We start from the raw sequence: 288,358 nt of genomic DNA, 5'->3' as shown, positions 1-288,358 counted from the left end.
GAAAAAAGAAGGCTCCATTGCAAGGCTCATCGTTGTCTCTACTTCCTGTCTGCAGGGCCCCTCTATAGCCCGGGGTAGAGAGGAGATGACCTAGTGTCACATCAGCTCCCCAGGAGAATGGGAGTGTAAATGTGGCAAAATGAAGGGAACTGAGGACATCAAGAAGAGAAAGTGGGGAATTTGAGCCATGGCATCTCATTTCCCTGCTCTGGTGTCTCTTTTGATTTATATTTACTGTAAGTTACATTAATAGCACATAAAAGGGGAGAGTAAATTTGTCTCTGTCAGGAGACAAATATCCCATGAGACTAATATTGCCTAATCTATAGTGCTGAGAATGGATGGTTAGTGTATTGGCTGCATATCTCCTTGGAAAGTTTGAAGGTCAAACATACCAGCCAATGAGAGCTTTTAGAGGAATACAGTTGCTCACTCGTAATGCGTTAGGGCACTCAGGGATCGGTTGCAGTAACTGATTGTGCTTGGAGGACAAACAGGGCTTAATTTTTCTTGCAAGCTTCCCCACTAGAGAAATGCCATGTCTGAGCAAAGTTGGGGTTAGGATCCTAGCACACTGTAAGGGCCCAATTCCAAAGGAATGGAACAGGCCATTTCAATAGAAAATGGTTCCAAGACTATTCATTTGACTGAAAATACAGTAATCTGCATCTTTTGTGCAAGGCTCAGAACGCACTGTTCACACATGCATTACTATAGAGAGCAGTAGTAATACTAGCCCTGTTATAGCGTCTACTGTCTGAGCATTTCTACATGCTTTACAAAGGGCAGCATCAGCCCCATTTTACAGAAAGGGCACAGGCAGTATAAGAGACTTGACCAAGTTCACATAGTGTGTCAGTGGCAGAGTCAGGAACACAGTACAACTCCCCTGACTTCCAGTCCTCTGCTCTAACTACTAGATCACACTTCATCCCTGCATGACTTATAAGTAACTTACAGGGTCATCTAATGATGCTTCCCCATACAGAGGTGAAAAATCCTGGAGTGCAAGTCTCAGGTGCGGAATGGTCCATCCAGCATATGCCCAGAAGCAAGTATAATTGCATTATTTAGGGAAACGGTTCTCAACCATGGGTCCATGGCCCCCTGGGGGCTGCAAGCCAGTTTCAGGGGTTTGTGGGGCCCTGCGGCTGACGCCTGGAGCCCCAAGTCACTGCCCCTGGCAGAGCTGAAGCTGGGAGCAGAGCCACAGGGCTGAAGCCCACAGGACTGAGCCCTGCACTCCCTGCAGGGCTGAAACCAGAGCCCCAATGCCCCTGCAGGGCTGAAAGCGTGGAGCCTGGAGCTGTGGCACCCCTCGCAGGGGTGAAGCCTGGAGCCTCAGCGCCCCCACAGGGCTGAAGGCCGGAGGGGCCAGGCTGAAACCCGTACCCACAAGCCCCCATGCCCCCGTGGGGCAAAAGTCCTGAGTCCCCCACCCCAGGGCCTAAAGCCAGGATCCCTGAGGCCCAAGCCCTGCAGGGCAGAAGCCCTGAGCCTGGTGGCTGAAGCCCACAGCCCCAAGTATCCCCGCCCTGCGACTGAAGCCGCCAGCCCCACAGAGCTAAAGCCCTGAGGCCTCCCCCACCCCATCTGGTGGCTGACATCGAAAGCCCTCAGCCCCCGCCCTCCATGGCTGTAGCCCTGAGCCCCAGTCCCACAGGGCTAAAGCCCCACCTCTGGCTGAAGCCTGAAAGCCCCCCCCACTGGGCCCTGGAGTTTTTATAGCACGTTGTGGGGGGCCTCAGAAAGAAAAAGGTTAAGAACCCCTGATTTAGGGTGTGTCTGCACTGCCAGTGATGGTGGGATTGCAGCTAGGTAGATATATGGCACTAGCTTTAATCTATTATGGGTAACAATAGCAGTGTAGATGTGGAGGCATGGCTAGAACTCACCAGTTCCTCACACCTGCCAGAAGAGGACTGAGGTTAGGACTACCGTTAAGATGCTTGCAGGGGGGAGTTCAATCTCATAGACATTGTTAATGTATTAACTGCTGGCTTTCCCAGGTTTTTTCTGTCTCCCCCTACCTCCATCCCCATAAAGTTCTCTTTGTTTTAAACCCCTAGACTCAGTGCTTGCAAATGGGGAAGAGCCCTCCCACTTCCCCACCTATCAGACTGGGGCGGGAGCTCAGGACTTCTGTCCTGCAGTGAGGTGAAAAGAAAAGGAGTACTTGTGGCACCTTAGAGACTAACCAATTTATTTGAGCATAAGCTTTCAGATGCATGAGCTGTAGCTCACGAAAGCTTATGCTCAAATAAATTGGTTAGTCTCTAAGGTGCCACAAGTACTCCTTTTCTTTTTGTGAATACAGACTAACACGGCTGTTACTCTGAAACCTGCAGTGAGGTGGTGGGTCTAGCCGGGCCTTCTGCCCAGTGGGGAGGGATTCTAGAGTCTTCAGCCCCACAGGAGGCACCTGCCAGGCTTCAGGGCTTCAGCCCGGCCCTTTCTGAAGTCCTAAGCACCAGCAGGTGCCTCCCACGGGGCTGAAGCCCCAAGCCCCACTACCCTGCTGCAGGGCAGAAGCCCCGACCAAGTGCCCCCGGCTCTCGAACATCTAAAGATTATTCTATGTGGCTCGGAGGATCAGTAAGTTTGGCCATCCCTGGTATATAGTTTCCCAGTGTCTGGCCTGGGGCTCGAGATGCTGTTAAGTCTTTAGAAGGAAGCCCTAGAATATTGAACCTGGCCCTTTTTGCTGCTGACAACAGCTGCCAGAAGGTTACGCAGCATCAATGTCCCAGAGACCTAGGTCATTAGGGGAGAAGTGGGCTGGTGGGACAAGTGCTGACTTCTGTTTTTGGTGGTGGGTGCTCCTCTCCGCCCTCTCCCTCTGTGTAAGCAGTGGGCGGGGCCTCAGGGGAAGAGGTGGAGCAGGGGTGGGCCTGCAGAACAGAGCAGTGGGCAGAGCCTCGGGGGAAGAGGCCAAGCAGGGGCAGGGCCTCAGGGCGGAGAGTGGGGTAATCTGGCTATGTGGGTGCTAAGCAAAAGCATCCCCTATTTTTTTTTCGGTGGGTGCTTGAGCCCTGGAGCATCCATGGAGTCGGCACCTATGGCTGGCAGGATTCAGGGGAACTGCATGAGGAGCGAAGACAGAAGGAACAGAGAGCACTCATGCAGTTGCTCTGCAGCCTCTACTCTCTAGCAGAAGCCATGTCCCAGACTGCAGCCCTTACACATGAGGCTGGGCCAAGTAGATCCATGTAACCCCTGACAATGTGCATGGTGCTGTATAAAATACAACTAGCAACATAATCCATTGGGCTGGCCTCCAAATCTCCTTCCACAGGCATGCTCCCCACCCCCTGTCCTTGGCCACACAGCTGAGTCCTGGTGTCTCACTGCATTCAGGGTCTCCTGCATACTGTACCAGGGACAGAACGGTTGGCTCAGTTTGACACTGCAGTATTCAAGGACAAATCAAGGTACCTATTGAACTAGTGGCCTCTATGACTGTGTCCCATAGAATCTCTCCCTCCTGGAGAGGAGGTCACCTGAGGAATAATTCCCCAAACAATGCGCTAAGACAGATGCTTTTCATTACTGACCAGCAGGACCCAGCACATTAGAACCTTTCCAGTGTAAATACAGCTAGGGGTTTTTCTCTGGTCAGACGGGGCTATATTTAAACTTTTACGATATATATAAAAAGTAACTATTCCCTTTATGGCTGGGAGATCTCAGACAGTAGGACCAGTAGCTACAACGACATTGCAGAAAATGTAACTGTATATCATCAAATATATTGCACCTATAAATATCTGTTTGCTAGGGCAAGATGGGATGCTGTACTTGTTTTGTGCATCATTTCACTGTAACCTGAATAGAAAAGGATTAGGACAGAAGCATGGCGTTATGATAATGATTCAATGCCCTGTAAGCTACCCTCCAAGGGGGAGTGCGTTGCGAAGTAGCACATTATAACCACAAGGCCCAGGAATCTACTGTTGCCCCTTTTTTCCCAGGCATGTCCCACGTTCCTGGTAAATGTGCTGCTGATGAGTTCCAAGCACAAGCCTTATTCTCTCTCTCTCAATTAAAGAGCTGCAAGGTAATAAAACACCCAACCAAATAGGTTTCTGCTGTATTAATCCTACTGCCTAGGAGATTTATCAGGGTCCCCAACCCCTCACTACTATGTAAATGCCAAATCCAGTGGAGGAGATAAACTGACCATAAAAGGTCCCATCAATTATTCACAAAGGTTCCGCGTTTGTTAAGGTCTCTGTGGCCGCATAGGGAAAAGGCCCCACAAGCACTGACGTTCTGCAAAGAATTCTGATTGCTCTCGGTGGTGGGCTGAGGCTCTTTGTGGTTTGAATCTCCTCCTACCCATCCTCCCAGTCGAGGAGAGCCAGCAGTGTTTGTAACACAATTGGGTTTAATCAGAGTCACATGATCTCCTTCCCACCCCAGCTGCTGCCTTTGCAACCACACTTTTTCCCCCATCACAGTGTGACATGAAGGTGGATCCAAGGTGCAGCTGTCTCCGGTGCCCTGCCCCGAGCCCCATGCTGTACCAGGCAGCTCTGCCTGTGAGCTCCGGATCTTGCTTCGCCCTTCCCGCGTTTGTAATTAGGGTTGAGTGAGCCAGCATGGATGGAACAACAGCCCCTCCACTTCCACAAAGCCTTGCTCCCAAACGTGAATGGGACCCCCACAAAGCCCAGGAACTCTATGTTCACTGAGTCCCACCTACTGATGCAGGCCTAGGGGCTTTCAAGGGCTCCCCAGTGGCACCTGGAATGGGGAGAAGAGGCATCCCAGCTGGAAGTCCCCCATCTGCCTCCTTGCCTCTGATGGGGGATTCCTCTGTGTCCTATTGGGAGAGGGGCGAAGGGAGACTGCCTACTATTGACCCCCCTTCATCTTTGGGGACAAGACAGGCCCAGCCAGACTGTGGGGCAATAGAACAGCCCTGCCTGCTTCCTCACCACTGCTGGCACAGTGCAAAGAGGGAGCAGATTCAGGAGCTGGGGAGACCCTGGGGGACCCAGGAGTGACTGGACGAGATGGGAAGGGCATGGAGCAGGAGAGGGAATGGGGAGAGGAGAAAGAGATCAAGATGTAGGCAGTGATGAGCTGCCAAAATCTTAACAACTGGCTCCCTATAAAGAGTTCTGATTTAAGGGATGTGCCCCAGTATGTATTTTTTGTACCAACAGGGTTACCATACGTCCGTATTTTCCCTGGGAGGAATTTTTAAATTTTTAAATTTAAAAATTCCTCCCGGACGGCAATTTAAGAACCAAAAAGCCTGACCTGTCCGGGAAAATACGGATGTATGTTAACCCTGCCTAAAGTTCTTTTTTAAAAAGATGGGCCTGAACTAGAAATGAGCTCCGTTTCACATGTGTGGGTCCCTGCCACTCTCTGGGAGTGTGCTAGGGTGACCAGATGTCCCGATTTTATAGGGACAGTCCCAATTTTGGGGTCTTTTTCTTATAAAGGCTCCTATTACTCCCCACCCCCTGTCCTGATTTTTCACACTTTCTGTCTGGTCACCCTAGGGTGTGCACATGTGTGGGTCCCAGCTGCTCCATGCCCCCCTCATTGAAGCAGGTGTGCAGGGTTACTGCCCTGGGAACTGCAGGGCACCAGTGGATGTGGAGCCAGCTGCAGACAGGGGTATGGGGCAGGGCTATCTGGAAGCAGGGGGTGCGGGGCTGGCTGCGGGCAGGGCAGGGCGTGCGGAGCTGGCTGGAGACAGGAGGGTGCAGGGTTGGCTGGAGGCAAGGGGGTATGGGGCTGGCTGGAGTCAGGGCAGGTGCTGACTGGAGGTAGGGGCTGGCTGCAGGCAGGGCAGGGGGGTGCAGGGCTGGCTGGAGACGGGCTGGCTACGGGCAGGGCAGGGAGTGCGGGGCTGGCTGGAGACAGGGGCTGGTGTGGGCAGGGCAGGGGGTGCGGCAGGGGCTGGTGCGGGCAGGGGGTGCAGGGGTGGCTGGAGACAGGGGCTAGTGTGGGCAGGGCAGGGTGTGTGGGGCTGGCTGCAGGCAGGCAGGGGCTGCGGGCAGGAGGTGCGGGGGTGGCTGGAGACAGGGGTTGGTGCAGGCAGTGCAGGGGGTGCGGCAGGGGTTGGCTGGATACAGGGCAGGGGGTGCGGCAGGGGCTGGCTGCGGGCAGGGGGTGCGGGGGGTGGCTGCGGGCAGGGCAGGGGAAGCGGCGGTGGCTGGAGACAGGGGCTGGTGCGGGCAGGGCAGGGGGTGCGGCAGGGGCTGGTGCGGGCAAGGGGTGCAGGGGTGGCTGGAAACAGGAGCTGGTGTGGGCAGGGCAGGGGGTGTGGGGCTGGCTGCGGGCAGGGCAGGGGATGTGGGGGTGACTGGACACAGGGGTTGGTGCGGGCAGTGCAGGGGGTGCGGCAGGGGTTGGCTGGATACAGGGCAGAGGATGCGGCAGGGGCTGGCTGCAGGCAGGGGGTGCGGGGCTGGCTGGAGACAGGGGCTGGCTGCGGGCAGGGGGTGCAGGAGGTGGCTGCAGGCAGGGCAGGGGATGTGGGGGTGGCTGGAGACAGGGGTTGATGCGGGCAGTGCAGGGGGTGCAGCAGGGGTTGGCTGGATACAGGGCAGGGGTGTGGCAGGGGCTGGCTGGAGACAGGGGCTGGCTGCGGGCAGGGGGTGCAGGGGGTGGCTGCAGGCAGGGCAGGGGATGCGGGGGTGGCTGGAGACAGGGACTGGTGCGGGCAGGGCAGGGGATGCGGAGGTGGCTGGAGACAGGGGCTGGTGTGGGCAGGGCAGGGGGTGTGGCAGGGGCTGGTGCAGGCAGGGCAGGGGGTGCAGGGGTGGCTGGAGACGGGGGCTGGCTGCAGGCAGGAGGTGCAGGGGTGGCTGGAGGCAGGGCAGGGGGTGCGGCAGGGGCTGGTTGCGGGGACGGGGTGCAAGGGTGGCTGGAGACGGGGGCTGGATGCAGGCAGGGGGTGCAGGGGGTGGCTGCAGGCAGGGCAGGGGATGCGGGGGTGGCTGGAGACAGGGGCTGGTGCGGGCAGGGCAGGGGATGCGGGGGTGGCTGGAGACAGGGGCTGGTGTGGGCAGGGGGTGTGGCAGGGGCTGGTGCGGGCAGGGCAGGGGGTGCAGGGGTGGCTGGAGATGGGGGCTGGCTGCAGGCAGGAGGTGCAGGGGTGGCTGGAGGAAGGGCAGGGGGTGCGGCAGGGGCTGGCTGCGGGCAGGCCAGGGGTGTGGCAGGGGCTGGTTGCAGGAACGGGGTGCAAGGGTGGCTGGAGACGGGGGCTGGATGCAGGCAGGGGCTGCAGGGGGTGGCTGCAGGCAGGGCAGGGGATGCGGGGGTGGCTGGAGACAGGGGCTGGTGTGGGCAGGGCAGGGGGTGCGGCAGGACCTGGTGCGGGCAGGGGGTGCAGGGGTGGCTGGAGACGGGGGCTGGCTGAAGGCGGGGCGTGTAGGGGGTGGCTGGAGATGGGGGCTGGCTGCAGGCAGAGGGTGTGGGGGCGGCTGGAGACGGGGGCTGGCTGCGGGCAGGGGGTGCAGGGGGTGGCTGCGGACGGGCTGGCTGCAGGCAGGAGGTGCAGTGGGTGGCTGGAGACAGGGGCAGGTGTGGGCAGGGCAGGGGGTGTGGGGCTGGCTGCGGGCAGGAGGTGCGGGGGCAGCTGGAGACGGGGGCTGGCTGCGGGCAGGGGGTGCAGGGGGTGGATGGAGACGGGGGCTGGCTGCGGGAAGGGGGTGCAGGGGGTGGCTGGGGGCAGGGGGTGGCTGCGGGCAGGGTGGTGGGCGTTCACGGGGAGAGCGGCTCGGAGCAGCAGGATGCAGCCCAGGCCCAGCAGAGCAGCCGGGGACCCACCAGGCAGCAGCGGGAGCCCCAGGGCCAGGGGTCGGGGGAGCAGCAGCAGCAACAGGGCTCGTGCCCCCGGCCAGGCGGCAGCCCACATGGCTCCCACAACGCAGCGCCCCCGGTGGCCGGAGGAGGAATTACATCACTTCCCGGCCGGAGCCCATCAAAGCCTCAGCGCCCCCTGCAGGGAAGCGGGTTAACAACCGGTTCTAAAACGGCTTCAAAATTTAACAACCGGTTTGCGCGAAGTGGTGCGAACCGGCTCCAGCTCACCACTGGATGTAGGGGTGAGCGGAATGGGCTGGAGAAGCAGAATGGAGGCAAACGGAGACAGCCTTTGCATCTGTCAAGCCGGCCATCCTGCTCCTACTGCCCAGCCCCACTGAGTGACAGTATCGTGGGACGGGGCTGAGTGACGGTGCCCGGAGGGGAGGAGGATGACGGAGGGGAGATTTAGATGGAAGAAGGGAAAAGAAACCTTAATCACTGGGAAACCTGAGTGAGGGAGGGAAAGAGGTGGAGTCAGAGGGAAATGGGGGTTGGGGGTAGGAGAGGAAGAGGAAGGACAGGAAGCTCAGGGACACACTAAGGAAGAACATGGTTTGTTGCCATTTACAAAGCCTGGGGCCTAACATCCCAGTGAGACACCCAAAGTCAGGCTCTCAGCTGGGCCAGTCAGCGAAGCCCCCATTGACTTCCACAGAGCTGCCCAGCCTGGCAGCTCTGGCAGCCTGATGCTGGAGGAGTTCACAGGTCCAGCTACTGTCACACACAGGGCGGGAGCCCGTCTGAACATGGGAGTCTGGGGGGAGTTTGTAGCCTGGTTGGGGCTCAGCTGCTCGTTTTGCTTTAGCAGAATGAACTCATCACTGGCAAATCACAGGGACTTTTTGGTATAAAATCTCTCTTCTGAAAGGTCTTAAACCTCCTAAAACGCACCATGGAAGAGGCCCCAGACACCCCCTTTGTAGATTCTCCATGCTGCTCAAGGTAATAAATGACATTGACCATAATGGGATGGAGAGCAGTGGGGAGGTGCCCTGGCCTGGCTACAGGTGCACACCTGCCCCCCTTGCTTGGATTGCTGTTACTTGGGGAAGTGAACTCCTTTCAGATATCACTCTTCTCTTATGCCCACCCAGGGCCATCCTTACCCATACACAAACTATGCAGCTGCGTAGGGCACCAGGAAATTTGGGCCACCAGTGGCCAGCCCGATCCCCCAGCCGGCTGAGCTGGCCAGGAAAGCTGCCCCTGCCCCTGCTCTGCTCCCGCCCTGCCTCTTCCCCAAAGTCCCCACCCCTGCTCTGCCCCATCCCGCCTCTTCCCACCTCTGCTCCGCCCCAGCCCCGCCTGCACTCTACCCCTTCCCCGATCTACATCACGGGGAACTGCAGCAGAGGTTGGGCACGCCCTGAACCCACCAGGCGGCGGGAAGTGGAGCGACCCAGCCCCAGCCCTCTCCACTCCGCCAGCTGCCAGCTGCGCTGCTGGTCAGTGCTGGGGCGTGGTTCCCCTTGGCCCCGCACGTCCCAAGGCTGGGAGCCAGGGGAGCAGAGTGGAGCAGGCTGGGGCCAGGTCACTCCACTTCCTGCTGCCCCATGAGTTCGGGGTCAGGCCCACCCTGCAATCACCGGGTGGCAGGAAATGGAGCAACCCGGCCCCGCTCCGCTGGCTCCTGCCCCCCACAGACCTTGGGCGTGCCCCCCGCCCCGCCCCCACAGAGGCCTGGGGCCAGACCCCCCCCCACAGGGGGGCTGCGTAGGGCACCACAATGTCTAGGAGCAGCCCTGTGCCCACCCTTCCCTGCCCTACATCCCAGCACCACCAGACAAAGCAATGCTGCAGCTTCACCGAATGTTGAGATCTGAACCACAGCCACCTGCCTTGGTGCACTCCCCTCCTCTGCTGATATACTTAGCCGTTGGTTCTCACTGCAGCCTGCCCGGAAGCAGGGAGTCCCAGAAATGTCACACAAAAGCCTGTTCTGAAGACACTTCCAGCCTCGTTTCACAACCCCAAAAAGGTTCGTCAGCCAGTTCAGAGAAGCATCTGACCCAGTCCCACCCCCGAGACGTTCTTCTGTTCTGCTCAGGTTCTTCTCCAGCGCTCCCCACCAGAGTATCTGAGCATCTTCCAGCAGTGCATTAAGTGTCCTGACTAACATCTGTCATGTGTGCTCTGTTCTCTCTCTGCAGGGGGTGAATGTTTGTGCAGTGGAGTGCTTTGTTTTGGTAGGGTTTGCGGGAGGTTCTGGAGTTCGGAATGCTCTCTGTTGGTTCGAGACGGCCGAGTCGGAGAAGTGCTCCTCACTCCTGGTGAGGAGGTTTGTGATGGTCCGAAGTTCCTGGGTCAGTTCATCCCAGTCTTGGTCTTTTTGGCTGCTCATCTTGTTCAAGCTATTGAGTTGTGAGGCCACTGATTTGTTGACAAGCTGAGATAAACTGTTGAGTTTGTGTGCAACGCCTTGTTCTGATTTTGTCCAGATACATGGCAAAGACAGCAGAACTGATAGACAAAGAATGGGTTTCCTCCTTCTTTTAAACTTAATTTGGTTTATTTCAACCTAATAAAAAGTAATGGGTTTCTTCCTAAACCAGAATGATCTTTGAACCAAGCAGCCACCGAGAATGCTCAGCCTCTTGCACAGATGAGCTTTCCCCTTGTGGAAGGAAGTTCCATTGTCCCTGAGAAGCAGAGTTGTTGATCCCGGTCCTCATCTCAGAGGCTCTCTTAGGCATGCTGGGTCCAGGCCATGCAGAGTTAGGACTGAGACCTTGCACTTGATTGGATATTCTATGGGAAGCCAGTGTAGCAAGTGGAGGATGGGTGTGATGTTCTTGCGGTAGCCTGTGTTGCTGAGGAGATGTGCTGCAGTGTTCTGAACTAGCTCTAAAGCAGAGATGGGCCAGAACCATGGGGTTCAGGTCAAGGTGAGGAGCAGAATCTTGGCCTCCCCAGAGCTTAGGCACAGGGCCTTGGCACCCCCAAAGAGAAAGACCTGTGGCATGAGGTTTCCATCCAGATTTCTCCATAGCCCAGGTATATTTGTGGGAGCCTGTTGCCCTCTAGTGGCTGGCCCCAGTGAGGATAACAGCCTGCCGCTTACAGCCAATGGAGTTGCTCCTATTGCACAAGTGATAGGGGCTTTATGTGTGGTGCTGGAGGTCTCAGCTTCTGTCCCCACTGACCCCATGGTGCCCATATTGCCTGTATGCAGCTGTGTTTTGTCTCATTTAGCCCATAGTTTGATTCTTGCCTAATTACATTCTTAGACCCAAGTTCCCATCCAGATGCGGATTCAACTCTAAAATTCCCCCTCCTGTGGCTGGGAGAAGGGTTCAGTCCCTGTGTTCTGATCCAAGTCCAGCTCTACTTTTGAGACTGGCCCATCACGAGCTGTTGTCTATTTGTGTCCCCTCCCTAGCAAATAATTAAGGCCCTGCTGAGAGCAGCGAGGAGGAGCCAAGGTAGGAGATGACTGGGCCCGTGTTGGACCTCATCCCTTTCTCTTAAATCCAAATGCAAAACATTCAGCCGTTTCACCCCCTGTACACCTTCCCTTACTGAACCCCAGGAACTTGTCTGCACTCTGGCACCCCCCTCCTCCATGCCCTGCATCCAGCACTTCACTCAGCACTGCCTGACACATTCCTTTCCACCAGGGGCCATAAGCAAAACTAATCCTATTCAGCTTGCCTCAGCTTGCCTTGGGCAGCATACACAGAGGGAGAAGCCCTTGTGTGCTGGGTTGTTATTATGCCTTGTAATACAGCAGCCCCTCACTGAGACCAGGGCACCTGCATGTTAGGTGCTGGGCAAATACATAGTAAGAGTCAGTCCCTGCCCGAAATAGCTTACGATGTGAAAAGACAAGACAGACACAGAGTGGGAGAGGAAGGGACTTGCCCAAGGTCAGTGGCAGAGCTGTGAGAGCTGGGAATGGAATTCAGATCACCTGATTCCCAGTCCAGTGCCCTACGCACTAGACCTCACTGCCCCTTCTCCCCCCCGCCCCCACCTCCTCTCAGGTGTAGGGATCCTAGGACATTTTTCTTTGCAAGGAAAATATAATGGTTCACTCCAGTTTTTTAGCATTCAGATACTTCCTGTATCAGGCTAAAAAATACTGTCATTTGGTTTGCAGAGTTTACAAGCTCTGTTGGCTTCACCCGCCAAATCCCCCACTTGTCTCGAGTTGTTCAATTCAGGACCAGATCTTCTGGTTTTGCCAAGAATTGTTCCATCTTAACCGCACCATAGCAACCCCTCCGAAGGATTGGAAGTGTCACCCTGCGACACATCACTGTCTCTCACACAAGTGAATGGGGACAATCTCAAACACAGTGGGTGGCTCTGGCTGCCCTGTGCCCCCTGAATCCCAGCTGGCAGGGTGCCAGCTAGAGAAGCATTGTGTGCTGGCTGTTTGCCATCCCTGGAATACCTCATCCAGTTAGTCAAAAATCAAGGCACTAATTTTGGTAGCTGCAAGGAAAGAACTGACAAATATTTTCCTATTCCATATTGCTGAGACCTAGCACCTGTTCCTGCTCCCCCCCCCCCAGAAGTTGGGGGAGGGGAGGGTGTTTGTTGTTGACTAAAGTTTGCTTGGCTGCTGCTGCACTTGTGTCTTTTCCCTGTCTTCCTCATTAATGATTCCCCTGCCTGAGTTACTGTCTAATCCTGTCTCAGACTCACACTCCCAGATGCTCCACTTCCAATCAAATTTTCTGCAGAGAACAAAGTGCGGTGGGCACAGCTAATTTATGTGTGCAACCAGCCAGAAGAGAGCCAAGAAACGCCTCTTTATTTACATATTTAGTATTGCAAGTTAGACTTAAATAATGACTAAGCACGTGCTAGCCCAGTAGAAAGTTTAGGCAAAGCAGGGGAAATGAAGCCAGGTCTGCAATCTGAAACTCCGAGAGGACATAGGTGGCCTAGGGCTTTCTTTTGGTAGCATCAGGAAGATTCCCTAAATAATGCCCCAAAGCGCCCCACCCTGAGCTTGTTCCTGGATATAGTAAGACCATTACCCTTGTCCATACTCCAGGGATGTATATAGGTTCTGCGGGAGTTAAGAAGCAGGTGGCTTTGCTGACACTCTCCCTTCCTGTTGCTTCACCCAGCAAACCATATAACTTGCTAGTCTGCACTTTTGGGGAAGTTACTGCAGTACAGCGAGTTCTGTTGATAGCTGGTTTGCTTCCCTGGTCTATGCTCTGAATAAAAGGCATGTGTTGTTTTGGTTGTTCTGGTGAGTACTGTGTGCATTTAGGCTGGGGCTTCCAAGGAGCCTATGGGAGTTAGGTGCTCAAATCTCTTTGAAAATACCAGTCCTGAGGTCCAGATACCCTTGTGTAACAGGTGTCTTGGTGAGGGCAGGAAGCCCCAGCCCCTCTACGCAGTCCTGCAAATCTTGCCATGAGTCTTAATTCCAGAAAGTCAAGACAGATCACAACTGCACATTTGTGTGTAGCCCCTTCCACCCAATGGCTCCCAAGGTGCTTTCCTAACTTTGCCCACCGCTGAAATGCAGCCTCCTCTGGAGAGCAGCATTCAGCAACACTACATAAGACAGGAAGGAAAGACTATGGTGCTGAACCCAGAGTGCCAGGGGGATTTAGGTATCCAGACTGCAGTTACTAACAGCACCATGGGTATGCCACTCTACAAACAAGTAGTCATGCTGGAATTCCTCTGGGACAGTAGGCTTAGCACTCTAACGACATGGTCTTTAACAACCCTGAGGAATCAGGAGGACTGGAGGTTTTGTCTCCCATGCTGACAGACAGCTGTTCCAGCAGCTTAGTGCTCCTTAGCATCATGCTAGGTCAGGATTTCAGCGCTGAATCAAAGGAAAGAGATACCTGCTGTACCGCTTTCTGCTGCACACCCATTGCAGATGGTCCCTAGACATCTCTCCATTCTGGCCTGTCCCAACTTAGCTTGTCACATCTGCCAGACTCACAGCACAAGAGGGCATGGCTACAAGGTTTCTTGCAGACCATTTCTTCTACTGCAACAGAGTATTCAGGTTTTTGTCACGCTGCTCCCCTTCTCTCCCAAGCACTGCCAACTGGCCCCACTGTCTCATCACATCTGAACTATCCTTAGCAACAACCTTGATGCAGATCTGAGTAAAGGAAGCCTGTCCACTCCTCTCTGTTATGATGTAACACAAACTCTCTCTCTCTCTCTCTCTCTCACACACACACACACACAGATGCAGAGGGCTGTAATCCCTGGTCAGCTCTGGCATCCCAAGGGGATGCTATCTCAGAGTGACACAATGAATCTCATAGGAAAGGCGGCAGGAAAAAATAGGGACCCTTCCCTCTGCACAGTAAGTTACATCCCTGATCTGCAGAGAGGTAGATGGTGCTGTTGTTCTCATTCAAGCAGCAGCCATCCTGCATTAGGGCAGTTGTAAAGAGTAGATGGCTCAGGCAGGATTCATTAAGAGAATTCATCTGATTTATTAAGAGATGATTTTATTCGGGGACAAAGAGAATAGGTTATCAATATAATTTTCCTTTAGAAACAATAATCACTAATGATCCACTGTTCAGTTCCATCACCGTTTAACATCGGGCGCTGACACCTAGAATTTACAATGTGACAGGAGAGAATTAACCCCTTCAAGCTGTGCTGTGCCCACAGAGGGGCCTCAATTTCTACAGGCCCTTCATTGGAAGCAGGGCTTACAGCCAGGGTTGTTTCATGCTATCCTGGAAGATGGGAGGCCTCTTATTTCTCTGCATGATCACAGACCACCCTAGATGACCAGGCTGAGCATGGTAGTACTGAGCACCCAGCTGTAGCTCTGAGCAGGATTTATAAGGGTGGGTGAGCAGCATTATCCCCAGGTACTGATGCGGAAACAGACACAGAGGGATCATGTCACTTACGTGAGGTCACAAGACTAGTCAGCCGCAGAGCTGGGAACAGGACTCCCATCTCCCTCCTCCACAGGAACACCCGGGCCTTCCCTAAAATGCTGCATTCTCTGCAGGGGCATTGGGGAAGGTGGGACTGGCTGTGGGGAGAGCCGGGCACTGGGGCGGGGGGCTTTGTGCATTCCCTGCAAGGCTTCTGCACTGATCTTACCCTGCTGCAGTGGGCAGGTTTTAAATTTCATCCTTATTCCCTCTCGTTTGAGATCTTTTCACACGCTGATTATCAGGGGGCTGGATCATCTGTCCCTCTGGCAGCTCTGGCAGTTGGCTGTTGCTGATGCTGTTTTTCTAGGAGAGTTGCAGAGGCCTCCATACTCAGGACTGGCATTCTTCTTGCCCTTGTGACCATGAAGAGGCAGGTGGTGTGAACCCAAAGGGATTCTTTATTGAGGAGGATGAGCCCTCACAGACCTGGTGCTCCCTGGTTCTCTAGCTCACAGACAGAGGAATGCAGCTTGTGCTGCACAGGGCCAGCAGCCAGGCTGCCTTAGTCCTGGGCCAGAGTCAGCAATCATGGAGTTGATTGCCAACTACATTGCAATGGCCAGACCGCCATACAATACAATATACGTGGGCTGTATGGGGTGCAAAAGGAGAGGCATCCGTTTTATAAAGCGTGTGACGGCATCCCTTTTATGTGGGTCTGAAACACAGACAGTCTATCACAGTCATTAAGCATCGCACCTGCTTGTGCCTTGAAACTAAGCTCTTGGGACGTTCACATTCCACCAACTGTCCAGTACTGTACAAGTAATGCTTCATGCTTCAAGGCATAAGATCATTACCAGCTGTGGTCAGGAAGAAATTCCTCCCTCCTCTTTTGAGTCTGGGATTGCACAGCTAGGCAAGTGAGGAGGGTCTTACACCTTCCTCTGAAGCATCAGATATCAGCCTCCATTTGAGGCAGGACATTGGGCTAGACGGACTGCTGTACTTTTCCTGTGTGGCAATTCCTATGTGCTTATTGCCGCTGTGCAATGGCTTTTGGAGAGTGGTGTTTTATGTTTGCCATGGGCTGCACTGAAAGCCCTTTAGTGTAACGTAGGGGGGCACAACAAGCTGTTGAGGCTGTATTTTGTTACACAGTACAGTGGAAACACTGCCTGATATTTGGTAACCATTTAGGCTTCACTTCAATATTTGAAGTGAAAAATTGTCCAGTGAGCAAAAGCAGAATTTAGGGAGCAGGTACTTGCAATAAATATCTCCAGGTAATAAGCAACAGGGTTACATGCTTGTTTCGTGATAGAAAGAGTAGTAAAGTCTCTGCTGGGTAACCTAAAAGCATCAGGTTGTGAGCAATCGTGCTGGTTGATGATTTAAAGCCCTTTTTTCTGGGAATAGCCATTCATAAGCATCCCTTCTCCTTTTGGCACATGGCAACATGGTGATTCACAGGGTTTGACTCCCCTTGGTACTTCTTTAGGGTGAGCGTTTCATTAATTTCCATTTGCATTTCATTCCAGAATGCGGGGGGTGGGGGGTGGGGTAGGGTTGGTATGTTTCGGAGACACCTCTTCAGTTTCTAGCGTCATTTCCATGCACAAAGAGCTCTGAGCCACAAAGGGGAGCCAGCGAGGGAAATGTGTCTTGCAAGCTGTTTATGAGGCACCATCCTTCCCTGCTTGCTGCGATGATGATTCCAACATGTGTGTGTGTGTGGGGGGGTGGACCTGGTTCTCCCTGCTTGGCGTGGTACTGAACGTGACAGCTATTTTGCCCTAGCAGCTTGAGCCGAAGTGCTGAGGACAATTTACTGCACGGGTTGCCGTTCTCTTGTGACAACGGGCAGGGAAGCAGGTGACAGGCATCTCCTTGATGGTGCTGTGGGAGCTCTGATGGGTAGGAGGCAGCTCACCTGGGATAAACATTAGCACGATATATGGTGTCACATGGGCGGTAGTGGGTACACTGCAAGCGCTGGGAACATATAGATGATAACTCACAGGTATGGTGTCCCCCTTCTCCCCTGGTCCATAAAGAGTAGAGGGGGCCAAAAGACCCATTCCAGGGAGCTGGAATAAATGAAAGCTCAGGAAATGGCCTGTAGTAGAAGAGAGGAAATGGTCCCCAGGAATCAGGAGTTGGATGGGGGGGAAAACCCAGGATACTGTTCCTTTAAGGGCTCGAGATCAAAAGCCCTGTAGTATCCAGTGTGGACAGAGCTCTCCTCTCTTCCAGCCAATCAGGAGCAGCTCTCTGGAGGAGGGCGGTATATAGACTGCCTCAGCTGTCAGAACATGGGAAATGCTGGCATGAGAAGGAAGCCAGAGGTAGTGGTGAGCAGTAACCCTGGGAAGGGCAGGTGGTGAGTGGAGAAGATCTCCATGTGGATGGCAGAAGAGCCAGAGATAAGTATGAACCTTTGGGTGGCAGTGAGGGCCTTTATTGGTGGGACTGTTTGGAACTGTTTGCGGGCATTAAACCCATCCCAAGTAGAGGGTGGTAGGACTGATGAGAGAGGCTGTGGGGAATCTGTAGGGGTATATGGGTATAGTGAGTGTCAGTTTGCAGCAGTGTTTCTCATAGGTGGGATCTACAGACTTGGGCTTGCAGGGATTGTGCTCCAGCCACCTCCTTTCTGAGGCTCCAGAGCCAAACCTCCAGCCTGAGCTGCAATGTCTACACAGCTATTCTTAGTAATGTAACATGAGGCTCAGTGGGACTGGCATGAGCTGTAACCTACACCTCCTCACAGGGCCCTAGAGCCTGGGCTCCAGCCTGAGCCCAAATGTCTACACCACAATTAAACAGCCCCTTAGCCTGAGTCAGCTGGCCTGGGCAAGATGCAGAGGTTTAACTGCAGTAGAGACATACCCTAAGGGGCCCTGAAAAGGGAGAACTGAGGAAGGCTGCTAAAGGAAATTCTGGCAATGAGGGACTGCTCAAGAAGCAGCACCCCTGTTGCTGGGGCCCTGAGGAAGTGGCTGGGATTGTCCCCAAGGCTGGAGTTTTCAGACGTTGAGAATCTCAGATAAATGAACAAAAACATCAGCTGCATGTCAGCGACAAATTCCCTCTGTACTCCCATGCTTGTTCTATGGGGGAGCACAGTGGGTGTTTTTCACCACCCTATCAGCTAGGTCATTCATCCCATTTAAAGCCCCCCAGAATGCCAATGCATAACAGAACCCTGCTAGTTAAAACTGCTCTGCTTATGCTGTATTCTTTTTCATTGAGTCTTCTTGCAATCACCGGGTGACATTCTGTGCCGTGCGTGAACCAGAGGTCAGATTGGATAGTCAGAAGGGTCCCTTCTGGCCTTAGAATTGAGGAACACTTTTGCAAGAGGGAGCTTGAGAAGACATAGGAACTTGTCACGCTTATTTCTTGTCAAATCTGCTTGAGCTGCTGCTTCTACCTGGGCATCTGTCTGACTGTAGCATTCTGAAACTCCCCTCTCCAAGAGGCAGTGTCTCTCCTGAATGCCAGAGAAGCCAAGAAGAGAGCATTTGAAAGGGATCAGATTTTGAGCTGGAAGCAGGCGGGTCCGATGGTCTGCTGTGCTAAACAGGATGTTCAGCTCAGATCTTCAACCCAAGAAACCACTTTCAGAGGAGCTGTGGCCAATGGCAGAAGTTACATTCTCTGAGCCTTGCTAACACACTTTGCTGATGTGCGGTGAGTGTAACATAAGGCTGGGGAGCTGGAAGAAGGCTTACGTTAAAGCATTAGATTCCCAGTATCTACAGCTCCTTCCCCACCTCTGGTTTTTATGATTCACTCCTACTTCTGGCCCCACAGTGGCTGGGTTCCAGCATGTAGGCTCCCGTCAGCTCAGTGAGCTAAATGCAGAAGCTTTGAGGGACAGGAGCCAGTTACATATTAGCAAAGGATCGGAGCCTAAATCAGCATGACCCCCACATCGAGGGGGCTGGCACGGGCTGTAACTGACACCACTGGAGCCTTCTGCTGGACCTACAGACTCAGATTCACCTCAGTTTGGCCCCTTGTCTTTTGCTTCCTGGGCCAGTTGGAGCTGGTGGTCCTGCAGGCCACTGGCTCAGCACCACTGGAGCTCTCTGCACTGTCAAGCCCCTGAAGGGAATTCCAGGTGAAAACCGGACTGGTTTTTCCCTGGTTCCGGCTAGCTGGGTGGGTTGTGTGACAGAGCAATAGGCCTGCTGGATCTGGAGTTGACTGGCGCTTCATAGGTGTAGGGAACACAAGTTTGATGTCTGGGTGAGCAAGGGCTAGGAGTATTGTGGAGGCAACACATGCTGTCTCTGGGGGAGGAAGGTGTCTCTCGTGTTTGTCAAGAGTGAAGGTGACAGCAACAGACAGAGAGAGCTGCCCAAGGACTCAGGGAGAGGGAGCCAGAGAGGACAGCTTGGTGACAGGCCCCTGAAGCAGGCAAGAGGTAGGAGCAGCCCAGGGAAGCAAGGAGCAGTCTTGGGCTGCCTAAACACAGTCCCTGGGCTTGAACCCAGAGAGAGTGGGCCTGCGTTCCCCTAGTACTCCCCACAGAAAGAAAGATGCAAGCCCCAGGGGCCACGGCTACTGAACTCTGGGTGGGAGATGAAGCCCAACCCAAAGCCATTGGACCTCTGATTCTGTTTGAACTTACTTGGGCACCCTGGCAGAGGTGAGACTCTAGGAGTATCCTGGTCACAGAGCCATGCCTCAAGAAGGGGAGATCGCCATGGAGCCTGGAGAGTGAGCGCTGGCAGGGACGCCTGACATGGAGGGTGCCATGCCATGCTTGGCCAGGAAGAGGTGCACCAGCCAACAAGGGTATATCTGCACTGCAATTAGACACCCATGGCTGGGCCATGCCAACTGACTACACTGCAATTAAACAACCCCTGAGCCCAAGCACTAGACATCCGGCTTCAGGCTGGAGCCTGCAAGGTGGGAGGGTTCCAGAGCTCAGGCTGCAGCCCCAGCCAGAGGGTCTACACTGCAATTAAACAGCAGGTCACTGCACCCTCCCTCACCCCACATACCCACCTGCACCCCTCGCACTGAATGGGAGCTGCCCCAGAAAGTGTTCCATACCCCAACCTCCTGCTCCAACCCTGAGCCCCCTCCCTCATTCTAGCTCCTGGACAGACCCTGCACCCCAACCTCCAGCCTGCTCCTGCACCCTAACTCCCTCCCAGACCCTGCATCCCCAGCCCTGTTCTCAGCGCACCCCCACCCTCAGCTTGGTGCAGAGAGAGAGACAAAGAGAATGCACTAGAACCAGGGAGAAGGTAGGTACCCACTCTATGTGGGCAGGGGTGTGTGGGGGGGATCCTGTTTACCCCCTCCCCAGCCCTGCTGCCCTTGCAGTTTACCCCCAGCCCCTCCCTTGCTCCAAGGACCAACCCTAGCTCCCGCCCCACTGTTTTTGCCCCCCAGCCCCTGCCTTGCTCCAGTCAGCAGGGACTAATTTCCCCCCCATGCCTCACTGTGCTCATCTTGCCCCGGCCCCTGCCTCACTCCAGCTGGGGACCAATCCTTCCCCCCCACACACACACACCATGCCCTGCTGTGCTCTTGCCCCGGCCTCTTCTTTCCCCAGGGGGGTCCTCAAATATGTTTGGTGCCAGGCCCACAAAAAGTTAATCTGGCTCTGGCCCTTTAAATTGTCTCCGGAGCCTTGTTGCCAGAGCCCTGGAGTAGTGGCAGTGGGGCTCTGGTGGCAAGTTAATGGGCTGGGGCAGTAGTGGTGGCCCCAGACCCTTTAAATAGCCCCCTTTAAATCGCTCCCAAACCCCAGGGCTCTGTTGCCTCTGCAGCTGGGAGCTCAGGGGGTGATTTAAAGGGCCTGGGGCTTCCAGCTGCTGCTCCCACAGCAGTAACCCCAGGCCCTTTAAATCCTGATTTAAAGTGCCTGTGGATTTAAAGTCCCCGCCTCCTCCAGTTGAGGCCCCGCCCCCTCACCAGGACTCTGGAGTACCTGTAAATCCTTTAAGTTACTTTCACCCCTGGTTACAGGGAACTTGTTAAGCCAAGGTACTGGGATTCAGCAGTGAAGCCCTACAGTGCCACTGAATGGCATCAAACTCCTTTAGGCTCCTTCAAAAAGCCCAGCCCAGGTCTCCACTCCCTGAGCATCTACCCAGTTAATCTCACCCCGACACTGGGCTCAATGTAAAACCTGGGGTGGATTCCCTGGGGACTATGTCCAATTTGTTCCCAAATACTGATCCAAGAATATAGAAGGGAAATTCCCAGTGCCAAGACATGGGGCTACATTGGAAACAGACACCCTGAAAGTGCTGACTTTGTTGCGACTGGAAGTCAGCCCTTATAGATATAAATATGAAACCCACACCCTAAACCTTTATTTCCAGCAAAACTTGCTGCAGTAAAAACTTTGTTCTCTTCACACTGAAATTGTCAGCTAGTTCCCCCCTCTTCTTTACTCTTATTTCTTTTGGTAAATCGTTTGTATACAGCTCCATAGGAAATCAGCTTTGAATTGATCACCTTTGCCTTCTTTGTCAATGGTTGATGAAATTAGTTATCTGATTTTATTTAAAGGAAGGGAAATCCTGCCATGCCTCCTGAAACATACATAGTCTGCTCACGAAATCATTTTGATGAATAACATCATCATAACCCCATAAGAAAACACTGAACTCATCCAGCACGATCAGGCTATAGAGACATGCCAGAAACTGCAGCTGTATCAACTTCATTTTCCCAGCTACAGAAAGGGAGCAAACAGCCTTGCTGTTGTGGGCATTAAATCACATTAGATTCCATAGCATTTGCACTGGCACTTTAGAGGGTTTGAGGGGGCTCTCTGGGTGTGAGTGGGGTGGCACCAGAAGAGTGGACATATTCACTGAGTCTCCCTGCTGCATCTAAACACATTCCCCAGGGGTGAATTGCCCCTGATGTGGTGATTGCTTTTCTATGCTGTCGCTCTGGCTGTCCTGCCCACATGTTGATGAGAACCAATGGTACCTATAATTCTCTGGGGTCTTGCAGGGCTGGTCTGGGTGCCATTAACCCAGCCTGTTGCATAGATCAAGGTTCAGCATGACCCAGATTGCTCTGCCGGGGATGAGGTGGGAAGTCAAGTGCCATGGATGGGAATGTGTCCAGAATGGGGAATGTCTTTGTGGATGGAGGTTACTCATAAAACAGGAGGATGGGGAAACTGGCCTCAAGCATAGAGAGGGGTGAGGCCCTGATTCCCCAAGGGCTCAGACTATTAACTCCCCAGAGCTCCCTGTCAGCATAAAGCGGCTTGTCCTCTGCACTGCATGGGGCTTGAGCAGTGCAGCTAGCATCCACTGTCCCTGGGGTGTGGGACATTACCTAGGGCCCGCAATGGCTACTGGATTGCAGCCAGCCTCAGTGTCTTCATATCCTCGTGCATGTGAATATTCAACACTCTGGGGAAGTGGGAGTGTCTGGATGAAAACAGGTCAGTTTCACAATGGTCCCCAAGAATGGACCAGAGAAGACAGCTGGACCTAAAGGCCCCAGACCTCTGAGGGTGGTGGGTGAGTGGATTGAAATGCCACCCTGGAGCTTAGTGGCACAGGCACCTCTTTCTCAGTGGTGGTTGATTGGACACCGCTTTGTGCTGTGCTCTGGCAGAGGGAGTGCAGGGATTCCACCGGTCAGAGGGGCCATGCTCTAAAACAGTGATTCTCTGGGACAGTGCAGCAGAGCCTGGTGGCTCTAGACACCTCTTGTTTGTGCGGTGACTACTTCCTGGTTACCACTGAGACCTCGGTTGGTATCAGCAGGGGGCTCTGCAGAGGTTGAGTGAGCTTGTCCAGTCCCAAGGCCTAAGTGAGGAAGTACAACAGGTATTTCCAAGACGTGGCTATCATCTTTAGCTTTGACTTCACTGTGTCGGTACCCAGTATGTGCTGCTTCCCAGCTGGCCCCTTCAACTGTGGGTTTTTCCATAGCCATATGCAACACCACAGGTACCTATATTACAGCAATGGACACAGCATAGCCCTGCTCCTATTCTGGGGAAGACATCACGTGGAAAGGGCATCCAACAGGCTAGAAGGACTGGACCATCCATGGAAATCAACAGTAGGACAGACAGGTGGTTGAGCAAGGGATGCTGGCTGCTCCATCCATCTATGTCCAAGTGCAATTAAGTCCCATAAGAACCCTGGGAAATCACAAAAGGCCCAGGCGTCAGGAACCCTGAGCTGCTCGCTGTGGGAGTCGAGATGCAGACTGGTGAGTTCCCCTTATCATGCAGAAAACAACCACATGAGACACCAAATACATTAAGAACACTGAGCCGTTAGCTAGTGCTCTTCATCTGTGGATTTCCAAGTGCTTTGCAAAGGTGGGTGAGTATCACTCTCCATGTTTCCTAGAAGTTGTGGGCCCTACAAGGCAAGTCAGTAGCAGAGCAGGGAAGAAGATCCCCCATCTCCAGCCACCCAGCGGGATGCCCTCTCCATTAGACCGCTCTCCCTTACAGCTCTGTGCTCCAGAGTGACATGTGCCTTTGCAATGCCTGAGCGAGCTGTGTGAAGAACCTGACACAACACCACCACATTCTCTAATCCTATTTCAGTGGATCCCATTTCCTGGTTTGTCGTTTCCAATGGACTCTGCAAAATTCCATTCGCCTGCTTTCCTTGGGCGAGTTACCTTCTGACAAGTGAAATCACATTAATTGTTCATCAGGATAAAGGTGGGCAAGTAGATGGCTGGTTAATTTTTTATGGCCATTTTCATGGCTAATTTTAAATGGCCTAACATAGCTCCTGCAAACCCCACCAAATACCAGGGAGGAAGGATCTTAAAGCAGCCAGCAGGTCAAAAATGGCCTGCCAGTGCTTTCCTTGCAATTCAGCTCCCAGAAGGGCCAGCGCTCTTGTCCCACAGAGTGCCCCAGCCAATGTCATTAGCCCGACTTTATAAATAGTGTTGCCATTCTTCTGCCTTTGGACTAGAAGTTGCTACAAGTTCCAGTGCAAACCTTCAGTGTCCGTGATTTGCATTCCGAGAGATACCCAAAGATTTCAAATATGTGTGCTTAACCTGGCAAATATAGTACAATTTTAGTTTCTAGAGCAGCCTTCATAAAACCCACTGTCCCCAAGTGCTTTGCAGAGTGAAACTGCAGAGAGGAATTTGGAGGGAGGAAAGATCTCTGCAGCTGAGCTTTTGCATGGATGGCTCAGGGAGGCTGTTCCAGTCAACAGCAGCTATAGCAAAGAAGGGCCTTGTAGCAGCAAAGGCAAGGTTGGGTGAGGGGATGTAGTAGGAGGTTTTAAGAACAAACAGGGCAGTTGTAGAACTAGATCCTGAAATGGCTGGGGAACTAGTGGGGCTCTTTGAGGGTGGTCAGGGCTCTGTTTTCTGTCTTTCCATGGCCATGGAATTGGCTGCAGAATCTACCTAACTGTTGGAGACTTGGCTGCCATCTTAGCAGACCCATTAAGGATCAAACCAGGGTCCTCTAGAGCTAGAAACATAAACAGCTACAACTTGAGCTAAAGAACCATGCTGCACCCTCTGGGGCTGAAACAGAGTCGTATCCTCTGCGGATCGGTCATGCGCTCCCCAGTGGTTGACACAAAGTCCAAGCTTTTATGTTCTTAAAAAGAATGAAGCTTCCCTCACTGTCTCCTTTTTCTCACTGAGTGTCCAGGCAGAGGCTGTTCTAACACATGAAGAACTGCCTCCAGCCCTCTGTATGGAGGCTGTTGGCTCTGTCCCCAAGCAATAACATTGACATTCATGCTCTCGGCTATTTTATTGTTTAGAGGGAGGTTGGGTGAAACCTCATTGAAGCTGTTGGGCATGCTGGCTGCCTTCCAGTCAGGCTAAATGAGGGAGCAATTACAAGCTGCTGTTTAGTGATAGCCAGAATAATGGAAAGTGCCATGCTGGGGACTGATAACTGCTGCCACCCAAAGACTAGACTGATAACAAACATGGGAGCTGGGGATTGACTAGATTGCAGCTGTGCATCTGAGAAAGCAGCAGCAGAAACACAAGAGAAGCAGACAGGCAGCAAGGAAACCCCAGACACAACCAGAGAAGAATTTTTAGTGTGATCCTGAGAAACTGAGAGGGCGCTCTAGGGTAGAGTACTAGCTGGAAGAAGGTTTAGAACTGTGAGCAAAGAAACAATCACCTGCTGTCTGATTCTTGCTGTATTCAGGGAAATGGGATTTTATATACACTGTAAATAAACCTGGTTGCATCAAAGAAATACCTAACTTCATCATCAATTTCTCCTCCCAGCAGAAACAACCCACAAGATCCTGATTATTGGCTAACTGCATGGTTCAGCAGGGATAAGCATAGCAATTGGAGCCGTCCAGCTGATGTGCTCCTCCCTGGCTGTTGGGTGAATTGGGAGCCGCTGCAGGGAGGAGGCTGCTTGCTGGGGTCTGCTCTAGGCATTCAAGGCCCCAAGGCAAAGAGGAGATTCTCCCTCTACCCAGAGCCAAAAATGTCAGCTTGAGTGTCAAGTACCCAAACTGCAGGTCCAAAGCCCCAGTCACCTCCTACCCAGCTGACAAAACCTTCAGCATCCCCTAGCAACTTCTGCAAGTCAGTTGTGTGTAGCTGTGTGACAGAGTGTATCTACCCTGCACCGGCCCAGCTGGGATTGACCACACACTGTGGACTGAAAAGGCCACACTCTCTTGCCCCAGCTGGGCATGCTCCAACTGGAGATGGGCAATGAAAGGGATCAGCTCAGTCTGAGTTGGCTGAGGAAGAGAGCTGGAATATGTGGATGTGGAAGGCGCCTGCCAGGGAGTTGTTGGAGCTCCAGACTGCGGAGGCTGAACCAGTGGAACCAAAGGCAGAATCTGTGCTGACCACGGAGGACGACAGAGATGGAAGGCCACCTCCCCCAGAAGAACTGACAGAACAGGAATCAAAGATAGGAAGTGGCCCAGGGAACGTGATGGTTGAAATGGGAAACTGAGCGTGAGTCAAGGACTATCAGTTTTACAGGGCCTTGGGTCAGGATCTGGTGGAGTAGGGTGAGTCTGGGTCCTCCTACCCTGCCCTGCACCTATTGCTGGGTACAGGCACTGCCCTAAGGGTCAGGCATGACTGCCCAAGCTGTTAGGCCCTGCTGCCCTGAGAGCAGGGACAGCTGTATGAACCCTGGCCACTGGGCCACTCTGGCTGCTTAAACTGTAATTGCCTGTTTAGGATTTCCTCGACCTAATACCCTGTGACAAGCTGTGATGGGGTCTATATACTCAGTGTGGGTTTAGCACATGTTTATTTTTGGGAATTTTAATGGTGGAGCTTGCATTATGGCTTGTTCTAAATTACAGAAAGCTTTTTTTGTTTAGGCTCCCTCTTTTATTTAACATTTTTTATAGTGAATGCCCCAAGGGTTTAGTTATAGTGGCAAAATTAGTTAATTTTTTTTTTAGTTGAATGTAGTAACTACCAAAACTTTAATATGGACCAAATTGAGCTACTGTATGTGGAATTATTTTAGTTTTTAAAGTTTTAAATACCTTTAAGCAATATTTTTGAATTACATTTACTTTTTTGGGGGTGGGTGGGGGTTATTTTGATTATTTTACCCTTTACCTTTTTGGGGTGAGGTTTTGTTTTTTACCATGATGTATAAGCACTTTTATTTGAATGTTATTGCTTTAACAAAAGGTACTTTGGGTTTTAATTGTTTTACCTGGCTTTTTTAGTAATCAATTGAATGCTGCCTACCAGCCTTATCAAATTATTTTTAAAAGGCCTATAAAACTGTAAAGCCCTTTATTGTACCTCAATAAAAGATATCACTTACCCAATAGGTAACAGTTTCCAGTAAAACTTAATATAAAATTTAAACAAACACTATTAAAAAAGCAAGGAACTATGTAAATTCTTGTGTGGCTCAAAACAATAAATTATACAAAATCAAAAATAATGTATTTAAAATTAACCTCAAAAAATCATGTCCTAAAGTCTAAATGGGTTAAACCATTTTCCATCATAAATAAAATTTCACCTACTGTAGTGCAAATTAACAAAAAACAAAAAAAGTTACATCACAATTAAAGTTATGGCCTAAAAATTAAATGTTCCTTTCTTTTTCTTTTAGTTTATCTTACCCCTCTTCCCCCCCCCCCCCACAAAAAGCCCAATGGTACCAAAAATTATCCTGTAGAAACCTTACATTTAAAGTGTAAATATGGTGCTACAATTTTTGTATTAGGTTTATTGCTTACGCTTGCTTTGCTTTGCATTTTGTGCTTGGTAAAAAAAAAATACGTGTTGTGCATTATATTTAACCCCCCCTCCCAAAAAAAAAACAAATCTCAAGCAAAAACAAAAAAGGTTAGTGTAAGTATTTAAAATAATAGGGCCAAAAGCATAGAATGTTGTTCCTATGGAATAAAGCCATGGCTTCAATATTAAAAATCCTCATAATTAAAATAAAAATAAGGGTTTTGGCTTTTATGGTTTTTTAAATATTTTAAAACATTGAAAAATACATAAATATGCATATAAAAGCACCTCTAAAATAAAAGTATAAATAAAAAAGTTATACGTTCAACTATTTGTAAAACAAGCTAAAAAAACCCAAAACCAAACAAAACCAAATTTAAAAAAAACTAACTTTGACAATAAAATTTAAAATATGGTTAAAAAATGGCAAAAATGTAACAAATATCTAAAGCCAAAAAATTTAAAAAAGCAATAATATTTATACATAGTAAAAAAAAAAAGTCACTTAAGGTTTAAATTTAGTTACAATAAAAACAATCTAAATATAAGTCCTCTAAACTGTACCTTTTTAAAGTTTAAAATTTAATGTAATCACCCTAAATGTAGCTAATAAACAAAAATTGGCTAATACTCGTGTAAAATAAGTCAATGGCTCTTAAATTATAAAAATATGGTATAATAGCAAATCCTTCCATAATAATAAAATTAAGTTGTTTAAAATATATTGGTTGTTTTTTTGTTTATTAATCAAATACCAGTAAACAAAATTGCACCTAAAATCATGGGAAACAAGCACCCATATTAAAAAAAAAAAGTAATCAAAGCCCCAACTATTGTAAATCAAACTGGTTTAAAAAAAGCACAAGTGAATATAAGTGCACAACATCCAAAATGTATGCCATATGCCTTGCCTCTATTACAAGTGTGGCAACAACAATAAAAAAACAAAATTATACAAAATAAAAGGTATAAAAATATATCCTAGGTAGTATTAAAGCTAAAGATAAAGTTTTGAACTCACTTAATTTGAAAACGTTACCAAAAAATAGTCAGCTTTGGGTAAAATTTTGGGGGTTATACAAACACATATAACACAAAATATTGGTGTATTGTCAAACCAAAAAATAAAATGTTTAAAACTCGAATTAAAACCAGCCCAAGCCTTAAAGTCTCTAAATATAAATCTATTTGGTGTGTCGAAAAATTAACAATAAAACTATACTAGCAATACAATGTGTACAAATGCAAACTTATAAAATACAATACATACAAAAATGGCTAATCTGCTAAGTAATGAGCAATGGCCTTTTAAAGAATTCAAAAATCCCCATTCATAAAATCAACAAATTACAAAATAAAAAAAAATTAAATTGAATTAAAATCAAGCCACTCTATTTTAAAAAAAAAAAAGGTTAAAAGGCAAAATGCTGTTATATAATACAAAAGCAGGGGGGGGGAAAGCAGTGATAACCTAGGTGTTGCAAAAATTATTAAGTTATGGCAAATAAAATAAGTAAAACACACTTAATTAAAAATATTATAAATTAGTAAAATTAACAAAACGTAAAAACAAAGCAAATGAGTGTGCCCACAACTAACTTGGTCCCTAAAAAAAGTCATTTAAACCATTAAAGCAAACAAAGTATCATGCAATATTTAGCCTCTGAGGGCATAAAAGTGTTTAATTTAGGCAATAAGTATTTGTGTAATAACCACTAAAAAACATTTATTTTTTAAAAAATAACAAAAAAGGCCCAATTAAGTCATGTAAATGTAATGTAACAAAGGTCATTATTAATAAAATTATTTACTAAGGTCCTCTATTTAAAAAAAAAAAAGGTTTAAAAACCAAAATGTAAACTGGTTCTTAATTTAAAAATACATTAAAGAATTTAAAAATTAATAAAAGCAAAAAAAAAAATCAGGCAATATGCAAAAAAGCAAACATTTTAATCCACAATGGTCAAATATTTAAAAAAATTATCATAATATAATTTTTAAAATAGTCTCCTGGTGTCACAGCCCTTCTAAATTTAATGCTACATCCTATTGTAATATTCTTTGCATTAATAATTTTGTTAACCTTTTTATGCTATGTATACTGCCAAATAAAACAACAAATTTTTAAAGCAAGTAATAAATAAAATTAAATTGCTTGCAAAATTTATAAAGTAATACATGATGATTGCCATTCATTATTGTATCAAAAGGGGGGAATGTTGGAATATATCAATATACATTGTAATTCCTATATCCATGTAATGTGTTAAGTCATTGAGGCCTGGTATAAATGATGCGTGCTTAAGATAAATGCATGCGTTGCAAGTTAACAACCGAAGCAAGGACTTAAGGTCAAGAACTATTAAAAATCTTTGTGCAAAAACAATCTATGTTCCAAAAAAGAAACCCCTACTGGCCCCAGCCAGGGATTCTTAAAGAAGACCCTAAATCCAGGAGATCTAGGACTGATTAGCTCCACTGGAAGCCAGGAACTTCTACTTCCCCATTATCCCAAAGGGGACAGACACTACTGAGGACCCAGCTAGGAGGGGTCAGTCCTTGGCACATGCAGAGTTGGGTGTGATGGCATAAGGGGAGATGGAGCCAGGTGGGTGTAGTTCCTTGTCCCACCACAAGGGGATGCTAAAATAAAGACGCCTATACTTATTCAGCCTGTGTCTTCACTTCAGAGTTGGCCTGAGCTCTTACCTGATATTTCTCCAACTCCATTCCTGTCCATACACAGTCAGCTCACCCAGACTTAGTGGAGCATTACACCTAGGCTGGCTAGCTCAGCGGGGGCTGTGGTTAAGAGTCCAGGTGTTGCTTTCACTTAGGCTGGTAACCCACCACTGCAGTGAGGATGCAGGCTAAACCACTAAAATGCTGCTAGTCCTCCAACACTGTCCCCTGATTCCCCATGCTTTACCCAGGACAGACACGTTCTCCCACACTTCCCCGGAAAAGACTCCTAGAGCAGCTCAGCTGATTGCAGCTCAAAGAACCATGGGATGTGCCCCCAGGAGTCCTGGCAAGACACAGAGGTAAGTGCAGCACACCCAAGGACACAGTAGCTTGGGTAGCGCTTTGCAGTGTGGCGGCTCACACTGGCCAATCACCTGAGTTAAGGCTGCAGTGAAGACTACCTCATCATGGCTCTCTGTCCCCCTCTACTGGCCAGATCACAGAAAGGTTTAGGACTCTATACTTGGCGCCTTGGAACCAACATAGCACAGGCATATCAAGAGACCCCTACAACCAATGATCCACCCATGGGTGTCATGTTCAATAAGCATCATCAATACATCTGGGCATATGGAAGATCTGAGCTTAGTTTCTCCATAGTTAGGGTTGCAACAAGCTTCCAGTTGAAGCCCCAGTCTGGCTTCTTCCCCTCCCTCTATAACTTGAGCTTGGAAAAATGGTTTGCCCTGAAAATCATCTGATGTACTCCGAAAGTGACAGAGAATGTTTGTGGATATTCTGAAGACTATTAATCAAAGTGTTCTTGAGTTGCAGATTCTTCCACAATTACACTTGTTTGAAATTGATTTTCATCTAGGGTGATCAGACAGCAAATGTGAAAAATCGGAACAGGTGGTGGGGGGTAATAGGAGGCTATATAAGAAAAAGACTCAAAAATTGGGACTGTCCCTATAAATCAGGACATCTGGTCACAACTACTTTCATCTTTAATTTTTCTTTGTTTCCCTCTAATCACCAAAGGCTTGGGGGGGAGTCAAGCGACCTACAGAAGCTAGCAGCTGCATTTCCCACGGAGCCAATAAAATCACCATCTAAAACAGCAGGATGCTGCATAAAACAGAACTTCACAATGACAGAAACCCCTTGGTTAGAAACTGAGAATTGGGGGCTCATTCTGGTCAGGAGAAACCCCATTAAATTCACCAGAGTGTCAAGTCTTAGAGAAATTGTCACCAATCTCCAATGTTGACATGCTGCACTGATATAAAGCAGAAGCCATTTTTACCAGCATGGTAGCCTGATTCTCTTTCTATAATCAGTGATGTGGGTTTTTTACAAGGTTAGGTGGCTGAAGCTGACCTTAAACTCAAATCTTCCCTGCTTCACCTGGGTTTGGGATGGACAGCCCCATTATGGTGCAGCACGGTATGAGGCATCCAAGAGAAACCTTTAGAAGAACCCTTAGCATGGAAAGGAGACCAGTTGATCTCAACACTGCAGAGCTGTTGGAAGACCAAGGAATGGAAGTGACTGGTGTCCGGCCCTGTAAACCAACACTGGCACAGGAAGGATGTAATGTAATTACAGCAGTGCAGTTTAGCTTCTGTAAACATACCGGGAAGACATGGGACTAGCTGAGGAGTGAGGTGGTACTTTACTGTGAGTAAAGCTGGTACAATCTCTCCCCAGTATGTTAACAAACACTTCTATGAACTGCTGCACCCTCCTGAAGAGAAGCACCGTCCTACCCCCATCAGAGTTCCTTGCTAAATTTAAAGCTCTCAGATTAACCGAAAATACATCCCAAACTTGAGCTGGTACGCTGCTCTGATTGAAATCCAGATAGTAAACAGCACCGAGCCAGTAGAGGTACAGGCCTTGATGGTTTTGCCATCAATTTTTATAAGGAATTTTCTAATCCCACCACCCTCGAGTAACACAAAATATAATTACTCCAAACTAACAAGGACCTTTTTACCTACTCTTAATGAGTCTGTAATTATTGCCTTCCCAATACTGATAATCACTTGGAACTGTGGATCTCTCCCCCACTCCCCATCTCCCCCTTTAATACACTTGGCACAGTTCTTCTCAAGGTGTTTGTTAACTGACCGGCCCTTTCCTCCTTACAGTTATGATACATACACACTGGTCTGGGTTTATACAACATGTGGCAGCTAGCAACAATGTAAGGCAAGTATAGACATTATTTGCTTCCTACAGTGGTGCAGAATTGATGCCTTCTTTTGAGGCCTTCACACAGAGAAGGCATCTGACTGTGTCTCCTGGGATTTTTATTTACAACCCTAGAAGAATTTAATTTTCATCCTAAATCTTGTGTGTGGATCAATGTGTTTGATCAAGCTCTACCTGCAACAGCCATGACTAATAACGTACAATCAGAGCCCTCCATGCTGGCAAGAGGGACCAGACAAAGCTGCCATTTATCTCCCTTTTTATATGCAATCAGTCTGGGAATCCTTTACCCCTGTCCATGGATCATCTTCACCTCTCACAGGAATTGAAATTGGCAACCGCCATGAAAAAAACATTCACTTTTTGTCGATGAGCTGCTAATATATTTAAGCCCTCTCCAAAACTCTGTAACACAGAACATAAGAACAGCCATACTGGCTCAGACTAAAGGTCTATCAAGCCCACTATCCTATCTTCTGACAGTGGCCAATGCCAGGTGCCCCAGAGGGAATGAGCAGAACAGATATCGTCAAGTGATTCATCCCCTGTCGCCCATTTCCAGCTTCTCCATGAATTTATCTAGTTCTTTTTTGAACCCTGTTATAGTCTTGGCCTTCACAACATCCTCTTGCAAAAAATTCCACAAGTTGACTGTGTGAAGAAATACTTCCTTTTGTTTGTTTTAAACCTGCTGTCTATTAATTTCATTTGGTGACACCTAGTTCTTGTGTTATGAAAAGGAGTAAATAACACTTCCTTATTTACAAAAAGAAAAGGAGGACTTGTGGCACCTTAGAGACTAACAAATTTATTTGAGCATAAGCTAAGCATGTAATCCTCCCCCAGCTGTGCATGTATAACACAGAACGTTGTATGTAGTGGGTTAACTGTTTTCTAGCTATTGCCCCTTCCTGTCTGATTCTTAAATATTCTGCATGCCCGTCTTTGTCTGGACATGGTATAAGCACTACTAATCACCAGTGGCAATTGTACTCCTGTAGAGTGGCCTTTATTGATGTATATTTTATTTCCAGATGTGTGTTGTAGGGGAAGGAAATAATAAAAAGATTACCCAGCTTAAAAAGAAAAGGAGTACTTGTGGCACCTTAGGGTATGTCTACACTACAAAATTAGGTCGAATTTATAGAAGTCGGTTTTTTAGAAATCGGTTTTATATATTCGAGTGTGTGTGTCCCCACAGAAAATGCTCTAAGTGCATTAAGTGCATTAACTCGGTGGAGCGCTTCCACAGTACCGAGGCTAGAGTCGACTTCCGGAGCGTTGCACTGTGGGTAGCTATCCCACAGTTCCTGCAGTCTCCGCTGCCCATTGGAATTCTGGGTTGAGATCCCAATGCCTGATGGGGCTAAAACATTGTCGCGGGTGGTTCTGGGTACATATCGTCAGCCCCCCGCTCCCTCCCTCCCCCCGTGAAAGCAAGGGCAGACAATCATTTCGCGCCTTTTTTCCTGAGTTACCTGTGCAGACGCCATACCACGGCAAGCATGGAGCCCGCTCAGGTAACCGTCACCCTATGTCTCCTGGGTGCTGGCAGACGTGGTACAGCATTGCTACACAGTAGCAGCAACCCCTTGCCTTGTGGCAGCAGACAGTACAGTACGACTGGTAGCCGTCATCGTCATGTCTGAGGTGCTCCTGGTTGCCTCTGTGAGGTCGATCAGGAGCGCCTGGGCAGACATGGGTGCAGGGACTAAATTTGGAGTGACTTGAGCAGGTCATTCTCTTTAGTCCTGCAGTCAGTCCTATTGAACCGTCTTATGGTGAGCGGGCAGGCGATACGGACTGCTAGCAGTCGTACTGTACCATCTTCTGCCGAGCAGCCATGAGATGTGGATGGCATGCAGTCCTTCTGCACTGTCTGCTGCCAGCCAAAGATGTAAAAGATAGATGGAGTGGATCAAAACAAGAAATAGACCAGATTTGTTTTGTACTCATTTGCTTCCCCCCATCCCCTGTCTAGGGGACTCATTCTTCTAGATCACACTGCAGTCACTCACAGAGAAGGTGCAGCGAGGTAAATCTAGCCATGTATCAATCAGAGGCCAGGCTAACCTTCTTGTTCCAATAAGGACAATAACTTAGGTGCACCATTTCTTATTGGAACCCTCCGTGAAGTCCTGCCTGAAATACTCCTTGATGTAAAGCCACCCCCTTTGTTGATTTTAGCTCCCTGAAGCCAACCCTGTAAGCGCCCCTCCCAGCGTCAGAGCAATGGCAAACAATCGGGCATCTGAGAGTGCTGTCCAGAGCAGTCACAATGGAGCACTCTGATGGGGCTAAAACATTGTCGCGGGTGCTTCTGGGTACGTGTCGTCAGGCCCCCGTTCCCTCCCTCCCTCCGTGAAAGCAAGGGCAGACAATCATTTCGCGCCTTTTTTCCTGAGTTACCTGTGCAGACGCCATACCACGGCAAGCATGGAGCCAGCTCAGGTAACCGTCACCCTATGTCTCCTGGGTGCTGGCAGACGCGGTACGGCTTTGCTGCACAGTAGCAGCAACCCATTGCCTTCTGGCAGCAGACGGTGCAATACGATTGGTAGTCGTCCTCGTCGTGTCCGAGGTGCTCCTGGCCACGTCGGCTGGGAGCGCTTGGGCAGACATGGGCGCAGGGACTACATTTGGAGTGACTTGAGCAGGTCATTCTCTTTAGTCCTGCAGTCAGTCCTATTGAACTGTCTTATGGTGAGCAGGCAGGCGATACGGACTGCTAACAGTCGTACTGTACCATCTTCTGCCAGGCAGGCAAGAGATGAGGATTGCTAGCAGTCGTATTGTACCATCTTATGCCAGGCAGGCAAGAGATGAAGATGGCTAGCAGTCGTACTGTACCATCTTCTGCCGAGCAGCCATGAGATGTGGATGGCATGCAGTCCTTCTGCACCGTCTGCTGCAAGCCAAAGATATAAAAGATAGATGGAGTGGGTCAGAACAAGAAATAGACCAGATTTGTTTTGTACTCATTTGCCTCCTCCCCTGTCTAGATCACACTGCAGTCACTCACAGAGAAGGTGCAGCGAGGTAAATCTAGCCATGTATCAATCAGAGGCCAGGCTAACCTCCTTGTTCCAATAACAACGATAACTTAGGTGCACCATTTCTTATTGGAACCCTCCGTGCAGTCCTGCCTGAAATACTCCTTGATGTACAGGCACACCCTTTGTTGATTTTAGCTCCCTGAAGCCAACCCTGTAAGCCGTGTCGTCAGTCGCCCCTCCCTCCGTCAGAGCAACGGCAGACAATCGTTCCGCGCCTTTTTTCTGTGCGGACGCCATACCACGGCAAGCATGGAGCCCGCTCAGCTCACTTTGGCAATTAGGAGCACATTAACCACCACACGCATTATTCAGCAGTATATGCAGCACCAGAACATGGCAACGCGATACCGGGCAAGGAGGCGACGTCAGCGCGGTCCCGTGAGTGATCAGGACACGGACACAGATTTCTCTGAAAGCATGGGCCCTGACAATGCATGCATCATGGTGCTAATGGGGCAGGTTCATGCTGTGGAACGCCGATTCTGGGCTCGGGAAACAAGCACAGACTGGTGGGACTGCATAGTGTTGCAGGTCTGGGACGATTCCCAGTGGCTGCGAAACTTTCGCGTGCGTAGGGGCACTTTCATGGAACTTTGTGACTTGCTTTCCCCTGCCCTGAAGCGCATGAATACCAAGATGAGAGCAGCCCTCACAGTTGAGAAGCGAGTGGCGATAGCCCTGTGGAAGCTTGCAACGCCAGACAGCTACCGGTCAGTTGGGAATCAATTTGGAGTGGGCAAATCTACTGTGGGGGCTGCTGTGATGCAAGTAGCCCACGCAATCAAAGATCTGCTGATATCAAGGGTAGTGACCCTGGGAAATGTGCAGGTCATAGTGGATGGCTTTGCTGCAATGGGATTCCCTAACTGTGGTGGGGCCATAGACGGAACCCATATCCCTATCTTGGCACCGGAGCACCAAGCCGCCGAGTACATAAACCGCAAGGGGTACTTTTCGATAGTGCTGCAAGCTCTGGTGGATCACAAGGGACGTTTCACCAACATCAACGTGGGATGGCCGGGAAAGGTACATGACGCTCGCATCTTCAGGAACTCTGGTCTGTTTCAAAAGCTGCAGGAAGGGACTTTATTCCCAGACCAGAAAATAACTGTTGGGGATGTTGAAATGCCTATATGTATCCTTGGGGACCCAGCCTACCCCTTAATGCCATGGCTCATGAAGCCGTACACAGGCAGCCTGGACAGTAGTCAGGAGCTGTTCAACTACAGGCTGAGCAAGTGCAGAATGGTGGTAGAAAGGGGGTAGAATGGGGTAGTGGTGGCTGAACCCCCTAAAATGGCATGCAGCTCATCATAGAAGCGGCATGTTTGGGGCTCTGACCCAGAGCGGCTGTTCGCCTCTCTGGTTTTCTGGTAGGCTTGCCTCAACTCCTTCAGTTTCACGCGGCACTGCTTCGGGTCCCTGTTATGGCCTCTGTCCTTCATGCCCTGGGAGATTTTCAGAAAGGTTTTGGCATTTTGAAAACTGGAACGGAGTTCTGATAGCACGGATTCCTCTCCCCAAACAGTGATCAGATCCCGTACCTCCCGTTCGGTCCATGCTGGAGCTCTTTTGCGATTCTGGGACTCCATCATGGTCACCTGTGCTGATGAGCTCTGCATGGTCACCTGCAGCTTGCCACGCTGGCCAAACAGGAAATGAGATTCAAAAGTTCGCGGTTCTTTTCCTGTCTACCTGGCCAGTGCATCTGAGTTGAGAGTGCTGTCCAGAGCGGTCAGAATGGAGCACTCTGGGATAGCTCCCGGAGGCCAATACCATCGAATTGTGTCCACAGTACCCCAAATTCGAGCCGGCAACATCGATTTAAGCGCTAATCCACTTGTCAGGGGTGGAGTAAGGAAATCGATTTTAAGAGCCCTTTAAGTCGAAATAAAGGGCTTCATTGTGTGGACGGGTGCAGGTTTAAATCGATTTAACGCTGCTAAATTCGACCTAAAGTCCTAGTGTAGACCAGGGCTTAGAGACTAACCAATTTATTTGAGCATAAGCTTTCGTGAACTACAGCTCACTTCATCGTGAGCTGTAGCGCACAAAAGCTTATGCTCAAACAAATTGGTTAGTCTCTAAGGTGCCACAAGTACTCCTTTTCTTTTTGCGAATACAGACTAACACGGCTGCTACTCTGAAACCAGTTTAAAAAGAACCCTTTCAACTTTCCACCTCGTTAAATCTCCTTGAAAACTTATGTATCAGCCACATATTAAAGAAAATAGGTTGCACTCACTATTTAGGAACTCTGCACCCAATCCTAAATAGATCCAACTCCTTTGGGACAATGCAGATCACTAAGCCCTGGAGAAAGCGAGGGAGTTCTGGGGACAAAGCATTCTCCGCTGAGGGTATCGGACTACAAAGGAGATCAGGCAAAACCAGTGTCTATCTTTGGGAAACGCTGCAAAACCTTCCTCTTTGGAAAAGCCTGTCCACCATCGTGCGAATATTCACAACACCGACAACCCCTTCTAGCCAGCTCCCCACCCAGCCCCAAAAACCTGTAACAAACAAACAAATCAACCAAACAAACAAAAATAACAAAATACTGCAGGCAGAGTTTTAGCTGCCTAAAGAGTGTAGCTGCCAGAAAAAGCCAGAGCCTGCCTGAAGTTCCCTTGGGACTTTGCTACTGCTATTAGTTTTATGGGACGGGTCCTCGGGTACGAAGGTGATGGACAGCAGTATAAAACCTTTAGATCAGTGGTGAGCAAACTTTTAGGCCTGAGGGCTGTATCTGGGTATGGAAAATGTATGGCAGGCCATGAATGCCTGGTGGGGGAGGGGGAATTTATGGGGTGTAGCATGCGGGAGCTCTATAAGGGATGTTACCGAGGTGGGAGGAGGAGGGACTCATGGGGTGTGGCGCAGAGGAGGCTCTACAGAGGCAGTACTGGTGACTCCTAGGGGTCCTGCTGGCAGTGACACCAAGGCATCTGTTCCAGGCACCGCCACGGGCAGAGGCACCCTAGCTGGGTGGGGTGTGGCCCCTGGGTAGTGTTGAGGCTCTTGAGGGTGGGGCCATAGGAGACCGGGAGGGGATTGGGCGTGCTGCCGCGTGGGGGGGGGGGGGGGCTGCCGTGTAGAGCCAGGGTTCTGATCCCGGAAACAGCACGGTGAAGTCCCTGTGCAGTGTGGCTCTGGGTGCCAGAAGATGGTGCTCATAAAGGGAATTGTGAGTCGGGGACTGGGGAGCGCTGGGCGGGTGCAGCAGGGAAGCTCCCGACCCTGCTCCCCAGCAGGAGCTCAAGGGCCAGATAAAAATGTGTGATGGGCCGGAAGTGGCCACGGGCCATAGTTTGCCCACCCTGGTCTAAAATATAATTTGGTCCCATCTCCACTGCAAGACACAGCCTACCCCATTGGAGACAATGTTGTTGTGATAGGAATTAGAGGGGATGGGCACTTAAATTCCTCTCTCCTTCTACCAGTCTGTAGCCCTGTGCTGTGCTCTGGGATAGAGTTTGTTAAAGCCATTCTGCAAGGTCAAGTTGTAGCTCATTGTGTCCTCTAAGAGGGGCTGGGTCTGTCAAGTGTCCCATCAGGAAGTTTCAGAGCTTGGACAGCCTGTTCAAACAGTCCTGGCCCCTCGCCAGCAGCTGACTCACCTCCATGTGACTCAGCCCACTTCACACCTTGTTACCAAAGTTATTTTTGTCACAATAGAAGGAGCGTTTGGGCCTAATCCTGCTTCCACTGAAGTCTCCAGCAAAACACCCATTAACTTCAAATGAGAGCAGGATCAGGCCCTTTATTCCTCAATGACACCAGAGTGTTGTATGACCTTACGGTCTTCTCCGTGGTTGGCACTAGCAGGCAGAGTTGCTGGAAGGACAATACTGGCACAGTCCAGAGATAACAGAACTTGTAGTTCTTACTGAGAGATGGGCCAGAAGCAGGAAGCCTCTTCATTCTGGCAAACTAGAGGCATGTGTTTTCTAATTATAGTGCATGCTTTACAACCCATAAGGTTAACTCCAGACCTCCTCAGAGAATCAGTCCCAACCAGTGCCCCTTGATCAGAGTCCTGTGCCGCAATAATATTCCATACCAATTTAAGCTTGTCAGTTTCTACAGTGATTTGCCAATTTCCCATTACATCCAGTTTTTGGCCATTTGGCCTTCTGACCACCCCAGAGTAAGGAGTTGATTTCTGTGGTCTCTCCCTGGCAGGTTCTTTTCATCATCTGTCAGATTACACAGACACTTGTGCTCCAGAATGAGAGAGGATCTGACATGGGGATCTCCCAACCTTCCCAGGCTGATAGATCCCACTCCCCACAGCAGCACGCAGATATGCTCAGGCCTAAAATTTGCCAACAGATAGCTTGAGGCGCTATTTCCTGCACTGGTCTGTCCAGGAGCAGTTTAAGTCCATGCACAATCCTCTTTGAAATGTCCATACTGTCCGCGTCTCCAGCAGGCCCGATCCCTCACAGCATTCAGGAATTCACTTTGATGCCCCCAGTGAATCCCAGTCAGGGGGTTGCCTCATTTCTCTTGACTGAAAATCTGCTTGTCTCAATCTCAGTACCCTTTGTGGCTGTGGGGCTACCAGCTGCCTTCCCATCTGGAGCTGTCTGACTTTCCGGTCAGTATTTCCACTGCTTCCTGCAGACTTGTAATTCTATTGTTGATTCCTTCCCATTCATTGCTGCATCCCTGAGCTCTGGCCCTGGATCCTCAGATGCTTGTCCAACTCGTGGTGTTGCTCCAGGTCACTTCTAGGTGATGGTTTCAGGGAGCATTTGAAGCTTTGCACTCTGTAGTTCTATCTCTGGACATCTCCTTGGCCTGCATTAGCAATGAAGTGGTCTCATTCCAGGCCATCCTGTACTGTTGTCTCCCTGCCTGGGTAGGTTTTGCTGCTATCAGCTGGAGCTGATTCCCATTATCTCTGAGGGTCTCTCTAGCCTGGTCTTTCTGGCCTGCAAATGCACCCAGAGCAGAGCCCAGTCTTCTTGTGAAGGCGTCTCAAACTGCTGCTCCAATGCCTTTTTCAGAGCAACATCAAAAAATCCACCTTCTCTCCCTCAGACTTCTAATTCATCCTTGCAGCCTGATCCAACTGTCTAGTCCAAGCACTCCAATCATCCTGTACATGGTCAGGCATAAAAACCAGGCCTTTTGGCCTGCATTTTCTAATTCCTGAGCCTCCATGCTGGATGTCACCCTCTTCATGGCGATCATCTGCCATTTTCCCTCCTTCCCCTGCTCCATGCTGATCCCACCTACTGCCACCAGCGTTGCCTGACGTGGTCACAGTAACTTGGTTACAAGAGCTTCCCAGAGTGTAATGAAGCTTCCCTTGAATAAAGCTCTTTCCCTACACAGAGTCCAATGGCTCGGTAATTCAAACGTACAAGAAATTACAGCATGCTTGTCACTGGCCTCTTTCATAAAGCCAAGCCCTCCTCAGAACTCCCTCAGGATAAGCCCTTGGTAAGAGAGTGTCTCTACCACCAACCCAGAGGGATATGCTCCTCTCAGCATCTGATGGCGGCGTGAGGGGAGCTATGAGCCAGGTTGTTATCTCCTGACACAGATGGACTGAGGAAGGCCTTCAAGATTAGGCATGATGTCCCTTTATTTTCACAATGGAGAAGTTTATGTCTATCTCTGATGCACACAGGCAGCTCCCATTGCAACACTTGGACAGGAATAATCAGGCCTAATCTCTTGGGATTTTATCACAAGTCTCTTGAGATCGGGTGTTTTTCTTAAGGCCCCAGGAATCCTGGCGTCAGGTGAGTGTGTGAGAATCTCAGCTTTCATTTTAAAAAAACCCGGTATGTTTCTGGCTTTTGTGGTTGCAGGGAGAAGCTTGAAAATGTGAATCCTCAAGACTCACAAAAGAGAAGATGAATAAAAAGAATCCCAAATTAATTATTTTTAAAACCTCCTGATTTTTAAGCTAATCTCCTGATTCTGGGGGACCAGAGTCATGGTTTTTGAATGCTTGGGGCCAGTGACACTGATTGAGACCTCTATTTTTGTGGGTGCAATTAATTGCTCCCCCAAACAAATGCAGGCCCAAATATTAGTAGTCAGACATCCAACTCCTTGCTTATGCTTGCAAATCACACAGTTCAATGCCTATTGCATGCACCCTGCAATTCACGGGGAGGGCAAAAAAAGTGGGCAAATTATTTGTGAATGCAAAACAGAGTGGACTATTGCTCCATTCAAAATCATGCTCACTGGCTCCAATGGGAGCCGTGGAGGGCAAGGTAAGGCCTTAAAGGAAAATATTTAAACAAATGTAACAAATTATATTAAATGGCAATTCATCTCATGCTTTTTGTGTCTCCAGGGCAAAGTGGCTGTTTGCTCCATACTGTGCTTCAGGCCTTACGGATCACTGACTCTACATCCATTAGGGCTTTGGGCAAGTAGCAATTCCCCAGAAGTAGTTAAAACCAAGGCGGCTGAACTCGGATGTATTAGTGCTGCCTCCCGCAAATCCAGACTGTAATCCATCAATTACCGAGCTGGTTAGTCCCTTTCTTCATCCTTTTACATCTAAATGGCACATTTTATAGTCGCCATTAAGTGATGTGATCAACATCACTTAGCTACTAAAAGAGAACTAAGTCTTGATTTAAAATTAAGTGCTGCATTTTGCCATATTCTTTATATGTAGCCAACAGAATAATTGTAGTGACATAAAAACTAATCACACAGCTCCACAATTAGGTCTTCCCTCCTAGCACTGTGATTGTCCTTAAGTACATTGAGGAAAAATTACTTCCATCTCCAAATTATCATCACATGCCCGTCTTCTTCAATACCTTGGGATAAAAAGCTATCGTTTCACATCAAGGTGGTTATTGTAAAAGAGCTTGATAATAACAGACAATAAAATGTACTCAGAGGAGTAGTTCTCTTTCCTCTTGATGTGTGGGTGATTTGCAGGCGCTGATATTTCTGAGACTCCTGTTCATACATCCTCAGAGAGGAGGTCTCTCTTTGTAACCGGGACGGGTATGTTTGTGCATGCTTCGGCCACGAGCAGTGTCTGTGCTGCCTGTCAGAGCAGGGTTAGAGGATGGGTTTTCCAAAAGGTTTCCATCGGTGTTGTAATTGGCCTAACTCTGCTCCCATTGAAGTCAACAGTAAAAACTCCCATTGACTTCAGTTAGGCTAACACAGTGCCTTTGAAACTCCCACTCCAGAACCTGAATCTCTCCTCTTATTTCCTCCTCCCTCCTGGCCCTCTCTCCAAAACACATCCTGTCCCCTCCAAACTCAGCCTGACACCTCTTCTGGGGTCCCCACACACCCACGCAGCATCCTCGCTCTCCTCATTTGTACCCATTCCAGGGCTCCCCTTGAGTGGGGTCCTCACTCCGCTCTGCTCCGGTACTATCCTTTCAGGCTGCATAGGTCTCCAAACCCACTGCTGCTGAAATGAGTGTGACTTTTGCCATTGACTTCGATGGGAGCAGGATCAGACCCTTACATGGTCAGCTCTTTGGGGCAAGTTCTAAGGACTAAATTCAACCCTGGCGTTAAGGGGCACATGTCCCACTGAAGAGAATTACATTCTGTTACCCCAGGGGTGTATGTGAGCCTGTTCAGCAAAGGGCTATGTGCATGCACGGTGCAACAGAGATAATGAATACTAACTATATCCTCAGTGAGAGAAATGCAGACAGAAAGAAACCATCCCTCTGGCCTGGGGAGGAGCCTCCTAGGGAGAGGGAGACATCTTCCAGGCAGCGGAGCCTGGCCATGCAGATCCTTTGAGGTCTGTCTTGCTTTTGGTGTTTTTCAGCTGGCTCTAGGAGAAGCACAGCTTTCTCTGGGCCCTGGGGGTGTCATTCCAGCTCCACCAGTTTTGTGCAGTCCCTGTACTTGTTTGTCAGCTGCAGGAGTCCAGGGGGAATCATTCAGTTTGTTACTCTGAAACAAATATCCCTTTCTTGCTTTGGTCAGAGACAGGGGCATGTTCTTATCTCAGGGGCAGGATATTAGATGGTCTCTTCTGTCCATCCACATGCCTCCATCGACTGGAGACATATGGGAGAGGAGCTCTGCATGTGTAACTCCCAGCACACTGTGATGTCAAGAAAGCCTTCACCCTTCAAATCTGAGCAGTGTTTATTGGATGTTAATATTTTTTAATAAAAACCTTTCCCTGCAACTGACAGCCTATTAAGGGCAAAATTCTGCTCTCAGATGCAGCCGACTCAGACAGTCTGTTCCCCTGTAACGTTCCACGCATGTGGGAGAACAGAATATCAAGTAGTAATCATTCTCTGGGCCTCAGAGAAGAAAATTCCAGCTTTTCTGTTGACAGAGGAGGGATTGGCTCCTCGCAGCTGTAGATGGAAAAGATCCATTAGATCTCCAAATCCATCTCCCACACGGGGAGATTATAATCCCTCACCAGAGAATGTATTCTATATTAAACTAGTTTTGTGCCTGAATTTAGTTTAAAGGAACTTTGATGAAGATGGACCAGGGCTCTGCTTTAAGGGACTGATTTTTGACAAATGAAGGTTTTTATTCTTTTTTTTTTTTTTTTTTTTTTTGTGGACAAGGTTAACTACCTAAAGCCAAATGACCAGGAGGTTCTTTTAATATGTGATAGTTTTAAGATTCTTGTCTCCCAGTTACACCCTTGCTCTTCATCCTAGACGTTAGCAGGATTTCACAAATGCCGAGGTGCCCAGGAACTCTAGAAAATCACAGTTGGTGCCTATCTGCCTCTTTAGGCACCAAACACCTTTAAAACTCTTTTGCACACCACCCATGCTACCTAGCTAATTTGGAGCACAGGTGTCTAACTCTGGTAAATGACCAGGTGAATGTGCACACACCTGTCGGAGGGGGGCTGGCCCGTGTAAATGAAGCAGGTCCAGCCCCCTTGGGCCACAACAGGAGCTCCCAATTTGGCTAATGAAGAGGATTGGGAGCTATAAATGATCAGGGAGAGAGACCCACTGAGGGGGAGTCTTAGTGGACCAGGGCAGACTGTTTCAGTTAGGGGTGAGAGCTTCCACAGACCAGGGGACTGGAGCAGGCCTTCCTGGAAGGAAGCAGAAGAGATGTTTCCTGTGGAAGGCCAGGGAGCAGCATAGGGGCTTTCCTGCTGACACCTGCAGGGCTGGAGAGCTGAACCCAGGGGAACAGTGAGAGGGCTGGGGGAGTAAGGGATGTTCCCCTGGGAAGGGTGGCCTCCTAGCAGAGATGCTGTAAGGGTTCCCACTGGGAGGAGGGGGTTGCACTCCAGCTGGAAGGGCTGGGGGTGGCTGACCTGGCAGAGGGGCAGATAAGGACTGAGTGTGGAGGAAGATACTGGAAAGTGACGTGTTATGTTAAGGGCCAGAGAGGGCTGAAAGCAGCAGAGGGAGATGCCTGCTGGCTCTCTGAGCTGGGGCATAGGGGAGGAGTGCCAGGGCTGAGCCGGGGCACGGAAAGGGTTGCCGGCCTGTGCCAGAGAGCTGGGCTGTGGGGAGGGATGCTGGGGCTATGCTGGGGTGTGGGGAGGGATGCTGGGGTGTGGGGTGGGATGCCTGGGCCATATTACCTGGATTCTTGCATTTGGACTTATGCACACAGGGCTTTCTTCTGTAAAAATTAACCCCACAAGGGTCATTTGCGCTATTTAGACTATTTCTGGTGACTCAGAAGGAGGGAAACTGAGGCAGGCACACTTGTGCTGCCGCCTGCTGCCGGAGAGCACTCCAGGTGGGCCGCCCTATGAAACGCACATACTCATTAATATTCCACCGCCCAGTCTCTCTAGATGGGGTTAAAGCAGGTTAGCCAAGGGGCACAGATTTTGATGGGATGTTCACGACAGCCGGTGAGGACATTCACTGTCCAATGACATTGTCTTGTAGGGTTTGCACCTTGGATGCTTTTACTCAATGCTGATATTGATTTGGAGGTTGTTCAAGCACCAAATCATCTCTACTCAGCAGTTTGTGGACACACGTGCCAGGGTCGCTGCAGCAGTATCCTGGAGGTTGAAGTGCTCTGCTTATCCATAGCACTGGCAGATACTGTGCATGCTTTCCCCACACGGCCCTGTCAGCTGGCCTTGGGGTGAAAGGGGAGTTCCTATCCAGGGCCCATTCAGTCCTGGGGCAGTGACAACATGGCTCTCCTTAGTGGCTACCGGTGTGGTGTTTTCTGTGATGGGAACATTTGCCCCGGGAAGTGGGCTGAGACTCAAACTCATTTCATGTAGGGCATCGTGACCGGCTTATCAGGCATGAACAGCGTCTAGACACTAGTGACCTGGATGGGCTTTGAACTGGAGCCATGAACTCAATTTGTGGGCCAGATTTATCCCTCAGGTACCTTTGTTGACCTCAGAGTGTTGGTGGGCGCTCTGTGCTTGGACAGAAAGGTCCGTTATTCAGGTGCCATATGGATTTAGCAGCTTAACTTTAGGTCCACACTCCTGAAAATCTCAGTTTGTATCTTTTGGGCTGATTCAGCAAGAAAAGAGCCAGACCGATAAAGAACTGCCTGCCCTTTCCCAGTGAGCATGTCATTGATCCTCATCATGAGAAATGGGGAGCAATATAATCTGTCAGCATGGACTGAGTACGGTCTTGCTTAAAAAGCACAGTCTTGTAACCCTAACTAATGCACATTTCCCATTGGAAGACTGTAGAGTAGGGATCAAAGAGGGGTTATAATCAGAAAAGTGACACTGCCAATGACATTGGGCAGTTCTAAGCAAAAACCGCTGCTGCTGTGAATTCCACCTGCATTCAGAATAACCAGCTGTGTTGTACCTCTTATGTGGTTGCCAGTAATAAAGACTCCCATTGGACAGTCTGTTGGGGAAGCGTGAAGCAGAAGAGAATGCAAAGCTGAGCTGTCTCTGTAGGACCAACAGGAACTCTAACTTGTTTGTGTCGGTGGAATAAGCAGATCCGGCTCCAAGACACAACAGAGAGCAGAAATGTGGGGTCAGAGTCGCATGTTTGGCTATAAAAGCACCTGACGTAGCTCTGTAACAACGTGTTGGTTGCACTGTGGGGTGTTGTTACGGCTGCCGAGTTGTTAATGCTGCTAGTTCTGCTGTTCCTGGAGCACTGGTGCTAGCCGCACTAGCAGAGCGTGCAGCATGTTGAGTCAGCAGACCTCGATGTTATTCATAAAGAAAGGCCACAGGCTTGGTTCGGTGGCAAAGACTCTTGGCCAAGTTTAATGTCCGCAAAGCATGGTACTAGTGCCCTGTCCGATGGGCCATGGGGACACTAACACACGTATGCCTAAGACAAGGTAAAGGCTCAGTCAATGTAACAGGATGCTGTCCCATAGGCCAATACAAAGATGCCCCTTCTGTGACTTCTCCTTTTATACATTGATACAAACAAGTTACATGTTACACTCCAGATGATGTTGATTATCACCTGTATACCTTGTTTGAACAAAGCATCCTCGTCCATTATCCAGTCATCCCATCCTTATCTTATGAGTGTTTGGTATGTTCCTGTACCGTCTCTTGGGAATTTGTGTATACAGTTACTTGAGAACTCTGGGTGTTCATACTGCAACTGTGGGGTGACAAATGGGGGTTTTGGCTCTGTGCATAAGCCAGGGGCTAATCTCAAGAATTGTATTTGGATACTCACAGGGCACCCATCTGTGTAGCATCTTCCCTTCCCTTAGGGTCAGGGGAAGATTTGTTTCAGACCCACCCCTATTTTGGTGAGCCCTTGTAATTCTAAATGCTATGAAAACATTTCCAATAAAATTCAGTAAATAGAAAAGCATGAGGCAGAGCTTTTGCAAACAAGCTCCTCGCCTCCTGCTTACGTTACCACAACACCTGCTCCCTGAATTTTGTTTTTAATCTCCCATCTGCAGCAGACCAATTAGTTTTCCTGGCCAAGAGTCCCTCCTACCCAGGGATAAAGCACAGCGTTCCCTGTACTGCACTAGAGGAGGGTCTGGCTTGCGATCCTATTGCCTCAATCTGAGCAGGACTGGGCCTGTTGTCAGGCAGATTGCTAATTATACTGCACAAGGGGAAAGGAGAGAGAAATAACCACATGTAAATATTCTGCTTGAATCAAAGCTCACGGAACCCGTGGCTCATCAATACTTTCTAAGAGAAAATCTGGTTTCCCATTGCCATGGGGGTCTGCTGGCATTTTTGAACATCCATCACCATCCTTTCCTGCCCATATATGCCCAGAGGCACTCCTGGGTTAAAATATGCTTGGTGAAGGAGGGGGTGGGGTGTCCCCCATTAGCCAGGTGCATTTGCACTAACCCTGACCCATTGGGCTAAGTTAGAGAAGGTTGGGGGCTGTGCTAATGTAAGATAACTGATAATAGCTATGGGACTGTTGAGATTTGGTGAAGTGCAGGTGTAACCCACACACCTTCTGGGTGTGGTGCTCTGTCCCATCTAGTGGCACTGAGACCACTTAGAGAGAAAGATAAAATGAGTCTGCTCTACAGCCTTAGCTGACAGCCAGTTGGCTTTTAGCTCATGCAGTAGAGGCTCATGCTTTAAGCTCCAGAGACCCCAGGTTTGATCCCACCCGCCGACGACCGGGGTCTGTTGGTGTTACACAGGCATGTTTTGTCCCACCTACAACATGAATCCAGTTGGTATAGGAGCCAGCTATGCCACTGGAGGCTACATTATGCTGGAAGAACTTAGAGCCAGTGTCTGCCCCATTGTGCCGCCTAAGTGACATGGACCAGAGCAGGAGAATCTGGGCCACTACGTTGAAAGGTGCTCTACCTCAAACCAGTTTTAAACCCAAAATCTAGTCTGAAGAGAAATGTTTTCAGAATCTTTTCAAAATAGCAATGGAAATAATTTCAAAGTAAAAAAAACTTCCTTTGTAGAGCTGTGAATACCAACAGCAGCTGTGTGTGCTGGTACATCAGAACCTGGCAGCTGAACTGACTAGAAACTGAAGAGAAGCTGTTGCCCCTTTTGCCTGAGCAGGGAGCCAATAGCTGGGGCCTGGCACGTTTGTTTCCATTAGGATGAGAAATTTTATGAATCAGGTGTATTCTTGGTGCATTCTTGGTGCAGTCATGTTTATCTACAAATAACATACACACACACTCCTGTTTTCCTGAACACAGTGGAAACAAATAGCAGACATCTTCCTTGCTCAGAAATCCCCATGTCTGCCACTCCACCAAGCTCTGTGCCCAAGAAGCTCTGTCCCTCTGCTTCCACTCAAAGTCTATGCTCGCAACTGCTTTTGGGCTTTCTCTGCCTCCAACGCGCACAGCCTGCCACCAGCATGGGTTTGCAGCCAAAGGAAACCCTGTTAATCTACATATGCTAGCTTTGACCTATCGTGCGGCCTAGTGTGCTGGAAGGTCACCACCATTGTCTGCAGCATTTTTTACTACATAAAGGAGACAGCTCTTTCTGTTGAGCCTGGAAGAGAGTGCTTGGCATACCCGTTTGTTTTACAGAGGTTTATGATTGTCTTTAGATCCCCAAAGTAAAATTGACTAGCCCATTTTGCCTGCCCAACCAAAGGGACCCAAGCAAGGAAAACAAGAGCCTGGCTGGAGAAAGGGGAATTGAGTATTACAACTGAATCTCACAATCTGAATCTAAGATGATGTTAATAATATAGTAAAAAAATAATGACCAGCTCCTCAGCTGTGTGTTGCTCCATTCAAGTTAGGCCTGAGAATACAGCAAGGCTGCAGGAATACATGGGTGAGGGGGAAATGTATGTATGTCACAGCACTGTCAATTCCAAGCATTCAAAAACCGCAAGTCAGGTCTCAAAAAATCCTGTGCTTGGCTTAAATATCCCAAGATTTAAAAAGTAATAAATGTGGAGCTCTTTATTTGCCTTGTGGTTTTTGAGCCATTAGGGTTCACGTTTTCAAGCTTTTATCTTCAACCACGAGGGATAGGAACTTGCTTTGTTTTTATTTGAATGAACGCTCAGATTCTCACATAATCACCTGACTCCGGAAGCTGGGCCTTGAAGAAAAACACCAAGTATTGTGAGACTTGTGATAAAATCATGAGAGTGGGTGTCATGCCTGAAGCATGGCACTTTGGCAGTCCTAGCCACCCCACCCTGCAAATATTCTGCTGTCTCTGAGATGTTTCATGTCTGCTAAGAGAAGGGCAGGGTTTTACCCTCTTTGGCAAGGATCAGGGTGCAATTCAGACCAGTGAGGAGTTATGTCACTGCTTGCCCTGCAATCTTGAGTGCCTTAGAATGCTTAACTACCCTACAAACATGCAGGTTACATCCTGAGCGTCTGTGCGCTAGACAGCCCAGGTTCAGCAGCTCTGACCCCAGCAGCCTGTCTTCAGCCCCACAGCTTTACTGTGGCTCCCACCAACCTATCTTACTACTTTCAGGGTGACCCCAACACACTCCCAGTCCTGAATTTCTCAGAACCATATACTCTGCAATGTCCAGCCCTCTTCTGGGCAGTTCAGAGAAATACTATGGTTCATTTGTTCCTCTAGCAACACAAAAGCTACCAGCTTGCCACATTAACTGGAGTTTACATTCACTTTAATTCAAACACAGCACTGGTGAGTTAGATTAATAGTAAAACAAATTGATTAACAAAAGAAGACAGGATTTGAAGTGGGTTCAGGTATGAGTAGGGTGACCAGACAGCAAGTATGAAAAATCGGGGCAGGGGGTAGGAGGTAATTGGTGCCTATATAACACAAAGCCCCACATATCGGGACTGTCCCTATAAAGTCGGGACATCTGGTCACCCTAAGTATGAGTAATAAAGTTTGAAAGGGTCACAAGCAAACAAAAGTGAAACTGCATTCAAAAGTCTAAAACTTAATCTAGCAAGGTACAGGCTTGTTTAAGATGGTTTCTTGCCTATATTCAGTTCCCAGATACTTCAACTCCCCATGGTTGAAGGACCCATCTTTCTCAGCTTGTTAGAACGTACATTTCTCAGTGATATTAATCACCAGCGTGCCATTAGCTCTCAGAAAAAAGCTTACACTACACACTTTTATAAGACAGTAATATTATATTCAATTGGTTGATTCAACTGTTTATGGGGGGAGGGATAGCTCAGTGGTTTGAACATTGCCCTGCTAAACCCAGGGTTGTGAGTTCAATCCTTGAGGGGGCCATTTAGGGATCTGGGCCAAAAATTGGGGATTGGTCCTGCTTCAAGCAGGGGGTTGGACTAGATGACCTCCTGAGGTCCCTTCCAACCCTGATATTCTCTGATTCTATGATTGATTACCTAAAGTTCAGCTCCCTCCAACCCCCCTGTCCTTATAGCCCAGTGAATCTTTGGAATGGATTCTTCTGAGGGTCACCCCTCAAAGTAAAGTTTATTCAAGCTGCAAGGAAGGTGACAAGGAGGCTGGTGATGAAGGAAGCTCTATGTTCTTTCTTCCCCCACATGGTAGCTTAATAGCTCTTTTTACCTAATATGTAAAAATGGCTCTTCATTGTCTTTGCATGAAGATCGGGTCAGTCAGAGAATCAAATACACATAAATGTCTTTGAGTTATTAGTTTTTGAATGAACTCTCACAAGGCATATTTTGTACAAAGATTATTACAATAGCGTGTTGAGTGTGAATACAGGGGTATTTAGTGTCACACCGTCCAGAGCATTTCAGCCTTGCTTCCAGGTGTTCTGGCTGTTAGTGACAACTATGGCATTCATTTTGTGGCAAACATGAATCATAGACCAGCTTTTTATCTCCAGGCTTAGAGCCTGTATCAGACCGGCCACCTACAAACCTCCCCCTCATGGCCTGGGGTGACTCTGCAGCACTCTGCCTCAGTTTACCCTTCGATTCAGGGCCCCTTAAAAATGCTACATCACAGTCCAGTGGTAATTAAAACACTGCTCTTTTGGGGTCCAATTTATTTAGTTGTTCCACACATTGGACCTCCCACTTCAGTGTTTCTCTCCTCGAATCAGGAGACCCCAGCCCTCCTTCCCAGAGCTGGGTTCAGTTCAATCTATTCCCTGCAGCTGCTTTCTGAGGCCAGCTGCAGCTTCCAGGACTTCTGTCCTGCTTGGCACTCTCTGCCCTCCTAGCTGGGCCAACACTGGCTGCCACGCATAAGCTCCTTTGAAAAATCCCACACCCAACACAAGTGTAGCAGTTGCATGCTTCAGAGATGCTTCAGAGTAGATGATTGCTTCAGGGATCAGGAGGGAATTCCCTGCCCCATGTACAGGCCAGGTATGTTACAATAACAGCTTCATAACGTGGGTCATTCCTCTGAAGCAGCAGATCAGTACCACAGAACTGGCTTCTGGCTTGCTGCAGAATGCACAGGGGACAGACTACAAGCTCTTGGGACACAGGACAGAGGCTCCATTTAATTTCCAGTGAGCAGGCGGGAGTTTAAAAAAAAATCAGAAAATGCAGAATTTAAGGCCCAGTTGAATGGAGCTGGCTGCCTCTTACATGCCACTGACCTTATGGTGATTGCCCATAGGTGATAGACTCCCAGTTCTGAGGGGCTTCACTCCTCCCTTATAGCACTTTCTGTCTGTGCCATGGCATTGAAGCTGGGAGGAAATGGGCCTATACGTTCAAGGTGCCAAAGAGATTTATTTTTGCACAAGTGCTATATCAATGGCCTAATTCATTTTTTAATGTTCCCTGATGTTTGGGGCACTAGCACGTCAAATCCAGCCTTGTTTGAAAAGGCCCCGTACAAGCAATTCCACAAATTAAAACAAATAATTATGATTAGTTGCAAGTGGCCAACCCAGCCCAGGAGTCAAGCTCTTGTATTGTTAGTGAACATACGGTTTAATAAAGGCTGCGGCAGAGAAAAATAACAGTCAACTTGTCTTTATTATAGGGTTCAGCATTTGCACTGTTACTTTGTTCACCGAGGAAATCCAGCAAATGCACTCTTGGAGCTGGCTGTTTTCACTCACTGCTATGCAGCCTGAGATTGTGATGATCAATTCTCATGCTTCAGGGTAGAAGATGATTGCCTCAGGGATCAGGAAGGAATTCCCTACCCGATATACAGGCCAGGTATGTGATGATAACATCTTCATAAGGTGTGTCATTCCTCTGAAGCAGCAGACAAACATTCACACAGAGTAATGTGGGATGCAGTGGTGGATATTGGAGGATGGAGGGGTGAGGAGGATGGTTTCTGTCAAGGGTTGCTGGTGTGGGGTGGGGAGGGATAAAGAGTTCCAGGTCCTGCATTGCCCAGGACACCTCTACAAAGAGGAGATTCATCCCTCTCCCTCTGCCAACAGCTTCACCTGCCTCCTGGGTCCCCCAAACCCAAACTGCCACCCAGCAGAGAAAAGCCTGAACTGTCCCAAGAGTACTGCCAAAGCCTCCTGCTTCCCCTTCACAGACTCTGCAGTGCAGCCAGGTGTGTCCGGTGTGGGTCCAGCATTATATTCTGCAGCAGACTGAAAATCTGCAGCATAACATTTAATGTAATATGACAATAAATAACCTGGGGATTATATACTGATTTTACTCATAGTTGTATCAAATTAACTGAAGTTACTCAGTTAACCAGAGTTCCCACACTGCCACACCAGAGTGCTGCAGAAACCAGGGGTCATTGCCACAGCACTGGCATCTAGCTTGCTGCAGAATACGCAGGGGCCTGACTACAAGCCCTTGGGACACTCTTAATTTCCAGTGTGCAGCATGTTCAAATCAAAATCAGGAAAAGCAGAAGTTAAAGAGCAAGATTTTCAGAAGTGACTAGTACTTTTGGGTGACCGACTTGAGACACCTTGTAGGGGCTAGATTTGCAGAAACTGCTGAGCACCTGCCCTCTGATCATCTGGGCTCTTTCAGGTGTCTCACAATGGGCACCCAAAGATTAAGGCATCCCAAATCACTAGTTGCTTTTGAGAATGTTGGCCAAAGTTCATAGCGCATCATCAATGTGCTGCCACACAGCCTGGATAGTTTAGGGCAGTGGTTCCCAAACTTGTTCTGCTGCTTGTGCAGGGAAAGCCCCTGGTGGGCCGGGCCGGTTGGTTTACCTGCCGCGTCCGCAGGTTCAGCCGATCGTGGCTCCCACTGGCTGCAGTTCGCTGCTCCAGGCCAATGGAAGCTGCTGGAAGTGGAAGCCAGTATGTCCCTCGGCCCGCGCCGCTTCCAGCAGCTCCCATTGGCCTGGAGCAGCAAACCGCGGCCACTGGGAGCCGCGATCGGCTGAACCTGCGAATGCGGCAGGTAAACAAACCGGGCCGCCAGGGGCTTTCCCTGCACAAGCGGCGGAACAAGTTTGGGAACCGCTGGTTTAGGGTAAATATCTAACAACATAAACTGAAGGCTGCACATTTCACAGGAAAAACAGGGACAGAAATTTACATGTGTGCAAAAGGCTGAGTTCACATTCCTAGAGGAAGCTTAACTTCTTAGGATTTTCTTCCCCTTTCTCTGCAACCTTAATGGCATCATTGCATTTAGCTCGAGCTGAGCTATTTTTATTGCTATTCCATCCAGTTCTTTGCTGTCTTAGGGCCAGACTGTGACTGTCTTACTAAAACTGGGGAGCTGAATGGCACTCACTGTGTAGGTAAAAACCCCCCAACGTGAGTAAGGGATCACAATTTGGCCCTTAGTTTTAGTTCCTTGCTTCTGCCTCCCATTTTCCCCTACTCTCCTCTGCTCCTTTTACTCCTTCTTTCTTACATTCTTTCTTGGTTGGATACACTAGTAAGGTGAGCTGCATGGGCTGATGGCCTTGCTTGGTCCTCTGTGGCTTTCCTTTCTGGTGTCTCTTCTGCCTCCGCTTCCACCTTTTCCTTCCAAGTGTCCTTCCCATAACCCTGTCACTGGCACTGCTTTACCTTAACCGACCCCACCTGCACTTGTGTTGGCACTTCCTCTTTAGTCGTTTGACACTGACCAGGGCCTGACCTGCTGCTCACGTGAGAGGCAGAGCTCAGTGTCCTGCCAGCCTCCAGCTGCTATGCAGACATCATTAGCTCCTTTCTCAGCTGTGACACAGGCTGCGGCAGGAGAGTAACTTATCCAGTGTCATAGGCCCGTGACTGATGTGGCCAGCCAAGGCCATTCTCACTACTTCATTAGGTGCCAGGAAGGTGTAGCAGCAAAACATATCCCTTGCCTTCATCTGTTTTCTTTCTCTCCCCATCTCCATTCTGGGCTGTGTCGACTCACATCTTGTCTGGTCCTTTCTGCTGTTCATGTTCTGTTTTCTCAGTCACCCCTCTCTATGGTTTTGTGCAAAGTGAAATTTAAAAGGATCCTGGATCCTGATTATCTTTTCACTTGCACCAGTTTTGCTCTGCTGTAAGTCCATTGATTCCAGTGGACTTATTCTGGATTTGTACTTGCACTAGTGAGGAGAGAACCAGGCCCTTGATCTCTAAAACGTGTTTTAGAGATTACGTTACCAGTGAGTTTCTCTGTTGCTGTGTTCAAGCACAGATTGGAACTAAGGTTCCAAACTGCAAGGAACTCTTGCTTTGTCTCCAGTGGGAACTGAGTGTCAGTACCTCACAGGAGTGGTCCTAAAGCCTTTGTGATGTTGGGAATGTGGAGAACATGGGGACAGGTCAAGAGTTTTATGCAGCCTGATACTGTGGTTCTTCCAGAGTCTGAGTTTTTAGGCTGAGGGTGACATTCTGGTCATTTACAAAGCTGGGCTGAGGCTCTCACTAAAATTAATTATTTTACCTCTTGTGGCAAATAATGGGAAGCCATCTTTGTCTGAACAGTTCTGGGTTGGTTGTTTTTAATAAGTTTGTAGTTTAAATGTCTATTTTCTCTTCATGCATTTGGATGCCGAGGTGAGCTGGCTCTGATTTTATAACTCTGTTTGGGGCACTTACTTCAGTGTCTCACAAATGTTAAGCGCATTTGGAAAAAACAGATTAACATTATCAGATTTATCATGGGATGCTGGTGCTAATCCTGAAGTTATTATGCTGAAATGAGACAGAGGTTTGCCAGAGCAAGGGCTGCAGGATTGGACCTTCTGTATCTATCCTGGACGAGAGCAGAAGTGCTCTGTAAATCTGTCACTGTGGAGCTGCATACCCATTAGGCTACATCGTACTGTGATTCTACAGCATACTCCCTATGGGTGTCTGTGAATGGCAATATCTTAGCATCAGAAAATTCTAAATATATGAAAGATCCAACACTGGCTCCTCATAGACCATTATTATTTACTATTAGGAGTTGAAGGTCAAGCCATACGTTATAGGGAAATACACTTCACTGAGATTTACCGTAGTCCCAGATTTGACTCATGACCTCAATTATACAATAATTTGGGTATTCTTAATAACACACTCCTTGACTGGGTGCAAACTATCTGAGTAGCAATATTTAGGCAGAACGGAATAAGTTACCAATAGGATTTTAGCTCTAACTTTGAATTGCTTTGTTGCTGTGGCCTGCATATATGGCAAAAAGAAGAGGTTTATCTCTCTCTCTCTTAGGTCTAACTTTCTCGCCTCTTTTTCAGCATGGCCAAGGGGATACTAAGTGCAAATATTGCAAGTTAACACTCTTGTATTCATCTGAAACATCTCAGTCTCCCTCAGGTGTGAGAAATAAAAGGAAACAGTCTGAGGAACAAGCAGCTGAAAGTAGGAAAGACCATTTGGACCACATTCACGGAAGCTGATGCATAGATGTGTAAATTACACCTCCTGTCCCAGTGGGTATGTGGTTTTTTGGATTAGAACTGGCCCACTGTAGGGGCTACATCAGCAGAGGCTGCTGCTGAGTGGATGCACAGGCCAGTTGCCTTGGCCACATGCCTCCTTTCTCGGCAGTATCAACTACTTGTTGGATAGCTCTGGTCCTCTATGCTCCCCCATTAGTAGGGAGGCCATAACTTCCCTCCGCCCCCCACACCCCAGATTTCTAGCTAAGCAGTGTTTCTGTCCTGGGGTTCTGCATGTGACTGCAAAGGGGCGCACCAGTGTATAAAGCAGCAGGACTCCAGAAAGGCTCTGCCAAAGCAACACAGTGAGATACACCTTTTGTTGTTGTGAAGACACAGCTTGATTCTTTTTACTCCCAATACAGATACAGCTCTCCACATTCTCACAGCATTTGGCTACAAGAATTCATCCAGGATCGTTCATACACACAAGCCAAGTAATGGCTGTATGTAAAGATATTAATTACAGCAAAATGTTACCTGCATTCAGCAAAGTAATATGCAGGTGGACATTCTGTGCTAAATTCACCCCCAGACATATGCTGTTTAAATCCATGAGGTTGGCTATATTCCTCTCTGGTGTAACTCCATTAATTTAAATGGGTCACACCAGGTTGAGCTTGGCCTTTTGCATTACGGGCTTGATCATCCAACCCTTACTCATGCAAGTAATCTTTCCTCAGCCATTTAAATTGTTCATGTGAGCAAGGACTGCAAGATCAAGTCTTGTAATTGGAGAGAATTGTAACTTTTGAGCAAGGAAGTGCAAGTGGAGTTGGATTTATTATGATTACATTTATAGCAAAGGATGAAAGTTCCCAATTGTTTCAATGCATCGCACGGTGCAAGCAGCAGTTCGAACATTGTACGGGACCTGACTGAACTGCAGAAAGCAGGGGACTCAGTTACAAAAAAGTTAGGGTACATCCACACAGCAAAAAACCCCAAACAAACAAAAACAAGCCCTGCTGTGAGTCTCAGAGTTTTGGTCTACGGACCTGGGCCAAATAGCCATGCAGACATTCTGGCTTGGGCTCTGAAATCCTTCAGAGCCTATGCTTCATTGAAAGTCCACAGGACGTGGGCTTAAAGTACTTAGATGCTTCTGAACATTTTATACATTGTAACCCAGGTGGAGGGCAGGTTCCCAAGACAGATATTTTTGTGGTGTAACGGAGCTCTTAGACTGCCCCTGTGCTGTGAGAAAGAAAGGCATCAAGGCCACATCCTGTTTGCTTTACTCATACAAATACTTCTCTTTTCTACCTCACACAGACGTTGTTTGGAAGTGAGCTGTAGCTCACGAAATCTTATGCTCAAATAAATTGGTTAGTCTCTAAGGTGCCACTAGTACTCCTTTTCTTTTCATCAAAGATGGTGAGGCAATCAGATACTACATTAATGGGGACTATGTAAGTACCCAAGATAGACATATATCCACAAAACTCCCACTGACTTCAATGGGAGCAGGAGCAAGATCATTGTTTTCATGCAGAGACACTCTGGGACTTCATTCTGTGGGCCATATGTTGTGTCATTGGTTTAAAATGTGGTGGCATCAATTTCAATATTGAAATCAATGTGGAACTCGACTTAAAAACCAATGGCACACCATGGCAGTGTGTATTGTGCAAGATGACACAGGAATCATCTGACGAAATAAGTTAATTATCATTTGGGAGTCTTCCTTGCAACTTTAAAAAAAATGTTTGTGTACTCTTTTCTTTCTTTCCAAGGCTTAGCAGCCATATAGATATAAAGGTTAACATGCAAAGCCTTCAGCTGTAAACTGTACAATTCTGAGTTCACTGATGCTTACCGTGTCAATGATATCTGAAAAGAGTAAATAGCAGGGCTTGCCTCCGTCCCTCTCCTTCTGCTGGTTAAGCAGATTTAGTGTGGGCTGTTGTACAGGTAGTGCCCAAAGATTATGAAAAGGGAATGATCTCTGTGGTCTAATATGGTCAGAGGGACCACACAAGATGACTGAAGTAGCAGAAGTCTTAGCTTTTACAATCAGCACAGAGATCATAAAAAGAGAAAACCAGGAGTGCTAAACATATAGGCAAAGACATCTTGCTAGGCAGCTAACTTCAGTGTGAGGCAAACCCCTCCCCACAAAAGGCCATAGCTGCCATCTGCAAAAGTAATTTATTTTAACCATTTCACTTCAATTAATACTGAAATATAATTAGTCAATCATTTCTAGTCTGATTGGTTTTTTTATGGTCTAATATTGCTTTAATGGGATTGATTTTTGTTGTCGGAAATAGGCTTCTTGCCCAAAGCAATGGTGACCATTGAATACTGAGCAGCAGTGAGACCATCTGCCATCTGTCACTGTAGCCTTTATTTATGATTTCTCTTCCTGTCACCCCAAAGTTGAATACAGCAGAGCAATCTTTGAGGGGGCCATTTAGGGATCTGGGGCAAAAATTGGGGATTGGCCCTGCTTTGAGCAGGGGGTTGGACTAGATGACCTCCTGAGGTCCCTTCCAACCCTGATATTCTATGATTCTATGAATAGAGAAGCTTCTATTAGGCAGAAATGCCAGGCGCTCTCCATCTGGAACCCTTCAGCAATTAAACTGTACTGTGGGGCTACTTTTAAGCTGGTTTTGCATGGATGTAACAAAGAAAACTTCCTCCGCGAGGACACAGCCATCACGATATTGTCAGGGATCTCATAGGCAGCCTGGCCAAGGGAAGCGCCAGATGCACTGTCAGATGCTGTACGCTCATGCTGCCTGTGGTCCATAGGTATCGAAGGAATGTCAGGATGGGCGTCTGGGCCCTAATGGGTGGTGCCAGTGTAACCCACACACAGAATCACAGAATATCAGGGTTGGAAGGGACCTCAGGAGATCATCTAGTCCAACCCCCTGCTCAAAGCAGGACCAAACCCCATTTTTTGCCCCAGATCAACTAAACGGCCCCCTCAAGGATTGAACTGACAACCCTGGGTTTAGCAGGCCAATGCTCAAACCACTGAGCTATCCCACCCCCCCTCCTGGGTGTGATGTTCTGTTCCATGTGGCACCGAGACCACTTAGAGAGAGAGAGAAAATGAGTCTGCTCTACAGCCTTAGCTAAAAGTCAGTTGGCTTCTAGCTCACTGGGTAGAGGCTCATGCGCTGAGGTCCACAGTTTGATCCTGCCCTCTAGTGACCACAGGTGCCAACTTTCGTTGGCGCTGGTGGGTGCTCCCACCCCCCCCTCCGCCGCCCCAACTCCGCCCCCTCCCTACCCCTATTGGACCCCGCCCCAAATCCCGGCCCCGCCTCTTCCCCGAGCGTGGTGCGCTCCGCCCCCCTCCCTCCCACCCAGCGCAAGCCATGCACAAGAGCTGTTTCGCGGCGCAAGCGCTGGGGGGGAGGGGGGAGAAGCAGGACGCAGCGGTGTGCTCAGGGGAGGCGGAGGAGGTGAGCTGGGGCGGGGCGAGGAGCTGCCGGTGGGTGTAGACTCAGCCTAGGCAGAGTCAGCCGTGCCCGAGCTACAGAAGGGGTGGGGCTAACAGTCTCTGAGGGGTAGGTTTATGAGAGCGGGGCGGAGCGAAAACCTCGGGTGGGCGGAGCACAGCCAGTCAATGCGCTGATCTCTGATTGGTGGCCGCAGTCACGTGCGCGGGGGCCGAAAGGAGGTGTTCGTGCGCGCCAGCGGGGAGGGTTGCGGAGTGTGCGCAGTGAGAGGCCTAGGCTGGGGGCTCAGGTAGGAGCCGAGTGGGGAGGCCGGGATCTCCGCCCCCATGAGGGGTTGTGGCGCCGCTCAAGGGGCGCGGCAGGACGGGGCGCCGGGCCTGTGTGACGTAGGGCAGATTACTTGCGCCCTACTATCCCCGTCAATGTGCCCGGCTCCCGGCGTGCCTTGCGCCCTCCCCCGTCAATGTACCCGGCTCCCGGCTTGCCTTGCGTCCTAGTTGCCCCGTTGCTGGGCTCTCGTGGCCTCTGCCTCTTTCCTGCCCTGGGGAGCAGGTGACGGGTGTGTGGTGTGACCCGTTCCCTGTCCCTTGCAGACGAGGGCTCGCAGCAGGCAGCGTGTTTCTGTGGACTGGTGTATGGTTGCCAGCCCTTCAAGTTTGCCCTGGAGTCTCCAGGAATTAAAGAGTGATCTTCAGTTAAAGATTATGTCATTTGAGAAAACCTCCAGGAATTTGCCCAAATAAAATTGGCAACTCTACTGTGGTGCAGGGCTAAGTTGGCCCGGCATACAGCATGGCCCCCGACTAGCCTGCTTGGCCCTTCGTGTTGGCGGTTCCCAGTATGCATTCACGGTGCTTTCCTCCCAGCAGAAGTGAGGGGCCCTCGTGGGTGATGCTCTTCCTTGAGCTGAGCCCCCTGGCTGTGTTGTGGGCCGAGACCTGCTGTATGGGCTATGGGAACCTTTAAATTTAAAAATGGGGAGATATATGCCACACGGTTGAACTCCTTGGGCTGCAATCTGAGCAGCCTGATGTAGTGGGGCAGCAGTGGAGTTGCCAGCCCTCTGGGGTTGTTGTGGAGTGTACAGGGATTAAAGATTAATCTTTAATTAAAGGTTGTCATGTGATGAAACCTCCGGGAGTACGTCCATCGAAAATTGGTGATGCTAGGCAGTAGTGGTAGTCTCATGCTTATGGGTACGGTGGTGGGTGATATGCTGCCCCTTCCCTGCTCTATGTCCTGGGCTGGGGTACAGTTTTAACACTAATTGTTTCAGTCCTATCTCTCTCTGCCTCATTGACTTGCATTCCTCTTTTTTCTTCTGCTTTTAGTTCTTACTACTTGTCTTCCTCTGTTGTCGATAACCCTGTGAAGCTTTGTGGGATATAGTGTGTGTGAGAGAGAATATAAAATAGAGTTGTTTTGCACTGTTGCTTTCCATGGAAATTCTGGATATGTTGGATTCGGCTGAGGCTGTTTTTTGTGGCTTTGAAAACATCCAGGGAGAGATGCCTTTCATTTTTCGTATCCATTAGCTTAATCTTTTTAAAATGGCTTTAGTGTAAAGTCAAGTCTAAATTTTGAGTCAAATTTGATTTTGCAAAACTTAAAACTGATGTTTCCATGAGCTTTTATTCCAGTAGAAACAGATTTTTATACTAAATTTTGTAATTTTTCTGTTTTGTTAGAGATGACATGAGGAAAGGAAGCAATATAATACATTATAACACAGTTCTTGATTTTATAATCTGTTGTAAGGAGCAGTGGTAAGGAAAGTAAGAAAATGTGTTTTTTTTTAAAGGTGACCGGACAATGAAAAAATATTGGCCTTGTGTCCTTTTTAGCTACTTTTGTATTGTATATTGTAGGTCTAGAAATAAAAGGCAGCTTCAAAAAGAGCTCCTCCACCAATCTGTTTTTTACATTAGAAATCCAGGTCCACTTCTGGAAGATTCTGTGGGCTTATTTACACACAAACTTGCACTGAAAAAACTGAATTACTTGTAGTCTGTACCTTTTGTTACCATGATACCATTTCTGAGTGTGGACACTCTTACTTTAGAATAAAAGTGTCCTGTTTTGATTTAGCTTAAGACACTAAACCTGACCTGATCAGGAGCACTCTTAAGAGTGTCCACACACAAAACATCCATTAAAATAACAAACGGTGTGGGTTAAAATTGATTCAGTTATTTTGGGACAGTTCAGTTACTTTGTGTGCAGACCAGCCTTTAGCTGACTGGAGAACTAGTGAAATGGTGGCATTATATGAGCCAAGAGAGTGAAAGCCAAGCAGTTGAGAGGGGAAGAGGTTTTTATTATAAGCCTACTAAAAGCTGTTTTCTTTTGTTTTTTAACTCTCCCATTTAACTGCAATGCTTGACTTCCATTTTGGATAATGGAAGCCTTTGTTAAACATTCAATACTCCCATCCTTTCTGTTAGGCCAAGTCTACTCTTAAAAGTTTTGCAGGTGTCAGTTAAGAGTGTAATCTGTTAATTGAATTTATTAGATATAATTATGGTTGCAAAAGCCCTAGTGTAGACAGTTACACCAGCAAAAGCATTTTTTGTATGTGTGCTGGTTTAACTTATTTTGCTCGCTGAACTGGAACAAGCTCTCTTTTGCTGATATAATTGCATTTACACTAGTTAGGCTGGTGCCAGTATAGCTATACTGATGAACCTTTTATGTGTACACAAGGTCTTAAAGTGTGAGGTGGGTGACAAGACCTGCCTTTTACAATGGATCCTACAAGTCTTTATTTCAGTTATGTAAGATCATGCAGCTCATATTTGCTGTGAGCATGTCATCTTTGAAACAGTGGCATTGTTAGAGGTGGAATTTTTAATGTACATCTTGTTTATCGTACCATAAAATAGCTGTATTGAACCCTGCCATTTGCTCTTCTTATCCAGTCCCAACATGATGGCTGCATAACTGCATCCAAGGCATGGGTATCCAGAAAGTGGCCCCAGGGAGTTCTACAATGCAAATGCCACTATCCTTAATATAGAAGTGAATCTAGTGGAGACTTGTGTAGCTTCTCCTATTAAAAGTAAGTGTTGCACATTGGGTCCTGTTGTCTATGCAGGCCCACATCTCACTTGTAGCTGAAGGGGATGTAAATCTACTCTATTTATGGAAATTAAGTGTGATGTGTGGGTTCCTGGCAAGTTGCCAGCATACCCCCCTTGAATGTACAAAGCATGGCTCCACCCTTGCTATAAGGAAGTGACAGGTAACCATGATTAATTTTTTATATACTACTACTATATTACCTTCTACTCTCTCTTATTGGTCCAGTTCTGAATTTATTTACATTTAACAGTAAAAGTGTCCTCAACAAGCCTCTTTTTTACTCATCCTGTGGAGGAGCATATCCTCATCCTTCTCCCCCAAATCCCCTCTTACTGTTTTTGTGTCACAATGAAGTTGAAGATGAGGCTTATTTAAAAGGTACTGGCTCAAGATAGACAAATATGATAGCATATTAAATATAGCTCAATTGGTCTGTGGAGGTTTTGTGAGGTAGTGGGGTCAGCAGGCTGAACTTGAGGATGAGAGCCTGGAGCACCTGAGTTCTAATCCTGGCTCCACCACTGACTTCCTCTTTGACCTTGTGCAAATCACTTAAACTCTCTCTAACTCAGTTTCCCCATCTGGGAAATAATACTTAACTCCCCTTTGTGAAGTACGTGAGTCAGCTTTAATTAATACTTGTCAAGCACTCGTAGATCAGGAGTGCTATATAAAGCTAGCTATTTATTATTAACACAAAGATATTCTTAGCACCTGAAATAAGTGATGACAGAAAACACAGTTTCTGGGATTTCGCCATGTAAAATAAGGCAGTACCGGTTTGTGAAGCTTTGAGTAAACTTCTTTTACGTCATTAGAATTTTCACTCTCAAAGCTTCTGTTTCAAAAAATCCCCCAAAGGCAAAGTCAGACTCAGCCCAAACTGAGGCCTTGGCTACACTTGCAAGTTAGAGTGCATTAAATCAGCCCCGGGACCCCTAACTCTTAAGGTGTCCACACTGGCAAGGCACTTAGAGCGCCTGGACTCCGCAGCTGGAGCGCTCCTGGTAATCCACCTCCACCAGAAGCATAAAGCTTGCTGCGCCCTGGCTGAAACGCCTGGGTGTCAGTGTGGATGACGTGTTGCATTACTGCGCTGTGATTGGCCTCTGGAAACGTCCCATAATCCCCTGAAGTCAAGTGGCCACGCTTGTCATTGTTTTGAACTCAGCTGCAGGCATGTGGATATCCCCTTTCAAAGATCTGTTTCTGACAGCTGGCATGCTTATCTGCACCGGGACAAAGCGAACCAATACTGTGGAATGCTGCTGTGAGTGTGTATGTGAGAGAGAGAGAGCGAGAGAGGCGGGGGGGAGGGAGGTCTGCTGCTGTCTGAACTCACAAGACAGCATGCTGACACACTCTGCCCCCGAAAACACACACTCTCCCCCCACAAACACACAACACGCTCCACCCCCCCCCCCCATTTGAAAAGCATGCCGCAGCCACTTGCACACTGGGATAGCTACCACAATGCACTGCTCTTTGTGGCATTGCAAGAGCTGCTAATGTGGCTACGCCAGTGCTCGTGCAGCTGACCACATAAACACACTGCAGCGTTTTCTCTGCTGCGGTCTCTGAAGGCTGGTTTAAGTCTCAGCGCTCTACATCTGCAAGTGTAGCCAAGCCCTAACTGTGTTTTGTTTGGAAACCCTAAATAGGTTTGCTGTCGCTTGAAATTCAGTCCAAGATTCACCAAAGGTTTGCAAACCTTGCCCCCTGTTTCAGCTTTGTAAATTCTCACCAGCAACTACATACCACACAACAAAAACACTAACCCAGGAATCAATCCCTGCAACAAACCCCGTTGCCAACTCTGTCCGCATATTTATTCAAGGGACACCATCATAAGACCTAACCACATCAGTCACACCATCAGGGGCTCGTTCACCTGCACATCTACCAATATGATATATGCCATCATGTGCCAGCAGTGCCTCTCTGCCATGTACATTGGCCAAACTGGACAGTCTCTATGCAAAAGAATAAATGGACACAAATCAGACATCAAGAATTGTAACATTCAAAAAACAGTAGGAGAGCATTTCAGTCTCCCTGGACACTCAATAACGGACTTAAAAGTGGCAATTCTTCAACAAAAAAACTTCAAAACCAGACTTCAGCGTGAAACTGCAGAACTGGAATTAATTTGCAAACTGGACACCATCAAATTAGGCCTGAATAAAGACTGGGAGTGGATGGGTCACTACAAAAAGCAATTTTCCTTCTGCTGATACTCACACCTTCTTGTCAACTGTTAGAATGAACGACGTCCACCTTGATTGCATTGGCCTCATTAGCACTACAAAGGTAATTTTCTCGCTGTTGATATTCATCCCTTCTTGACAACTGTTGTTCCACCTTAATTTAATTGGCCTCGTTAGCACTGACCTCCCCCACTTGGTGAGGCAACTCCTATCTTTTCATGTGCTGTAATATATATATATATATATATATATATATATATATATATATATATACACACACACTGCTTACTGAATTTTTCTCTCCATGCATCTGATGAAGTGGGTTTTAGCCTATGAAAGCTTATGCCCAAATAAATTTGTTAGTCTCTAAGGTGCCAAAAGGATGCCTCGTTGTTTTTTGCTGATACAGACGAACATGGCTACCACTCTGAAACCTGTAATTTGAGTTAGTTATCTTACTGGTTCTCAAACTGTGGTCGGGACCCCAAAGTGGATTGGGACCCCATTTTAATGGGGTCACCAGCACTGGCATTAGACTTTCAGGGGTCTGGGACTGAAGCTTGAGACTGAGCCCTCCCACCCGTGGCCAAAGCCTAAGGGCTTCACCTTGGGTGGCAAGGCTCAGGTTACAGGCCCCCTGCCTGATGCTGAAGCCCTTGGGCTTTGGCCCCCCCCAGCCCAGGGCGATGGAGCTTGGGCTTTGCTCTCTTTCTCCCTCCACTCCTGCCCCCAGCGGTGGGGCTCGGGCAGGCTCAGACTTAGGTTCCCCCTCCTTGGGTCATGTGGTAATTTTTGTTGTCAGAGGGGGTCGCGGTGCAATGAAGTTTGAGAACCCTGTGTAAATTTAAACTGATGTGGTTATAATGATATAACCTGCCTGCATAGACACTCTTAAACTGGAATATGAGTACTATTTTTTTTGTTTAGCTTGGGAAGGGGTTTAAGCTATGCCTCCCTCCCCCCCCCCCCCCCAAAAGCTGCTCTTACACTGGAATAAGAGTGTCCACTTGAGGCACGTGTGTTATATTGGTATAACTGATAAGACCTAATGTGCTCCTTCTCAAGACATAGTTATTTTTAAAGGACACTGGAATTTTGAAAAGTCAACACAAACTGGGATTTGTCTATTGCAGACAGGGTGCCTTCCTGGGCTCTGCTATGAAACCTTTCCTAGGCTGGTATCTGTCAGAGGCTATTCCCTATGGGCAGCATATCTCAGCTACATCTCTTCGTCAGGGCCACCCTCCATTGGACTCAGGTCATGACAGCTATGGCTGCTTCTACCCCCCCCCCCCCCCCCGGTGAAATCCTTGCTAAGCTGTTTTCCACTGGGAAAATTCTCTCTGAGTACCTTTATTTTTGTTCTGCGGTCAGTCCCAAGTTTGGTCCAGCTGTTTCCATTATCATGTGGCTTCTCGGTTGGCAAGGTATTATCTGACACCCCACAGCCAGTATGAGCCTGCTATGCCCTTACCCTAACTGTTCAGTCCTTCCTTCCACCTACAAGATCCGCTTGTAGTCTTCAGAGTAGGTCACGTGGAGAGCTGCATTACAATGGCAAACAAACAACTTCCAGGTGCTGTTTCCAACTGTCAAACAGTAAAAGAGAGGAAGGGGAATTGAAATGAGAGGTAAGCCCTGAGCATCTCCCTGGCTTTAAGCCAGGCTCCCCTGTGTAATTCATTTCAGCATCTGCACTCTTTAAGTGCAGGAATCTATCTTTAGTTTGATAACCTGCTCACTCTTGTTCGGTATGTGAGTTGGTTTCTAAATTCCAGTGCAATAACTTTTAACTCTGGTCAGTGGGAAAGTGAATGAGCTGCATTCTGTTAACATTTGGCCCATTTTTCTACTTGGTACAAATGTATAACATCTGCTACCGTATAGAAGAGAGAATGTGCACTCTAATATTCTGCTTGTCTTTATTGCTTCTATTATAACCCTCACAAAGTGAGACTTTGGTCTTGTGCACACAGGGAAATTGATCTAGCTGTGTTGGAATAAGCTGTTCTGGAATAGCTCCCTGTGTAGTGTGAGGCACCTCGCTCCCACTTGCCCTTGGCATGAGGAAGCCATGTCTGTATCTCCCAGAGATTGGCTCCCCAACTCCATAGGCAATACAAGCACTCCCTTTTAGGCCTGCGCAGGCCTCACTGCCTTTCTTCAGGTTAGGGAAAGGCACACTCTGCCCTCTGCTTAGCTCCCTGGAGTGTCCAGCCACTGTTTCACTTGGCAGTTACGGTATTTACAGATCTGTTGCTTCCAAATAAACAGTGCACCCCAGTTTACCAGCTCCATCTCAGATCACAGTTTTGCTTTCACACACAGCATTTAGATATGTTTATAGTGAAATCAAGAATGAATCTCTGCTTTGTTTTGTTTGTGATATCAGGTAGAAGTAGTGGAAACAATGGTTACAGATAAAATAAAATCTTAAAATGCATTCCAGAGCCTAGACTTAATTAACATGGTACTCTGATGTCTTGTGGAGTATTGCTCACCCAGCATCCTTCCAGGCTGGCTGTGATCCTGCTTTCATAAGACAAACATGCTGTTAGCTTGTCTCCTTGGTGAAGAATCCAAAATGTCTCTTGGTTCTCCCTAGATATAGCAGAACAATCCTTTGCCGTTACTTATAAACAGGACACCCTCTGCTCACTGTTCCTTCAAGTGGCTTTCCTCTCTTGTTGATTTTGCAATCTCTTGATTAGCACCAGGCTCAGTATGCAAACAGACATAGATTGTGAGGCGGGCAATACACTTATGACCAGACAGCGATAATCGTCTATTACCACGTGCCGAAAGAAACGTTTTTGAGGTATGTCACGTCCTGGTGACCTGCCTTAATCCCAAATCCTTAAGAATATAATTTTCAGTATAGATACATAACTTCTTAAATATTATCTGTGTATACATTTTGCAGTGTTTATGATGATCACATGCCACCCTTTGGTGAACTAATATGCATATATCTGACCCAGGGATCCCTGTGCATCCCTGTACCCTCTGCCAGTTGGCACGAAGTGGTCTGTGGGTTACATATGGACACTATTCCAGAACAAAAGTGACTTCATTCTGGAATAATATTCTGCTATAGCCTTGTGAGTCAATTTCCCTGTGTAGATTAGGACTCAGCCTCTGTGTATTTATTGATTTAATCCAGAGTGACTGCTTTAATCCATATACATTTAATGGGAGAAAATATCAATGGCTGGCTCTGACTAGTCCTAAATGCCCCCAACACCACTTCCCACTGTTGTGAATTTAAAGCGGTCAGTGCCTTTTTGAAACAGAGTCCCATCCTGTCACATTCTGGGATGCAGTCCAGATGAGTGAAGGATTGTGTCACCACCTGTAATCCTAGATGCCTGAAATGCCCTATTGCTGTGGCTTGCAACCTGGACACCAGCAACCAACCAGTGAGCATGCAGGTCACACCATGAGTGTCTGTGTGCTGTAAATCCATGGATCAATAACTCTGACCCCAGTGGCTCAACAGCTGCTTGTGGGCTTCTACCAGCTTTGGTTACCACTTGCAGGGTGACCTCCAACACACTCCCAGTCCCGAATTTTCCCCAAACTGTGTTCCCTGAAGCATCCCATGTGCTCCTGGACCACTTGGAGAAATAATTAGGTTTGCTACTTTTAAAGAGACAAAAGCACATTAGTTTATTTATTTAACTAGGGTAAATACAACCTTTCCTTCAAACATAGCCCTGAGTTCCTTAGAGTAAAAATAAATTCCATTTATTAACAATAGGACATAAGTAATGTCAACTAAAAGGAATAACCATAGAAAGGGTTACGGGCAAATCAAAGTGAAAATACATATCAGAAAGTCAAAAATTTAATCTAGCAAGGTACAGGCTTTGTTCAAGATGGTGTTTTTTTTTTTCTCACCAGTCTTCCTTCTACCCTGCCATGACTGACTTTCCCTCAGTCAGAGTCTTCCACAGAACTACAAGGTGCAGGCTTCCTGTGTCTTCCTAGGTGAAAGTTGTTTGCTTAAGCAAGTTTCTCACCTATATTCAGTTCCCAGAGACATCAGCACCTCCTTTCTCCTTGGTTGAAGAATCCATCTTTCTCAGCTTGCGAGAGCTCTAGCCCTTTGTGCCTCTCTAGTGATGGATGCCAAAATGGCTTTCTGTCTCTGCTTATAGATTTCAAAGTTTAATGACCTAGTTTAAAGAGGGCAAGATAACCTCATGGTGGTCTTCCCTTCCTGTGGTCTTCCTATTCCTCCTGCTGATTTTTGTATAGATGGGGCTTCTATATTTTAGGTCACACTTTGCTTAATTTCTTTGGAGACAGATGGCTGTCTTTCTTCCTGTCTGGTGAAAACCTGTTTTTCCGTTTATTTGGTCACAGATTGTAAAGCATACTATCAATGAGTATCTATAGTTCTTTATATAGTGTTAATACATACATTTCATGGTGATATTAATCATCAGTGTGCCATTAGCTTTCAGAAAGTATCTTACTTGATACACTGTTATAATACAGCAATATTGTATGCAGTCAGTGGATTCAATTACTTATTGTTTGAGGTGCCCCCCGTCTTTATAAATAAAATAAAATTTCTCTCTCTTGCAGAGGAGTAGATGCCATGCCGTGTTCTCCCCACCTGATAACTTTGTTTACCTTATGTGTAAATGACCCTTCATTGTCTCTTCCTGAGAAGCAGGCTGGTCAGAGAAGCAAACATATTCCTTTGTCTAGGGTATACCTGTTGACCAGCTCCCCAGACATATCTGGCTTAAACATTTTTTTAGTCAAATTCCATTATATGTCCAAAACTCTTAATACCTCTCCCCTCTTTCCCATCCCCCCCCCCCCCATACATCATACAAGTATATTAATGGTCAGTGAGTTACTAGTTTTCTAATGACACATTACATGACACCTTTTGGATACAGATTATAACCATAGTGAGTTGAGGTACACCAAATTGGTCAGGCCAGCTGAAACTCATTACCTGATTCCAGTGAGCCCTCTGGCACTGGGATGCTCTTAGGGTCACACATCCATTGCGTCTTCTTTCTTTGCTGGCAACTGCATGGCTGAGCTCTGTCATTTTATTGTAGTTGTGGGGTGAAATTCTTGCCTCATTGAAGTCCATGGCAAAACTGTTGACTATAGTGCAGCCAGGATTGATGCTGTTTTTCACCACATTCATCTACTGAAACTGGTTAGCTTAAGTATGTTAACCATAACTCTCTGCTTCCTCTCACAAAGTTGCACTTGAGGAATGTTGGGAAAATGGTGGGGGAACAGTGAATGGCACCCCCTCCTTGTAATTCAATACTTAACCAATGCCAGAGTCTGGTGTTATGTGGAGCATTGTGCTGCTGTAGGGGGCTGTATTTCCAATGAGATGTAAAAGCAAGTTCTTGTTCACTTGTCTTTAAGGTTCCCATAACCCTTACACAAATACGGGGTGCCTTGACCAAATATTAGTCTAGGCAATTAGCTTCTGCTTCCCTAAATTATCTCTATGGTTTCTCTGATTATTCGTCTTGTCTCAAAGGGCTGTGTAGTGTAATTAGTGCTACATAGAAGCTTAAGATACTCAAAGATATGGCTGTATCTGTTGGATGAATGTACTTATATGGGTGGTGGATGATTTGGGTCCCAAATATAGTTTGTAAAACACTTGGCTTCATGGGATGAAATAATCTATAATTTATTCTAGGTATGTGTTGATAATACTATAGGATTTTCAGTGAGCAGGTTAGAGCAGTCCTGAACCATGAGTTTATGTTGTTTGCCTGCACAATGAGAATCTTTGCCAGTAATTCACAAAGTCTGATGCTAGTGTCTGCAAAAGAAGGTGAGATGCTTTCAAAACCTCTGGGTTGCAAGGGAAGAGTCCCTGTACAGATGTGTGTGATGTTTCTGGGGAGAGGCTATGCCAGATATCTGCTTTTAAATTTTCAAAATACATTTATTTTTAACAACTGCCTATTTTAAACACTGTTTTTTTAAACAGGAGTTTTAAAAAGGTTTCACTATTAATTTTAGAACTTACATTTCAAGCATGTTTCTGTAAAAGTGACTTTTTCAGTGTCCTCTGCATTGTGTTCTTTTGCAAGAAATCTCTGCATAATTATTTCTTATGTACTTGTTCAATCTATCAGCCAACAGATGTCAAGTGTAGCAAAATGCTATAATAATATTATAAACTAATAATAGTTATAATGCTTCTAATTACCTGGCATGGCTTTTGATAAAGGCAGACTCAGAAATTAGAGTGAGTGAATGCTTAACCTTGAACCACAGAAGCATAAATGAGCACTTAATCTTGCTCTAGGTGTACTATACTTGCAGGTGTTTCAGCTGCACCCACCTGTCTCTAATCAAGTGGCCCGTTCCCTTAATTTCCTCAAATGGACCAGGAGTAAAAATCATTTAAATCAGTTATTATAGTAAAAACCTATTATCAGTATGTTCAGAGATGCAGATCAACTCTGGTAAACTCTGTTGATGAGCAAGTTTATTGAAATGGATTTTGCATACCAAAAACTGAAGCCTGGTCATCTTAAAACTAATTTGGCAGTTGACCACTTGGGTTTCAAAGAATTCTTGTATCTTGATTATTACAACAATGCACATAAATTGCTTCCACATTGGGAAGACTAGAGAAAATGCAGGAATCCTTTATCTTTTATGTAAGTCGATTGTGCTGCTTATAAGTGCCAGGAAGTCTTTCTGACACAGGCTGAAATGTGTTTTTATATGAAGTTAGCTATTCATTACAGATAAAATTCACCCATCCCTGCACAAAGACACAGTAAATCCACTTTAGGCCTGATCTTGAGTTCTTGCACCTCCCATTGAAATAAAGGGAAGTTGTGGGTGTTCATTGTTTCTCAGGATCAAGCCCTTGGTGTAGGGAAGCTAAGCAGGGATTTGGGGATGGGTGTTACGGAATTGCCTGCATCCTTCAAAGCCAGGGGTAGGCTGCTGGACTGCAGGACAGACCCTCATTGGCCAGTATTCTAGCATTTGGACTAGAATAGTGACTGCAGCATTTTTCATGGAGCGTGCGTCTATGCAGCAATGTAAGCCCAGGGTTAGAACTTGAGTTAGCAGACCATGGGTTTGTTTACCTAGGGCTTGAGCATCATTTGTAACCCCACCTTAGGAATTATTGAACCCTTGGTCTCAACCTGTCTTATCTTTGTTATGCGGGCCTGAATCCAACCACCCATATCCCAGACTTCCTGCTGCCCTCCCAAAATGTGGCTACTTTGGCCCTTTATGGTGCAGTGTGGGAAAACTTGACTGTCCAGAGGACAAAGCAAGTGAGCCCATGAGATTGTGGAATACTTTTGGTGGACTCCCAGAGCATGAGTCTGATGGGCCTGTGTCTACACTGAAAAGCCATTGGGCTTGAACTCTGGGTCCTGGCTTGACTAAGGCATGCACTGAACACGAAGGGGTTCTGGGACCAGGGTCAGCATGACTTGACTGTAGATGAAAGTAAGATCAGGCTTGCTCCTAAATTCGAACCCTGGGTTTACATTGCAGTGTAGACGTACACGTAGAGGCTCACTACCCATAAATCCACAAAATTGTGGATCCACTGGTATTGCCCTTTGTCCTACCTTCAGCAGCTTCACTCCACTCCAGGCTAAATGGAGACGGAGTGGTGCTGAACGGATGCTCACTTTCATGGTGCACAAGGGATGCTCTGTGTGTCTGCTCTTATATCCCTACCACAGGGTTTATCCTGTGTGAAGAACCTTCTGCCAGGCCCTCTCTGCTTGCGTGACTTTCACCCAAGCTCACTACAGACAGAATGGTAAGTTTGTTGTTGTAAGCCCTTTTTCCTTTCAAGGCAGTGCGTAATGGATCAGAGGGCACAGCTGTACTTGCTTTACTGCTCATTTCACTTTGTGTTTTATTCATTTAATGTGAATTTAATGCTGGTGAAGAGTCCTGAATTCACAGCCCTAGAGACAGAAGTCCTCTGTTTCACCACAGAGCAGGTATAGCATAGGCAATGGCAGTGCAAGCTTCCTCACACGTATGCCTCAAATTTCATGGGTAGGTACTACCCCAAGGGATGAGAAGGACATTTTCCATCACATAGCCTTGGGGTTGAAGGTGCTGCTTGTGATAGTTTGTATCATAATGCTTTAGATGGTAGAAAGGAGCCATATATATATTATTCCTTTGCATCCTTACTGAACTGGCTTAGATTTGAACTGGTGACCTAGAAGTGAAGGCTCTATTTACCATTATTAGTGCCTTGACTAGTCCCCTCCCTGCATTTTGCTTCCCTAACCATCTCTGAACCCAAAGGGTTCTGTTTTAACATAGCCATTGGCCAGTTTTGCCATATGCTTGCCTGGCACATAGAACCTAACATTTTTAACATTTGGCTTAATGCTTGTAATGAGCTAGGACTTCAGTGTTCTCTGCTCAACTTGCCACTTTCTTTAGACTTTTTTTACTTTGGAAGGTTTGAATGCTCATTCAAGGTGTTACCTTTCTAGACCCTTTCTGGCTGCAGGCCAGTGTATCACCATGGATACCATGCCTCAGGAACTGCAAGGCACACACCTTTTCCAAGACATTTGTAAAGAAAGATGCTGTAACATGCAACTTCTGTTTAGGGAGAATGATTTCTCTAAGCAAATAAACAGTTTGTCAAAGAACTCTTGTTGTCATACCAGATACTGTTAAGAAAAAGACAAATCTCTGATCTCTTCAGGCTCAAAGTTATGAGGCTCATTTAACCTGCTAATTTTCCTTTGCTCAGCAGTTCCTCAATGGCTAATAGCCAGGATGGGCAGGGATGGTGTCCCTAGCCTCTGTTTGCCAGAAGCTGGGAATGAGCAACAGAGGATGGATCACCTGCTGATTACCTGTTCTGTTCATTCCCTCTGGGGCATCTGGCATTGGTCACTGTCAGAAGACAGGATACTGGGCTAGATGGACCTTTGATCTGACCCAGTATGGCCGTTCTTGTGTTCTTATATTCTTAGGCATTCCAATTATGTCCTGAGTTAACTTGTTAAACTGCTTGTGTTTTATTCACTCCATAGAGTAAGCATCATCTTTATCTTTTGTTCTGTTCAGGTACTTGTACCACATTTCTCATTGTGGCATAACTTTTTGCTTTTCTCAGCAGATTGAGAGCTCTGGGGTTTTTTTTATCTGTCTGGGTTAGATCATAGGGATACACTTGCCATTTGGTTAATTTAGTATTTGCATAAATGACAACTTGTCTAAAACTAACCCATGTGAAACCACTTAGGACTTTTAGGTATTGAATACTTTTGAAGTATTCTAATTTTTCTTTTGCTGTCCTTGCATTTTATTATCCATTTCCCATAAATACTTGGCTTTTTATCCTGTATAGGCCTTATTCATGTACTTCACCAATAGCACTGGTGAGCTTGTAAGCAGCTGGGCAATAGATTATTCTCTCCAATTTGCAGAAGGTTATTGTGGTTTTCCTTATCAGGCCTGTCGTCATTGTCATCTCGTCTTGACTATTTTAGCTCCCTTCCCAAATCCCAGCTAGATTCCAGATTGCTAGATTCCAGCATGTCCAGAATGCTGCTGCTGGAATTTTCACACCTACAAAGAGGATCAAATGCATCACCCTAACATCAAGCAACTCCACTTTTTTAATACTCTGTGTGGACTCATGCCAGCTGACTTCATGGACCTTTATGTCTCTCCTCTCTTCCGCTGTTTGTTTGGCCCTGGCTTCCTCTCAGTCCCTTCACGTGGTTCTAACACCGGTGAGAGAGAGAGAGAACCTTCTCCTTTACAACCATTACTGTCTGGAATAGCCTTCCTGTCTCTCCGCCTCCCTGGTTCTTGATCTCATTTCAGATTTCATCTGTAACAAGGTGGATTTGATTTAAATCACTAGTCAAGAAGACTCGATTTAATCATGGATTTCTACATAAAAGTGCATTCTTGTTGGTTGTTATAACCTTAATACATAGTCTTCACAACTCAGAGATAGATGTAGGTTTCATTTTTAGAAGGTACACACTGTACTTTTTTAAAGTGATTTATTTTGAAAACTCTTCAGATTAGTTTTACAGCTATATCAGAAAATGAATGATTGGTTATTTCATTTACCAAAGGTAATTGAAGCAGATATTTATGAAGTCACTGGGAGGTGAACTATCTCCAATTCAACAGGTTAATCATTAATATTTGGAGGATTTACTTGCCATGCTGTATTAGGAGGAGAATATCACCAGACAGACATTTAAATTTGTTTTATTTAACTAAAACAACAACTTTACGCATTCTGGATTTTTTTTCCCTTCAACAGCAAACATATCATATTTTAACAAAACAAGCATATGAATTTTTGAATTTAGCTTAACATTCAAGTTTTTTAAAATCAGGTTTGTTTTTAGTTAAAAACAATTTTAAATGAAATATTTTTAAACATTTTTTTTAAATTGACTGTCAGCCAGGTCAACATGAGGAACTTAAAATATTGGCTTCTGTAGCTAACTCAGTCGTCTTCACGTTCATTTTCCTGTTTGTTCATAATCTGGAAAAGAAAAACAAGCTTTCCGGTTTTTCAGGTCCCAAACAATTACTCAGTTTGGAATGAATTAGTCCAAAGGAAGAAAATATTCTTTCTACACTGGCAGAAGAAGCTACTACTGTTCAAAGTGAGATTATCACTTCATCAGTCTCTGAATCCAAGTGCTTAAGTGACTTCTACCAGTGCAATAGCTCAGTGGTTTGAGCACCAGCCTGTTAAACCCCGCATTGTGAGTTAAATCCTTGAGGGGGCCATTTAGGGATCTGGGGCAAAATTGGGGATTGGTCCTGCTTTGAGCAGGGGGTTGGACTAGATGACCCCCTGGTCCCTTCCAAACCTGAGATTCTATGATACTTTCTTTAAAACATCATTAGCAAACTTATATTTCTTGACTGGTTTTTATTCCCAAACTGGGTCTCTTTTACGGCCAGCTGCCATTATAGGTTTTCCATTCTAGTGAGAGAAAGGTATGGTAGATCTCAGATCAATGAAGGCTACACTCAGAGTTCAAGACTTCTGGAATATGCTGCTCAAGCAGTTTCACTTTTGTTACTACTGCTTGTCATTCCCTTCTCACATTTATCTCCGGACTTCTTCTCCTTGTCCAGATCTATTTCACCCCCAACAATCTTGTATTCATCAAACTTTTTGAAACTTTGCACTTTTAGGGAGAGGTAAGGGATTGACTGTGTACACAAATTTGCGGAGGGACAATAGGGTTGAGGTCTGTTATTTCTCACTTCTGTATATTTATTAAAAAAAATGTTTGCTGTTAACAAGCATGTTGTTGTCTCTGGAGACACAAATCCACAGTTTGAGAACTGCAAAACTAAGCATCGCTGATGGTGTCTTCTAGACTGACTATTGAGTCCCATTGGGTAGATAGAAAGATTAACCTAAATAATCTATACAGAAACCCCTGGAACCCCATAAGATTGGGTCCCTAATCCATGAACTCAGTGATGAGCAGCCAAAATCTTAACAACCGGTTCCCTCCTCACCCCACGAGGGGGTCATGGCCCCCCCCCCCCGACCCCTGCCCCATCCACTCCCCTCCCCTGTCCTCTGACTGCCCCCAGAACTGGGCAGGAGGGTCTCGAGGGCCACCGTAGTGGGTGCCCACCCCCCCTAAGAGCCAGAGGGACCTGCCAGGGGGCAGCTCCCAGGAAGCATCCGGCAGGTCCCCCTGGCTCCTGGGGTGGGGGAGCATAGCTGGGGGGAGCAGGGGGAGCAGCTGCTCCCCCCACTGATCACATCAAAAGTGGCTCCTTAATTGCCGACTCTGTGGGTGCTCCAGGGCCGGAGCACCCATGGGGAAAATTTGGTGGGTGTAGAGCACTGACTGGCAGCTCCACACCCGGCCCCAGCTCACCTCACTTCCACGCCGCCCCGCCCCGCTCTGCTTCTCTTCCCTCCCCCCCGCTCTCCCCCCCCCCCCCCCCCCGGCTTCCCACGAATCAGCTGTTCACGTGGGAAGCTGTGGAGAGCCAAGAAGCAGGCGGTGGCTTTGCGCTAAGGCCAAGGGAGGCAGAGGTGAGCTGGGGCGGGGAGCGGTTCCCCTGCGCTCCCCCCCGGGGTACCTCCTTGCGCCCCCCCCCCCCCCCGTAACCTCCGCTCCATGTTCAGGGGAGGAGGCGGAGCGGAGGTGAGCTGGGGCCGGGGGTGGGGAGCTGCCGGTGGGTGCTCTGCACCCATCAAATTTTCCTCGGGGGTGCTCCAGCCCCGGAGCACCCACGGGGTTAGCTCCTAAGGTGCCACTTTTGGCAGGTTGTTAAATTTAGAAGCCCTTTTAGAACCGGTTCTCCCTCGCGGGACAACCAGTTCTAAAAGGGCTTCTAAATTTAACAACCAGCTCTAGTGAACTGGTGCAAACTGGTTCCGGCTCCAGCTCACCACTGCATGAACTATTGGAACTCATTTACAAAACTTTTCTTAAACATTACATGAATAAATTGTCTCATACTATAGAATTAGAATTCATAATCCCTATTCCATGATACATTATAGCTCAAAGATATCTTAATTAAAACTATCTTTAAATAGCTTTTTTCCTCAAAAAGCATTTTATCAAAAAAATCCGATTTAGAATAAAAAAATTGATTTTTTAAATTTAAAAATAATAATTGATTTTTATCCACCCTGATCTGTAAACCTCTTTTCTTCCTTGATTAACACTGTGCCTCTGAATTACTCTCTGCTGGAGTATTTAATTTGTAAACATTTTGGGACACTGTTTGAAAAATGTAATATAAAGCTGTATTGCATTTACTGTAATGATCTGTTATTACAAGCATATTTCACAGGCATGCTATACAGTACTGTGTGTTTTTAACTAAAATTTTTGTTTTTCAAGTAAGCTTGAATAGATGTATGGTAACCAATGATGGACAATATCCATATGAAACAAATTCACTCCATTTTCTTTTCCAAGACCATGAAAGAGTGAAAAACAAACAGCTCTGAAAATGTTTTTCTCATATCCTTGATTCCTGCTTTAGTATAGTTTCTCCTTATGGTAACTTACTAGTGCTGTTACTTTTCTTGGTCCTCCAAAATAAATTGCTCTACTGTTAAAAAGATCCAGCAGGAGCCTAGTATGAGTTAGATCCTGCTGTAAATTGTGGGTTTAAAAACTCCAAAAGTGTGGGTGTTGCCTGGGTCACTTAAATCAGTTTCAAGTGACAGCTGGCACAGGCTCAAGGGGAGGCAGGTCTCCTTGAAGGTTATGAAACTTTGAAGTGATTGTTAGATATTTGTTAAATTTTAATCCAGCAGTGAAAGTGTTGTATAGCTCTAAGGGTTTGTCTACACTGGGTGTTGGGTTTGTTGTATGTTGTGTTTTTTGCCCCGCTCTAGCTGCCCCTGTGCCAACCCCCTGTGCAGATAGTGGCTTACGTTGGTGCAGTTTACATCAGTTTGAATCTGGGAGAAGCTGCACTCATGCAGGTCACTTGTTTCGCCAGTGTGGTGCATCTACATTAGCGGTTTGAGCCAATGCTGTGCTAGTGGAATTACATCAGTGCGCCCTGCTCCCAGTTTGGATAAGCCCTCTTGTCCAACAACTCTTTCCACATTCGTGGTTTCTTGTTGATTTTTCTACAGCGAGTTGCCCCAAAGTGCAGCATCAGTGTGTGACAAGGGATGGAATTTAATTTTTTTTTCTAGCCAAACTGGCCCATGTTTTTCTGGTAGCCAATATTATAGGGGACATTTTACAATCAAATGGGCTCTGGCCGCTGCGGGGAGCCCTGGGCCCTTTAAAGCGCTGCCTGAGCCCCGTACCGGCTTACTTTCACCTCTGGGTATGGATAGCAATAGCTAAAGCTTCTAGGGGTTGGTCTGACAGCAGAGGTCGGGGGGGGGCAACTCTGTTTTGTACCCCTGTGAAGTGGGAATGGTTTTGAAATAATGCCATTTGTTACCACTCTGGAAGAGGGATTCATATAAAAAGTATAATCCATGAGATAATTGACTACCAAATGCGAATTTAGCGAGCAAGTAAAAGGTAATCCCAGGAAACAGTCAAATGCCTTCTCCACCTCTAAGGATATGGCAACAAGAGGCTCCTTTGACTCCCTTGAAGCTGCAGTTATGTTGATTGGTTGGCACAAAATCATTAGTTATATTTTCACATAATCTGGGGTAAAATCCTGAAAATTTTGCTGAGACAGAAGTCTTATGACAGTGGGAGTTTGATGGGTATGTGTCTACACTTAAAATGCTACAGCAACACAACTGTAGTGCTTCAGGGTAGACACTCGTTACAGTGATGGGAGGGGTTTTCTTGTTGCTCTAAGTAATCCATCTCTCAGAGAGGCAGAAACTGGGTTGATGGAAGAATTCTTCCGTCAACCTAGCACTGTCTACATCACGGGTTAGGTGGGCGTAACTAGGTCTCTCTCAGGAATCTTTCACACTGGCATAGCTACATCTTTTAGGGGTTAGTTTCCAGTGCAGACCAGCTATGAGTATGGTTGGAGTAAAGACCTTGGGATTTGGCTCATGATTTATGTACATGAAGTGTATTCAAAGACTGCCCCGAAATGACAGATTTGTATCTATTACTTTGTTCTTCATGATTTGTGATATTTACCAGAAGACAAGAACTTTGTTTGATATAAGGACACAATCAAACATTTCTCATATTTTTTTAAAATGCCTGTTTTACTCCCTGTTGGAAATGTGACACTGAAACCCTAAATACTTTAACTATACCACACTACACACACAAAATCAGTTAGGTGCATGTGACAGAGGAATTTTAATGTGTTCTTAGGAAGCCGTAATCCTATATGAGCAGGGACTACATCTGTGTCCTCCGCTTTGATGCGAGTAACCACAGTTGAAAAGAAACCTAGATACAAACAAAACTGTGCCTAAATATAGGTTTTTCATGAGGCATCGAATGCTCTTTAAATAAAATTTGAAAAATAGATGCAGAGCATGGCTTTGGTGCTAAGAACACTGAATGGAATGCAGGATGACACACTTGCCTCCCCCTTTCTCTTTGTGTTCCTCCCACTTTGTTGGCGTTAATTTTACTTTTTCCCTCCTCTGCTTTTTTAGGGGGAGTGATTTTCAGGCCTCCTCTGGTAGTTCCTGCTCAGTTGAGTTTTTTAGGAGGCACTGCTTCCTGCTTCTGTCATTCTTCCTTTACATTTCCCCCCCCCTTTTTTTCCCCCCTCTTCCTCGCTCTGTAATGTTAATATATTCCAGTCCTTTGCAATTCTGTTATGCTTTTCCTCCGAGGATCTCATAGCACTTACAAACTTTAAAATCTCATGGGGATATTTATTCCGATTTTAGAGAAGGAGAAACTGCCTGGCAGCTGAGATCAGCTGAATTATTCCTGCGAATAGTACCTAGATTTGGGCATCTGAGCCTAGGCTTTGGAATTAGCTTCCCCCATTGGTCCAATAGAGCTCAAGTCTGAATGTTAAGTCACCATGTAAGGCCTTGGCTACATTTGATTTTCACCTTGAGTTAATTTGAGGGCTCTGCCTAAGGTAAATTGCAAACATTTGTGTTTTGGGACAGATGTGTGAGTTCAGTGGTAATCAATTAACTCATAGTGCACATGAGCCCTTAGGCCTTATTTAAAGGTGTGATGTTAGAACCTGCTAACTGTGCGTCTTAAAAATGTAGTGTAGACAGGACACACTGCCTTTAGCATGTGCTAAACCAGTCAAGTTAAATCTTAATCTATTTAGGCCTAAAACTCATCTCATTTCGCTGGCTCGAGGCCTGGCAGTGGGGGAATATATCTGGCCTATCTTGGTAGGGAGGGAGTTTACTGAAGATTGACTTTGGGCAGCATGGTTTGTATTTTAATTATGTAGATATGCCCAGAGAATTTGATGGTCTCATTCTCTAAGTAAATTATGACACCAAAGAGTGATAAAGTGATTTGCTTAGAGGCAGAGCTAGGTCTCCTGACTCTCAGGCGATGTCTACACCACAGACCTTCCAGCGGCACAGCTGTACCGCTGCAGCCGCGCCTCTGGAAGGTCTCCCGTGTAGCCACTCTATGCTGATGGGAGAGAACTCTCCCGCTAGCATAATTAAACCACCCTTAAGGATCAGCAGTAGTTATGTTGGCGGGAGAACATCTCCCACCGATATAGCGCTATCCACACCTGCGCTTTTGTTAGTGAAACTTATGTTGGTCAGAGGTGTGGGTTTTTTTCACACCCCTGACCGACAAAAGTTTTACCGACAAAAGTGCTAGTGTAGAGAGAGCCTCACTCTTGCACTTTAACCAATGAGGTTCCTCCCTCCATTTTAAGACTAGAAACTGTTGGTACCTGTTTTGAAAGGATTTAGAACTGTTTTATGACTCTGCTGCTGGGGAAAGCAGTCCCTCTGTAATATACTTAGGATTCTGTATCACTCCAAAAGTTATACATTGCATTTCAGCAGGAAATTGCAGCAGATCTTGCAGAAATACCTGTGAAACAGGTGATTTCCAATCTGTTTATCAAATGAAAAGGAGCATTGTAATATATAAAATAAAACAGTAACTAGTTTTAACCCAGTGCCTCTTTCAAACCACTGTATTTTCTTCTGTTGTTTTTTCCCCAGTTACTTTTCTCATCTTCCTGGGAGGAGGTTGGTTGCATACATGCACCTTCCTATGTAAGATTCCTGGATTTGGCCAGACTCCTGCTGGGGAACAATGGGTGTACAGAAGTTCCGGTCTACTTAAAAGGTTTTTGCAGTGTAGCTTAGGAGTATGAAAAAACACCCTTTTAACTGATATAGCTATGCCAGCAAAAGCCCTAGTGTTGACACAGTTAAACTGGTGAAAAAATCCTTTTACTGGTGTGACCAGGGTTCCAGGGGAGCCAACTTAGGTCATTCAATTAGGGTGAACTGAAAAGAATGGGGGCAGGCAATCCCCAAAGCTGATGGATATTCCAATACTTAGATTTACCAAGCCAGCACAAAACAGCTTCTATACCACCTCACTGGTTACCCAGAAGCCAACAGCACATTTCCCTTGAAGTAACCCAGCCATAAGCCTCCACCCAGACAACCAAGTCAAATATGATGAGGATTACTGAAAATCTTATTCATCACATAAAAAAGTTCTGTCAATCCCAAAGGATCGGACACATTACCTCCCAGGTTAATGAATATTCCAGATCTTACCCAAATACATGCTTACAGCCAATTCTTATTAATTAAACTATAACTTATTAAAAAAGAAAAGTGAGTATTGGTTAAAAGATCAATATACATACAGACATGAGTACAGTTCTTGAGATTCAGATTCAGATAGCAGAGATGGTGAGCTTTGTAGTTGCAAAGAGTTCTTTCAGAATTAGTTCATAGGTAATAGTCCAATGTGTATATTCAGAGTGCTCCAGTCAGGACTGGGATCTCAATCTTGTGGTTTAAGCTTCCCCTGTATGAAGCATCAAGCAGATCTGAGATAAAAAGGATCGGGATCCAAGAGTTTTTTGTACAGTTTTCTAGCAGCCACTGGACCATACAGGCCTGGGTGAACAGTAGGCTTCTGATGTAACCTTCTGTTTCCTAACCCTCACTGGTAATTAACTACATGGATTAACATAAGATAATTTATCCATTAAGCAGTTTATCTCAAACTTTAAAGAGCCATATAGACAATGACATTAGTGCACCCAAGATTAATATAAATGTTAATATTCCCTTTTGATCTCTGAATCAGTAGCTATAGTGACAGACAGGAACTGTCTGTTTACGTGGCTAGCATCTAAGATATAAGTAAACACATACAATTAGTATCACCTCTAATTCTCTAACAATACAGGTTTGCACTTCAAAGTTCTAGCCTATCTAGCATGGAATGGCCCTAATTGCCATTTCCAACATGTCTCTATAGGTTGACTGGGGGTCAGTTAGCCTGCAGGATGCTTAACCCTTTCTGGCCATGTGTTACACTTTGTATAAGATTCGTTGCAATTATATAACAGCGGTAGCAATAATAATTTGCATGGTTATGTTTTAATCAGATAATGTCACAACTGGTGTAGCTTATTTTGTTCGAGGAACAGGTATAAGCTATGCTTTTGCTGGTATAAACTGCACCTCCTATAGGAAGGTTTGCTAGTATAGCTATACTGGTAAACCCTTTCTAGTGTAGACAAGACTTTTGTAAACCAAGCTAGAATGATGATTTTATTAGTGTCTGGGACAACCACCTCTGATGTGGGACGCAACATTTGTTTAACAGCTCACAGCAATAATACACAATGATAGAGGGAAGGCATCAAAGAATACAGTAAACTGTTGAAACTTCAGGGAGTAGCTAGGGAGGCAGAATGTAATTACTGGAGTTAAAATTTGTCCAGAAAACTGGGGATAACATCCCCTATTCTTGCAAAAAATACTAGAGAATCTTTAATTATCACAAGATCTTGGTTTTGAAACTCCTGTAGCATGGCACATCAAGCAGAGCAGTGTCCCCTAACCCTGTGCTGGGATTTAGGTTCATCACTGACTTAGTGGGGAATATTACCTAATGGTTTTTTAACACCACTTCGTGCAGTAGCTAGGTGTTCTGTAGCTTGTTAGATGTGACAGGATCCCAGCACAGTGTGATATAACTGCAGGCACAAGCGGGAAAAAGGACAGGAGGAACAAAAATACAGAGATACTGAAAACATGGAAGACAGGGCGGTGGCAAGAGATGGACAGAAGTAGGGCTGTGAAGGGGATGAGGAGATTGTACCCAGATGCAGTAGCAGTGTTTATTTGTATTGTGGCAATGCCTACAGGACCTAGCTGGGGATTGGGGCCCTGCTGTACAAATATAACATAAATATAACATATAACAAATATAACAGACCCTGCCTTGCAGAGTTTTCAATCTAAATATCTTGTAAATTAGCTCCTGTCCCATACATGCCCAAATGATAGACTCTGCTGTTCCTTCTATACCAGAGTTTAACTATTTAATTCCACAATGAATAGTTCTTGAAAGAAAAGATGCAGCGGAAAGATGGTGATAATCCTTAACAGTTATAAAGCAGTTTATATCTTCAAAACTCTTCTAAAATGTCTCCCAAGAATTAGCAAGATACTATTCTGTTAGTGCAGAAATGTCACATTCTTTATCTATGTCGTGCTTCAGCCCAAGAGTGATAATTTAAACCTCACCTTCTTTTAATATTAAATATTGCTGATGACTGTCTTTCACAGAAACTTCTACATGGGAATAGATTGTATTGTAATGATGTGTTTTTTAAAGTGAAAAGTGTTTGGTTGATGTAAGCACTTGGGTTTAATGTGGCCAGTTAGGCTTCTTGGATTTTTCCTTTGGAGTTTGGCTGCCTTCCGCTTAAGGGAGCGCAATGGTCTATTAAGAGTTTATTTGATCTGACACATGACAAATTGTTTCTAGTGGTGGGTACTTCATGCAGTGTGTTAGCTGGCAGCCCTGGTGTGGGCACTGTGGAAGTCAGGAGAAGCAAGTCCGTTCTTCGCCTCTCTTAACCAGTAGCTGAGATACTATCGCTTCATGCTTTATCCCACCACATCTCTCTTTTTTTCTGTTTGTTAAATTGTGTGCTTTGCATGGAATATTAATATTGCTGATATGCTGTCTGTGCTTGCAGATGCCATTTGTGTTGCTTGTTGTGCTTTGGTGTGCAAGGCATATCAGGGGGGTGAGTCTGGCTTTTTGGAACCAGACATAATTGCCTTTAAAGACACGTTGCTCTGTTACTCATTTTATATATACAATGTCCACCCCATAATGAAGAGTGGAAGAATATTATTTTCATAATACAATTGTAGTATCTAATAGCTATTAGCTAAAAGGTACACGTCCCCTATGAGATATTTTAAATACATTTTATCTGTTCTGTTACCTGCGGTTTCAAGAACATGTCCCTCAAGCATTTTAATCTTGTTTTTCAGGCTTGTCTCAGAATGAGAAATCGCTCTTATTTGCAACATTGGGGATATTTACCATGTTCATTCATTTCTGTTCTTCCTTTCCATCCATATATTATTGTTTCCAAGAGAAAATCTCTCAGTAAATCTCTGCTAAAACAAGACAGACTGCTTGATTGAAGGGAGAGCCTGGCTGGTCTGGAAATGGGTCTGCAATGAGCAAGAGAGCCCCTTCTGGCTCGTGTGCAGAGGTATGCTCTAATGCAGTTGCTCTCAACCTTTCCAGACAACTGTGTCTCTTTGAGTAGTCTGATTTGTCTTGCGTATTCCAAGTTTTACCTCACTTAAAAACGACTTGCTTACAAAATCAGACATCAAAATACAAAAGTGTCATAGCACGCTATTACTGAAAAATTGCTTATTTTCTCACTTTTACCATATAATTATAAAATCAATTTAAATTGAAATATAAGTACAATATTTATGTGTATAGAGGAGTATAAACAAATCATTGTATTAAATTTAGTTTGTACTGACTGCACTAGTGCTTTTTATGCTAGGCAAATATCTAGATGAGTTGGCATACCCCCAAAGGTATGCATACTCCTAGTTGAGAACCACCGCACTAGTGTACTGGCTCCTTCAGACCCATTATAAACCACTTTGGCATGTGGAGCCAATCAGATGCCTGGACCGGCAGAATGTTCCTAACCCTATAATTAATCAATAAGGCACCCCAGGCAGTACATCTCTGGGCAATTGTACCTTATCACAATGCCTGAGGTGAGGTATGTGGCTGAAGGTCAGGTCTACTTAACTACCTGAGAAATGCAGTAATCATCCTGAAGTGCTCTGCCTGCAGTGCCTCACTGCTGTTATGAAATGGAATTGATACGTAACAATAAGAAAACCAGCTCATCAGAAAGTCCTATTTTATCCAGAGAGTAAAAGCCAATTCAGAGTTTCTGTAGCAATGCCTTATGTTCTCTCTCTGGCTATTTCTTTTAAATATAACGTCTCTGATGCTTATGGCAGACTGAAAGTGTTGGAGACCAAGGGTCACTCTAATTATTATTTATTATACAGCAACATAAATGTGCATCATACTTAATACACAAATTACAGGGTCCTTGCCCTGTTAAACTTAGTCTGACCCCAATTCTACAATCACTTAAACATGTGAGTAACTGTACATGTGAATGGGGCCACTGAGTTCAATGGGATTTTGTACATCCCTAAGGGTATGGCTACATGGAAACATCAAAGCGTTCCCGGAGCGCTTTGAAGTGCTAGTGTGGTCGCGCACTGGGAGAGAGCTCTCCCAGCACTCTTGGTAATCCATCTCTATGAGGGGATTAGTTCCAAGCGCTGGGAGCACGGCTCCCAGTGCTCGGAGCCTGTTTACACTAGCGCTTTAAAGTGTTCTGACTTGTTGTGCTCAGGAGGGTGATTTTTCACCCCCTTGAGCCAGCAAGTTAGAGCGCTATAAAATGTAAGTATAACCAAGCCCTAAGTGTCTGCAGGGTCAGGGCCTAAGCTGCAACATAACTTGATGGGTGAGGTGTGCTATAATTTCCCAGAAGCGTACTGCCTGGGTTGGAGTGGAGGATGAGGGGAATAGCCTTGAGTTGTGTGAATCATAGAATCATAGAATATCAGGGTTGGAAGGGACCTCATTAGGTCATCTAGTCCAACCCCCTGCTCAAAGCAGGACCAATCCCCAATTAAATCATCCCAGCCAGGGCTTTGTCAAGCCTGACCTTAAAAACTTCTAAGGAAGGAGATTCTACCACCTCCCTAGGTAACGCATTCCAGTGTTTCACCACCCTCCTAGTGAAAAAGTTTTTCCTAATATCCAACCTAAACCTCCCCCACTGCAACTTGAGACCATTACTCCTTGTCCTGTCATCTTCTACCACTGAGAATAGTCTAGAACCATCCTCTTTGGAACCACCTCTCAGGTAGTTGAAAGCAGCTATCAAATCCCCCCTCATTCTTCTCTTCTGCAGACTAAACAATCCCAGTTCCCTCAGCCACTCCTCATAAGTCATGTGTTCGAGACCCCTAATCATTTTTGTTGTCCTTCGCTGGACTCTCTCCAATTCATCCACATCCTTCTTGTAGGGTGGGGCCCAAAACTGGACACAGTACTCCAGATGAGGCCTCACCAATGTCGAATAGAGGGGAACGATCACGTCCCTCGATCTGCTGGCTATGCCCCTACTTATACATCCCAAAATGCCATTGACCTTCTTGGCATCAAGGGCACACTGCTGACTCATATCCAGCTTCTCGTCCACTGTCACCCCTAGGTCCTTTTCCGCAGAACTGCTGCCTAGCCATTCGGTCCCTAGTCTGTAGCTGTGCATTGGATTCTTCCGTCCTAAGTGCAGGACCCTGCACTTATCCTTATTGAACCTCATCAGATTTCTTTTGGCCCAATCCTCCAATTTGTCTAGGTCCTTCTGTATCCTATCTCTCCCCTCCAGCGTATCTACCACTCCTCCCAGTTTAGTATCATCCGCAAATTTGCTGAGAGTGCAATCCACACCATCCTCCAGATCATTTATGAAGATATTGAACAAAACCGGCCCCAGGACCAACCCTTGGGGCACTCCACTTGATACGGGCTGCCATCTAGACATGGAGCCATTGATCACTACCTGTTGAGCCCAACAATCTAGCCAACTTTCTACCCACCTTATAGTGCATTCATCCAGCCCATACTTCTTTAACTTGCTGACAAGAATACTGTGGGAGACCATGTCAAAAGCTTTGCTAAAGTCAAGAAATAATACATCCACTGCTTTCCCTTCATCCACAGAACCAGTAATCTCATCATAAAGGCGATTAGATTAGTCAGGCATGACCTTCCCTTGGTGAATCCATGCTGACTGTTCCTGATCACTTTCCTCTCCTGTAAGTGCTTCAGAATTGATTCCTTGAGGACCTGCTCCATGATTTTTCCAGGGACTGAGGTGAGGCTGACTGGCCTGTAGTTCCCAGGATCCTCCTCCTTCCCTTTTTTTAAAGATGGGCACTACATTAGCCTTTTTCCAGGCATCCGGGACTTCCCCCGATCGCCATGAGTTTTCAAAGATAATGGCCAATGGCTCTGCAATCACAGCCGCCAACTCCTTTAGCACTCTCGTATGCAATGCATCCGGCCCCATGGACTTGTGCACGTCCAGCTTTTCTAAATAGTCCCTAACCACTTCTTTCTCCACAGAGGGCTGGCCACCTACTCCCTATGCTGTGTTGCCCAGCGCAGCAGTCTGGGAGCTGACCTTGTTCGTGAAGACAGAGGCAAAAAAAGCCTCTGTGGCTTTAGCTTGCAATTCTAAGGTAATGTTATAAAATGTTATCCTGTGTCAAGAGTGGTTGGCGGTGGGAGGACTAGGCCTGTGGCCTTCCTGAGAGGGGGACTTGCATGGATTTGTTCTTTTCTGTTTCAGTATTGGCTAGTCCTACGATCTCCCTAGTGTTAAGGGGCAGATTGAGACTTGGTTGCTACATGGCTGAGGATTGATCCTATTGCAGACCAGAAACAAAGCAGCTTTGGAGCCCATTTCTCTTCAGAACTTGGAGAGGGAGAAAGATAAAACTGGTTTCAGAGTAGCAGCCGTGTTAGTCTGTATTCGCAAAAAGAAAAGGAGGACTTGTGGCACCTTAGAGACTAATCAATTTATTTGAGCATAAGCTTTCGTGAGCTATAGCTCACTTCATCGGATGCATTCAGTGGAAAATGCAGTGGGGAGATTTATATACATAGAGAACATGAAACAATGGGTTTGTTACCATACACACTGTAACCAGAGTGATCACTTAAGGTGAGTTGTTACCATCAGGAGGGTGGGGTGGGGTGGGGTGGGGGGAAGAAACCTTTTGTAGTGATAATCAAGTTGGGCCATTTCCAGCGGTTGACAAGAACATCTGAGGAACAGTGGGGGGTAGGAGTGGGGAATAAACATGGGGAAATAGTTTTACTTTGTGTAATGACTCATCCACTCCCAGTCTCTATTCAAGCCTAAGTTAATTGTATCCAGTTTGCAAATTAATTCCAATTCAGCAGTCTCTCGTTGGAGTCTGTTTTTGAAGTTTTTTTTGTTGAAGAATTGCAACTTTTAGGTCTGTAATCGAGTGACTAAAGAGATTGAAGTGTTCTCCAACTGGTTTTTGAATGTTATAATTCTTGACGTCTGATTTGTGTCCATTTATTCTCTTACATAGAGACTGTCCAGTCTGACCAATGTACATGGCAGAGGGGCATTGCTGGCACATGATGGCATTATGTATCACATTGGTAGATGTGCAGGTGAACGAGCCTCTGATAATGTGGCTGATGTGATTAGGCCCAATGATGGTGTCCCCTGAATAGATATGTGGACACAGCTGGCAACGGGCTTTATTGAAAGGATAGGTTCCTGGGTTAGTGGTTCTGTTGTGTGGTGTGTGGTTGCTGGTGAGTATTTGCTTCAGGTTTGGGGCTGTCTGTAAGCAAGGGCTGGCCTGTCTCCCAACATGTGTGAGAGTGATGGGTCATCCTTCAGGATAGGTCGTAGATCCTTGATGATGCGTTGGAGAGGTTGGGGGCTGAAGGTGATGGCTAGTGGCGTTCTGTTATTTTCTTTGTTGGGCCTGTTCTGTAGTAGGTGACTTCTGTGTACTCTTCTGGCTCTGTCAGTCTGTTTCTTCACTTCAGCAGGTGGGTATTGTAGTTGTAAGAATGCTTGATAGAGATCTTATAGGTGGTTGTCTGTCTGAGGGGTTGGAGCAAATGCAGTTGTATCGTAGAGCTTGGCTGTAGACAATGGATTGTGTGGTGTGGTCTGGATGAAAGCTGGAGGCATGTAGGTAGGAATAGCAGTCAGTAGGTTTCCGGTATAGGGTGGTGTTTATGTGACCATCGCTTATTAGCACCATAGTGTCCAGGAAGTGGATCTCTTGTGTGGACTGGTCCAGGCTGAGGTTGATGGTGGGACAGAAATTGTTGAAATCATGGTGGAATTCCTGAAGGGCTTCTTTACCATGGGTCCAGATGATGAAAATGCCATCAATGTAGTGCAAGTAGAGTAGGGGCATTAGGGGACGAGAGCTGAGGAAGCGTTGTTCTAAGTCAGCCATAAAAATGTTGGCATGCTCTGGGACCATGTGGATACCCATAACAGTGCCGCTGATCTGAAGGTATACATTGTCCCCAAATGTGAAATAGTTATGGGTGAGGACAAAGTCACAAAGTTCAGCCACCAGGTTTGCCATGATGTTATCGGGGATACTGTTCCTGACTGCGTGTAGTCCATCTTTGTGTGGAATGTTAGTGTAGACTTCTACATTCATAGTGGCTGGGATGGTGTTTTCAGGAAGATCACCAATGGATTGTAGTTTCCTCAGGAAGTCAGTGGTGTCTCGAAGATAGCTGGGAGTGCCGGTGGTGTTGGGCCTGAGGAGGGAGTCTACATAGCCAGACAGTCCTGCTGTCAGGGTGCCAGTGCCTGAGATGATGGGTCATTACACAAAGTAAAACTATTTCCCCATGTTTATTCCCCCCCCCCCCCCCGCCATCTGCCCACTGTTCCTCAGATATTCTTGTCAACTGCTGGAAATGGCCTACCTTGATTATCACTACAAAAGGTCTGTGTGTCTCGTCCCGTGTCCCCCCCCCCCCCCCCCCCCACGGCTTTCCTGCTGGTAATAGCTCACCTTAAGTGATCACTCTGGTTACAGTGTGTATGGTAACACCCATTGTTTCATATTCGCTGTGTATATAAATCTCCCCACTGTATTTTCCACTGAATGCATCCGATGAAGTGAGCTGTAGCTCACAAAAGCTTATGCTCAAATAAATTTGTTAGTCTCTAAGGTGCCACAAGTACTCCTTTTTTAAAAGATAAAACTGATTCCCTAAAAGACTCCTGTTAGATAATGTGTCAAGCAAGGGGGATTCTGAGTGCTCCCAGCTCTGCAGGAAGCTACACACAGTGAAGGCTAAGAAGCAGAGAAGGAAGTGCAAGATCAGCTCCTGCATTCTGCTGCCTTGCACAGAGGGAAAACTAACACTGAGAAGAAGCAGTGACTGCAGGCCTTCCAGAGAAGTGACCTTCCCAATATACCTCTCAGAGTCTGAGATGGCCAGGTCTCTGCAGAATCCACAGAGCAGGTTGCCCCTAAAAGCTCCTAGCTAGCCCAGCAGCTTCAGCAAGGCAGCTTCATCCTTCGTTGCTAATGTTTGTCCTCCTTAATGCAGCAGCTGGCAGCTTCATTCCCCTGGGAAGGGAACAGCAAGTGACAGATTGCTGCACTGTGGGAGCCAGCAGAGACTGCTTTCAAGGGGTTAAGTGTCTCCAACTCCATGTCCTCCAGCAACATCGGGGCAGCTTATCAATTCAGTGACACTTATGTCTCTGTTTTCTCCTCATTTCCACTCTACTAAGGTACTAACCTGCCTACCTCTCGCATTAGAAAGGCAATTGGGTTTTGTACCCTGGAATTGGAGAAGTCTGATCCATTCCTCTACCACAATGGTTCTCAAACTAGGGCTGCCGCTTGTTCAGGGAAAGCCCCTGGTGGGCCGGGCCAGTTTGTTTACCTGCCGTGTCTGCAGGTTTGGCCGATTGTGGCTCCCACTGGCCGCGGTTTGCCTCTCCAGGCCAATGTGGGCTGCGGGAAGCGGCGCGGGCCGAGGGATGTGCTGGCCGCCCTTCCTGCAGCCCCCATTGGTCTGGAGCGGCGAATTGCGGCCACTGGGTTGCCCTAGTTTGAGAACCACTGCTCTACCAAGACCCTACAGAGCTTTGTATATTGTGAGGCAAAATGCTCAGACTTTCTTGCCCTCTTGAGGCCAGCTTCTTATTGTGTCTACTTCATGAGACTCTTCTCCTCTGGGTGTGGAGGAGCTATTCCTCCCTCCCCCTGCTCTCAACCTCCAACATGAAGGGAACTCAAAAACCCAAAAGGGGACACAATCCCAGGACCAAAGAAACCAAGTCTAAAATTTAAGTAGATCTCCTTGACTTTGATACTCCTGAGGTTCTTTCTGACAAAAGAATGTTCTATTAAGTGCCTCAGACTCCTCCCATAAATCCAAGTGGAGGATGAAAAACACTCATAATCAAGCTCAGGTTCATCCCTTAGTTTGTCCCTTTTGGAATCAGAGACTACCAAGCCTCTGAACAGAGCACTTATCATTAGGATGAGACAATCACAGAGACCAACTGCTGTGGGTAGTGTCTCTGTGTTCTTTACTTTCAGCCTGTTTTGGGTCCTCCTCTTTGCTCCAGTGCCTGGATTGGCTGGGATGCAGAGATTTTCCGAACCGTCGCAGCGTGAAATTAACGAGACTACTCATGTTCAGAACCCTGTAATGGCAGTCACTCTTCTGCTACTTTGGGTAGCTCTGAGCAGGAACAGAAATTCTGGCACTGTCTGTCTGCAGACTCAAAAATTATTCTGCATCTGGTGATGCTTGGAAAGTTTTCATTGTATGTAGGCTAGAAACTTACACTTTTTAAAATGAAAATTTAAAAATTTCTTCAGATTTTAGGCATTGCCCTCCCCTGTCATGCACCAGGGAAAGCTTCCCATTCACTGACAGGTGGAAAGCAGATATTGTCAAGCCTGTACTAGATATTTTTTTTTATGGGGCCCTGTGATAAATGAAGCGGGGGAGGGTGGCTCCCTTTTTATGGGCACCCAGCCAGCCAGCTAGCTATAAAATTCCTCTTAGCAGCTGTTCTCTACTTGCTTTACCTGTAAAGGGTTAACAAGTCCACAAGTAAAAGGAAAGAAGTGGGCACCTGACCATAAGAGGCAATGGGAGGGCTAGAACTTTTTAAAATGGAGGAAAAAACTTCAGATCATACCTAGAATTACTTATTTGGAACTCCCAAATGTGTAAGTAGATTAGGAATGTTTAGAAAGACCGTGATTAGGTTTATTTCTGTTTTATTTCTTGCCTTGTGGACTCCTCTGTGCTAACCCCAGATGCCTTTGTTTTGCTTGTAACCTTTAAGCTGAATCTCAAGAGATCTATCTTGATGTTTAATTTTTGTAATTTTTTTCTTTTAAGATTGAGCAAAAAGCCTAAGTTCCAAATGTATTTCCTTTCTTTTTGTTTTTAATAAATTTTACCTTTTTTTAAGAGCAGGATTGGAGTTTTGTGTGCCTAAGAGCTTTGTGCATATGGTGTTTAATTAGCTGGTGGCAACTCCTGATTTCCTTTCCTTCCCCCCCCCCCCCCCCCCAGCTCTTCCCTGGGGTGCGGTGGTGGGGGTGAAAGGCCTTGTGGGTACCCCACAGGAAGGAATTCCCAACTGTTCCTTCCTGGATTCTCAAAAGGTGTTTCTTTGTTGTTTGGGGTTGTTTTTACACTTGGGTGGTGGCAGCATCTGCCCATCCAAGGTCACTCCCAGCACTGGTAGCCATTCCCCTCACAGAGGTGGTGGTTTTTTGTCTGTTTTTTTCTCAGTGCTGGTGCCGTGACTACACAGCCACGTTAAAATTCTGCCACAGCAGCGCTTTAGTGTTGCTAGTGAAGACATGCCCTTAGACACTTAGGCATTATCTTGAGCACAGACAAACCTGGTTTCATATCCTCACACCCATGCATAAAGAAATTCCTACAGGCAGCAGAACTGTTGGATGGTTTTCTGTCATGGAATCTGTGCTCCATATTAACGTCTCTAGTAGCTTCACCATTTGAATCCCCATTTGTTTTCTCACCATGACAGTCACCTTTCACATAAGGATTTCATCTGCCATCAGGTTTTGAGAATGAGAAGCTCTTTCTATAGATTATCAATGCTGTATGTTCTGCGGTGACCAGATGGTGCAGAGAACTGATACAGCTTTTCCATTAATCACAAGTCACTGCTCTAGCTTCATTTTGTCTGAAGCATCTGAAAGGAGAAAAATAGCATAGACTAGATATCCATAGTACATTAAAAACATCTACCTATGTGGAACTGAAACACTCAGGAAATCAAACTTCCTATTCAACCTTTATTTCTAAGCAATAAAAGGAAAAGTCTTCAATAACTAGGTGGATCAAAGCTTTTCATAGTAGAGGCTGATAAGGCATAAGGTGAGACTCCGACCTAATAAGGTTACAGCCCACACAACAAGATCAGTGGCCACCTCATGGATGGAAGGAGTGCAAGCCTTCTAAGAGATTTACCCATCAGCCTTACCTACTTTTGTTGGCCTTGGTGCACACCTTTTCAGTTAATGCAAAGTAGACTTAGAACTTTTCTGAGAAGAATGCTGCGGTCTATGGTGCCTTAATGATTGTTTCAGTAACTTTCCAAAAGAAACATAATGAGCTGTGTTGTAATGACAGTTGTAACTCAAGGGACATTGCACAGATCACATTTCTAATTTTTGTTACCTACTGTTGTTACAAGTAACACCTATAATTGAGAGAGATTAGAAATATTTTTCTTTTGCATGTTGTTTACTTTGTGCATTTGTCAGTATGTTGTGTACAGTCAATTTCCCTGTTTCTTTTCTCATATTATTTTAATTATGGTAGTGCCTAGGGCCCAACCTAGAGCAGTATATAGTTAATAGTCAGTTAATCAGTTTCCTTTGTGTAGGCCTGTTACACAGCAACAAAACAGAAATGACATTTCTGTACTGTAGAACTGGTACATGAGGGAATAAAGGAGAGGGAAGAATGTTACCTCCCTTTTTTTGGTGCATGTGTCTGCCAGTACTACCCACTCATTTCATGATTCTGGAGTTGTGATTAGCGCTGTTTTATTTGGCAGTTCTAAAATTTAAAAAAGGGTTTAAAAATTGTATCTTCTACTGGCTAACAATTTTCACCTTGGTTTGTTTCAGCTTGAGAAGTACTCCTGCTTGGTGGGGAGGGCTCAGGGCTTATCTACGCTTGAAACGCCACAATGGCACAGCTGCAGCCCTTCGGTGTAGACGCTGTCTACACTGACAGAAGGGTTCTCCCATCGGCGTAAGTAATCCACCTCCCCAAGAGGCAGTAGCTAGGTTGATCTAGTGCTGTTTACCCCGGGGTTAGGTTGGGTTACCTGCATCACTCAGCTGTGGATTTTTTATAGCCTTGAGCAGTATAGTTGGGTCAGCCTAACTTTTTAGTGTAGACCAGGGCTTGGTCTTCAATCTCGAAATGAAAGGTATAGCTAAAAGAATAGATATGATCAAGAAAGATATCCAGTTCTTATAGATACACACCCCTTCTTGTTCTCCAAGCTCATAACTGCCCATATATTTTTTCCGTGATTTACATAAAGTATTGGTCTCACTTGAAAGTTTGCTCATTAGTGAGATAAGAGTAACACCACTTTACATGTGTAACACCTTTTATCCAAGGATCTCAAAGCATTTTTACAGACTCTGAGAGAAGCCTTACTGTGCTCTTATACATAAATATTTATCTCCATTCTACAGATGGAAAAACTGAGATTTGGGGTGGTGAAGTGAGTTGCCCCAGATCACACACTGAGTCAGTGGCAAAGCCTGTAATGGAACCTAGGAATCTTGGCTCCCAGTCCTCTGATCTCACCCCTGGATAACACACCTTAATACTAAACAAAACCAAGTCTTAAGAGAATGTTCATTGGGCTCCATTCTGGAAGTTTGTGGTCCATTACAGAAGTAACTTAGGGTATGTCTACACTACGGAATAAGGTCGAATTTATAGAAGTCGGTTTTTTAGAAATCGGTTTTATAAATTCGAGTGTGTGTGTCCCCACAGAAAATGCTCTAAGTGCATTAAGTGAATTAACTCGGCGGAGCGCTTCCACAGTACCGAGGCAAGCGTCGACTTCCGGAGCGTTGCACTGTGGGTAGCTATCCCACAGTTCCCGCAGTCTCCGCTGCCCATTGGAATTCTGGGTTGAGATCCCAATGCCTGATGGGGCTAAAACATTGTCGCGGGTGGTTCTGGGTACATATCGTCAGCCCCCCGTTCCCTCCCTCCCCCCGTGAAAGCAAGGGGAGACAATCATTTCGCGCCTTTTTTCCTGAGTTACCTGTGCAGACGCCATACCATGGCAAGCATGGAGCCCGCTCAGGCTATGTCTCACCCTATGTCTCCTGGGTGCTGGCAGACGCGGTACGGCATTGCTACACAGTAGCAGCAACCCCTTGCCTTGTGGCAGCAGACGGTACAGTACGACTGGTAACCGTCATCGTCATGTCTGAGGTGCTCCTGGTCGCCTCTGTGAGGTCGATCAGGAGCGCCTGGGCAGACATGGGCACAGGGACTAAATTTGGAGTGACTTGACCAGGTCATTCTCTTTAGTCCTGCAGTCAGTCCTATTGAACCGTCTTATGGTGAGCGGGCAGGCGATACGGACTGCTAGCAGTCGTACTGTACCATCTTCTGCCGAGCAGCCATGAGATGTGGATGGCATGCAGTCCTTCTGCACCGTCTGCTGCCAGCCAAAGATGTAAAAGATAGATGGAGTGGGTCAAAACAAGAAATAGACCAGATTTGTTTTGTACTCATTTGCTTCCCCCCCTCCCCTGTCTAGGGGACTCATTCTTCTAGATCACACTGCAGTCACTTACAGAGAAGGTGCAGCGAGGTAAATCTAGCCATGTATCAATCAGAGGCCAGGCTAACCTTCTTGCTCCAATAAGGACAATAACTTAGGTGCACCATTTCTTATTGGAACCCTCCGTGAAGTCCTGCCTGAAATACTCCTTGATGTAAAGCCACCCCCTTTGTTGATTTTAGCTCCCTGAAGCCAACCCTGTAAGCGCCCCTCCCAGCGTCAGAGCAATGGCAAACAATCGGGCATCTGAGAGTGCTGTCCAGAGCAGTCACAATGGAGCACTCTGATGGGGCTAAAACATTGTCGCGGGTGGTTCTGGGTACGTGTCGTCAGGCCCCCGTTCCCTCCCTCCCTCCGTGAAAGCAAGGGCAGACAATCATTTCGCGCCTTTTTTCCTGAGTTACCTGTGCAGACGCCATACCACAGCAAGCATGGAGCCCGCTCAGGTAACCGTCACCCTATGTCTCCTGGGTGCTGGCAGACGCGGTACGGCTTTGCTGCACAGTAGCAGCAACCCCTTGCCTTCTGGCAGCAGACGGTGCAATACGACTGGTAGTCGTCCTCATCGTGTCCGAGGTGCTCCTGGCCGCGTCGGCTGGGAGCGCCTGGGCAGACATGGGCGCAGGGACTAAATTTGGAGTGACTTGACCAGGTCATTCTCTTTAGTCCTGCAGTCAGTCCTATTGAACCGTCTTATGGTGAGCGGGCAGGCGATACGGACTGCTAGCAGTCGTACTGTACCATCTTCTGCCAGGCAGGCAAGAGATGGGGATGGCTAGCAGTCGTACTGTACCATCTTCTGCCGAGCAGCCATGAGATGTGGATGGCATGCAGTCCTTCTGCACCGTCTGCTGCCAGCCAAAGATGTAAAAGATAGATGGAGTGGGTCAAAACAAGAAATAGACCAGATTTGTTTTGTACTCATTTGCCTCCTCCCCTGTCTAGGGGACTCATTCCTCTAGGTCACACTGCAGTCACTCACAGAGAAGGTGCAGCGAGGTAAATCTAGCCATGTATCAATCAGAGGCCAGGCTAACCTCCTTGTTCCAATAACAACGATAACTTAGGTGCACCATTTCTTATTGGAACCCTCCGTGCAGTCCTGCCTGAAATACTCCTTGATGTACAGGCACCCCCTTTGTTGATTTTAGCTCCCTGAAGCCAACCCTGTAAGCCGTGTCGTCAGTCGCCCCTCCCTCCGTCAGAGCAACGGCAGACAATCGTTCCGCGCCTTTTTTCTGTGCGGACGCCATACCACGGCAAGCATGGAGCCCGCTCAGCTCACTTTGGCAATTAGGAGCACATTAACCACCACACGCATTATTCAGCAGTATATGCAGCACCAGAACATGGCAACGCGATACCGGGCGAGGAGGCGACGTCAGCGCGGTCCCGTGAGTGATCAGGACATGGACACAGATTTCTCTGAAAGCATGGGCCCTGACAATGCATGCATCATGGTGCTAATGGGGCAGGTTCATGCTGTGGAACGCCGATTCTGGGCTCGGGAAACAAGCACAGACTGGTGGGACCGCATAGTGTTGCAGGTCTGGGACGATTCCCAGTGGCTACGAAACTTTCGCATGCGTAAGGGCACTTTCATGGAACTTTGTGACTTGCTTTCCCCTGCCCTGAAGCGCATGAATACCAAGATGAGAGCAGCCCTCACAGTTGAGAAGCGAGTGGCGATAGCCCTGTGGAAGCTTGCAACGCCAGACAGCTACCGGTCAGTTGGGAATCAATTTGGAGTGGGCAAATCTACTGTGGGGGCTGCTGTGATGCAAGTAGCCCACGCAATCAAAGATCTGCTGATATCAAGGGTAGTGACCCTGGGAAATGTGCAGGTCATAGTGGATGGCTTTGCTGCAATGGGATTCCCTAACTGTGGTGGGGCTATAGACGGAACCCATATCCCTATCTTGGCACCGGAGCACCAAGCCGCCGAGTACATAAACCGCAAGGGGTACTTTTCGATAGTGCTGCAAGCTCTGGTGGATCACAAGGGACGTTTCACCAACATCAACGTGGGATGGCCGGGAAAGGTGCATGATGCTCGCATCTTCAGGAACTCTGGTCTGTTTCAAAAGCTGCAGGAAGGGACTTTATTCCCAGACCAGAAAATAACTGTTGGGGATGTTGAAATGCCTATATGTATCCTTGGGGACCCAGCCTACCCCTTAATGCCATGGCTCATGAAGCCATACACAGGCAGCCTGGACAGTGGTCAGGAGCTGTTCAACTACAGGCTGAGCAAGTGCAGAATGGTGGTAGAATGTGCATTTGGACGTTTAAAGGCGCGCTGGCGCAGTTTACTGACTCGCTTAGACCTCAGCGAAACCAATATTCCCACTGTTATTACTGCTTGCTGTGTGCTCCACAATATCTGTGAGAGTAAGGGGGAGACGTTTATGGCGGGGTGGGAGGTTGAGGCAAATCGCCTGGCTGCTGGTTACGCGCAGCCAGACACCAGGGCGGTTAGAAGAGCACAGGAGGGCGCGGTACGCATCAGAGAAGCTTTGAAAAACAGTTTCATGACTGGCCAGGCTACGGTGTGAAAGTTCTGTTTGTTTCTCCTTGATGAACCCCCCCACCCCTTGGTTCACTCTACTTCCCTGTAAGCTAACCACCCTCCCCTCCTCCCTTTAATCATTGCTTGCAGAGCCAATAAAGTCATTGCTGCTTCACAGTCATGCATTCGTTATTCATTCATCACACAAATAGGGGGATGACTACCAAGGTAGCCCAGGAGGGGTGGTGGAGGAGGGAAGGAAAATGCCACACAGCACTTTAAGCACAGCACTTTAAAAGTTTACAACTTTAAAATTTATTGAATGACAGCCTTCTTTTTTTTGGGCAATCCTCTGTGGTGGAGTGGCTGGTTGGCCGGAGGCCCCCCCACCGCGTTCTTGGGCGTCTGGGTGTGGAGGCTATGGAACTTGGGGAGGAGGGCGGTTGGTTACAGAGGGGCTGCAGTGGCAGTCTGTGCTCCAGCTGCCTTTGCTGCAGCTCAACCATACACTGGAGCATACTGGTTTGGTCCTGCAGCAGCCTCAGCATTGAATCCTGCCTCCTCTCATCACGCTGCCGCCACCTTTGAGCTTCAGCCCTGTCTTCAGCCCACCACTTACTCTCTTCAGCCCGCCACTTACTCTCTTCAGCCCTCCACCTCTCCTCCCGGTCATTTTGTGCTTTCCTGCACTCTGACATTATTTGCCTCCACGCATTCGTCTGTGCTCTGTCAGTGTGGGAGGACAGCATGAGCTCGGAGAACATTTCATCGCGAGTGCGTTTTTTTTTTCTTTCTAAGCTTCACTAGCCTCTGGGAAGGAGAAGATCCTGTGATCATTGAAACACATGCAGCTGGTGGAGAAAAAAAAAGGGACAGCAGTATTTAAAAAGACACATTTTATAAAACAGTCGCTACACTCTTTCAGGGTAAACCTTGCTGTTAACATTACATACATAGCACATGTGCTTTCGTTACAAGGTCGCATTTTGCCTCCTCCCACCGCGTGAACGGATTTTGGTTGAATGCCAGCAAACATACACTGCAGTGCTTTGTTCTACAGTGATTCCCCAGTACGTGTTGCTGGCCTGGAGTGGTAAAGTGTCCTACCATGAAGGACGAAATAAGGCTGCCCTCCCCAGAAACCTTTTGCAAAGGCAGAACCGCAAATGCCAGGGCAAAGTAATCCTTTCACATGCTTGCTTTTAAACCATGTATAGCATTTTAAAAGGTACACTCACCAGAGGTCCCTTCTCCGCCTGCTGAGTCCAGGAGGCAGCCTTGGGTGGGTTCGGGGGGTACTGGCTCCAGGTCTAGGGTGAGAAACAGTTCCTGGCTGTCGGGAAAACCGGTTTCTCCGCTTGCTTGCTGTGAGCTATCTACAACCTCCTCATCATCATCTTCTTCGTCCCCAAAACCTACTTCTGTATTGCCTCCATCTCCATTGAAGGAGTCAAACAACACGGCTGGGGTAGTGGTGGCTGAACCCCCTAAAATGGCATGCAGCTCATCATAGAAGCGGCATGTTTGGGGCTCTGACCCAGAGCGGCTGTTCGCCTCTCTGGTTTTCTGGTAGGCTTGCCTCAGCTCCTTCAGTTTCACGCGGCACTGCTTCGGGTCCCTGTTATGGCCTCTGTCCTTCATGCCCTGGGAGATTTTCACAAAGGTTTTGGCATTTCGAAAACTGGAACGGAGTTCTGATAGCACGGATTCCTCTCCCCAAACAGCGATCAGATCCCGTACCTCCCGTTCAGTCCATGCTGGAGCTCTTTTGCGATTCTGGGACTCCATCATGGTCACCTGTGCTGATGAGCTCTGCATGGTCACCTGCAGCTTGCCACGCTGGCCAAACAGGAAATGAGATTCAAAAGTTCGCGGTTCTTTTCCTGTCTACCTGGCCAGTGCATCTGAGTTGAGAGCGCTGTCCAGAGCGGTCAGAATGGAGCACTCTGGGATAGCTCCCGGAGGCCAATACCATCGAATTGTGTCCACAGTACCCCAAATTCGAGCCGGCAACGTCGATTTAAGCGCTAATCCACTTGTCAGGGGTGGAGTAAGGAAATCGATTTTAAGAGCCCTTTAAGTCGAAATAAAGGGCTTCATTGTGTGGACGGGTGCAGGTTTAAATCGATTTAACGCTGCTAAATTCGACCTAAAGTCCTAGTGTAGACCAGGGCTTATAGTGGAGAATTTGAATTATGTCTCTTATTGTTCTTATCGCCTGCAATTCAGTATCAATAGCTATAAACAATGGCCTGCTTTTTGGTGGCATTGTATAGCTCCAACATGTGGTTAGCATAGTTCCTTTGTTGGATTCTAGCTTCTACTGAGAGTTATGCCCAGGGGTTGACTTTAAATAAGAACTGTCATCTTGGCCTCATGTACTGTAGTAGAGTGAGGGAATGCATTTTTCATAAACTTCACAGCTAACTGTTTCTCACAGATCAATAGAGCTGTTTGTAGAGGTCCTTTCTTTCCCCACTTTTGCAGGCGCTTTGAGTTGGTTCTCATGGTGACTCATGCAATTCTGTTAAAACAGTAGGAATCTTTGACTCGAGAGAGATAGCAGTTTATAAAAAAAACCTCGGTACTGATATGGTCCTGACAGTGAGGTGTTAGCTGGGAAAGACTGAAATGTAGGTGTTTAAGCATGGGTAGCAGGTAGGTTGTATTGATATTGTATATGTGAGAGCTGTGATCTTCTCTGCTTTTTATCCTGTTTGCAGCAAGGAACATTAGCCTAATAGAAGTGCTACAACACTTAGTTGAATACACATGCTAGTGGCATTTCAGGACTAAGGTAGATGCTAATGATTAATAAACTTTATGTAGCATTTTTCATACTAGGGCTTGTGAACTGAGCTACAGATCTACCATAGCTAGTTTGGCTGGGACCATCCTTAATTTCAGAAACTGGGAAATGTCAGTGTGCTGGCTCCATACCTTCCTAATCCCAGTCAATGTCCTGTTTCCTGGCACCAAACTTGCCTAACCACATTGAGCATCATATGTCCTGTCTTCATACCTGCTTAATGCAGACCCTCTAATTCTGTCCCCACTGTGACACTGTACCCCATATTCTTCACAGTGATGATATGACGTGATTATGGCATAATTATGATGGATTTTATATAAGACAGGTCATGTAAGGTGTCATTGGAAAAGTTATGATTTGCTGAATATGATTATCCTATTTGTATGCGTGTATCATTTTTGTATTTAAAGTTAGGAATATTGACTATGAATCTGTATTTTAAATGTACTTGAACCTGGGCAACACCCACTAGGCAAAATGCTTCTAGTCCAGATAGCTGGCTGTGAAAGGCCTGTTCAAGGTAATGGGCCATTAGGATAAACAATAGGCCTTAGGAGAACCTTATCCCCCACCTGGTAAGCCTTCCTGAGAATGTTCCAGCCTGTAAGTAATGCCTGCTATGACTCAGCAAGGTATGTAAGGGCCTGTGACCAGGCTTTTTCTGCTTCCGTCTTCACAGACAAGGTCAGCTCCCACACTGCTGTCCTGGGCAACACGGTATGGGGAGGAGGTGAGCAGTCTTCAGTGGTGAAAGAACAGGTTAAGAACTATTTAGAAAAGCTGGATATGCACAAGTCCATGGATCCAGATCTAATGCATCTGAGGGTGCTGAGGGAATTGGCTGATGTGGTTGCAGAGCCATTGGCCATTATCTTTGAAAACTCGTAGTGATTGGGGGAGGTCCCAGATGATTGGAAAAAAGCAAATATAGTGCCCATCTTTAAAAAAGGGAAGGAGGAGAACCCGGGGAACTACAGACTGGTCAGCCTCACCTCAGCCCCTGGAAAAATCATGGAGCAGGTCCTCAAGGAAACCATTTTGAAGCACTCAGCGGAGAGGAAGGTGATCAGCAACAGTCAACATGGATTCACCAAGGGCAAGTGATGCCTGACCAAGCTGATTGCCTTCTATGATGAGATAACTGGCTCTGTGGATACGGGGAAAGTGGTGGATGTGATATATCTTGACTTTAGCAAAGTTTTAGATACGGGCTTCAATTGGTATTCTTACCAGCAAGTTAAAAAAGTATGGATTGGATGAATGGATTATAAAGTGAATAGAAAGCTGGCTAGATTGTCGGGCTCAACGGGTAGTGATTAACGGCTCGATGTCTAGTTGGCAGCCAGTATCAAGTGGAGTACTTGGGGTCAGTCCTGGGGCTGGTTTTTTTCAACATCTTTATTAATGATATGGATGATGGGATGGATTGCACCCTCAGCAAGTTTGCAGATGACACTAAGCTGGTGGATGAGTAGGGATAGGGTCCAGAGTGACCAAGACAAATTGGGGGATTGGGCCAAAAGATGAGGTTCTGATGAGATTCAACAAGGACAAGTGCAGAGTCCTGCACTTAGGACAGAAGAATCCCATGGACCGCAACAGGTTGGGGACCGGCTGGCTAAGCAGCAGTTCTGCAGAAAAGGACCTGGGGAGTGGACGAGAAGCTGGATATGAGTCAACGCTGTGCCCTTGTTGCCAAGCAGGTTAACGGCATCTTGGGCTGCATTAGTGGGAGCATTGCCAGCAGATCAAGGGAAGTGATTATTTCCCTCTATTTGGTACTAGTGAGGCCATATCTGGAGTACTGCGTCCAGTTTTGGGCCCCCCGCTACAGAAAGGATGTGGACAAACTGGAGAGAGTCCAGCAGAGGGCAACGAAAATGGTTAGCGGGCTGGGGCACATGACTTGTGAGGAGAGGCTGAGGGAACTGGGCTTGTTTAGTCTGCAGAAGAGAAGAGTGAGGGGGGATTTGATAGCAGCCTTCAACTATCTGAAGGGGGCGTTCCAGAGAGGATGGAGCTCGGCTGTTCTCAGTGGTGGCAGATGACAAAATGAGGAGCAATGGTTTCAAGTTGCAGTGGGGAGGTCTAGGTTGGATATTAGGAAAAACTTTTTCACTAGGAGGGTGGTAAACACTGGAATGCGTTACCTAGGGAGGTGGTGGAATCTCCATCCTTAGAGGTTGACAAAGCTCTGGCTGGGATGATTTAGTTGGGTTGGTCCTGCTTTGAGCAGGGGGTTGGACTAGGTGACCTCCTGAGGTCTCTTCCAACCCTAATCTTCTATGATTCTGTGACTCTGGACTCCATTTTGGGATGTCTGTATTTTTCCACAAACTGATCTGGGAACTGGTTTTGGAACAAAGGGTTCCCGCCATATGCTAAAGCGATATAAGGCAGGGAGTGACATCTGTTGTTTTTCACTCCCCACACATGAGTACTCTTGGAAACACCAAAGGAACAAAAGTCTGAACTGGGGGAACTGTTGGACCCAGGCTAAAGGGATTTCTAGCCTGTGTAGGAAAACCTGGGGATCCCAAGGTGCAAGACAAGTGCAGCTTGTTCCTTAAGAATCTGCAAGCCTGCTTGCATCATCAGTGAGGGTGAGAGATTAGATCAAATCCTATCCTCCTAGTATGTTAAGCTTAGTTTCTGTTTTTGTTTATTTACTAGGTAATCTGCTTTGATCTGTTTGCTATCCATTGTAATCACTTAAAATCTATCTTTTGCAGCTAATAAACTTGTTTTTGCTTTATCTAAACAAGTGAGTTTGAATGAAGCACTTGGAAATCTTAGCTCAAGGGGAAAAGGCTGTTGCATTTCCTCCCCACATTGAGGGGGAGGCAAACTGGGTAATAAATTCATACTGCTTAGGGTTTTGACCAGGGCAGGACAGTATAGCTCTGGGGTCCTTGGCTGGGAAGCTGGTGGTTATTTTGGCTGTAGCCTATTGTTGATTCATGCAGTGGCTAGCCAGCCTGCATGTAACTGCAGCTAGGTGTGTTCTTACCTGTGTGAATGCTGGTGGAAGACAAGTGTAGGACCGAGAGCAGGTCTGCAGCTTGTCACAGCAGTACAGTGCGAGAGGGAGCCCAGGCTGGTGAGTTCAGAGGGTTCAGTGGTACCTCAGGACCAGGGGGAACCCTGGGGCTGGGAGAGGGAACCCATCACACCCACATCTCCAGCTTTTGAGCCAGTGGCCAAGAAGTTAAAAAAAACAGATAAATCTTTGGTCTTCCATCCAACACTGGGGTTTGGTGTCCTGGGTCTCAGGACAGCAAATGGCCAGTAACTGATTGCTTTTCCTTCTGCATTACCTTGCTGGCTGATAGCATCTCCCCCTGCTCCCCTTTTTCTGGAAGGAATTTATAGTTAAGGTTATAGGATTAGCTACACCCAGAAATAGTGCTGACTAGCCATGTCACTTGTGGTTTACCACAAAGCAGCTTGCTTTGTTGTAATCACATGGGTCTCCATGTTCCCTGCTCCAACACTGCACCCCTGTCGTTTCTGATTGAAGAGCAGGAGTGGAGAGAGGACCCAAGGCAGTGAGTGCACTGAAGCCTTGTCTACACTGCTCTGAAACACCAGTGCTAGTCTAGCACCAGTGCAAATCCACCACTGCTAGCATCTGTGGGAGTACCAGTGTAGTGTCCCCCCCGCTATTTAGATCTTCGCGTGGGGTTAGACTTCATGTTGGTAAAAACACTTGTGCTCTGTCTATGCTAGCACTCCAACTGCTGCTCGATCCGGTGGAGCTGGACTGGTGCTACACCAGTGTTGGGGATTTCAAGAAAAGTGCCGGCATAGGGGCAGCCAGGGAGAGGAGTTAGCTGGTGTAAAAGCCAGTAATGGAAACAACATCAGCCCTTTCAGGCTGTAAGCTCTTTGGGGCAAGGAATCCATTACCATATGATTGTACAGCACCTAGCACAATGGGTGCCTGGCCTGGTTGGCCTCTAGGTGCTACTGCAATATAAATGTATAATGATGATAATCTACCCTTGCTGTTGAGGCATGGTGAGAGGAATAGCCCAAGTGAGAATTTTTAGTTGTCATAAACTTTTAATAGCTTTTTATTAAATGGAGTTTATATTGCTAAGATGTAAAAGCAACTCTTTGTTTCAGGTCAAGTTACTGGAGCAAGTCATAAACTTGTATCTAGTTGAGGTCTCATAACTATTACTCTAATTTTCTTGCTTGTTGTAAGAGATGACAGCCTGTCATAAATTCCTTAAATTTATTTCAAATATGTTGAGAGAATGTAAGCGGATGTATGAGAGCCAGCATGGATGTGACTAGATCACTACCTATTTTTAAGAAACTGCTTAGGCCTATAATGGACATTTAATGCCAAGAGCGGGTCCCATGTCAGTTTACTTGAGATGGAGGCTTGCAGGGTGGATTTGATTTAAATCAAATTGATTTAAATCATGATTTAGATCACTAGTCAGGAAGACTCGATTTAATCATGGATTTCTACATAAAAGTGCATTCTTGTTGGTTGTTATAACCTTAATACATATTCTTCACAACTCAGAGATAGATGTAGGTTTCATTTTTAGAAGGTACAGACTATATATTTAAGTGATTTATTTTGAAAACTTTTCAGATTAGTTTTACAGCTTAACCAAACAATCATTCATTTTCTGAAAATTTCATTTACCAAAGGTAATTGAAGCAGATAGTTCACCTCCCAATCACTTCATAAATATCTCCAATTCAACAGGTTAATCATTAATATTTGGAGGATTTTCTTGCCATGCTGTATTAGGAGGAGAACATCATGAAACAGACATTTAAATTGTTTTATTTAACTAAAACAACAACATTATGTATTCTAGATTTTTTTTCTTCAACAGAAAACATAATATTTTAACAAAACAAGGATATGAATTTTTGAATGTAGTTAAATATTCAAAGTAGCAGCCGTGTTAGTCTGTATCCGCAAAAAGAACAGGAGTACTTGTGGCACCATAGAGACTAACAAATTTATTAGAGCTTATGCTAAGAACTCCTGTTCTTTTAAACATTCAAGTGTTTTAAAATCAGGTTTGTTTTTGTTAAAAGTGTTTTAAACTAAAATAGTTATATGAAATATTTTTTTAAAAAAATGTCAGCCAGGTCAACATGAGAAACTTAAAATAAAATATTGGCTTTTGCAGCTAACTCAGTCGTGTTCACCTTCATTTTCCTGTTTGTTCAGAATCTGGAAAAGAAAAACAAGCTTTTCTGCTTTTTCAGGTCCCAAACAATTTCTCAGTTTGGAATGAATTAGTCCAAAGGAGGAAAATATTCTTTCTACACTGGCAGAAGAAGCTACTGCTGTTCAAAGTGAGATTATCACTTCATCAGTCTCTGAACCCAAGTGCTTAAGTGACTTCCACCAGTTCACTGGTGTGACTTTTTCTTTAAAATCTCATCAGCAAACATATATTTCTTGAATGGTTCGCCCTTAGCTCTGAAGTTTATTATAGTTGGTATTATGCAGGGATGATTTCTGGATGCATTTTATCAAAAAAATCCGATTGTAAACAAAAAAATTAAATTTTTTTTTTTAAATCATTGATTTTTATCCACCCTGGATGCTTGTAGTAATGTCTTCAGAATTGGCCTCACACAGCTCCTATTTTTATATCTGAGGCAACATATGCCAAGGGTTGCAACAGTGGATCTTTCCAGACAATGTTCATCCTGAGTGAGATTTTCCATTAGTGACCTGCTTGCTGCTCATTACAACAGGATTGGACCATGTAGACCGCACCCAGGGCGGATGGTCCACCTGATCGGCCCCTAGACTATTGAGATAGTGCCCAAGGTGGTGGAGTAAGGTGGAATTGCCCCTATAATGGTCAATACTATGCAGAATGGTGGTGTGCTTTCTCAGTTTACCATCATCATCTGCAAGAAGTACCCCTCTTAGTTCCCCTGTGCAATCAGGCTAGGGGAAGAGAAGATGAAGACTTTGGTCACTGGCTGCCAGCCTGGCCAGTCTGAAACTGCGTGAGAGACCCTTGGCAACATCAGGTGGTATCACCAAGGTCCTCCACCACCAGGTTCCAGCAACTGCAGTCATACAAGTCAGAGATCACAAGACCATGAAGGCACTGGAACTCATTGTCCTGTTAAGTATCTCTCCCTCCTCCCACCTCCCCCGTCTTAATTATGGAGGGAGAGATGTCTCCTTGTTCTGTTAGAGGGAGGGGATGGGGAGGTTGCAGCCTTTTTTGGGAACAGCATGTGTAATGATTGCCTAAATCCTAATTCTGCTGTGGAATCCTTCCAGGTGCCTCCTTGGTTAAGGAAGAGTGCTATTTGAAGCTGCTAGAGTATCAGGTGTGAGCATATTCAGTGAAACTCTTCATTCTGAAATAACTTGGTAAACTTACAAGCTCTGGGCTGTGGGGAAATAAGAATAGAATATTAGTTACCATAACAATGGTGAGATTTAAGGAGGAAGTGTGGAGTAGCAATGAGGAAACCACTTTGATCTCTACACTTCCTTAAGAATAGCTAAGGTGATTTTACTGCTCCTGGTGATATCTTTTGCTAATGGTTAGAAACCACAAGAGGCTGCTATGTCCTTAACCAGCTGAATCAGTCTCACTGCCATGAGCAAGATCCTTTTGGGTGGGAGGGTGGGTTTAGACTGAGGCAAAACAGCTGTTTCCTTCAGTTTCCTGATGCAGGATTAATAAAAGTGGTCTTTATTGTCAGCCTCATGATCTATCTGATTACCTGCTGCAGTCATTTGATGATAATTTGAGCTATATCATTGTTAACCCATTGCTCTTTTGATTTGTTTCTTTTGTGACCTCAGTTTTACTTCTGAGGGTATTCTGCGCCAAAAAACTTAAAATTTTGCACACAATATTTTAAAATTCTGCAAAATTCTGCCAATTTTATTTGTCAATAAATACATGTGGGGGCTCCAGCATGGCAGTGGGGAGCACAGGCCACTGACTGCACAGAGGTAGGAGATCACCCTGCACCCCCTCACCTCTGGACATGGACTTGGTGGTAGAGTTGCACCGTACCCTGACACAGCGCAGGGGCCAAGACTGTCCCAGAAACACCCTGGGGCCCTGCCCCTCTGTGCCAAGCAGACTAGATGTAGGCAGGCAGGCTCAGCCCAGCAGGATGCAAGTAGGGAGGGGCTTAGTGTAGGGAGATCCAGGTGTGGAGTGATTTGGGTGTGGGTGGCTTAGTGGGGGGACTGGGTGCAAGGGAGATCTGGATGAACAGGGGCTCATTGCAGTTTGTGGGGTTCTGGGTGCAGACACAATGGGACACAGAGGTCGAGGTGAAGGTGGTTGGGGCTCAGTGGGGGGTGTGTGTGTGGGTATGGAGGACTCAGCACGTGGGGTCCAGGTGCTGGCGGTGGGGTGCAAGTCCGGGTGTTGGTTTAGTAGGGTTCATTGGGGTGCGAGTCTGGGTCTGGGGGTATAGTCAGGGTGGTCCAGGTGCATGTGGGGTGGGACTCTTTAGGGTGGGGGTTTGAGTGCAGGGGGCGGTCTGGATGCAGGGGTGGGCCTTGGCAGAGGGTGGGGTCTGGGTGCAAGGGGGCTCCGGATGCAGAGGCTGATGCTTGGCAGGGTGTGGGTTTGGGTTCAGGGGGGTGAGTGAGAGAGTTCTGGGTGCAAGAGGTGAGGCTTGGTCGGGCAATCTGGGTATGAGGTGGGTCCGGATGCATGGGGGTTGCGTGGTTGGGGGAGCAGCTCCCTGTACGGTGACCCCTTCTCCCCACAGCTAAGGAGCTATGGGGGTGAGGGGTGCAGTGTTTCCTGCAGCTGGAGAGGTTTCTGGGGGTGGGTCTGATTCAGCCCTGGACGCTCCTTACAGGGGAAGAGGAAGTCCCATCCTCCCCAGCCCAGCTGGGACTTGTAGCTGAGCCTAGTAGCTGAGCCTGGCACAGGGTAGGAGCCCCTGGTTTGGGCATCCGCAGCCCTGCCCCTCCAATTGTTTACCACTCCGCTGGGTGCTCCGGGGACCCAAAACAACGCACCCGTGCTGCTGGGGAGCAGTGCTTGACCACTTTTGCAGCTTCTCTTTGCTTCCCGGTCAGAAAGTCATTTTTCTGCAGGGAAGCAAAGAAATCTGCAGGGCACATAAATTCTTCACATGCATAGTGACGCAGTATTCCCCCAAGAATACAATTTGATCATTGTATTGCACAGTCAACCTGTGGAACTCCTTGCCAGAGGATGTTGTCAAGGCCAAGACTAACAGGATTCAAAAAAGAACAAGATAAATTTATGGAGAAAAGGTCCATCATTGGCTATTGGCAGGGATGGTGTCCCTAGTCTCCGTTTGCCAGAAGCTGGGAATGGGCGATAAGGGATTGATCGCTTGATGATTACCTGTTCTGTTCATTTCCTCTGGGGCGCTTGGCATTGGCCGCTGTCAGAAGACAAGATAATAGGCTAGATGAACTTTTGGTCTGACCCCATATGGCCATTCTTATGAGTACAGATCAATAGGAGGGTCCTCAGAGTTTTGAGGATGCATCTTAAAATACTCCATCTTGAGCTGAATGGGAGGTTTCTTTAAGGTGGAACACTGAATGTGAGACGTGTAGTTTTAATGGGCTGCCCCTCGGTATTAAAGATGCGGACATAGGATACCTGCACCATTTTAGGCAGATCAGCTGCAGCCCTCTTCCTCCTTTCAAGTTTCCAAAGCAACCTGCATTAGGGCAGGATTTGGGCACCCCTGAGATGGATCCAGTGAGCCACTAGACAAGGCACAGACAGCTGCAATATAACAAGACGATAGATAGCAGTGGTTCTGCATCTCCTATTCTGTGCCTGGCTCTTCCTTGCTCAAACAACAGATCACAAATGAATAAAGCCATGTGGGTGCCCTCTGGAGAGTACTGTTTTCTGTGATTGTCTAAGGTTCTGAAGGAATTCATTAAGTAAATTAATTGACTAAATGATGTTTAAAATTAAATTGTGAGGTTGTTTGCATAAACATTGTAATCTAAATAACTAATTAGATTTTTCATGTTTCTTTAAAGGCCTGGTGGTGACTCTAAGTGCTGCTGACATGTGTTTGCCAGGAGTCTCTGAAAGAGAAAACATTTACAGCAGCTTGAAGGGCCAGTATTACACTTGCAGGGGCCCAGGGCAGAAAGCTGAACCCCCACCGCATGGGACTGAAGTCCAGGTCCCTGAGCCCCGCCACCTGGGGCTGAGGCTGAAGCCTGAGCAATGTAGCTTCCTGGGGGCCCCTGTGGCATGGGGCCCCAGGGAATTCCCCTGCTTGCTACCCCCTAACGCCGGCCCTGGCTTTTATATGCAGGAAATCAGCTATTATGACACAGGTGGGCTGTGGAGTTTTTATAGCATGTTGTGGGGGGGCCTCAGAAAGAAAAAGGTTGAGGACCCTTGTAAAAGATTTAGCACATGCATAATTTTACTCATGTGAGTTGTCAATGGGAAATGCTTATGAGAATAATATTATGCACATGCTTAAATGTTTGCAGGGTTGGTCAAGCTAAGTTTCACAGCTTCGTTGCAGTGAGTACTTCATCTGGCTTGCAGCTTGGGGGCAGAAGCAGACCTGTCAGTCACTGGCTGCAGGGGAATGCCCACCATCACCCCCCAGCAGCAGGGCTTTTCTGAAGGAAATTCCAGCCTTGTATTTCCAATTTCTGACTAACAGTTTGTCTCAATAATGTGTCTTTCACATACCCAGCCATTATCGTAGGGCAGAGGTGGGCAAACTACGGCCCGTGGGCCACATCCGGCCTGAGGGACTGTCCTGCTCGGCCTCTGAGCTCCTGGCCGGGGAGGCTAGCCGCCAGCCTGTCCCCCGCTCTCCCCTCTTCCCGGCAGCCTCAGCGCAATGTGCTGCCAATGCTCTGGCCCACCGCTCCTGCCGGGCAGCGCAGCGGCGGCATGGCTGGCTCTAGCCAGGCGGTGGGGCTTTGCTGCTCTGAGCAGCATGGTAAGGGGGGGAGAGGTTGGATAAGGGGCAACGGGTTCCAGGGGACAGTTGGATGGGGCAGAGGTTTGGGGGGAGCAGTCAGGACAGGGAGCAGGGGGGTTTGGATAGGTGTGGGAATCCCGGGGCGGGGGAGGCCTGTCTGGGGCCTGGGGTATGAATAGGGGTCGGAGCAGTCAGGGAGCAGGGGGGATTGGGTAAGGGGGTGTGGACCTGGGGGGTGGTTAGGGGTTGGGGTCCCGGGAGGGGGTGGTCAGGGGACAAGGAGCGTTGGATGGGTCGGGAGTTCTGAGGGGGGCAGGAAGTGGGAGGGGGTGGGGGACAGACTCTTTGGGGAGGCACAGCCTTCCCTACCCGGCTCTCCATACAGTTTTGCAATGCCGATGTGGCGCTCGGGCCAAAAAGTTCACCCACCCCGTCCTAGGGCTTCACTTCTCTTTTGGGAAGATTGTTCACTCAGCTCTGTGGTGTTTTTGTGGAGGTTGGTACCCCTACAGGCTTCAGGGAGTGAGGTAGGCCACGAAAAGCCAGAGGCAAAAGGAAAGGACTATGTCTCCTGCTCCCTCTTAATAAGTGTCTTGTTTGGGAGCTGAAGTTACCTAGTGAAATGCTAGAATATGAATGAAACCATCCATTATTTACTTCAAATCAGAGTGATATAACCCATTCCCATCAAGGGCTGTTCCCCATCCTATTTCTAGCCATAGCGAATCAGCTAGATCCATCTGAAACATTTGAACAAGTTCCTAAAGGGGACTCATCTTTCCATTCCCATTTTATCATTCTACAGAACTTTCATGTGATGGCAGCTTTCCCCCCTTCCCCTTCCAGTTCTCATCATTACCATTTGATCTGACAAGTGCGTCCAGGATAATGGTAATATTAATACTGGTGTTAAGAAAGAAGGAATTTTACTCTTGCTTCTTCCTGGTAAATTTTGCTAATGAGAGCTCTTTACAGAACGTGATAGAGCTGAAACAACTATACAGAACGACATGGCTTGTAGAATATCTTGGATTCATGATAAACAGACCTATGGGTGCCAGGGTAGTCAGTCAGAAGCCTGTGTTGAGGATGAATTCCATTAGGTACAAGATCTCCTCTTAGAAGAATGTTAACAAAAGATGAAGTTGGTCATAAAGGAAAGCAAGTGGTGTCAGAGAAACAAAAATCCAGTTTTTAGTGAATCCTATTGGGAACAATGTTGCAGTTTGCCTTTCTGTCTGAAGAGGTTATGGTTCTCGGGCTTGATTAAGGTAACTTTGAGCCTTAGCTGTCTCTACCTTGCAGAGGAAGTCTGCGATTGTCAAAACCCAGTGCTCCATCCAGCACCAGATTGATTCAGAATAGATACTTGGATGAAGTGATTATCAGTCTCATGGAGCCTACAGAGAAGTGAACAAATAGAACTTATTCTACTGGCTGAAGCAGAGTCCATGTTTTAACTGCATTAAAGGATGAAACATTGTCTCAAATTCCTCTAGAGTCTAGGAGGATTCTAATGTCTGTGCATGAGAGTGTCAAAGCAAAAGGTCAAGTCTCTGTACTACAATGTTCTCAGCAAGGAAATGAAAGTTTTGTGCAAAAATCCCAACGTTAAAGGCTTTCTTAGGACAACTGTCCTGATTCCAGCCCTGCAGAGTTACAGCGCTCAGCCTCAGAAATGTATTCTGGTTCTTATAGCACTACCCCAATTGCACTCCTGTAGGCCCTCCTACTTCCTATCCCTTAAAGTAGATGTCCTAATAACAACCCTTTCCGATTAAAGGAGTTGGTGAAGATGGGAACTCTCTCTAATGAGACCAACTATTGTACTTTTTAATTCAGCCAAGTAGTCCTCACAACTGTCACAGCATTCATTCTGAAAGTAAATTCAAGAAACATTCTTCCTTCTTTCAGATATCAAAGACCAATCTGTAGGAATGCTGACCATCTCAGGTAGAGAAGTCATGTCTCTTGCATTGAGATTTGCTAGGTGGCCACGTGGCCATCAATACATAATATCACCACATTCTGTATATTGGTCATCCAAACTCTGACCAATGCCAGTTTTTGCAGAAGTATTTTGTTCATGCCTCAATGCCCAGGGGAAGACACATAATTTCCATATTTAGGATGTCTAGAAAACATGACCTATGAGGGAAGATTGAAAAAACTGGGTTTGTTTAGTCTGAAAAAGCGAAGAATGAGAGAGGACATAACAATTTTCAACTACATAAAAGTTTGTTACAAGGAGGAGGGAGGAAAAACTGTTCTTAACCTCTGAGGATAGGACAAGAAGTAATGGGTTTAATTTGCAGCAAGGGAGGTCTAAGTTGGACATTAGGAAAAACTTCCTAACTGTCAGGGCGGTTAAGTACTGGAATAAATTGGCTAAGGAGGTTGTAGACTCTCCATTAGAGATTTTTAAGAACAGTTTAGACAAACACCTGTCAGGGATAGTCTAGATACTTAGTCCTGCCATGAGTGCAGGGGACTGGACTAGATGACCTCTCGAAGTCCCTTCCAGTCCTATGATTCTATGTCCGTGTTTAAAGGGAGATCCTGCTTTTTATCCTGGAGGCCCATTGCTGTGAAAACACCATTGTAACAGATCTGTGGACCTTATCATGATGATGAACAGGAAAATGTATCTGTGCTTATCCTGAAATGTCTTTCAAGTAGTAATGTTCACAGATTTGGCCTACCCTGAGTACAAATGCATCATCCAGAACAGAGATGGAAATTAACAAATTAAACCTGACTTTGGGGATGTGAGGGGAGATTAGTCCCAGGTTCTGCATTAGGAGAAATTGCTATGCCTTTTCTTCAAAGCATAGTTAACACATTCTGTAATTTAGGAAAGTAGAATGGAATGATCTTGGCTGTGGAAATTCTCAGCTGGAGGGAACTGCGGGTAGCTAAGGTGTTCCCTTGCTGTCAGTGACCGACAGCTATGGTTCTGCCCCCAAATTGCAAGCAGGGTAAAGTACCTACTGTTTGTAATAGATCTGTGGACTTTATTGCACTAAGCAGAAATTTTCAGGACAGCACAGATACGTTTTCCTAGAATCTTCCTGTGTGATTATATACCACCGAATACATTAGGAGCCTGATCCTGATTGTTTGCCTTTTGGGTGCTATGGTATAAAAATAACATGAATAATTTTCAAGTAGTTTATTTAAAACATTTATTGAAAACGTTTTAAATTTTGCATTGCAATATTGTTATTGATCTGGGATCTTAAGCAGTTGATTATTTCAACAAAACGCATGTGCTTTACCTATATGGTAATCTTTTTTACAGTATTCCTTTGGATGGCTTCCTTCCCCCCACCCCAAGTAAACATGTATTTTTCAGATGCAAAGAATGCTTTGGTGAGGAGGCATCACTTCCATGTTTTCCTGAATTAGTTTAGCTTTGTTATGTTTGTCGGTCATTTCATAGGTTCATAATAGTTAAAGATAGTAAAAACTTTCTAGAATGTCAAATTAGTTTGTCTGGAATGACCGGAAAGAGACTCCCCATTAAGATGATACCATATTTGATTTTGATCATCATAGCTACATTGAAACTAGTATCTCAAGTTGACACATAGGTGACCTGTAACATTCTGAGTAGTATCCATATTAGGCATTCATCTTTTAAAACCTTTACTGTTTAAAAAAAAACAACTAAAAACAAAAAACCAAAACCCAACCATATTAGGGCCCTCATCCTGTCAGAGTCTGAGTGCTCTCAAATTCCACTGAAGCCAGTGCAAGTTGAGGTGCTTCAGCAGCTTGCATGAGGCAATCAAGATCCATGTTCAAATTTCACTAAAAGTTTTATCATTCTATAATGCAGCCTTGCAAAGTTCTACCTGACAAGAGTGAGTCTTGCTGATGAGTGAGTAAAATATCATTAGTATTTTAATTATGACTAGCCATTTTGGTGAAGGGCAGTGGGATAGATTTTGTGCTTGGGCTGGTAAGCTTTCCTAACAATTTTGCAAGGCTGCTATAATCTCAGTATTACTTCCTTGATCTTTAGCTGAGAACAGGGATAGGACTATTATACTTTGTTATTTCTGTTGGCTGCAACATAGAGTAGAGGTGTCTGGCTGGTGGGTCTTGCTCACATGCTCAGGGTCTAGCTGATTGCCATAATTGGGGTCAGGAAGAAATTTCCCCCTGGGTCAGATTGGCAGAGATCCTGGGAGTTTTTCACCTTCCTCTGCAGCATGGGGCATGAGTCACTTGCACTAAACTAGTGTAAATGGTGGATTCTCTGTAATCTGAAGTATTTAAATCATGTTTTGAGGACTTCGGTAACTCAGCCAGAGGTTATGGGTCTATTATAGGAGTGGGTGGGTGAGGTTCTGTGGGCTGCAATGTGCAGGAGGTCAGATTATATAATCACAATGGTCCCTTCTGGCCTTTTAAGTCTATGGCAAGGGCACAAGAGAAGTCAAGCACAAGACAAGGGCACAGTGGTATGTGCTCCTATAGCATGGCTGATCAAAATTCAGATAATGTTTCTTATAGAGGTATTGGAAGCACATAATACACACTGCACGTTGAGAGTTAAAACACAAAAGAATGGTGCGTACCCAGCCGCAGTAAGAATTCATGAAATATGTTCCTGTTGTTGAATTCTTTTGAATTGTGTCACTAGGCCTCTACTGGCTGCACTCACGGAGCTGTGCGGCAGTTACTGATGCACAACTAGTAACAGCCGGTAATGAGCCACACCACTGAAAACATTGCATGCTATGACATGAGCACTTGCTTCTTGGGAACAAAAGTATTTCTGAGTCTGGGTGTCTGTAGCCTCTTTAGCACCTAATTTTTTATGAGAAAAGGTAGAGGATAATTTAAAACAAAGGCCCTTTCTATGTTAGGGGAATTTACATTGGTAATTACACCTGTGCAAATTCCTTCATTTTTTATATTGGAAAACAGCAAGTTTATTATTACAAATCCTATCATCTGTTTGGAACCATATATAGATCCCCATCGTTCCATTTTCAGCTGCTACAAGATGTAAGAAACAAAGCAAATTTAACAGCTAAAACGTTTTAAAAATGCAGCAAGCTTATGAAGTCTCCAAAGTCATTTTTGTGGACAGGGGAAAAGTTTGTGTTGTTTTGCAAATACACACGCACACACGCTTTTAAAATTTAGTCTGAAAATGTCTTACTACATCTGAATGTTTCTGTCCTGTAACAAGGTGGCAAGATATGGATGCTTCTCTCTATGAACATATCACCTTACATTTAACATCTAACTCTTCCTGCTTAACTGTAAACTACACAAGATGTTAAATGTTTTGGGGCATGCAGCATTCTAGGCAGGCACAATCTTGTAGCCTTTAGAGAGCTGTATTGTGATTTGTCACCGGTCTTATCAGTACATTTGAGTTTTATTTTTAGTGAGCTGTAAGTTCTCTGTCACTGCTTTGGAGAACTTCTTACTTCTTATCAGATTTTCAGTTTTTCTTTTGGGGATAAATTAATTTTTCTATGTTCACTTGTGTCTTCACTTTTATAACAGAACAAAAATCTGTTTCCTGTATGGTGAACAGCAATTGCTGTTAAGAATTGTGGGAGGGGAAAAATTATATGTGGTTTTTGGTCAGCATTTGTATCTTTCAGCCCATTCCTCTGAGCCCTAGTCTACACTAGGGGGGGATCGATCTAAGTTATGCAACTTCAGCTGCATGAATAATGTAGATGAAGTTGACGTACTTAGATCAATTTACCGTGGTGTCTTCACCGCGGTGAGTTGACTGCTGCCGCTCTCCCGTCAACTCCGCCTGCGCCTCTTGCTGAGCTGGAGTACAGGAGTCAACAGGAGAGCTCTCAGGGGTCAACTTATCGTGTCTAGACTGGATGCGATAAATCGATCCCCGCTGAATCGATCGCTGCCCGCCGATCTGGCGGGTAGTGTAGACATGCCCTTAGAAGCAGATGGCATTGGCTGAAATCACACAACAATGTCTCCTGAGAAATTTAGGGATTAGGCCACAATAGTGCTGTACTCTGTGGCCCAGATGAGAAACCAGTGCAATTGGTCATAGTGAATCTTTATGGCTAAGATTTTGTCACAGATACTTTTAGTAAAAGTCACGGACAGGTCATGGGCTAAAAAGAAAAATTAACGGAAGCTGTGACCTGTCCGTGATGTTTATTAACGATATCCATGACAACATGGGGATCTGTGGGTCTCCACACCGCCTGAAGCAGGTAGCTGCACAGGAGCTAGGAGCTGCCTGCGGCAGCTGGAGGCTGCAGGGTACCCCTACCACCCGCAGTTCCGGGAACCTGCAGCAGCCGGGAGCTTGGTGGTTCCTCCCCAGTGGCCAGGAGCTCGGGGGTTCCCTTGACAGCTGGGAGTTCTGGGGGCCGCCAGAGGCAGCAGGGGTATCCCGCAGCTCCCCGCCCCCATGGGTGGCGGGGGACCCTGCAGCTCCCAACCACTGCAGGCTGAAGTCACAGAGGTCGCTGGAAGTAATAGATTCCATGACCTCCATGACTAAATCATAGCCTTATGTATCGCATATTACAGTGGCCTCGTTCAGAAACTGAAGCACTGGCTAAGGAACAGCATCTTCTTTGCCCTCCTTCTGAAAAACTGACTTACTGCTGTTTTATTTATTATTATTCATGTTAGGGCTGGGTTATGGGTTTCAGCAGGAATCTGTACCTTCCCCATTGACACAGCTGAACTGGCACCAAAGGTTTTCAGTCTCTTGTTTTGAGACAGTGGTGATGACCAAGGAAAGCCTTGTTCCCATACCCTACCTTGTGGTTGAAATGCCTCAGTCTTGAACTCCACGTGAGCTCCTCAGTCATTTCTTTGGAGTTGCCACAGGAAATAGAAAGACCCAAATCTGCAGTGCTAATTCAGGCAAAACTCTTGTTGACCTCTGTGGACGTTTTGCCAGAGTAAGGCTGTGGGATTTTGCTTGCAGATTATATCATGATACTTCACAGAAAGGTGCACCTTCATGGGGAGGGGTAGAATATTGGATACCTCATGTTAACAAAAACATAGCTGGGATGTGAAAAGGCCCAAAGACAGGCCCTAAATTTGCTACCAGAGCTCTTCTTCAGATCCAAGTCTATGTAGCTTGAAAGCGTGTCTCTCTTGCCAATAGAAGTTGGTCCAGTAAAAGATATTGCCTCCGCCACCTTGTGTGTCTAATAAATATAATACTCAACTACAGAATGTGGAATAGTAATGTTGAAAACTGTGAAGAATGTGTATTAACATATTATATAATTGTTTTTTTGTTTGAATTCTAGACTGACTACAATGTCTCATTGCATTGGACTCCTGTCCATTGTCTCTAAACTGAGTTTGCTGGTTTTGCTGCTTTCTGCATTGTGCTTCTGTTCATGCTTAAGTGACAGAATTCCAGTAAGTATCTTCTAATCTGAGTGAAAGAAGGCTATAAGAGGTCGTTGAAATCATTTGAATTACTTGGTACTGGTGGGGTGAGCATAGCCTTATTTATTTCTCCTGAAATTATGTATAGCAGTGCATCACCTCTCATCTGTGCAGCATTTTGTCTTTTTAAAATGTTCTATGGTATAAAATTTCAGAAAAGTTTTAAGAAGTAAGCCTATCTGAGTCACTTGATGCTGAGCAATAAAGAGGACCTGGCAAAAGGAAACATGCGATTCAGGCAACGTTCACATTTTGTCACAGGCACCTTGTTTTATTTAAGCAGCTGCAACTAAAACTTTAATTTCATTAGGATAAAAACTAAAGCTAAACGTGTGGTCTAGCGGTGAGAGCAGGAGGTAGAAATCAAGAGTATTCTGTTCCCAGCTGTGCTTCTGATAACTGTGTAACTGTGGGTAAGTCACTTATACCCACATTTTCAAAAGGGGCGTATGATTTTTGGGCCCTTTGTTTTTTTGGATGCCCAACTTGAGACACCCTGAGCCTGATTTTTCAGACTTCAGTTGAATGAAATGGGAGCTGTGTGTACTCAGCATCCATGTAAGGGTGCGAAGCTGAACAACCAGAAAATCAGCTTTCATTTAAAAAAAAAATGTATCTAGTTCTCTTGGTTGCAAAGGAAAGCTTGAATACGTGACCCTGAGTGTAATCAATGCAGTGTCACCTGCCAGCATTTGCAGACAGCATGACACACTAGCTCAGAGAGGTGTGAGCTGCCCCAGTCATCTTCATGGGCTCTGAAATCCACTTCTCTGGGACCCTTGACAACACCAATCTAGCAGAGGACACTGAAGGTATATCTACACTGCACACTAAGCCTGTGTCTGTGTCAGCCAGTGTATTGGACTTTTTGTTTCCAAGCCCATGCTTGAATGTCTGCACTGCATTGTAAATCTGTGTTTACAATTGCTGGATCTAGGTGTCTCAGCTGTGTTAATGCGTTCATACTTCACTATGCAGTCCTTGTGACTCAGGTATGTGGCTTGACTTGTATCCACACTACAAAATGACCGGGCTAGGACGCGGGACTCAGACTGTGACCACTTCCCTTCTCCCCCCCCACAGCAGGGTCCGAGGACCAGGGCCCTGACTGCTTGCTGACCTGAGTCATACTGTTTTGTGTGTGGATGAAAGGGGGGCGTGGGCTCAAACCTGAGTCAGAGCTCAGGCTTAGTGTGTAGTGTAGACATACCTTGAGATGGGAATGACCCTTATTATCACCACGTTATCATGGCTTTTGCAAGGCTCCCACCACACAGAGTCCTTTGCTCAATCCCTCCCCTTTCTGAGACAGATCCCAGTTTGTCTGCAGACAGGTAGTGGTGGCTTGAGGAGAGGCAAGGCCTCAGCCTGGCCGCGGGAGTGGTGGTGGAGGCCGCCTTGCCAGCCCAGAATAGCTCATGTAGGTGGTCTCGGCTACTACTAGCCTAAGGAAGGGTGAGGCACAGGGAACCCCATTTTGGGTGTGTCTAGTTGCCTGGACTGGGAATAATCCCAATTTTAACTCCATTTTAACATTCTATCTGTCTTTAAGGAAATGTCTATCTTTCCTTGTAGAACCTGTTTTGGTTTCTACTCTCTTGATTCTCTAAGCAAAACAAAAGTAGTTACCAATTAATTATGTACTTTATGTAAGTAGAAAATATGATAAACTTGCTTGTGTGCAATTGCCAATTTTCATTACCACAGCAAATGTTAATGGTATTTAGACTGTTAGTGAAAATGGGATAGTTATAAAGTGATCACAGGCCAAACAGCTGAAGCAACTGTTTAAATGAAGAAAGACACGTACTGTTACCCCTTACAGTACATTTAGATTGCAGAACTCTTATTGAACAGAGACCATTCGTAAACATCAGCTGTCTCCATTATGTGTTTTCAACAGATATAAAATTAAGAGGCATCTTGGTGAATTTATTATGGGACTGTGTGTCATTAAATCCCTCTTGGATAATAATCTAACAACATAAATAAGCAAAGTAATAACTAGTGGCTCATTTATATTAGCTTTGTTGAATCTTGGCTCAGAAAATGTTAACACTCACTTTCATCAATAGAAGCTGACTTCATATATTTATGATTGTAACTAAGCTTTAACCATTTGTCATAATCTTAACAATTCTAATCCTCTCATCATGCACTAAGCAAAAGTAGGAATTAAGCTCTAGTTTCCTTGTACTTCTCAAATTTCTGTCCTTTTGACATTTAAAATAAAAATATTCTCTAACTTTTCAAGCATTATATCGCCATAGTTTTTAACTGCACACGTGTTGCTCAGAACCACAGACTGATATTTCCCACACTCAGAAACATTTTTTAGAAACTGTGTAACATACATTTAAATGCAAACAATTCAAATTCTTCCATTAAACATACATACACAACTTCCACTGAAGTTGGTGGGAGAGGCCTAATGCAGAATTTGGTCCAGAATTTTCAGTTCTTCTTCGAGTGATTGCTCACGTGTATTCCACAATATGTGTGCATGCTCGCCACGTGCACTGGTGCTGGAAGTTTTTCCCCTAGCAGTACCCATGGGGGGAGCGCCCCAGCGACCCCTGGAATGGTGCCTCCATGGCACGGTATAAGGGGAGCTGCACACTCCCCCCAACCTCAGTTCCTTCTTGCTGCCAGAGAAGGTGCGTTGGAACTACTCTCCTCCAGCTTTGCTGTAGCTCATCCCCAGAACTGCTTGTTGGTTCAGTGTTAGTACCTGTAGTTAGTTAGCTGTTTAGTTAGAGTGCCCAGGCTGGGGCATGCCCTGCGCCCTGGGTTTTAAGTCGTGTGACACTCATAGGCAATCTGTGCCAAGGAGTGACCCGCATGTGGACAGTCTCTGCTGTTTGGGAGAAGCCAATATCAGCAATCGTTGCAAAATTTGCAAGTCTTTTAAGCCTCGGACCAAGAAAGAAAGGGACATTAGGTTCCGGGCTATTCTGATGGAGTCGGTGCTGACTCCAGCGCCCCGCTCCGAGTCAACACCAGTTACCGCAGTGTCGGTGTGTGGCGACCCTCCAGCACCATCGAACAGTCAGCACTGCTCCCCATCCACAGGGCATGTCAAGAAGGCTAAAAAGACACCTTCTTTGCAGCAGCACCAAAGTAAACCCAGGACAGAGGCTAGAACCATGTCGGGCAGTCCTCAATCCCCACCAGCCTCTAGGCCTCCGTCTCAAGTCAAGCGGAGTAGCCCGGCGTGTTCAGAGCAGGCCTCCCAGGATGTCCGGATGCTCTCCACGCTGGAGGCCCTGCGGGTGGCCCAGGACGTTATGTCCATGGCGGTACCAGGAGCACCGCCGATGTTGGCTCCACGCTCCAGAGGCAAGCCACCGCTGGGATCTCCGCAGTCGCCCCCGGCTCGGTACCGGTCTCAGTCGAGGAAATGTTCCCGACACTGTTCACCACCCAGCGACCGTTCAGGGCAAAGTCCACGTGGATTGCCCTCGACTCACACTAGGCTGTCTGGTTGGGTTCCGTCCGACCGAGACTCTCGGCACTGCTCCACCTCAAGGAGCGAATACTGACGGGACTGAGGCAGATGTCGCCATAGGCCCTCGTCTCGGAGGGGTTATCACAGCCGGTCACGGCATGGTCATCGACACTGTTCCTGCTTGGAATCCCGCTCCAAGACCCTGCCAAGGCATCACCTCCACAGCCGGGCGTCGATTGCCGTCGTCTCGCAGTCGCGGATCCACCTGTCTGAGTTGATAGCAGAGCAGGCATTACTGACGGTACCAGTCCTCCACATTGGGATCGCAGTCCCGTGGTCGGTGTCACTTCTGGCACTGCTGCTCTTCCAGGTCCGAGGACAGCGGCTGGTCGTACGTCAGCCCAGCCTCCATTCGTAGTCGTCCATCAATGGGTGGGCCAGGCCAGCCAGGCTGAACAACCGGCTCCGCTGGTGCCGCAGCAGGTGCAGTGGCACTGGGACCCGTGGCCAGCCCAATGGTATCAGTGGGCACTGTGGCCTCAGATGCAGCCCCCACTGGGCTTGCTCAGTGGCCGGAGCCTCAGAAGCACCACTGGTCTCCCTCTCCAGACTTCCGAGGAAGGAGTCAATCCTCTGCACCGTACCTGGAGGCCGACCAGGTGGTGGCGCTTCCGGTGCCGGCGGACACCCAGAGTACTGCACCAGCCTCCTTGCCCTTCCTGGATAAGGCAATTACGGCCCCGCCCCCTTCCGTCCCACAGGAGGACTTTAGGGCTAGATTGTCGGGCTCAGCGGGTAGCGATCAATGGCTCCATGTCTAATTGGCAGCCGGTATCAAGTGGAGTGCCCCAAGGGTCAGTCCTGGGGCGGTTTTGTTCAATATCTTCATAAATGATCTGGAGGATAGTGTGGATTGCACCCTCAGCAAGTTTGCAGATAACACTAAACTGGGAGGAGAGGTAGATATGCTGGAGGGTAGGGATAGGATACAGAGGGACCTAGACAAATTGGAGGATTGGGCCAAAAGAAATCTGATGAGGTTCAACAAGGACAAGTGCAGAGGCCTGCATTTAGGGTGGAAGAATCCCATGCACCGCTACAGACTAGGGACCGAATGGCTCGGCAGCAGTTCTGCGGAAAAGGACTAGGGGTTACAGTGGACGAGAAGCTGGATATGAGTCAACAGCGTGCCCTTGTTGCCAAGAAGGCCAGTGGCATTTTGGGATGTATAAGTAGGGACATTGCCAGCAGATCGAAGGACGTGATCGTTCCCCTCTATTCGACATTGGTGAGGCCTCATCTGGAGTACTGTGTCCAGTTTTGGGCTCCACACTACAAGAAGGATGTGGAAAAATTGGAAAGAGTCCAGCGCAGGGCAACCAAAATGATTAGGGGACTGGAACACATGACTTATGAGGAGAGGCTGAAGGAACTGGGATTGTTTAGTCTGCGGAAGAGAAGAATGAGGGGGGATTTGATAGCTGCTTTCAACTACCTGAAAGGGGATTCCAAAGAGGATGGTTCTAGACTGTTCTCAGTGGTAGCAGATGACAGAACAAGGAGTAATGGTCTCAAGTTGCAGAGGAGGAGGTTTAGGTTGGATATTAGGAAAAACTTTTTCACTAGGAGGGTGGTGAAACACTGGAATGCGTTACCTAGGGAGGTGGTGGAATCTCCTTCCTTAGATATTTTTAAGGTCAAGCTTGACAAAGCCCTGGCTGGGATGATTTAGTTGGGGATTGGTCCTGCTTTGAGCAGGGGGTTGGACTAGATGACCTCCTGAGGTCCCTTCCAACCCTGATATTCTATGATTCTGTCATTCAAGAACTCTTAAAGTGTAGCATCAAGCCTCCACCTCCAGGCAGAGGAGGTGGAGGAGCCCTTGGACTCTGTTTAATGTGCTGTCCTCTTCGGCATCGGGCAGGTAGCCTTGCCTCTCCATGAAGGGGTGGCAAAAATTTCAAATGCCCTTTGGCAAACACCAGCCTCATTGGCCCCCATCTCCAAGAGGGCAGAATGCAAGTACTTTATACCCGCCAAGGGACACGATTACTTATACACCCACCTGGCGCCCAACTCCCTGGTGGTTGAGTCTGTCAACCACAGGGAATGGCAGAGCCAGACAGCCCCTACCCTGAAAAATAAAGGTTCACGGAGGCTGGACTCTTTTGGAAGAAAAAATTATTTGTCCTCAAGCTTTCAGTTACTAGTGGCAAACCACCAGGCTCTCCTGGGCAGGTATGAGTTCAATCTGTAGGGCTTCCTGCCCAAGTTCGAGGACTCCCTACAGGAGCGCAATAGGAAGGAGTTCAAAGCGCTGGTGGAGACCTCCATGCAGGATCTCCCGTTTGACGGCAAAGCTCTGTTTGCGGAACAAACGGATACAAGGCTGCATGGGATGAAAGACTCCCACATGACCCTCCAGACTCTGGGTCTCTATGTTCTGGCTCTGGCTAAATCTAAATTCAAGCCGCAGCAGACTCCCGCTCAGGCCACTCACCCGAAATACGAGGCCACATATAAGAAGTCGCGGAACTACAAGAGGCGCCCTCAGAAGCAGTCTCAGCCTGCCACCCAACTTGAGCCCTCCAAGGGCAAGCAGGCAGGGAAGAGGTGATTTTGAGGGGACACTCGAGGGTGCCCTGCCAGGTCTCATCAGGGATCCACCCTCAATAAAGCTTCCCTTCTCCAGTCGATTGTATGCTTTCCTCTCAGAGTGGTCACAGCTGACCTCTGATAGATGGGTCCTCAATACCAATTTCCAGGGCTACACCCTACAGTTTACTTCCTCCCTGCCCAACCATCCCCCACTCCTATCCCTTCTGGGGAACCCCTCGCACGAAGCTCTGGTCGAGCAGGAGATGAGGCGGCTCCTGGGCCTAGGAGCGGTGGAAATGGTGCCCAGGGAGTTCAAAGGCAAGGGGTACTACTCCTGCTATTTCCTTATCCCGAAGGCCAAATGGGGAACTCAGGCCCATCCTGGACCTGCGAGATCTGAACCAGTACATAGTGAAGCTCAAGTTCCGCAGGTCTCCCTCCTCCATCATCCCCTCCCTGGATCCCGGGGACTGGTACACTGCCCTCGATCTGCAGGACGCGTACTTCCACATTCATACATTCGAGGGGCACAGACGCTTCCTCAGTTTTGTGGTGGGGCAGAATCACTACCAATTTACGGTCCTCCCATTTGGCCTGTCCACTGCCCCCAGGGTATTTACAAAATGTATGTCGGTGGTGGCAGCCTACCAATAGCCTTTCCCTATCTGGACGATTGGCTGGTCAAGGGCAGCTCCCGGTTGCAGGTGAGGGATCACGTGACGCTCCTCCTGTCCATGTGCACTGCTTTGGGCCTGTTGGTAAACAACACCGAGTCCACGTTAGTCCCAGTTCAATGCGTAGAGTTTATTGGGGCGCTTCTGGACGCCTCATCAGCCAGAGTCTTCCTCCCACTGGACGGGTTCGAGACCCTGAAGGGGCTCATCGACACGGTCACAAGGTTCCCGGTGACAACAGCCAGAGCCTGCCTCTAGCTCTTGGGTCATGTGTTGGTGTGCACATATGTGGTCTGTCACGCCAGACTCGGGATGAGGCCCCTCCAGCTCTGTTTGGCCTTGGAGTTCTTCCAGGCCAGGGACAGGATGGACAAAGTCCTCACTGTACCCGACTTGGTGATCATCTCCCTACGGTGGTCTGCCCCAAGCAACATGCTCCAAGGGGGGGTCCCGTTCAGGGGCAGGGCCCTGTTGCTGGAACTGGTGTCTGATGCGTCAGACCTTGGTTGGGGAGCTCAAGTGGGGAACGTTCAGACCCAAGGTCTGTGGTCGGCTCAGGATCTGACCCTACACGTAAATGTGAAGGAGCTCAGGGCGGTACGGCTGGCATGCGTGGCCTTCCACTCGCACCTGGAGGGCAGAATGGTCAGGGTCCTCACGGTCAACACGGCCTTGATGTTCTATATCAGCAGGTAAGGCGGGGCCCAGTCCTCTGCCTCAAAGCCATCAGGTTGTGGGATTTCTGTACAGCCCACAACATCTGCCTGCAGGCCTACCATCTACCGGGTGCCTGGAACACACGGGCGGATCACTTGAGCAGGGACTTCTCCTCTCAGCATGAGTGGTCTGTCCACCCGGAAGTGACTCACAGGCTTTTCCAAGTGTGGGGAACTCCCCAGGTGGACCTGTTTGCGCCTCGACAGAACCAGCGCTGTCCCCGGGTCTGTTCCAGTGGGGGACTGGGATGGGGCGCTATCTCTGATGCCTTCCTCCTGTCCTGGTCAATATGCCTTCTCTATGCCTTTCCCACTGATCAGCAAGGTCCTGAAAAAAATAAAGATGGACAAGGCCTGGGTCCTTCTGAGTACCCTGGCATGGCCCAGGCAACATTGGTACGGGACCCTCACGGACTTGGCGGTTGCTTGGCCGTTGCTGTTCCACCCGGACCTGCTCTCCCAGGACCGGGGCCGCCGCCTCCACCCCAACCTAGTGGCTCTCCCCCTCACAGCGTGGCTTCTCAATGGTTAGGTAGGGAGGAAAGGACGTGCTCAGAAGGGGTTCTATGCATCCTCCTAGAAAGCAGCTGGCCCTCCATGTGCCACGCCTGCTTGGCAAAGTGGTCCCAGTTCTCCAGATGGGCAAATGAGGGGGTGTTTCCCCAGTGGCTGTCCCGATCCAGCTTATCCTGGACTACCTTCTCCACCTTAGAGCCCAGGGCCTGGCGCTCTCCTCAGTCAAGGTGCACCTGGCGGCCATATCCGCCTTTCGTCCTCCGGTGTAGGGTCACACGGTATTCTCCCATGCTATGACTGGCCGGTTCCTCAAGGGGTTGGACCGTCTCTTCCCATATGCTCGGCCTCCCGGTCCCGCAGTGGGATCTAAACCTGGTGTTGTCCTGTCTCACGTGGCCCCTGGTTGAGCCACTGGTCCCACCTCTCTTGGAAGGTGGCCTGGTTGCAATCACATCAGCCAGGTGGGTCTCGGAGCTCAGGTCCCTGACCTCCGAGCCCCCATACATGGTTTTCCATAAGGGCAAGATCCAGCTCCACCTGCACCCTGTGTTTCTCCCGAAGGGGTCTCCACCTATCACATGGGTCAGGACATTTTTCTACCGGTCCTCTGCCCCAAGCTCCACGCATCCAGTGAGGAGCACCATCTCCACACGCTTGATGTGCGATGGGCTCTGGTTTTCTACCTTGAGCGGACCAGGCCATTCAGAAAGTCTTCGCAACTGTTCGTCGCCTTGGCTGAGCACATGAGGGGTCGGTCGGTCTTCACTCAGCAGTTCTCCAACTGGGTCACTTCGTTCATCTGTATCTGGTATGATCTGGTGGCTGTCCCCCTGCCACCGATTGTGACAGCGCACTCGACTCCAGCACAAGCCTCTTTGGCTGCCTTCTTGGCCCACGTCCCCATCCAGAACATTTGTAGGGTTGCCATGTGGTCTTTGGTTCACATATTCACCTTGCACTATGCGATCATCTTCCAAACTGGGGTGACACCGGATTCGGCAGGGCTGTACTCCGTCCCGAGAATTTGTGAACTCCTATCCACCTCCAACAGATATAGCTTGGACTCACCTACTGTGGAATACACATGAGTAATCACTCGAAGAAGAAAAGACAGTTACCTTTTTCGTGACTGGTGTTCTTCAAGATGTGTTGCTCATGTCCATTCCACATCCCGCCCTCCTTCCCCTCTGTCGGAGTTGTCTGGCAAGAAGGAACTGAGGGTGGTGGGAGTGCACAGCTCCCCTTATACCGTGCCATGAAGGTGCCACTCCAGTGGTTGCTGGGGCACCCCTCCCCCCCCACGGGTACTGCTAGGGGAAAAACTTCCGGCACCGGTGCACATGGCGAGCATGCACACCTATTGTGAAATAGACATGAGCAACACATCTCGAAGAACAGCAGTTACGGAAAAGGTAACTGTCTTTTAGCTACTTAATTTTTGGGGGGGGGGGTTGGTTAAAATATTGATTAAAAGAGTAACAACTATAAAGCCTATTGTTTTGGGGAATGAGCCAAACTGTTTGAGAGAGATTAGGAAGAAACTTCCTTTACAGGCAGGTTATTCCAAATTGTCCACTGATAGATTTTTGTACCTTCCTCTGAAGTGTCTGGAAGTGGCCACTGACAGACGCAGGTTACTAGATTAGCTGTAGCACTCGTCTGGTCCATTATGACAATTCCTATGAAATCTGAGATGAAAAGACCTGTTTGGTCACATCTGATTCACTGTCTCATCTCCTCCTAGTTCAAGATTGTTACTTACAGCATACTCTTAATTGTTTTTTGTCCAGTGCAGTTTTAAATGACTGAAGTAATGGGGCTTCCACTACTTTCCTTGGGAGACTGTTCCGCACACTAATAGATCTCATTGATTGGAAACTTTTCCTGCTCGTCATCCATTAGTCTGGGTATTCACACACTTCAGATATCTGTAGACAGTGATCAGATCACCACCTTATTGTTTAATCAAGGTGTAACTATTTAGCTCTTAATATAATGTAAATGCTACAAATAAAAGCCATCTGAAAAAGAGGTGCAAAAGGGATGAGAGGTTCTACAACTGAAACTGTCTCTGCATTGTTACAAAATAGCCATTCCTTTCTATGTAATCCATTTTATAACAAAAATGATCCTTCCCTATGAATATCCCAAAGAATATAAAAACACATGCACAGCTGTGCGCACACCCTCCAGCCCCATGTTAAAAGAACAATAAGGTTGCAAAGTCAAGCACTCAACCTTAAGTCTGGCATTTCCTAACTTTTATCTCTGTGCCTTAACTCTGGCATTTCCCATTTTGTAAGGTGTAGACAACCATAATTCTGACGTGGCCTAACTTCTGAGTGCTTGATTTTGCAACCTTATTAAAAGGTTCTTTTAAGTTTGTGTGTGTGATTTCCTAGGTTTTTTGAAAACGCAAAATGAAGAAACAAATTCCATCATGTAGCATTATATTGACACCTACATGGTTGGAACCTTGGATTGGAACCTTTAGATCCACTGCACAGAACTGTGCTGCTTGTGATTACAGTGATGAATAGCTGTAGTGGACTGTCATTTTATATGTGGATGAGGACTAGAGGAGGATGAGATACTTTGCCAGTTGATTTCACAGATATTTGGTGACAGCAGAGGAAAGTTTGGAGTCAGGAATCTTGAGTTCCATTACATGCTCTGCAGAGGAGTGTGTTCTAGTGGGCATAGACTCTTCTGCCAATTCCCTCCAAACTTGATTCTCTCTGCCCTGCCCCTTCTAACTTGTCCCTGTCTCATTCCTGTCTCTTTCCCCACCCCAGGTCCTCATCCAAGTCTCATTCTCTTCACCTAACCAGTCTGAGCCTAATCTGAACTTCCAGTCCTCAGGCTTCTCATTCTAGTCCCAACCTCTTTGTCCAGCAAGTCCTGATCTCACCTCTCTGGAATCCCTGTCCCAGCTCCAGTCACCCCATTCCCAGTTTCAGTCTTCTTCCCCATCCAGTCCCAATCTCTGCTCCCTGCCTCACCAATCCCATTCTCCTTCTCCTCCCTGGCTGCCTGACCCAATCTACTCCCTCCCCTCCCAGGTCTGGCTCTTTTCTGATCGGCATTCAAATCAGGCAGCTCCCTTCACCGCCTTGTTTGGGCCCAGTGGCGGGTGGGGTGGAGGCATTGGGAGCATAGGAAAGACAGACTCCTGGTCCAGGTCCTTGCATGTAGCAGGCCAGAGTTGCAATTGCAGGGCAAGTCCTGCTCAGCACCAGGGTGGAGAATGCTCAGTGTGGATGGAATAGTCAGGGAATTAAACTGTAGACCTCTAACAAGTCTCTACTGAGCATATGTAAATTCTGATTTTTTTTTCTCTCCAGAGGATTATAACTTGGCCAATTATGGGTGGATTTTCAAAGGGACAGTCAAAGGCACATTCTTGACTCAAATGGCACCCCTTTGCCAAATGTCAAGTCCCTGCTCCAAAGCGTCGGGGCCCTAGAAACTTCTCAAAGAAAAGGTTGCCAGAATTTTTTTAACATGGGCAAAACAACATACTTTTCGCTAGCCTTGGTCTTGGAAATGACCGTACGATTTTGGCTGAAATTTTCAAAAAAACAGTCAGTTTGAGGCAGAAACACAGCATGGAAACTTTCAGTTGAACAGTTAGTTTGGCAAAGTTATAAGCTACTGAAAACAGCGTCTTTACGATGGGAAGTGTCACACAACCTTCCTAATAGGCAGTGCTACCAGCCTGGGCTATAATATAGATCTGGCTTTGTTAACTCTTGCTTGAAGCTTTCATCCTGCACTAGAATAGGAAATAAGATGCACTGCTTTGTTCAACATAAATGTCGTAACAGTTATGCTGGTTTAATCTTTAATAATATATTTTTAAATCCATGTAGAAAGAATCTCAAGTGTCAAAAAAACAAACAAACTTGCTAGAGAGGGGAAAATTTTGTAACCTAAGGAATGTATTCTCTGCTGACACTACATAACCCAGGTGCAATTACTAATGAGCTGTATCTCATGTATCCAACAGGAGTTTGCCCTCACAAAAACAGAAGAAAACGACTTAAAAGAAGAGAATAACAAAGAGTCAGTAGCAGAGGATGATCTTGATCCTGAAGACTTAGAAGTGTTTTACCCAACATATCAGTGGCAAACAGTCCGTCCAGGTAACACATTGATGGTGAATTATTGTGTCCTTCTGAAACTACATCTGACACCACTGACAGAAACATCATAGAAACTAAAAATAACCATCAAATCCAACTGCATTTTTTGGTGGTTAAACAAAGAGGTGTCTGGTGTGGGAAGAATAGCTTTCTGCTTCAGTGAAAAGAAACAAGACTACCACAATCTGGTGGTGTGTGGTCATTGTCAGTCTCAAGAATTTCTGCTCGTGTACTTCCAGGACTTTAGAACTAACTGAGCTTTCTGTCAGTCAAATGGCAGATGATATGCCTCCATTACTAGCTCAGAAGCACTTACTTTTTCTCTATACCTATCAAAAGACAGATTTTATATGTTTATTGGCACATGCTGTTCTGGTCTGCTGTGGTCTCATGTGGGTTGATTAAATATCGTTCGATGGCAGACTTGCTGTTAAGAGTAGTAAGTGTAATATTGTGCAGTTTTTAAAAGAGGAAAAGCTTTCTAATCCTTAGCTGTTTCAAGTCTAGTTTGTTCCTTTAAATCTAAAAGTTACATATTTCTCGAAAGTGTGCTTATTAATTCTGGCTTAATGTACCTAACTTTAATATCCAACTTTTAAAAGATTACCCCGATATTTAGTTTGGCTCTTCTAAGTTGCTGGCATTGTCCCAGAATGTAAGATTCTTGGCCATTGCACAGAGGCAACAGTAGAATCAGCGGCTGCCCAAAGACTTATGGGACATAGCTAGCAAACCTGTAATAGCCAGTGAACTCCTACAGAGAATAAAATTTTTTTTAAAAATATAAATGATTCTCTTTTTGTGCTGGATGCCCTTCACAGCCTGGCTATAATGTCTGTGACTGTGGCTAGAATCTGTGTTTCTGCCCCACAGTTCACCTTTTGAAAGTATATCATATTTCAGAGTTTTTAAATGCTTTATGATCAAGAAAATGAAAGGTGGACTTCCTCATGTAAAGATTCTCATGCTTATTATTTCAGGAATCTAATCTCCCCTTGTTTCATATGCTGTTAATGATGGCTATGCATATCCACCAAGTGGAGACTAGGCTCCTTAGAGTAGGGATGGCCAAAATATGCAACACTGAGGGCTTCATTGTCAGCTTCCCAAAAGCCTGAGAGTCCCACCAGTTTGTATATATGTGTATTTGCAAGTATGCAGCATAAATGCCTGCAGGCATAATATTTGATTTGTGCTCCTGTATTCCATGATAGAACAGGTGGCTGCTTGAGTTTACAAGCATTAACACAAGAAATAGGGGTCACCAAATAAGAGTAATAGGCAGCAGGTTTAAAACAAACAAAAGGAAGTATTTTTTCCACACAATGCGCAGTCAACCTGTGGAACTCCTTGCCAGAGGATGTTGTGAAGGCCAAATCTATAACGGGGTTCAAAAAAGAACTAGATAAGTTTGTGGAGGATAGATCAATCAATGGCTATTAGCCAGGATGGGCATGAATAGTGTCCTTAGCCTCTGTTTGCCAGAAGCTGGGAATGGGTGACAGGAGATGGATCACTTGATGATACCTGTTCTGTTCATTCCCTCTGGGGCACCTGGCATTAGCCACTGTTGGAAGACAGGACAATCGGCTAGACGGACCTTTGGTCTGACCGAGTATGGCCGTTCTTATGTTCTTAATAGAAAATTGCTGTTGATCAGCTTCATCCTCATCATGCTGTTACAAGGGAAAGAAGGTGTCTGTTAGGTCATGTTTGCCAGCTGGACAGTACTTAGAGATCCCCACTATAGTATGATGGGTACCGCTGCATAAAATTTTCACGTTTTAGTATGCGGTGAGGAATCCAGTTCTGAAATCTATTCTTCATTCCTCTCACAAGTGCAGAACAGTCCAAAGTAAGAGCAACTACTTTCCATGATCTCCCTAAGATAGATCTCACTGCATTGGGTCATGAAAAGGACCAACGCAACACAGTATAAGTGTTTTTGTACTCGTTGTTATAGGCACATCATGTTTTCAAATGACTGCAAGAAAAAGGTGAGCACTGGAGCAGACTTCAGAGAGAAACCATCCAAAAGGAAACTTACTCCAAATTCCTTTTGCAGTTCTTGGAGATATTTTTATGTGAACTTTTCTCCCTCCCAGGTCAGTGACTCCTCTGCTTGATTCGGCAGTGGAGTTATAACCTGATGTTTGCCACTTGGTATGGATTGACTGAGATGACATACCCCCAGAATTTTGACTTCATGACAAGATCTCATACTATAGGCCCAGAAGGTGTGTTTTTGAAGGGGACTGGCCCTCATTTAACACACACACACATTTTGGATGTTCGTGGAAATAGGAAGCCTCCCACTGTGGTCTTCGATTTATTTAGCCTCTCCCTGCCTCGGTTTCCCCACATGTACATTGGGAAAATGCTTTCCCACCTCACAAGGGTTTAGTAAGTATTAATTCATTTTATAGGGTTTTTTAATTTTAAGAGCTGCATCGGTACTCAATATTATTGTCAAAAGAATAGTTATGGGATCCATGTGTCTTTCAGATGCTCTTGAGGTTTCAGCCTGCTATAGCTGAACAATTTTCCCATATGTAAATCTTTCTATAACATAAATGTCTTCAAAAAGCCCTTAAACTTCACAAAGCTGCGGTATATATTTATATTCCGTTTTTGCACCATTATGTATGGAAGTCTTGTTGTGTCCCTATTCAGTATTCAAACTGGCAGATCACCACCTTTTGTTGAAGTAAAATATGTATATATTTGCAGTTGTTATAAATGTCATTGCTGTTTTTGTTTAGAAGTGACTTCTCCATTGCTTGGGCATTTTGTTGTGCTTTATTTTTTAGCAGCTTCAAATTATGCAAACACAGTAAAGAGTTTAATAAAGTGGGGAGCTCATCAGCATTCACTGCATGTCTTAAGGAAGGAGTTTCCGGATACAGTTGTAAATGGCTTAAGCAGTGATTGCTCTTTGAGTTTTGTCCGTGTAGAGCCTCACTTTGCAGATGAATGTGTGCCTTTGGTGTTGAACCTTGTAAAAAGCATTAGGGTTATTGTGACTTCCCCAGCCTGAAAAGATCCATTAATATCCACCCCCAAACACCTCCTCTATCCCTAACATTTTTCTGAAATGAAACACTTAATATGCACTGTATGACCACTTTTAGCATATTTATTCCTCAAACTTAAAAAATACGTACTTTGTCTAAAATGAAAAGTTTGCACTTCTGCAAGTAAAACGGAACACATAGTCAAGTTGTCAGTCTGACTAGCCACACTGCTCTTTTGTGTCAGCCCTTAGATTCTGATTCCATTTTACCAATTTATTTGCTTTTCCAGCACCTTCCCTACTATTGAGTTTTAATGTTGTTAAAAGAAAAGGAGTACTTGTGGCACCTTAGAGACTAACCAATTTATTTGAGCATGAGCTTTCGTGAGCTACAGCTCACTTCATCGGATGCATCCGATGAAGTGAGCTGTAGCTCACGAAAGCTCATGCTCAAATAAATTGGTTAGTCTCTAAGGTGCCACAAGTACTCCTTTTCTTTTTGCGAATACAGACTAACACGGCTGTTACTCTGAATGTTGTTAAAGACCTGCTCAATTGATGCTAAGATGGCTATACAGGAATGCAGTCTTTTAAGAATGGTCAGAGTTCTGCATTGTGCTGTCCTGTTTTCTGTGAATTTACTTCCAGTCTTCCATCATTTTGATTAAATAAACTGTGACACAACGTCCTTGACAAACAAACACTTTGATTAGAAATCTGGATCTTCAGTTTTAAATACTAGGGGAGAAAGGGATTTGGGATTGTTTCATCAGCCATATTAGCATTTCATTGTCTTCTGTGCTGATCTCAGCCTGTGACTCTAGTACTCGGGGTCAGTCATGTTGACTAAATAATTGAAAGATACCAATGTTTCTCTGAATTGTTTTTCAATTTTGTCCTTGTGTAATTCCAGTTCATTGTTGCTAATTAGATCAAAGTGGATTTCTGCTGAGACTGTGTGGCAGTGTCATCAGGCTATAATCTGTTAAATCCCTCAAAATCTTTCTGCAGTTGCTTTTGTAAATTTAGTACCTCTCTGTAGAGTCAGTCCCTTGTTTGATCAAAATACAGCACACATTTTATACAAGTCCTTCTTGTGCTGAGTGCAAACTTCAGTGTGCTTCGGGTAGCTGAATGTAAATGTAGAGACGGTTATCCTGAGAGTTCTGTTCCATCAAGTGTCATTGGGAAGCTGGAACATCAATCTTCCATTTCTGTCAACAAATTATGAAGCTGGTAATGGCTGCAGAAAAGTTTTTGAAATCCCAGTAAAATAGGTTAGCACTCTGCTAGTCATTGCTTCTTCCTCAATTAAGTTTAGTGTGCTGGACACTCTTAAATTAGAAGTTTAAGAGATGTGCATGTGAGACCTCTGATCTTTTCACTTCTATTTTTGTTTTCTGAGCAAATGGTGACAATATCCTTGCCATGCTTCTGTCTGCGTTCTTGGATGCTGTCTTCAGTAACCTGGCCACCAAATTCTGTGACTTAATAAGTAGGTACACATATTTCCCTGTATGGATGCTTATTGTCTTTATTTATTCATTTCTCAGATTCAACTAACATTATTCTATTAACATCAATGTTAATTCTTTCAGGTCTTCCTTTCATTTTTCCTTTCTGTATTCACTTTCAACATCTACTAATGGATCTGTGAGTTTAAAGCTGTCATGAGGAGTATATCTGAGGTGAAGAGCTTCAATCATTTCTTTAAATGGATCACTTTATGCTACTTTGAAGATGATGAGGTTAGCATAAAAGAAGGCTGTAACTTTCATCGTGTGCAAGTCTTTACCTTTCATTGTGTTAATGGCATAATCACAGATCGATTTTTTTTTTTACGTTTTTGGAGTATCAGAGACAGAGGCTACTGCTGAATGAAGCTGATACTGAAGAGCTGGTTAGAAGGCCTGAAACAATGATTATGTTATTGTGGTTGTGTTTTTATGACATTGATGGCATAGAAATGGTCTCACTTGCAAGATCACCAAACTCCTCAGTCTTCTTCTCTTTTACTTCAGAGGGCAAAGTTTCATACTTTAGAGATCTTGGGAAATCTGAAGAAACTGATTTTCTGTACCTTTAGAAGTGACCACAGATCCTTTCTCTCTTGCTACTTAACAACTCTGGACTACATTTAGATTCCATGTCAGAAGAATTATCAGTTTTTATTATTTCAGTCCTTTTAACCACGTTTCCTTCAGCCTGATATGTTGAGTGTGATGAATTCATATTGATGTTTGGAAATCAAGGCTCATAAGCCACTCACAGTATTGATCAGCAGCTTTCACATTTGCTACGGTTAGAATGAGAAAGAGCTTCCTAGTGAATACAGTGCTGTGGAGATAAAATAAGATGGGATTGTGACGTGACGCTCCATATTATTTATAGAAATATGCTTAGGATATGAGTTTGGCATAATTAAGATATTTTATGCAAGATGGCTCATGTAAGATGTCATTGGAAAGGTTATAATTTACTGATTGTGATTATCCAATTTGTATGCATGTATCATGCATGTATCTGGAGTTAGGAATATTGACTATGTAATAATTACAACTGTGGTTATACTTGGAGACGCCCACCAGACAATAAGCAATCAGCCTTAATGGGCCATTAGGAAAAAGACGATGAGTCTTCGAAGATGTGGATCCCTTAGAATCATAGAATATCAGGGTTGGAAGGGACCCCTGAAGGTCATCTAGTCCAACCCCCTGCTCAAAGCAGGACCAATTCCCAGTTAAATCATCCCAGGGCTTTGTCAAGCCTGACCTTAAAAACCTCTAAGGAAGGAGATTCTACCACCTCCCTAGGCAACGCATTCCAGTGTTTCACCACCCTCTTAGTGAAAAAGTTTTTCCTAATATCCAATCTAAACCTCCCCCACTGCAGCTTGAGACCATTACTCCTTGTTCTGTCATCTGCTACCACTGAGAACAGTCTAGAGCCATCCTCTTTGGAACCCCCTTTCAGGTAGTTGAAAGCAGCTATCAAATCCCCCCTCATTCTTCTCTTCTGCAGGCTAAACAATCCCAGCTCCCTTAGCCTCTCCTCATAAGTCATGTGTTCTAGACCCCTAATCATTTTTGTTGCCCTTTGCTGGACTCTCTCCAATTTATCCACATCCTTCTTGAAGTGTGGGGCCCAAAACTGGACACAGTACTCCAGATGAGGCCTCACCAATGTCGAATAGAGGGGAACGATCACGTCCCTCGATCTGCTCGCTATGCCCCTACTTATACATCCCAAAATGCCATTGGCCTTCTTGGCAACAAGGGCACACTGCTGACTCATATCCAGCTTCTCGTCCACTGTCACCCCTAGGTCCTTTTCCGCAGAACTGCTGCCTAGCCATTTGGTCCCTAGTCTGTAGCGGTGCATTGGATTCTTCCATCCTAAGTGCAGGACCCTGCACTTATCCTTATTGAACCTCATCAGATTTCTTTTGGCCCAATCCTCCAATTTGTCTAGGTCCTTCTGTATCCTATCCCTCCGCTCCAGCGTATCTACCACTCCTCCCTGTTTAGTATCATCCACAAATTTGCTGAGAGTGCAATCCACACCATCCTCCAGATCATTTATGAAGATAGAAGAATTTATGAAGATTTATGAAGAATGTCCTTCCTGTGGACATTGCAAATAAATCTGGTTTCATGGCTGCTTTAACACTGCAAGGTAAGGTGATAATGTCACCTGGTAAAAAGTGCCACCTTGGACACTGCTGGTGCTTTTCCACTGGAAACAAAGGCTTCCTGCCTTATGTAAATTCTGTGTAAGGCTGGGGAGTAAGGAAAACAGGACTCTTCTCAATTGCCATTCTGTCCAAGAAGAGAGACTGCTGAAAGTATCTGAAGAGACAAAGGAACTGAGCTGTAGGAAAGGCAAGGGCTGAGTCCAGATTGAGACTGAGGAGTCTAGTCTGTAAATAGAAATACCTGGAACTCTAAGCTACAGAAACTCTGTAACTTGCCTAATACAACATTTAGGGTGAGAAATTACTTCTTGAAACCAGTCTCTAAGATCTTAAGCCTTGATATGTGTGTTTTGTTTCATTTGCTTAGTAATCAGCCTTGTTCCGTTTGCTATCCCTTATAATCACTTAAAATTTTCCTTTTGTAGTTGTTAAACTTATTTTTGTTTATTATTAAACCCAGTTTGTGCAATTTCTAACAGGGGAGTGAGTGGGAAGAAGTTGTACATATCTCCCTCCACATTGAGGGAGGGGGAAAATTTGAGTTTGCGTTGTATAGATTTCTCTACAGCGCAAGACGATATTATTTTGGGTGTACTTTCCAGAGAGGAGCTGTACTTGAGTGATGGGTGATTTTCTTAGCGGAGTCTTCTCATAGAGAACTGTTTGCAGACTCTGTGTGATTCTACAGCTGGTGCGTTCCGTGTGTGTGTGTGTTCTCCTTTTAGGCTTCTAGTCTGTTCAGTAGGTTTCCTAATAGGTAGAACAAGACCCTTAATGTTTGCATCACTTCCTTTTTTTGGACATTTAAAAATTTTCATTCGAAGACTGAAACTAGAGTCTAATGTTTCTAGTATCAAAATTCTTCAAATGTATATATTTTAGGGCTGTGAAGCAATTAAAAGGATTAATCATGATTAAACAATAATAGAACACCATTTATTTAAATATTTTTGGATGTTTTCTACATTTTCAAATATATTGATTTCGGTTACAACACAGAATATGAAGTGTATAGTGCTCACTTTCTATTTATTTTTGAAAACAAATATTTGCACTTTAAAAAACAAAAGAAATAGTATATTTCACTTCACCTAATACAAGTACTGTAGTGCAATCTCTTTATCATGAAAGTTGAACTTACAAATGTTGAATTATTATGGACAAAAAAACCCCAAACTGTTTTATTTTTGAATGTAATCTAAAACTTTAGAGCCTACAAGTCCACTCAGTCCTACTTCAGCCAATTGCTCATACAAACAAATTTGGCTACGTTGGCAGGAGATAATGCTCCCCACTTCTTGTTTACAGTATCACCTGAAAGTGAGAACAGGCGTTTGCATGGCACTGTTGTAACCAGCGTCGCAAAATATTTATGTGCCAGGTGTGCTAAAGATTCATATGTCCATTCATGCTTCAACCACCCATTCCAGAGGATATGAATCCATGCGGATAATGTTCATTAAAAAAATAGTGCATTAATTAAATTTGTGATGAACTCCTTGGGGGGAGAATTGTATGTCCCCTGCTCTGTTTTACCCATATTCTGCCATATATTTCATGTTATAGCAGTCTCTGATGATGACCTAGCAAATGTTATTTGATTTACGGACACTGTCACTGCAGTTTTGACAAAACACAAAGGGGGTACCAATGTGAGATTTCTAAAAATAGCTCCAGGACTCAACCCAAGGTTTAAGAATCTGAAGTGCCGTCCAAAATCTGTGACATTGTAAATAAGAAGCAGGCACCAGTATCTCCCGTAAATATAAACAAACTTGTTTGTCTTGGTGACTGGCTGAACAAGTAGGACTGGGTGGACTTGTAGGCTCTGAAATTTTACATAGTTTTTGAGTGCAGTTATGTAACAAAAAAAAAATCTACATTTGTAAGTTACACTTCACAATAGAGATTGCACTACAGTACTTGTATGAGGTGAATTGAAAAAACTGTATCTTTTGCTTATCATTTTTACAGTGTAAATATTTGTAATAAAAATAATATAAAGTGAGCACAGTACACTTTGTATTCTGTGTTGTAATAGAAATCAATATACTTGAAAATGTAAAAAAATCCAAAAATATTTAATACATTTCAGTTGATATTCTGTTGTTTAACAGTGCAATTAATGGTGATTAAATGTTTTAATCATAGTTGATTAATCGCAGTTAACTCACACGATTAACTCAAAAAAATTAACAGCCCTAGTATATTTGGTTCATGTAAATACTTCAGAGTGACATAGCAGTTAAAATGTGCATTTACTGAAAAAAATGTGTGGTAGCTCAGTGTATATTTTCCTTTCTTTAACTGTTCATTTCCATGCTTTCAAATGGCTAGTCATTTTTATTGTCCTTCCTTAGTATGTATGTATATATGTATACATATATACATCCATACTACAACTTAAAGTAAAAAAAGATTTTGTTCATTTGTTATGGTCCAGAGGTTGAGTTTTTATTTCTTTACTTCGATGAAAGCAAGCCCGTCCATGCATCTCAAAAACTACCTGTGGCTTATGTGGATAAATTCAGGGGTGAGAGAGAGAGCTGTCTTTCTGCACAGAGACTAAGCAGAGAAAATTGTATGCAGAGCTTGTTATGACCTTGGGAGTGCCACAGTAGCTGAAGTCCTTAGATCACATTGAGCCATATCCAAAGCAGCTTCCACAGTTTGCTAGAGAAATGTCTCTCTTGCAGAGATTTTCAGGGCTGCTGTCTGGGACTCTGTTCATATGCTTGTGCATTCATACAATGTATGTCTGGGTCTTTTTGTGAAACTTCTTCCTTACAAATGCGCTGTCTCAAGCTGAAGCCATTTCTTGAAAGGAGAAAATGCTGCTAGTTTAAGTAGGGGAGAAGGTGTAAGTTTGTATTCACAACCCAAAAAGATGAATGTGATATGTAAATAGGCCGAACAGTATCTTGATCCTACAGACTTGTATCCAAATTCTAGCACCATTTGAGAGGAACTTTGCATAGCTCCTAGTGGCTGGCCAAAGGAAGACTTTGTTTTGCTTATGTGGTAAAGTGGCTGCCTACAGACTAGTAGGTTCCCTTTTGTCTTTCCACTATGGTAACAGACCACAGCAACCAGACAGGGATCTCCACTGATAGGTTAAGTTTACTTTAGGGTCCAGCAATTTGCTGGCAGACTCAGCAGCAGTCTTCCCCTATTCATGTTTAAAGTCCCACATCACAGAATCCTGTCCGGCATCAACATAAATCAGCACTCTGACTATACTACATGGATCATGGAATGTGTGATAGGAACTAGTTAATTTCATACTTGTGGCTGAAGTTAGACTTTCTACTTGTGGAAGCCCGTACCGTACCTAGAGTTACTCCAGAATGCTTTTCTCAATCTCTTTAATGTCTACTGTAGGTTTTAAAAAAATCGGTGGTGGTGGTGGTTGTTTAAACTGCAGGGGAAAGGTGGAGGAGGCTTACGTGAGCCTGCTGCTTTGTTTGTAAGGAATGAAACCATTGTCCGTTCAGTGAGGGAGTTGACGATGCCTTGTTTATAGTTACATTTTCAAAGGGGCAGCCTGCCCTCTGGGTAGATAGCTATCTGATTCTTGTGTACTTGTCTGATTTTTTTTGTGCATTCAGAAAAGGGGTCAGTAGCTATCTGATTTGTGCATACCAGAGGTTTTACACAGGTGAAAGCTTGCATCTGAAAAAATGTATTCATGTAGTGAACAGTTTTCAAAGACATTTTCTGAAAGTTTTTGATTCCCTGTGACTTGATTGGAAAGAATGATTCATTGGGGATATAAAATACCCCGTATGTGCCAATATTTAGACATCAGTCTTTATGGCGTTGAATATGTTTAGCTGGCCAAATGGGCCAATCCTATTCTCCCGAGATATCAAAGATTTTTAAACAAAATGAGATGGTAGTAGACAAGAGTGCATTTAGGCCTTAGGGTCCCACTTCAACTTTCTTGTGACCTCCTCCTGATCGCCAGGGTATGGTTACAAAAGGATTAAATGCTTCTGCTTTGGCATAAGAATTCTGTGCTAGGGCATATCATTCAGGATCATTTGATTGAAGTCAGACAACACTAGGTGCTGTTCATGGATTTTGTATTGTACTAGTCAAATGTGGATCTTGCCTGTGCCACTAAGTAGGGCATGTTAAGGTCTCTAAGACTTTGTAATTACTTTAGCTGAAATAATGATCCATCTGAATCTGTGGCTTCTTATTGACCCAAACCTAATGGTAAAACATTATTATGCAAGTGTCTGAAATATGTATGTTAGCACTGGCAATCGGAATGGATGAAATACATAGTTAAACCACAAGTATATGTTAAAAGAAAAGGAGTACTTGTGGCACCTTAGAGACTAACACATTTGTTTGAGCATAAGCTTTCATGAGCTACCGCTCACTTCATCGGATAGTTTTCACAAAACCTGATGTGAGCAATCGAGAAAATAGAAAGCTGTATCCATCTGGTCAGATCATCGCAGATTTGCATGAACAATGGAAGCAAACTGAATTTTTTAAAAAAACCGCATTTATACTAGATTTTTAAGGTCAGGCTTGACAAAGCCCTGGTTGGGATGATTTAGTTGGGGATTGGTCCTGCTTTGAGCAGGGGGTTGGACTAGATGACCTCCTGAGGTCCCTTCCAACCCTGATATTCTATGATTCTATGACATGCTTTGTTTGCAGGTACAGTATTTTAAAAAAAGAACCTGCTTACACATCTGCAGAGGAAAATCTGTCCTGTAGAATTACTATAATCTGTTGTGGTAGGCCAACAGGAGAGTGCTTCAGGCTAATTACAGAGGGTATGAAAATTCAAATGGTCTCCAGGGTGACTGCAAATGTTTAATGTTTGGAAGGGTGACAGGGTTATGGCCACTGTTTGTTATCTGTGGTTTCATTTCTCCATATGACCCCTAATGCCTGGGGCTCTATCCAGTCATCTTTCCATAAGTTATATACTCTGTCTCTTGTTTAATTGTGACTGCTTCTGTTCATGCCACCTTCTATGTTTGGAACAGGCTCTCTTGTTTCGTGCACCAAGCAACTTCAGTCATTCCTTTCCCAAGCTCCCCTTTTTCTCTTAACCTTGAGTTGGTGGTGATCTCTCTAATGCAGACTGTTCCTGGTCTCGTGCCTAATCCTTTAGCACGTGTGCAAAGATAAGAGGGGAAGAATGGCCTTGTGGCTGAGGTACTAGATGGGGTCTTGTGAAATATGGGTTCTGTTTCTGGTTCTGCTACAGACTTGTGTGGTGAGCTGCAGTATAAAATCCTAAAATACATAAACTCTGTGCCTCAGGTCTCCATCTGTAAAATGAGGATGATGACACTTTCCTATCTGCTGTGAGTCACTCATGACATGGTGATGGTGGGTATAAGGTGGGTGATGGTGGGTATATATCAAATAGCTAAACAGTGTTGGAACCGTCTAACTTAAGTTGTAAGCTTTTTGACGCAGGGGTATTGTTTGTAAAAGTGGTGGTCACTCTGTTGTGCTAAGTAAATGATATAAAGCTATGCAGTTTTCTGTGCACCCAATCAGACATCGGTGACATGCTTGCTTACTTTGATTTTTCTATAGCAGAAGCTGCTTTGTGAATGCAAGCAGCTCAGACAGGACTGTCCAAGTGCAGTCTGTGGAGTTCTGCACATCCACATCTGCCCTTCTCTTTTGTATGGAGGTGGGGAGAGTGTGGATGAAGGCATGTGCTACTACATCTCGATTAAAACAACCCATATAGTTCGGCAGCCACTCTTGCTTTATGGGCCAAACAAGGGGTTTTTTTGTGTGGATTCTGTATCTCAAGACCATACATTTTAGGAATCTGTCTGATGACCCTCACTACTGAGCGTTTTTGAAATATCACCCTTTCATATCTCTTTCCTCTCCCTCCTCCTCCCCTGCCCTAGTCAGTAAGAGTTTGTATAATTTGAGGCATACAAAATCAAGGCATAAGAGTTCCAATATGTGAAATGTATGTCTTTAACATTTGCCATATCAATCAATGAATAATAGGGGTACAGGAGGAGGGGGCTGTGGTATAGCAGTTTTAATTTGATACAGTGACCACCACTCTTCTTTTCATTTGAAAAATATTCAACAAAATTATAACACTTTTTAACCGAATACTTAATTTTGGCATCATTATAATGGGTTACTAAGTGATCTTTCTTATTCACGCTACAATTGAGTGACCTGTATATTCATATCAGGACAGTCATTTGTCATCATAGTTTTCCTTTGCAAATGCTAAAGCTGATTTGATCAGTCTGTTGCAACATACACAACTCCTTTGCAGCACAAAATAAGGCACATAGCAGTTTGACACTACTACATCCACATATCATAAATGTATAGGGTACATTATTCTCACAAGACCACTTGACTACTTCAGAATGTTTGGAGGAGCAAGTTCCAAGTCTCTGTTTACAAAAACTATCGTGTATCCATCCATATTGCAGTGGATTAAGTTGTGATGTATCTGGATCCAGAGCACCTTTCCACACACACAACTGACGATGTGCTCATTTTACATTCTATAAATGCTTCAATTGTTAGTGATAAGGTGCTGAGCTTTGGTGTTGATGTGGTACTTTTGCCAATTTTTGCTGCCTGTGATTTTTTCTATGTTTTACTCATGGTAGCATAGTTCTGATTATTCATAGCATGCAGCCATGAATTTGGTTGCCTGTTCAGTGACATCAGGCTTTGGTGTACTGATGTTGCCCAGCAGACACAGGGAGTATCCAGCTCACAGAAACTTCAACATAGTGCCTTTGCCCAGGCCAAAATAGGAAGTTACTTTGTTGTTGGCTTCCTCAGGTGCATTTGGCAAATTACATTTGTAAGTGGGTCATCTACATTGTCATAGACAGAGTGAAACGCCACCCCCGGTGGATGTTTACTATTGTCTCTGGGTGCTTAGTGATTGATGCACAGCTCTAGCTTCTTACGAGTGGCTTCTCTGTCCGTTGCATCTTCAGCAATTCTATGTCTATAATTGTCCAATATTTGAAAATTAATTCTCATGAGTGGATAGAAAAGAATTTGCTAAGTGAAAATGCTTTGAGAGGACAAAAAGAATGTCTTATATCTTGGTTTGGCAGGACAGGGTGCGGGAGGGGAGAAGAGGCATACTAACAAGGTATACTGCTAATACAGATATAACATATGTACCTCTTAGCGAATTGTGTTTCATAACAAAATTATTAGTGTGAAGTTTTCATTAAAAAATAATTGAAATTCAGTGAAAATGGAGCCATTCTTTTTACGTGACAAATCTGAAGAACTGTCGCAGATTGAGCTGTCATTACAGGTGGTTTTGGAGCACACTGATAAATTAAGCAGTAATAAGTCACCGGGAGCAGATGGTATTCACCCAAGAGTTCTGAGGGAACTCAAATGTGAAATTGAAGAACTACTAACTGGTTTGTAACCTATCATTTAAATCAGCTTCTGTACCAGATGACTGGAGGATAGCTAATGTGACGCCAGTTTTTAAAAAAGGCTCCAGAGGTGATTCCGACAATTACAGGCTGGTGAGCCTGACTTCAGTACAGGGCAAACTGGTTGAAACCATAGTAAAGAACAAAATTGTCAGACACATAGATGAACATAATTTTTTGGGGAAGTGTCAGCATGTTTTTTTAAAGGGAAATCATGTCTCACCAATCTACTAGAATTCTTTAAAGCCTTTGACAAGGTCCCTCACCAAAGGCTCTTAAGCAAAGTAATCTGTCATGGGATAAGAGGGAAGGTCCTCTCATGGATCGGTAACTGATTAAAAGATGGGAAACAAAGGATGGAAATAAATGGTCAGTTTTCAGAATGGAGTAAGGTAAATATTGTTTACGCCCAGGGATCTGAACTGGGTCCAGTCCTATTCAACATATTCATAAATGATCTGGAAAAAGGAGTAGACAGTGAGGTGACAAAATATGAAGATGATACAAAACTACTCAAGCTAGTTAAGTCCCAAGCAGACTGTGAAGAGCTACAAAAGCATCTCACAAAACTGGGTGACTGGTCAACAAAATGGCAGATGAAATTCAGTGTTGATAAATGCAGCATAATGCACATGGGAAAACAATCCCACCTATACCTATAAAATCATGGGGTCTAAATTAGCTGTTACCACTCAAGAACGAGATCTTGGAGTCATTGTGGATAGTTCTCTGAAAACATCGATCCAATGTGCAGCGGCAGTCAAAAAGTGACCAGAATGTTGGGAATCATTAGGAAAGGGATAGATAATAATCATATTGCCTCTATATAAATTCATGGTGCGCCCACATCTTGAACTGTGCAGATGTGTTTGTTCCATTTCAAAAATATATATTGGAATTGGGAAAGGTTCAGAAAAGGGCAACAAAAATGATTAGGGGTATGGAATGGCTTCCATATGAAGAGAGACTTGGACTTTTCAGCTGGAAAAAAGATGACAGAGAGGGGATATGACAGAGGTCTATAAAATCATGACTGGTGTGGAGAAAATAAATAAGGAAGTATTTGTTTACTCTTTCTCATAGCATGAGAACTAGAGGTCATCAAATTAAATTAATAGGCAGCTGGTTTAAAACAAACAAAAGGAAGTATTTTTTCACACAATGCACAGTCAACCTGTGGAACTTCTTGCCAGAGGATGTTGTAAAGGCCAAGACTATAACAGGGTTCAAAAAAGAACTAGATAAATTTGAGGAGGATAGGTTCATCAATGGCCGTTAGGCAGGATGGGCAGGGATGGTGTTCTTAGCCTCTGTTTGCCAGAAACTGGGAATGGGTGATGGGATGGATCACTTGATGATTACCTGTTCTGTTCATTCCCTCTGGGGCACCTGGCACTGGCCACTGTTGTAAGACAGGATACTGGGCTAGATGGACCTTTGGTCTGACCCTGTATGCATGTTCTTATGGTTTAAGGGTCACCTGGCTTGTGAATCATGAGGGGAATGGTAATAAGTACTCATATTACAAAATGCTCAACAGTGATGAGCAGTTTCTTTGAATTTAGTCTAGAAAGTCAGAATCCACAAAAAAAACACTAAAACAAGGTATTGGCAAAAACTTGCATTTGGCTACTGAATTAATAGTCTCTGTTGGCCGCACCAATATATAAAAGTGGTGGCTTCTGTCGTCTTCATTTTTTGCAAATTGGGCACAGCCTTTGGATTTCTGATAAGTTACAAGTACCGTTGGTTGGCATCTGCCTAGACTGAAGCCATTCTATCTGAAACATCTACCACAAATAGGCAATTAAGCCCCAAACAGACCTTTTCCAGAACAGAAAATAACTATAGTTGCACATTACTGATTCCCACTGTGAATTACCTTTGCAAGTGGCTGAATTTTTTGTTAGTAACTGAACACACACAATAAAAAAGCAAGGTTCCTGCATCATAAAAAGTACTTTATTCATTTAATATGACAAGCGTAGCTTTGTGTTAATTATTTATGATTTTTCATAATGTGCACCATTTATTTATTTATTTTTAGAATCAGTAAAGTGAGACCTCTGCACTGTGCTGTTTCTGCTATTAAACCTTTGCTGAGAAGTAGTTGAAACAACTTTAAATCTGTGCCCCCCACCCAAAGTGTGGATTAGCAAAGTAGGGATTGGCAAAATCCTCCTTATGTTAATTTTGCCAAGTCTAAGCATCAGCCTACGAAGCACAGTACTACCACCGTGGTATTGGTTTACCAGTCTGTAGGAACACACTCAGCACAATTATGTACCCATAGTGACTTCATCTGACTGATTCTCTCTTCACCCTGTTTGTATTACTGTACATTATTGCACTTGTCTATTATACTTCACTAATATTTTCCTGTTTGAATGGAGCAACAAGATTGATCAATAGCAAGGTGAACTTGTGATCAAATCCTGAAACCTTTACTAAGGTAAAGCCCCCATTATATTCTTTCCCCTAATAGATTTTCTTCAGCACCAAAAGATTGTGTTTTTTTAATTCTTAATCATTCAGTTTATCTTTTGCTTTTTTCAGTTGTATAAACTGGGAGGACAGTGTTGGAGTGGAAGCCAGGTGTGGGGTAGTGGTTGGGGAGGTTTGACACTGCTTCTGATTTATAACCTCTTAAAATATTGCTGTGTCGCCTTTGTTTGGGATGACCGTTATCCCTTGCCCCTAAGATGCATTGAAAAAGGAATGCACTAGATTGCACCAAAGGGGAAGGTATTGTGGGACACACCCCAGCATGAGCTTCATCCTTCCAAATCAAAACAATCATTTAGTGCACTGCTTCCAGGGTTGTTATATTTTTCTATAATTATGTATTTTAGCAGAGATTATGGGTAAAAAATTTCAAAAGACTCTAAATTACTTGGAGTAAAATTTTCAAAAGCACCTAACACTTCTTTCCTGGATTAAATGAATTTGTCTCATCTGAAAGCCTTCAAAGCATCTCACTGCATAGTTTCTGGTAGAACCTTTAGTACAGCTTCAATCCTGAAGGTCCTTGCAGGGGGCAAAAGGTCTTTATATTCTAAAGTGTGATCAGATTGAGCACATGAGGTTTGATCCAAAGCCCACTGGGAGTCTTTCCATTAACTTCATTTTCTTCAGTGAGTTTTGGATTAGGCCCCAGGCACAGTCCTTTGCCATGAGCTGTAAGAAGTCTCCAGCCGCTGCATCTCCCTTGTTTCCAAGTACATAATGGTTTTAAAAAAAAGGCGGGATGGGGAAGAATGGGGGTGTTTCAGAAGACAAGAATTAAGTACAATTCTTAGCATGTAATAAAGCATTTAGTTTCATGCTGCCCACTTAGACCTCGCTCATGCTGCTAGGCAGGAATAACTTGGTGACTACACAGAATTACTACTCATGTTAATGCAGGCTCAAATGCACCTGTTCTCAGTATTCTGATCATCACTTATTAAACCTATGTTTATATGCACAACACTTCACGTTTGTGTTCTGCAGGATCAAGCTGTATATAGAATTTTTTTCCACCACTGCAATTGTATGACATAATTTCATACATCGATATAATTAATAAGTGAATTCTATGCCATCTTCAAATATATGTCCTCTATTTTGTCCAATTTTCTCACCAAAGTTTCAGTCTGGTTAAGGCTAGTCATCCGTTCACTTCTGTTGGGGAAGCACTGTCTTACCAATGCTTCTAAAATTATCCTCTCTGGCACCATTGATTCAGTCTGCATCCCGATTGCCTTCCTTGATTAAGTGTCCTGCAGAACAGAAGTATCATTTAGCCTGACATATAACCCATGTCCAGAATGATAATTTCCCTGTTGTCTTTTCTCAAGATGTATGTGTGACCACACACAGTCTCACAGCATGTGGATTAAATCTCCTATGTGGTTTTGACACTTGTAACAGAAATGTGTTGATCTCAGACCTAATTTTTCATTTTCTGTAGTGACCAGTACAGATTATAAAAATTTCTAAAACATATTTTAACATTGTTTTGTTCCCACTATTCCATGATTAAGAACTGGATCTTTTCCCACTGAGTCACTGTTTCTTACTCTCATCTCTGAGTCTTAATTTATGTTAAATTTATGTTGTATTGAGTTGTCACTATTAGTGTATAAGAAATTGATGTAGATTAGATGCTTGGAGAGCACAAAATCTGATTTTTCTCAGTGGCATGGTCCAGCTCACAATCCAATGTTGTCTTCTGCAAGGAATATCTTAGCTTTGATTCACAAATCATGGCTGTGATTAATACCATAGTTCATATATGGCTACAGCTGTGGTTTTTCAATTATTCCAAATACATGGTTGTTGATTAAAACTTGCAACAGATCCCTTCCTGCACGCACCCCATTCTGTGTATTCTGCTCCATGTCCTCCATTTCTGCATGATAAAAAGTTTGTTGCTCTTGTGAGGGAAACTCTAAAATATCCATCACTCTCTCCTGAATTGTTAAACTTTCTCCTAATTTTAGCACTTGGCAATGAATTCACCTCTGGAATCCACAGTGAATTTGTGATGTAAATTACGGTTTTTTAATGTTATTGAGGTCTAGAAGAGGGATCGGCAACCTTTGGCACGCAACCCGTTAGGGAAATCTGCTGGCGGGCTGGGATGGTTTGTTACCTGCAGCATCCACAGTGTTCAGCCGATCGCAGCTCCCACTGGCCACGGTTCACCATTCCAGGCCAATGGGGGCTGTGGGAAGTGGCATGAGCTGAGGGATGTGCTGGCCTCTGCTTCCCGCAGCTTCCATTGGCCTAGAACGGTGAACTGCGGCCAGTGGGAGCCGCAATCAGCCGAACATTGCGGACCCTGCAGGTAAACAAACCGTCCCGGCCCAACAGCGGATTTCCATGACGGGTCACGTGCCAAAGGTTGCCGATCCCTGGTCTAGAAGTTTTTGTCTTTCCCAAATAGACATGAGAAATAAAGGTTCCTAACCTCTACAAGAAGCTTTTGAAGGAGAAAAACATCTCTAGTTTACCAGCTGTACACCACAAGTGTAGGCTGGGGAATGGAGTTCAATCCCCATGAGTCTGTCTTGACATTTTGTAGAGCTAAGATCCCAATTATCTCTCAAACTATTATCAGTCCTATATTCAAAGTTAATTCTTTGTTCCTCTTTGAATGCTGTGAGGTGTAGACATGGAGGAGTTTGTAGACTCTAATTCAGAATAAGATTTCTGATTTAAAATAACTAACTTATACCCAGATATTTTTCGAAATTTCTCCATGACATTTAACACTGCAAGAAGTTTTGCATGGATCACTAACTTACAGGTTTCAGAGTGGCAGCCGTGTTAGTCTGTATTCGCAAAAAGAAAAGGAGGACTTGTGGCACATTAGAGGCTAACAAATTTATTTGAGCATAGGCTTTCGTGAGCTACAGCTCACTTCATTGAATGCGTTCAGTGGAAAATACAGTGGGGAGATTTATATACACAGAGAACATGAAACAATGGGTGTTACCATAGTGATCACTTAAGATGAGCTAATACCAGAAGGAGAGCCGGGGGAGGGGGGGAACCCCACCTTGATTATCACTACAAAATGTTCCCCCCCCCCCCCACGCCCCGCTCTCCTGCTGGTAGTAGCTCACCTTACCTGATCGCTTTCATTACAGTGTGTATGGTAACACCCATTGTTTCATGTTCTCTGTGTATATAAATCTCCCCACTGTATTTTCCACTGAATGCATTCAATGAAGTGAGCTGTAGCTCACGAAAGCTTATGCTCAAATAAATTTGTTAACCTCTAAGGTGCCACAAGTCCTCCTTTTTCTTTTCACTTACTTACAGTATGTCATGTGCATACAGAAGTAATTTATGCAGTCTGGCAAGTGATATTTCCCCTCTAATGCTAGAGATCTCCAAAGATTTTAAAGCCCTTGCTATGCTCCTGTGAAGCAAGAGAGAGGATCTCAAATCCCTCTGATGAACCTAAGTGTGATGGGATCCCCAGGATGCAGCCTGGGACTGTGGGACCGCTGTGCCCCCTTAACTCATTAATCTAGGTTGTCTCACAATGCTTTGCTAGTGACAAGGAGCAAACCCTTCTAGGTGCTGTTATCACTGAGCACAACAACATGTGTACCCCCACACCCACAATTGCTCAGGACAGGCAGTGCAAATTTATTAATTGGTTCACCACTTTGTCAATGGAAAGTGAATATATACCAGCCTTTGCAAGACGTGAGCAGATTTACCACACAATTCAGGCAAAATCACTGGAAAAAATAAAAAGTAAAACAAATTTATTGACTACAAAAGAGATTGTAAGTGATAGGCAAAAAGTCCAAGTCAGTTACCAAAAGAAAATAAAACATAAGCACGCAGTCTAAACCCTCAACCCTATTAGATTGGGCAACATCTAGATTAAGCAATTTTTCTCACCCCACTGGATACTGCAGTTCATAGTGTACAGGTTTCACCCTTGAAACCTGGGCGAGTCCCCTCAGTTGGAGTCTTCAGTCTTTTCATTATCCTAGTTGCTTGCAGCTTAGGTGGGGGCAGGAGAAAGGCCAAGCATGGGCCCCATGTGTTCTGTTTTATACCCTCAGTCCCATGTGCTTGGAGAACACAAGTCCAGGCATGTCTGGTGGGCATTGCTGAGTCTCCAGGCAAGGTTGAGCAATTCCCCAGGTGTCATAGGCGCCGACTCTGTGGGTGCTGCGGGGCTGGAGCACCCATGGGGAGAAATGAGTGGGTGCTCTCCACCCACCGGCAGCCAAGCTCTTCCTGCCGCCACCTTGTCTCCTCCCACCCTGCCCCTTCCTGAGTATGGCGCATCTCCGCTACTCTCCTTCCCTCCAAGTGCTTCCTGCCCACTGCCTAACAGCTGTTTGGCAGTGCTTAGGACTTTCCGGAAGGGAGGAGGAGGTGGAGAAGAGGCGGAGTAGGGGCAGGAACTTTGGGGAAGGGGCTGGAATTGGGGTGGGGTGAGGATGGTGCAGCAGCGGGGCCAAGGGGGGTTGGGGGGTCAAGCACCCACGCGGCAGAGGGGAAGTTGGTGCCTGTGCCTGTTGAGTCATTGAATTGTAGCTCCCTTGATGGACAATGGCTGTTGATGGTTGTTTGACACCTTACCCGGGCGTTGGTTTCTCTCTTTGCTGTTGTCTCTGGGAAGCTAATATCAGGCTGATTCCCCAATTTACAGCATGTTTTAGTGACAACCATACAACAGAATCTCATAACTTCATATGCACTGAAGATATACGTATTCAGATAGAACAGTGACTTTCAGCTGATCATAACCTTTTCCCTGATACCCCACGTAGCATGCTTTGTATGCAATGTCACTATTAGATACAGATGAGGATTATGGGGGTTACAAGATGCTCCCCCAAGGTATAGTATGCCTCACTAAGTGAGGGAGAAATTGGGAAACTGTTGCTGTATATTCTATTAGGTAATTGTAACAATGATGATTTTATAAAGCAGAGGCACCCAGAACATTGTACAAACAGTTAATGGTCACACAATAAACCACAAAATCATTGCAAGATGGATCATGTCAAAGCCAGATAAAGGACTGAAAGCTGATTACATGGGCACCAAACTTAGCAGACAATGGTAAGTGAAACAGACAAAAGTTCTGAAAGAGGAGAATTTCAGTTGCTTGAAAAATGGTAAGGCTGGGCTGTGGCAGAGGTCCCGCAGGAGTGAATGCCACACCGCATGGGCTAGAGTCTGCTCAGCAGTGGTGTAAATCTGGGATAACTCCAGAGAAAGAAATGAAGTTCTTCCAGATTTACATCATCTGTAAGCGATATTAGAATTTGGCTCTTGTTATCTAAAAATAATTAAGTCTAGTCTCAGGCTATTTCTCTCCTCTCCCAAGTCCAGATAATGCATGTACAGAAGTTTACCAAAAAGTGGAAATTAACCTAATGATGTGTTCTGCTGTATTTAGGTAAAGGCTTAGAGCAGCAGCCCTCAAATGTTGATGTGCGAACCACTGATTCTCCAAGCCCTTCTAGATGTTCCATGGAACTGCTTCTCTCACAACAGTGAAGCTTCTGGCAATTTCAAAATGCAGTTCTACTCTGAAAAATGACTATATATAAATGCATCTTCTTACTCACTAGCTCTGCTTCTTGACTGTATTGGAATCAGATCTGCAATTAGTGATAAAAATATATTCTGTACTCCTGTTAGCCCTACAGAGCCAACCTAGCTCAGCGAGAGTGAGCTGTTTCTATTCCTCCTTGTGCACCATTGTCAACAGAATTTTCAGTCAGTCACACCTGTGCAATCCCCACTAAATTCAGCGAAGACAAAAGGCAAAATTCAGCTGGCAGAACCTTTACAACTGGTGAAGATAGAGGAAGAAACTCCAGTTTCAGATCACAAGCTGAGTTTGCCATGCTGGCAACTGGAAAAAGCATGTTTATTAATTGTAAGCAGAGTGCCGTGATGTGGAAATCATTGAGAAATGAAAAACACAGAACCCTACGATGTCCTCTTACAGTGTCACTTTTCAATGTAGGTAATCGCTTTAAGCGGTGATGATTACAGCTAATACTAGCTGAGTCTAGCACTTTAAGTGTCTCTAGAATTTATTTTGACCACAAACTTAAAAAAAGAAAAATCTGAAGCACTTCTACATTCTTCCTTACTTTCTTTGTTGGGTGTTTCTTTGGTATAAACTCAACTGTTTGCTGACAGCATGAGAATCAGAGGGGAGAGCACACATATAGGAGAAGGGAACTGAACTGAAAAGGGTCTACAGAGATCAGAGCCGTGAGAGAGTGATTGCAGACAACAAGGGGAGAATTGATCTTAATAAATGTAAAGCCCTTCAGGGAGAGGAAAAAACTAAAACAAAAAAGGTACAAGTTTATATTCACCTTATCTTGCTTAATGTTACCCTAATATTACTTTTAATGTAAGCAGGGACTTAGATTGGTTCAGAGAAGGTGGAGGGCGGGAAGGTGTTAATGTGAACACCTTTAACTTTAATAATGAGAACTGATTCTTAAAAGTTGAGATCCTCTCGTTTTAAAGGACCACTAAAATCAAAACCTACCACCATCTACTCATATGCTTGTCCAATGTTAGGTAGATCCTGAGAGTGACCGAGGAATTTTTTTCCTCGGTTTTTAAACGAAATGTGCCTGTACGTCCCTCTCCCCTGCAATCTATTGAGCACAAATTACAGTACTATGGCAATATGTTTGTGGATTGGGATGGCTACCCCCACACTCGCACAGTTTGATCATCCAGAGGGGAAGACGATTAGTTCAGACTTAGACTTGCAATAATTTATCACATTCTTTGCTTTAAGTGCATCGCTTGCAAAAAGCAGATGTTTGCCTGCTCCGTTTTTAGCTTTGAAAATACTTGCTTTGAGTTTGATTGATGGATGTCCCTGTTATATTAATAGTTGGGCTTTTTCAGAAAGCTGTTATTACCAGGAGAATTTGGTGTGGGTTTCAGTTTTTCTTCTTGCATTGAAAATCTATTAATATCTTTTCCCTTTTTTAAAAAAAGTAGGGAGGATGTCTTCAATGCAAGCAGCTTGCTTTACTCTCTCAGCATCCCTTGGAAGCTTCCTTGGGTTAGGCACTTTTAAAATCAATGGCACAAATGTTTTTTTGTATTCAGTGCCTGGTCGAGGTTTTCTGCTATTTGCTATTGATTTCTAATTTTATTGCAGGGGTTTTTGGGATGCACACAAATTGCTGTGTGACAAATGTCTGTCTTCTTTGACAGGTTTCAGAGTAACAGCCGTGTTAGTCTGTATTTGCAAAAAGAAAAGGAGTACTTGTGGCACCTTAGAGACTAACCAATTTATTTGAGCATAAGCTTTCGTGAGCTACAGCTCACTTCATCAGATCCGATGAAGTGAGCTGTAGCTCACGAAAGCTTATGCTCAAATAAATTGGTTAGTCTCTAAGGTGCCACAAGTACTCCTTTTCTTTTTGTCTTCTTTGAGTTGGCGTTTGCATGTTTCCACTTGCAGGATGCAACTTCTGATGCTGTTGAGCCTTGAGAGCCTTCTGGAGAGCACTGCTCAATGGGGCCCCATGAATACAGTCTTGTGGCACCAAACGTTCTGAAATGGGGTTGAGTAAGGGCTTTGTGGCTCTAACTTCCTCAGTACATTTCTTGTCATGACTGGTTGCAGGTGCAGGGACTCTCTCTGTGCTGCACTATTGGTGTTGAAGGGGTATCCCAAACTCCCTTATCTTTTACTGTTAAAGTATTTTATAGTTCAGTAGCTAGTTATGACCATAACTGTTTAGCTTGTGGTAACCTGCTAACGCCAACTTTTTTATTCTGGACCCTAAGGGTATGTTTACACAGCAAAGAAAAATCTATGGCTGACCTGTGGCTCAGGCTGTGAGGTTGTTTCATTGCTGTGGAGAGTTCCAGGCTCGGGCTGGAGCGCAGGCTTTAGGACCCTGTGAGGTGGGATGGTCCTAGGGCTTGGGCTGGAGCCCGAGCCTCTAAGTCTACATAGCAATGAAACAGCCTCACAGCCCGAGCCCCCGTGAGCTCGAGTCAGCTGGCATGAGCCAGCAGTAGGTGTCTGTCTGCTGCATAGATATACCCAAAATCATACTGGATGAGCAGCATTGTCACTCTGGCGCTCTTCTAGGTCTCTAGTGGCATTTCCAGCTGAATTGCTAGCTGGCTGTTTGTGCATATAAAGAGATTTTGGCTGTCTCAAGAACTATCCTTCTGGTCAGGGTCTATTTTTGCCTGTGTGGTTTCTGAAGGTATGTCTGCTTCATTGTGGGCCATGGTTAAACTGACCAATGTATACCAGTTTCTTTGCTTCTTCTCAGGAAGCTCCTCATAGTCTGCACATGTAGTGCGAGCATTACCGGAGTGTTGGTTTTGTTTTTTGATCATTTTGTTTTTAAATTCTGCCACTGCTCTTCAGTGCAGCATTGACATATCTTCTGGAAGTACCCCTTCTGCATCTGCTCTGCTAGATCTTGACATTCCAGTGACTACTGGAAAGATGAGACTAAATGTTCTCTTCTGCCCAGGAGGCAGGGACATCCAGTATCTCCTGACAAGACCATAGGGAAGTACAGACCATAGGGTGTAATGGACTTAGAGACTGTGAACTATGTGAGCAGGCATCACAAATTAGTACACTTGGGGTGTGTCAGCATTTAAACAGAGGAGAGACATCTAGCTAGATAATCCCACAACAGTGAAGAGCACATGGGTAACCAGACTGGTCAATTCAGATATGAAGCAGTGCAGTGTTGAAAAACACTGGGAGGACTACCTGAAGCATTATAGTTAATTTGATATGGGAATGCATCCACAAGAACCCTGTAGCAGTTTAACTCATTCTGAAGTACAGCTATACTAAGTGGATCAGCTATACTAAGTGGATTAATTATAGCAGGATAAGACTCAAGATAAAGAGGGGGAAAAAAGCATTTTGTGTGTTAATGTGAGGCCATTTGTGCTGACAAACCTAAAAAATACACAGAAGAAACTTTTCTGTGTATTCAAAGCCAGACCTGGACAGGCCTCCAAAAATCCAGCTAAGAGGGCAGCATGAGTTATATGTCCTCAGAGGTATATGTATGTTCCTGCTGTGGAGGAAGCCTATTCCCTGTTCACTGCTCAGTAGGCAGCAGAGGCTCTATGCTTTCCTCAGTGAGGAGATCTCATGAGTTCAGTCACAGGTCTGACCTCAGATCAACGCCTCCCACTGTGGTGGGACGGAGTAGGATATTTTCAGGTTGAGAGGCAAGATATGGATGAATCAGGGACCAAAGAAGTCTGTGCTAAAGAGGCATAAAAGCCATGCTCCACAATCTGCACTAGGCTTTAAGGAGTCATAGACATAAGGTGCTGAACTTTATTGATGCTGAGGCCAATTTGGCTTCTAAGGAATTTACTGTGCAGGTTCTTTATCAGTGCTGTGAACTTTCTAGAATCAAGGTCCTAAGCAGGCACCTATTGTGTGCAGGTGCTGGGAATTTCTTCAGTAGCATAATACTGTTCTTATGTAACAAGCTGATGCAAGACTCCCTCAGTCTGGGCTCTTGGAAAATTATACCATCACTTACACCTGTGTAAACCTTTGGTGCGGAGTGGAGTAGTGCAGTTGAAACTAAGATCAGAATTTGGCCTTGCAGTTGGAACTTAGTTAATAATTCTGTTGATGATCTGTAAGCCAAAATAGAACCCAGCCCATTTCCCCAGACCCGACTCCAAGTACGTGCAGGGAAAAAATCTGCTGAATAATAAGGTGCCATTTTCCCACAGTTAATTTTGAGAGTTGAACCAGGCTGTAAGGAGAAAATAGTTTCCTTGAACTTATTGGTTCAAGTGTACTTTGCATTAATAAAATTTACATACATTTCACTCTCATCAATAAAAATGTGTTCTGCAGTGTAACATTGTTGCCTTTGTACTGGGGTCACTTATATTTTACTTGCACTGTTTGATTTGTTGAGAGAGAGTTAAAATCTATATGCCAGATCCTCAGCTAGTATGAACTGCTGTAACTCCATCAATTTCAGTAGAGCTATACTGATTGACATCACCTGGCCCTATAACTTTTCCAGCATTGCATTATTCAGCACTTGTCCTAAATGATACCTTGCACTTGTACAGCACTTTTCCATCCGAAGGTTTCTAAAGCACTTGCTGTTTCTGTCCATATGACACCACCGATATTTATCTAGCTCTGGAGTAGAGAAAGCAGCTAGAACACACACTGAGGGAAGATATATTTTGACAGAACCTGAAGTATAAGGATGCCTTTTCATATACAATGCTTTGCTTGACCTTTGATTCGTGATGGGGGACATTTGATGATATAGTAGCATCAGTGGCAGAGCTCTTGGCATTATTGGCACTATAAATTGTCCTGGATACATTCTAAAATTACACAAGATACTGATGTATCTTCTGAAAGGATTTCCTTCCTGGGGGAAGTTACTGGCCATTATGATGATTTAGTTCTGCTTTGAGTACAGAATTCTTAGTAGCACATGGATGCAACCCTTTCTTTAACCCTCGATTCCATTCCAAAGCAGGGGGTGGGTGTATTTCTGACTTCAGAGCAACCGTTCCAAATACAGGGGGATTATTAATGTTACAGTTTTAGAGGCTTAAAGTCAAAGATTGGCATCTGTAATATGCATGCAAAATTTGTGTGTACACACCTGTTGCACATGTAAACCTCATGTTGGCACATGAAAAATGTGAAATTGTGCTCATAAGTATTCAGTTAGTTGTGCAAATCCAGTCAGGTGTGTGCGTGCTGCGTGCAGAGTCGTCGGAAAGTTTTCCTTTAGTTGTTCCTGTCGGGTCAGCTGTGGAGCCCCTTGGAGTGGCGCCTTCACGGCACTGGATATAGGACTCTGCTGACCCCATGCCTCCTCAGTTCCTTCTTACCACCAGTGACAGCCGTTGGAATGGCGATCGCTTGCCTAGCAAGTGGTTCCCTTAGCGTTCTTTTCATAGCGTAGTTTAGTTTAGTTGTAGTTATTGTTAGTAGATAGTTTATATATAGTAAGGTTGGGAGCGGGGTTTCCCCAATCCTTAACACACACGCACCCCTTGGGCTCTAGGGCATACCACAAGCCCAAGGCTTTAAACCCTGTAGAACCTGCAGTAAGCCTATGCAGTAAGCCCATGTAGAACCTGCTGTAAGCCCATGACTTGTGTCTGAAGTGTTCAGGGGAGGCGCACCAGTCAGAAAGGTGCAAGATCTGCAGAGCTTTCCGCCCAAGGACTAAAAAGGAGTGAAATTTCCAACTTAAGCAATTGCTCATGGAATCTGCTCTTTGTCCCCAGTCTGCTGTGGAACACCAGGACCCGGCACCAAGCGCGTCCATACAGAGTGCCCCAGCATTGGTACGTGACGCAGTGCTGAGAAGGACTCTAATATAAGAGACCCTCAGCACCAGCGCTCTCCGGCACCACATGCTGAGGAGACAACCTGGCACTGCTCGCTTCACTGGTGCCGTACAAGCGGCACAGAAAAGTTGACAGGGGGCGCTCCCTGGTGCCGAAAGCAGCGGAACTGGAGTTGCTGCACCGGTGCATCCCTTGAAGGAGCATCCGGCGCCCAAGCAGCAAGAGTCGGTGCTGTCAACTTCCCTTCCCCCGAAGGGACTATCCAGCGCCCAGTGACTTCCTGGATGGGCAATGCAAGGTGGAGGAGTTAGAGCTACCCTCCACCTCGGACACTTTTGAAGCCGCCAGAGATTCAATTGTCATGATGGCTCCTCAGCCCCTGGCGGTCACAGATAAGCTTCCGGCGGCGCCGTGACCAGTGCCATCTAGAGGCAAGCCAGCCATGATGCAGCGATCATCCTCTCCTGCCCGGCACCATTCACCTCAGTACTGCTCCAGATCGCCATAGCCTAGGCACTGCTCACTGGCACCAGATTCCATGTGGGATTCCTCGACACCAATAGGATGTCACTCCCTTTCCCTGGTACCAAGGACGGAGCGCACCGATCCCTGGCTATGAGAGAGGACTGGCACTGATCCACGGCACAGAATTCCCTGCACCAGTCCCTGGCATGGGTGCCTTGGCACCAGTCCTCCACATCATCAGCTTGGCACCGGTCCCTGGTGCAGTCCCCTTTGGCTCCAGCATGGTCATCACGATTGAGATCCATCTCATCGGACTCGGACGGTGATTCCTTCTATTCCCATTGCAGCCGCCATGGATCTGACAGGTGACAGAGGTAGGCTCCAATGCCATGGCACCCCCTCTGGCAGCCTTCAGCACAATGGCCCTTTTGGACCCCCTGGGCTTACCATCAGGCCCAGGGCTCTTTTTCCAAGGGCTCCCGCTTGGTGGCCTCTGAGCACCAACCACCCCAGCCAGCCAAGGACTGGCCTATGCCCTGGGGATCTGAGGCGACCTTGGCACAATCCCCACCACTGGCTCAGGTCGCCACCGAGGCAAGACCCATTGCAAGGCCAGGCTACCGCTACCATGGCTATGATTGCCACAGAGGTACCAGACACTGATCCGGGAGAGGTCAGGGAGCCAGAGGGCCAGGAGGACCCCGTTCTGTCATTGGCCTCCTCATCTTCATCCTTGGTCGAGGCGGTGGCAGGAGCTTCAACCTCGGGCCTACCTCCAATTGACCCAGGGCCCACCAGGACCTTCTCCAGAGGATTACCTGCAACATGGGGTTACAGGAAGAGGTCGAATCTGAGGACCCCATGGTCAACATCCTTGCACCAGAGTGAGCATCCCTTGTAGCTCTGTCACTAATAAAAACGATCCAGAGCAATATTAAGACTCTGTGGCAGAGTGGCAGACCCCTACTTCAATGCCGCTTACTGCCAGGGGTGTTGAGCGCAAGTACTTGGTCCCCTCTAAGGGATACGAGTAGCTGTTCTCTCGACCTGCAACCATGCTCTCTGGTGGTGTCAGAAAGAGAGACAGGGGCAGCAGGGGCTGGCCCCTAAATCTAAAGAGTTGAAAAGGATGGACCCTTTCAGCAGGAAGGTTTACACAACTGGTGGCCTGCAGCTCAGGATAGCTAACCACCAAGCTATCCACAGTAGATATAACTTCCACTCATGGGGCTCTGTGTTGAAGGTTAAGGAGCTAATTCCACCAGGCTCCAGAGCCAAGTTCTCAGCTATGAAGGGAAGGCAGTGGCGCAGATCTCTTTGCAGGCTTTGTTGGACTTGGCCGCCCGCACCCTTTCCTTAGGAATAGCGATGAGGAGGGGATCATGGCTACAGGTGTCCGGGTTGCCCCCGGAGCTGCAGCAAACCCTGTGTGACCTATCATTTGAAGGTGCAGGGTTATTTTTGGAGCAAACAGACTCCAAGCTGCACAGGTTAAAGGACTGCTGGGTGACTGATATTGTTGGGCACGCACACTCCAGCAACCCAATGAAAATATTTCAAGCCCCAACTGCAGCAGCATCCATATCCTACTTGGCTGAGGCAGGATTTTTATAAGTGCAGGGGCATGAATGGCTAGCATAAACCATCCAGTCCCCCTTCTGGGCAGGGTCAAGGACTGACCAAACCTTCGTTGGGCTCTAAGTAGGCCTTTTCAAGGTGCGCCTGAAGATGGCACACCCGCCATGGCACCTGATCCTTCCTCTTGTTTTATGAATCGTTTGTCCCACTTCTACTGTGTTTGGTTCCAAATAACATCAGGCCTCTGGGTTCTTCACACAGTAGAAGTGGAATATTCTCTCCAATTCTGCTCCTCCCCTCCCTCCCACCCCCCTTCCTGGTCTCTTTTCAGGGACCCTTCTCACAATCAACTCCTTATCCAGGAGGTATGGGTGCTCTTCACCATAGCAGCGGTGGAGGAGCTCCTTTAGGAGCTGTGGGGCAAGGGATTCTATTCCCGCTATTTCCAAATCCCCAAGGCAAAGGTGGGTCTCAGACCCATTCTAAACCTCCGAGGGCTCAACAAATTCATGGTGAAGTTGAAGTTCTGCATTGTCTCCCTGAGCACAGTCATCCCTTCCCTTGATCCGGGAAACTGGTACACCGCTCTTGACATGAAAGACACATATTTTCACATAGCTATTTGTCCTGCGCACAGACGATTCCTACCGTTTGTGGTTGATCACAAACATTATCATTTCACGATCCTCCCATTCGGTCTATTGATGGCCCCCCGAGTGTTCACCAAGGGCACGTCAGTTGGAGCAGTCTTTCTCCAGAGGAGGCAGGTGCAGGTATACCTCTACTTAGATGACTGGCTGCTTGGAGCGCACCAGGGAGCAGGTGGAACCTCAGGTCCGTTTAGTCAGATCCACTTTTGAAAGACGAGCTCCTCCTCAACGTGAACAAGTCAAACTTGTCACCGACCCAAAGAACAGAGTTCATTGGAATCGTGCTGGACTTGGTACAGGCAATGGTGTTTTTACCAGAAACCCGATTCCAAGTCACGTCAAATATTATTCAAGGCCTCAGGCAGTACACGATCACTACAGCAAGGAGATGCCTGAGTCTTCTCAGCCACATGGCAGCCTGCACTTATGTGGTCCGGCATGCCAGACTGAGGCTCAGACCCTTGCAAGCGTGGCTTGCGTCTGTCTACTGCCTGAGGTGCGACAGTGTGGACTCGGTGGTTAAGGTGCCAGAACACATTCTCCAGTCCCTCCAATGGTGGCTCGACCCTTGGACGGTGTGCAAAGAAGTCCCCTTCAATAGTCACTAGCCCTCCTTGTCCCTGGCAGCGGACGTGTCAGCTCTGGGTTGGGGTGCGAATTTGGGAGATCTCCAAACACAGGGCCTATGGTCACAGATTGAGCTCCCCCTTCATATCAATATCCAGAAACTCAGGGCAGTACGACTAGCATGCCAAACTTTTCAGGCTCGGCTGCAAGGACAGTGTGTGGCAGTGATGACGGACAACACAAGTGCCATGTTTTACATCAACAAGCAGGGTGTAGCCCATTCCTCCCCCTTATGTTGAGAAGCCCTCTGGAATCACAAGTGGTCCATCTGTCTGGATGGCATACACTCCATCTTCCAAAGGTGGGGGTTTCCCCAGATGGATCTGTTCGCCACCTGAAGCAACAGAAAGTGCCCAGTGTTCTGCTCCTTCCAGAATCACAGCCCTGGCTTGATTGTGGACACATTTCTGCTACCTTGGGGAGGCCACAAGTTGTATGCCTTTCCTCCGATCCCTCTTGTGCACAAGGTACATCTCAAGATCCATAGGGACAGAGGGAAGGTAATTCTGGTGGCCCCAGCATGGCCTCAACAACAGTGATACACCATGCTCTTGGAGCTGTCAGTGGATACCCCGATCACATTACTACTCCACCCCGACCTGGTCACTCAGGACCACAGTTGCCTTCACCACCTGGACCTCCAGTCCCTCCATCTCATGGCGTGGAAGCTTCATGGTTAAACCCCATGGACTTTCTGTGCTCGGAACCAGTAAGAGAGCTCCTACTTGGCAGCAGGAAACCATCTACCAGGGCCACTTCTCTAAGTGGAAAAGGTTCACTCGCTGGTGTGCCCAGCGGCCCACACCTCCAATCCAGGTGCCTATACTACTCATTCTAGAATATCATCTGCACCTGAAACAACCAGGCCTGGCAGCATCATCCATCGAGGTACATCTCGCTGCTATCTCAGCCTTCCATCCTGGGGTATCTGGACAATCTATATTCGCTAGCCCATGGTTCAACATGGTTGAATGTTTCCTCAAGGGTCTGGAATGGCTACATCCTCGGATTAGACAGTCTGTTCCTGTGTGGGACCTTAACCTGGCCCTCTCCCATTTGAACCGCTGGGGACTTGCTTACTCCTCTGCCTGTCATGGAAGGTGGCCTTCCTGGTCATAGTCAAATCAGCTAGGAGGGTGTCGGAGTTAAAGGCCCTTACCTCCGACCCACCCTACCCGGTCTTCCACAAGGATAAGGTGCAACTCAGGCCTCACCTAGCCTTTCTTCCCAAGGTAGTGTCACACTTCCATACTAGCCAAGACATTTTTCTACCTGTTTTTTATCCTAAGCCTCGTGCCAGTAGTCGAGAGCAGAGGCTACACTCATTGGATGTTTTGCAGGCGCTAGCATTGTACATCGAGCACACTAAGCCGTTCAGGCAGTCAAACTAGCTGTTTGTGGCGGTAGCAGACCGGATGAAAGGGCTCCCGGTCTCATCTCAAAGAATATCTTCCTGGATCACAGCATGCATCCGCATATGTTAAAAACTGGCCAAAGTCCCAGCCCCAGTACAGGCCTCATCAGCAGTGTTCCTGGCCCAGGTCTTGATACAGGAAATTTACAGAGCAGCAACTTGGTCCTCGGTTCACATGTTCACCTCTCACTATGCTACCTACCACCCAGCATGCCAGAGATGATGCAGCACTTGGCAGAGCGGTGCTCCAATCAGCGATTCCTTAACTCTGACCCCACCTTTGGAGTGGAGCTTGGGAGTCACCTGATTGGAATTGACATGAAAAAGCACTCGAAGAAAAAAGTTACTCACCTTCTCGTAACTGTTGTTCTTCAAGTTGTGTTGTTCATGTCCATCCCACATCCCGCATTCCCCTCTGTTGGAGTAGCTGGCAAGAAGGAACTGAGGAGGCACAGGGTCGGCAGGATCCTATATCCAGCGCCATGAAGTCTCCGCTCCAGGGGGCTCCGCAGCCGACCCGACGGAAGCTGCTAAGGAAAAACTTTCTGATGACTGTGCACGCGGCACACACACACCTGACTGGAATGCACAGGAACAACACATCTTGAAGAACAACAGTTACGAGAAGGTGAGTAACCATTTTTTCCCAGCTGCTCTGTGATGGGGCTGGGCACTGAAACTGAGGGTAGGGAACCTCTTTCTTGTGTTCTCAGTGATCCCTCTGCTGGGGCCAAGGCAGTATGGAGAAGGAAGTTGCCTGTCCCGAATGCAGAGAGGATAAGAACTGGGTCTAATGGGGTTGGGAGAGTAGACTGGGACAAAGAGCCTGGAGTGGGAGACAAGAAGTGGAGACTGAGACTGACTGGGGTGATGAGCATGGCAGCTGGGGAAAGAAATGTGGGGTGGGTGTTGGGAGACTGTAATTGGATGAGGAGCCAGGAGTGAGACTAGCATTGGCTGGGCAAGGAGACTGGGACTGGGATGAGAAGCCTGAGGGGTGAAAACTGGAACTACTTGGGTGAGGTGAATGGGACTGGGACAAGGGGCCAGTGGTGGGGAAGGGACAGGCTGGAGGAGACAGGATAGAGTCTGTACCCACTGGAGCATGCTCTTCTCCAGAACCTGGAATGGAACCCAAAATCCCTGAGTCTCACCATTCCACTGCTCTTAGGAAATATCTGTGAAGTCCACTGTCAAAGTGTCTCATCCATCTCTAATGCTGATGGACATAGAGGATGGAACCTACTGCTGCTATCAGTTACTCCATGAGCTAAAATGGCAGAGGCCTGTGCAGTAAGTGGATCTAAAAGTTCCTACCTTGCTGAGGAGACATGTCAGTATGATGCTACATGATGGAATTTGCTTTTTCAGTTTACTTTTTTAAAACTCTAGGAAATTGCATACAAAAATATGTTAAAAGAATGTTGTTAAGGATTCAAAGTCAAGGACTCAAAAGTTAGGAAATGTCAGAACTATAGGATCCCTGCTCTATTCAGTACACAGGATGGACCTGCTGTTGGTATGAATCAGGGTTCTATAGTAAAGGATGAGGTTGGCCATAGGACTCCCTGCCTCATTTGTTGGAGTAGTTGGAAGTGTAGTCAATGAGAAAGGGTATTGCAAGAAGAGAAAAGATGGGCAAATGAATATTTCCCTGGAGAATCAGATTCTAACCCTGCCTCTGCTGCCGAGTTCCTGTGTGATGCGGGGCAAGTCACTTAAACCAAACTTTTCAGAGGTGGTCGCTAATTGTGTGTTCCTCATTTTCTGGGTGCCCAATTTGACACCTGTAAAATGGGGATAATACCACCCCCCCACCTCACAGGGGTGTCTGGAAAATAAATTCATATTTGTGAAGCAGTCAGTAGAGTGCAGTAGAAAAGTCCCTCTTTTCAGAGCAGGTTTTGAAAAGTATATAGTAAATAAGACCTGGGGCTGCACGTTGAACAGCGAGGAGGAATCAAATTTTGAACAACTGCTCGTTAAGTGAGTACTGTCCAGCCTGAACGCTGAATGAAGCAGGGGTCCTGTGAAAAGAATAGTATGTGATCATATAAATTAAAGACAGTATCATAATGCATAAGCACAAGGGTGCTGAATTAAGGTTCCACAGGCAACTATGACATGTCCTAACTTCTGAGTGCTTGCCTTTGCAACCTTAATAATAATAATTTACCATAGGGTTTTTGTGTGTAATAATTTAAATAGGTTCCCATTCTAAAGTGCTCTACAGACTGAGGACCAAGTTGAGGGTTGCTGTCAGTAGAAGAATTTTGCCTGTAGACGTCACTTCCTCTGTTGATTTGGTAAAGCTCGGAAGCTCACCTGTTGAGTTAGGGGTTTAGTTGTTTAATAATAAGGTGGTGATGGGACTTTGCATCATACAAACCAAACTAATGAGTTCCAGAGTGGGTGGTTTGTCGGGCTACCCAGTTAGTTTAGTTCATGTGTTTCTGATTTTTAACACTGTAAAGTATCCAGACATGATGGAAGCTAAAGAAGTTTATATTTAAACAGCTAGAAGCAGGGAGGAATGGGCTTATCTCCTGGAGGGGAAGAGCACCTTTCATCAAGATACAAGGCTGTAGTCTCCCATCTCTTCCCTTTTGCCTATTCATTCATGGAAAGTCCCAAAAGAACAAGTCAGGCAATTTTGGTATGTCTTTTACATTAGCCATCAAGAAAGCAGAATAATCAAACCCCCTTCCCTCCAACTCTTCTACCAATCATGTCACACACACATAGATTGTCCCCCATTCTTCTCGCATTCATAAAATTCTACAAATGACCAGTTCTATATGGTTGAATGGAAGTGTGTGCAGTATATATGCCTGGAACCTTCAGAATGAGAGGTAAGTGGCTAATTCAGCAAAAATTCCCAACCTTCAAGTAGTGAAATTGAGCATTTTGCTTAGAAGTAATGCATCTGGTATAAGAAGGATAAATGATAACAGGTTCTGTGTTCCCTGATAGCTGTTTGCAAGAGGCAATATTTGAAAATTACCTCCAAGTAGTCTGTAATATGTAGTGCATGAGCTTGAGTCAGACCTCAGCTATGAAACTAGGGTATATAATACTGTGTGATCAGTAAAATCGCTGCTGTGCTTACTCTCACATTATTTAAAAAAAAAACAAAAACGCAAAAACCCACTCCATGATTAGTCCATGAATGAGTAGGGCTTTATTTTTCTGTGACCCAAGAATGCAACATAACTAATTTCATTCTTTGTGATCCATCTTAGAGATGAAATAACCCCTTAGAGCCCATCTTAAGTACTGCAGTGTTGACAGGTTGTCCTGACAAAAATTAGGCTAATGTCCCTTATGACTGCATTAGCTATAGAAACGAGGCTTTAAATTGAAATTTAGACTCTCTCTCTTCAAGGTATCTTCTTATTCCAGCTTTTATTCAGATTCATTTTCACTATTGCTTGGCAGCCTGGCTGGCAGTGCTTTTATTCAACGCAATCTGTTAGTCTCCAACCTGAATTTTCAAATCACTCACCTGTTATGAAAAGGGAAATAGCTGTCCAGTGGTTTTGTCCATGTGACTAGATGCCTTTTAGTTATGATACCTACTGTAGATGACACAGCTCAAGGTGATCTTGATGCTGGAATGCTAACATGACCTGTTATGTAACCATTTGAAATGAGCCAACAGACCACAACCTACCTACCAAAGCTAGAATTTGAGGCAGTGAGCTGTATGATTTCATTGCTCTCAGTAAAGACTCCAACAGGTACAGTGTGTCCTGAAATGCTCTCTGCAATATTTGGAACCTCAAAGGGGGTCTGTTTTTCTCTCATCGTATATTATTTACCTGTGTTGAAAGTCCTTTCATCCCACGGTGCTTTACAAATATAACAAACCAGTGTACAAACTATACATAAGCACTACTGAAAAACATTCATCTCGGGGGTGGCAATCCATTTGGCAAGTCACAGCAACATTATCCAGCCGTTTAGAACACGAGGTAAGACCACTTATTGAACTGAAGAGGAATTATATCTGGCTTTGGTAATACTGGCAATTTAGTTTATTGTTGACTTGGCTACACAGTGATACAAAGGGCCACACAGACTGGCATATGTTTTGATAGGCAGTTGAAATATGCAGAGATGTGCTGCATTAAGTCTGATTTTTGAGGTGCCGAGTACTCCAATTCCCACTTTGTTCAGGAGTGACTCACACTTTGCAGGATTGGGCTCACTTGAGTACTGGAGGTACACAACAATTTGCAGGATTGGATCTAATATGAGACTAAAACATAAGTTGTGGAAGTTCTGATATTTTGTGAATTTCACAAAAGGGTGGTCCTTTTTCTTTCTCCATGCTCCTTTTTGCTGGTATAGTTTCTGTTTTCACTCTAAGGTCTAGTCTACGCACTACAAAGTTAGGTCGACATAAGCCACTTGCCAAATGGATTGCCACCCCCGAGATGAATGGTTTTCAGTAGTGCTTATGTATAGTTTGTACACTGGTTTGTTATATTTGTAAAGCACCGTGGGATGAAAGGACTTTCAACACAGGTAAATAATATACAATTAGGTCGATTTTAATAATGTATGTGTCTACGCTACTGAGTCCCTTCCGCCGACCTAATTGATCTGTAAAGTTGACTTCTGTACTCCACCTCTGTGAGAGACATCCATGGGTTGATATGGGGATAGTGAAGAGACTGCATTGTGTAATTCGAATTAACTGGCCTCCAGGAGTGCTCCTCTGTCACTGCTCTGGAGAGCACTTTCAACTCTACTGTACGTCAGCCAGGTGCACAGGAAACGGCCGCTTCCCTGTTAATTTCCTGTTTAAGCAGCATGGAGAGTTTGCTAGCACAGCTGATCATGGAGACTCAAGGCCACAAACACGCTCCAGCATGAAGCACAAAGGAGGTGGTGGATCTTATTGCTGTGTGGGGAGAAGAGTCTGTCAAGGTAGAGCTCTGATCCAATAGAAGAAATGCTGATATCTATACCAAGATTGCGTGGGGCATGGGGGAGAAGGACTACACCAGGGACACGCAATAGTGCCGCATGAAAATAAAGGAGATTTGGCAAGCGTACCAGAAGACAAGAGAGGTGAACAGTCATTCTGTTTCTGCTCCACAGACATGCCACTTTTATGAGGAGCTGCATGCGATTCTTGGCGCCACCCCACCACTATCCCAAAATGCTCCGTGGATAACTCCCAGGAGCCCCGGGCGACCTCGAGCAACAACAAGGAGGACATTGATGACGAGGAAGAGGAGGAGAATGTGAGGCAGGCCAGTGGAGGATCCATCCTTTCCAACAGCCAAGAACTGTTTTTTAACCCTGAAACCCATCCTTTCACAGAACCAGTTGGCGGCGGAGCGTGATGCTGGGGAAGGTACCTCTGGTGAGTACACATTTCCAATCAAACTGTAGGGATTACATGCTATTATTTTTAATGTTTAATCTGAACAAAAAAGTAGGTGTAGTGGGTATTGGTGGCCACTCCAGCTACGCAGAGGGTGCTCTCCAAAAAAGACTGTTTATTGTGCACGGGGATGGCCCAGGAATCCTCCATGAAGATCTCTAGGAAGCGTTCATGGAGGTACTCTGCAATCCTTTGGAGAAGGTTTCTGGAAAGGGCTGCCTTATTTCATCCACCATGTTAGGACACTTTCCCATGCCACTCCAGTATTAACTCTGCTGGCGTCATTGCAGCACACAGCATTGCAGCATAAGGACCAGGTCTGTACCCACATGCTTGCAGAATCTGCTTCCTTGCTGCCTCTGTTATCCTCGGGATAGTGATATCGCTTATGGTCACCTAGGGAAAATGGGAAGTTTTCAATGGTAGGCCTTAAATTGCAAACAATTCAACAAGTAATCTGCCCCTATTTGGTAAAATCTGGGTCACATAACCATGCTTTCCCAAACATGCTGGGTTTTGGTTGGAAGGGATCACTGTGTATTGCAACCAGCATCTTAAAAAAGGGGGGTGGCTTCCTATTTGTCTCCCTACCCGCAACTCGGTGCCACTTTTGTGTGTTTAAAAAAAAAAAACAAAAAAACACCAACCAAACAAAAAAAAACTGTTTGGGGGCCTTACACTGGTGCCTGTCCTCAAGCACCATCCTGGTTGCTAGAGGAAAGAGGGCTTTTCTGACGTTCCAACCAGTGATCCCAAGGATGTCTTCATAAAAGGTAAGGAATACTTGTGGCACCTTAGACACTAACAAATTTATCTGAGCATAAGCTTTCTTGAGCTACAGCTCACTTCATCGGATGCATTCAGTGGAAAATATGCTCAGATAAATTTGTTAGTCTCTAAGGTGTCACAAGTACTCCTTACCTTTTTGCGAATACAGACTAACACGGCTGCTACTCTGAAACTGTTCATAAAAGGTGTAGCACAATACCTCTTGCCCATGCCTCATGGCCTTACTCACCATGGCTGGAGCAACAAACCGACTCTTGCAGTAGCCAGCAATTGTGATTATGTTGTGGCTTGTAGTGAAGTGTACTGAGGGGTGTTTTTTTATAAAAAGAATTAACGTTGCACCAGAAATAATGTTTTCACTGTCAATGCTACCCTGGTGTTTTGTATTCCTTGCAACTGAAACCTTGTCGGTTGGGGCATCCTCCACACTGGGCCAGAGACTTTCCCAGATTAGAAGGCAGAAAAAGAAGACTTGGGAGGACATGTTCAGTGAGTTAATGTGTGCCTTGGAGAGTGACAAGAACATGGAGGATTACACTGTCTGAGAACCTGGACATGGACAGGGAGGACAGGAGAGCATGCAGGAAGAGATGCTGCGGATTATGAAGAAGCAAGACATGTTGAGGCGTCTGGCTGAGGTTCAAGAAAGGCAGCTGGATGCCAGAGTCCCTCTGAAGCCTATGCTGAACCTACTGCCATCATCGCCAAGTTCCATATTCTCCTCCCCGAAACATCCTGTGAGGCAGGAGGGGAGGTGAGAGACAGGGGAAAGTTCAGTATCCCTTGCACTCAACACCAGGGGAGGGTACAAGGACCAGAAGGTGCACATTCCCACACCTTTGATTGTTATTGCAGTGCATCAGTAAGCAAGCTATCCATGCTTCTTTTCCTCCCCATCCCCATTGTTATCAGCCCTTTTGCCCCAGGTTATCTTACTTTTCTTTGCTGTCTCTATGTGTTTGTGTGCATAATAAAAAATGGATTGAGGAGAAAAGGCTCTTTATTAATTCAACCATGGTGGTTCATGGGGGTGGAGTTTACAGGGGAGAAAATGCAATGAAGGGGACAGTTTAGTAAGGAACAACACAGATAAGTGTCACATTACTCTGGCTCACTGCTGAAACTGGTTTTCAAAGCCTCATGGAGACGCAGAGTTCCTCGATGTGCTCTTATTGTCTTGGTGTCTGGCTGCTCAAAATTGGCTGCCAGGTGATCTGCCTCAACCCCCCACCCCACTGGAAACTTTTCTCCCTTTGTTTCACAGATATTATGGAGCGCACAGCAGGCAGCAATAACAAAGGGGCTACTTGCTCAGCCTATGGTTGAACTGCTCCTTACTGCTGTCCAGGCTGCCTGTGTACAGCTTCATGAGCCATGGGAGCATGGGGTAGGCTGGGTTTCCCAGAATCATAATTGGCATTTCAGCATCACCAATGGAGAGTCCCTGCTTGCAGCTTTCTGAACAGACTGGAGTTCCTAAAGATGCACGTGTCATGCACCTTTCCCAACCATTCCCCGTTGATGTCAGTGAAATGGCCCCTGTGATCCACCAGCGCTCGCAACACCATTGAGAAGTACCCGTTTTGGTTTATGTACTCTTTGGCAAGGTGGTCTGGTGCCAAGAGAGGGATATGCGTTCCATCTATAGCCCCATTACAGTTAGGAAACCCCATCGCAGCAAAACCATCCACTACGTCCTGCACGTTGCCCAGAGTCACTACCCTTCTGAGCAGAAGTCTATTGATGGCCCTGCACACTTGGATCACAGCAGATCCCACAGTAGATTTACCCACTCTGAATTGATTCCCCACTAAGCGGCAGTAATCTGGCGTTGCAAGCTTCCATAAAGCTTCTCCACTGTCAGAGCAGCTCTTATTTTAGTATTTCTGCACTTCAGGGCTGGGGAAAGCTCTTCACACAGTTCCTGGAAAGTGGCCTTATGCATTCGAAAGTTCTGCAGCTACTGCTCATCATCCCGTAGCTGCATAATGATGTGGTCCCACCAGTCACTGTTTGTTTCCCAGGCCCAGAAGTGGTGCTCAGTCATGTCAAGGTGATGCGTGACTGTCACCAGCAACTACGAATTGCTGCACTCTGTCTTCCAGCAGGGCTGCTTGCGTAGCATCACGTTGTTCCGTGCGGTGGCTCCTGTATCGGCTCCGTAAATACTGTAGGATAAGGCTTGAGGTGTTTGTAATGCTCACAACAACAGTATTCAGCTGGGCGGGGTCCATGCTTATTGTGCTATGGATTTAAATGAGGAGAGCATGGTGGGTGTTACTGACCAGGAAAAGTGAGGAAGGAGATGCTTGTGGAGAAATGGGCAAATGAAGTGTCAGTGCTGGCCTCACAAGCAGAGAGAAGGTGGTGGAGGCATAAGTAGAACCCAAGGCACATGCTAGAGCAGTTTTTGTTCATAGTTTCTTCTCACTTGAAGGGTCCATCATGTATCATTGTAGGCTTCACTGACTGCCTGAGGAAGAGAAGAGACCAAGCCAAGAAGAGCAGCCAGAGATGCTTTGGCAAGGAAGGATGATAAATGTTGGTCTTACTGAGCCATAAGCAGGTACAGAGGCCAATACCTGTATAGTGCATATTTAAACAAACAACTGCCCCCGGCAATTGCAGGCCAGTCTAGAAAGCAGAAACAGCTTGGGGAATTGGGAGAACAGTGTGGTCTATTAAGCTGGCAGTTGTGTTTTCAACATAATTAGTTGTCCAACAGAGTGCCCAAATTTAGCTGATGCATTTGCATGTGTAATTAAGTATGCCGTATTGAAAAGCACTTTTCTTGCAATCCTTTGTTCTGTGTTTGCTGCAGATCAAATTACTGACGGGTAGATTTGATTTTTAAATCGTTTAAAAAACATTTTCATTATATCTATTGGGGAAAACAAATTACAGAGGAGAAGGCCTCTTAGATGCCACTAGAACAAAAGGGTGACTTTAAAAACCTTTCCAGGTAAACAAGTATTTGAGGCATAGTCTGATGGACTGTATTTAAATAAATCTCCATTAATGCAACAATTGAAGTGACAGTTACAATCAGAAAAGTCAGGTAATGCAAAAATATGAAATCCCAGTGATAACATATGTCATTTGTTGCATGTCCTGTAGGTTTTATGGTATGTGTTTCCCAGCAGAGCATATGATCAAAGGCCTCTGCATTTCTGCTTGTGGGGCATAGTGCCCCTTTGGCACGGAGTTCACAGAATCCTCTTTAAAGCTGTCTTCACTGCAGGATTCCACCAGTGTGAATGTGCAGACATGGCTCTGGTTACTGGTAAACAATATATCTCTGTCTCTGTGTCTGTGTGTCTGTCTCTTAATCTTCTCATTTAACAAGAAAGACAATAGTGCATTATAGTAGACCCTCGTGAAGGGTGTGATGAATAGGCGCCGACTCCGTCGGTGCTCCGGGGCTGGAGCACCCCCAGGGAAAAAATGGTGGGTGCTCAGCATCCACCAGTAGCCCCCCAATCAGCTCCTCCCTCAGTGCCTCCTACCCACCAGCAGACCCCACCAATCAACACCTCCCCCTCCATTTCCACGCCTCCTGCCCGCCACAGTCAGATGTTTCGTGGCATGCAGGAGGCTGGGAAGGAGCAGGGAGGAGCAAGGATGCAGCGTGTTTGGGGGAGGGGGTGGAGCAGGGAGGGGAAGAGGTGTGGCATGGGTGAGGCCTTGGGAGAAGGGGTGGAATGGGGTGTGGGGCTTGGGGTAGAGCTGGGGATCATGCGCCGACTTTCCAAAGTGCCAGAGGGTGCCTGTGGTGTGATCTATCTACCATTGCAGTCTGTAAAGGGACTCCCATTGACTTCAGTGGCAGTTGGATCAAGAATGTAATCACCCTTTGCTATGCTGAATGCCTCCCAACTTGCACACTTTAAATTGTTTCTCTGCTTTGCCGCAAATGCTGTGTAGCAAAAATAGCTGTGTAGTATGGTCTCATTTTACTTAAATGTTGTTATTTTTATGGACTAAATTACAGAACATTGTAAAATGAACAAAGTAAAGCAACTTTTGTGATACAGTATGCTTGGCTTTTTGAACTGTTCTCTTAGTAATTCACCAGGTTCAATAATTCACTGAAATCACAGGTGTGAATGAGTGAGATTCTGTGCTGTTCAATGTATTCATAAATGATCTGGAAAAGGGGATAAACCGGGAGATAGCAAAGTTTGCAGATGATACAAAATTACTCAAGATAGTTAAAAGCTCACAGCAAGGAGTTACAAAGGGATCTCACAATACTGGGCAACAAAAAGGCAGATGAAATTCAGTGTTGATAAGTGCAAAGTAATGCACAGTGGAAAACATAATCCCAGCCATACATATAAAATCATGGTTTCTAAATTAGCTGTTACCATGCAAGAAAGAGATCTTGGAGTCATTGTGGATTGTTCTCTGAAAACATCTGCTCAATGTGCAGCAGCAGCCCAAAAAGGGAACAGAATGTGAGGAACCATTAGGAAATGGATAGACAGAAGACAGAAAATAGCATAATGCCACTATATACATTCGTGGTACGTCCATGCCTTGAATACTGTATGCAGGTTTCATCACCCCATTTCAAAAAAGATACATTACAATTGGAAGAGATACAGAAAAGGGCAACAAAACGGTTGGGGTATGGAACAGTTTCTGTATAGGAGAGATTATGAAGACTAGGATTGTTCATCTTGGAAAAGAGATGACAAAGGGGAGAGGATATGATTGAGGTATATAAAATCATGACTGGTGTGGATAAAGTGACGAAGGAAGTTTTATTTACCCCTTCATATAGCACAAGAGCCAGGGGTCTCACAATGAAATTATTCAGCAGCAGGTTTAAAACAAACATAAGGAAATACTTCTTCACACAACACGCAGTCAATCTGTGGAATTTATTGGTAGAGACTGTTGTGAAGGCCAAAAGTATAACTGGATTTAAAAAAAAAAAGGTAAGGTAAGGTTATGGAGGATAGGTCCATTAATGGCTATTAGTCAGAGATGGTCAGGGATGCAACCCCAGGCTCCGAGTGTCTCTAAAGCTATGTCTACCGATAAATCGACCAAAGTTATGCAACTCCAGCTATGTGAATAACATAGCTGGAGTTGACGTAGCTTAGTTCAACTTACTACAGTGTCTACACTGCACTGGGTTGACAGGAGAGACTCTCCCATTGACTTACCTTCCTCCTTTCATTCCTGGTGGAGTACTGGGGTTGACCGGAGAGTGCTCTGTTGTCGATTTAGCAGGTTTTACTAGACCCGCTAAATCGACCCCGGTGCATTGATTGCTGGAGTGTCGATTCTGCAGTAGTGTAGACTTAGCCTAAGCCTCTGACTGCCTGAAGCTTGGAATGGACAACAGGGCATGTTTCACTCAATTGCCCTGTTCTGTTCATTCCCTCTGAAGCACCTGGCCCTGTCAACTGTCAGAAGACAGGATAAAGGGCTAGATGGACCGTTGGTCTGATCCAATGTGGCCTTTCTTATTCTGGTGTATGTGAAGTATGGTCTAGTTGCTGTTGCCAGGATATGGTCTGCTATTCAAAGGTGCCACTCTCATTGACATCCATGGATTTGTCAGTGCTGAGCACTTCTGAAAATGAGGCTAATGACGTTTGCATTACTTGACTTTTTTAGTTTGTATGTGATATCCCTTGTGGAGGGTGGGTTGGCTGCTGACACTGGTGGGAGGTTGCAGAGTAAGACTGCCCTTCACGTATCCTACAACAGCGGCTCCTGTCCCGGAGGGGCTTGCTGGACTTGACTACCTCTCAGGGTGTTGTGACCTGGCCCATGGTTCACTTGTTCACAGTGCTGCTCCTGTTTGGCCTGTCTACATCTCCACAGATGGAGATGAAGGGGCAAACAGGCCAAATTTGATTGGCATTGTGACTTAATGTACGGGATTGCAGTGCCTGAAGTGGGGAGCCGAGCCCAGCTAGCCCTGCAGTAGAGGAACCACTTCAACTGGGACAGCAGGGTTTGGGGGTCAAAGAGGACAGTCCCAAGAAACCCAGGACTGTTGGGAGGTCTGCAGTTTTCAGACTTTACTAAATCAAATAGATTTTTTTTTTAAATCACATGCTTTGCTGAGAGCTAGCTAACTGCCAAGTTCAATCTTTATTTTTTTTAAAGGGCGGTTACAATTTTTTTGTAATGACAAAAGTATTTTGTGTTTTCCACTCTTCCATAATTCAAAAGAAGCCCTTAAACTTTCAAAATAAAATCATTCTCAGATAGGAACTATGCACGGAAGATTTCAGCTCCCAAAGTGAATTTTCAGATAGTTTATCAGCAACTGAAATAACTAGGTTATAAAGAAAAGGTATTTTCAGCGTTAGTTATAATAGGCTATCAGTGACTTCTGTAATTAATTATAATAATCTAGAGAATAACAGAACTATGAGCAGTGAGTGGCATGTATTTTATGAAGGACAAATCTTGCTAGACAAGCATGGTCACTTTGTGGATACAATTACAAAATTAGTGGTTGCACTAGAAGTTACATCTGAAGTTTAGTAAAATATTTGATACAGTGTCCAGTTGCTTTGGATATGAGCCCAGCCATTGGCCGATGCACTGCAAACCAGGTGTAATGAGTTCCTATGAATTTAGCAGCAGGTGTCTGGTGGGATTCTGCAGTGAAGTTATAGGTCTGATTTTTATTAAATGTTTTCATAAATGATCTGGAAGAGATGGTAAATAGTATGCTAATTAAATTTTCAGAGGGTACTAAATTAGGAGGAGTTGTGAATGCTAGTGAAGATAATGAAATAATATAAAAGGCCTTAAGAGAGTAGAAAAGGATCAGGGAATAACAAAATGAGATTCAGTCTCTCTGCTTCCTCTTTCTATCAGTAATCCTTCTCTTCTCGACCTGTGCCTGTTACATTTCTCTCGCTTTTGTATGTAAAAATGTTCCAGTTTAAACTAATGAACAATCTGAGGAGTATATGACTCCCCTTTGTAGAACTTGCTGGTGCTTTGACAACCTCTTGGCCACTGTATGTACTATGCAGAAAGTTCAGTCTCACAGTATATGTCAACCCTCTTCAGAATAAAGCCTATCCATTTGCTTTCCTACTAACACAGCGTTAAGCACAGGAAATAAGCTTCCTCTTTGTGCGTCTGTAGCATGGGGCACAACAATCCACTCACATAAAATCATATCCTTTCAACAGCTTCGGCCTATTGGAGATAAAACAGGCAGTCTGACAGTGGGGCAAGGGTAATTTTACGGGATTATGCCACTAGGCATGCCAATTTTACGGGATTATGCCACTAGGCATGCCACTAGGTGCATGCACCTCATTATCTGGATAGTCAATATATAGGTCTAGAACAGTGGTCCCCAAATTGTGGGGTGCATCCTGCTAGGGGGGCATAGAGGAACATTTGTGGGGGCAAGTTGAGGCCCGGGCCAGGCCCCAGGGAGTGCAGGGAGGGAATGCCACCCACTCTGCTCTACCCCCAGCTCCGTTCCTGGCCCTGACTGCAACCTGGCCCTGGCCCTGGCTCCGGCTCCACTCCTGGCCCTGGTGATGGGGGAGGGGGTGCGGACAGATTACATTACGGGTGGGGGGACGCAACATAAAAAGTTTTGGGGCCACTGGTCTAGAGCCTTGGATAGAGCCAGGGAGTGTGTAACAGAGCTCAGGGGAGGAGGTTGTATCCTTTTTTCTTATGAAACTAATAAATACTCCGGCATCAGATAACTTTTGCAGGATTCTCAAATTATCTGTCACATAGTCTTAGGTTGGTTTTTTTTAATATCACAGTGCTGCTGTTTTGTTTTGCAGGTAACATACACACATTGACTTGTGTATTCTTTTGTTGCCTGTATGAAATAAAATGCCTCTATCCCCATTCGCCCACTCAAAAGAAAACAGAAAGAGGAGATAGGTAGATTTTATCAGACACTTGCTCGTATATCAAGAAGATTATTTCCTAGAACTGTAGAGCCATTTACTGAATCATAGCTGTGCTTTTCACACTATTGATAGATTTTTCAAGTGTTAAGCCAGGATACTTAGTCTGGGGGGAAAACAGAAGGGTGAAGGAGGAGGTAAAGGCGGATAAGGGGACGGTTTTGGTGGTTATCAGGGAGGTTGTGTGTGTGGGTTGCGGAGAGTGCCACCGCCTACCATCAGCCAAACAAGTGCCTTTTCCTTTACCCTGGGGATTTGGCTTTACCATCAGTAGAAAGCTGGTTTAAAGATAGGTGTGGGAAGCTCACTGGAGATGTTGGGGTTGGGAGGGCACAATTTCATCGCTCTCAGTGGAGGAAGTGATCCATCTTGCACCTGTTTTAATATGACCAAGTTTGGGCCTCATTTCTGGAGGGAATGAATTCCATAAGCTGCTGAGGATGTTCAGCCTCCACAGACTTATGGGCTTGTGAATTTACATTTTATCATTAGCAAGAGAACATTGTTAAATGAAGAAAAAGTTCTTAACAAAAGACTAGTTGAAGAGGTATTTGTAGAAAGAAAATGTTATGGAGCAGGAAAGGTCTCTCAAAGCCAATGAGCTTACTGGACACTGGCTCGCCCCCATCTATAGTACATCATGTGTTCCTTGTATGGGACTAGTGGAGCTCTCTCTCCAAGGAACTGATGTATTTACTATACATTATACATATGAAATAAGGTCTACCGAATCGGACTAGAATGGTTTTTAGGCTAAACCATCTACAAAAAAATCATGCTTAACATAAATGGAGACCATTAATACCACGTGACACAGATGATATCCTGTATCTTATCGCAAACCTAGGGCAACAGACCTGTTTGATCATCTTTAACTCCTAAGTCTAGAAGGAATTCATACATGTGTGTATATTAGGGCTGTCAATTAATCACAGTTAACTCACGCAATTAACTCAAAAATTAATCGCAGTTTTAATCGCACTGTTAAACAATAGAATACCAATTGGAATTTATTAAATATTTTGGATGTTTTTCTACATTTTCATATATATTGTATTCTTCATTGTAATTGCAATCAAAGTTTTTATCATTTTTACAGTGCAAATATTTGTAAAAAAATAATATAAAGTCGTATTTTTCAGTTCACCTCATACAAGTAATGTAGTGCAATCTCTTTGTTGTGAAAGTGCAACTTACAAGTGGAGGTTTTTTTTGTTATATAACTAGACTCAAAAACAAAACAATATAAAACTTCAGTGCCTGCAAGTCCACTCAGTCCTACTTCTTGTTCAGCCAATCGCTTAGACAAAGAAGTTTGTTTACATTTACAGGAGATAATGCTGCCCACTTCTTATTTACAATGTCACCAGAAAGTCAGAATAGGCATTCACATGGCAGAATAGGCATTTTGTAGCTGGCATTGCAAGGCATTTACATGCCAGTTATGCTAAACATTCGTATGCCCCTTCATGCTTCGGCCACAATTCCAGAGGACATGCTTCCACGCTGATGATGCTCATTAAAAAAAATAATGTGTTAATTAAATCTGTGACTGAACTCCTTGGGGGAGAATTGTATGTCCTCTGCTCTGTTTTACTCACATTCTGCCATAAATTTCATTTTATAGCAGTCTCGGCTGATGACCCAGCACATGGTGTTCATTTTAAGAACACTTTCAGTGCAGATTTGACAAAACACAAAGAAGGTATGAATGTGAGATTTCTAAAGATACCTATCCTAGAATCATAGAATATCAGGGTTGGAATGGACCTCAGGAGGTCATCTAGTCCAACCCCCTGCTCAAAGCAGGACCAATCCCCAACTAAATCATCCCAGCCAGGGCTTAGTCAAGCTGACCTTAAAAATATCTAAGGAAGGAGATTCCACCACCTCCCTAGGTAACACATTCCAGTGTTTCACCACCCTCCTAGTGAAAAAGTTTTTCCTCATATCCAACCTAAACCTCCTGTACTGCAACTTGAGACGATTACTCCTTGTTCTGTCATCAGCTACCACTGAGAACAGTCTAGATCCATCCTCTTTGGAACCCCCTTTCAGGTAGTTGAAAGCAGCTATCAAATCCCCCCTCATTCTTCTCTTCCGCAGACTAAACAATCCCAGTTCCTTCAGCCTCTCCTCATAACTCATGTGTTCCAGTCCCCTAATCATTTTGGTTGCCCTGCGCTGGACTCTTTCCAATTTTTCCACATCCTTATTGTAGTGTGGGGCCCAAAACTGGACACAGTACTCCAGACGAGGCCTCACCAATATCGAATAGAGGGGAATGATCACGTCCCTTGATCTGCTGGCAATGCCCCTACTTATACATCCCAAAATGCCATTGGCCTTCTTCACAACAAGGGCACGCTGTTGACTCATATCCAGCTTCTCATCCACTATAACCCCTAGGTCCTTTTCTGCAGAACTGCTGCCGAGCCATTCGGTCCCTAGTCTGTAGCGGTGCATGGGATTCTTCCGTCCTAAGTGCAGGACTCTGCACTTGTCCTTGTTGAACCTCATCAGATTTCTTTTGGCCCAATCCTCCGATTTGTCTAGGTCCCTCTGTATCCTATCCCTACCCTCCAGCATATGTACCTCTCCTCCCAGTTTAGTGTCATCTGCAGACTTGCTGAGGGTGCAATCCACACCATCCGCCAGATCATTTATTACAGCACTTGACCCAACTTTTAAGAATCTGAAGTGCCTTCCAAAATCTGAGAGGGATGAGGTGTGGAGCATGCTTTCAGAAGTCTTAAAAGAGCAACACTCCAATGAGGAAACTACAGAACCCAAACCACGAAAAAAGAAAATCAACCTTCTGCTGGTGACATCTGAGTCAGATAATGAAAATGAACCTGCGTCAGTCCGCACTGCTTTGGATTGTTATCGAGCAGAACCCATCATCAGCGTGGACCCATGTCCCCTGGAATGATGGTTGAAGCATGAAGGGACACATGAATCTTTAGCATATCTGGCATGTAATAATCTTGCGACACCTGGTACAACAGTGCCATGAGAACACCTGTACTCACTTTCACGTGATGCTGCAAACAAGAAGCAGGCATCATTATCTCCTGCAAATGTAAACAAATGTGTTTGTCTGAGCAATTGGCTGAACAAGAAGTAGGACTGAGTGGACTTGCCGGCTCTAAAATTTTACATTTTATTTTTGAATGCATTTTTTGTAAATAATTCTACATTTGTAAGTTCAACTTTCATGATAAAGAGATTGTACTACAGTACTTGTATTCGGTGAATTGAAAAATATTATTTCTTTTGGTTTTCTTAAAGTACAAATACTTGTAATCAAAAATAAATATAAAGCGAGCACCGTACACTTTGTATTCTGTATTGTAATTGATATTAATATATTTGAAAATGTAGAAAACAGCCAAAAATATTTAAAGAAATGGTATTCTATTATTGTTTAACAGTGCAATTTCGTGATTAATTTTTTTAATCCGTTGACAGCCCTTATTTTTATATATATAATATATATATATATAATGTCAATCCACACACTTATCTACTCTGTATGTGTACACAGAGATAAAGATCCCTGGAGAGCAGGGATAGGATACAGAGGGACCTAGACAAATTGGAGGATTGGGCCAAAAGAAATCTGATGAGGTTCAATAAGGATAAGTGCAGGGTCCTGCACTTAGGACGGAAGAACCCAATGCACAGCTACAGACTAGGGACCGAATGGCTCGGCAGCAGTTCTGCGGAAAAGGACCTAGGGGTGACAGTGGACGAGAAGCTGGATATGAGCCAGCAGTGTGCCCTTGTTGCCAAGAAGGCCAATGGCATTTTGGGATGTATAAGTAGGGGCATAGCGAGCAGATCGAGGGACGTGATCGTCCCCCTCTATTCGACATTGGTGAGGCCTCATCTGGAGTACTGTGTCCAGTTTTGGGCCCCACACTACAAGAAGGATGTGGATAAATTGGAGAGAGTCCAGCGAAGGGCAACCAAAATGATTAGGGGTCTGGAACACATGAGTTATGAGGAGAGGCTGAGGGAACTGGGATTGTTTAGTTCTAGACTATTCTCAGTGGTGGAAGAGGACAGGACAAGGAGTATGGTCTCAAGTTGCAGTGGGGGAGGTTCAGGTTGGATATGAGGAAAAACTTTTTCACTAGGAGGGTGGTGAAACACTGGAATGCGTTGCCTAGGGAGGTGGTGGAATCTCCTTCCTTAGAAGTTTTTAAGGTCAGGCTTGACAAAGCCTGGCTGGGATGATTTAATTGGGTATGGGTCCTGCTTTTGAGCAGGGGGTTGGACTAGATGACCTCCTGAGGTCCCTTCCAACCCTGATATTCTATGATTCTATGATTCTATGCATGTAGGAAGGAATGATGAGATATGAAGGCTTTAGCAACAGGAGCTTGGGGAAAAAAATTTATTGGAGCTAATTTTTGTATCCACTGTAAATCCAGGTTCCTTAGTTACCATGACTCATTTTCAGGGCTTAAGAGGGAGATAAGAAAAACCTCTACAAATGACTGAAAATAGATTTTTTTTCTTCATTAATGTACTACCTCAGGCTCTTCCATGGCTAGGAATCAGTGGTGGGTCCCTCTGGGAATCTCCCCTTTCCAGTGGTATAAAGCTCCCATTTTTTATCCCTGTAGGGGCACAAGATAGCAAACTTGAAAGTCATTTACATTTTGTATGTAGAGAGTTGATGCTGGTGCAGGACTGAATTTTAGCTGCCTTGGACCTCAGGCAGGTGTGATTGTTGTGAGGAGAGTCCATAGTTAAGGGTCAGAATGGCAATGTTTCTCTGGTGGGTTGGGTTATTGTTATTTTGTAAGCTGCTCAGGAATTTAGAAAGTTAGATGCTGTCGCCAAGAGACTGGTTAATGGCCAGAGGGTGGAAGAGATGGTCCAAGGTGCATAATTCATTTATCATTTGGCTGTCTGTTGCATCACATGGATATTACCCACCATACCACATATGTGATATACATGAGTGTACATATGATTTGCCTGACTGTCTTCTACTTTATTGCCTTAAAATTGCTGTAGAATTTGTGGTTCAATCCTGCCCCTCTTATGCACGTATGCAAGGAGAAAGAAGGGCACAGGAGAATCTGGTATATGTTCTGTTTGGCGTAAAGGCAAGCAGCATTCTGCATTGCTGCACAAGGGCGTGCTTACACACATGGCTCTGCAATGAGCCAGGGTGCAAGCCGCAGCCTGGAGAGGTGTAGATTGGTGGAGAAGTGGCACAACTGGGTCAGTAGCCAGTTGATGCACATGTTGCAAAATCAGCAGCCAGCCCTGGCCAGTAGCACATCAAGTACCTTCTTTCACTGTACTGGCTTTTTTGGGTCAGGGCAGAACGTAGCTCTTATTGTTTAAGATGGCAACATAACCAGTGATAGAATCATGGGAGGTTAGGGTTGGAAGAGACCTCACGAGGTCAGCTAGTCAAACCCCCTGCTCAAAACAGGACCAACCCCAACTAAATCACCCCAGCCAGGGCTTTGTCAAGCCGGGCCTTAAAAACCTCTAAGGATGGTGTCAAGGTTCCTCCGCCACTCTGAACGCTAGGGTACAGATGTGGGGACCTGCATGAAAACCTCCTAAGCTTATCTTTACCAGCTTAGGTCAAAACTTCCCCAAGGTACAAAATATTCCACCCTTTGCCCTTGGATTGACTGCTACCACCACCAAACAAATACTGGTTACTGGGGAAGAGCTGTTTGGAAACGTCTTTCCCCCCAAATACTTCCCAAAACCTTGCACCCCACTTCCTGGACAAGGTTTGGTAAAGAGCCTCACCAATTTGCCTAGGTGACTACAGACCCAGACCCTTGGATCTTAAGAACAATGAACAATCCTCCCAACACTTGCACCCCCCCTTTCCTGGGAAATGTTGGATAAAAAGCCTCACCAATTTGCATAGGTGACCACAGACCCAAACCCTTGGATCTGAGAACAATGAAAAAGCATTCAGTTTTCTTACAAGAAGACTTTTAATAGAAATAGGAGTAAATAGAAGTAAAGAAATCCCCTCTGTAAAATCAGGATGGTAGATACCTTACAGGGTAATTAGATTCAAAACAGAGAATCCCTCTAGGCAAAACCTTAAGTTACAAAAAAGATACACAGACAGAAATAGTTATTCTATTCAGCACAATTCTTTTCTCAGCCATTTAAAGAAATCATAATCTAACACATACCTAGCTAGATTACTTACTAAAAGTTCTAAGACTCCATTCCTGGTCTATCCCCGGCAAAAACAGCATAAAGACAGACAGAGACCTTTTGTTTCGCTCCCTCCTCCCAGCTTCTGAAAGTATCTTGTCTCCTCATTGGTCATTTTGGTCAGGTGCCAGCGAGGTTACCTTTAGCTTCTTAACCCTTTACAGGTGAGAGGAGCTTTCCTCTGGCCAGGAGGGATTTTAAAGGGGTTTACCCTTCCCTTTATATTTATGACACGCCCCCCAAATCTAAGCTAGGGTGAAACACTGGCTGGGATTTCTTCCTGGAGCTCTAGGAAAAACAGAGTTAATAAGACACATGCATCTCTAAATATACTACCAAGTACATAAAGACTAACAATATTTTCCATATCTCAAGGACGATTTTAACCAGTCGATTCTGGGAAACTTTCACGGGAGAGTGCATCAGCCACTTTGTTAGAAGCTCCTAAGATGTGTTGGATGTCGAAATCAAAATCTTGGAGAGCTAAACCCACCGAAGAAGTTTTTTGTTAGTTTCTTTGACGGTGTGAAGCCACTTCAGTGCAGCATGGTCGGTTTGCAGGTGGAAACGCCATCCCCAAACATAGGGGTGTAGCTTTTCCAGAGCGTAGACAATGGCGTAACATTCTTTTTCACCAACTGACCAGTTGCTTTCCCTCTCAGACAGTTTTTTGCTGAGAAACACTACAGGGTGGAATTCTTGATCAGGTCCTTTCTGCATTAAAACTGCTCCCACACCACGCTCGGATGCATCTGTGGTTACTAGGAAGGGTTTGTCAAAGTCTGGGGCCCTTAGTACAGGGTCAGACATGAGTGTCACTTTAAGCTTGTTAAAGGCCTTCTGATGCTTTTCGGTCCACTGAACAGCATTTGGCTGTTTCTTTTTGGTTAGGTCTGTCAGTGGGTTGGCGATGTGGCTGTACTGCGGTACAAATCGTCTGTAATAACCGGCCAAGCCTAAGAAGGATTGAACCTGTTTCTTTGACTTTGGGACAGGCCACTTTTGGATAGCATCCACTTTGGCCTTTAGGGGGCTGATAGTTCCTTGACCCATCTGGTGTCCAAGGTAAGTCCCTCTGTTTAGGCCTATTTGACACTTCTTAGCCTTAACAGTTAGTCCTGCCTCCCTTATGCGCTCAAGGACTTTTTGTAGATGTTCCAGGTGGTCTGCCCAGGAATCCGAAAATATGGCCACATCGTCAAGGTAGGCGACTGCATATTCTCCTAATCCCGCTAGGCGTCCATCTACAAGTCTTTGGAAGGTGGCGGGTGCATTTCGCAGCCCGAAAGGGAGTACATCAAATTCATACAGCCTGAGATGTGTGGTGAAGGCTGACCTTTCCTTGACAGATTCATCTAGCGGTACCTGCCAGTACCCCTTGGTTAAGTCCAAGGTAGAGATGAACTGGGCCCGTCTCAGTTTCTCTAATAGTTCATCTGTGCGTGGCATTGGATAGTTGTCTGGGCGAGTTACAGCATTTAGCTTACGGTAGTCCACGCAAAAATGTATTTCCCATCTGGTTTGGGAACTAAAACCACTGGAGATGCCCATGCACTTCCAGAGGGGCGGATTACACCCATCTGTAACATATCCTGGATCTCCCGTTCTATAGCAGTTTTAGCTTGAGGAGACACCCGGTAAGGTTGGACTCTAATTGGGTGAGCATTACCTGTGTCAATGGAGTGGTATGCCCGTTCAGTCAGTCCTGGGGTGGCTGAGAACGTTGGCGCGTAGCTAGTGCACAGCTCCTTGATCTGCTGTCGCTGTATACGCCCAAGGGTCATGGAGAGGTTCAGCTCCTCCACACCACCAGCACTTTTCCCTTCGTAGTAGACACCTTCAGGCCACTCAGCGTCGTCTCCTCCCTGGGCTGTAAACTGACAAACCTTTAATTCTCTGGAATAAAAGGGCTTTAGAGAATTAATATGGTACACCTTAGGCTTTCGGTTGGAGGTGGGGAATGCTATGAGATAATTAACAGCTCCCAGGCGCTCCTGCACTGTGAATGGCCCTTCCCACGATGCTTCCATTTTATGGGCCTGGAGCGCCTTTAAGACCATGACCTGGTCTCCTACTTTGAAGGAACGCTCTCTGGCATGTTTATCATACCAGGCTTTTTGCTCTTTTTGAGCATCCTGTAAGTTTTCTCTAGCAAGGGCTAAAGAGGTTCGGAGGGTGTTTTGTAGGTTGGTTACAAAGTCCAGAATGTTAGTTCCTGGAGAAGGTGTAAATCCTTCCCATTGCTGCTTCACCAACTGCAATGGCCCCTTAACCGCACGGCCATATACAAGTTCAAATGGGGAAAACCCTAAACTGGGGTGTGGTACAGCTCTGTAGGCAAAGAGCAACTGCTGCAACACTAGGTCCCAATCATTGCAGTGCTCATTTACGAATTTACGTATCATGGCCCCCAAAGTCCCATTAAACTTCTCCACCATGCCATTTGTTTGATGGTGGTAAGGAGTGGCAACCAAGTGATTTACCCCATGAGCTTCCCAAAGGTTTTCCATAGTTCCTGCCAGGAAATTAGTCCCTGCATCTGTGAGGATGCCAACCTACCCTGGCAAAAATGTCTGCTAGTGCCTGGCACACACTTTTAGCCCTGGTGTTGCTTAGAGCTACTGCTTCCAGCCATCGGGTGGCAAAATCCATGAAAGTCAGTATGTACTGCTTTCCTCTGGGTGTCTTTTTCGGAAAAGGACCCAGAATATCCACAGCTACTCGCTGAAATGGAACTTCAATGATGGGGAGTGGCTGGAGAGGGGCTTTGACCTGTTCTTGGGGTTTTCCCACTCTTTGGCATACTTCACAAGACCGGACATAGGTAGAAACATCCTTGCCCATTCCCTCCCAGTGGAATGACCCCCCCAAACGGTCTTTGGTCCTGTTCACCTCAGCATGGCCACTAGGGTGATCATGGGCTAAGCTCAAGAGCTTGGCCCGGTATTTAGTTGGAACTACCAACTGTCTCTGAGGATGCCAGTCTTCCTGGTGTCCACCAGAAAGAGTTTCCTTGTATAAAAGTCCTCTTTCTACAACAAACCTGGATTGATTAGAAGAGCTGAGAGACGGTGGGTTGCTCCGTGCCGCCGTCCAAGCTCTCTGGAGGCTTTCATCTGCTTCCTGTTCGGTCTGGAACTGTTCCCTTGATGCTGGAGACATCAGTTCCTCATTGGATTGTGGACCTATGCTTGGTCCCTCTGGAAGTGATATAGGGGATGGAGCTGTTTCTATTGACTGTGAACCGCTCTCCACTGGTGCACTATGTTGGGATTCAGGCTCCAGCTGAGCCTCTTGTGTAGGGTTATCAGCTGCTGCCAGTTCAGGTTCGGTGGGGCCCTCTGGTGCTGAGGTTGCAAGTACTGGATTCAGTGCTGGCAATGGGTCTGGTTGCTCGGCTGGTTCCGGTTCTGGGATTGGTTCCATGTGAGTCTCTGGGGCTGGATCCACTACTGCTGTTGCAGACATTGGCCTGGGGTCCGGGTCCATCACCTCTGACTGGGTCCTGATAGAAGTTTCCAGAGTTGAGCTAGGCCTCACGGCTTGTTTAGCCTGGCTGCGGGTGACCGTTCCCACCCTCTTGGCCTGCTTCACATGATTGGCCAAGTCTTCCCCCAACAGCATGGGGATGGGATAATCATCATAGACTGCAAAAGTCCACGTTCCTGACCAGCCCTTGTACTGGACAGGCAACTTGGCTGTAGGCAAATGGAAAGAGTTGGACTTGAAGGGTTGAATCGTCACTTGGATCTCTGTGTTGATTAAATTGGGGTCCACTAAGGAAGCAAGGATAGCTGACACTTGTGCTCCTGTGTCCCTCCACGCAGTGACCTTCTTCCCGCCCACACTCACAGTTTCCCTCCGCTCCAAGGGTATCTGGGAGGTATCTGGGCCTGCGGACCTCTGGTGTGATTCCGGTGCAATGCACTGTAATCTGTTGGGGTTCTTGGGGCAGTTGGCCTTTACATGCCCGAGCTCGTTACATTTAAAACATTGTCCAGCTGACGGGTCACTGGGGCGAGGAGGGTTGCTGGAGAACGGGGTGGTGGGACGATAAGGGATCTGGAGGGTTCTTTGGGAGGTAGGTGGGGCTTTGGGCGGCCCCCGGTAATAGGGTGTGGTCTGGGGTTGTCCCTTCTGGTCTCCTCTCCAACTGCGACCAGTTTTCTTCTTCTCTGCCTTCTCCACCCATCTGGCTCCAATCTCTCCTGCCTCAATTACAGTTTTGGGCTTCCCATCTAGGATGTATCTTTCTATTTCTTCAGGAACACCCTCTAAGAATTGTTCCATTTGCATTAGGAAGGGCAAATTCACTGGAGATTCAACACTTGCTCCTGATATTCAGGCATCCCAATGTTTCACAATGTGGTAGGCATGTCGGGTAAATGACACGTCTGGTTTCCACCTTAGGGCTCTGAACCTCCGACGAGAATGCTCGGGTGTTATCCCCATTCTGACTCTCGCCTTGGATTTAAACAGTTCGTACTTGTTCATGTGTTCTTTAGGCATTTCAGCTGCCACCTCAGCTAAGGGTCCACTGAGCTGCGGCCTCAGCTCTACCATGTATTGGTCAGTAGAGATGTTGTACCCAAGGCAGGCCCTTTCGAAGTTTTCTAGGAAAGCCTCAGTATCATCGCCTGCCTTGTAGGTGAGGAACTTTCTGGGATGGGGAGTGGTACCTGGAGAAGGATTGCTAGGGTTTGTTGGTATATTCTGCTGAGCCTTTATCTTCTCCATCTCCAGTGCATGCTTCCTCTCTTTTTCCCTCTCCTCCTCCACTTGCTTCCTCTCTTCCTCCTTCAGCCGCATGAGTTCTATCTGTCTTTCATGTTCCCTTTGTTTTTCCTCAGCCTGAAATCTGGCTAATTCCAGCTTTTGTCGAGCCGTGGATTTTGTCATTCTAACCTCTCTGTTTTTAACTAACTTTACACCCGAGGTTTAGAAATAAACAAAATTTGGCTGTAAAATTTTGCTGTGCTGGAATAGCATACCTATTCTCTGATAGTGATTGTCAGCCTACAGAAAAAGACAATTCCCTTGTCTCTGTTCTGGCCCCAAATCAAAGCAAAAAACCTCCAACTACTTGGAAACCTGCTTACCAGAAGCCTAAAGGAAAAACAAATTCCTTTTCAAACCGGTGTTCCTTGTAAAAAAATCAAAATCCTAAAAAAAACAAAAACCCTGCCACTTTTGTCTCCAGGCAAATGGGTAGAACACCCCCCCCCCCCACCCCCGTTTACTTTTAGGGAAAAAAAAACTCTGGGTTGGAAGACTGTGAATTTCCCTGCAGGAGTTAAGTACTCTGCCTCCAGGCAAAGAAAACCTGAAATTCACAAAGATAATCCCCTTTTTTGTCTCTGCTTGGCCACAAACCAGAGAAAAACAAGCTGCTTTCAGTTTCAGCTGCTTTCTGGACTTCCTTTCCAAAGGAAAAAAAAATTTCTTTTTTAAAATCTGTATTTCTAGTTCAAAAAATCTCAACTGGATCTCAAAATGATTTCAGGTTAATCCCACCGCTCTGCCACCATGTCAAGGTTCCTCCCCCACTCTGAACGCTAGGTTTCAGAGTAACAGCCGTGTTAGTCTGTATTCGCAAAAAGAAAAGGAGGACTTGTGGCACCTTAGAGACTAACCAATTTATTTGAGCATGAGCTTTCGTGAGCTACAGCTCACTTCATCGGATGCATACCGTGGAAACTGCAGCAGACTTTATATATACACAGAGAATATGAAACAATACCTCCTCCCACCCCACTGTCCTGCTGGTAATAGCTTATCTAAAGTGATCATCAGGTGGGCCATTTCCAGCACAAATCCAGGTTTTAAATCAGATGTCAAGAATTATAACATTCATAAACCAGTCGGAGAACACTTCAATCTCTCTGGTCACGCAATCACAGACATGAAGGTCGCTATCTTAAAACAAAAAAACTTCAAATCCAGACTCCAGCGAGAAACTGCTGAATTGGAATTCATTTGCAAATTGGATACTATTAATTTAGGCTTAAATAGAGACTGGGAGTGGCTAAGTCATTATGCAAGGTAGCCTGTTTCCTCTTGTTTTTTCCTAACTCCCCCCCCCCAGATGTTCTGGTTTAACTTGGATTTAAACTTGGAGAGTGGTCAGTTTAGATGAGCTATTACCAGCAGGAGAGTGAGTTTGTGTGTGTATGGGGGTGGGGGGGATGTGAGAAAACCTGGATTTATGCAGGAAATAGCCCGACTTGATTATGTAAAGAGTTGTCACTTTGGATGGTCTAGCACCAGCAGGAGAGTGAATTTGTGTGGGGGGGTGGAGGGTGAGAAAACCTGGATTTGTGCTGGAAATGGCCCACCTGATGATCACTTTAGATAAGCTATTACCAGCAGGACAGTGGGGTGGGAGGAGGTATTGTTTCATATTCTGTGTGTATATATAAAGTCTGCTGCAGTTTCCACGGTATGCATCCGATGAAGTGAGCTGTAGCTCACGAAAGCTCATGCTCAAATAAATTGGTTAGTCTCTAAGGTGCCACAAGTCCTCCTTTTCTTTTTTCTGAACGCTAGGGTACAGATGTGGGGACCTGCATGAAAACCTCCTAAGCTTATCTTTACCAGCTTTACCTTCCATTTATATTTATGACAGATGGAGATTCCACCACTCCCTAGGTAACCCATTCCAGTGTTTCACCACCCTCCTAGTGAAATAGTTTTTCCTTATATCCAACCTGGACCCCCCCACCCTCCCCCACTGCAACTTGAGACCATTGCTCCTTGTTCTGGCATCTGCCAACACTGAGAACAGCCTAGCTCCATCCTCTTTGGAACCTCCCTTCAGGTAATTGAAGGCTACTATCAAATCCCCCCTCACTCTTCTCTTCTGTAGACTAAATAAGCCCAGTTCGCTCAGTCTCTCCTCAGAAGTCATGGTGCCCCAGCCCCCTAATCGTTTTTGTTGCCCTCCGCTGGACTCTCTCTCCAATTTGTCCACATCCTTTCTGTAGTGGGGAGCCCAAAACTGGACGTAGTACTCCAGATGTGACCTCACCAGTGCTGAATAGAGGGGAATAATCACTTCCATCGACCTGCTGGCAGTGCTCCTATTAATTCAGCCCAATATGCCGTTAGCCTTCTTAGTAAGAAGGACATGCTGTTGACTCATATCCAGCTTCTCGTCCACTGTAATCCCCAGGTCCTTTTCTGCAGAATGGCTGCTTAGCCAGTCGGTCCCCAGTCTGTAGCACTGCCTGGGATTCTTCTGTCCTAAGTGCAGGACTCTGCACTTGTCCTTGCTGAATCTCATCAGATTTTTTTTTTGGCCCAGTCCTCCAATTTGTCTTGGTCACTCTGGACCCTATCCCTACCCTCCAGCATATCTACCTCTCCCCCTAGCTTAGTGTCATCCGTGAACTTTGAGGGTGCAGTCCATCCTATTGTCCAGATCATTAATGAAGATGTTGAACAAAACCGGCCCCAGGATTGACCCCTGGGGCACTCTTCTTGATACCGGCTGCCAACTAGACATCGAACCATTGATCACTACCCATTGAGCCCGACGATCTAGCCAGTTTTCTTTCCATCTTATAGTCCATTCATCCAATCCATACTTTTTTAACTTGCTGGCAAGAATACTGTGGGAGACCGTATCAAAAGCTTTGCTAAAGTCAAGGTCTATCATGTTCACCCCTTTCCCCATATCCACAGAGCCAGTTATCTCATCATAGAAGGTAATCAGGTTGGTTAGGCATGACTTGCCCTTGGTGAATCTATGTTGACTGTTCCTGAACACCTTCGTCTCCTCCAGGTGCTTCAAAATGGATTCCTTGAGGACCTGCTCCATGATTTTTCCAAGGACTGAGGTGAGGCTGACGGGTCTGTAGTTACCTGGATTCTCCTCCTTCCGTTTTTTAAAGATGGACACTATATTTGCCCTTTTCCAATAGTCTGGGACCTCCCCCGATCACCACGAGTTTTCAAAGATAATGGCCAATGGCTCTGCAATCACATCAGCCAACTCTCTCAGCACTCTCGGATGCAGTGCATCCAGTCCCATGGACTTGTGCTCATCCAGCTTTTCTAAATAGTCCTTAACCTGTTCTTTCACCACTGAGGGATGCTCACCTCCATAGCATACTGTGCCGCCCAATGCAGCAGTCTGGGAGCTGACATTGGCTGTGAAAACCAAGGCAAAAAAAAGCATTGAGTACTTCAGCTTTTTCCACATCATCTGTCACTAAGTTGCCTCCCCCATTCAGTAAGGGGCCCACACTTTCCCGACCACCTTCTTGTTGTTAACATACCTGTAGAAACCCTTCTTATTACCCTTCACATCCCTGGCTAGCTGCAACTCCAATTGTGCTTTGGCCTTCCTGATTACAGCCCCGCATGCTTGAGCAATATTTTTATACTCCTCCCTAGTCATCTGTCCAAGTTCCACTTTTTGTAAGCTTCCTTTTGCGTTTAAGCTCATTGAAGATTTCTCTATTAAGCCAAGCTGGTCGCCTGCCGTATTTGCTGTTCTTTCTGCACATCGGTATGGTTTGTTCCTGTGCCCTCAATAAGGCTTCTTTGAAATACAGCCAGCTCTCCTGGACTCCTTTCCCCTTCAGATTAGCCTCCCAGGGGATCCTGCCCATCAGTTCCCTGAGGGAGTCAAAGTCTGCTTTTCTGAAGTCCAGGATCTGTATTCTCCTTCTCTCCTTTCTTCCTTTTGTCAGGATCCTGAATGCAACCATTTCATGGTCACTGCTGCCCAAGTTGCCACCCACTTCTACTTGCCCTACCAATTCTTCTCTGTGAGGAGCACGGCCTGTAGTTGGTTCCTCCAGCACTTGCACAAGGAGGTTGTCCCCAAGACTCTCCAAAAACTTCCTGGCTTGTCTGTGCACTGCTGTATTGCTCTCCCAGCAGATGTCAGGGTGATTGAAGTCCCCCATGAGAACCAGTGCCTGTGTTATACCAATAAAATAAAAACCAGCAGGATCTTATTAAAGGGGAAAAGGCAAAATACCACATTTACTGTGAATACAGAAAGAATCATAGTAAGCAGTTAGTTATAGTTATAACATTCCATTCAATCTCATATTTATTCACACATTCATTCATACAAACATACACACACACACACAGGTTCTGCAAGGTTGTTATCATAGTTACCAGCCTTAGAGTTGCTCATGCCAAGCCACTGGCCAGGTGGCCTGGACATGAGGAGGGAGCAGGGCCTTGTCAGATGCTCATCTGATGCTCCTGGAAGTTGGTTTGCAGAATCAGACCCCAAAGTTCTCACTTTTTAGAGTCTATTTTTATAGGAATTTCTTCCTATGGCAGTCTATGGGAATTGCTTCATCATGCTGTTGCTGAATCAATCAGCAGATAGCACATTCCTGACGGCTCCAAGATGTTATCTTGTTCTTTGGTTCTTCCATTCTTGAGGCTGTTGGGTGGATTCCAGTCTGCCCTCCGGGGGGTCCTCTGGTTATTTCCACTTGACTCCTTCTTCAGCCGATGGACACTGGATTCTTAGGCTGGTACCTCCCTGATCATTCAGTTATTATCCACACCGAGCATCCATCCACATACATCCTCTATCTCTATTTTAATCACAATTCTTAATACAACAAAAGGGAGGGGAGTCTCTGGGTGCTGTTTCTGTTGTTAGAGTATTGCTTTGAGTCTCTCTCTCTGTAAATTGCTTTGAGAATAGACTCTGTCTTAGAATGTACTAACACAATTAGCAGCTTGCAAGTTTCACACATAGAGGGAGAGAAACAGTACCAAAAACCAAGAGACCTCTTAATTAGTAATACCCTGGAATTTAAACTCTGGGGAATCAAACTCATTTGTGATTTTAATACAGAACTTCTTTAATATGATCCAACACCTGTGATCTGGAAACTTCTGTTTTCTGAAGAAAGCCTTGTCTACCTCATCCTCCTGGTCTGGTGGCCTATAGCAGATGCCCACCACAACAACTGTTATTGCTCTCGCCTCTAAATTTAACCCAAAGACTCTCAACAGACTTTTCTCCAGTTTCATACTGGAGCTCTGAGCAGTCATACTGCTCTCTTACGTACAGTGCAACTCCTCAACCTTTTCTCCCCCACCTGTCCTTCCTGAACAGTTTATACCATCCATGACAGTGCTCTAGTCATGTGAGTTACCCCACCAAGTCTCTGTTATTCCAGTCACATCATAGTTCCTTGACTGTGCCAGGACTTCCAATTCTTCCTGCTTGTTTCTTCATGCTTCTTGAGTTCGTGTACAGGCATAGAATCATAGAATATAAGGGTTGGAAGGGACCCCAGAAGGTCATCTAGTCCAACCCCCTGCTCGAAGCAGGACCAATTCCCAGTTAAATCATCCCAGCCAGGGCTTTGTCAAGCCTGACCTTAAAAACCTCTAAGGAAGGAGATTCTACCACCTCCCTAGGTAACGCATTCCAGTGTTTCACCACCCTCTTAGTGAAAAAGTTTTTCCTAATATCCAATCTAAACCTCCCCCACTGCAGCTTGAGACCATTACTCCTCGTTCTGTCATCTGCTAAGATACTAACCGATTGCCCTGCTTTCTCAGCATGGATCAAGAGGCCTCTCCTGTTGCACCCTCCTCCTTGTGTTTCCTCCCAGTATCCCACTTACTTCAGGACTTAGGTCTCCATCCCCCGGCGAACCTAGTTTAAAGCCCTCCTCACTAGGTTAGCAAGCCTGCCTGCGAAGATGCTCTTCTCTCTTCATTAGGTGGATCCCATCTCTTCCTAGCAATCCTGCTTCCTGGAACAACATCCCATGGTCTAAGAATCCAAAGTCCTCTCTCCAACACCACCTGCATAACCATGCATTTACTTCCATAATTCGATGGTCCATAGCTGGGCCTTTTCCTTCAACGGGGATGTGACGGGTTGGATCACAGAAACCCCTTTGGGACTGCCACCTGATGTACCTAGACTACCTGAGTCCGTCTTCCCAGTCAGCTTGGGACTTCAGTATCTTGCCTTGTTTGAGCCAGACACGCTTGCCTGCTGCAAACACAGACCCAAGTCTGAACCACGTCCCTCACAAGCTGCAGGCTTAACTGAAAACAGTTTAAGAAGTGCTTGTTTCCAGCACTCAGATATCCAGCTCCCAATGGGGTCCAAACCCCAAATAAATTGTTCGCCCTCTGTAACACTGATTGATAGAGATATGCACAGCTGTTCTCCCCCCCCCCCATATTAATACTTACTCTGGGTTAAGTAATAAGTGATTTTATTAAATACAAAAAGTAGGATTTAAGTGGTTCCAAGTAATAACAGACAGAACAAAGTGAATTACCAAGCAAAATAAAATAAAACATGCAAGTCTAAGCCTCATACAGTAAGAAACTAAATGCAGGTAAATTTCATCCTCAGAGATGTTCCAATAAGCCTCTTTTACAGACTAGACTTCCTTCTAGTCTGGGTCCAGCAATCACTCACACCCCTCTAGTTACTGTCCTTTGTTCCAGTTTCTTTCAGGCATCTCTTTGGGGTGGAGAGGCTATCTTTTGTGCCAGCTGAAGACAAAATGGAGAGACTTATATAGCCTCCCTCTTCTGGTGGAAACCCCTTCCTCCCCCATGTAGAATTATAGCTACAAGATGGAGTTTTGGAATCACATGGGCAAGTCACATGTCCATGCATGACTCAGTTCTTTACAGACCGACGTGATTGTCCACATGCTAGTTTGAATGTTCCCAGGAAAGCTCAGATGTGGATTGGCGTCCATCAAAGTCCATTGTTAGCCATGTACTCCCAATTATTTGAATTAACCCTTCACACTATGTTGACCAGATTTGCCTTAGGTGCTTTCTACAGCAAACGCTTTAAATACAAGCATAGAGCCAACGCTCATAACTTCAGATATAAAAATGATACATGCATACAAATAGGATGAATACATTCAGTAGAATGTAACCTTTGGAAAGATATGTTACATGGCATATGTAGCATAAAACATATTCCATTTATGTCATATTTACATTCATAAGCATATTTCTATAAAGCATTATGGGGTTCAATATCACAAGGGAGTCACTTGATTCCTGTCAAGAAAAAATGTTACAAGTGTTAATTAAACTTCTGCATGAGGCATATGCAGTGCAAGGGTCCCATTGCTTTAGTAGCTCTGTGTATGATGCTTATGACTTTTACTTTGGCTGTCAATGTAATGGTAACCTATTCTGTTTTCCAGTTGTTTATTTATAGTTTTGTTTTCAACCCCTGAAAAACTTGATATAGGTACAAAGCTTCAGAAATGTACACATAACAGAATAATAGATAACTATGATTTGGTTACAAGGCAATAATTTAAGTTGACAGGTTTAGCTGATAACATAAAACACAAGAGAGAAATAGGATCAGTTTATAAATGTCAGCGGAACCCCTGAGAGTGAATTGCTGCCTTGAAGCTGACTCTGGGGCTATTATTTTTTCTAATATATAAGAAGAAATAAACGGATGTCTGAAAAAATCTGGCTGACCAAAATTAAAAGAATGGGGCTATAAATTAAATTCTTCCTTTATGTCACTTTAAGCGACTTTCAAGAGAGGCAAAATGTGACTAAACAAAATGATGTTAATTCTCAAGAAAGACTTTAGAAGCACAACATATTGTAGTTTTAGTATGCCAATACTTTTACATTCAGATAAATTTAACATATCCATGTCCGAAAAGATTTTGGAAGCCAGTCAGGTTAGCTCTTGTTTGAGAAAGCAGTTTGTCATAAAGCAGACATGTTATTTTTTCATATATAAGCTGGTCTCCAACTGGTGGAAGCATAGAAGAGAGTTGTTCTCTAAGCCCAGCTTGAATGCTGAAATGCACCGGGTCAGGAATAGTGCAGCAAGCTACAGTCTCCATTGTAGCAGCAGCCATTAAATAAAGCGATTAAATATACAATGGGTATAAAATCGTATTAACAGAACATTATCATTGGTTCAGTGTCTCTTGCTTTGAAAATGTGTCTTCGCTTTGCCTTGACATTTCTTTCCCATAAATGCCTCAGCGTTTAAATAGCATCAGGAGTCCTTTATTGTGTGATAATATTTCTGTACAATGGATTCTATCTATTTACAACTAAGAGGCTGGGCACTGGTTGGTTCAGGGGATTGGTAGTGGGATGGAGAGCCTTGCGGTCACTGGTTCAAATCTGGTCCCAGAAATACATTACCATCAGGCAGATCTTCGTTGGCCTACGTAAAATGAATTGAGTTCTTAATCTGGTTTGTATTGGACAGATGACCACAACACAGCAAATAACACCACTGTGTGACCTCCTTGTTGACAGTCTCAGCAGGGAGGCCAAGGGCTAAATAGGCATGGTGGCTGAAGTACCTTTTCATGCTAGAAGTAGTCCCTCCATATCAGGGTCAAGGTGACCCTCCATATCAGGGTCAGGTAGAGCTTGATTTGCTGCTCCCAGTGCTGTCTCTATTCTTTGGCTAAAGCGGTATCTGATGCTTTTCACCAGCTCTAAACTCATTATAAAATAATAACACTAAATATGCCCCAAAGCAAAAAGACAGTCCTTGCCCTGTGCCAAAGATCTGGGACATTTTAGAGTGAATGAATAAAGATTGTTGTTCAAACTCTTTGGCAGTTTACTAAAGTGATTCTTGTTGTATTACTGCAACCATGAGACTTTGCTGCTGTCTCATAAGATAGGAAAAGCTTCTTGATGGAATGAGTACTATTTATCTTTTACATACATGCAACCAGAGGTTTTCCTGGTGTGCTTAGTCAAACTTAGTTCAAGAAAGTGTGAAAACCCAGAAGTAGAAATATTTGTGTCACTTTTCTGATGGCAAAATCCTTAATTGAGTTGTGCTGCATTTGCAAGCTTACATACCCTGGGATTCACATTCAGTTTCTATTTTCAGCAACCAGTAAATAAAAGTAAGAGAAATAGTAACACGTAAGTCATTCAGTTCTACTGTAGGCTGCCCTTCTTCCTCCTTTTTTTTATGTTTCTTTTAAGAAAAGCACATCATCCTTGTTCGTGTCCCCTGGCAACATGGTGAACTAATGTGGCCAGGAGCATGTGGAATGTGAAAGCTAGAGTATGCTGTACTGTTCTAACGGGGACATTTATTTCTGGCTACACTTGACAATTCATGAATTACTTGAGAAAATACTGCATTGTAACCTCGTTATCTCCAGGTGCTTTTGACCTAGTGAGGTAATCCTGTTCACTTTGAGACTGGAAGAACCTTGCTTTCTCCTTATGCTTATCTCAGTCTAAATGGTATTCATACCTGTCAGGGTTTCTTCCCCACTCTGAACTCTAGGGTACAGATGTGGGGACCCACATGAAAGACCCCCCTAAGCTTATTCTTACCAGCTTAGGTTAAAAACTTCCCCAAGGTACAAACTTTGCCTTGTCCTTGAACAGTATGCTGCCACCACCAAGCATTTTAAACAAAGAACAAGGAAAGAGACCACTTGGAGACGTCTTCCCCCAAAATATTCCCCCCCAAGCCCTACACACCCCCTTTCCTGGGGAGGCTTGAGAATCGTATGCTAACCAATTGCTTACAAAATCATCAAAGATCCAAACCCCTGGATCTTGTAACAATAGAAAAATCAGTCAGGTTCTTAAAAGAAGGATTTTATTTAAAAAAGAAAGGTAAAAATCATCTCTGTAAAATCAGGATGGAAAATACTTTACAGGGTATTCAGATTCAAAACAGAGGATCCCCCTCTGGGCAAAACCTTAAAGTTACAGAAAGCAGGAATAAACCTCCCTCTTAACACAGGGAAAATTCATATAAAACAAAAGATAAACTAATCCGCCTTGCCTGGCTTACCTATACTGGTTGCAATATTGGAGACTTGGATTAGGATGGGTTGGAAAAGATGGATTTCTGTCTGGCCTCTCTCAGTCCCAAGAGAGAACAACATGTAAACAAAGAGCACAAAACAAAAGCCTTCCTTCCTCCAAGGTTTGAAAGTATCTTGTCCCCTTATTGGTCATTTGGGTCAGGTGCCAGCCAGGTTAGCTGAGCTTCTTAACCCTTCACAGGTAACAGGATGTTGCCTCTGGCCAGGAGGGATTTTATAGCACTGTATACAAAAAGGTGGTTACCCTTCCCTTTATACTTATGACCATACCTAATGAAGGCTAAGAGGCAAATATATTGTCTGAAAATCCCTCTCTATAATTTCATTTTACAATCAGTATGTTGTTTAAGAATTCTCAGTCTGATGTCTCTTGAATGACAGAGTGGAGATGTGGCTTGTCTTTTTTTCCTCAAGACTTTACTAAATCCTTCCTTTTAAAAGCATCTTCTAGCTGCCCTCTGACTAGATTGCTGTCACAGGGGAACACAGAGTCCTTGCTATCACTGCATCTTTCTTCAAAGTTCATCTTCTGGAAATGAGAGACAGAATGTACACTTTGCAACTTCTCTCTTTTGCAAATGGAAAAGAAGTCCCTCTTCCCCATCTGAGTCATAAGACTCATGATGGAAGATATATGGTATCTGAGAGCGCACCTCTCTCTCTCGTGTGTGTGTGTGTGTGTGTGTGTGTGTGAACTGTGACTGGATCCCCAGGGTGCAGCCTGGGACTGTGGGACTGCTGTGCCCCCTTAACTCTTTCCGGCCTGGGCTGTCTTTCACAATGCCTTGCTAGTGACCAGCAGCAACCCCGTCCAGGTGCTGTTTTGACTCAGCACAACGTGGAGCCCCACAGCCAGCAAGATTGCATGAATGCTTCCAGAGCCACTCATGAATCACACAGGGAAAGGCACCAGTGAAATCCCCCCAGCTCCCAGCACTGTACCTCAGCGATATTCCAAGATGGGCAGTGCAAATTTATTATTTGGTTCAGCACTTCATCACTGGAAAGTGGATATACACCAACCTTTGCAAACCTGAACAGCTTTGCCACACGCTTCATACAAACTCACTGGTAAAGATAAAAGTAAAACAAATTTATTGACTACAAAAGATAGATATTAAGTGATAAGCAAAAAGTCAGTTAGTTACCAAAATAAAATAAATTATAAGCACACAGTCTAAGCTCTCAACCCTATTAGACTGGGTAACATCTAGATTAGATTTTTCTTACCCCACTGGATATTGCAGTTCATAGTACACAGGTTTCACCCTTGAAATCTGGGCCAGTCCCCTCTGTTGGAGTCTTCAGAGTATCCTTGTTGCTTGCAGCATAGGTGGGTGCAGGCAAAAGGCCAAGCATGGGCCCCATGTGTTCTGTTTTATACCCTCAGTCCCATGTGCTTGGGGAACACAAGTCCAGACATGTCTGGGGGGCATTGCTGGGTCTCCAGGCAAGGTTGAGCAATTCCCTGATGTGGCCTCATGCAGGTGACTCATTGAATTATAGCTCCATTGCTGGACAATGGCTATTGATGGGTTGTTTGATACCCCGCTTAGGAATTGGTTACTTTCCTTGCTGTTGCCTCTGGGGAGCTAATATCTGTCTGATTCCCCAGCTTACAGTATGTTTCAGTGACAGCCATACAGCACAGTTTTCATAACTTTATATATTTGAATAGAAAAATGACTTTCAGCCGATCATAACCTTTCCACTTATACCTCACACGGCCTGCTTTATATGCAATATTACAATTATATACAGATGAAGAATGTGGGGTTTACAAGATGCTCCTCCAAGGTATAGGATGCCACACGAACATTTTATAGTTAATCTGTTTTGTCTGTTTTCCTTGCTCTAGAGTGAAAGGACATGTTTGTCTTTGTTTTGAGACATGCAGCATTTCCTACTAAAGGGAGATGTAGGAAAAGACAACTTATTTGTATCATAAATATACCTTATTAGAACAGGAAAGCCTTTAGTTTGGACTTTCCCCTACCTTTGTACATTTAAAAAAAATAAAAAACTACTATAAACTTTGGAGGTTTCTTGTTTGTGGATGTGAGACACACTCCAGGTTGATGATGGAGGAGCGGTTCAGGCACCAGTAGCTTTGACCAGCTAGGTACCTCTGTGTTCTTATGTGGGTGGAGTCCACACACGAGTTCTCCAGACTAGAGGCTTTCATATTATGAGAAAACATATTTATAATAAAATGAATTTATCTATGCCTCCAGTGCCCTTCAATAGAAAATGTTGTGTGTCTCAAATTCAAAAAGACAAACATACCCTTTCACTCTATAGGACTTTTAAATTAAGGAAAACAGACAAAGGAAGACTAAATACAAAATCTTCATATTGTGGAGGAGAAAAAGCAGAGTGTGTGTGTGAGAGAGAGAGCGAGATTCAGTAAGATGCCCACCCCCATCTATCAGGCAAACGTCTTGTATTAAAAGGGGAAATACACAAAAAATGGAATCATACCTCACAGGAAATATTGCCATTTTCACTTCATCCATAGAATACAGGTCCATGCTGAAATGTTCTCAGTTAGCTGTAACCTCAATCTTGTGACTAGGCAAAAGCATTTTTAGAGGGATGTGGATGATTGACTATGAATTTCCTGTTTTTTGTTGGCATTTAATGTTGATCAAATATTCCTTAAATCTGGCATCTCAGTACCTTACAGAACAGCAGAGTAACATAATATCCAGAATATACCTATTGAAGTTGAAAGGATCCTCTGCTGCATGCTCTGAGCTTGTCTAGGCACCTATGGCTGTTACATGTCTCAATCTAAATATCAGTAAGTACAGAGCGGTCTGATTTCTAAGGCTCTGACCCACTATGATAAAATTATGACTGTGCCAGTAACAGGACCAGTATCCCTAGCTCACTGGGAACTCTGCATAACCAAGTGTCACTATTTCATTGAGGAGTCAGCAGTTTGCATCTAAGTTTGTGAGGTGGTCAGGGAATGAATGGAGTGTCAGCCATGTTAACAGTTGTGTGTCCTGGGACTTCCTGGAGGTTAAATGGCACTTGTGTCAAGGTGCCATAAGAGCGGCCATACTGGGTCAGAGCAATGGTCCATCTCGCCCAATATCCTGTCTTCCGACAGTGGCTTCAGAGGGAATGAACAGAATAGGGCAATGTGATCCATCCTTGTTATCCAGTCCTAGATTCTGGCAGTCAGAGGCTTAGGGACACCCAAGGCATGGGATTGCATCCCTGAGCATCCTGGCTAATAGTCATTGACAGACTTCTTCTCCATGAAATTGTCAAATTCTTTTTTGAACCAAGTTATGCTTTTGGCCTTCACAACATCCCCTGGCAAGGCGTTTCATGGGTTGACTGTGTGTTATGTGAAGAAGTACTTCCTTTTGTTTGTTTTAAACTTGCCGCGTCTTAATTTTGGGGGGCTGGGGAAGTGCTCAGGCTACAGCAAATGCCCTGTTCTTTGTCACACTGCAGATCTTGGCTTTTCTGCTTGACTCACTATCTTTGTTGTACGGTGTTGGAATAGAAGTGTCTGACACCCAGCGTGGTAAATCTTGAGAAGAATAAATGTAGCCTGAAATACTCTAACCTTTGTTTGTAGGTCAGGCTGTTCCTGCAGGGTTACACGTGCGATTAAATCTTCAAACAGGGGAAAGAGAAGCCAGGCTTCCAGATAACAAAAATGAAAAAAGTGACATGAAAGACCAGAAGAAAAGGAAAAGGTACAGTAATATAAAGTACTTGCTGTTCTGCTATACAGAGGTATATGGGCTTTTGATTTCATTTCTTTTATTAGGAGACAGATTTTCAGAAGTGCTGAATATCCACAGGTCCCAGAGTCTTTAATTGGCATTTGGGGTGCTCAGTACTTCTGTACTACTCCTAGCTGCCCTACTTCCTTTTAGCCTGGGTGCTAAAACTGCCTTTACTGTGCTTTTGGAGAGACTTTCATACTTTGTAAAGCCATGATTCTGAAACTAAACTTGCAGTATGATTTCTTGGGAATGTCACTTGTTCTTTTGAAACTTTCTGTAGCAATGGGGTGCAAATTATTTTCTAGAAATTAATGCTTAGGGAGCTTAGATAGCTTAGGGAGGCTTTTTTCACAGAGGTTTGAGTCAGATACAACAAGGTCTTTACTTGCTGTTGTGCATTGGCTCTAAGCATTCATTTAAGTGTCAGTATTTGCTGACATACGCTCAAGATGTTACCAGCCTTCACTACATCTATTTTTTTAAAAATTGCCTAAAAAATACAACTCTCAACCATTTCCCTCCTTGTGCTCTCTTTACAAAGACAAGTTTTGTAACCATGGGGACTTCTATTTCTCAAAATACGTGAGTACTACCATTCTGTGCCCCCTCCCACCTCTATTTATGATCCAAGGCATGCAGAAGCTCATTGAGATGTCCCAGCCCTGGGTTTTCCTTTTGCCAGTGCAACAATGCTCACGTAGGATCAGGTTAGGATAACACAAAAAGAACAGCAGAGTTAGTTTCTTAGATTGTAGAGACTACGTGCTGCCTAATCCTTGTTTTGATATCATCATCATCATCAACATGTCAGCTTTGGAACTGAATGGACCCATCCCAAGACATACAAGTAAAAGATCCTTGTCAATATTCTGGGCACACCTGTGCTTTTTTTTTTTTGTTTATGAAATCTTTCCTGTTTTATACATCCCCAGATGATATATTGGGGAGATAAACTGAGCAGTTTTTATAGCATTAGGAATTGAGATCTTGTGTTGCCATGAGGATTTTCAAACCACAGCTTTATACTGTCAGGGTGGTGTCTTAAAGCCACACTCTTAAACTGAGCACGAGATCTGACCTTACTTTGGAGCATTGATTTTTCTGCATGTCCTGTGCCAGATAAATGGGAATTTAGTACTCAACTTTTTCTCCAGACAAAAGTTGATTGTTTTTTTTTTTAAGGATAAATTGTTTACCCATATAAAGTGGTTCCCCCCCCCCCCCCTTTTTTGTTTTTTTTTGTTTTTCTGCAAGGCTGGACGAGATGCATATCAACTCAAACTCATTTACATCACAGGAACTCAAAGAGGCTTTGGCTAAAATGAAGGAAAAAGAAAAGACAGAAAGCACAATGGAACAAAAGGTATTTCCTGTTTCTAAAGCACCCCATGAAAGGCTGGTGTAACACTGTATGAAGTATGCATTAGAAATAACATGGCTACAAGTGCTGGAAAATGTACTGTGGGGAACAATCTTATAGGGCAGTGGTTTTCAACCTGTGGTCCATGGACCCCTTGGGGTCCGCAGAGTATGCCTCAGATTTCCAAAGGGGTCTGCTGCTCCATTCAAAATTTTTTAGGGACTTGCAAATGGAAAAATGTTGAAAACCACCATTGTAGGGGGAACCAAACAGACCATTTCCTGCTTTGCCTATGATTATGAGGCAAATATAAATTTTCTGGGTAAAATCCTGATCCCATTGAAATCAATGGCATGTCAGGATTTCCTCAGCTATGTTGCTAAAGCTGGGATTTCTATATAAATTGAAAGCTTTTGTAAAGGTAATTCTAAGCCTTCTTGTTCTAAAAAGCCGTTTATTGCACAGCTGTAGTTAATATATTTATACATATAGTCAAGTATCGGGGGTAGCCGTGTTAGTCTCTATCCACAAAAACAACAAGGGGAGTCTGGTGGCACCTTAAAGACTAACTGATTTATTTGAGCATAAGCTTTCATGGTTAAAAACCCCACTTCTTGCATCTGAAGAAGTGGAGTTTTTAACCATGAAAGCTTATGCTCAAATAAATCAGTTAGTCTTTAAGGTGCCACCGGACTCCTTGTTGTTTTTATACATATAGTGTAACATATTTTGTTGATAATTGGTACATCATAAACTATAGCTGGAAAAGGTGCCACTAGTGGTAATCACAGTGTGGACACTAGTGCATTTCGGAAGTGGACTCAGGTTACTGGTTCAGTGACAGAACAGCCATCAGGTGGCCTTGTGGTCACTAACAACCGCAGTGGGATTTGAACCACAAGTGTGGAAGTTTGAATCTCCATGTAATCATCCCCTGGAACCCCCCAGGCCCCAGATCTAAATTTCTTACTGAGGCTCATGTCATACAAGTGATGCTAGAAGTGAAATGGCAGATCTCTTCGATGAACATGAAGTAGGTAACGTCAGTAAGACCTCTGGTGGGATGTTGATTTCCTGGCTTTTTTGATTGGGCATCATTATTAGATCTGAATGAGTAATATGAAGAGTAATATGTGAACATTTTTGTGAATACATCTTACCACTGTTTCTTGTGTGGTCACGTTGTTCATTGTTTTTGTAAATTTGGTTGATTGCTGGTTTGGTTAACAGCCTTCACTCAGAATCAGGAAGTAGAAAAAATTATGCTCTGACTCTAGGTAACCAATCACATGCCATGGGAAAGAAAAGCAAACAAGAATCTGTGAACTCCCCATAGCTGACTACATTTCAGCCTATTTGGTGAGCACTTCCAAATAAGCGCATTGGTAGCAATCAGATTTGGTTCTTGAATGATTTGCAAACAAAAAGTGGGCCAACTTCATTAGGTGGTTTATTAACCAGCTGTAATTATTATGTTTGGATCATTTAGCTCAGGAAGGTCAATTCCTGCTCATATTGAAGCCAACTGCAAAATCCCTATAATGGGAACAGAATAAGGCCCTGTGACAGAAGTCAGTTTCAAAAATGTCTTCACACAAAATAAATACAGTACACTTAAAAAGGCTAAAAAAAACCCCCCTCTTTTTGAAAAGAGACCTGCTCATTCATTTCTCTGCCTGCCAGCATAACATAAAGTTTCAACCAAGGTTGTCAGCTGTTGGCTACTCAGTCACATAGAGGCCACAATTTAAAGTAAAACAAACTACATTTCTCCTCTGCCTTGGTGGGTTCTGTGCTTACTGGCAGATTTGCTCACCTCAGAGCTTCATGGCAGTCCTCAGTTTGGCTCCTTTTGTTAGTGGCACAAACCTGCTGTTCACTCGGCTAACCTCATCACTGGACAGCATGGGGAAAAGGAGAACAATCCCTGCAGCCTCTGCTGGCCCACCTCATGGGTCGGGGGACAGGCCAGAGACCTTCCCCTCTGGTGCGACCCACAGTCCAGATCAACTCCTCTTATATCAAATAGGGAGTTGGGGGGAACCCGGGCCTGCCCTCTATTCCGGGTTCCAGCCCAGGGACCTGTGGATTACAGCTGTCTGTAGTGTCTTCTGTAACAGCTGCGTGACAGCTACAACTCCTGGGGCTACTTCCCCATGGCCTCCTCCCAACATCTTCTTTGTTCTCACCACAGGACCTTCCTCCTGATGTCAGATAATGCTTGTACTTCTCAGTCCTCCAGCAGTACTCCTACTTACTCTAAACTTCTCGTGCACCTCTTGCTCCCACCTCCTCGCAAGCACCTCACTAACTGAAGTGAGGTCCTTTTTAAAACCTGGTGCCATGATTAGCCTGCCTGTCGTAATTGATTCTGGTAGCTTCTTGATTGGCTCCAGGTGTCCTAATTAGCCTGCCTTAATTGGTTCCAGCAACTTCCTTATTGTTCTGGAACAGCCCATTATCTTACTCAGGGAAAAGGGACCTGCTTAATCTGGGTCTAATATATCTACCTTCTGTCACTTCCTGGATCCTAATAGGATCTCTGGCCTGACCCTGTCACAGTATATAAGGCTCAGCAAATGGGATGTAGCTTTTTTCCCTTGAGCACCAGAGAGGATTCCTCTGGGTCCAAGCTTCACTCTTGTATGTGTCCAGTGCCTGAGTCGGATAGGAAAACTGAGGCAGGAGAAGTGAGCGAAGACTGTGATGCCCCTTCTTTGGGTCCCCCAAAACTCTATACTGCCATCACAGTCCCCATATATCACCAAGATGTTTAGCCTATCAGTTGATTAGAAATGTTATTCCTTCAGTCCAGTCAATGTGTTACAGTTGCTCTAGCAATATTCTTATCATCCTTTGGGCAAGACATCTCCGTTTTCAGAGAATTATTTATCTGTTAGCCAATATTACTGATAGAAGAATTCTTTTATGAATGCCATTTAAATGCAAAAATCAGTAATAACCCATTTTGTGAGAATGAGCCATGTGTGACACTCCCCAGAGGTACTCAGAGTTGTGAGGTACCTCACCACTGCCTGCCCTTAGCGTGAAGCAGTCTTGCGTGATGCCTGTTGTAGCTCAGCTTCCTGAAACCAACAGCCTCTGGACACAGACAAGCACTGACTTCTGGTCTCCAGAGACCTAACCCTCTCCTGTGCAGGGTAGTGACAGATGCACACTAATCCCCGAGCCCCTCTGCCAGCCTCCCTGTCATAAATATAAAGGGAAGGGGTAACCACCTTTCTGTATACAGTGCTATAAAATTCCTCCTGGCCAGAGGAAAAACCCTTTAACCTGTAAAGGGTTAAGAAGCTAAGATAACCTCGCTGGCACCTGACCAAAATGACCAATGAGGAGACAAGATACTTTCAAATCTGGAGGGGGGGGGAGACAAAGGGTTCGTCTGTCTGTGTGATGCTTTTGCCAGGAACAGATCAGGAATGCAGCCTTACTGTTAGTTAGTAAGTAATCTAGCTAGAAATGCGTTAAATTTCCTTTTGTTTAATGGCTGGTAAAATAAGCTGTGCTGGAGGGAATGTATATTCCTGTTTTTGTGTCTTTGTAATTTAAGGTTTTGCCTAGAGGGATTCTCTGTGTTTTGAATCTGATTACGCTGTAAGGTATTTACCATCCTGATTTTACAGAGGTGATTCTTTTACCTTTTCTTTAATTAAAATTCTTCTTTTAAAAACGTGATTGATTTTTCATTGTTCTTAAGATCCAAGGGTTTGGGTCTGTGTTCACGTGTACAAATTGGTGAGAATTCTTATCAAGCCTTCCCCAGGAAAGGGGGTCTAGGGCTTGGGGGGGATATTTTGGGGGAAGACATCTCCAAGTGGGCTCTTTCCCTGGTCTTTGTGTAAGACGCTTGGTGGTGGCAGCATTAGTTCAAGGACAAGGCAAAGTTTGTACCTTGGGGAAGTTTTTAACCTAAGCTGGTGAGAATAAGCTTAGGGGGTCTTTCATGCAGGTCCCCACATCTGTACCCTAGAGTTCAGAGTGCGGAAGGAACCTTGACAATCCCCATCTGTAATATCCAGCCCCTATTACTGAACGCTCACAGAAATAGCCTGGTAAGCTGTCTCCAAAGAGACAGCATACACACAGCTTGACTGGCACAACTCCAGATCAGGCCCTTTGTAACAACACAGCACTGGAATCTGCTTATAGTGAAATCAAATACATTTACAAAAATATTAAGATTTAAGAGAGAGAGCTAGGATAATAAGAACAGGTTCTTGTTCCAGTGACGTCCCTATAAGTGCATCACTGTAGGTGCGGCAGAGCCCCTTGTGCCTCGGATCGGAAATCTTCAGCAGCAGTGCCTGTCGGACCACACATGTGCACCTCCCCTTTGAGCTGTGAGTGACGTGTATATATAGCACTGTGTAGTCCAACCGCTCCCCACTTCCATCTCTACAACCTTTGGTCTGGGACGAAATCTGCAGCAAAGCCCGCTTCTCCTTTTCCCTCAGTAGATAGTGCCTTACCTGTCAGTTTTTAGTGTACTTGGAGGAAAGGAGAAGTACTATCCAAAAAAATGTTTGTTAGTTTTAATTTTACTGTTACTTCATAGTTTAGGTTTTCATTTTCCTGCTTCCAGATTGGGAAGCTTTTTCCCTCACCCTTATGCTGGATCTCCCATCTTTAAGTGGTGTGCCTCTTGCTGGAATGCTTTCCATGTAACGGATGGTCACCTGTAGTGTATTATTGTTTAGGAGAGGGACGTTCCCACTGCCATGAATTGACTTCTAGAGCCAGAAAAGACTGGGACATTGAGTTATGAGTTCTCATGGAGAAATCACTGAGTCCATTATTAGACCTGGGCCTGGACTCTCCCCAGCAAATGGGATGCAGCCAGGTCATCTGCTGATCCAAATTTGCCGCATCCCTTTTAGAGAAAGTAGTCTCTTTCTTGCTCTGATGAGAAGGAACAGGCTTCCTCCTTACACTCTGAGCCACAGCCCATCAGAACACCATCCCCTGTGAGGTTAGTCGCCTCAACATCCTCTGATGGGACATAGTTCCAGGGCCTGTTTGAGTACTACTGGTATGAAACAGTAGTCTAAGGACCCTAACCCTATAGCCCTCGGCATCATCTCTTGGCACTGGAGACTGAGACAGGCCAACTTCAGGAGCTATGGTACCGATAAAACTGCCAGCTTCTTTTTCTGCACTGCCAAAGCTGCTGGCTCTGCGCCCTCTGTTCCCTTCTGACTGCCCATGACGGTTGCATGAAGCACCATTTCTTGCCATTGACTGGTTTCGTTGTTGCTGTACAGAGTTTCATATATAGTTAGTTGACAGTGTGTGTTAGTCAATAGAGTCCCAGTTGGAACTTTGCTCCAAGCAGGGCATGCCTTGCTGTCCTGGCTTCAAGCCGTGTGCGTCATGCAGCAGTCCGATACCTATCAGTGATCTGCACGATAGCTGTCTTAAGTGTCTGGGAGAAGGCCATTGCAAAGACAGGTGCCACATCTGTAAGAACTTTCGCCCGCGTGTAGGAGCAGGATTTTATAATTGTACTTTTAAGAATAGAGGTACTAATGTATGTCTTGATTTCATTTTACCAGCCACCCTTTTTGAATAGCAGAAAGGAATGACCCTCTGGGACACTGGTAGGAATGCATCTGACAGACTGCCAGTGTCTGTACTGATGTTAAGGCAGGGACAGACCAGAACAATCCTTATGGCTGATTATGGTCACCCTTTTGTTTTAGGATAAGTTATAATGTCTACTGTCTTTTCCTCTATGTATTACAAATTAGGCACTCTAGTTAAATATACAATAAGGTTTAGTAAGTAAAAGACAGGATTTTGTATTGTGTCTATGATAAATAGATTAGAGAAATGTTGAGGGCCTGAAGCCCCAATGTGAATTGTTTTAGTTATAAGATTTAGCAAGACTTAATTCACAATAAGAAAAGGAGTACTTGCTACTCTGAAACCTCTCTTAATTCACAGTGTATTCTGTATACCTTTGAAGGTTTCTGTGAGAGACTGTTTGTGTGAATGAGGAATGCATGCATCAGTAAAAGATAAGGTGTGAAAGCCATCACAAATGTCCAGATGGTCAAGAAAAAGTGAGAGACTTGGAAACACCAGGAGACAATCAGAAAATATCCATTGTATCCAAGGCTAAACATATTAGCAGCATTGACGACCTCAGAGGTGAGGCAGGCACCCCCGAAGGCGAGACAACAAATAGGAGATAACAATGGGAAGCCCGACAATAATCAGCAAATAACAGCAGAAAACCCCAAGATTAACACCACTTAAGGACTAATGATTGCAGGATGACATTGCAAAATGCATGGACTCAAATGGGAATTTACAGCTATAAAGGTGGGGTGTTTTGTCATGGAACTCTGGGTTCAGTCCTGCAAAGCCTCGGAGCATCGGATCGCGACCGACAGAGCCTAGCTCCTCACTCATGCTCCATCTAACTGGCATTAGATTGACTTGAGCTACAACAGACTGGTAACTATAAAGACCATCTGCAGGACTTGTGTGTTTGTGTGTATGCTGTGTGACTGAAAAGCATATGCTAACTGTCGTATTTTCAATAAATATGGCGTATGTGCCTTCTCTCTTATAAAAGATCCCATGTGCTTTGTATAGCATAACACGCGATCCAAGAAGGAGCAGTATATCTGCTTGAGGGCGTTATTGATAGAGGCTACTCTTTGGCCGGCGTTGGAACCCTCAACTGTGGCATCCACACTTGCACTTCGGCCTCAGCGGTCAGCATAGTTCCTGCACTGGAGTCAGCCCAGCACCGCTCCATTTCACCTGCGCCAAAGAAGAGGCTGAAAAAAAAGAAGCCCCTTGGCATTGAAGGAGAGAGGGGCCTCAGGCAAAGGACCTGTGTCAGGCCATGTACCCGTTATGGGGCTTCATGGGGGTACTGTGGTGGTCGAACTCACCAGCCCTGCCAGGGTTCTGCCCCCCACCCCAGGCAGTGGCAAGGGCGTTGTCGGTCTGTGTCCCCAACTGGCACAGCATGGACCGAGTGGTCAGGATCCCAGACAGCGTCCTGTCATCCCTCCTTTGGTGGCAGGATCCCAAGCTGGTGTTGGAAGGAGTTCCCTTCGCGGCCCCAGCCTCGTCAGTGACCCTTGTCTCCGACACCTCAGACCTGGGCTAGGGAGTGCATCTGGGTGCCCTCGATACTCAAGGTCGCTGTTCCAGTCACAATCATTCCCTGCGTATCAATGTCAAGGAGCTCAAGGCTGTTTGACTAACCTGCCTCGCCTTTCTACCTCAGATGCAAGGCAGAGTAGTCCAGGGCCTGACGGACAACACGGCTGTGGTCTTCTATATAAACAGGCAGGGCGGAGCCAGGTCATCTGTTCTCTGTCAGGAAGCCCTCTGGCTCTGGGACTTCTGTCTGCAGCACAACATCCATCTTGTAGCCTTCCAGGAACCAAGAAGGCTTTGGCAGATTGCTTCAGCAGGACATTCTCATATCACCACAAGTGGTCCCTTCATCCAAAGGTGGCCAGTTCCATCTTCCACAGATGGGAAACTCCCCGGGTAGACCTGTTTGCGTACCGGCAGAACAGGAAATGCCACATCTTCTGCTCGATTGGAGGCATGGTCAGAGGATCCCTGTCGGACGCCTTTCTGCTCCCGGGGTCAGGGGCTCTGATGTACACCTTCCCTCTGGTGCCGTTACTACCCAGGGTCCTCACAAAAATCAAACGGGACAGGGTGAGCATCATCCTCACAGCACCGGCGTGGCCACACCAACACTGGTTCAGCACTCTGATGGACCTCTCGGTGCCAACCCCGTTCCAGCTACCGCTCTGGTCAGATCTGTTGTCCCAGAACCACGACAGTCTTCTGCACCCCAACCTGGCAGTGTTATATCTGACCGCTTGGCTGCTGTGTGGCTAAACGTGCAAGAGCAGCAGTGCTTGGCTGAGGTTCAGCACGTTCTGCTGGGAAGTAGGAAGCTCTCCACCAGGCGACCTACATGGCCAAGTGGAAACGGTTCACCTGCTGGATTGCGGACAAAGGTGTTCATCCTGAGTCTCAAGCTTCGTGATTTGTCCCTCTCATTGATCAAGGTCTATGTAGCAGCCATCTCAGCCTTCCACCCACTGTTTGAGGGAGGTCAGTTTTTGCTTAGAATATCACAGCCAGATTCCTTAAGGGCCTGGAACACCTCAATCCACACATCAGGGACCCTGTCCCTCTGTGGGACTTGAATCTGGTGCTGTCGCAGCTTGTGGGTCCTCCCTTCAAGCCACTGACTTCCTGCTCCCTCCTTCTGCTGGTCATGGTGATGTCGGCCTGCCAGGTATCCAAGATTCGGGTGCTCATCTTGGAGCCTCCTTACACGGTCTTCTATGCAGACAAGGTCCAACTAAGGCTGCACCCGGGATTTCTTCCCACGGTAATCTCTCAGATTCACTCGAGCCAGGACATTTACTTACTGGTCTTCTTTCCAATGCCGCATAGATTGGAGGAGGAGTGCTGGCTACATGCCCTGGACATCAGAAGGGCTCTGGCCTTCTACACTGACAGGATCAAGCCGTTCCATAAGTTGACGCAATTATTCGTCCCTTTGGCCATCAGAATTAAAGGTCCTGTATACGCTCAAGGAATTTCTTTTGGATCACTGCCTGCATTCGCTTCTGCTACGACTAAGCAAAGGTGCCACTCCCTAGCGATTGTCACTGCCCACTCTACCAGGGCGCAGGCCTCTTCGGCAGCCTTTGTGCTTATCTAGGACATCTGTAGAGTGGCCACTTGGTCATGTGTCCACACTTTTACATCCCACTATGCCCTGACCCACCAGGCCTGGGAGGATGCTGGTTTTGGTAGGGCAGTACTGCAAGCCACTAAGTTATGAACTCTGAGCCCACCTCCGTGGATGCTGCTTGTGAGTCCCCTAAAATAGCATTGACATGAGCAAGCACTTGAAGAAAAAACAGTTACCTACCATTTTGTAAACGTTGTTCTTCCAGATGTGTTCATATCCATTCCATTTCCTGCCCTTCTACACCTCTGTCAGAGTTGTCAGCCATGAGGAACTGAGAGGGTGCAGGGCCGGCGGCATGGGAATGCCACTCCACCGCATGGGAATGCCACTCCAGGGGGTGCCACAGCCAGCCCTACACATACCGCTAAGGCAGAAATCTCAGACAGCTGTGCATGTGGGCGCTCACACACCTAGAACAGAAAGGACATGAGCAACACACCTCAAAGAACAATAGTTATGAAAAGGTAGGTAACCATTTTTTGTAGAAAAGTTACTCCAGAGGTAAGAAGCAGGATTGAAAACAAAATGAAGATGATGCAGCTGCCTTTTATATTTTTTTGCCATGTGGCTTGTACTTCCTTTGTCCCAAACACAAGCTTCACAGTACATGGCACGGAAGCCTTAGACACTCTGAGTTCTCTGTCCACAGGCATACCACATGCTTTGCTGACTCATAAGGTGTCTTCCCTGGTCCTTTCAATGGGTTCATTGTACAGTTGATGACCCTTGATGGGTCATTGAACAGGTTAGGCAGTGCTGATGCCAATCTGCCTGGGAGCGTCACCCAGAAACATCACAAGTTTGGAAATACAGATATACCATACATATCTATAACTTTACTTCTTATAGTCCAGTAAACCTTGAAATGCCCCTTTTAAGGTGCCTCACCACCAGCAGACTCTTCTTCCCTGTTACTTGTACTCCCCTGTGCTCCCCCTTTTGGGTTCACATCCCTCTTTTCAACCTGTTTTTCCTGTTAACTTCACATGCAAATAGAGGTTCCATTGTGTTGGTTTTACAATGCTTCATTTACTTCAGCAGCAGGGATAGGTGAATAGACATGCTTTTGTCTGGCAGAAGCCCTGTTTGTCTGCCATGTAACAGAATTTTAAACATAATTTCAGGGTATATAGGTACACATTTCCTTATAGAGTGTCAGTACATGCATTTCTTACTTATATTGATGACCAGTGTATCATTGGCTTTCATTTGATAACTTACTGAGCACTTGTTTGATAAGTACTATGAAAGCAGTGTGTTGGGTGTAATGAGTTTGTCAGGCCTGATAGGAGTTGCTCACACAGAGTACTGAACCCTCTGCCATTGAGGGGATCCTAGGGTCACACCATGTCCTTCAAAAACTATTTTAATAGATATGGCAACAACTGGGATAAAAACAACTACATCTAATGGATGTAAAATACTCCATTTTGCATCATTTACTACTGTAAGGACCAAATTCATCCCTGGGGTAATGCCACTGAAGTACAGTTGACTTAACACAAAGGATGAACTTTGCTTTATAACCCTATTGCTCATTCTCCTTTGTTGGGAGGAATGGGGGTAGTGTTCTGAATTTCCGTACAGTGTATATAGCAATTTAACCAATGCAAACAGTAGCACAAATTGTACAGCTACCATTAGATTGACAGCGATTTAACTTTCATCCCTAAATTGTTCTCTCTGACAGCTTGAGCCCACAGATTTCTTTTGCATGAACCATAAAGTAAGTGTGTGTGTGTGTGTGTGTGTTTAATGCTAGAGTATATTAGGTTGGAATGAGCATTGAAATCGAAAACCTTTTGGGCTCAGGTCCTCTCACACCATTCTCTTCCGTACAAAGACGAGTACATTTCCATTCTTTGATGTGTCTGTTCATTCTTAAGTGGACCCTGGAATGGTCTTCCTTGTTTTCATAATCTTCCTGACCATGCTTCAACATATCTCACATTTAGTCTTTTTTCTCTGCTTCCTTTCTGGCTTTCTCTATCTATAGATCAGTAGTTTCAACTCTGTCCCTCCACACAGTTTAATCACTGTTAATGGAAGAACTTTCTTCTATGCAGTTCTTGCTACCTGGAACAACTTACCTGAGTCTCTTCACCTCATTAACTTCTCATCTCCTTTCATATCTCAGCTGAAAGTATCTCTCTTCTTTCTTACCTTCCACATGTGACTTATAGTCTCACCCTCTGCTGTTACCGAACTCTCCAAAACTTCATAGGGTATTGTTTGTATGAGAGATATTATATAAAATAGAGTTCTACTGCACTGTCACATCACCAGACTGAGTATTTGACACATTCTTGCCCATTTTAAAAGTGAGTTTAAGGAGTCAGGGCCTTCATCACAGCAGCCTGCCCAAATTCAGTTTAGGGAGCTACCTTGATGTTTGTTAGATACAATAATCTCTATTTCCTATCCTAAACTGTTGTGCAAGATTGCTGGATGCTCTTAAATAGCTGCTGCCTTCCTGAGCGTATGCTAGGTGCCTGCATTTTAGTGGTTGGTAAAGTGATTCTGGAATTTGTCATCTCGGAGCCTTTGGGATGCAAGACACTGTATAAAAATGTGAGAAGATGACGATGATAGTATTGAATGGACTAAATATTGTGACACTTTTAGCCTTATGGCATATCAAGAGTAATGCTTTTTTATTTTGGTTGATCTTGAACGGTGTGTAGGAAGGGGATAGAGAGATGATATAGAATGGTAGGTGCAGACAAAGCTGAGGTAATTTCTTCTCTCTTCATATTAGTATCTAAGGGCCAGATTTTAAAGGTATTTAGGCACCTAAAAATGCAGATAGAAACTTAGTGGAATTTTCAAAAGCTCAAATTCCCCCTGGTTTCAGTTGGTGTTAGTGTGATTTTTAAAAGTGTGTAGATACCTGAGTGCCTATTTGCATCTTTAGGTGCCTAAATACTTAGAAGATCTGTCTCTAAATCAAAGGCCTCAAACACACTGAAGGTTAAATTCCACTTCTAAGTTATCTGTAGGCTGGGGTGTACCTTTAGGATGATGTACTCCACTAATCCACTGTTTTAACATCTGTATTTCTTTTGGTTTTACTTCTCTCATTTCTAAGACTAATCTGGAAGATGTGAGACAAAGGTTTCGTCCCATAGAAGAGCTGAAGAAGGAGTTTGAAGAACTCAACATGAAGATAGAAACTGATTTTGAAATTATGGTGAAATTAATCAACAAATTCAATAGCTCTACTTCTACTCTGGATGAAAAAGTAGCAGCACTGTACGACCTTGAATATTATGTTCATCAGGTGAGGTAACAAAAAAAATTAACAGTTGTTGTGTAAAATCCAGGGAATATGGTATCATAAATGTGGTTTTATTCTTCTTTTCAGTAACCGATAATACATATTACTTAATTATGGCAATCCAAGGACAATAAGCGATTTCACAGGACAACTGCAGCCTTATTTTGTATCTGCATTTCTAATACATTATTATTCTAAATTGATAAAATATAATCACTGTCGAGGCCAAGTTTTCACAATTTGCGGTGTGTTCTCAGCCCTCTGTATGTATCTATCTTTTTGCATGTGGTTGATGAAGATGGGTTTTATTTGCCATTTGTGTGTATATTTGTACTGTTGAAGTTATTAGTCAGTGCCCTGAATGCCTTGCAGGGTACAGGGATGGGTACTTTATAAATATAAATAAAATTATTATTCTTTTATTATTACATGAAAGGCATCTGTTGTCCTGCGTGACTAGGGTGACCAGATGTTCTGGTATTACCCTGATATGAGGGGCTTTGTCTTTTATACAGACAACTATGCCCCTCCACTATGGAAAAAAGAAGTGTCCTAATTTTTTTCATACTTGCTATCTGGTCACCCTATGTGTAACCCTTCATGATTATCTCTCCTCATACGTCTCCATACATTATATCAAGAAAGGGAACCCACGCATGCTCTCACACATACAGAAAGTCCATCTTTTAGCTCAGAACGACTTAGAAATGGGATGTAGAACCTCTCAAATATGGGCCCACAGGTGACCAGAATTTGTTAGACCACCAAATAGCTGTCTGATGGTATGTGAAATGAGTTTCAGTTCTCAGTGAACAGTTACCCATGTCCCAAAAATCATTTTCAGCACCTATTTGCTTTCTTGTGTACAATCTCAGTGCAGAGACCAAGGACAGAATGGACCTTGTAGAGAAAAGTACCCTCTTATATCACATGCAGATGTGGTTCTGACACATTTGGTTTGAAGCAGATTGACAGAGGCAATATGGGGAAGCTTGCAATACTGTTCTCAGTGCTGAACCTTCTCTGGGGAGTTCAGTCTCTAAAGATGTTAATCTGGCACCTTTCACTAGCATGAAATGTATTTTAAAAACAGTTTTTGGGAGAAGCAAGGTCTGATGAGAAGCAAAGTCCATCTGCCAAGCTGCAAAAGAAAAATCTTTTCAAAGTATTATTTCCAGAGCTTTTCATCTCCTATTCCCATACTGAATCTTTCTCACAGACATTCACAGAGTGGCAAACCTTGTCACTCTCTTTCCTTGCAATACTTTTGCTGCTATGTGCACCTGACTTACTCAAAGAATAAACTTTGACTGCCAATGCCCTAACGGCTGGTTATATACACTCCAGGATCAGGGGGAATCAAGTTCAAACCCTGCAATTCAGAAATGCTCGTGTAGATGGTAAGTTCCCGTTCTGTAGGACCAGAGTGGTGAAGGGAATCTTACCCAAACACAAACAGGTGGGACTCTGAACTACTAGAAGAGAGAAAATGGAGGGGAAGCTGGAATATGAATAGAGGATAGCTGCAGTTTTATGGGCAGTCCCTCCATGTCCCACAGGCAGCTATTAAGAAATACGCCCGCTGAGGGGCAGGTAATAACTTTTCCTCCTCTTTCTTCCTCCAGCTAGTTGAGTGCACCCAGGATGTTCTCTCTATTTAATATTAACTTTAGCAACACTTGCTTAGTGTAATTACTGAAGGGCAGCCAAATACGGTCTTGGAGCGTGACGCAGAAAAGAATTAGTCAGGAGTTCTCTGTCCTGTGACTCAGTTACACCAATGCAGGCTGATGGATCTGAGTAGCAATCCTTAACAGGACATTACAGAAGAGCGTGGAAAGCAAGAAGGCAGGGCTACACAGATCTATTGAGGAGAGAGATTGGCTCCATTCCTTCTTCTTTAACAAGGTGATGTCCCAGCAAGTCTGTCAACCTCCAGAGTCTTTCAACCTTAGTCCCTACTGCACCACCAATGCGAATACTCCAGCTCCTGTGTGCTACCCTGTACTGGCTCCTCCGTCCTTAGAATGCCAAGGGTACTGTTGATGGGAAGCCCTGGAGTGGAAAATCTTTTGTACTGTGAGGTTTCCTAGCAGAGTATTACTGTCTACTCTGAGGAGCAAGTCATGGGGAAGTCCCAGATTGCTGGCACATAAGCAGTGATCAGTCCTTAGGATGTAGCAGAGAATCTACTGAATGTGCTGAGCTCAACCTTAAGAATGTAATCAGGGGAGAAAGCAGTGGTAAGGGGTCAGGGATTGGATTAGATTGGGGTTGGGTGGTAGAAGGACTGGATTGGGAGATTTACCCAACTTGATCTTTCACAGAGAATCAGCCCAGGGTCACGGGTCTTCTCCAGCTCTTATTTTGCCAGAATCAGTTGGTCCTGTGCTAATCAGGATTCAGCTTAGTGTGTTTGGGTAGCTCTTGAGAGACAGAGAATGTTGTGATGTTTTCTGTAACATGCAAAAAACAAAGCAAGTATAAAGAAAACAGAGCATAACTCATTTATGAACAGAGCCCAGAGTGTTCACACCCCAGCGCACACAGAGCCTAGGCCCCTTTTTATAGTTTGCAATCTCATTTTTCTCTCTCAGATTATTTTCTCTTCTTTCCTTGTCTTTCTTCCTTCCCACTTCAGAACTGCAACACCATTTTACGGTGTTAATTTCCTCTCCTCTCTGTCTTATTGACAGTCTTCTTTTCTCTTGTTTCTAATATCTCCTCTATTTTCTCTCTCTCTCAATCTCTCTCAATTTAAAGTTTGCTCCCACTGTGAGTACTGTCATATTTACTTGTCTCCCATACCCCCATCTCCACTGCATGCTTGCTTTATTGGAGTGCTTTTATGAACTTGGGCTTTCTTCTCTGCTGTTTTCAGTGGGCTGGAGCTAAGCATTAGCTATAACAACACTGCATACATTGCTCAGCAATGCATTCCCAGCTCTGCAGGTAGGTTAATGCTTATGTGCTTTAAAAAAAAAAAGAAAAGAAAAAACAAACAATGTGAGGAGTAGCAGTTTTCACAGCAGATGCCAAGGAACAAAATAAGGTTAAAACATTTTTTAAAAAAGTTTGTATATTGTTTTTACAATTTATACTCCAGTCTTGTGACTTGGACACCTTTCACTGGAACTGGAGGTAGAATATGGGACTCGCTCCCAGGTGAGAGTAGAATGATGACTGACCTCACTGTGATCAGTACTAAATGCAAAACTCATGTTTTTTGATTTGGCTTTCCCTCATTAAGCTCTTTATATAGACATATCTGCAAAGTGTAAACTAACCAATTTATTGTTCCTACAAACTGAGAGAGACTTGATATTTCTAGTTTTAAGTATTCTTAAATATTATGGTGATTGAGCATGATCAAGGAGATTAGATTAGATTTATATTGCAGTTAAGATCACTCTAGAGGAAGGTTGACTCAGAGAAAGGAAAGGAGATACATGAGGTCAGGTTTATAGAAAAATTAGAAGAATGTGATCCAAAGGACTGAGGAAAAAATGGTTGATGCAAACGATAAATAATCTCACAACTGGACTCCAAGGTACCATTGATTCTTGCTGAGGAGCAATAAATTGCCAAATGAAATGTTGGGTACCACCTCATAATGAATTATAGATAATGCATGTAAACCTAAGCCCTGATTCAGTAGGATTTAGACAGTGAAGTCAATGAGGTTATATTAAGCACATGGATCAGTGTTTGTATGATTTGGAATCTTGCTTTAGGTATTTGACCCATAATCAATTTTGTTAAAGGAACACTGTCAAGATAAAAATATTTTACTAATAAAAATTTAGATTATTAAATTTGAAACTAATCTGCTAACTCTGTTGTACTCTAGAGTCCAGCGAAGGGCAACAAAAATGATTGGGGTCTGGAACACATGACTTATGAGGAGAGGCTGAGGGAGCTGGGATTGTTTAGCCTGCAGAAGAGAAGAATGAGGGGGGATTTGATAGCTGCTTTCAACTACCTGAAAGGGGGTTCCAAAGAGGATGGCTCTAGACTGTTCTCAATGGTAGCAGATGACAGAACGAGGAGTAATGGTCTCAAGTTGCAGTGGGGGAGGTTTAGATTGGACATTAGGAAAAACTTTTTCACTAGGAGGGTGGTGAAACACTGGAATGCGTTACCTAGGGAGGTGGTGGAATCTCCTTCCTTAGAGGTTTTTAAGGTCAGGCTTGACAAAGCCCTGGCTGGGATGATTTAACTGGGAATTGGTCCTGTTTCGAGCAGGGGGTTGGACTAGATGACCTTCTGGGGTCCCTTCCAACCCTGATATTCTATGATTCTATGATTCTATTTGGAGTATTTTGTTACTATTAGCACTTCAGTCAGTTTAGTCAGGGAACCTGGACCGATCAGTTTTACCTTGTCGACCCAACAGTCATTTTTGGTTGTTTTTCAGCGTTTCTGTCTCCATCACCAAACAGGAATGGTGGGAAATCTAAAAACAAAAAGTTCCATGAATATACAAAACAATTTTGAAAATTCCTTGAAGACTGCTCTCTAGTAGATTTTTGAAAAAATCCTTCTTTTAAATTTAGCAGCAGTAAACTTTGCACTAAATAAGCCTGAACTGCTTGAGACTCTCCCTTTAGGTAACAATTGCAAACTACTTGCAGGCACTTTTCTAGTGTTGATTCAGATTTATTTTTCCCTCCTTTTCCCCTGTGGTAGCCCAAAATCTGTTTCAACTCGAAGTGCAGCAGATGAATGTAAGAATATTAGAACATAGGAATTGCCATAGATGATCAGACCACTGGTTCATCTACTCTGGAATCCTGTCTCAGAGTGGTCAGCCCAGTACTGGCTGCTTCAGAGGAAGACACAAGAAACCCTGTAGCAGGCACTTATGGGATAACTTGCATCCAAGGAAAGTTTCTTGCTAGCCTCTATTAATTCGAGGTTGGCTTCTACCATTCAAGTTAACACAGTACCTTGGACTATATTAATGTAGAATGTCAGGAATAGTTTGTCCGTCTCTTGCTTTAACCAGAAGCTTAGAATGTGAAGTTAGTGCATTATTGCTGCTGCTGACAGGCTGCTTGACAATTATTTCTAACACTTCAAGCCTGCCAATTACAGCTCACTTTGTGTATATGTATAGCACACAATTCCCTATGTTCCCAATAATGGCCTTCTAGTGTGAGAATAAGTGAGAATTTACTTTGTTTTGACAGTGTCAGGTTCCCTGAGTTAACAACACGTGTCAGGGGAAAGTTTTGATAGCTAATCAAATTATTTGAATTTTCAGTGATGCGTTATATATTTGATAATAGCCACCTGTCTGCGTATATTATTTCTGGAAGTGTGGAATGTGATGCTCACAGGGAGCAGTGTATGATTTATGAGCCATGATTTTTTTCTTCAATTTTAAGAAGCTTTCAAAACAAAATTCCAGATAGATTTGGAAAAGATAAAATTGATTTAGATGTTATGTTATGTTCTAAAGTACTCTGCTTGAAAACTTGATGGGAACCCAAGTGATGCATGTTAAGTTTTACATTAGTGTGGAATCTATTCATTCATAGGTGGACAATGCAAAAGACTTTCTTTCCTTGGGTGGACTTCAGCTTGTGATTAATGGAGTAAACAGCACCGAGCCTGTGCTAAAGGAACATGCTGCCTTTGTCCTGGGAGCTGCACTATCTAGGTGAGCAGTGTGTGTGTGCTCACTGGGAACGGGGCTGGGGGAGGATGAATGGGAAAGAATAGCTTTTTAAGAGATCAGATAATCGAGATACTTTTCTTCACCTTTCTGAACAGATGGGTATTTTATCCTATCTGGTACACACGAAAAATTCCCAGGCTAGTGGAAATGTGACACCAGAGAAATTTCCCTTCTCTTCTCCTTCCCTTTGTCTTTTCTTCACTTCTCCAGGGAATAGTTCATTTTTGAATAGTGAGACTGTGACATCAGATATACTTTAGTGTTCTGGGAGAACACAAGTCAAGGTTATGAATCCAGGGGCCTAATTTTGCCATTGAAATGCACATGTGTAATTCCCATATTAAAGCTAAACTTGCATTAGAATTGGTGTCAAGAAACTGAACAGATGACAGGCTGATCTGAAAGGTGTTTATAACACACTGAAAGATGGCTACCACAGAAAGGAATCCATTTTTCCTCATGCTACACTGTGTTCTAATGTTCTTCAAATTGTAGGAATGTTGGCAGCTTGGGTTTGAATGTTGGGTTTTTTTAAAAGCTTTTATAGTGAGTGTGGTGGGGAAGGGATGAATATGAATAATACAGAGAAGTCAAGAAGGCTGAAAGCCAAAAACCTTTTTAAATCCCCCCCCCCCCCCAAAAAAAACCCAAAAAACAAAAAACCCTGTTTGTTCTTATGCCTTGAAATATGGTCACACTTTTTACATCATCGTGAATTATTTGTCATTTTTTATTATATAAAAGCTAGCATTTCTTTTAGAGGCTTATGTACAGTGAGACAGATCCTAAACTGGTGTGAATTGGCATACTCCATTGACTTCAGTGAAGTTACACTGATTTACACCAGCTCACAATCTGGCTCACAGTTTTCAGACTGAGCTTGAATTTTTGGTCTCAGTGAGCTCTACCAAGTAAGCTAAAAAAAATTTCAAAACTCAAAATGAATTCATGTGATAGACTGGTTTCTTTGTCAGACATTCTCTCAGAACAGAAATGCAATCCCTTTTCTATATTCTGATAATTTAGAGTACCATTTAAAACTACAACTTTAGTGGCTTTATTGGACTTTCTGCTAAAGCGTAGAACTTTAATTGTAAGTTTTACATCTGTCATAGATGCAATGCAGGGAATTTGGAAACATTTAAGGGCAATCTGAAATACAAAGGGGAAAATTTTAAATCACATCTTCCCTGAGAGAGCTAAAGCAACACAGTCATGACACAATAAATTAATGATATTGTGATCTGAATGTATATAATTGGCTACTAATGCATGTATATTTTTTCTCACTAAATTAGAAATGCCTGTTGTGGGGAAGAAGTATATCTTTTTCAGATATGGTACTAAAGTACTGTTCTTGCAAACATTTAATTTTTTTTAAAAGAGCTTTCTGACAGATGTCAGAGTAACAGCCGTGTTAGTCTGTATTCGCAAAAAGAAAAGGAGTACTTGTGGCACCTTAGAGACTAACCAATTTATTTGAGCATAAGCTTTCGTGAGCTACATCCGATGAAGTGAGCTTATGCTCAAATAAATTGGTTAGTCTCTAAGGTGCCACAAGTACTCCTTTTCTTTTTCTGACAGATGGTAACCTTCAGTGGTTCAGATGATGTACTGTCTCATTCCTTCGTTCCCATATTTGAGGAGCTTTTTATTCTTTTTACCTGGCTGTGCTTAAACTTTCTTATTAAATAGACATTTACATGCCGACATGTTTAGTTTGTGATATCTGGTTAATTTATTTGCTGAGTGCTTATTTTGTGTTTAAAAAGAAACTTTTTTTTTCCTTTTTAAACTTTCCTCAACACATTTTTTTGCATTGTTTTTTTCTAAATCAAGATTATTATTACTATTATTGTTTATTAAGCCTGTGTTGTTGCATGGGTGTGGCAGTTAGGTGAAGATAATCCACGTTCTGTGCAGTCTCCTTCATACAACCGATGAATGTGTTGCGTGCACATTAGCAGTAGAATAAGGGTGGTGATTGGGTGAGTTACCTCTGATATCACAGTGGTCTAGGACTCTTATAATTCATGAAGTCAGAATGGCTGAGAACTTAAAAATTAGGTGGTAACAGACCCTGAATCCCAGTGATGATTGAACCTGGTGATATTCTAAATGAAAAGAGCTCTCAACCATGCTTGTAGCTGTCCATCACTTCACACTGACTCAACGGACATTCTAGGCTTCTGAGTGACACACAGAGAGAGTGGCAATCCTAGAATCTTCTTCTTTGTTTATTTGTATTGCAGTAGTGCCTAGGAGCCTCATATATGGATCAGGATCTCCTAGACGAACGCAGAACAGAAAGACAGTTTCTGCCCCAAAGAATTTACAGTCTATTTCCTGGTCTACACACAGATTTTATACTAGTATAACTATTTCAGTTATGGAAGTGATATTTTTTTAACCAATTTAGTTTCACCAGTGCAACCCCTGGTGTGGACACAGCTATACGGATATAAAAATCCGTCTGCAGGTGTATCTTAGTCTTCTTCCCATACAGGAATAAGCTATATTGGTATACATACTTTTATACTGGAGTAACTGTGAACACACTTAAGTGTATTGTACTGCTTGTAGTGTGTGTGTGTGGTGTAAATGATAAAACTTTTGTGTGTAGACAAGGCCTCAGTATAATACAAGAAACAATAAGTAGGTACAGACAGACTGGTAGAGGGGAACAAAAGGAAGCCTGAGATAATAGGAAACAGAAGTTCTAGGTTCTACTTCTGGCTGTGCCGCAGACTTCCTGTATGACTTTCATCAACTCATTTACTTTTGTTTGAAGGTAGCCAGTTGAAATAGTTTTATTCCATTTTAGATTAATTGAAACCAATTGTGGTTTAGAACACTAAATTGTCTCAAACTCTGCACAAATCTCAAACTGAAGACCTTTCAGCTTTAAAATGAATCAACTTATTTTCTTCAAACTTGGTTTGTCTTTAACTCTGGCCACAGAAAAGTATGTTTTTTCCAAACGTATTCAGATTTATTCAGAATGATGTTGCCACTACCCCCTGAGGTGCAGCAAAACCACAAACTTCCATACCTTTGACCCAGTGATATTTTGCTGTCAGTGAGTTCTCGAAGATCTCTCGCTCAGCTTACTATTATCTTTTACTGGAGACTGTTACTTTTGTATTGTCAAAAGTGTGTGTGTGTGTGTGTGTGAGTGAGAGAGAGAGAGTGCCCTCTAGTGGCTGGGTTACAGTAGCTTTGTGCTACAGGCTTGTGTTTTTGAAGTAGAGGGTCCTGGGTTCTATTCCTCTTGCCACTCATGTTGTTTTTATGTATATGGACAAGGTTTTGTTTTTTTTTACAAGTCTAATCCTACTGATGTACTAATCAAGTTGTGTGGTTGAGAGGAGAGAGTGTTGTTGTGGAGGAATGCAAGAGTTCATCTATTGTTTTTTCAATTAAGGCGTTAGTTTTGAGGCTCTGGAAAACTGGGCTTAGCCACCTAGTCCGTGATCACATCAAGTGTTGTTCAGTATGGTCAGATCCCTTTAAATAGTACCATTATTTTAACTACTGCAACTTGCTGTTTTAAAACCTCAACAAAATGTTTTCCGTTCAGGAGTTTGCAGAACTAAAGTTAATTTAAACAATTCTCAAGTGTTGTGATTGCAAATAAAAGTTAAATACACTAACAAAAATAATTGTTAGGCTTGTGCTATCGTACATTTAGGTATCCATAATTCACTAACAGTATATGCCAATATACAACATTATCTGGATTGTCAGTGATTGCATTAGCATAAAAGCGTGTTAACATTTATCCAGTGCTGCTAAAATTTAAATATATATAAGTATAAAATATTAAGATTTAGCATTCTGGAAGCAAGTAAAACTACTGTATGGAAAAAGCTTCTGCATACTTTTGATTGTACACTGGAGTACCATCTGAGTGACAGAGTGTTAGAACCCGAAGGTAATCAAGATTCACACCACTGGGTCCTAAACATCACAAAAATGTTAATGTTTTATGCAAAGAGGAGCTATAATAAGCTGAGAATATTTCCAATGAGAGAAGAGTCTTCTGATGTCCTGAGACTATTTACAGCCTGTAAAATTCCTCGTTGTGTAAATCAGATACAGGGAAGCCCATGGGCAAATTGCATCTATATGTTTCACAATATCAGATATAAGTACAACAATAATATTTTTGTGTACTATCTCAGTCTTTAAAAGATTTACATCAGAGAACATTTTTTTCACTTTTGGTAATTTTTAAAATTAAATATTTGTAATAAAGGCATTTTCATAAACAGTGTACAAGGGGAAAATAAACTATTTTCAGTTTACAGTGCATATTTCATCCCAAGGGATCCCAAAGTGCTTTACAAACTTAACAAGCTGATCCACTGCTGAAATGCAGCCACATATGGGATAAAGTACAGCAGATGTTTAACAATGCATAATGACAGATTTCAGAGGAACAGCCGTGTTAGTCTGTATTTGCAAAAAGAAAAAAGAAAAGGAGTACTTGTGGCACCTTAGAGACTAACTTAGAGACTAACTAACTAACATCTGATGAAGTGAGCTGTAGCTCACGAAAGCTCATGCTCAAATAAATTGGTTAGTCTCTAAGGTGCCACAAGTACTCCTTTTCTTTTAACAATGCATAGCGGTTTGACACAGTAGTTTAGGAGAGGAGTGATAATACCAAGCATATTTATATAATGCTTTTCCGCCATAAGTCTCAAAGTAAGTGTCATTGTCTCCATTTAACAGACAAGCAAACTGACACAAAGAAGTGACTGGCCCAAGGCCGCACAGCAAGGCATTGAGAGAGCCAGGATTAGAACCCACATTTCCTGACTCCCAGTTCTGTTCTCTGGGACACACTGATTCCATATCCAAAATACCTAGAAACAAATGCACCCATTTATGTTTGGGAAAGCACAAAGTGTTCTCGCATCAGAGGGGTAGCCATGTGAGTCTGGATCTGTAAAAGCGGCAGAGAGTCCTGTGGCACCTTATAGACTAATAGACGTATTGGCGCATAAGCTTTTGTGGGTGAATGTCGGGTGCATGTAGTGGAAATTTCCAGAGGCAGGTATAAATATGCAAGCAAGAATCAGGCTAGGGATAACGAGGTTAGTTCAATCCGGGAGGATGAGGCCCTCTTCCAGCAGTTGAGGTGTGAACACCAAGGGAGGAGAACTGCTTTTGTAGTTGGCTAGCCATTCACAGTTTTTGTTTAATCCTGAGCTGATGGTGTCAAATTTGCAAATGAACTGAAACTCAGCAGTTTCTCTTTGAAGTCTGGTTCTGAAGTTTTTTTGCTGCAGGATGGCTACCTTTAAATCTGCTATTGTGTGTCCAGCGAGGTTGAAGTGTTCTCCTACAGGTTTTTGTATATTGCCATTCCTATTATCTGATTTGTGTCCATTTATCCTTTTACATAGGGACTGTCCAGTTTGGCCGATGTACATAACAGACGGGCATTGCTGGCACATGATGGCGTATATTACCTTGGTGGACGTGCAGGTGAATGAACCAGTGATGGTGTGGCTGATCTGGTTAGGTCCTGTGATGGTGTCACTGGTGTAGATATGTGGGCAGAGTTGGCATCGAGGTTTGTTGCATGGATTGGTTCCTGAGTTAGAGTTACTATGGTGTGGTGTGTAGTTGCTGGTGAGAATATGCTTCAGGTTGGCAGGTTGTCTGTGGGCGAGGACTGGCCTGCCTCCCAAGACCTGTGAAAGTGAGGGATTATTGTCCAGGGTGGGTTGTAGATCACTGATGATGCATTGGAGAGGTTTTAGCTGAGGACTGTATGCGATGGCCAGTGGAGTTCTGTTGGTTTCTTTCTTGGGCTTGTCTTGCAGCAGGAGGCTTCTGGGTACACGTCTGGCTCTGTTGATCTGTTTCCTTATTTCCTCCTGGGGGTATCGTAGTTTTGAGAATGCTTGGTGAAGATCTTGTTGGTCTCTGTCTGAGGGGTTGGAGAAAATGCGGTTGTACCTCAGCGCTTGGCTGTAGACAGTGGATCGTGTGGTGTGTCCAGGATGGAAGCTGGAGGCATGAAGTGTTCTCGGTGTGTTTTGCCCAGTAGGCCTTCTCCCCACATCCAACATTTTTTTTTGCCTATTTCCTCTCTGCCAGCTTTGTGAGAATCTCTCCCTCTCCTGAGGTATTCCTCATTCCAGTATTTTTCTGGGATGTTTTCCTCCTTCCTCTTCTCCGTGTGCCTTCGTTCCTTCCTTGCACCTTCTCCTGAAGGTAGCTGAAGCAATGAGAACTAGGAGGTGTATGGGGTATCAGTTAATTAGGCTGCTTTCTCCTGTTTCTTCCTGCATTGAGAAATAGCTGAGGAATCATCAGGAGGAGCAATGAAGGCAGCCAGGGGAATAGCAGGGGTTTAACAAAGATGGTTTGTCTCAAGCAATTGTTTCGCTTCCTGTTTGTTTTTCTTACAACGCCCCTATTAAACTAAATGAACATTCATACAGTAAATGTCCCACTAACCAAATCAACATCCAGTATTCATAAATTACAGAGCAGCCTGACATCACTTTCATCACAGAAGGTTTTAGACCCTTCAGTGCTACTGTGGCGGGGAGTGACATGCATATTTACTTTCCTAAAAAATACAACGCAGAAGAATAAAATCCTTTTTCTCAAGGTCTAATGAATCTGTCTGCTGTGTGTAGATATTTATTCTGTGCTCAGTGCCCATCACCATGATATCTGAGCACCTTATCTCTAGACCCTAGATCTTTATGCCTTCCTTTCTCGCAAAGGGTGGGTCTGTTACCAATGTCCATCAGTCATTCAGTGATGTCAGTTCTCCATTGTATGATTTTCCTGTTATATCCAATCGCAGTCTTTCTTGTGGTAAAGAAGTAAATAGTCAGCGCTTGCATCTGAAAAGTTCACTTGTCAAGGGGGAAAAGTTTCTACTAGATTTCAATCATTTGAAATAAAGTCAAATTTTGCACTGAAACCAGTTGACAGTTGCTTCTGTTAAATAACATTAAGGGTCTGGCATAAAGCAGTAAAACCCAGTAAAATTAAAACCAGTGCATTCTTAACTCATAAGGACATAAGAATTTCTGGACAGGAAAATAAATCTACTCAACCTAGCAAGCCGTGTCACTATACATTTATTTCAAATCCATATTCATGTTTGTCCCTGCTTCCTCCAGCTTCACTCTATGTATTGCAACTGCTCGCTATCTCTTTATTAATTTTCAGTATTTGCTTCAGTGGTCTTGTTTGACAATTTATTTCTATGTGTACCACCTTTCAGATGAATTAATTCTAGCTGGATTCCCCGTTTGCTCGTACTTTCTTGGTTTTTAGATTGTGTTTCCTGTTTTTGTTTAAACTCCTTACTAGTGTGGAATTATCAGGCTCACTGCACTTTAATTTCAAATTAATTTTATTGGGTCACCTTAAAGTTTTCTGTAATGAAAATGAACTCAGTCTGCTTAGCCTTTCCCCATAACAAATAACCTTAAAGGAAAAACTGCAGTGCACTATAAAACCTGGTTTAATCAGTAGGACAGAGAGAATTCAGAATATTAGAAATGTCTAGAAATCAAAGTTTTGACTTTTTGGCTGTGTTTTAAAGGTAATTTCTGTATTTCATAAATGCCTTTTATTAATTTTTATTAATTTAAAACTAGGTGAGCCAATTACTTTTTAATGAAGATGATACTTGGCACTCCTGTACTATCTTTTAATTAAGGATCTCAAAGTACTTTGCCACTACCAATGAATGTAACTTGTAGGGAGTGGGGACGGAAGATGCTATTTTGTAGCTGGAAAAATGAGCCCAGATTAAGTGACTTGCCCAAGGCCATTAACTGATGGGATGGAACCCAGACCTCCTGTCCCTCCACCGGATGCTTTCACCCTTGGATCATGTTTCCACAACCAAATTTAGAATAGATCTAATTTACCTTATAGGATATTCAGCTTTGTTGATTTCCTGTGGCTTTTAATAGGACCTGAATTCTCTCAATCTTAATGAGTCTGAATATCCCACTGGGGAAAATAGTGAATTGGCTGGATATTCCCCTCGACATTCTCTAGCAGAGTGAGCAGAAGCCATCTGAAATTTTTATAGAAGACAGAAGGTTGGGGGGGACAGAGTCTTTGCATCCAGCTCACCCATTCCTTCCAAGCATGCTCCCTCCCCTACAACCAGCAGAATTACCACCAGCAAATCCTGAGAAAGAATATGTTCTGTGCCATTCCCTCTGTGTGGGTGAGGTGTGGCTAATGGGATCATAGCTCCTTAGGAGGCTTTGCTTTCATAGAGGGGGAGGTAACACGGAACACAAAGTCAGAGGAAGAAGACCGCCTCTCTCTAGGCTCAAAACCTCCTTTTTGTCCAGATCTTCAGGGCTTGTAGGTTGTACCCACTGCATTCATAACCCACCAATCCTTGAGGAAGGCACTCCTCTGGGAACTGTGCAGTAGTGTTTCCTATACCTTTCTCCCCTTCCTGTGATAAAACTTGTATGATACAGTCCTACCATGGATCACCAAAAAATGCAGGATTTAGTGGGAGAGCCATGAGACCCAGCCGCTGAAGTACTGCTGTGGTGAATGGAAAACTCATTATTTATTCCCTCTTTTCTTCAGTATATGTGTAGTGTGTGCAGTGCTCTAGGGTATTCTAATTACTGCTGTTTCCCTTTAAAATATGTATTCAGTCTGGTTACTTTAAGTTATAATTATCTTCATGAAGAGTAAGAGCCTGAATCATAGTCTAGCAAAGGTGTAAACAGTGTTTATATAACAACAACGTGGATTCCATTGTCTCCTCTCCCTGTGTTTATTCCTCGCTCATATATATTTTTTTCTCTTTTTACTACAGCCTCTACACTCAGCTGAGGGCTTCAAAGACTTTTCTCCATAACACCTACATTATTTTCCTAACCTGCCGTGACTCTTTAGTTTCACTTGTTCTCTGTATTTTTCAAACTAGTAGGTACAAAATGTTCCACAAATAAGAGGCAAGCAGGCTACCCTTTAAACACGTTGCATGGAATGCTGGAGGGGCTATCATTATTATACTTTAGTGATTAGGTTTAAAAAGTTAACTAAATAGACAAAGAAGATCATAGTGGGGGAAAGAGGCGGAACAATGAAAACACAGAATGCATGACATCTCCTAAATTATGCACCAGTTCTGATTAGAGTTCGTCATAGACAAAGCTGGTCTAGAGAAGATTGCAGTCAGTTACCTCAACGTGTACGGGATCCAGATGACAGTTCCCTCTGCGTATGTTCCCCTTCCAACCTCCAATTTCTGCTTTTATGAATTTAATGGTTGGACAAACTATGTGCAGTGAGTTTTGGAAGTTATATTGATCCAGCTTTTTCAGTATAAACTTGAATGCCACAATCAGATTTTGTCAGTGAGGTATTTAGCTCTGACCTTGCTATATGTGGGGTTCCAAGTTTTTAGAGCTGAGGATTTGGTCATGAGTTGCCTGTCCATCCAGCTGCCAGGAGTTAAGGGGTGGGGTTCTGACAGAGAATTGTCTCCTCCCCTCTTGGTGCTCTGCTGCAGTGGGAGATAGGGCTGGCCTATTAGATTCAGAGCTAGCCTGGGATGAGGGTTCCCCAAAAAATCATGATCCTAAACAGCTGCTTGTTTTGGTTGTGTCTAAGGCTGGTTCCTGCCTATATTGATGAGAAGAAAGGAAGAGATAAGAAATGTCAAGCGCAGTGATCAGAGTCCACTTCCAGAGGCTAGCAGTGTCCCAATTCACTTGCCCTCTATCGATATGATTTTGAATTGGGGATTATGATGATTTGGGGACTCTATCTGTATACAACTTATGAATTTTGTCTCTTTACCTCCATCTTGGGCTGAAATTCCAAGGGGTAGCAGTACAGCAGGGTTGTTAAAATGTGATGGTCCTCTATTCAGATGGAAGCAGCCGTGGACAAAGGGTTGGCTACCATCCAAAAGAGCCAGTCTGCCCAGGTGGGTGGGTAACTAAGCAGTGGGTCAGCTGGTGGGGGACTGTGATCATCTGACAAGGCTGATGGTGTGTATGTGGGGGATGTTACCTCACAAAAGGGACTAGTGGTTATAAAAAAAGGGTATTTTACTGACCATTGTGGGGGGAGAGAGCTCAAAAGGAAGGTAGCTGCAGGACAGAGGGAGACTCTGATTCAGAGGAGAAGTCTGCTTCACGTGGGGACCCTGGACAGCCTAGTGGACTCTGACCAAATCCCAAAGAATGCCCAAGAGCAGTGGGGGCACTGAGGGAGGGGTGGGTGTTTTATTGTTTTGTCTAGATCTGTATATTTCTTGGGCTGTCTAAAGTAATGAGTGATTGGTTTGGGAACCATTTACAAAGTGTGTGTGTGTTATGTACCTGTGGAGGTAAACAGTAAAACTGAGTGCCCACAAGAGTGGAGCTATGGGAAAGAGTGTGCTTAAGCAGCCAGGGGGTCATTGAGACCTCCTGAGCGTTTTGTATTCTGTGAGTGGGATCTGTTGTGATAGGTCTTGCCAGAGAAGAGAGAATTGTTGTTCTCACAGCCATTCCCCATTAGCCCATCCCTAAGGAGTTCAGAGCCTATGCCATTCTTGGGATACAAATTGTGATCACTTTTTATGCTATATACTGCTTTCGCTAAAAAGAAAGTGATTATCAGAGACACTAGGAACTGCCTTGCATTTTTTGAAGGGGGCAACTTGCTTTACTGACAGCAAGACGAGTGACTCAGAATTTTGAGCTACCGGAGTCCGTGCTGGCCATACACTAGGAGTACAGGCCCAGGGAAGTGACGTGCTAAGGCACACATCTCTAGAGAACATCTATAAGTAACTAATTCTCTCTCACACACATTAGATCACAGTAATCTCCTCATTTCTGGGAAATCTTATCATATCCACTTCCCATAAGTGTCTCAGCCCCTTGACACCTGACTACATGAGATCTGAATACGTTTTAAAACTAATTTGGTTCACTAGGTTCTCCATGCCATATGTCATTCTTATTAAATACAGCAGAAAAGAAGTTTCCTGGGTACTGCAGTCCGTTTCATAAGCAGCCATCAAAGGATTCTGTCTTCACATCTAAGCCCTCAGCCTTCGATCAGAAGTGTCTAGCTGTCCCTCCAGTGCATTCAATTTTTCACAGATTCTCTCTGTTTTAGTATCTAATGAATTTAACATTGAGTACATTTGTATAATCTTTTGCAGCAGTCCTTTCCAGAGTCTCCTTTACTGAGTGTCCTGAAAATAAAGGGGCAGGGATGGATAAGGGACTCCAACAGCAGTCAGATAGTGTTGGCTGGGCCATAGGAATATGTGGCTTGAAAAAAATCCTATTCACCAATGCTTATATATTTTTTCACTATTCTTTACAGTTGTTTCTGCCTCTACATATAGTCCTTCTGGTACATTTCAGTTAGAGGTGAAATTTAACCCGAATTCTGAATGTCCTGACTTCAATCAATCTGAAATGGTCCTTCAGTATTATTTAAAGTGTGGGTGTATGTGGGTCGGCCCTGGAGACTACTTGCAGAACAGCTACAACGCCGGCTTGCCCCCCTCCATGCTTGTCAACATGTCTGTGGCCCTGAGCCCTGTTCTGGAGTGACTTCCTCAAGGAGTGACTCTCCATGGCCCATCCAGGTCTTGGCCTCCCCTGCTGAGACCAAAAAATTTGCATTTGAGAGGCAGTTATAGTGGTGGTTTTGTTTTGGTATGCTCACTGGGATCATGAACTCATTTTACCTAGGCCACAAAAGAGCCATCACATCAACATAAAAATTGCCTTATCAAATAATGCAAGCGGTCCCAGGTAGTCCAGTATCTTGTCTGACTAGATGCGGCAGAAGAAGGTATAAGAACCCCTGTAATGGTAAATTATACAGTAAAATGCCAATGGGGTAAATTTCTTCCCCAAACAGATCGTGACTAGTGTAACAGAGCATATTTTAAACACCATTTCCAAATTCTAGTCCAGGCCCAGTGTAAACAGGGTGTCTGAACAAGCAGGAACTTGTATTGTCAGCTTATGTACAAGTCTAAGATTTCTAACCTCCCTTTGTTGTGTTTCTCACCTTGCTTCAGAAAAAGATTGCATTGTCATCAATATGGTTTTAGAGTGTTTGTGAGTGTGAGCTGTAGCAAGCTGAAATTCATTTGTGTGCCTGTTTCATAGTCTTGAGAATTTTGAATTAATATGGTGCTGCTTTGTTTATTTAATACTATCTTTATCCAGATTGGAAACTATAATGGCTCTGAAATTTTTCCTTCAAGAAATGCATTTTCTTCTTGAGTGATTCATGCTGAAATCGGTCTTAATTTCAGTTCAACTAGTGTGTAAAAACACAGTGAGCAATTATTAATCCCCGAAGGAATAAAGACAGATGGAGCCCAAAATAGAATTGGCTTTATGATTAATTGAATCCTTCAAGAGTCAAACTGAGTCAAAGCTTGATCCCATTCAGTCAGTGTCGTGAAAGAGATTATTGTAACCTGAATCTCCGCAAGGTAGAAGTTGAAAACATAAATGTAAAAAATACAGATGTCGTTTAATAGAATTGGTCCAATTTACTGTGTCATCATCTTCCAGCTTTTAAAATGGAATTGGAAGAAACAAAGTAACATGAAGTGTTGTTTCATATTATTTAGCACAGAACCTTGAGGGCATACATGTGAAAGGTGTTACACAAAGCAGTAAATAAGGATAGTAGTACAGTGTGCAGATGCAGGTTGATGTGAAGAAAATCAGGAGGCATATCTGTGTCCATTGCACATAAAGGTAGGCTTTGTTAATGAGCTGCTTGATTTTAATTTGGAGCTCATCAGGTGTATAGATTTGCAGACCTAAAATTAATACAAAGGTCTAGAGCAGAGCGTGGAGAATAAGTGGCTTTTGAGGGGACATTTATGAGAACCCAGAACCCAAAATAGAGGAGGGAGAGATGAATGTGTGGCTAAGGCATGGGACTGGGAGTCAGCAAATCTGGGTTTTGTTCCTGACTCAGCCACACATTACATGTGATCTTGGAAAAGTCTCTTCATTTCTCTGCGCTTTAATTTACCATCTGTAGAATGAGGATTATTATCCTTCTGTACTGCATAGAAGGTGACTACATTCAGAAATGCTTGCCAAGTGCTTTGAGATCCTCTGGTGGAAGGCAATAGTGATATGCAAAGTAGTAGTATTTATTGATTGTGTTAATCTTGTCTTGGGCATTTCCTGATTATTATTTTTTTGAGTCCATAATGACACACCTTTAATAATCTCCCATCATAGGTTTTTCCTTGGTTTATTAAAATGAAGTATATGCAATGCAAGATGTTAAATGTGATACTGCGGCATGGACTGGGGTCAGGTCTGTATCCCCAGGCACTGAGAACAGAGCTGTAAAGGTGGTTCCCTCCACCCAGAGGAGGGATATGGCTGATAGACCAGCCAACCCACCCTGCACAGAGATGGTGGGGTGAAGCTGCCATAGGGAATCCCTGATACATCTGCTGAGGATCCACTGCTGCTCTCTGAGTAGGGGCAGAGGAAGCTGGAATGAGATTTTCCCATACAGCAATAGGCTCTGAAATGTGGTCACAGTGGCAATGCAGTAGCAGCTTTCTGAATTTAAGAGCTTGGTTAGAACCTTGCTCACTTGCACAAGTGACAAGGAGAGCCACTGTGAATGGTCAGTTTTTGCAGATTAGCAAGTAGTCAAACAAACATGCTGAACATCAAGGCTAGTGCCTTGCAAAATGCACATTGTTCATTTCTTCTGACAAATGCAATTTGGTTTCCATTATTCATAATACCCCTTAGCGTAGCGGCAAATGTGCCGTAGTGAATATTGTAAAAGTAAGGAAGTCTTCATAATATGAGAGCACTCTGCAGGATTCTGCCATGAAATTTTTGCTGAGAAATGATATGAGGTTACTGTGGGTTTTCTTTTTTCCCCTCTGGGAATTATCAGGTTTGTGGATTAGTAGACTGCGGATTAGCGAAGCAGGAGTTTGTGAGGTTCTATTCATTTTTAAGTTACAGACTAATGAACTAACACATTTAAAAATAAAAAAAAAAAACTAGGTCAGCAGTTTTCAAACTCCATTGCACCGCAACCCCCTTCTGACAACAAAAATTACTACTCGGGACCAGGAGGGGGGACTGAATCCTGAGCTCACCTGAGCCCTGCTGCCCCAGGTCGGGGGGACAAAGCCTGAGCCCTGCCAGCGCAGGAGCAAAGCCTGAGCCCCACCACGCAGGGCTGAAGCCGTCCTGGGCCCGGGTGGTGGGGCTTGGGCTTTGGCCCCAGCAAATCCCTGACAACCCCATTAAAATGTGGTCATTACCCACTTTGGGGTCCCAACCCACAGTTTGGAGAACTGCTGATCTAAGTAGTTTAACTAGAACCAGTTAAATCTTTTTTTGTCTATATTCTGGTAACTCTGAAAGGGCTGAATCAAGATTTCTTTCGGTTTATTTATTATAAAATTGTTCAGAATTTAATGTATTGCTGTCATGAAAATATGGTGTAATTATCTTGGCCATGTACATTCTCTTAGGGTTGGTTGGTATGCACCACACTCATTCTGGTCACAGAAGTAGCATTGGGCTGTGCTGTGAAGATAGCACAATGCATTTGCTTATGAAACACAGCATGCTACTGGGGGTGAACTGGTATAATTGGCAGGGAAGTGAGAGACAGCAATGGGTGAACAGGGAGAGTGAAGGACCGAGAAATTGGCATTTTACCAAGCCTGGAGTCTGGGTAATTACTGTCATACTCTATAGATGGAGGTGGGATTTTTATCCATTTAAATTTTTAAATATTTTTAATGCTTTTAGGGCAACTTAAAGTGCAGTCCTGCTCTGCAGAGTGACTCTAAAAGTGCTACTGTTGCACTGCAAGTTTGTCTGCCTCCAGATCAAATGAGTTTAGCTTAAAAATAAAACACCTTTTTTTTTTTTTTAATTGTTGGCAGCCCTGAAAAAATTCTAGTAGGGCTCTGAGAGTCAAACTGGGATTATTCCATTTTATGCATCAGCACCAACAATGAAGACACTATACTGTAGGCCAGCTAGTGCCTCAGTGGCTCCTGTGCAGCCTGGTGACCATTAGTGAGTTTGCTGAGCTGTAACAGATTGGAATTTAGTGAACAATTTTGGGATGATTCACATCTGTACTTTGGGGCTATGCAGGTATAGTTATGGTGGTATAGTCTATGCTATAAGCTGTAGTGTAGACGCTTGCTACAGAGACAGAAAGGGTTTTTCAGTCACTGCAGTAAATCCATGCTTTCAAGAGTTGGTGATTAGGTCAACAAAAGAATTCTGCCATTGACTTAGTGGTATCTACACCAGGTTTTAGGTCATCTTAACCATGTCTCTTGGGATGTGAATTTTTCATACTCTTGAGCAGAATAGTTAGATCAGTCTAAGTTTTAGGTCTCCATAATGTAAACATATCCACAGACTCCAGTTCCCTCTCTCTGAGCTGGGTTGGCTCAGCAGGGTTAATAATAATAAAAAGCAGAAAAGCTTATTTATGATACTAAATATCTGACTAAATACACTTTGGGAGCAGATCTGCTGTGAAAGTGGCCAAAAATGAAAGACACCATAATAGAGGCTCAACTTAAACATAAAACCCAAATTAAAAAACATAAGCGAACCAAAAAAGTGCCACCTTGGTTAAACAAGAAAGTAAAAGAAGCAGTGAGAGGCAAAAAGGCATTCTTTAAAAAGTGGAAGTTAAATCCTAGTGAGGAAAATAGAAAGGAGCATAAACTGTGGCAGGTGAAATGTAAAAATATAATTAGGAAGGCCAAAAAAGAATTTGAAAAACAGCTAGCCAAAACCTCAAAAAGTAATAGCAAAAAAATCTGTAAGTACATCAGAAGCCAGAAGGCTGCTAAACAACCAGTGGGGCCACTGGATGATCGAGATGCTAAAGGAGCACTCAAGGACAATAAGGCCATTGTGGAGAAACTAAATGAATTCTTTGCATCGATCTTCATGGCTGAGGATGTGAGGGAGATTCCCAGACCTGAGCCATTCTTTTTAGGTGACAAATTTGAGGAACTGTCCCAGATTGAAGTATCATTAGAGGAGGTTGTGGAACACATTGATAAATTAAACAGTAATAAGTCACCAGGACCAGATGGTATTTACCCAAGAGTTCTGAGGGAACTCAAATGTTAAATTGCAGAACTAAGAACTGTGGTTTGTAACCTATCATTTAAATCAGCTTCTGTACCAGACGACTGGAGGATAGCCAATGTGATGCAAATTTTTAAAAAGGGCTCCAGAGGTGATATGGGCAATTACAGGCTCATGGGCCTGACTTTAGTACCAGGCAAACTGGTTAAAGCTATAGTAAAGAGCAGAATTTATCAGACACATAGACGAACATAATTTGTTGGGGAGCAGTCACTATCTAAGTTCCCTCTAAACTGCACGGCCACGTGGCCACACAGGCGCGTAGCCACAGGAGCCTGGAGAGGAGAGAGGTAGGGGGTGGGTGGGGAGACGAGCAAGTTGGAGTGTGCAGGGCTGCTGTGAGCTTCCTCCCCGGCCCTGGAGCTGCTGCCAGCAGGGAGTGGTGCCTCTCCCCCGGAGCTGCTGCTGGCGGGGAGAGGGCTGGGGGGAGTCGTCTGGCCCCAGCCCCAGGGCAGCCCCACCCCAAACTCCTCATCCCTGCCCCACCCTGGAGCCCGCACCCCCAGCTGGAGCCCTCACCCCCCCCACACACCCCAATGCTCTGCCCTAGCGCTGAGCCCCCTCCCACACCCTGAACCCCTCATCCCCGGCCCCAACCCTCTGCCCCAGCCCTGAGCCCCCTCCCACACGCCAGACCCCTCATCCCAGCCCACTCCAGAGCCTGCATCCCCAGCCAGAGCCCTCACCCCCCTGTACCCAAACGCTCTGTCCCAGCCCTGAGCCTCCTCCTAAACTATGAACCCCCGGGTCCCAGCCCCGCCACACATCACCTCCATATTGGTGCACATAACAAAATTCATTCCGCACATCTAAATAGAAAATTAGAGGGAACATTGATCAACATGGTTTTTGTAAAGGGAAATCATGCCTCACCAATCTACTACCATTCTTTGAGGGGGTCAACAAGCATGTGGACAAGGGGGATCTAATGGATATAGTGTACTCAGATTATTAGAAAGCCTTTGACAGGGTCCCTCACCAAAGACTCTTAAGCAAAGTAATCTGTCATGGGATAAGAGGAAAGGTCTTCTCATGGATCAGTAACTAATTAAAAGATAGTAAACAAAGGGTAGGAATAAATGGCCAGTTTTCAGAATGGGGAGAGGTGAATAGTGGTGTCCCCGAGAGGTCTATACTGGGACCAGTACTTTTCAATATTCATAAATGATCTGGAACAAGGGGTAAACCATGAGGTGGCAAAATTTGCAGATGATCCAAAACTACTAAAGATAATTAAGTCCAGAGCAGACTGCGAAGAGTTACAAAGGATTTCATGAAACTGGGTGACTGGGCAACAAAATGGCAGATGAAATTCAATGTTGATAAATGCAAAGTAATGCACAAAATATATTCCTAACTATACATACAATATGATAGGGTATAAATTAGCTGTTACCACTCAAGAAAGATCTTGGAGTTATTGTGGATAGTTTGACTGTGCAGTGGCAGTCAAAAAAGCTAACCGAATGTTGGGAATCATTGGGAAAGGTGTATAAGACAGAAAATATATTGCCTCTCTATATCAATGGTTCACCCACATCTTGAATACTGTGTGTAGATGTAGTTGCCCCATCTCAAAAAGATATGTTGGAGTTGGAAAAGGTTCAGAAAAGGGCAACAAAAATTATTAGGGGTATGGAACAGCTTGCATGTGAGGAGAAAGTAATAAGCCTGGGACTTCTCAGCTTCAAGAAGAGATGACTAAGGGACAGGTAGAGGTCTATAAAATCATGATGGATGTGGAGAAAGTAAATAAGTAAGTGTTATTTACTCGTCATAACACAAGAACTAGGGTCACCAAATGAAATTAGTAGGCAGCAGGTTTAAAACAAACAAAAGGAAGTATTTCTTTACACAACGCACAGTCAACCCGTGGAACTCTTTGCCAGAGGGTGTTGTGAAGGCCAAGACTATAACAGGGTTCAAAAAAGAACTAGATAAATTCATGAAGGATAGGTCCATCAGTGGCTATTAGCCAGGATGGGCAGGGGATGGATCACTTGATACCTGTTCCGTTCATTCCATCTGGGGCACCTGGCATTGGCCACTGACGGAAGACAGGATCCTGGGCTAGATAGACCTCTGGTCTGACCCAGTATGGCCATTCTTATGTTCTTATTTTTACACAGTCACTTTTCAGAGTGGAATTGCAATTTACACTGGAACTAAACAAAACAAGTTTCACTTTAAGATCATTTTTTAAGCTTGAACATTTTTCTGAAATGTGGCTCAAACCTTACCCCTTTCTATATATATCACTGCTGTCCCATCCAGAGCAACAGTGCTAATACCTGTCCTTCCAGCAGAGCTCATGCAAAGGGATAGGAACAGCCCTCTCACACCAGCACTTGTATCACAAAGGAGAACATGCGTGAAGCAATCCAGAAACTGAGTATAGTGCACCATTATACTAGTTACATCCAATTATTTATCTCATGTGCATTTTTTTGGCCTATAATATCGTGACCGTTAGGATGTATTCCACAGCCTCCTCATGCTATTTCTACACCTGAATCCTACACTGCAGGACATATTCATTAGTTTATTGCCATGCCTCGTTATAACAGTCTGTGGTTGATTGAAAAGTGGAGGCTTTGTATAAGAGACCTCTAATCTACTCTAATGTGAGAAATGTTTTGTTCTCTTTAGGAAACATTTATTCTTCTGTGCATATTTCCTAACCTCCACTATACTCTTGAACCTGGGATAGACCAGAAAGGAGATTGGATCAAACTAAAAATAATAGCAATTGTTGGCTTCAATAAGCAATTTGAACCCATTATTCCTAACTGCAGCCACATAAATCACTGCTGCTAGAGACAATCCGGTATTCGCATCATCCCCTTGCTGAATAGCATTGAAATGTAATAACCATGGCAACAGTTACTGAATGCAGGTCACAGGAAGGGACAGAGCTGTGCTTTATAGAGAACAATGGACTCAACTTTACTAGCAAATGATATTGTAACATGCCAAGGAGATAATCCATGCTGAGATGAGACAGTCAACCAGCCAGGCTTCCTGATTCCATTGCAAAGTTGTGCCAGATTCAATTATGATGATTTTATTTATAGAATTCTTGGTGTGCAGAACTGTTCAATAAAAATGGTGGTGTTAGAAAACACCCTGTTTAAAGTTTTTAATGAGAGAATAAAAATATAGTGGCCACAAAAATAGCTTCTCCTTTCTTATTTTAAGGTGAGATGGATGTACAGGAAAAGTACATCACCACCTTGCCCACCTCAGATATAATGATGGGATCCCAAAAACACAGGTCATATCTGAATGCAGACACCTCGTATGACAGAGTACAAGGAGAAAGTTCTGAATTTACTCCACGTCCCCTCTTGCCATAGGCCTGGGCTGTAGATTGGGCTCATTCATTAATTCCATGCATGGCGAGAGGATCCCAGAACTCAGGATGCAGCCTGAGCCCAAACATCTACACTGCAAATAAACAGCCCCTTAGCTTGAGCCCGAGTGAGCTGGCTCAGGTCAGCCATGGTTGTCTAACTGCAGTTTATCCATACCCTAAGGCACTTAGCAGGGTGAGTCAGTCCCATTGACTTTCAGTGGGACTTCTAAGTAGGTTAGGTAATTTTGAAAATGTTACCCCTTCTTCTTTCACAGAGAACATACATGATTTTTAAGGATAGGAGAGAGATTAGATCAGAAACTTAAATAACTCTGAACTGGTGAGCTGATAAGTTCTGGTTTCAGAGTAACGGCCGTGTTAGTCTGTATTCGCAAAAAGAAAAGGAGTACTTGTGGCACCTTAGAGACTAACCAATTTATTTGAGCATAAGCTTTCGTGAGCTACAGCTCACTTCATCGGATGCATACTGTGGAAACTGCAGAAGACATTATATACACAGAGACCATGAAACAATACCTCCTCCCACCCCACTCTCCTGCTGGTAATAGCTTATCTAAAGTGATCACTCTCCTTACAATGTGTGTGATAATCAAGTTGGGCCATTTCCAGCACAAATCCAGGTTTTCTCACCCTCCGCCCCCCCTCCCCCGCCACAAACTCACTCTCCTGCTGGTAATAGCCCATCCAAAGTGACCACTCTCTTTACAATGTGTATGAAAATCAAGGGCCCACCTTGATTTTCATACACATTGTAAGGAGAGTGGTCACTTTGGATAAGCTATTACCAGCAGGAGAGTGAGTTTGTGTGTGTGGTTTTTGGAAAAAGGGGGGGGTGGGGTGAGAGAACCTGGATTTGTGCTGGAAATGACTCACCTTGATTATCATACACATTGTAAAGAGAGTGGTCACTTTGGATGGGCTATTACCAGCAGGAGAGTGAGTTGGGGGGGGGGGGGCGGAGGGTGAGAAAACCTGGATTTGTGCTGGAAATGGCCCAACTTGATTATCATACACATTGTAAGGAGAGTGATCACTTTAGATAAGCTATTACCAGCAGGAGAGTGGGGTGGGAGGAGGTATTGTTTCATGGTCTCTGTGTATATAATGTCTTCTGCAGTTTCCACAGTATGCATCCGATGAAGTGAGCTGTAGCTCACGAAAGCTTATGCTCAAATAAATTGGTTAGTCTCTAAGGTGCCACAAGTACTCCTTTTCTTTCTGATAAGTTCTAGCCACGATTTTTTTTTTTAAACTATTTAGACAAGGGGTCGGCAACCTTTCAGAAGTGGTGAGCCGAGTCTTCATTTATTCACTTTAATTTAAGGTTTCACGTGCCAGTAATACATTTTAACATTTTTTAGAAGGTCTCTCTATAAATCTATATATTATATAACTAAACTATTGTCGTATGTAAAGTAAACAAGGTTTTCAAAATGTTTAAGAAGCTTCATTTAAAATTAAATTAAAATGCTGATCTTATGCTGCCGGCCCACTCAGCCCGCTGCCAGCCTGGGGTACCGTTCACCTAGGCCGGCAGCAGACTGAGCGGGGCCTGCAGCTGGGACCCCAGCTGGCAAGGGGCCAGAGCCAGAGCCCCAGACCGGCAGTGGGCTGAGCGGCTCAGCCCGCTGCTGGTCTGGGATCCCAGCCCTGCCCACATAGAGTTGGTACCTACCTTCTCCCTGGTTCTAGCCCATTCTCTTCCTCTCTCTCTCTCTCTGCACTGAGCTGAGGGTGGGAGTGCACTGAGCACAGGGCTGGGGGTGAAGGGGCAGGCTGGGGGTTGGGGTTTACGGCCTGGCCAAGAGTTAGAATGAGGGAGGGGACTCAGGGTTGGGGCAGGAGGTTTGGGTGTGGAGTGCTTACCTGGGCAACTCCTATTTGGTGCAAGGGGTGCAGGTGGGCATGTGGGTGTGCAGGAGCTCCCATTTGGTGCTCAGTGTGGGGGTGGGAATGTGGGGGGTACAATAGTCAGGGTATGGGATGTGAGGGGGCTGGGTATGTGTGGGGGGTGCTGGAGTCAGGGCTGGGGTCGGGGGGCGTGCAGGGGTCAGGGCAGAGGGCTGGATGTGTGTGAGCGATGTGCAGGGGTCAGGGCAGGGGGCTGGGAGTGTGTGGGGGGGTGTAGGGGTCAGGGAAAAAGCTGGGGGTGTGGGCTAGGGTCATGGGGGTGCTCCCAAAGCAGCAAGCGTGCTGCGGCTTTGCTTCTCCCCCTCCCTCACAAGGGCCATTAGCTGATTGGCGGCAGGGACGGAGAGGAGGAGGAGGAGGAGGGGCAGGAACCCAGCATGCTGGGGGAAGAGGCGAGGGAGAGGGGACCTTGTCTGCCCTGCAGCAGCAGCCGCGGACCAAGCTTCTTCACTCTGCCCCCATGGGGGGTGGGGGCAGAGAAGAATGGACCAGGGCGGGCAGGATTTTTAATGGCACGCTGCTGCCTGCCAGGGTCTTGGCCCTGGCCCTGCTCAGCCCGCTGCTGGCCTGGGTTTGGCAGCAGGCTGAGTGGGGCCAGCGGCTGGGACCCGGAAGGCAGCAGCGTGCCATTAAAAATCGGCTCGTGTGCCGTCTTTGCCACATGTGCCATAGGTTGCCGACCCCTGATTTAGACTGTAAGCTGTCTGAAGTAGGGACAGACCAGCCCAAGGCCGTGAAATGAACTCCCAAAGGATCTAAGGGTCAGCAGAAACCTCACCACCTTCTACTCTAAGTGCAAGGTGCATTTCTTTGACCTTACCTTCTCTAAGATAAGCAAGGAGGGGGAGAGTGTCCAGAACAAATCGGTCCCCTCCAAACAAATCTTCCCCTGAACAGAGACTGAGAGAACAAATACCTGACAGATGTTAGTAATGTTGCTTAATGTACGACTGGAAGGTGCTCAGATACTCTGGCTTTGAGCAGGGGGTTGGACTAGATGACCTTCTGGGGTCCCTTCCAACCCTGATATTCTATGATTCTATGATTCTATGAGTGCTGTATAAGAACCTATGTAGCAAAGAATAGTCTTACTATGTATTCCCTCAGAGCCTAGGACAATGGGGCCCTGATCTTGTTTGAAGCCTGTAGGTATTACTGTAGTAAAAAAATAATTAATAAATATTCGGCCATCTGATTCCAGGCTTGGTTAATTTTAGACCTTTTAGACTGATTAAAACTTAGCAAAAATATACGATTCAAAATTGGCACAAAAGGCCGGTGTAGGAGTCAAAAAGGGAAGAGATGCTACTTTTGATCTGAAAACCCTTAAAGGTTTGGGCCCTACCTGCCTCAAAAGCTGCTTCTCTCTGTGTTGCATCCTGCAGCATAAGGATAGTAGGAGCGGTTGAGCTAGCATAACCGAGATTTATACTGGAAGGGGGCTGGTGGGAGGGCATTCTTTGAGAGTGCCCTACATCACTGGAACAGCTCCCTCCCCTGGTCCATTGGAATCCTATTGTATAGGGCAACAATCTGAGGCCTATCTGTTTATACAGGTGTTGGCTTCAGATAGGGAATGTCTTAAATTTCTTTTTTGAGGTTGCGGATTTCAGTCCTTTAATTGACTGTGTGTCAGTCATTTAATTGATTGGCTCTTAATATTCTTTTTAGTAGGTGTTATTAATTAGCACATTTCATATTCCTAAAAAAAGAGCAAAACCCCCTTAATGGTTAACCAGAAAAAAACATCCCAATGGACCAAACAGCAAAAATTTTATTGATTTACAAGAAAGAGGCTGTAAATACTGCACCTCTGCTAACTAATAATGCACAGTTTAAGTATCTCTAAAACAGCATAAAATTATGTTAACCTATTTGAAACAATCAATATACTGATCAAGCCTGCTGTAGTGTCTAAAGATTCTAGACATGATTTTCATTTGTATCTTCCTTTGACTTCAGTTGAAGTTGTGAGTGCTTGGAACCTTTGCAAATCAGCCCCTCTTCCTTTTTGTCTCAAATTGGGTCTTGATTTTAAGTGAGATGAGTTTTCTTCTCCTGATAATTCTGTGCATCTGAAGTGATTACGGCTCCATGTGAGTGCTCCTTTTAGCAGATTTTGAATGCATTTTCTTCCTGTTTCAAAGATTCTTTCAAGTCTTGTGATGCTGGAGGAAAAATCTCCTAGTAGAAATCGCCACTTCTGCCGCTGCAGCTACGGACTAAAACTTTTATTTTTATAAAACAAACAAGGGATAAATCCAAAAACTTTTCTCTTCAGGCAAGAGGAAGCCAGCTTGGGCAGCACTGTAGCCATCAAGAGCCAGAGCCAAAAGCTGTATAGTTCAGAGGCAGGACGGGAAGAGGGAGGGTTAATAAAGAACTAGCTTTTTTGTTGGTTTTAACCTCTCTAAAAATAGGCACCACCCTCTTTTTCTAATTGGCACCATTTGTCATACTTGATTCATTTCCTCTCCCAAACTGAGCTCCTTGATGAATATTCATCCATGCTCTACAGGAGTCTGTGCCTGTCTTCAAAAGTTGAGTTTATGGTGCTTGTGTCATAACAATGTCTCCTTCTTTTCAAAAACTCACCAAAGAGAGGGCCTGATCTGGAGAGGTGCTGCAGTATCAGCAACTCTCATTGATTTCTGACTTCACTGGGAACTGTGAACTGGTCATTAGCTCTCAGGATGAGACTAGTAACTAGCATCCCATTCCAGTTGTCATAGCAATACTGTATGTACCAGTATTGTGAAGACTGTGTCACCTTGTTAATTGTAAGACAGTGGTTTTCAATCTGTGGTCTGAGGACCCCCGAGGGTTTGCAGACTATGTCTAAGATTTTCAAAAGGATCCACACCACCATTTGAAATATTTTTGAGGTCTACAAATGAAAAAAGGTTGAAAATCGCTGTTGTAAGAATAAAAGATCACCTTAGGAATTTTCCTGATATGGAGATCTGTCCAAGAGCTGTCTTTGGAGTTACAATGAGTGCTGTTTCCTTTGGAAGATCCTCAGACAGGCTAGGTGAAGAATGTCTCTGCCTTCTTCCTTCAGGACCCCAAGAAGAGAATACAAGCTCTACAGTAGGAACCAGAGCCTCTTCCTTTCTTATCTGTCCTCCAGATTGAATTTAAAAAGATCTAGCCCTGGCTGGAGGGAAATACAGCAATAGAGGATTCGTGATCAGAAAGTTCAGTTGAGACCCCACACCACCCAACTCTCGAGGTCCAAAGCATGCCACAAGTCTCCCAAAACAGCAGTGACTCTTACCTTCCAGACATGTGGCAGACTCTCCGAATTCATGGTAGTGTGGGTGAAATCCATTTCTGATAAATGGGTTCTGGAGATTATCAAAAAGGGATATGCACAGATCTAACAAAATTCTGAAGGATCCTTTTTGTCCAGTCCTAGGCATTCCAGATGTTAGCCAGAAGTCTGAAATTAGACAAACACCTCCTCCACAAAGAGACATGGTGTCTGCAGTATGATCCTTTGTTCTCCAGTGAGCTGATTTAGTGCACTACTTTTCAGTGACAATAAATAAGACTGCAAGTTTGTCATGGAAGTCATGGATTCTGTGACTTCTGCAGTGGCTGGTACACCTGGCCTGGGAGCAGCTTAGGCAGTCCCTGCTCCAGTCGCACTGGCCACTGGTGGGGCAGTCTCGGGCCACCGCGCCCCTCCTCCCCCAGCAGCAGCAGGAGTTTGGGTGTGGGAGGGGGCAGAGGGTTGGGGCATGGGATGGAGTGAGGCAGCAGCAACGTCCCCCTTGCTCAGCTCCTTGGCGGAGGCGTGGCCAGGCAACTCTGCGCGCTGCCTCTTCCTGCAGGCACCACCCCCACAGCTCCGATTGGCTGTGGTTGCTGGCCAATGGGAGCTGTGGAGCCAGCATGCAGAGCTGCCTGGCCACATCTCCAATTCTGGGGAGGCATGTAGCCAAGTAGGGAGCCTGCTGGCCCTGCCAACAGCCCACCCCCGGCACCAGCAGGGTTGCCACCTGCCCACCCGTACTCTCAGCACCAGTGGGGGGTCCTGGCAGGGCTGCGTGCTGCTGCCCCCCCCCGAGCACCCGCGGCACCCCCAGGCCACCCCCACCCAGCACCTGCAGTGCCACTGGGCATCCCTCCTTCCCCCAAGATTTAGTCAGGGATATATAGCAGAAGTCATGGACAGGTCATGGGCTGTGAATTTTTGTTTACTGCCCGTGAATTGTCCATTACTTTTACTAAAAATATCCGTGACAAAAACATAGGCTTAACAGTAAACAATGTGATGGGGCAAACATTGCACTGATGATGCAGTGACTAGCTCTTGTCTGCTGCCTATTTAGTGGGCAAGAGTGGATTAGTAACCTATTTCCTGCTGCGGGGCCCTTAGTCACTCCTGGCTGCAGACCTGCTTTGTGATAGCTGCTAAATAGGTTCAAAATTTTGTTAATGGTTTATCCGCTGCTAATTTTTAAAACAGTTCATGAACTAAGTGATTATCTCCCAGCACAGTGTTGTCTCCTGGGTCTCTGAGAATCACACATTGGCAGACTTCTGCTGCCAGCGGCATGTTTGCCAGCTAGGAAGATTGTGCAGTTTTTAAGCAGTGTACCATATAATTATATTATAGGGGTTTGTGTGGTGCCATTGATAAGAAATGTGTGTACCAAAAGGATAATGATCTTATAGCACCTTTCATCCTAAAAATCCTAAAGCTCTTCACAAACCTAATGGGTTCATGTGCAAACTATATACAGAGCAATCACTATGTTCATTGCTGACACTCAAGTCATGCTGGGGTGAAACGTAGCTTCTATTTTTGAGTGCAGAGTAATGCTATCAGCAATTCAGCACAGAAAGTGAAGAGTATCTTTTGCAATTGAAGCTGCAGAAGTGATTTAGGTAGATATCAAAGTTAGAATTCGCCTAATTATATTCTAAGACTCTGGGGTTAGCACCCTGCTCTTAATAAGAATGCCACAGTATCTTAAATCATCAAAAGTATCTTGGGCCTTGGTTTTATGTCACATCCTACAGCTACCATCTTGTCTGCTGACACTCAGTACTAACTCAGTGGGAAGTGGTCCTGGCCTTCAAGGCCCTACATTACTTAACTGCCCTTGTCTCTTTTTCCCTCATTCCATCCCTTTTCCTCCACTCTGACAATGATGTAAGCTTCTCTTGTGTTTCTGTGTCTTCTTCCACACCACTCTTCTGCACAATTTGTCCTTCTTGAAGTTATCCACAAGAGTTCTACTCTCTCATTCAAATTCTTTCTGAATATCCACCTCTGCTGTGAGGCCTACAAGTAATTGACTGTCTGGTTATCGCTAGTGTGTAGGTACTTAGAGACAATCTACATATTTTGTACATGCACACAAATTCACTGTATTGCTAAAACATACTATCTAAATGTGGCCATTTACTGCTTTGATCACTTGACTTGTATGTTATACCCATTTCTTGTTTGAGTGCTGGTCTCCGTGTGTTCCAGTGCGTGTGTTGCATGCGCCTAAGAAAGGAAGATTTTTGGTAGCAGACTCTGTGCATGTGCTCCTGCTCCCTTCTCCTGCTCTGAACTGAATGGGGCGGTGTGAACCAACTGCCTCTCCGGTTCCTTTCTGCCACCGCATTATCTGAGATGGAACCTCTTCAGTGGCCACTGAGTTTGCTTTCTTCAGGATTCTTTCTGTAAATATTGTAAATAGTTTTTTAGTTTTAGATTGTTCTTAGTTGTAGTTAGCTAGAGTAAGTTAGATCTCTGGGTCCCCTCCCCTCCATACAGGGTGACTGTTATGCTCAGGATCCTGTGATTTAAGAACTGTGCTTCCTGCCCCCAAGCCTTCCCCATTAATGACAACCATCAAAGGTGCCTCTGTTGCCTTGGTCAGTTCATGTCCCTTCAAGGGGCAGTATTTGCCAATCCTTCCCCAGCTGAACCCACTAAACACGTGCATATTAAAAAAAAATTCTTATGGATCATGCTATGAGGCATCAGTCAGATGTGGGCTGTGCAGATCCCCCTGTGAAATGGTCAAAGGCACCAAGAAGTGTGCCTCCTAGCATGGTCATCTCTGATCCAGGGGATGACAAATAGAGTCTGGGAGTACTACTCCTCACAAAGACAGGAGAATGAGAAACACTCTCATAAACAAAAAGAGAGATCCCCCTCTAGATCCTCCAAGAAGCAGGCTTCTTTCCCAGCACCATCCAAGTTGGATGAGATTCTGCAACTCAGTACAGGAAGCTTAGGATCTCACAAGGGGCGTGGTACTGACCTTCATGTTTCAAAGACTGAGGGTGCCTCTAGATTGGCACCATTCTCAGTACTGACAAAGAATAAACACAAAGTGCCTCTTGCACAGACAATTGCATTAAAGTAAAGAAAAGTCAGTGGATAAATGTCACACTAGACTGACTCTGCTGGTATGGATGGACAAGACCCTCCTCATTCTGCAAACAGATATGCTACCCATGAGTACATCACTATCCACCTGAATCTGGGATCTCTTATCTTGTTGGAGCAATCTTTACAAAAGAGATCTTGACACCATTGGTACAGGGATGGCATGTAAGAGAGCCATTCTCCTATGTCTTACGCTAGCCAGGGCATCTCAAGATTCATGGTACCATTGGCACCACCCTTAGAGTTGGAGGCTACCTTCTGCTCCTCTGGCAAATCAGATGTTAAGGTGAGGGAGTCTTCAACACCACCAAGACAAGAGGTTAGTCCAGACAGAGGGTCCAGCATCTCTTGGCCACCCTTACAGTCTCATAAATCAGGATATCCTTGGGACTGATGGTACCCTATTCCATGGGGAATGCCCCAACCATCATTCAACTCCTCTTACTGGCCGTACTGGGGACCCATGGGATCCAGGCATGCGCTACTCAGAATCTGTACATTCACAGAGGAGGAAGAGCAACTGGAACTGCGAGAATTGTTGGCTCCAGTGAGAGTGTCATTGCCATCCCCCATGAGGCAGTTGCACCCACCTTGCCTACTGTGCCTGATAATTACAGGCTATTTCAGGATCTGTTAAGGAGCGTAACCAACACGCTCCCATTAGTCGGCACAAGTGACACCTCCCAAACTTTTAGGTATTCTGTAGAGCACAGGGCCCAGCAAGGAGGAGCTTCCCCTTCATGAGGCTGTTTTGGGGCCTGCTAAGATTGACTGGCATCACCAGCAACATGTGCCTCCACTCCAAAAGGGACAGAAAAAAATTCTATGTTGCAGCCAAGGGAGGAGAGTTCTTATTTACAACTCCTTCCCTGAACTCCCTGGTCATGTAAGCAAATGCTGAAAGGCATAGGAAACATCAACCAAGATCTACTCCATCTGACAGAGTTGCTAAACGTTTGTACTTGTTTAGCAGTTCCACATAGCTAACTGCCTAGTGTTAATCTTTGTGACAAAATATAACCCTGTTCTCTTTCCCTTTATGTCTCTATATCTAAAAAGACAAAGGAAAACAGCTGTTAGATTCAGAGGTGGGGGATCCTGACTTGAGAGTTTGGGCAGTAATCTGCTGGAGTATGTGGTGAGAAACTTTAATTGTATCTAATGCAGTTTGTTAGGCACTAGTAAACGTTTTATCTTCGTTTTTCTTGTAGCCATGCCTCATTATTTATACTCACTTAAAATCTCTTTGTATTTAATAAACTTTTATCTAATCCAGTATGCTTGAGTTGGAGTGTCTGGGTACTCTGTTTAAAATAATAAACTAGCATATTATTCTCTTAAAAGAATAATGGACTTAATATATTTGTACTGTCCAGGAGAGGGCTGGGCAGTACTGGACATACGTTTCTGGGGGAAGATCTGGGAGTGTGTTGGGGTCACCCTGCAGTATAACTCAGGCTGGTAAGAGCCAAGGTGTGGCTAGCTGGTTGCAGCACACACAGATGTAGCTGGGAGTGAGTGACTTACATGCTGGAGGCTGTTTGTGAGCAGTCCAGGATGGTGGCTACAGCAGCAAGGCATTGTAAAGGGCACTCCAGGGTAGAGGGCAGGGTGACACAGCTATTCACTGGTCTGGCTTGTACCCCCGTATGTCCCGATCTCCAAATACGATTTTATTAACGGTCGCAAATTTACAAAATTCAGATATTGTTCCATGGGAGGATAGAGCTCAATTCCAGGCTCTTATTGAGAAGGGTAAATTGATTGCCAGGTCATCCCTCCAACCCTCAGTCGAGGCAGTGGACATGGCCTCCCAATTGATGGTGTCAGCTATTGTTATGCATTGAGCATCATGAATCATAGAATCATAGAATATCAGGGTTGGAAGGGACCTCAGGAGATCATCTAGTCCAACCCCCTGCTCAAAGCAGGACCAATCCCCAATTTTTGCCCCAGATCCTTAAATGGCCCCCTCAAGGATTGAACTCACAACCCTGGGTTTAGCAGGCCAATGCTCAAACCACTGAGCTATCCCTCCCCCCCTCTCGATTTCCCCAGGGAATCCAATAGGTGCCCCAACCAAGGAACTAGAAATCCATCCCCAATGGAGTCCTGACCAAGGCGCCCTCCCCACCACCACCACCCGGAGCAGCAGACCATCCATTTTTGTCTTCTTCTTGCAAATAGAACCCAAGTCAGAGACCCCCATTGATGAAATACGTTCTCTACCCCAGAATTGTGTAATTCCCATTCATGGTCTTGGCGTTGCTCCTCTCGATTTCCCCAGGGAATCCAATCTACAGTGGAGGATTTTCCTTTCGAAGGGAACAACCTGTTTAGCAAGAAAACAGACAACTCATTACACATATTGAAAGATTCAGTAGTGGCAGTTTTCCCTTGATGATGATTTTTTTTCAGTAGTGGCAGTTTACTTCTCCTTCACCAGAGAAGACTTTGATCACAGATGCCTCCTTGTTAGAGTGGGTTGCCCATCTGTGTGAATATACAGTGCAGGGGGATGTGGACTCTCCTGGAGTCCAGGATGCACATAAACCTCTTAGAACTGCAGCTGACTGAGAAGCCTGCAGCTGATTCTTCACACTCTTTTCAGTCCCTACATGCTCAAGTGATGTCAGAAAATATGACAACAGGTTTCTACATCATAAAATAAGGGGGAGCAAGTGTGTAGAGGCAGTCTGTGTAGAGGCAGTCAATCTGTGAAACTGGTGTATTGGACACCCAAGTTACCATGTTGGCAGTGTATCACACATTGGCAAAACACCTCAGCAGAGTCTTCCGCCAAGACCATGAATGGGAATTACACAATTCTGGGGTAGAGAACGTATTTCATCAATGGGGGTCTCTGACTTGGGTTCTATTTGCAAGAAGACGACAAAAATGGATGGTCTGCTGCTCCGGGTGGTGGTGGTGGGGAGGGCGCCTTGGTCAGGACTCCATTGGGGATGGATTTCTAGTTCCTTGGTTGGGGCACCTAAGTTACTCCTTCCCACCAGTCCCTCTCTTACCTCAGGTTCTCAGGAAGTTCAAGGAAGGTGGGGCTGGGTCATATTAATTGCTTACAGATGGCTCAGGTAATTTGGCTATCCCAGCCCTCTTTAGATGTCAGTATACCCATACATCAGTATTCAGACCTATTGTCCCATGACAGGCAGGATCAAACATCCCAGTCTTGTTTCCCTCCACCTGGGGGGAAAAAAAATGCTTCTGCAACTCTCTCCTAGCCAGACTACAGGATAGGATTATTGCTTGGCCCGGAAGTACTTCTGTCTGTCCAAAAATTGGGGTGAAAATAGTCATAGTATGCACTTGTTTTAAAAACAGTTTTGTGGGTATTGCAAATGGTTTTTGTTATAGCTCCATTTCTGCTAGCTGATAACTTTCTGCAATATTCTCTATTGGGACTGAAATTTTCCATGCTTGGTCTCGCTAGGATATTTATTTGCTTTTGTAATCGAGCAAAATACAATTTTTTAGTTATGAGGAAAGAAAACAAATACACTTTTCCAGTTGAAAAAGATTTTCACCGTGTTCTTTTAAATACAGGGAGAGCAGAAACAGCCAAAGTTTCAAACTCAAAGCTTTCACTGAATGTAGTTCTCTTTGAGCACTAGTGTCTATGGGTAGTTTTAAAATAATTGCCATTGATTGAAACAAATGCTTAACTATTTGAAACTTGTGTGCTCTGCATGGTCAACAGAATATTTGCTTATGAGACAGCCTTCCTCTAAAATGTGTAGTTGCTATATGGCACATCTGTAAAAATCAGTAGTAAATGATAGAACAGTTTGTTTTATGCAATGTAACAGCTTTCTCAGTTACAAGTGGATTGCAAAGAGAGTTGAGAAACAGATGGCAGGGTTAAAATAGGACATTGCATTTTGAAGACACCACTGGAAAAGTGAAAAGCAGCACACGTATTCTCATGCCATGTTGTGTTTGTCACAAAACAGCCAAACGGTCTCTGTGAATTCTTTTTAGCTTTCCAAACAGAGAGACTCAAGCAGAGATTTCATTTTATTAGCACTTGTATTAAAAAGACACAGTCAAACAAGCAAGCAAACAAATGGATAGAATGACAAGTAAAAAGGTCTCAGCCCTAGGCTACCTTTTAACATCTCTCAAGAGTATTAGTGATGCCTTAACCCTTTATGTAGTCATTCAATATCACTGAGTAATATTAGGCAAAGTACTAGAATTCAAGCACTCTACACTATAAAGCTCAATTCCTCTTGCAGTATATTCAAATAGCCATCTTTTTACAGTGCTTTAGGTATTATGGTGACTAATTTTGAAAGTATATAAATATATCCAAACCAGAATGGGCGTATCCTTGGGTGGTGTGGTGCTACTTTATACCGCTGTTGGCTGCAAAACCTGCTTAACTGCCTCAGAGAGGCAGTACAAGAGGGATTCTGCAGTGGCACAGAGCCAGTGAAGTGGCTTATATGCCACACACACACCTTGTAGTTGGGAAAAGGGAATGTGATTAGAGAAAAGAGGGTATGGTCCTGACAGCCCTGCCTCATGATGATCTTAACCTATGTTTTCAGGCCCGTGTTGCCATTACAGGCCAGTTTAAGGGCTTGTCTACACTGGCAATTTACAGCACTGCAACTTTCTTGCTCAGGGGTGTGAAAAAACACCCCCCTGAGTGCGGCAAGTTTCAGCGTGTAGATGACCATGATAACCAGTGTAGAGCGTGCCCCGGCCCTGGGAGCTCTGCCTCTCCTGGGGATGGGTTTTTAGAGTGCTGGGAGAGCTGCCACGCAATCACACAAGCCACGTTAAAGCGCTGCAGCAGCAGCACTTTAGCATTGCCAGCATGGTCGAGCCCTAAATCAGAGAAATCTTCAGGCTGCTTTAGCACAGTGCAGGGGGGATGTGGGCATGCACAGAGAAGCCCCAGAATCAGGACAGTGCCAGAAGAAAGCTGTCTTTGAACACTTGTGCTCAGTGTTTGCAAATTCTCCGTGTAAAAAGATTAGCCGCAGGCTGTGCTGAGGCCTGGCATGACCTTGTAGAGGTTCCTGTTGCTGGCATGTTGAACACGCTGTGTATTTATTAAGAATGAGCTGTCCAGCAAGAGAGTAAGAATATGAGTACAGGGGGAAACATTTAGGGTGCACCTACACTGCAATAAGACCCGCGGCACAGTTGTGATTGGCCTGGTCAGTTGACTCCAGCCCATGGGGGCTTGGGCTGTGGTGCTAAAAATTGTAGTGTAGACATTTGGGCTCGGGCTGGAGCCTGGGCTCTGTGACCCACCCCTCTTGCGAGATCTGAGCCCGAATGTCTACACTGGAATTTCATAGCCCCACCTCTCAAGCCTAAGTCAATTGACTCAGGCCAGTCACAGGTCTTTTATTGCAGTGTAGACATACCTATAGATGATCAGTGAGGCCCTCCTATGCGTGAGTGATTGGTCTGAGTACAGGTGGGGAACCAAGAATTCCTGACTTCCAGTCCTGGTTCTGAAACTGACTCTTTCCTGGTGAGGGGCAAGATGCATAATATCTGCTTTCAGTTTCTCCTTCTGTGAAATGGGAATAATACTTATTTGCCTACTTACCTCACAGATATGTTGTGAGGATTAGTTATTTATAGCAGGGATAGTTCCCTCCTTGCACCCTATGGGGTATAAGACACCCCAAAAGAGGTGGGGAGGAGGTGGCCAGGTGCCACAGGGGAGTGGCTACAGGAATGCACCTTGTGTGTGCTGATGGGCTCTGCACTGGACCCATCATGACACTGTGCCATAAAGGGGCAACAGAGTCTAAGTATTATTATTATGGTTGTTGGGGTCATCATTTTGGAGAGAGGCCAACAAAATGATTAGGGCTTTTGCTCAAATCTCACCTGAACAAATTAATTCTGCCTTTGTACAATGTACAGATAGGCTTGTATTTTCATAATACATATATCTGATGAAGCAAACATCATCTTTAGGTAGGGAGATAAATTTGATCTATGGCAGAATAACCACCTTTTTGAAATGCATATTGAACGTTTGATAAGCATGGCACATACAGTCTTAAGGTTGATTTACAGCTTTACATAAAGCACTGTTTTTGGTGATTTGTTTGTGAAGGGAGTTCGTCCTTCTGCACGGACCAGGGAGTGCTTGTTCATATCTTTCTAGCAAGAACTGCATTTAATCACTGTTGTGCTAGAAAAGAGCTAACACAGTTTCTGTGATCATTGTAGATGGGACGTGAGTCATCTAGTCCATTCTCTTAAATCATAGCAGGTTGGCAAAACACTCCAGAAAAGACTGTAGGGAACAATCTCTCACTGTCGGGGACAGATAAGTTGGTCTAACATTTACAGGAGTATTTCTTATTCCTTCTGCATGCTGCCCCTCTCTCTGTATTCACCTGGCAGTACAATGCCTATAGGTCCTGAGAATCTAAAGAATCTTAGTTTTTAATCATCACAGCAAGGAACAACAAACTAAAAATGCAGATATACATTAGAAGCCTCATTTTCAAAGGTGCTGGGCAGCGCCCACCCATTGCCACTGAAGTTAATGGAAGCTGCAAGTGCTCACATCTTTGAAAATCAGTCCATCTGGTATATGAATATATAGGCTCTTCCTAAGCGTTAGCATTTGATTAGCACACAGGACACACACACAACTCACTAAACATGCAAAACCTAGAGACAAAATAGGGAAGACTCTCAGGTATGTTACCGGAAGTTGAAGTGTTTGCCAAGAGGTTGGATTGCCTGTCTTTGTTTGGTTTATGTCACCACCATATTTTTTGTCCCCTATAATAATAATTTTTTTGATCTGCAGACATAAATGCAGTCTGACAGTTTGCTGTTCGCATGCAGTTAGCAGGACAATCTGGCATGGCTGGTTTTATTCCACCCACCTAAGATTTTATTGCCCAGACCTGGTGTTAACATTTTAATCAGCTGTGGGGTTGGGTGGGAGGGAACACCTTTTGCTGTTTAGCTACAACTGTTTCTTGCCACAGGCATTGTTTGCCTCTTTATATCAGACCTAAATTAGTGCTGTGTTGGCTCTATTGTCCACTCATTTGTTAGTCAGATGTTGGATGCCAGCTGCAGGATCTTCCTGGGGCTTCTGGCAGGTGTCTTTCTATGACAGATTCATTGTCCATATTTTTATTTAATTACTTATTTTACAGCTCTTAGTATAAATCTAATTATCCATCTGTTATACTACATTATGGCACTGCAGTTTGTGTCCTTCTTTCTCATCCTATAATACTAGCCAGCTTGACTTTGCCCTCTTGAATATACACTAACTGCACTTTTCTCTTGAAGAGCTGGAAGCTGTCAAACAGAAGAACCAGGGAAGGTGGCAGTGCTTTGCAGTCATGGAATTACTCATAATTCTAGAACCCCTTAGTGATTACCAGATGTAAGAGGAATGCTGCCCTACTAGCATCTGGTGGAGGAAATGTCACTCTGCCCTTGTTTGGTTACTGTATTTGGATATTTTGCTATTAAAAATTAGGGACTGGCATGACCCAAACTCCAGATATGAACACTGAACTTAGGAAAGGTTTGTCCTATCACACAGGAGTGAGTTCCTCTGCAGTGAACTATATTAGGGATACTGTCTCTACAGGAAGCTGGCCTTTCTGTTGGATAGGTCAGCTTCTTGAATACCAGGCTCTGAAGGTGGAAAAGGGTTCTGGTTGCATTTAATCCAAGGTCCTGGCACCATTGTGATAGCATGTGTCCCCTCTTCCCCCCACCCCTCAGACAATGCAGCATTCTACTGTACTTTCTAGTGCTTTTACCAGTTTACTTATAAATGTCTCAAGTGATGGAGATTCTCCTACTTGCTTTAGAACAGTGGCTCTAAACCTTTCCAGGTAACTGTTCCCCTTTCAGGAGTCTTTGTCTTGCGTAACCCTCAAGTTTCACTTTACTTAAAAACTACTTGCTTACAAAATCAGACATAAAAATACAAAAGTGTCACAGCACACTGTTACTGAAAAATAGCTGACTTTTTCATTTTCACCATATAATTATAAAATAAATCAATTGGAAGATGAATATTGTACTTTCATGTCAGTATAAAGTATATAGAGCAGTATAGACAAGTCACTGTATGAAATTTTAGTTTGTACCGACTTAACAAGTACTTTTTATGTAGCCTGTTATAAAACTAGGCAAATACCTACATGAGTTGATGTCCCCCCCAGAAGACCTCTGTGTACCCCCAGGGGTACACGTATCCCTGGCTGACAGTCACTGCTTTAGAAGACTATTCCACTGTCAAAGGGCCAAATGATGCCCTTGGTAATTCCCAGTCAAGTCAGTGGGAGGTGGGGATATATATCTGAGGGTAGGATTTGTCCCCACAGATGTCAATGTCAGTATATTTTTGTGGTTTTGAGCAGCCCAGAATACTGGGGATATATATATGCTGTGTACGGCTGCCCCAAGGACCATCTTGATTTGAGTTGGGCATGTTTCAGGACTACTTGTAACAAGCTGAGTTGTCCCTCATTGGTTTCTCTAACATAGATGTACAACTGATATCAATCCAAGGTTCCTCTACTTTTTGCCAGTCTGTCCTCATGCCATTTGTCCATTTATGGTGTGAACTGTGTTTCCATGGTTAAATTGCCTTCTGTATAACATTAGCCCATCAAAAGCACAGTCATTTCCTCTGCTCAAACTTATTCTCCCCAATTCTTTTCTCCTAGCGGCAAATACTCAATGACTTAATTGCTCATTTTAAACCAGACTTACATCTATGTAATCCATTATGTCACACTGAGACGTGCTTCTTCTCTCATAGGAGCACTGCTGCTCCCCTGCTAGTGCTATCAGTTGCATAGCTTGCTGGAAAGCAGGAAGGAAGTATTGCATTGATGTGGAGATTTTATCTTTCTCTAGGGTTTTTTGTCTCTCCTACATTCTGTCCTTTTGAACATCTAACATCTCTTTTATGCTTCACATCTTTCATATGAAACTGTTGTATTTTGTTGCTCATCGAAACCTAGTTTTCCTTTTGTCAGGTTTTTCCAATTTCTTCCTTATTGTATTTTGATCAGCACAGCTTCGTAGGGCTCCATTTTTATTGGGTGGGTTTTAATCTTCTTAGTTGTAGCTCACAAGACCTTTGTCTATGATAAACTTTTGGTTTCTGCAAGGTGCTCAGAGAATAGTCTTTTGTAGGCCAATGCTGCAATGCTGATCTTCTGGTGAGCCCTTGGTGTATGCCCCTCACGTCTCTCCGTTTCAGATCTGATTCGCAGGAGTTGGCCACATTTGTTTTTATTTATTTATTTTAAGCAATAGCTCTATTATATTTACCAAGTGCTTTTTTTACTGTGTGTATGAGCCACCTGTTTTTCTTTTTGATACCTTATCTTAAAGTAATTTTAAAGCCACGTGGCATATTTTTTAAAGGGGATTTGCTAACTCCTTGTTTTACCTAGGCTTCTGTGGTCATTGTCTCATCACAGGAAGATACATTCTGGGATCGCACACAGAGATGGAGTCTGATGGGGGATAGTTTTTGCAAGACCTAAATGCAAGGAGGAATGGTCAATTTTTAGTTGTGTTGACTTATCCTGCTTAGTCTATTCAGTAGGACACTGAGAACATACTGCTGAGGTAGATATAGTTTTCACATTTCCTGTGCAGTTCACCTTGAAAGCCACTGACTCTGAATTAGTTGTGGGTATTTCCTGATTACTTGGAAGAATGAAAACTTTTCACATTCAAAAGGCAAGAAGGAAAGTTATTATGGTTGTATATGGAATTGACCTCTGAGTGTTTACTTGCACCCTCTTCAATTTGATGGATGTAACCTTTACTTGGGTTCCATGTTCGAGATTTGTAGTGTCAGTCTAAATATGGAGCCTAGTTTTTATGCTAGGGCTCACGGCACTGCTAAGCAATCATTCATGTTAGTAATATTTCAGGCTGTATCTGTGCTTTGTTTGCATGCCACAGAAAGCATACTCTGTGCATATATCACTTCTCAGTTGAACTATTTTAATGCTTTTCTTAAATCTGCAATCTAAAATTCAGTGACACAAGTATTAACAAGCGCTCAATCATCCAGCTTCTTGTTTCCAGCCCTATTCAAAGCACGTAGATTTACAGCTGTTTAAGAATGGAATGACTGAATCCCTTTCAAATGTCATTTTAATGATCTGTGTTATCATTGTATCTTTATTATTGGTGAGAATAATTTTAGCATTAGTACATTTATATGGCCTATCAGAAATTCACCAAATATGGAAGCCTCTGTTCAAAAATTCTTGTCAGTTTCATTGATGTGTTGCTTCCCACCTCTTGAGTATTCTAAAAATGTCCTCTTGCAAGGATCTTTTCAAATTCCTGTTATGCAGATATGTGATTCTGCACACCACTTAAACTCTCAATAATTGTAAATATGTTTTAGGGACTCATATATTGCACAGCCAGACAAACCTAAAGCATAAACCACTTTCCATTTCTGAGAGCAGAGCATCTGTATGTTGTCATTTTCAGTCATAGATCTTCTCACTACCATCACATTTTTCTTGCTGTTTTAAGATGTGCCTCAGTCATAACCATTCCTTATACATAGATTATAGCAAAAGCTAAGTAGCCTGTACTAATTTTTTTAGTATGTTTCATGGATTCACAGAATTTGATCACATTTTTTATTTCACATACTGTATTTCTCCTGAAGATAGAAGAGACCTATTAAGTCCTATCTAGTCTAGTAGTTATCAGCCTTTTTACCAGCAGCTCCTGCTTTCATCAAAGCAAATGAGCTTAGGCCCCACCTTCCCATATACTAGACAGAAGATTCATATAGATCAACTGTTAATGAAATATGAGGATACTAACATACATACAGTGATAATAGTCCTTTACCTAATGAATTTGAATGAGAGGTAGGAGCTTGTTTCTGTGCCCAGAGCTTATCCAGAGAGGGAAAGAGTGATTGTGAATTTTGCCAGGGGATCAGAATGGGGTAACTGGTTGAAGGGGTCAAATGGAGGGTAGGAGTTCCAGGGGAAGAGAATGGAGGCATAGGGGTTCAAAAGGGATACGCCTGGGGGGACAGAAGAGAAGAACAAGTCAAGGAGATGGAAGTTCACCATTCTGTTTCTCCAATTTTCATCTCCCTGCCAGTGAGGCCCACACCACTTCTTCTTCTTCCCCGGGAGGCTCTGCCCTGGCTGGACCCCTTCAGGAGGTATTGAGAGCACAGGAAGAGAGGCAGCTCCTAGAAGCCATCAGGGGTCACTGCTGGGGAACCCTGCAGCCCTGCTGGGTGTGGGAGAGAGGGGGTACTTGGAGCTGAGCCAAGCACCCAAGGAATCTCTCACAGCATCCCAGGCAGCTGCTGGCACTTTTTTATTTTTCCATTGTAAATAAAACAAGACAGAGAAGAGTTTGAGGTCCCAGTCTGAGAGATCCTGACCTCCTCCACTCCGTGGGCGTCAGTGCAGCGCAGCGTGGCTCTCTGCAGTCTGCCCTGCTCTCCAGCTTAGTTTCACAAGTCTCAAATGATGGAGCTTCTGCCATTTTCTTTGAAAGATTATTCCACAGTCTGAAGGCCAAATTCAGCCCCAGGCACTCACAGATAACTCCCATTCGGATCAGTAGGTCTGAGGGCAGAATTTGCTACAGTAGATCTCAGTGTCAGGGTGTTTTCTTGATACTTAGCCTAAACTTCTCTTTTTTAATTCTGTCCCATTACTCCTAATAAAACTACCTCCTACCACCATAAACATTTCCTCTCCCTTCCCAAGTTCGCATGGTCTCCAGCACCATTAGCTAATATGCACATACCTATTGCCTTCAATCTTTCCTCCTAGGGCTGTCCCTCCAACTCTAATCCTTTCCCTTGCTTTTGTCTCAGCACTCTCCAGTTTGTCTTTCTGGTACTGAGGTACCCAGAACGGAACACAACATTCTTGGTACACTCTCAGCAGAGCTGTATATATAGACAAGGGCAAGTGCCCTCTGCTCTTTGCCATATCTCTGAGTATGCATCCCCAAATCCCATCATACTACTGTAGCTTTTTTCAATTTAATTTGATTTTTTTTACTGCCATATTGGTTTGCAAGCTCATATCTAATTTATGATCAACTCTTGCCTCACGGATCTCTGTGTTACTCTTTTCCATACTTCCTCTTTCCATTCAATATGTGTGGTTCTGATGTTTCTTTACCTAAATGTATCCTAAATTTTGAATTTTAAACTTTGGATCATTCTAGGAATACAGCCATAAAAGTTAACGATGCTGTCAAAATCCATTTTTCCCTTTCAAAAAAACAAGGATACATATAACCTTAGATTTATAACTAGCACCACTCCTTCTCTTAGTGGCACTGATTGTGGAAAGAGATGACTCATGATTATTGTTACTGATTTCCATGAAACAATTTTGCCAGTGAAAATAGCAAAGGAAAAGCAAATGTGGCTGAGTCACTAATTTGAATTTGACCCAGGCCAGAAGTGAACCAAAAGTTCACACAAAGGCTGCTTGGTGGCATATGTGAAATGAGCTGGTGGGTCTGCAAGTGCATAATAGACAGATGTCCCTGCCAGAAAACCACCATCATGACTGCCTTATTGGCAATCTCAGTTGTGATCTGTGGAAACCAAATTATCTTCCCCATCATAGAGGTTAGCCTCATCAGGATTAAGGCACACTGATGGGCAGTACAGGTTGAACCTGTGCAATAACTGTTGTGTGGATAACTAGAGAGCTTGCTGTTAGTCTAGTATCCACTGGTAACCTCCCTCCAGTCTGACAGTTCACCTTTCAGTAGGACCCATTGTAGTCTCCCCTTTAACCAATTCCTTATCCACCTTTCAATCTTCATATTGATCCCCATCTTTTCCAGTTTAACTAATAATTCCCCATGTGGCACGGTATCAAACGCTTTACTGAAATCTAGGTAAATTAGATCCACTGCGTTTCCTTTGTCTAAAAAATCTGTTACTTTCTCAAAGAAGGAGATCGGGTTGGTTTGGCACGATCTACCTTTTGTAAAACCATGTTGTATTTTGTCCCATTTACCATTGACTTCAATGTCCTTAACTACCTTCCCTTTATATTTGACAAATAGTGTTTAATGTTTGATTTGTCCTGAAGAATTGGGATGCATTTGCGGCCAGTACAGCTACTGGAAAAGTCTGTTAACGTGTCTGGGGATGGAGCGGGAATCCTCCAGGGACATCTCCATGAAGCTCTCCTGGATGTACTCTGAAAGCTTTTGCAGAAGGTTTCTGGGGAGAGCTGCCTTATTTCGTCCTCCACGGTAGGACACTTTACCACGCCAAGCCAGTAGCAAGTAGTCTGGAATCATTGCAGCACAAAGCATGGCAGCGAATGGTCCTGGGTTTTGGTTGCATTCCAGCAATATTCAGTCTATATCTTTCTGTGTTAGCCTCAGGAGACTGATATCATTCATGGTCACCTGGTTGAAATACGGGAGTTTTTGTCAGGGAACAGTAAAAGGACCCCGTTCATGCTGGACTGTTTGTGCTTGGCTAAAAGGGTTCATCCCAGAGAATAGCCACGTGGCGGGGGGAGGGGTGAAGGGATCATCCCAGAGAATAGCCACGTGTTGGGGTGTGGGGAGGTGTGTACTGCACATCCACCTGAAAACCACAGCCCCTCCTTTTAAATGTGAAACCCAACCGGCATTGCTTGCTATGGGAAAGGAGGGTGCTGCAGTTTGAAACCATTCCCACATGTTATGAAGGCGTAAGAAGCCAACCCCACGTACCCTTTGGCTTACCATGGCTGCTTGGGAACCGAATTCTGTTGCCCAGCCGTGTGTGATGTGTCACCATACCGGCAGGCGCTCAATATAAAAGGCAAAATGTGACCTTGTACCAAAAGCACATGTGTTGTCTGCTGTGAATTGCATGATTCACTGTGAAAGTCTCCTTTTTGTTCTCAGAAATGTGTCATCTTAAATGTTACTCTCCCTTTTTATCCCCCCGCATGTGCAAATGTTTCTATGCTCCCCTATCATCTCCGTCCCTGAGGTTATCGCAGATTAGAAGGCCAAAAAAACGCACTCGTGATGACATGTTTTCTGAGCTTATGCAGTACTCCCGCACTGATAGGGCACAGCTGAATGCATGGAGGCATTCAGTGTTGGAGGCCAGGAAAGCATTAAGTAAGCGCGAAGAGCAGAGGCAGGAGGCGATGCTGAGGCTAATGAGGGAGCAAACGGACATGATGAGGCATCTGGTGGAGCTGCAAGAAAGCCAACAAGAACACTGCCTCCCCAAGTTCCATATCCTCCTCACCCAGATGCCCAAGAATGCGGCAGGGGAGGCTCTGGGCACCCAGCCACTCCGCTCCAGAGGATGGCCCAAGCAACAGAAGGCTGTAATTCAAACAGTTTTGATTTGTCGTGTGGCTATAATAACCAATGTGGCCTTGTCCTTCCCTCCTCCCCCACCCCACCCGGGCTACCTTGTCAGTTATCTCACTTTTTTTTTTAATTAATAAAGAAAGAATGCATGGTTTCAAAACAATAGTTACTTTATTTCCTTTGCCAGCTGTGATTGCAGGGGGGAGGATGGTTGGCTTACAGGGAATTAAAATCAACAAAGGGGGCGGGTTTGCAGCAAGGAGAAACGCACACAGCTGTCACACAGTAGCCTGGTCAGTCATGAAACTGCTTTTCAAAGCCTCTCTGATGCGCAGCACACTTAGTTGTGCTCTTCTAATCACCCTGGTGTCTGGCTGCTCAAAATCAGCCACCAGGCGATTTGCCTCAAACTCCCACCCTGCCATAAACGTCTCCCCCTTATTCTCACAGATACTATGGAGCACATAACGAGCAGCAATAACAATGGGAATGTTGGTTGCACTGAGGTCTAACCTAGTCAGTAAGCAGCACCAGCGAGCTTTTAAACGTCAAAAGGCACATTCAATCACCATGCTGCACTTGCTCAGCCTATAGTTGAACTGCTCCTTACTACTGTCCAGGCTGCCTGTGTACGGCTTCATGAGCCATGGGAGCAAGGGGTAGGCTAGGTTCCCAAGGATAATTATTGGCATTTCAACATCCCCAATGGTAATTTTCTGGTCTGGGAAGTAAGTCCCTTCTTGCAACTGCTCGAACAGCCCGGAGTTCCTAAAGACGCGAGCGTCATGCACCTTTCCTGGCCATCCCACATTGATGTCGGTGAAACATCCCTTGTGATCCACCAGTGCTTGCAGCACCATTGAGAAGTACCCCTTGTGGTTTACATACTGGTTGGCAAGGTGGTCCAGTGCCAAGATAGGGATTCTATTGCCCCACCACAGTTAGGGAACCCCATTGCAGCAAAGCCATCCACTATGACCTGCACATTTCCCAGAGTCACTACCCTTGTTTACAGAAGGTCAGTGATTGCATTGGCTACTTGGATCACAGCAGTCCCCACAGTAGATTTTCCCACTCCAAATTGATTCCCGACTGACCAGTAGCAGTCAGGCATTGCAAGCTTCCACAGGGCTATCGCCACTCACTTCTCAACTGTCAGGGCAGCTCTCATCTTGGTATTCCTGCGCTTCAGGGCAGGGGAAAACAACTCACAAAGTTCAAGGAAAGTGGCCTTACGCATGCGAAAGCTTCGCAGCCACTGTGAATCATCCTATACCCGCAACACTATGTGGTCCCACCAGTCTGTGCTTGTTTGCCAGGCGCAGAATCGTCATTCCATTGTATCAACCAGCCCCACTGCCTCCATGATGTCCCAGTTGCGACAGCCCATGCTTTCAGGAACATCTGTCCATGTCCTCCTCACAATTGTCCTCCTGCTGGCGTCTCTTAGCCGGGTTCTGCACATACTTCAGGATAATGCGCAAGGTGTTTACAGTGCTCACAACAGCTGCGGTGAGCTGAGCGGGCTCCATGCTTGCCGAGCTATGGCGTCTGCACGGGTAACCCAGGAAAAAAGGCGCAAAACGATTGTCTGCCATTGCTTTCGTGGGGGGGGGGGGTGGGACTGATGACGTACGCAAAACCACCTGCAACAATGTTTTTGCACCATCAGGTATTGGGAGCTTAATCCAGAATTCCAATGGGCAGCAGAGACTACGGGAACTGGGATAGCTACCCACAGTGCACCGCTCCGTGAGTCGATGCTAGCCACGGCATTGAGGACACACTCCGCCGACTTAATGCGCTTAGTGGGGACATACACAATCGACTGTATAAAATCGATTTCTAAAGATTGACTTCTATAAAATCGACCTAATTTCGTAGTGCAGACATACCCTTAGTCTGTGCCTCTGCTACAGCTGTTAGAAGCATTCTTCAGCAGCATGATGTGGGTCTGAAGGCCATATTTACACTGGCCAGTGTCTTGTCTTGTATATTTCATGCTGTTGCTATATGAGCAGTAACAGTGGCATCAGCACAGGTCCCTGCACTCCCTCAGTCACAATGAAAGTTTCCGACTACACCATTGGTGAGTGGGCACTTATATTTTTCACGTCACGGTTAATATACGCCATGGATTTTTTTATTACTTCCCACCATTTTATTAGAAGAAACCTTCCAAAATATTTCTTCACTTTGTAACTGTCTCTGGACTCACCAATACGTCCAAACATGCTAATCCTAAATATCTAGATCCGGTTTGTAAATACCTAATAAGAGAGGAGATGCAGGGCATGAAGTTTTGCATGAGCAGATACCACTAGTACCTGGCTCTTTGGCTGGCAGGGCCCACACTGTTACCTTTAAATCCAGTGAGGTATGTCTTAAAGATTCTTCATCTAAACCCTGGATCCTCCAGAATCTTGAGTTGCATGGCATTGTGCCTTACAGTTCTACGAGGTCACTTATACCAGGTCTACCTATGAGAAGCTTTGAGACTGGACAACGGAAAATGGACAAGCTTTGTGTACTGATGAGCCTATCATTGCCATGTTCTATGAGCAAGATTTTGTGATATCTTTTGACCATGAAATACTGTCCTTTTATACCCTCTTTAGTCAGGAAAACCCGAGGGATTTGATTCTGTCCCAGGGCTGACCCTCTGGGTTAGAGCAGGCAACTAATGACATGTCTACACTTGTCAAGTGTTGTATGAGTATGCCCTTCTCACGGTGGTATTACCCCACAATTAAAGTACTTCTGCCTCATAGCATTGAAGCCACACAGCACAGCAGTGTCTTGAAGTAAGCATTCAGTATTCTGGTCAGACATCCCATGATGCATTTCTCTGTTGCAGTGCTGTACATGTTCTGGGATTTTTATTTTTTTTTTTGTGCTGCACATTGTGTAATACCTGCCATAAGCCACCAGAATTCTGCGGTTTGGGGTCAAATTTAGTAATTCCCACATTTCTTCCTGTTTCATCCCATCGTCCATCTCTTTTTTGTGAGCCAGCACTCTCAGGCAGCATGGAGGAAACATTTGCAATTGCTGCAGTCTTCACAGTGATGAATATGAACAGCCTGCTGCTAGCATATTTAAAGTTATGCAGTGACTTCAGGACTAAGGCAATAAAGCCACCTGAGGAGGAGGTTGAAATCAATCAAACGCTTCTTCTACAGTTGGTGGAGTGCCACTTTTGGGCTTGGCCAACTAACACTAATAGGTGGGAGTGTTGCAGATGACCAGCAGCAGTGATAGGATTTCAGGATGTCAAATGCTACTTTCCTAGAACTCTGTGCAGAGTTCATCCTGGAGCTGCAGCGGTGGAACACCCACATGAGAGCTCCCCTCAGTATGGAGAAGCACATGGCCATCACTGTCTGGCAGCTCACTTTATCCCCAATTGCTTCCAGTCAATTCCTGACCAGTTTAATGTTGGTAGAGCAACTGTTGGGCCTGTTGTCACAGAGGTGTGCACTGATATCAAAAAGGTGCTCTCCCCTTGGATCATAAGACTAGTCAGTGCACAGATGGTTATTTACTGTGTTTGCTTTGTTGGAGTTCCTGAATTGTATTGGAGCCATTAATGCAACCCATGTGCCAGTTCTTTGTCCCCTCTACCAGGCCTCCGAGCTTATCATTTAGAAAAGGGTATTTCTCCATGGTACTGCAAGGCCTGGTTGATCACCATGGAATCACAAATATTTATGTGGGGGTGGTCTAGAAAGGTCTTTAATGCTAAGATTGTGAGAAAGTATGGACTGTTTTCTGCAGTGGCAAATGGAAATTCTGCTCCCATGATTTCTGTGGACATTGATATTGTTTCCATTCCACCACCCATTCTGGGAAATCCAGCTAACTGCTTGCTTGGTTTGTGAACCCTTTTGGATAGAATGGTTATGTTCAACTATACCCGGAGTAGTTGCAGAATGACTGTGGCATGTTTATTTGGAAGATTGAAAGCATGGAGGATCCTGATGATGAGGCTGATGAGAAAAATTGTATTCTAGTGATATCTGCTTGCTGTGGTTTTCACAACCTTTGTGGGAGCAAGGGAGACAAGAGCACAGGACAGAGCCTGTGCACATGGATGGGAGCAGGAAGTGGGCAGACTTGGTGATTGTTTTGAACAGACAGATTAGATTGGAGGCCTCTGTGAAGTGATACAACTACTTTGGCACAGAGTGAGGAATGCATTGTGCTCATGCTTTGAGTCTAAGGGCCATTTATGACAAATGTATATGCTTTTGTATAAGGCATTTATCAGGATTACTGAATATGTACTGGTGTAAGGAAGTAATCATATTTCATGGGGGCTTGTTGTCACCTTTTATGTAGTGTTTCAGTGCACTTTGTGTAGTTTGTAAACAGTGCTTCTATTTCAGTACCTTTTTAGATGTTGTGACAATGATGGTGTCCTTAAATTGCCTTAAAATCTCTTCCTTTTTTGAAATGTAAGCGTAGCATGATTTGAGCAATTTACCTCATAATAGCTCATGTTGGCTCAAAGCTCTGGGCATTAGAAAAATTGTGAGTCAGAAATACTACTTTTTTGCTTTTTCTTTTCTGTGTGCACTGCTACAGTAAGTGCTATTCCTTCAGAGAGTCTCCTGGTTAACACACGTATCTCCCTACCATTCCGTCTCCCTACCATTCCATCTCCCATACAGTCCTATTTTAATGTATCATTCCAGACATATTGGAATTGGTCCTTTACAGTTTGGGCCTCCGCCTCTGGTTCGGGTTGATCCTCTGCCTGTGTTGGGTTGTGGTCCTGGATTCTGAGACTTTCTGCCTTGGGTGTACTGGGTTGACAAGATCCTGGTTTTGAGGTTCAGTCAGAGCCCACAAAATGCTGGAGTTGAGTGGTGTAATCTCTGGCAAATAGACGGTACAGCTTCTTATGGTACCAGCAGACTCTGCTTGCTCTCCCACAGATCCTATTGTACTCAGCAGTTTTGTACTTCAACCAAAGCTCCTTTGCCTTACTGTGGCACTGGAGGGTGTCCTAGTTGTGCTCTATCCTGCATTTGTGGCGATAGCCACCTGTAGTTCTGTGCTAAGGGGCTGCTCTTCCGATGAGCCTGATCATGCTCCTCTCCCCAGAGAGCAATAAAGTCCACAATCTCAGTGTGGGACCATGGCAAAGCACAAGGCATGGCTAATCAGTAATCAGGATTATACAAACTCCACATGAGATGGAATCCCAAAGACAGCACCTGGTTGCATGGAACTGTTTAAATGGAACGGTGACTTCTGGTCAGGATGATCCTGGAGTCATAGAGGGTATGCAGGTAGACAGGGAAGACGACCCAGGTAGCCAGCAAAGTGGTCAAGGATACAAGTAGGACGGCTTGGCAGATGCACAGCAGTTGTTTCAGGAGAGGGATGTGACCATACCTACTTTGCTCCAGGTAAACTCATCCCGCATCTCCATAAGCCTGGATCCACAATGAGTTGAAAAACACAAATTAAAATGCCAGATGATTCACTGCAAATATTTTGTTTGTCCACGGAAGGCATTTTAATGCAAAGTAACTCAAGTTAACCCACAACAGATTTCAAATGGAGACAATCCCTAAGATTCCAGAACAGTTTGAGATGTGAGTCAACTTTATTTACAGGATCAACAGCAAATACAGTTTCCTTCCAGGCACAAAACAGAAAACAAATGAAGATGGTTAAATGAACCCACACACAAAATATCCAGCCATTTAAAGATCTCAATCCCAGGTCACAGCACTGACTGCATTTCACTGGGTACCAAATAAATCAGCCCCTGGCTTTTCTCAAGCTTTTAAAAATATAATTAGCACTCTGCAGTCCCCTGCCTTATTCTCAGCCTATTTTTGGCTTGCTCCAGGAACTGGATTTCACCACACAGCTAGTACTTAGCTGAATTTTCTTTTTCTGAGCAGTTTGTGCAGCAGAGTGTCACTTGCTAGACTTTGGTCCATGAAGGATGTCTGTGTCAAAGTGTACGTACCTCTCTGGCCCAAATGAGTCCTTGGTTGGTGGCCATCTCAGCATTCAGATGGTATTCGCGAATAAGTCTCTTTTCTTATCTCTTTATTGCCAGACCTCTCTAATGCACAAATGTCCTCTGATCAGATAACCATTCTGGATCTTGATCCAGAGTCTAAAAATGTCATTGATCATCCTTCTGAGCTTTCCAAGGCCTGTTCTTTGCACATTTGTCATTCAAGGTGACTTTTCCTCTGTCCATCACCTCTCTGTATAGGGTAGGTGAACTACAGACTCCCTTCTGGGTGCTCCATAAGGAGAACTGACCTGTTTCCCCACAAAGTTTTCATTGTTCTTTCTTGGACCCCATTCAGCCGAGGATGAATTTTTGCTGCACAAACTGGATGAGAGAACTCTAAGCTACTCCCTCAGTGGCCCAGGTGCCGTTCCCAAGCTCCACTACACTTCATCACATAGGTGGAAAAACTTCAAATGCCAAGCAAGGGCAAATAGCCTACCAGGTCTCTAAGTGAGCTGTCACCTGCAGGAGGCTTGTGCCATTTCCAAAAGGCATCAGGGTTCATTCTGCTGAATTCTAGGGGCAACGCCATAGAGCATTTCCCAGTATGTTGAGATGGAGAAAATTTGTCAAGCAGCTGCATGGAGTTCAGCTCACACGCCCTTTCAGACGAATCACTGTTAGATATTGATTCCAGAGAGTAGCTGCCCTGTTTTGGTAGGGCAGCTTTGCAGAACTTGTTCTCATTAATTTAGATGCCAAGGTTAAAGAGTGAAGGAGAGGCAAGGAACTCAGGCTTCTCTGCTGTGTTGAATTCACAGTGGTGTCTGAAACACATGTGGAGAAGCTGGACATAGAAAATCTGTGACTGATGAAAAGTTGTGTCTCTGAGATTCTGAGACACACCTCTCTGCAACCAACTGCAGCAGCCCAATGTGCTACAGGGCCCTGTGAGAAGTTTACTTTTCAGGAGACTTCAGCATGCCTCTTGAAATGGTGACAGAGGGGGCTTGCATAAAAGAACTGAACGTATCTGTTGGTGTATGCATCAAGTGTTTGCCCTGGCCCCCAGGAAATACACCCTGCTGCAAGGCCTGTTGATACACAAATCAAAGGATACCTAAAACATTTTTTTCTGTGGTTGGCAAAGCCATGTTTTAGTTCTGGTGCTTGAACTTATCTCTCAATCAAACATTGGACTGCTCATCTTTATGCTGGCGATTACCTGTATGTAGTGCAGAGGCCAGATTCAGTGAGACTTGAGCCATAGCGTAGGAACTTTACAAACTCACATGACCTTACAGGCAGTGCTTCGCATTTATAGATCAGAGATATGGAAGTCAGCACTTGTGCATCTATAAATGCAGGAACACAAACATTATGGCTTGTAATTTGTGCACCAGCTGGACCAGTGGGAAAGTTTGTGTACTGTTGTGTGAACTGGCATTGGGGTGGTTGGCAAAGCCCTGGGACTATGGCAATTGCTAAACTAGGTTAGATCAAGGGTCCAGCAAGTCCAGTGTCATGTCTCTGAGTGACCAGTACCATATGCTGCAGAGGAAGGTGCAAAGCTGCCACAATAGACAATTAAAGAATAGTCTTCTCATAGGGCAAGGGTTCTCAAACTGGGGGTTGTGACCCTTCAGAGGGTTGTGAGGTTATTACACAGGGGGGTCACGAGCTATCAGCCTCCACCCCAAACCCTGATTCACCTCCAGCATTTATAATAGTTTTAAACATTAAAAAAAAGTGGCTTTTTAATTTATATGGGGGGTTGTACTCAGTGGCTTATTGTATGAAAGGGGTCACCAGTACAAAAGTTGGAGAACCACTGCCATAGGGGGAGGTTCCTCCTACTCACTATAAGGTAGTGCTTGGCCTATACCCTGAAACATGTGCCTTTATATTCCTTATATTTTTATCCTATTATCCACATCAATGTCCCATCCCTTTCTTGAATCCTACTAAGCCTTTTTCCTCAATGATATCTTAAGGCAGTGAGTCCCACAGGTGAATTATACATTGTGTAAGGCCTCTTGCCTCACATGAAACAGCTTAACTGATGTTTATAATGTGCTGTGGTATCTTTGGAATGGAGGGATTTGTTATATCTTCCAGTACCATTCCCTCAGGGTTACTTATTCTTTGCCTCTTCTCTGCTTTGACACTGTAGCTTCAGTCTTCATTACCACATCTCAGCCATTATTCAATCCTGGTTGGCCATTCATTTTCCACAACCCCCTGAATGTGGATGGAACTCTCCTCGTTTTGAAGAATTTGCTGTCTTCAACTCCTCCACCCCCAAAATCCTCCAAATGGAGGCTTCATTTTCTCAAAAGCTTTGCAAGTGGAGAGCTAAGCTGGAAAGAGAAGCAGCTGGATTTTCTCTCCTTGACACCTTTTATAGTACTGGCTGCTGCTTTATTGTGCTTCTGCTGTTCAGTCCACAAAATATGGCTTGTTATTAATAGAGTCTCTCAGTATCTCAGCTATTGAGTGAGGAAAAAAAAATCAAAGGAAGCCATTAGTAGGTGGCTTTCATAATCTTTGTTTTTTTCTATATTGAGGTCAACCTGGTAATTAGAATCTGGAATCCGCACATCAGATCTGCCGTCTCCGAAACACGGAGTCATTATAATGATAAGAAAAGCAAAACCCAAACTGATCCTGCTTCTAATCTCCCTGCAGAAATGGTTTCTGATAGATTGCCTTGCACCCTGATTGACACAGGAAAGCTTTATGTTTGCTTCATTTTTATGAGCTAATATTAAGCCATTGGTTCAATTTGATGATTCTCCCTGCCCCAACCCATTTATCTTTCTGTTTTTATGACCCCCTTTGCCTGTCTCTGTCTTTATCTCTTGTATGTTTCTTGGCACTGACTGCTCCAGCAGCTTTCTGGTAATCGTAACAATTCTAAATGTTCTGCTGTAGCAGAGACATGTGACCTCAGTCTAACTGCAGCACAAGTGCTGCTTCAAAGTCAAGAAAGGCTGGTGCACGTATTCTTTCCTCAGAAAGCAAGCGCCCAGGGGTACTGAGTGCTGAGCACCCCTTGGGATCAGGCACAAAGACAGCTACACATTTTGGTCCAAATGTGCATATTCATTTCTCACCGCCAACCCCACCAAGGAGGAACCCTTCAGCATCTAGACACTTCCATGCTCACCCCCAAAGAAGCACGCTGCAGCACTAACTTTAAACCTCTGTAAAGTATTTGCAGATTGAAAAAGGCTGAGACCACCTCCTTATCTCTCCCCCAACCCCAACCAATGAGAGCTCAGCACTCTGGGTACAGTCTGAAGAGAATTGCTCACAATAAAAGAGAGAGATAACATGTCTTCATGTGCTGTGGTATAAACAGGACTCTGCAACCCGCTCTATGCATGTCGGCCTCTTTGGTGTCCAGGGTTTTTTATTAACAACAATACTCTGAACTTATCTCAGACGCTGAAAGTCCCTGTCCATCCAGGCTGGCCAAGCACTTCACAGACATTAAAGAGATCACCCTTCCAGCACCCCTGTGTTAATGGTACTAATTCCATTGGGTAAAATGAGCCACCTAGTGGTTAAGGGCTGGATTTGGCCACTCGAGCTGAGCAGTACCATACCCTGGGAACAGCCCATAATAAGGCTGGCAGGAGCTGGCTTCATGTGACTTTCCCAAGATGGCACAGTTAGTTGGTGACAGAATAGTGAATACAGCCCAGAAATAGTGATTTCCAGCCTCCTGTATTAACCCTGGAGCCTCCCTGCCTTTTTATTGTTATTACTGTATGTAAATTTTGATCTGCAAATCAGAGCACATGAAGTGTGTGCCTAAAATATTGCCTGGAAAGCAGCGAGCTTGTTTGGTCAGGCCCCCAGCTGGCTGGCTGCCGCACACATTCCCACAAAGGGTTTCAGAGAGGCAGTAAAATGTGCCCAACATCACATCTTCCCTGGCCTAGCCAGGCCTAGTCTGCCCTGCATTGGATGGTTCATATACCCCATGTGTGATGGGCACACTTTATTCAAACCCCCACATTCCTGTGCAGTGTTATCTGGGAAGAGGCCATAAGGAATGTGTTGCCTTCCTTGATACTCTCTTGTTTCAGTAGCCTTACCAGAAATGCGCACATGTACCACGAAGTATGAGAACTCCTGAAGCCAAGGTGTTAGCTGGACCCAAGACCCACAAACTATGGGGCAGTTCAGGTTCAGAACTGGAATTATACAGCTCCAGCCCATCTGTACAGTGGACGGAGGTTGTAGCCATTTATAATCCATAAGGAAAACTGCATAATGTGAGACTGTGTGTGTGTGTGTGTTAGACCCAAGTCATAATTTATAATTCACAAGCTTTGGGGACAAATGTCCCTTCTGCAGATATGGTGAAAGACGCGTCCTACAGTACAGGCTGGGCAGTGACAGAGAAGTGTTTAAATAAATCAGCGTGTTAATAGAAACTGAGGAACAAGAGAGCGGTGGAAAGTGAGAACTGGAATAAAAGGCCATTAAGGGACAGTTGGAATATAAAGTGAAAGGGATTAATGGTGCAGTTGGTGTGAACAAAAGGCGAGAAATGGTGATGGGAGAGATCACTGCTAGGTTAACACCTGTGGTAACAAAAAGATATTTACTAATGAGAACCTAGTACACCCAGAAGGAACAGCACAGAATGCCTAGCATGCCCCTTATGTGTTGTGCTGCCATCACTTTCAGGTTATGTCAGTCACATTTCACTTTCTGTTGCTTTACTGATTATATTGATCTTTTCAGCGCCAGTCAGTTACATGGCACCAAAACTGAAACGTTTCTTATGCCTCCAGATGAGGCTAGAGTTTGAGCCCCTGAGCGACATAGTTATACCGATATAGGTCAGTAGTGTAGACCAGACTTTGGTAGCCAGCATGGTTAGGTAACTTGCAAAGCCACATTTCCCTCAGCAGGTATGTTTTAGATGCCTCCCTCAACCAGGCCAGTCGGTTTGAAATTGATTGGGACACTGACTTCACTTTACAGCCAACCAAGGAGTATGATGGCCTTTACCCCATGTTACATACTGTATTGTACCATACATGCCTCCTAAGGGTTGTATGAAGGAAAAGCGATCCAGAGTATCTGTCCTGGACTTAAAAATGTGGGCTAACTTTTGACAAGCACGATCCTGCAATAAATAAATACATACCTATGCAAAAGAGGAGAGAAGCTTCTGTAAACGGATCCATGGGCAGGAATCACCCAGTCAACACAAAGGAAGCTGTGATGTTTCTGGGCAACCTGCTGATATCCAGCTGTTGGAGTAGTTCCCACCAACCAGCATTGGCAACCTCAGCAAGACGAGGGTATTGAGAGTCAGACTGGGAGGGTTTGGTGGCGATGCAAATAGGCGCTCTTCAGATCAGCATGGCGGCCCAGCTGGGTGGTGCCAGGCCTGTGGCAGCTTAGCTTCCATTAGCCCAGGGCAGGTAAATGAAGGAGGTGACTCACCAAAATCACAGATCTACATTTGTGAACTGTCCTGGTCTAGTAACCGCACCTTCTCTGCTGCAACCTTTTGCCATGCAGGCCGCAAGAAGAAGCAACAGAAACTACAGAGAAAAGATATCTATTATTCTGTCCCTTGCTGAAATGTGTGCTAGTTGGCTAATTAAGTAACACAACTTTAATTAGTTATTAATGAAAGCAATTAACAGAAGCCATGACGCCTAAATGAAAATAAATGGTAGTTTATGTAAAAATGTGGTTTCCATAAATTGAATTTTCAAATTGGGATCTCAGATGGTTTCATTGTTGATTCTGCCATACATAGTTTGACTTTGGACATGTCACTGATTTCAAACCAGGTGCTTTGTTCTCCATGTTCAGAGTGCATAAAAATGGCTACTATATTGCTTCCCTCACTGGCCCTCCCTCTCATCCTCCAGGTAGCCTCAGAAGCTCACACCCAGAGTCCTGTGGTGGTGGCGCTGATGCCAGAGGCACCCTAACAATCTCCTATCAGGGATGTATTCATTCTGATCAGGAGAAAGAAGCAAAATGTTTTGCAATGTGATACTAGGATCTCCCAAATCACTCACATTTAGGTGACCCTGCCTGTGCTAATAGTTCTCTTTGGAGTAAATAAAGTACATGGCAACTGTCAGCATCTGGTTGGCTTTTAAGAGTAAGTGTTTCTGTTTAGCTTGAGGTTTTACGTACACAAAAACACGTGCTTGCCCTAATGACAAAAACAGTTCCTAGATCAGCTATGCAGTGACAAATTTCACCAGCAGGTGTCACCTTCATAGACAGTCCCTCATATAGGAAGGAATTCAGGCAGATGTTGTTAAACAATCCAATTTGAAATAGATGCTTTATATTCGTTAACGCCTTGCAGTACATCTTGTAAGAAACTCATCCCCACTATTAAAAAAACCAAAACGCCTTAGCTAGAAACAAGCGTGGCAAAGTGTGTGCTAACCTGTTTAGTTTCCCTGTGATCTAGTGTCTGTACCTGACGTTTGTTTTGCTTTTTCCTTCAGCAATCCCAAAGTTCAGGTGGAAGCAATTGAGGGTGGTGCTCTACAAAAACTGCTGGTTATTTTGGCTACGGAACAACCATTGGCTGTGAAGAAAAAGGTAAATTGGCCAAAGTGTGTGTGTGTATTAACGTTTCCTAAATATGACACCCAGGTGTATAGTCTTGCATTGGCACCATTACATAGTAATGTGATCTGTGTCACCTGTTCATGGATATGTGGTGCTTTATAATGAGGCACATTCACAGAAGTGGTGTCAGGCTATGTTCAGAGGGTCAGATTCAGCTCTGAGGTCCATGGGCATTTCCCTGCCCCATTCCATCCAGGCTGATTGGGTTCTGTTCTTCTTTCAGTGTACTCAAGGTGACCCACGTTATAGTTAACAAGCTGCAGTTGTGTATTGACAGGGAAAACTTGCCTCTCTGGTGTACAGAGCCATTAGCCAGCCCCCAGTTGTCACCTCATGGTAGCGATAGGCCTTGCCCTACTTTAAAAGGAAAACTCAGATCACACAGTGAGTTCATACTGTTGGACAGGCAGTGCTGTGTGTTAGATAGTCTGGGAGGGAGGGAGCAGATCCCGACATAAAGATCACAGGCTAATGAATAGGAGTCGACGTTCTGGAGAAGATAATTGCTACATCCACTTCGGCATCCTGCCTCAAGCAGGAGCCAATATCTGATGCTTCAGAGGAAGGCGAAAAGCTCTCCTAATGCCCCTAGCTAAATGTGTAGTTCTGTACGCTGGGGTACGGGATTCTTCACTCTCCTCTTCAGTGATCAGTTTATTCGCTCAAGCATGAGATCTGATTACCCTTATCTTAACATGCAAAGCTACAAATGGTTGTTGTTGGCCATAAAATTATCTAGCTCCTTTTCAAATCCAGGCCCAGCGTTTGACTCAGTGACCTTCTGGCACAGTGAATTCCACAGGCGGAGTGGAAAAAGTAGCTCCTGTTACTCAACCTTAATGCACCTGCTATTAGTATCAGTGATGTGCTGTCTGTATTTTAAAAGAGGATCCCATGAAAGTGTTCCCCTCTAGCCTGTGATAAACTCCTGAGTCTCAAGGAATGTGTGGGCCACAGAGAGGTATGGAGAGACTGAGGCATGTATTCACTTGCATGAAAAGATTCCCTCCTTGTCAAAGCTGGGCAGGCAGGCTTGTGTAAAGCTGCACTTGCTAGAAATGGTTACAGCATCTTCCTGAAAACGACACTGAGCATCCTGCTGGCCTAGCCCAGCGTGCGTGATGCAGGGCGTGTGATTACCTCACAGGGATGGTGGGGAGGTATCTAGGGAAGGGTTTGAAAACCATTGCCCTGAAGTGCAGTCTGTTTCATTTCAAAAGCAAAACTTTTTCTTTTTTCAAAGACCTCTGGCAGCATTCAGAGATGGGGTGACCTCACCAGAGGCAGAGAAAGCACCCCAATATTTTCTTTAATTTAATTTACTGACTGAGCTGTAACAAAGGACTCCAGAGAGCCCTTTCAACATGGCATGGAGTTTAATTGAGTGACCCTTCTTCTTGTGTTATGATAGGGTAAGGTTTTCCTTGTCCTTGTCATAATTTGGATGCTTCTGTCTAGTCTTCTGAACCCATCCCCTTTCCAGGCAAAATACTCCTAGTTGTGACAGTCTCTCTTCAAATCTAGGACCCCACCATCCAGTATGACAATCTTTAAGGCCTTTTTCTGAACAAAGGGGATGGCTCTGGTTTCAGCATCAGCTGCAATGCATGTAACATTCATGCGTGACAGGGAGAGATTTTTACTCCTATCAGAATGAAAACATGGTGAGTGCAGGAGAGTTATATTTCCCATCCAGCCATGCTTGGGTGGAGGAGGAGGCAACATGCCAGCACACTGTTACTATGGACTGGTGGTGAAGAGGAGACAGAAGCATCCACTAAACTACTGCAGGCAACTAAGAGATTATAAAATAGAAATATATTGGACTGGGAAAAAATAGCTGTCTGTTCTGATCTGCCCACAGTGGGTGCAGGAAACGTGTCCCACCATTGTGCACTAAGGAGTCAATTCCCATTGTTGGCAGGCTCTGAGATGGATGATCTCCGTAATAGTTCTTGTTTCAGCAGCAGCCTTTCCTGAGGGGCAGAATGGCAGTCTGGGTGCCTTTCTTAACACTTAACATATCGCCTCAAGTAACCATTTTTGTGAATATCAGAGAGGTGTAAAAATCAGTAATTTAGCCACAGATTGCCTCCTTCCTCAGCCTTAACCTCAGGTCTGTAACAGCTCTGAAAGGGAGAGAGCACCTAAACGTCTCCATCCCTTGCCAAAGTAATGCTTTATATTAGGATGAGTTATCTGTGCTGCGGTAGTGCCCAAAGAGCCCAAGAAGAATTGGGTTTGTACTCACACAGAATCAGAGTTCATAATCCAGTTTAAAGAAAAGGAGTACTTGTGGCACCTTAGAGACTAACCAATTTATTTGAGCATGAGCTTTCGTGAGCTACAGCTCACTTCATCAGATGTGTGACTGATGAAGTGAGCTGTAGCTCACGAAAGCTCATGCTCAAATAAATTGGTTAGTCTCTAAGGTGCCACAAGTACTCCTTTTCTTTTTGCAAATACAGACTAACACGGCTGTTCCTCTGAATCCAGTTTAAGACAAGATGCACTCAGTGAGAGCAGTGAACAGGGAGGTGAGAGTGACTGGTGTACATCAGTGAGTTCTGAAGGATTAGAGAAACACTCAGAAGTTCAATATTTATCCAAGCTATCTGAGCTTTGATGGGGCTGGATGCTTGTCTGCCAAAGTGACATCCACCAGAATCCTGGTACTACTTCTGCTGGTTGGGCTGGAGATTTGAGCATAGGCTTTGTCAGGGTATTTGGGCACAGAATCCAGACTGCAAAACCCCAGAAGGAGACAATCGTTGGCTTGGGTTCAGTTCAAGTGATGGACATAGGTCCAGTTTAACAGACCTACTGCCTGAAATACAAGTTAACAAAGCTCAGTGAGAGCAGAACCCATCTTGATCTGCAACCTGCCTCTCTCATGTTACTCTGTTTCAGTGCTTCAGTATTGTGGTGATTAAGGCTATATAAATACCATAGACTGAATTAATATCAGCAGCTAAATCAAATCAAAGTAAAAATCTTATTGGCCCTACACCTATCCCAAACCTTGTATCTAATACAAGAAAGATTCAGAACAATGTCTTAGCCATTAGTTTCCACAGTCATTTGGACTGGTCACCTGCTCCTTCCTGCATATTCAGGCTTATCCCCACTATAGCAGGAGGAATGCAAGGTGCATTGGCTACAACAAGCTTTAAGCACAGAGTATTTCCCTATCTCAGCTCTGATATTTAGAAAGAGCCTCTTGTGCAACTCCACACTCTAGCGCTGCATTTGTTTATCACGCTCCTTGGGGAACTGTAGCAACAGCAGACTGCTTGCATCAGATACAGACAGATGTAACCCTTGTGTAAGCAGCAGCCTCAGTCAATTGTCCTGGGAGATAAAGAATATAAATCCTTTGTGCTTCTAGACCCTTTCACCCAGGGATCTCAGGCTCTTCCTGAACATCAGTTAGGCCTCACAGTACACCTGTAGGGTAGGCCAGTGATGATCTCCTCATTTCACAGAGAGGGAACCTGGGACACAGAAAGGTAAAATGATGTGCCATGTGTCACACAGTGAATCAGTAGCAAAACCAGGAACACAACCCAGAAATCCTGACTCCCAGTACTGCAATTGAACCACTAGACAAAACTGTTTGGAACCTGCCTTAATAGGGAGGCAGTGCCATGAACTGTACACTGTATCTGACGCTATTTAAAGTAATTGCTCCAAAGTAACTTCTCTTGGAAGATTCTGTACAGCTGAGATAATAAAGTTAAGCTTTTCATTCATGACATTCCCACAAAAAGTGGGAGTGTGCTAATAAAATTTGTGGATGATGCAAAGTTGGGGGAGGTATTGCCAATATGGAGGAGGACCGGAATACCATACAAAAAGATCTGGATGATCTTGAAAACTAGAAATGGGGTGAAATTTAATAGTGAAAAGTGCAAAGTCATGCACTTAGGGACTAACAACAAGAATTTTTGCTATAAGCTGGGGATGTATCAGTTGGGAGTGAGAGAGGAGGAGAAATCCCTGGTTGTATTGATTAATCACAGGAAGACTATGAGCCGCCAATTTAATGTGGCTGTGAAAAAGGCTAATGCAGTCCTAGGATGCATCGGGGAGGTATTTTCAGTGGAGACAGGGAAGTGTTGTTGCCATTATACAAGGCACTGGTGAGACCTCATCTGGAATACTATGTGCACTTCTGGTCTCCCATCTTTAAGATGAATTCAGACTGGAACAGGTTCAGAGAATGGTCCCTTCTGGCCTTAAGGTCTAAGAGTATATAAAATTGATGTGGGCAGTCTCAGTCTGTGAGAGCTGCATTGATGTGTTGACAGCATCTAACCTGGAGAAAAGTCAAAGGGCTTGATCCTGAGGGGTGTTGAGCACCTGCAGTACCCCCTGAAGTCAGAAGAGGTTACAGGATGAAGCAGGGGGTATGTCTACACTAGCTTTAACTGAGAGAGCTCGAGCAGTGAAACTGCAGCAGCACAGTCTTCATCAGGAGTAATTAGCCAGGGTTATGGGCAGGCTTGTACAGCCCCACCCGAAGCACATGGTGCTGCAGCTTCACTGCTCTGGTACCTGAGCTAGCGAGATTAAAGCTAGTGTGGGTATGTCTGCACAAGCTGCAGTCCCACCTCTGACCGCAATGTGGACGTACCCATGGTCTTCAAGTTCCTGGAAAAGAAGATAGCTGGGGGATCAGACACCACACTCAGGTTTCATGCAGAGATACCACCTCGCTGGTGATGAGAGATTTAAATTAATGAGGGCAAGTGTTTGCAGAACAGCAAGTCATGAGTGAACACAGTTGTGTTTTTCTCCCCTGATCAGAAGTCATTAAGTGAGATTGTTAATAGGCTTTTAAATCACACCCATATTATGTAGCATTAATCAGCTGCCTTTTGTGGCAATCCGTAAAGGAAAATGAAGCCAGAATGCTAGGGCTCTTCAGAATACAGATCACTGAGCAAGAGTTCATTCAGAAATGGCAGCTGTCGCTGGACTAGGAGACTGATTAACTGTTGTGCTTGCCAGGCTCTCTTTGCTTTGTCTTCAATGCTGAGACACTTCCCCTATGCCCAGCTGCAATTCCTCAAGCTTGGTGGCCTTCAAGTACTTAGAAATCTCTTCAAAGAAAAAGGCATGGAGAGTCTCTACATACGTGTTGTGACGCTGCTCTACGACATGATTTTGGAAAAGGTAAGAGCGCTGTGGGGCAGTTTGCTGGAGTCCATGTTCACTGGATGGCAGTGAAGATGTGAGCTATATACACTCTTGGGAGTGAGGAAATGCATGTGAATCGGGAACAGTTATAGCAATGCAAGACAGTACTTAATTAAAGGCCAGTTAATCTTCATTAAAGGGCAGTTGTATCAAGGCCAAACAAGCATCGTACCAAGGAACTCCCCAGGCAAAGACAACCTGTGCCTGCTGATAGTGGGGTGGGGTTGGGGTGTGTTGGGGTGTGGAGATTTGGGTTCAGCGGCTTCAGCAGTGTTACTGAGCATGATCAGTACAAGCCAAGCAGTAAATCTGGAAGGGCATGTGACCCTGCATGTCCCTCGCCCTCCCCCCGCCCTGCATCGCCTCTATCTCCAGGGGATGGGGGGCCCGCTCTGCTCCAATACGCCTCCCTGCAGCACTACAAGAGAAGCCCCTGTGGAGCTGGGTTCCATATTGCATAGGCAGTTTGTACTCCCTGGGTTGATCTCTAAGGTGGTTAGTCTCTAAGGTGCCACAAGTACTCCTTTTCTTTTTGCGAATACAGACTAACACGGCTGTTACTCTGAAACCTGGTTTGATCTTGTGTCTGAAGCTTGAAAATATTGTATAGCCATTTAAGCATCTTTTTAACAATAAAATCAATGTTTGTTTTGTTGGTGGTGGGTTTTTTACCCTGAAGTGTTAAAATCAAGAACGTGTGCTAGGGTGCAGGAGAGCCAGGAAATGAAACTGATCGTTCTGGTTTCATTGTCCAAAGTGAATGAAATGCAAAGAGAGTTATCAGGGTATCGCTGTGCAAACTAGCTAGATTTTTGTAATTCTTTTAGTTTTTTGGGGGGAACTGTACATTTGTAAATCTTAAGTTGTAACTAAGCAAACATCTAAACCTATTTTACTTAACACCACCTTTGATTATTACTGTAAATGTCAGTTTAAAACCCTGTTTACTAGCCAGTGTTTGATTTGTTGTTTATATTCTGCATTTCTATTACATTGGAGAATGAAAATCAATTAGGTCAAGTTTCACTTCTGTTTATAGTCAGTTTCACCTGCAGATTTTTATTGCTGTAGTCTTTGGGTTTCAGACCTTGAAGAAAAATAATTATATGTTTTAAAATTTGTTTTCAATTGACTTTTTATAAGAGATGGAAATATTTTTGCTACTCTGAAGTTTTATAAAATATAAATATTGGGTCCAATATAAGTTAACCCTGTCCCTTCAATGGCACAAATAAGGAATTTGTATCTATGACTTGTCTTAGCATTGTCCCTTTAATAATATTCTGTGTTTTAATACTGTACTTTTAGCAACTCCATCTGTTCACAGATTCAGTCTATTTTGAGATAATCTGCACACCCAACAAATTCTAAGTTTTATACAAAAACAATGACATTTATAGCTCTTTTGAGTGTGAAAACTACTTTCTAGGATGTACATCACAGGCTGCTCTCTTGTTACATCTGCAGACAAAATGGGAAAAAACAGCACCTGGTAAGGTGCTGGATCAATCTGAATAAGTGGTGATGTCACAACATGCTGTAAAGTGCTAGCTTCCGGGTGATTGACTGAAAAGAATAGGCTGCTATTTTTTTATTTTTTTTAAATGAAGCAAAACTAACTCCAGCCCATGCCGGTGGCAGCTCAGTGAAATGAAGCAGAAGAGAAGATGGTTCTGAACTGCTTTTCCTGCTTCATTGTCTCTGTTTAACCCTGAATGGATGGACAATCTGTGTGCATTGAAAATAAAGTTTTCCAGGTGGTGGAAATGGCTTTCCTGCAGGATTGTGGGAAGGGAAATCTCACCTGAGTTTTTCTTCTTTTTCTCCTCACATATGGTAAATCAAAGTATAAATACAATGCTGTGAAACATGCCAGAAACAACCACCCATGGGATCAACAAAAGTCAGCTAGGTAGCAGAGGGCCCTTAATTAAAGGTCAGATAAAATGTTACAGGAAATCTTGAGGAGACTCAAGTGGCCCCGCCAGACAGGGGGTTGCTTATTAGCAAGGCTCATCCTTTGGGCCAGTTTCACTGTATCTCTGCTGATTTCCAGCCTTTTTCTTCTGCATATTTGGATTTGTTCTTATCAGACCTGTAAAAGCCCTAATCTTCTCTTAATGATGATATGGTAGCAAGCAGACTTGCGCTTTTCAGATCTAATTAATGAAGCGCATACATAGTAATTATCACAGGAGGCCACGAGCCAAGCCAGTGGAATAGCTCTTAAAGGGAAACAGACCCCATATTGCTCTTCTTTGGGAAATGGTGGCATGATCAGCTCCTTCTGGCACACAGACTGAGAGATACATCTAGGGTCACATTCCAGCCCGTGACACATGCATGGGATTCCTATATATGTCAACGACTGCTTCTCACATTCACCTACCAGCTCTGCTAGGGCCAAATCTTTAACATCAGTGTTTAGTATTGAAGCCAGCTGTAAAAGGATGTGCAGGTTCTTCAGTGAGACACCTGCCCTGTGAGTATCTTTACTCAGAGTATGCTAAGCCAGCTCAGTCCCCGCTGCACAGCCCTAAATGTACCAGTCGTAACTGAGACTGTGGGGTGGGAATCCACGTCTCAGCTCACTCATGGCAAGGCTGTTGAATGTCCATATAAGTGCACTGAACAGAATGGATGCACCTTTTATTTAGGGCTGGCATAAGGTGAGCATTCGGTTGGGCCACGGCACAATCAAGATCCTAGCTCATACCCTCGCTTCCTGGGCCAGCAGGAGCTGGGACCACTGTGGAAGCCACGTGCCTGGTCTCTGGATGTGGGGAACAGAGCACTGGGGCTTGGCCCAAGCATCCCCTTCTGGCTGTTGTCAGAGCAGCACCAATGAGCTAAGTTCAGCTAGAGAGAGAGAATTGTGATGATGTAGAGCTTGAGCATGGTGCCGCTGGCGAACCACAGTGTGAAAGATGTGGGGGGAGGATCCTGGATAGACCCCCCCCCCACCTCCTGGAAAAGGCAATGGAAAGCAAAAATGAGGCCTGAAATGCCAGCAGGCTAAAAAGTCAACTCTCTGCCATTTGCTGCAGACAGCAGCACCGAGGCCACGGGCGCAGTGAAGCCTTCAGGCAACGGCTTCAAATAAGAACAGTTTAAGGAATTGACTTGACAGGGACTTTTTCTGCCCTTTTCTCCTTTATTAAATGGGGGGGAGGGGGGTCTCATGTGGAACAGCACAAAGGCTCTACCAGTGTCCAGTGCACCTCGCTGTCCTCCTCTGGATTCTAGGAGCTCTACCGTATATTGTATGTAGGAGGATTTACCATGCAGTTCAATAGGGCTGTGCTGGCTTCCCTTTGGTATCTCACCGGATTCACCTGAGGCTTTGCTTGCTCGGTTCTGGTATAAAGTTGCCCCACAAAGGATATTTTATAAAATTGAGCTTATGCCCTTTGTTTCCCATCTCCCTCTCCCCACTCAAAACAAAACTTGTTTTCTCTCTGCTTTTTTTTAATCATAGAAATATCAAGAATGGCAACACTGTCTTCCCTAGCTTTGCTGGAGGCGCTTCCAGTGGGAGTCGGGAGCACTCTTAAATTAAGGATGGGGATGTTGAGTGTTTAACAAAGAGGATTTGTATCCAAAGTGTTTAGTATGTGCTGGAGTTATATAGGTGATCATGAAAATAAATAAAAAAATATGTTTTAAACAGTCTCCCCTCACTCCCTTCTCCTTTCAATCAGATTTTCAGTGTCTTGCAATATCATAATTCTACTCATTCTCCAATCAACTAGAGCTTTCCAGAGTATATAAGACCTGAATTTCTAATGCAAAAAAACCAAGCAAAACAAATCTAACTTCATGCACCATATAAAGAAATAAAATAGGGTACAGTGCTGTCAAAAGCCAGGAGTTGTGGGATGTCTGGATTCACCCATGGGCACTGATATACTGTATAACCTGCTGGAAACAGTACTAAGGGTAGGTGGTGTTCTTGGATACAGATAATCAATTTAACATGGTTTCTTGCAGATGCTGCTTGAGGATTCAGAGAACAAGGAGGACCAAATGGAAGAGAAAGTTCAGCAGTACAAACAAGTGAACCTGGTGCCAGCTGTGGTGGAACAGGGCTGGTGTGTGATTATTTCCAATCTCCTGGCATTGCCGGAGCATGACACTCGAGAAAAAGTTCTAAAAACAGTGCACATTCTGATGGCCGCCTGCAGGGACGGATACCAAGGGGACTATGCCCTCAGCACCACACTGAACATGCTCCGCACCGAGTACGAAGAACTGGCAGCAGAAGAACAAAGGGAAGGGGACAACGATGGCTATTTTAAGGAACTCCTTAGCTCTATAAATACCATTATTCAGGAGTTAAGATCAGGATATCTGTAATCTGACTGAGCTTTAAAAAAAAAAAAAAAATTCATGACAACCTGGTGAATTTTGACGGACGTGCATAAACAAACTATTGAGCAAACTGCTGGTCTAAGCAAAATCCCTCCACAAGGCAAGTGAGCCAACAGCTCCATTATTAAAGAAAGATACAAACATTTTGGGGAGTGTTTTCATTTCACATTTTGGTCCATGCTAATATACCAGATAATGGGATATATGTGTTTAAGGAATATTGCATCTTGTCCTCAACCTCTAATATGTTTAATGTAAGTGACAGAATGTTTAAATCTGTTTAGTAAAATGCAGATTCTTCAGGTTCCAAAGAACGGATGCATTTTTGATCACATACTTGCTAATTCAGGTAACTATACGTCTGTGCTTTGTAAAGGAAAAAGACTTTCCCACGCAACTGTGATCGGTCTTTGTTCTTTTTTTAATGGTGACCCTTTCTTTTGCTGCTTTACAATTTATACAGAAGGATCGAAAGCTGCTGTTAGGTTTTTATTTTTAAGTGTGCTTTCTGCTTGTGTCTTCCCTCAGAAACACCACCACTATCAACGCTTGTCTTCCCTGGAGGTCTGCATAGAGGACTCATAGATTCAGATTAGGAGCCTTCTCAGACCTTTGTTGAAAGACGTTGAATATTCAACAAAAAAGAGCCTTTCTTCCAGCTATTTGTTAGGGTTTTGAGTTAAATAGATGTTAACAAACCCCAAATAAAAACTCAGGCATTCTAAACAAAAAATAAATCATTAGAAATCATTTCTCCTGTCAATTAATCAGGTTTCTCTTGCTTGGTAACTGTGATGTCATAAACATATTTGTCCTCCAGTTTTTGATAGAGCCTCCTTAGAAAAGAAGGCTGGCCAAGACTTGAATTTCCAATGAGGGGGGAGGGGTCGAAAGGGAGCTATTGGCAGAGAAATCTTTCAGGCCTTTATACATCCAAAGAAACAAAACAAAAAGGCACCAGTCTGTCAATCAATGAATTTCCCAGCCCATGGTAATCAGGCCTGGTAGCTTCCATATATCATCCTCCCTGACTGGCAGCAGGGGCTAGTCAAGCACAGGGCTCGACTCAGCTGAGCCAGTGCTGCAGGTTGTACTCTCTGATGCTTTTACTTTTCAGATAAATGTCCATTAAAGGCTGGATTGAGGCCACCACTTCCATTTCCCCTGGGACCTGCATCCAGACCCTGACACAGGAGACAGCCTAGTACATTAACCCAGGGTAGCACCTGCCCCCTCCATCACTCCATTTTCTGTATCCACAGAAAGCCCTTTGATAACACTTGGATTTCCGGCAGTCACAGAGACCTCTGTATAGTCACATAAGTGTGTTTGATCTAATGCTGTGTCATCCCAAAGGCAGTTTCTCTAATACAGCGGTGGGAGGAGGGAGAGATGGTTTGGTCCCTGGGCCATGCAGACTTGGGCTAACTATGCCCTTTTAGAGTCCTGTTCTCTTTAATGTCTGGATTAGGCACTCAGCTGAGTGGATCCCCCCGTTTGGCATGATGGGCTGCTCTTGTAATCCGTGTGCCTCCTGCAGGGTTTCCCCAGCGGGAGTCCCTACTGATGATATAATAAATAGTTGTATTTATATGGCAGCCATCTGCCCGTGCTTTGTAGGCACTACACAAAACTGTATGCTTACAATGAAATGAGGCACCAAACACAAGATGTCCTCCAGCCCTTTCTAAAGATGGCAAAATCTGTGCAGCTGGAGGGGCCCTTGCTCCAACACAGAGTTGCTGCAAAAAAACTAGAGGCTGGATCTAGTTTGTCCCTGCAGAGTCCAGGAACCCCTCACAAGGGGGAAATGGTACACAGGCTTACATTATAGGCTGTGAGTCTTCAGGTTAACTAGCCATATGCCATCACCTTCCCTGCCACTGGCATAGGGGGCTAAGCGCCCAAACAAGACTTCCCTTTGTCATGCCAGAGAGCCCTTAGGGGTTGTTAGCTGGGGGGCAGCTGCCCAGGCTCAGAGATGTGCAAATATGGCTTTAAGCCACTTCCACATGCATGCCATACAGGAGTTGCTCTATATATGTTTCTGCCCCAGCTAAGGTGTGGAACCATGGAGTTCACCAGATCCTAACTCAAAGCTAAACCCTCCAATATATTCTCTCTGCCTGCTAACAGACAGCTGCTAGGTTACTTCAGCCCTGCCCCCTCATAATGATACCAGTGCACTTGGCAAGAGCGGTAAGCCAGCAATCAGCATCCAGCCTAGAGAGCAAGTGTCAGATAGCCAGGCTTGCTGGTGAAGAGGACTACTGTGGAATTGCTGTACCAGGGAAGGTCACTCTCTGGCACTAAACCAGCAACTGTAACCCTGAGAGCTGTGTTCGTGGTGATCTATGTAAACGAAGACCAGCAGCCAGCAAGGGATTTAGCAAATTGGGGGCTGAGATGGCTGATTGTCTCTGTAATGGGGTATTGGGCCCCAAATGCCCATCACCTAAAAGCAGCTTTGTTTCACAGCGCTAGCCAGGCCCCATTCTTTATCATTTCTGGAATCAGTTCCAAAATTGCTGTCTAGCACTCACAGGTACGTCAATAATTGTTACTCCAGTTTTGGGCATCAACAAGGAGTACGCTACCACTGGAAGAGAGAGACAATAGCAAAAAAATCTGCCGCACCTACAGTCACTACCTGGAAATTTGGACCTGCTTAGCCATCTTCAGTTTATGCTTCTTGTATTTATGAGGTCAGCATGACAAATACTGTGCTATGTGACGTGTCTGTCTAGGGCAGTTCCACCAAGCCATAACTGACTTGCTGTTCACGCTGTGGA

The 288,358-nt window shown here is 45.1% G+C and overlaps 1 protein-coding gene across 5 annotated transcripts; it reads left to right on the top strand.

Annotated features, from left to right (window-relative positions):
- Positions 1-58,787: 58,787 nt before the first annotated feature.
- Positions 58,788-285,709, top strand: SIL1 (SIL1 nucleotide exchange factor). Of its 5 annotated transcripts, none has more exons than XM_075131377.1 (11): positions 58,827-58,900; positions 61,816-61,955; positions 118,166-118,280; positions 130,272-130,407; positions 201,902-202,022; positions 203,310-203,418; positions 215,274-215,465; positions 221,006-221,127; positions 275,867-275,963; positions 281,007-281,171; positions 285,186-285,709. In XM_075131377.1, the coding sequence occupies exons 3-11, from the start codon at positions 118,176-118,178 to the stop codon at positions 285,549-285,551; spliced, it is 1,413 nt and encodes a 470-aa protein (XP_074987478.1). In that variant the 5' UTR covers positions 58,827-58,900; positions 61,816-61,955; positions 118,166-118,175; the 3' UTR covers positions 285,552-285,709. The 5 variants fall into 5 exon arrangements, with proteins under 5 accessions (XP_048716342.2, XP_074987479.1, XP_074987478.1 ...); XM_048860386.2 differs by lacking the exon at positions 58,827-58,900 and adding an exon at positions 59,107-59,186; XM_048860385.2 differs by lacking the exon at positions 61,816-61,955 and having other exon boundaries at positions 58,788-58,900.
- Positions 285,710-288,358: the final 2,649 nt, after the last annotated feature.

This window comes from Caretta caretta, chromosome 8, assembly GCF_965140235.1.
Source record: "Caretta caretta isolate rCarCar2 chromosome 8, rCarCar1.hap1, whole genome shotgun sequence".
NCBI classification, from domain to species: Eukaryota; Metazoa; Chordata; order Testudines; family Cheloniidae; genus Caretta; species Caretta caretta.
The sequence above is the reverse complement of the archived record's forward strand: the minus strand, read 5'-3'. Positions and strand labels throughout refer to the sequence as shown.

Bases quoted from the DNA above. Each gene is read 5' to 3' on its own strand.
- SIL1 (XM_048860385.2), top strand. From the start codon at position 118,176: ATGTCTCATTGCATTGGACTCCTGTCCATTGTCTCTAAACTGAGTTTG. The intron at 118,281-130,271 runs GTAAGTATCTTC...TGTATCCAACAG, and splicing joins GCTTAAGTGACAGAATTCCA to GAGTTTGCCCTCACAAAAAC. The intron at 130,408-201,901 runs GTAACACATTGA...CTTTGTTTGTAG, and splicing joins GTGGCAAACAGTCCGTCCAG to GTCAGGCTGTTCCTGCAGGG.